Source organism: Urocitellus parryii, chromosome 1, assembly GCF_045843805.1.
Source record: "Urocitellus parryii isolate mUroPar1 chromosome 1, mUroPar1.hap1, whole genome shotgun sequence".
NCBI lineage: Eukaryota > Metazoa > Chordata > Mammalia > Rodentia > Sciuridae > Urocitellus > Urocitellus parryii.
This window is the reverse complement of record NC_135531.1, coordinates 64,477,183-64,765,540: the sequence shown is the minus strand read 5'-3', so window position 1 is coordinate 64,765,540 and position 288,358 is coordinate 64,477,183. Positions and strand designations below refer to the sequence as shown.

The 288,358-nt window shown below is 39.4% G+C and overlaps 2 protein-coding genes across 3 annotated transcripts; both read right to left on the bottom strand.

Moving 5' to 3' along the window:
• Positions 1–20,476: 20,476 nt before the first annotated feature.
• On the bottom strand, positions 20,477–42,530 carry Ckmt2 (creatine kinase, mitochondrial 2). Of its 2 annotated transcripts, none has more exons than XM_026394546.1 (10): positions 42,429–42,529; positions 33,220–33,391; positions 31,649–31,847; positions 30,131–30,226; positions 29,276–29,497; positions 27,335–27,420; positions 26,260–26,383; positions 25,552–25,686; positions 23,789–23,914; positions 20,477–20,739 (listed from the first exon to the last, which is right to left on the bottom strand). In XM_026394546.1, the coding sequence occupies exons 2-10, from the start codon at positions 33,369–33,371 to the stop codon at positions 20,620–20,622; spliced, it is 1,260 nt and encodes a 419-aa protein (XP_026250331.1). In that variant the 5' UTR covers positions 33,372–33,391; positions 42,429–42,529; the 3' UTR covers positions 20,477–20,619. The 2 variants fall into 2 exon arrangements, with proteins under 2 accessions (XP_026250331.1, XP_026250332.1); XM_026394547.2 differs by lacking the exon at positions 20,477–20,739 and adding an exon at positions 24,181–24,259 and having other exon boundaries at positions 23,799–23,914; positions 42,429–42,530.
• Positions 42,531–48,688: 6,158 nt separating this feature from the next.
• On the bottom strand, positions 48,689–280,346 carry Rasgrf2 (Ras protein specific guanine nucleotide releasing factor 2). The gene is made up of 27 exons (XM_026394561.2): positions 279,666–280,346; positions 204,946–205,052; positions 192,906–193,053; positions 190,624–190,713; positions 186,953–187,206; positions 182,812–182,891; positions 182,231–182,424; positions 176,873–176,982; positions 175,969–176,087; positions 170,078–170,238; positions 169,102–169,168; positions 168,440–168,576; positions 153,219–153,301; positions 148,442–148,690; positions 147,314–147,702; positions 141,301–141,429; positions 138,629–138,718; positions 91,924–92,030; positions 74,137–74,249; positions 68,113–68,173; positions 67,708–67,811; positions 65,528–65,612; positions 62,199–62,396; positions 57,324–57,403; positions 55,693–55,810; positions 55,050–55,118; positions 48,689–49,921 (listed from the first exon to the last, which is right to left on the bottom strand). Exons 1-27 carry the CDS (start codon positions 279,951–279,953, stop codon positions 49,829–49,831), a joined length of 3,723 nt encoding a protein of 1,240 aa, XP_026250346.1. The 5' UTR covers positions 279,954–280,346; the 3' UTR covers positions 48,689–49,828.
• Positions 280,347–288,358: the final 8,012 nt, after the last annotated feature.

The window sequence follows — 288,358 nt, the reverse complement described above, 5'->3', positions numbered from 1 at the left end:
AAAGAAGGAAAACTACAGACCAATATCTCTAATGAACCTTGACGCAAAAATCCTCAATAAAATTCTGGCGAATCGGATTCAAATACATATCAAAAAAATTATACATCATGATCAAGTAGGATTCATCCCTGGGATGCAAGGCTGGTTTAATATACGGAAATCAATAAATGTTATTCACCACATCAATAGACTTAAAAATAAGAACCATATGATCATCTCAATAGATGCAGAAAAAGCATTCGACAAAGTACAGCATCCCTTTATGTTCAAAACGCTAGAAAAATTAGGGATAACAGGATCATACCTCAACATTGTAAAAGCAATCTATGATAAGCCACAGGCCAGCATCATTCTGAATGGAGAAAAATTGAAGGCATTCCCTCTAAGATCTGGTACAAGACAGGGATGCCCTCTCTCACCACTTCTGTTCAACATAGTCCTCGAAACACTGGCCAGAGCAATTAGACAGTCAAAAGAAATTAAAGGCATAAAAATAGGAAAAGAAGAACTTAAATTATCACTATTTGCAGATGATATGATTCTATACCTAGCAGACCCAAAAGGGTCTACAAAGAAGCTATTAGAGCTAATAAATGAATTCAGCAAAGTGGCAGGATATAAGATCAACACGCATAAATCAAAGGCGTTCCTGTATATGAGCGACAAATCCTCTGAAACGGAAATGAGGACAACTACTCCATTCACAATATCCCCCCAAAAAATAAAATACTTGGGAATCAACCTAACAAAGGAGGTGAAAGATTTATACAATGAAAATTACAGAACACTAAAGAAAGACATATAAGAAGACCTTAGAAGATGGAAAAACATACCCTGCTCATGGATAGGCAGAACTAACATCATCAAAATGGCGATATTACCAAAAGTTCTCTATAAGTTCAATGCAATGCCAATCAAAATCCCAACAGCATATCTTGTAGAAATAGATAAAAGAATCATGAAATTCATATGGAATAATAAAAGACCCAGAATAGCAAAAACAATACTAAGCAGGAAGTGTGAATCAGGCGGTATAGCGATACCAGACTTCAAGCTATACTACAGAGCAATAGTAACAAAAACAGCATGGTACTGGTACCAAAACAGGCGGGTGGACCAATGGTACAGAATAAAGGACACAGTAACCAATCCACAAAACTACAACTATCTTATTTTTGATAAAGGGGCTAAAAGCATGCAATGGAGGAAGGATAGCATCTTCAACAAATGGTGCTGGGAAAACTGGAAATCCATTTGCACCAAAATGAATCAGAATCCCTATCTCTCGCCGTGCACAAAAGTTAACTCAAAATGGATCAAGGAGCTTGATATTAAATCAGAGACACGGCATCTGATAGAAGAAAAAGTTGGTTATGATCTACACGCTGTGGGATCGGGCTCCAAATTCCTCAATAGGACACCCATAGCGCTAGAGTTAACAAATAGAATCAACAAATGGGACTTACTCAAACTAAAAAGTTTTTTCTCAGCAAAAGAAACAATAAGAGAGATAAACAGGGAGCCTACATCCTGGGAACAAATCTTTACTCCACACACTTCAGATAGAGCCCTAATAACCAGAATATACAAAGAACTCAAAAAATTAGACAATAAGATAACAAATAACCCAATCAATAAATGGGCCAAGGACCTGAACAGACACTTCTCAGAGGAGGACATACAATCAATCAACAAGTACATGAAAAAATGCTCACCATCGCTAGCAGTCAGAGAAATGCAAATCAAAACCACCCTAAGATACCATCTCACTCCAGTAAGACTGGCAGCCATTAGGAAGTCAAACAACAATAAGTGCTGGAGAGGATGCGGGGAAAAGGGCACTCTTGTTCATTGCTGGTGGGACTGCAAATTGGTGCAGCCAATTTGGAAAGCAGTATGGAGATTTCTCGGAAAGCTGGGAATGGAACCACCATTTGACCCAGCTATTCCCCTTCTCGGTCTATTCCCTAAAGCCCTAACAAGAGCATGCTACAGGGACACTGCTACATCGATGTTCATAGCAGCTCAATTCACGATAGCAAGACTGTGGAATCAGCCTAGATGCCCTTCAATAGATGAATGGATAAAAAAAATGTGGCATTTATACACTATGGAGTATTACTCTGCATTAAAAAATGACAAAATTATAGAATTTGGAGGGAAATGGATGGCATTAGAGCAGATTATGCTAAGTGAAGCTAGTCAATCTTTAAAAAACAAATACCAAATGACTCCTTTGATATAAGGGGTGTAAACAAGGACAGGGTAGGGACGAAGAGCTTGAGAAGAATATTTACAGTAAACAGGGATGAGAGGTGGGAGGGAAAGGGAGTGAGAAGGGAAATTGCATGGAAATGGAAGGCGATCCTCAGGGTTATACAAAATGTCATATAAGAGGTAAGGAGGGGTAAGTCAAGAGAATACAAATGGAAGAAATGATTTACAGTAGAAGGGGTAGAGAGAGAAAAGGGGAGGGGAGGGGAGGGGAGGGGAGGGGGGATAGTAGATAATAGGACAGACAGCAGAATACATCAGACACTAGAAAGGCAATATGTCAATCAATGGAAGGGTAACTGATGTGATACAGCAATTTGTATACGGGGTAAAAGCGGGAGTTCATAATCCACTTGAATCAAACCGTGTAATATGATGTATTAAGAACTATGTAATGTTATGAATGACCAATAAAAAAAAAAAAAAAAAGGAATTCAGATCTTATGTCCCACTCTTGCATATTTTACGTGTTTTTAAAAAATAAATAAATAAATATTATGTGTTTTTTTAGCCAATAATTTTTGTTCCAGGAAGAAGAGCTCATCATAACTACAGAATTTGGTTAGAAGATACAAATATTTCCGTCTCACAGGATAATCTAGAGCAAATGTTTCCACCTATGAAGATTCACAGTCTATCTGCATCTATCAGGTGTGATGTTATTCTTGTCTGAAATGAATAGACCTTGATTTAAAAAAAAAAAAAACAAAAACAAAAAAAGAGTGGCCTTCATCATTCAAACAAGAGTGAGCCAGATGGTATCAAAATGAAGAAGTGACTCAGACTGTGAAACATGAGCTCTCCCATAGAAGAGTCAATAACTTCTGATTTTCTCAAGTAGATGGTTTGCACTGTTGTTTTTCAGTTTATGCAACAGAACTACAGGATAAGCTCTTTTCATGAAGATAGAGATTGGCTGTGAATTTTCTAATGATATTTCTGTAAAATTTCAAATTTTTGAAACTCCTTTGTACATATCAACTAAAATAAAATATCTCACTTTATGTAAAAAAAAAATAAAAAAAATAAAGAGAGAGGGAATTTTAAAATATTTGTTTATTTTAGTTATCGGCGGACACAACATCTTTATTTTGTATGTGGTGCTGGGGATGGAACCCAGGCCGCAGGCATGCCAGCGTGCTACCGCTTGAGCCACATCCCCAGCCCCCTGATAAAAGAAAAAAAAAAAAATAGGTTGGTCAAAGACAGATAAATTGATCTCTTTTAATTAAGCAACCCCCAATAGACCAATAAGTGAATATTGAAGAAATGTGCCAGGGAGTGTGTTGAATAGAATGTTATTTAAATAAAACCCTGAATAACTAAAACTTTTTTCCTGTCTACCAAAGAGTGATGTGATTGCACTGCTAACTAAATTGTTGCCAAATGAATAAAATGTATAAAAGACTTTAATACCAACCCTCTTTTATTCATTAAAGTCTTCTTGTGCCTCATTAATTTTAATGGTATAATCTAGTTCTGATTGAAGTGCACCTGAATGCAGTTAGTGCCTCATCAACACTGATGAGTTCTAAGTAATTCAGTCCATATCTGCAGAGTACTCACAGATTACGTGTCTCTATTTACATCTGCTCAGTGCATGTTTGTTCATGTCTTCAGAAGCATGGTTTTGCATTCCAGGAGCCTGCTGACTTTTTTGGGGGGCTCACCTACATTACTTCCTGTTTTCATAACTGCTTTTATGCTAACAAGCTGAGTTTTATGTAAACAAAGATTTTACAGAGATGCAAAAATTTGGCATTTCTTCCCAAAATCATCAGACTGGATATAGCCACAGCCTATGTGAGTCAAATATATTTTTGAAAAGTAGGAAGTCTGATGTATATGTTCAAAGTAAATGAAAATATCAAGGGCTGGAGATGTGGCTCAGCGGTAGCGCGCTCGCCTGGCATGCGTGTGACCCGGGTTCGATCCTCAGCACCACATACCAACAAAGATGTTGTGTCCGCCGAGAACTAAAAAATAAATGTTAAAAATTCTCTCTCTCTCTCTCTCTCTCCTCTCTCACTCTCTCTTTAAAAAAAAAAAAAGAAAAGAAAATATCAATTTGCCCACTATAACTGTTTAATAAACTTTAAAAAATCTTTTCTTAAATCCTACTTTTACAGTTCCATGATTAAATTTTTCAAATTAGATTTACTCATTGTCAAATATAGGTTATGTTTGCAAAAGGAATATATGATGGATTATGGTGCACTTCAGTATAGGCATTTCTGTTAACACTTGGATAAGTGACTCATTGAACATATGGGACTGATGCAAGGTCAAATATTCTAACCCCTTCCCCACCGTGGGAACAAACAAGAGGACCTGGATGTGAGTTGCAGTAGGATAAAGATTGCTCCAGTGATGCTGAAGACATCACTAGGTGTTATCTCTAAATCCTCCTTTTCTAGCTTCTGTGGTAACCATTTGCCTTTTTTTGCTTAGGTTTTTGGTTTTGTTTTTAACAGAAAGGATTAAAATGGAGTTGATTTAGTTTACTTTTCTGAATTGTCCAGTTCCAGCCTTATCTCCCAAGCATTTCTGTGGTTTAGTTTTACAGATGGCTTATTTCCATTATGTGCAGATTTTTCTAGCTTAATTCACAGGTGAATCTTATTTATCCTTTAGAGTTGTGTGGTTCCCAGTAAAATTTTAAACCCTGGATTCTTTCCAGAATACAAAAGAAATGGAATAAATATTTCAAATGTTGAGAGATAATGATTACCTTATTTCTACCTTGGCTTTCAGAGTATAATAGCAGATGTTCTGTAATTTATATAAAATATTTTCCCATTAAAATTGAATAACAGTTATATATTCTTGATTCACATTAAAATGCTTAATTCAATTTTAAATTTTAAGAAGTTGTTCTGAAATATTTTTGACATTCAAAAAGACTTCTGTGTCTAAGTACTACAGGTAAGAGGAGAAATCAGTGTTGTGAAGGAAGTAATCAGTCCTGAGAACATAAGGAGATGAAGCTGCTTTTACACCATAGGGCGGGAAGGAATAGGTGACATTTAGATGCCTCCTGGTACTTACTTCCTTCTCTGCTGTAACTAACTCAACCCTGGCCTGAGAGGTTGTAATTGTGAAGACCTCAAGACTGAGGTTTGGCTCACACACAAGGTAAGCCACCAAGATCTGCCAAGGTGACAGATGAAGGTGAAGGAAATTTAGAATGGATAATGGAAGAGATTGAAGATAGGTTCCTGTTGTATCAATATGGGCTTTAGTTCATTCCACTAATATTCTCTAAGATTTTCTTTGGAAGTGAGACCCATGGGAGCCATGGAAATGCTGCTCCCTGAAGTAAATCTGTACAATTTCATGGTGATCATAAAACCAAATTACTGAAAACTCCTTTTGTAGGAAGCATAACTGGCAACCCCAGTTACTGCCCCTCTGGATGAACCATCATGTTCTCACTAGGACAGGCTTCCTGGAGACTGCTTTCAGCTTATAATTGAGCAAGGCTCATTCTTGTGTTAGAAGATGCAAGATTCTCTCCTGTAGTGAAGACTCCCTATGGTCTGACTGAAGCTTTCCTAGTCTGAGATTTTTCCTGAACATTCTTGGTTTCTTTTCTCTTCATTTACCTTAGTGATTTGAAAGAATCTACCTTTTCTTACTCTTTTCTTACAAAATCACTTTTTCATGTCAAATCCTGTCTTGGCATCTGCTTCTTGGCAGCCCCAAACAGAGATAATATTCATGTTTAAGTCCTCTGGATTTTTCCTCACATTTTATCTATATTCTATGGAATACTGAGAGAAGAATGGCATGTATTTGTCTATTTTCTATTTTAGTTCAGTTGGTTTTGGCTCTGTGCATTTTGATACTTGTTATTAGATGAATACAAATTTAGAACTTAAAATCATAAAGAATCAACATACACATAATTCTCTCTTTGTTTTTAAAACTACTTTAATAATAGAACATTAGGTCTTTATTTGGATTAGTGTTTTCATGGTACACCTTTTTTCATCTTTTTACCTTTTACTTTTAACTGATTTCTGTCTTTATATTTAAAGCAATGTTCTGATATATAGGATATTGTCAGCGGGGTTTAAATTTTTTTCTTTCTTTTTTTTTTATTGATTGTTCCAAACATTACAGAGCTCTTGATAAATCATCTTTCATACATTTGACTCCATTGGGTTTTGAACTCCCATTTCTACCCCAAATACAGATAGCAGAATCACATCTGTTACATACTCACATTTTTACCTAATGGCATATTAGTGACTGTTTTAATCTGCTACCTTTCCTAACCCCTACTATCCCCCCTCCCCTCCCCTCCCACCTTCCCTCTCTGCCTCCTCTGCTGTTGTTCAATTCTCTCCCTTTTTCCAGTCTGATGGTCTCTGCCTTCTAACTGGAATGTTTGGACCAACGATCAACAAAAATTTTTTTTTTTTTCTTGGGCTGGGGATGTGGCTCAAGCGGTAGCGCGCTCGCCTGGCATGCGTGCGGCCCGGGTTCGATCCTCAGCACCACATACCAACAAAGATGTTGTGTCCGCCGAGAACTAAAAAATAAACACTAAAATTCTCTCTCTCTCTCTCTCTCTCACTCTCTCTTTAAAAAAAAAAATTTTTTTTCTGTAAAAACATAGTAAATATTTTGGGTTAGTGGGTGCTGTCTGGTCTTTGTTGCAGTTACTTAAATTTGTCATTGTGGAGCAAAACAGCCACAGACAATATGTAAATGAATGTGTGATGATATTCCCATAAAACTTATTTAAAATCACTGGTGAGTCAGATATGGCCTGAGGCTGTAGGTTGTCAGTTATTATATTCAGTATAATGATGGCACTTTATCTTATATGTTCTGTATTTTGTTTTGTTGTTTTCAAGTTATTTTGCACTAAATGAGTACTTTGTAGGAATATTCCTTAATAGTTCCACTATTGACTTATTAACTATACCTCTTTATTTCATTTTTTTAGTGGTTGCTCTAGGATTTACAATGTGAATCTTCACTTCTCATAATCTCCTATAAATAATATTATACCATTTAACATGAAATGTGAGGATCTTACAATACTACACTTTCATCTGTCCATCTTCACTGAAGCTTTTTTTATAGATTTTACTGCTACCTGTTATAACCACTTCTTCAAATTGTTATTAGTTTTGCTTTAAAAAGCCTGTTAAAGAAAATTTTTAAATTAAGAAAAATGTCTTAAATTTACTATCATATTTATCAGTCTGACCACTTCTCATTCCTTTGTATAAATATGAGTTTTCATCTACTATCATTTCTTATGGTCTACTGGTATCATTCTTTTAGGGATGTTTTTTGTTGTTGTTAGATATAAAATTCTGGTTGACAGCTTTTCTTTTGGCACTTAAAATTGTCATTCCATTATCTTCTTTAGGTATCTTTTTAAGTCTATAGTAATTCTTAATCTTGCTGTATGTAATGCTTTTTCCTATTTCTTAAGATATTCTCTTTACTGTGTGTTTTTACCAATTCTATTATGATGTGATTATTGTGCTTGTGTTTTCTCTGCTTAGCATTTCTTAAACTTTCTCTGAACTGTAGGTTATAATTTTGATTAAATTTGGACAATTTTAAGCCATATTTCTTGATAATCAAAGATAATCATACTGCAGACACCCATCTATGTCTGTTTTTAATTTACTAGTTATCCTTTGATTAGTCAGTCACCTTTCCTGCTTCTCTATGTGACAACTGACTGAATATTATGCTAAACATCACTAGTATGATGAGTTGTAAAAAATCTCTGGATTATGTATATTTCTGTAAACAAATGTTATTTTTTTTTCCTCTGACAGACATTAAATTACTTGGTGCAGGTTTTGCTTAGGATTTGTTAGGATTGATCTATTTCAGGTTTGCCCTTACTTCTAGGACATAGTTATTACTCCTCAATTGTGATTTTACTAAAGAAAACTTAAGATATTCACCAGAATATTTTCACTCTCGATGGGTCTGAATTCCAACATTCCCCCAGTATCTTGCTGCCTGGAAATAGTTTTCTTTTTTTTTTTTTATTGGTCGTTCATAACATTACATAGTTCTTAATACATCATATTACACGGTTTGAATCAAGTGGATTATGAACTCCCACTTTTACCCCGTATACAAATTGCTGTATCACATCAGTTACCCTTCCATTGATTGACATATTGCCTTTCTAGTGTCTGATGTATTCTGCTGTCTGTCCTATTGTCTACTATCCCCCCTCCCCTCCCCTCCCCTCCCCTCCCCTTTTCTCTCTCTACCCCTTCTACTGTAAATCATTTCTTCCATTTGTATTCTCTTGACTTACCCCTCCTTACCTCTTATATGACATTTTGTATAACCCTGAGGATCGCCTTCCATTTCCATGCAATTTCCCTTCTCACTCCCTTTCCCTCCCACCTCTCATCCCTGTTTACTGTAAATATTCTTCTCAAGCTCTTCGTCCCTACCCTGTCCTTGTTTACACCCCTTATATCAAAGGAGTCATTTGGTATTTGTTTTTTAAAGATTGACTAGCTTCACTTAGCATAATCTGCTCTAATGCCATCCATTTCCCTCCAAATTCTATAATTTTGTCATTTTTTAATGCAGAGTAATACTCCATAGTGTATAAATGCCACATTTTTTTTATCCATTCATCTATTGAAGGGCATCTAGGCTGATTCCACAGTCTTGCTATCGTGAATTGAGCTGCTATGAACATCGATGTAGCAGTGTCCCTGTAGCATGCTCTTGTTAGGGCTTTAGGGAATAGACCGAGAAGGGGAATAGCTGGGTCAAATGGTGGTTCCATTCCCAGCTTTCCGAGAAATCTCCATACTGCTTTCCAAATTGGCTGCACCAATTTGCAGTCCCACCAGCAATGAACAAGAGTGCCCTTTTCCCCGCATCCTCTCCAGCACTTATTGTTGTTTGACTTCCTAATGGCTGCCAGTCTTACTGGAGTGAGATGGTATCTTAGGGTGGTTTTGATTTGCATTTCTCTGACTGCTAGCGATGGTGAGCATTTTTTCATGTACTTGTTGATTGATTGTATGTCCTCCTCTGAGAAGTGTCTGTTCAGGTCCTTGGCCCATTTATTGATTGGGTTATTTGTTATCTTATTGTCTAATTTTTTGAGTTCTTTGTATATTCTGGTTATTAGGGCTCTATCTGAAGTGTGTGGAGTAAAGATTTGTTCCCAGGATGTAGGCTCCCTGTTTATCTCTCTTATTGTTTCTTTTGCTGAGAAAAAACTTTTTAGTTTGAGTAAGTCCCATTTGTTGATTCTATTTGTTAACTCTAGCGCTATGGGTGTCCTATTGAGGAATTTGGAGCCCGATCCCACAGCGTGTAGATCATAACCAACTTTTTCTTCTATCAGATGCCGTGTCTCTGATTTAATATCAAGCTCCTTGATCCATTTTGAGTTAACTTTTGTGCACGGCGAGAGATAGGGATTCTGATTCATTTTGGTGCAAATGGATTTCCAGTTTTCCCAGCACCATTTGTTGAAGATGCTATCCTTCCTCCATTGCATGCTTTTAGCCCCTTTATCAAAAATAAGATAGTTGTAGTTTTGTGGATTGGTTACTGTGTCCTTTATTCTGTACCATTGGTCCACCCGCCTGTTTTGGTACCAGTACCATGCTGTTTTTGTTACTATTGCTCTGTAGTATAGCTTGAAGTCTGGTATCGCTATACCGCCTGATTCACACTTCCTGCTTAGTATTGTTTTTGCTATTCTGGGTCTTTTATTATTCCATATGAATTTCATGATTCTTTTATCTATTTCTACAAGATATGCTGTTGGGATTTTGATTGGCATTGCATTGAACTTATAGAGAACTTTTGGTAATATCGCCATTTTGATGATGTTAGTTCTGCCTATCCATGAGCAGGGTATGTTTTTCCATCTTCTAAGGTCTTCTTATATGTCTTTCTTTAGTGTTCTGTAATTTTCATTGTATAAATCTTTCACCTCCTTTGTTAGGTTGATTCCCAAGTATTTTATTTTTTGGGGGGATATTGTGAATGGAGTAGTTGTCCTCATTTCCGTTTCAGAGGATTTGTCGCTCATATACAGGAACGCCTTTGATTTATGCGTGTTGATCTTATATCCTGCCACTTTGCTGAATTCATTTATTAGCTCTAATAGCTTCTTTGTAGACCCTTTTGGGTCTGCTAGGTATAGAATCATATCATCTGCAAATAGTGATAATTTAAGTTCTTCTTTTCCTATTTTTATGCCTTTAATTTCTTTTGACTGTCTAATTGCTCTGGCCAGTGTTTCGAGGACTATGTTGAACAGAAGTGGTGAGAGAGGGCATCCCTGTCTTGTACCAGATCTTAGAGGGAATGCCTTCAATTTTTCTCCATTCAGAATGATGCTGGCCTGTGGCTTATCATAGATTGCTTTTACAATGTTGAGGTATGATCCTGTTATCCCTAATTTTTCTAGCGTTTTGAACATAAAGGGATGCTGTACTTTGTCGAATGCTTTTTCTGCATCTATTGAGATGATCATATGGTTCTTATTTTTAAGTCTATTGATGTGGTGAATAACATTTATTGATTTCCGTATATTAAACCAGCCTTGCATCCCAGGGATGAATCCTACTTGATCATGATGTATAATTTTTTTGATATGTATTTGAATCCGATTCGCCAGAATTTTATTGAGGATTTTTGCGTCAAGGTTCATTAGAGATATTGGTCTGTAGTTTTCCTTCTTTGATGTGTCTTTGTCTGGTTTCGGAATCAGGGTGATGTTGGCCTCGTAGAATGAATTTGGAAGTTCTCCCTCTTTTTCTATTTCCTGAAATAGCTTGAAAAGTATTGGTGTTAGTTCCTCTTTAAAGGTTTTGTAAAACTCTGCTGTATACCCATCCGGTCCTGGGCTTTTCTTAGTTGGTAGTCTTTTGATGGTTTCTTCTATTTCCTCTATTGTTATTGGTCTGTTTAGGTTGTCTATATCCTCCTGGCTCAATCTGGGCAGATCATAGGACTCAAGGAATTTATCTATGCCTTCACTATCTTCTATTTTATTGGAGTATAAGGATTCAAAGTAATTTCTGATTATCTTCTGTATTTCTGAAGTGTCTGTTGTGATATTGCCTTTTTCATCCCGTATGCTAGTAATTTGGGTTCTCTCTCTTCTTCTCTTCGTTAGCATGGCTAAGGGTCTGTCAATTTTATTTATTTTTTCAAAGAACCAGCTTTTAGTTTTGTCAATTTTTTCAATTGTTTCTTTTGTTTCAATTTCATTAATTTCAGCTCTGATTTTAATTATTTCTTGCCTTCTACTTCTTTTGCTGTTGTTTTGCTCTTCTTTTTCTAGGATTTTGAGATGAAGTATGAGATCATTTATTTGTTGGTTTTTTCTTTTTTTGAGGAATGAACTCCAAGCAATGAATTTTCCTCTTAGAACTGCTTTCAATGTGTCCCATAGATTCCGATATGTTGTGTCTGTGTTTTCATTTAACTCTAGGAATTTTTTAATTTCCTCCTTGATGTCTTCTAAAACCCATTGATCACTCAGCAACCTATTGTTCATTCTCCAGGTGATGCTTGCTTTTTCCTTTCTTCTTTTATCACTGATTTTCAGTTTCATTCCATTATGATCAGATAAGATGCATGGTATTATCTCTACCCCTTTGTATTGTCTAAGAGTTGCCCTGTGACATAGTATATGGTCTATTTTTGAGAAGGTTCCATGTGCTGCTGAGAAAAAAGTGTAGCTACTTGATGTTGGGTGGTATAGTCTATATATGTCAATTAAGTCTAGGTTGTTAATTGTGTTATTGAGTTCTATAGTTTCCTTATTTAACTTTTGTTTGGAAGATCTGTCCAGTGGTGAGAGAGGTGTGTTGAAGTCTCCCATGATTATTGTATGTTGGTCTATTAGACTCTTGAACTTGAGAAGAGTTTGCTTGATGAACACAGCTGCACCATTATTTGGGGCATATATATTTATGATTGTTATGTCTTGTTGGTGTATGGTTCCCTTGAGCAGTATGAAGTGTCCTTCTATATCCCTTTTGATTAGCTTTGGCTTGAAATCTATTTTATTAGATATGAGTATGGACACTCCTGCTTGTTTCCGCGGTCCATATGAGTGATATGATTTTTCCCAGCCTTTCACCTTCAGTCTATGTATATCTTTTCCTATCAAATGCGTCTCCTGTAGACAGCATATTGTTGGGTCTTGTTTTTTGATCCATTCTACTAGCCTGTGTCTCTTAATTGGTGAGTTTAAGCCATTAACATTTAGGGTTATTATTGAGATATGGTTTGTTCTTCTATCCATATTTGTTTATTGATGTTACTAAACCTGATTTGTTATCCTCTTTGACTACTTTCCCCCCTTTACTGTCCTACCTCCCATTGTTGGTTTTCAATGTTGTTTTCCATTTCCTCTTCCTGTAATGTTTTGCCAAGGATTTTTTGAAGAGATGGTTTTCTAGCTGCGAATTCTTTTAACTTTTGTTTATTGTGGAAGGTTTTAATTTCATCTTCTAACCTGAAGCTTAATTTCGCCGGATACACGATTCTTGGTTGGAGCCCATTGTCTTTCAGTGTTTGAAATATGTTATTCCAGGATCTTCTAGCTTTCAGAGTCTGTGTTGAGAGATCAGCTGTTATCCTGATTGGTTTACCCCTAAATGTAATCTGCTTTCTTTCTCTTGCAGCTTTTAAAATTCTCTCCTTATTCTGTATGTTGGACATCTTCATTATAATGTGTCTAGGTGTGGATCTCTTATGATTTTGCACATTCGGCGTCCTGTAGGCTTCTAGGATTTGGGATTCTGTCTCAATCTTCAATTCTGGGAAGTTTTCTCGTATTATTTCACTGAATAGACTGTTTATTCCTTTGGAATGGAGCTCTGTGCCTTCCTGTATCCCAATGACTCTTAAATTTGGTCTTTTGATATTGTCCCATAATTCTTGGATGTTCTGCTCATGGTTTCTTAGCAGACTTGCTGAGCTGTCTATGTTCTTTTCCAGTTGAAATACTTTGTCTTCATTGTCTGATGTTCTCTCTTCTAAGTGATCTACTCTGCTGGTAGTATTCTCAATTGAGTTTTTAAGTTGGTTTATTGTTTCCTGCATTTCTAGAATTTCAATTTGTTTGTTTTTTATTACCTCTATCTCCCTGTGAAATTGATCTTTTACTTCCTGGATTTGTTTGTCAATGTGATCTTTCATTGTCTGATTTTGCTGTCTCATGTCTTCCTTGAGACTCCAGATCATCTGAAGCATATATATCCTGAACTCTTTGTCTGATATTCCATCTGTTGCAGCTATTACCTCTTCTAAAGTTGAGTTGACCTGCATTGCTTGTGGTCCTTTCTTTCCTTGTCTTTTCATACTGCTCGCGTTTCTTTCTGCTTGGTGCAACTGTTGTGTTTTGAAATTTACCCCCTATTTATTTATGTTGCTCTTGTATACTTGAAAAGTCTCCCTTGCAGGTGCGGGCGGCGGCTGTGCCCCTACTCCAATTGGGGTGACGAGTCTACCACCCTGGCGGCTCTCTGGGCCTGTTCCGGGAGTGGAAGGCGGCTCTGCTCTGTCCCTATTCCAATTGGGGTGTCGTGATAAACAATGCTGGCAGGTTGCTGGGCCTGTTCCGGGCGTGGGCGGTGGGCTTGGCTGGCGGGATTCCACCTAATGGCAGTCCCTAACCTCCCTGCTTGCTAATTAATGGCTTCTCTGAGGCGCCTCGCCTTCTGTAGCTGCGGGGCAGGCCGCGCGAATCAGTTGGCCTGGATCTCCGGGGTCCTGCTGCTGGCTGTTTTGATGTTGCAAGCTGTTGGAGAGTGGTGGTGTATTCTTCAGCTTTCCCGGATGGTGGCCGCTGACTGCCTGGATGGAGTGTCCGCTGTTTTGATGTTGCACTCTGAAGGAGAGTGGCGGTGTATCCTTCAGCTTTCCCGGATGGTGGCCGCTGACTGCCTCGGTGGAGTGTCCGCTGTGGGGGATGGGACTGTACCGCTTCCTTCCCCTTCTGAGATCCCGTGCTCGGCCCAAGGGTCCGTGTGGGCTTGGCTGGTAGGATTCCACCTAATGGCCTTCCCTAACCTCCTTGCTTGCTAATTAATGGCTTCACTGAGGCGCCTCGCCTTCTGTAGCTGCGGGGCAGGCCGCGCGAATCAGTTGGCCTGGATCTCCGGGGTCCTGCTGCTGGCTGTTTTGATGTTGCAAGCTGTTGGAGAGTGGTGGTGTATTCTTCAGCTTTCCCGGATGGTGGCCGCTGACTGCCTGGATGGAGTGTCCGCTGTTTTGATGTTGCACTCTGAAGGAGAGTGGCGGTGTATCCTTCAGCTTTCCCGGATGGTGGCCGCTGACTGCCTCGGTGGAGTGTCCGCTGTGGGGGATGGGACTGTACCGCTTCCTTCCCCTTCTGAGATCCCGTGCTCGGCCCAAGGGTCCCTGTGGGCTTGGCTGGTGGGATTCCACCTAATGGCCTTCCCTAACCTCCCTGCTTGCTAATTAATGGCTTCACTGAGGCGCCACGCCTTCTGTAGCCGCAGGGCAGGCCGCTCGAATCAGTTGGCCTGGATCTCCGAGGCCCTGCTGCAGGCTGCTGTGATCCCTGGCACTCTGTCACTTTGATTTTTTCTGCTTGCCCCTCCCCCAGCGCTGGCTAGCCAGGTTTCGTTTTGGCTGCTACTGGGAGGAGGGGTTGGAGGTCAGGTGTCTCTGGTTTCCCCCTAGTTTTTATGGAGGCTCAGCTTGATACTCCCTCTCCCGGCAAGCCTAGGAGAGATTTTATGCGAATTCCCGCTGTCTGGGGGGTGAGCTGAATGACACCGACCTGTTTTGATGTTGCACTCTGAAGGGGAGTGGCGGTGTATCCTTCAGCTTTCCCGGATGGTGGCCGCTGACTGCCTCGGTGGAGTGTCCGCTGTGGGGGATGGGACTGTACCGCTTCCTTCCCCTTCTGAGAACCCGTGCTCGGCCCAAGGGTCCGTGTGGGCTTGGCTGGTGGGATTCCACCTAATGGCCTTCCCTAACCTCCCTGCTTGGAGATCACATGTTTTAGTAACAGCAACTGAAGAATGTAGTGGGTCTCAAGTAAGGCTTGTGTGTCTCACTGGGTAATTCAGGAACGGTGTGATAGCGTATTGGGAGCCCAAACTACACCATCCCAGGGCACATATAGGCACTTCTGGTCTGCGTTCCTTTCTGGAAATAGTTTTCTGCTTTCCAGCTTCTGGGTGCTTGCTCTCTTCTGGCATCATGGAGTCCACCATGCACATAAACAACTAAAGATTTGCCCAGAACCATATAGGAATCTAATTTGTTTTTAAATTATAAGTTATATGTTAATATATTAATTGTACAGATTGATGAAATTAACTGTGCTATTCCAGTACATGCATATATTTTGTATTAATTATGTACATCCACCTCTCTTCTACTCTTGGTCCCCTTTCCCCTCCACATAGAACTTTAAAAAAGTTTTTTTTTTTTTTTGTTTCTTAGTTGTAGAAAGACACAATATCTTTGCTTTTTATGTGGTGCCGAGGAATGAACCCAGTGCCTCACGCTTGCTAGGCAAGTGTTCTCCCACTGAGCCTCAACCCTAATCCCCCCATAGAATTTTTAATACAGAGTTTTTGAGCTCTTTCTTTGCAGCTCTATCATCTTGAACTCGAATCTCTTTACTTACAGAGGTATATTATAGGTATATTGCTAAAAATTCTTATTAGTGGTCAGAGGAAAATAACATAGTGTACATATAGATGAACAACTATTCATATGACCATAGATTTTTTTTCATTAAAAAGACCCTATGGCAACCAAAAGGCAATATAATGAAATAAAATAGTCAAAAGGTTAAAAGAAAAAAGACAAAGGGAAGGAGAGAATTTAATGTTTATTGAGCCAGATAATTAGGATTATGTTACACAAACTATGATTTTCATACCATCAATATATTGTTAATAGTGAACTACAATTAGAATTTTAAATTTTGGAAGATGGTGCTGGGAATTGAACTCAGGGCCTCATGCATTCTAAGCACACTTTCTACCACTGAACTATACTGCAAATCCCTGAAGAGTATTTTTGATATCAGGGATTGAACCAAAGGTGCTTAAGTACTGAGCCACATCTCCAGCTCTTTTTATTTTATTTTATTTCATTTCATTTTGAAACAGGTCTAGCCAAGTTGCTTAGGGCCTCACTACGTTGCTGAAGCTTGTTTTAAACTTGTGATCCTCCTGCCTTAGCCTCCCAAGTTGCTGGAATTGCACATCCCCTAAGAAGTTTAAAGACTGGAAGAGAATAGAATAGTATAGAACATAAAACTATCAGAGTGTATCTCAAATAGTAAGTAAAGTAAATATTGCTACATAAAACTTTTATTTGAATTTTGCATACATTCGTTTGCCTGCTCACATATGTGTATGGTGTTTTCTAATGTAAAATATATTTCTTTCCCTAGATTACAGTAAAAGGGACAAATGTAAGTCACTGCTTGAAATTATTTATCATCATAAACACTTTGTAAGGCAATAATTATTTCTATTTTATAGATGAAATTAATACTGTGTCAAATAATTTGCTTTTGGTCAAATACCTGATTAGTGGCTGAGTGTAATGCAAATCTTTTGATCTTTGAAAAAGAACTTAAACAGGGCAGGGTGGCACAAGTCTTGAAATCCCAGTGACTTGGGAGGCTAAGGCAAAAGTCTCACAAGTTGGCAACTTATGGAAACCCTGCCTCAAAATAAAATAAAAAGAACAGGGGATGTAGCTCTGTGGTAAAGGGCCCTGGGTTCAATCCCCAGTATGACAGAGGGAGAGGGAGAAGGAGGGGGAGGGGGAGAGAAAAAGAGAAAGACTTACAATTTCACATACTCTCATACACAAATTGAAATGAGGTCACAAAATTCAGTTCTCACCTGGAATGTACACATGACCAACAACCAATCAACATCTCATGCTGTTCTTGTTAACCGATGCAATTGTGACAACAGATTTGCTGTAACTTCCTCTATTCTTTTTCAGTCTATAAAAATACAGGCTCCTCAGACACCATTTGGGGGGCACTAATTCTAGGTGGCTAGAATTTGTTCCCACCAGGTGATCATGCTTACATTGGCTCCAGTGAACTCTTTGTCCTCATACTCAGTTTGCTTCAACTTGCCTTTTAGGTGATCCCTCAAAACTATTCTTTTGGCTTCCTTTAAAGCATTCAGACATTTTGGGATGTTTGGCCTAAGGAAAGAACAGCCTGTTAACTATAAGCAGATGTACTGTGGCAGCCTAGAAGGCAAGAAGACCCCTGTTTGTTTTCCCTGTGGAAGATAGCCAGCATGATTTCTTGGCAATTAAAGCCTCCTAGTTGCTTTCTGCCCCAGACACAAGGTAAACTAAACTTTAAAAAGCAAATGTAAAGTGACTCTGAACCGTGCTCTGTTCACACCATTGCTTGGTGAATGTTGATTGAACATGATCTTACTTAGTTAACAAGAACTATCTGCATACTGTGACCACTTTGGCTGGAAGATATAACATTTAATGAATTTTTAAATTATTAGTTAAAAGTCCCTTTATCTCTTCCAATAGACTCATCTTTCACATAAAAAATCTTTCTTTTCACAGTCACATAGCCAAAGTGTTTGTTTTTTTATGGAAGATTTTAACTTACTGCAACTACAAACAGGATCATATCATTCAAGTGCTTGGCAATATTTGAGGGAAAAGGATTTCCTTGTATCCAGTTCAAGTGCTGTTACATAATCTAAAAATTGTATGAAGAGTGTTTGGGAAAGAATATTTGATGAATATAAAAGATTTCAAAGAAAAGTGAGGTGCCATATCAAGTGTTTAGCAATCCATTGTAATCTTGGTTTTAATGACTCTTTTGTTATAAATATTTTGCTTTTGAAAAGTAAAGTCACAAAATCATACATTTTTGGTAATATACTGTCAAAACAGCTCTACAAATCAAGTCTTTCAAATGTAGGTTATTTGAGGATTAAGTACTAACACTCTAAGCAATCAATATTGAAAGAAAATGTCAGTGTGGTTATTGATGGCTAAGGGTGAGAAGAAATGGATTAGATAAAAATGTAGCAACAGAAAAGGTGAGAGTTGTTACCTGGAATTATCTGTACATTAAGTATTCAGTTAATTTTTGTTGATATTGTTGATGATATTGCTTGGGATTTATGTCATAAGACTTCTTTCTTTTTGTATCAGTAGTCAAATGTTTTATGCCAATGCTTGTCTCTTAGCTTAGCATCTGAAAAAATGAAATGTTGGTATATGTGTCTATCTAATCTCTTTGGCTCACTTATGCCTGTGTTTCTTTAGCTATAGATTTTGCCTTCAGTTGCCTTTTAGTTCATAAGATCTTTCAGAAGAGGGACCATGAGTCGTACTGACTTTTTCTAAGGATGATGTTGTGGGATACTCAAAGACAGAGTATTATAATATTATAATAGTGATTTCTTAATTTTATTATTTATTCAGCAAATACTTGGGCAGGGTACTTGCTATATATTGAGCACTTTCAAAGAAAACTTCTCATGTACTAATTATATTTTTATTCTCCCCAAAATCTAACAAGATGACATAATTGCTCTCATTTTCAAAAAGGAAACTGAGAGATTCAGTCATTCATGGTCATATGGTGTAAGAATTGGGACTTGTACTCAAGCATTGTGGCTGTAGTGTCAATGTGCTTACCATGACACCACAGTCTTCTCTACGCTTTATCCCTCTGTCTCTGGAGGTATCAGCCATTGCCTTAGGTTGTGATCCCACTTTGTCTCTATGGATTGGTTGGAAACAGCCTTTTAGCACATCCTATTCAGAGCTCTTATATTGGTGCGATTTCTTCTTCTGAATTTCTACCAATTTTATTGGTATGATTTCTTCTTCTGAATTTCTACCACTTTCAATTTCTGGATTTCTGCATAGCAATTTGTCACTCAAAAGTTAGAGTAGTGCTATTAGCACCAGCACAATTATATTCCTTTTAGCCTTTATTTTTCTTAATATAGCAGAAGGGAAGACAAGTTCTATATTATAGCATTGTTTAACTATTGTACCTACAGTGCTCACCTACTAAAGAATGCAGAACTTGATCTTATTCTTGTTATTCAAGCTAATAATATTTGTTTTTTGCATGTGGAACAGTTTCATAACTTGTTACGTAATTAATTACTCCCACTTCCTTTACCACTTCACTCCTGTATCCCTTCAGGTTACAGGCATCACAAATTGGATGAAAAAGAATAAAGAGGTCTTAGATAAGGATCTGTAGGCTAAGGAAAAGAATCAGCCTTCAAATTTTACTAAAAACATTTTCAGTATTTCAGATATCAAAATTGAATTGAGAGAGGATATATCACTGGACATTGACCAGACCACATATTGGCAACAGAATTCTCATTACAATCACCAATTCAGGAAGCCAAACCACAGTATCTGCAACAATCAGCCCAGAATGGTCAGGACTTGGTCAATGACTGCCAAATTCCCCTGATTTTTTCCTTTTCATTTCAACTCAGAACCGGTCAAGTAAAGCCAAATATTTTTTTTCCAAATCCATCACTTAGGATACCCTGCTTCTAAGCAGTCTGCCTAAGCCTCCCATGCTTACACCCCAATTAGAGCATGCCTGACTTTCACCTTTTTTTTGTTTTAAGTCTCTGCCAAATGCAACCAATGTAGCTGACTCTTGCTACAGCAAGCTCTGAATAAATAACCTCTGTCCAAATTTGTCTAGTGTTTTTTCTACTCTTTCAAGATAGTTTCTTCTTGCTATATTCTCCATAGAATTGATTATTAATCAATTATCAGTTGTCTATAAGGAATTTGTTAAAGGATTGACTATATTTAACATCTAGATAGTTGAAGATTATCTATATGTGTATATAAGTGGTCTTACAAATGTTGGTTTTAGCTAGGTGTGGTAGTACATGTCTATAATCCCAGTGACTCAGGAGACTGAGGCAGTAGGATCAAAGTCAGCCTCAGCAACTTAGTGAGGCCCTAAGCAACTTAGAGAGACCCTGTCTCAGAATAAAATGATAATAATAAAAAAGTGGAGCTGGGGATGTAGCTAAGCATCCCTGGGTTCAATCCCCAGTACCAAAAAAAAAAAGTTATATCATTACCTTAAAATAATTTTGCCTCCTGCTACTCATAATTGGATGTGTTTTCCCTTCTTAATAGTATTAAAAAATCAGAGAAACAAAAATATTAAGGAGAGTTTTATTGTAAAGATAGGCAGCACCTACAATTTTACATTTTTTCCAAGTCTACAAAAACTCTCAGAGTAGAGACTTCTTTGTGTCTGTCATACCAGCAGACAGATTATTTATAAATGGGGAAAGGGAAAGTTCACTTCCTGCCAAACTGCGGCAGAGGTGGTGGAACCTTAATATCTTGACCTCTCTCCAGCTTCTTTTCACAATCCACCAGGTAGTTGACTCCATCGATGACTATTTGCACAAGCTCAACCTTAGTAGTGAAAAAGTTCAATGATTAATTTGTGCAGAAGACACCTGCAGGGTATTGATCAACTGGAACAACACTGGGAAAAGTCAGAATTTGCCACTTAGCTGGGCTTTATAACAATTTCTTCTTTCTCACTATGTCCCTAAAGGGTTATGGGAGGAGAGATCTGGCCATCATGGTCACAGATGGAAAGCAAAAGTATCACAGGGTTTTTTCTCAAGCTTTCCTTAGCTAAGATGGGGTTATTACTTTGTGTGTGAGAACTTTTTTCCTACATTTGAAAACCATTATTTTTCCATCTCAGATATTTTTTTCCTCATCATTTTCTGCTATAAACTATTAATTTGTCTAAGAGTAAGAAAATACAATGTCACTCTTGTATTGTTCTTTGGATCTGAATTCTGACCTTTTGCTAAGTTTATGCACAGAATATGCTTGAGTTCAGATATCATCATTCACACAGTCATGTATTTCTGAAAAATTGTTTAAAATCATGTGTTTGAATAAATGTTGGTGAGAATGTGAGGAAAAGGTTCACTCATATACTGCTGGTGAGACTGCAAGTTGGTGCAACCAATCTGGAAAGCAGTATGGAGATTCCTCAGAAAACTTGGAAAAGAACCACCATTTTTCCCAGTTATCCCATTCCTTGACATAAACCCAAAGGACTTAAAATCAGCACAATCACATCAATGTTTATAGCCACTCAATTCACAATAGCTAAGCTATGGAACCAACTTGGGTAGCCTTCAAAAGATGTATGGATAAAGAAAATGTGGTATATAAACATAATTAAATAGTACTCAGCCATAAAGAAGAAAGAAATTATAGCATTTTTTTTTTTGGTAAATGGGTGGAACTGGAGACAATCATGCTAAGTGAAACAAGTGAATCCTCAAAAAACAAAGGATGAATATTCTCTCTGATATGTGGATGCTGACACAAAATAAAGTGGGATAGAAGTTCACTGATTTAGACAAAGGGGAATAAAGGGAAAGGGGGAGTTGGGAATAGGAAAGACAGAATAAATTGAACATAACTTTCTTATGTCCATATATGAATATGTGACCAGTGAAATTGTACAATCATAAGAATGGAATTCTAATTACGGTAAGTTATATATATATATATATTCCAAATACACTCTAGTGTTATGTGTATATAAAAAAACAAATAATTTTAAAAATCAAGTGTTTGGCAACCAAATCATGTTTGCACTGTACTAAGCAAATTAATTACCTAAAGGAAACTTTGAAAACTTATATTAAGATATGCTTTCAAAAAATCCTGCTTTTTAAAATATATGTTACAACTTTGGTTTCCAAATATTCTTAAACTAGAGCATGTGATCACAGTGAAACAAATTACTTGCTTCTGAGGAGACTCAAACTAGTTAGTTAATTGCTTACTATAAATCAATTAATAAAATACATGCTATAACTTAAGAATAAGCATCAAGAAAGGAAGGGATCATTGAGGTCTGAGCTGGAACAGACCTTAGGCATGATGGAGTCCTGCTACCTCCCCATCTCTTTTCATGTACAGAGAAACTGAGCTCCCAACCCCATCAGAAGGCTGAGTCAGAAGGCAAGCCACTACTAATTAGGCATGTATTTTCTATTTATCCAATTAATGCGTTCTAGTGTTGGTGAAGGTGTGGTGAGATGGGTCTCCCATTCACTGCCAGTGAGACTATTTGGTATATAACTTTTGGTAAGAAACTTTGTCATTAATAGGGCCTTCTGAGTTCTAATCCAGGAACTCCTTTCCTAGAAATACATCCTAACTAAATAATAAGAGTTGTAATTAAGAGTCTGTATATACTCTATGTACAGACATGATCAAATGAAATATTAGTAATACATTAAAGAGATAAACGGACTATCTTTTCTGTGCTGTCATGTTTTTAAAAATTAAATGTTTTTAGATAATAAGGTTATTTGGGACTTTTTGATTGCTTGGTTTTTGTGGGTTGGAGATTGAACTGAGGGCCTCCCATGTGCTAGGAAAGTGCTCTGCCACTGAGCTACACTCCTAGGCCAAAATTCATAGTTTTGAAGAATACTTAATGTTGTGGGGAAATGTTCACATATTGAAAAAAAAAGTGTTATAATACTGTAATCACAATTTAAAGTTTTCTGAATAATTATAAAAAAAGAATAGAAGGCAATTTAGAATAATGTTCACAATTTAGAATAATGCACAATGGTTATCAGAGTTGTTGAATTAAGTAAGTAGATTTTAAAATACTGTTGGTGGTTTTTTTTTTTTTTTTTACTTTTGTAATGATCACCTAGAAACTTAGAGTTAAGTAATAAGGTACAGTTTGATGATGACCATTTATATGGGGACAATGCGGTATACAGTGGCCTTCCAAGTGTAGTCCCTGATCAGCAGCCTAGCATTGAGTTGGTGTAACTTACTGTGGTTAGTATTGCTTAACACTCAGCTGCATGTTCTTTAAGGGAATCCTCTACACCTCACTCATTCATCACCAAACCCTACACATGTCAATGAATCCTCTTCAATCTACCAGTCACAGGGTTCCCTCAGCACTGTTTTACAAGTACAATTTATATGTAACTAATGCAAATCTTATCTGTCACCTTAATCCTAAAAATAAGATTTTAGGAATTATCAAGTGTCTTAAGAATGCCAAAGTAAAGATGATAGTATGTGACTTTCACCAAGAGAAACCTCAGAATCAAGAGAAAATTTTACCTCCCTTAGGGTTAACATAAGCAGTGGTGAAACACTGCTGTCCTTTAACATAGTAGAGCTCCTGCTGCTGAAGATTGCTGAAATAGTTCTCAGGGGCAGTCCCACTGTGAATTCCTTCTCTTGCCCATGAATTCTTAGATTACATTGTGTTTACCTTTATGTCATTATTTCCCATGAAAGGGCAATGCCACAGAATGAATAGCTAATAGGACTCAGTGGAGAAAGAGATCTTGAATTCTGTGAACAAAGTAAGGCCATTGTGGCTACTTTTCTATTTCCTTTCTCTTAGGCAGATCTTGTTAATTCATGCTGGAAAAGCGAGAGATATTACCTCTGATCTACCAATTCGATCAATGTTGGAAATATCATACACATCTGCCACGGCTGCAGTATCCACACCACCTGTGCCACGCTTCTGGAGTCTTAGGTTCTCTAGGATCTTAGAAAACCGTGGATCCTAGGACAGGGCATAATACTTGGTGTCAAAAGCAGTGAAATGGATTCACCATCATTGGTACATTTACTGAGAACAGACATATAATAAGAGACAATTGTGCTAACTTACATAAAGCATTTATTCATTACATACTAAGGTACTGTGCTGGAATTTTTCAAGCCTTACAACAATCTAGTAAAGTAGGAATTGCTTTTAGCCCATCTTGGTTTTATGTTGCTATGCCAAAATACCTAAGACCAAATACTTTATAAAAAAGAGAAGTTTACTTGGCTCACGGTTCTGGAGGCTGAGAAGTCTAAGAGCATGGTGCTGGCATCTGCTTGGCATCTGGTGAGGATGTTCTTGCTGCATCATAATATGGCAGAGGGCATCATATGGCAAGACAGAGTATGTGTGCTAACTTGGGTCTCTCTCTCTTCTTATAAAGCCACTAATGCTATCATAAGGACTCAAACCTCATGATCTCACTTAATCCTAATTATGTCCCAGAGACCCCACGCCCAATTACCATTAACACATGACTTTGGGGATTAAGTTTCCAATACATGAACTTGTAGGGGTTCCATTCAAACCATAGAAACCCCCAACAACAAGGAAAGTGAGGTTCAGAACAAGTAACTGCTCCTGAAGTCACACAGGTAGAAGGTAGCAGACCTGGAATTGAACCTGGGTAGTTTGACTCCAACCTTGTCTTCTGAACCTCTATGCATTATTTTGTTTTGTTTGCATCTGAATGCTAACTTTGGTGTGTTCATCACTCATCTGTATAACAGCTGCTATTGTTATAATTAAAATCATGAAGTTAAATCACTTCATTTTTCTTAGCACTGGAATTTTGAATAAAAAATTTTCATACTCTTTGTAGGGGACAGACAGCATATTTTCTAAATTCGTTGTTCTGAAAGTATCTGATTTACTTGGTGTGTTTCAGCAAAAACTACTAGTTACCCACCAGAATCCTTTAACCCTTCTTTTGGCATTGAATCTGAGGAAGTGAACACTGGTTAAGTTCCTGATAATAAATGAGCAGATGTGACATGTGCCACTTTCTGCTCTACACCTTAAATCTTTACATGGCCACACTGTGTGCTCTCTTCCCTTCTCATAAGATAGAACGTGGAGCCTGATGGTGACCATGAAAATGGGGACAGTGCCCTAAGACAGTGGTCCCTCAAGCATAGTCCCCTGACTAGCAGCCTCAGCATCACCTGGAGAAAGGTAAGAAACACAAATTCTGCAGGTGGGGCCTTGCAATCTGTGTTTGACCAAGCCCTGCAGGTGGTTTTCTTGCATGCTCATGTCTGAGAACTACTTGTGCTAGGAAAGACAGAAGGAGGATATGGAAGGAACCCTAGAGAGCAGAGCAGAGCAGCCTGTCCACCTATCCTGGTTTGTTACATTCGGGAAAATTCAAAAGTCTTATTCTTGAAGCCATCCCCCTTTTATAGTCCCTAATCTTTTATTCTAACTAATAAAAATGTCTTTTCAGGCAAACCTAATCCTGCTCTTTCTCATTATTTTTCTTATAGCTAGAGAAAGGGTTAACGAATGGAGAGGTATTTTCTCCCTCCACAAAGCACTTACATCTGAGCTGATCCCGGAAGGACCAAGGAAAGCCACTGGTCACATAACATTACCTTGCTAAGTTTTGGGATTCTAACATGGACACCGGCTCGTAGTCCTGTTCCAAGGTTTGAAGGGCAGGTCAGAATGTATCCTAGGCGTTCATTCCACATAAACTCCCAGCCTCGTTCCTGGATTAACCGTTCTACCTACAAGTACAACAACAGTGAACAAATGGTCGAGTTCTCAAACATACACTCACTCAGCTCATCCCAAACACCATGTTTACCATGAATAAAATTGACTTGTTTAATGTAAAATGATACCTATTCTAATAGAATATTAAATGGTCCAATTAAATTAGATGGACCTTGTAAAGCACTAAACATAGTACCTGTCAGATACTAAACTCTCAAATGTCAGTTTATGTTGTTTTTCCTGCTAAGTCAATAGGAGAATATAGGAATTCTCAGCAGGCAAGTCTGGTCAGGTAACATTCTACACTGTCTATGCTTCAAATAGTGAAAGGAAATGCGGAAATAACAAATGAGCCATAGACTTCCCCAAACCATGGTGGATTGTGGAGGGAAGCATAGGAAATTTCTAATAAACAGATTTTTTTAAAGCACTACCCTGGAAATTTCATGCTAGAAAGAATGTCTTGATCCCTAGGAAAAATTAACCCCATCTTGGAAGTCACCATAGTATCTTTTTTCCCAGAATAAGCAATAGAGGAAGACTGATATTCAAATGACATTCAGAAATCTCTGGCCGTATCTTACTTCTTTGAGTCCACGACAGAATCGCTCAAACACCCGTTTCATATTGCCTCCTTTTTCCATTGAGATTACCCTGGTGTGGTCTTCCTCATTTATCCAGATGAGAAATGTCTTGTCATAATTATGCCTAATGAAGAGAGAAATATGGTGTTGAGTGTTAATTACATTTGTCTCAACACATGAAAATTCCCATTACCTCTGTAGCTTGATTGCCTCATTTCACCTTCCTCATTTCCTAGATGGCTCTTATCTGTAATTGTGCCTTAACAAGCACCACAAAATAACGTTACCTTGACAGAATGAAGAATAAGACAGACTCCAACCTTTAATGATGTCAAGTTTTTCCCAACAAGAATATAACATCCCACCTTAGATCCTCAGAGAGGATGTGCATAGTTCAACTATGATAATATTTGGCTTTGACACAAGAGTATTTTATCTCCTGACAGATTCAGCCAAAATCTTGTGGTGCTTTAAAAGAATGGTTTTTTTTTTTGTTTGTTTGTTTGTTGTTGTTTTTTTTTAATACACGAGGGTTCACATATGTTTTCTCTATGGACCCTGCCTGTCTACCCCCACAGAGCAGTTGCTCATGAACACCTTATCCCAACTCCTTTGGGTTTCGTCAGGGTCACTTATAAGGTACAAGAGTCAAAGCAGGCTGAGGACTCTTGGCCAAGATAAAATACTTGCACACTAGGTACCTGTTGCTCCTTTTAGTGTTTTTCTTAGATCATTAGTATTTATTTTTCATTTTCTGGTCTTTTGTTTTAAAAGTCATGAGACAGATTCTCTGTGAGGTCAAACAATATAAAGCATTTCTTTTTAACCTTTAAATGTAGTCATTTCCCCCATGCACAGTTCATGCAAACCAGCTTATTCCTATATACCTTAGAAACATCATAATACTTAGGTGCTGTGAGCACACACTCAACATTTCTAAGTAGTCTGTCTCCCCCATTTAGCTTAAGCAGATCATGCTGTCAACTGCAGTTCACAGCAAGTTCAGGTTAGGACAAGCAGGCATCTGAGGAGATCCTCTGCACACATGGCAAATGTGAAAACACTACATCCATACCAGATTCCCCTGGCATCTGGCCAGTCACGGGCCATCCCAGCACATGTTAGTAAAGGGGACACTGGCTTATCAAACAGAAAGTGGTCCTGCAGGCCAAAAGGGACAAAGCAGAAAGAAGAGACTGGTGAGATCAGGCATGACTGCAAGTGCCATGTGACCAAGTTTTAACTCACTGATAATGACTGGAGTCTTAGGCACTATTCTCAGCTTGTCTGCTCACTAGGGTAACCTGGGAGCTTTAAAAAAAATGCTGCATTTCCCAGCTGCCAAAGATTCTGAATGAAATGTAATTTGTTATGGTCTAGGCATCATAAGAACTCTTCCAGTGATTCTAGTGTGCAGAAAAGATTGAAAGCCACTGGCTTAGTCCACCTGGAAATTCTTCTAAGTCACTATGGAGAGCATCTATACCATCAGCCAACCATATGCAATGGCAGAGTAGGCAAGAACGAGGGGTGCTAACCTGTCCATCTACACAGTGGTAATTCTTTATGTTTCATGCTAGAAAGAATGCCTTGATACCTAGGAAAGTATTGGTTCATTTAATACTACGTCTTTCATTAAAAAGTATTAGAGATAAACAATAGTAATCTACAAGTAAAAATAGCTACCACTAATTTAATGTTTACCATATTCCAGGCCCTAGGTTACATGCTTTTAATTTATTTTAATTCTCACAATAAACTTATGAAGTTTTACAGGTAAGGTAAGGAAAGCTGAGATTCAGAGAGCTAAAACGTCCTACCCACTATGGCATTGCTAGGGAGTAGTATAGCATTTCAGACCTAGACCTCTGGGACTCCTATGGTTATGCCTTTAACCTACCATAAACCACCCCACATATCAAAATCTGTGTCCAGAGACTAACATTTTTCTTGCTGTGTGTACACCACACTTTCTTGCATAGCAGTATACTTTCTCTATCATGAGATATATGGATACTATATGTTCAAGTATGATTATGCTGAGGTAAAAAGTGTATATGGGGAGAGGAATCTTTCTGTGATCTCAAAGAAATGGGAGAAATCAGAGACTTGAACCAGGAGAGGACAGTGGACTTTCACTGCCCACAAAGAAGTAAGCCCCCTGAGCAGGAAACCAGTGTGGCTATTTAAGGTGGAGGTGGCTTGTTCTGTAAGAGGGCAGGCAGATGGTTGTCCTGATGGCCATCAAGACCAGGAGACTTAGGTCCACATACCAATATCCTATAGTTGCCCTGCCTGGTTTAGAAATGGGGCACATTTTGTAGAATTCAAATCTTCCGAAATGATGGAATTTTGTTTCTGCTTTTCCTTGGATTTAGTTAAAAGTTCCTTTTGAAATTGCAGTTCTGTTTTCACTGTGATAAAGGAAAAACAGGTAAGGGACTTGAGTATTTTCTATTCCAGTGCCAACAAGACGCTGTGGAGGACACTGGAGACAGCAGGAGGAAAACCAGCTGTAAACCAGAGGCTGGCTCCACGAAGCAGGGGTAGGACTTACAACTGGGATTTCCTTTCCAGAATCTCTTGGCATCTAGGGTTTTCTTTGGGTGTGGTAATAGAGAGCATCCTCCAGGCACAGGCAGTATTGCCAGGCCTATTATTCTTCTTTGGGTATGGTAATAGAGAGCATCCTCCAGGCACAGGCAGTATTGCCAGGCCTATTATTCCCATTTATCGACAAGCAAGGGGATTCGCCATTCACCCCCACCCTCCTATCCCCAACACACCCTCTGCTGATTTTAACCATAGAATACTTCCATCCTCCTTCCTTATGTTGAGGTGGTAGAAGTCCCAGGCTGTCTCAGCCTGCTCTCCTCATCTGCCCCAACTCCAACCCCCAGCAAAGAGCCCTGCAGGACAGACAGGCCTGAGCTCTAGGAGGAGCTGCCCAGTGCTGGTCGCAGTTTTCCACCCAGCCCACCCCAGGCAGCCCCTGGGTGGTTCTCCACCCACTCACGTCGATGAGCCTTTGCTGGTCCTGCTCAGTCATCTCAGACAGCTTGTAGTAGCGACCTGCCAGGTCTCCCTTGAGGCCCTCCAGGGCCGTGATGGCCACGTTCTCCACTTCCCTCCGCTCAGCCCGGGAGCAGGCAGGTGGCAGGCTCAGCCCGCGGATGCTACGACCAGTGCGGACCCGAGATGAGAGCACGTAGCGTTCGTCAAACTGCCCTTGGGTGATCTGCAAAGCAGAGTGGGCAGGGGAGGGTGTGTCACTGTGGCAGCCTCGGACCACGATCTTGCCCCAAACGCAGCAGGTACCTATGTGCTGATCTGCTGTTTTCTACCTGCCATCAGGCACTGTGCAGGACAGCACAACCCACTGTTTAATACATCTGGCACTTGGGCAGGGGCCTAGACAGTGGTTTTATATAGCGAGGTCTGGAATCTTGTACCCCCAATAGGTGGTTTGGGTTGAAAAGGAATTTTTTCAGGAAAGGTTTAAAGTTCTCAGTGACCAGCCCTCGTTATAGAGCTTTGTTTTGTTTTTGCTGGTGGTGGTGCTGATGGTTTTTCTCTTTTTAGTACCATGTCTTACTAAGTTGCATTAGGCCTTGTTAAGTTGCTGAGGCTGGCTTCTAACTTGGTATCATCCTGTCTCCGCCTATGCAGACGCTGGGATTACAGGTCTGAGACCACACTCAGCTCCTTAGAGGTATTTTTAAGTCCTCTTGAACCTTCTTAACTTCTGTGGTCCTCCAAGGAGTGTGCTATACTAGAGCAGTCACAGAGCTTCCAAGGGACATCCAACCAGGAAAAGAGCTCTTACATTCTTCCAGCTTCGTGGGAAGGAGAGAAGGGGGCTAGAGCCTACCTTGGATGCGTCCAGATCAGTGGGGTGCTTCATCACCCTAGGGTCATAACCATTGTGCCTTAGTTTGATGACAGGATCAAAAAGATCAGCAAATACCTGTGGGGGGAAAAAAGATGATTCTGTTTCCTTTTTCATTGGCTCTTCTAATAATAAAAGATCTTTCTTTTCATTTGTCCCTTTGTGTCTTAAGAGGATATTAATGTCCTCCTCTGAAATTCTCCATGCTACCCATGCAGGAAATGAGTGCAAGAGCGGATTGGTGGATAGGAACAAAAATTTGTGCAAGGGAAAAACTTTTGGAAGAAAATTTGGACTCCTTGAGAGATCTCAGGGCTGCTGAATTCTATCCCTTTAACATCCCGTCTAAAGGTTCTACCAAGCCTACCACCATGAGACTGAGCAAAAAAATCAGGTTAAGAATTCAAGGGGTTTCTGGTTTGTGGGATAAAAGAATTGCTAGGTCAGAGGCTAAGCAGTTTTGTGTTCAAAAGGTCAGGAAGGTCAGGTCCTCAGGTCCTCAGGTCCTGAGGTTTAAGTAACATACAAAACTCATAGAAAACCCAACTGTACTAGAAGAAAGCACACAGAGCATTCAGACAAAGAAGGTTACCCTGTGAGGACCTCCTCAGCCCAGCTTATTTTGTGCAAAATCTACTTTTTAAAAAACAGACAAGCAAAACACAACTTCAGGTTTACTCTTTAGATAAAATAATATTAAGAGAAGCTATAACAGAATAGCTTTTGGGAGCTGTGAGAAGTGAGGAGGGCTTTGAGTCTATGGAAACTGCTCTGGTTTAGGTCTCTGGGAGCTCAGGACTGTGCACTGCTCTATATAATGAGCTACTGGTCTCATTTATTCAGGATGATCCCTCACTTCCTTTGATGGCTCCTTTCCCAAGAAACTGTCTTCTGCTTGCTGAAATGGAAGATTGCAGAGGGAAGACTTGAGGGAGGAGTGTTGCAGGCCTTTGCCACGGGGGAGAGGATGCTCTGTGGAATGGATGCAGGGTGCTGTGCTTCTGCACCTGGGTTGAGGATGCTGACATCATGGGATTGCTCCCCGAGACTTGTTTAACTCAGGAGTCTGGGCTATAGTAATAGGTAAGAAGATTCCCAAAATAAAGACACACTGAAACTGACCCCATCCAACAAGTCCAGCTACAAACACATTAGCTTCTAATGTCTTACTGGTAAGTACACGTCGTTAAATTTTATTTTACTTTTTTTGTACTAATTCATCCTTTTGACAAGCCCAGAGAGCTCTATCATGCAATTCATTTCTCTGTAGGGAAGTATACTAGGGTAGCAGCAAAGTAAGGTTGCCCTAGGAAACTGTAGATCTCATTATCCCAGAAAATATTCTAGGTGGTTCTGTAGGAACTGGCTTCCCTTTAGGAGAGTGCTTCTTGAGGAGGCAAAAACCTGGCCCCATAGAGAAGAAAAGGACTTTGGGATCATGCACCTCACCTATACCCAGGCCAACCCCTTCTACTATGGAACCTGCAGCCAGTCATTTACCTCATAGGACTCCTCATCCCCGGCCACCATGCCCACAGTCTTTATGAAGGGGTGTCCAGGGTTGTCTACTCCAGTCTGGATGCACTGGTCCAGAGTATAGCCATTGGGTGTCATCTTGTTACGGAGCTTGGCATAAATGGTGGGGGTGAGACATTCAGCCATGCAGTTGTTGTGCTTGCGAAGGTCTGGGTAGTCTGCGCTGTGGGAAGGAGAGGGGCCTTCAGCCAACAGCCTGAGGAAAGGGGTCTATAAAGGACTTGGTTTCTGCCAGTCCTTTCAAGAGTCTCCCTTTGGCCAGTGGGCACAAGGACAATTGGCTACTGCTGCCTAGGGACATGACACAAGATAACCAGATTTAAAACAAACAAACAAACAAACAAAGTCCTAGTGAACTACCAGGAAAAAAAGGGCCAGGCTCCTGTCTAATAGGGGTCACAGGATGCTTACTTCAGAAGAGTACAGACTGTGGCTCAGGTAAAGAAAGGGTAGAGGGAGAATGGTTAGGAAATTAGTTGAAATCGTATGCAGACTTCTTTCTACCCAGAAGTTTGCTAAAACTTTAATAACAGGCACAATTTTGGTTCCTGAGGTCTGTGACAGAAAGTCTAGAAACACTGCAGGTGGAACTAGCTAGAACTTTATTTATTTATCTGTCACTTCTGCCTAAAAGGCAAGCTCCATGAGAGCAGGGACCATGTGGATCCTGTTGAAAAAGTGTCTGGCCATTGAAACAGGCAGTTAGCAATTATCTGCTGATAAAATACCTAGAAAGAAATCATATGGGATGCTGTCTTACCCTGGGATATATGAATAGGGGCTTATGGACCAACCCCAGCCTCAAACACAGTGATTCTCACAGGGATGCTGATTCCCACAAAAGAGCGATATCTGAGAGGCAGCTCACTAGTTTCCCTCATCTCCTTCATTCACTCCTACCTACATGGAATCCTAGGAAATCATAACACCACTCAGACTCGTTTGGTGTGTGGCATCTCTTTCACAGCAAGGTTCCAAGGGTAAAAACACATCTGTTTTTACCCCCTCATGCTATACCTTCATTTCCCATCTATAGTGTCCTTTAAAGCTCATACTGAGTCAGCATATGACATCACATTTTCCAGAAGATGGTAGAGCAAGGGTGAGGCATGGGTATGGAATCAGGGGTACTGGATTTGCATTTAGCTTCTTTAGCTGCATGAACTTGAGCACTGCTTAGTTTTTTTGAGTCTTCATTTTATCACAAAAGGATGCTAAGATGAATAACACTCTATGTAAAGAAAGTTCTTAACATATATGTTAACATAACAGTCCATGTAATGTGGGTACTCACAAATGTTACCCATCACCGTCGTTACCGTTCAACTGCACTGTAAGCTCTGGGCAGAGAAGATGATGTTACACTTCCCTGTATTTGCCACAGGACACTGGGCTTAATGAGTCTCAAAAGTGATTGTCAAATTGACTTTGTCATCCTTAAGGACTAAAACAAGTGTCCTTGCAGACAGTTTTCAGCAGGAAAAAGTACATTTCTGGCTGACACTTGGAGTTATTTTAAAACTAAGAAGACTTACCTTGGGGGGAATAGCTTATGCTGCTCCCGGGCCTCAGCAGACACCTTCTGCCGGTTCAGCAAGTAACCAGTGGTCAGGGCACTGGTGCCCATAGTAGCAAATAGCAAAGATGCATTGCGGCCAGTCAACAACTTAGAGAAGGTACTGGCCATCCTTCTTCTTGGATGAGTGTCTGAAAGGTAAAGAAGCCATATCAGATAGTTTCACAGAATGATCCTGAATCATAGTCCAGAGTTCAACAGGTAAGAGAAAGAACTGCAGGAGCCATAGCCCCTCTTTGAGTTTGTTTCATTTTTATGTTTTTTTCCTTTTCTTTTTCCTTTACACTGCTGGGGAAAACATGGGTACATTTAGAATTTATGAATGTCCATGCCATTTTCTCAAATAATATAGGAAAATTTAAAAAGAGGATTTCTACTTCCAGATGTTTTACAGACCATGTACTTTTTTGGACTTTTACTTAAACAACTACTTTTTAAAAATACCTTTATTTTGTTTATCTAGTTTTTTTTAATGTGGTGCTGGGGATGGAATCCAGTGCCTCATGCATGCCACTGAGCCACAACCCCAGCCCCACTTTTTTGGACTTCACCACTACATAAATAGATGATGAGTGTGATAGCTCTCTGTGTTTCTAAGAGTTAGGAGAAATCTCTGAGCACAACTACTCCACTCACCCAAATAAGCTTATATCAGAGTTCAGAGTGACAAGCTAACATGCCAGGAGGTGTGGGTTATCTTGAGGGAAGATACCCTTTTGACCACTAGGTAGGATGCCAACAGTGAGGTAGGGGCTGAGTCTGGATACCTACCATTGAGTTAGGACCCTTGAAAGGGGATAAAGTTATCTAAAGTTAACAGATTTCCATCCCTTGGCTCCTAGCAGAAACGGACTCAACATCTTTCTAAGAAAATTATATTTTCTTTGGGACTCTGGATTCCTGAAGATTTGAGATCAAACATCAAGTTCCCAATGAAAGATCCAAAAATCATTAGGCACACAAAGAGGTATAATGAATGAAAATCAACAGAAGAAATGATCACAGATTAGACTTAGATTGATGATCCTGGGATTGTCAGATAAATTACAGTTTAGCTTTAAATAGGATTTTTAAAGATATAAGTGTTGGAGTTATAGTTATGAACAAGTAATAAAAGACCATTAAGAATGATCAAGCTGATCTAGAAGAGAAACTAATTGAATTACTGACTATGACACAGCTAAAGAGAAAATAAATGGACTAGAAGATATGTCTTTAGAAATGACTTAGAATATAGAAGAGAGAAATCGGAAAAATGGACGATATGAGATATAAATTAAGAAAAATGATGGCTAAAATATCAAGGTCAAATGCAAATCTAGTTGAAATCCCACAAAGAGAAAATAAAGAAGAGGGAGTAGTCATATTTAAAGAAAAATAGCTGAGAATTGTCCTGATGAAAGACAAGAGGCAAATATAACATAAGCAAATTAAGAAAAAATGACATCTAGATAAATAATAGTAAAATTGCATAATACTGATGACAAAGATATTGAAAACAGAGGGGAAAGAAATAACAAATATCAGCTAATTGTTCAAAAGTGAGCCCAGGGAAGTAATATTTTTATAGGCAAAGAGATAATAATTTTCAATCTAGAATTAGGGATACAGTCTAATGCTCTTTCAAAAGTGAGAGTGATATTGCTGTATGTTTATACATGACTGCATGACCAATGTGATTCTGCAACCTGTACACTCAGAAAAATGAGAAATTATACCCCATCTGATTCAAATGATATGTCAAGATCATTGTACTGTCATGTATAACTAATTAAAACAAATAAAAAATTAATTAATTAATTAATTAATTTTAAAAAGACACAGAGAGGCTAACAAGTAAAATAATAAAAAGGAAAAAATATATCAGGAAAATTCTAATCATAAAAATTATTATCAAACAAGATAGACTTTAGAACAATGAATGTTATCAATAATGAGTATATTTTATAATACTAAAAATGTTAATTCAACAAGAAAATATACTAACACTACCTAATGGTGCTTCTGGCAGGAATACAGAAAAAAAATGAGAGTGAATAATGTAAATTTAAAAAACAGGGCTGTGACTATAGCTCAGTGGTTAAGCACTTGTCTAGCATAGGTGAGGTGCTGGGTTTGATCCTCAGCACCACATAAAAACAAATAAATAATATAAAGGTTAAATTATTTTTTAAAAAAACCCAAAACACTAAACACACTTCTGTGTCATGGGAAGATGACACAATAGATTTCAAGGCCATACATCCAAAACTGGGAATCCAGCTGTGTGGGTTCTAATTCTGCATCTGTGACTTGAGACAGACTGGTTAGCCTGGCTGGATCTTGGCCTCCTCCCTAGTATAACACTGTGTTGTTGACTAGAATAACTTCTTAAATTATATTAATATTTCTACATAGCCAAAAAGTAATATAACAGATATTATGTTTCCCCTATCACCAAAAAACCAGACAAACATAAAGAACAGATTAATAACAAAGGAACTATTAAAATATATACTTGATAAAAAATGGCAGCATGGAAGATAGTCTCAAATGCTAATAGTGGAAAAGATATGTGCAAATCCTAATAGGTACTATATAATTATCAATGAATGATGGAATTCAGGAAAAACAAGTACAGACAGATACCCTACAGAACCTGCTATTGCTCAAGATGAGAAGGGTCTATTAGCCTGCAATATCAAGGAGCTATATAACATGAGTGTTTGAGTAGAGAACAAAAGAGTGGATAGCTCTCAGTACTCTCTCACCATTTGGATCTCCATGATTCCTAAATAAATACAGTGTGTGGACTTTCCTAACATTTGGAAGGCTCCTAAAACTCTGCTGCTAGAGGCTATGTGGATTAATTGCTTCAAAGAACTTGATGTGTGTGTCCCTGAGCCACTCAGGGAAGGATGAACCCTTAAAGGGAATCATCACAGGGTACAACATTGATAAGACTATCTTTCTAGGGTCCGATTTCTACCTTGATTAAATTTTGGGATCTGATCAGTCCATCAGCTTCCTTTTACCAGGATCCCACCTAGAAGTCTACTAAGCTTGAATGTTTCAACTGAAAGCATCAAAGACTAAGAAAACGTTTAAGAACTTGTTTTTTTTTTTTTTTAAGAACTTGGTTTTTTATATTGGTCCAGGATTATCAGACAGTTCTTTTCTTCTGTGCTAATATCTACAAACAATTCTCTCTGTCCTAAGGACAGCAGGGGTTGCTAAAACCAGACAAGATAAGTCAGCAATTTCTTGAAGTTGTCCTGGGGATCTGCAAAGGCCAACATTAACTCATCACATATACTTCTTTGCTGCCTATTAGACTTCAGGTGTTGTTAGTGTCCTTCCAAGAATGGGCAATGGCTCCTCAAAGAGCTACACCAATGCTTTCTGGTCCATCAGGCAATATTAACACATAGGCTTTGGGCTGTCTCATCTGCTTCCACACCCATAAATCTGCTCTTTGAGCACAGAGGCACTCTGAAATTTACTGTAAACTCAGAAAAGTACTATAAACTTTGCCCAAATGCTCTAGGCAGTAGGGGCCTAAAAGTGAGTTGGAACATGGTCTCCCTAAGCTAATAAGAAGTGCAATAATTTATGAGGCTGACCCAAATATCTTGATCTTTGTTTGTTTCCCCTTTAATTGTTTATGTACTGATATGTAATTACATTCAAATTCTGTGCAAAAAGATTTTTTTTAAAGAGGAAAAAGAGGAGGGTGTGATCTCCATGTACAACTCATGACTAGTGGTCTTCAAAGATCATCCTCCCTGTTAGAGTGGTGTGTGAGTGAGCATTTGGCTCAAAGTACTGATGTTTGAACTGTCACCATATCCACATTTTAGTTTCTGTAAATAACAATATTAGTTTGCTTTTAACAATTCCAACATTGCTTTGCTTTGTTTCCTTTGGACAAACCTAAAGTAGAGTTGCCTTATATGACTGTAGAGTATATGGTATATGTGATATAAAGACTTGTGTTTCCAAGGCAGTTTGAGAGCTCTTTCTGGAAATCCTGGGCAGATGATGTCGATGCCTGATTCTGCTTTGTCTTACAACCAGGAGAAGAACTTCAGCATCATCAGACTGTGCAGACATGCTCAAGGCCAAGGCAAACATATAGGAAAGATTTGCCTGGATGACATTCATCCCTCCCAAGATTACCGAGGCCCACATCAGGGAAGCCCAGGACTTGGTGGGAACTGCAGTTTCTTAATATGTGAGGTAGGCACTGAAATCTGACAATTGCTTGTGATTTCCATGAGCCAAGATGTGTTACATTGAGAAACTAGTCCCACACTTCAAAAGGATGAGATCTAGTAAAGGTAGGACTGAGTTCCAGTTTGTCTTGGTTCTCAGGCCAACTGACCCATGCATTATAAGGGCTTACTAAAAGCCGAAAGGGAGTGAATAACTGTCATAGGAATGTGAAAGTTGGAAAGGACTTTAGATGTCATTTAGTTAAGATCAAGTATAGGGATCCCTTTCCCACAACCATCCTTAAACACAAGCAGTGTTGGGGATCTCACAGCTTCCTAGAGCTATACCTACTTTGCTGTTGGGTAACTATTAGAACATTTTCCTATCTTAATAAGATTAAAAAAGCAAAATTAGTATTTTCCAGGGCTAGGTCCTTTACCTACAACAATCCCCAGGAGCAGGTAGCTTATCTTATGTCACAACAAGGGATCTAAACAGCAGAGATTTTAACTAAAAACCCAGGGTGGGCTTTTTACTCTGGCTATGATGGGAATCACCTGGACTGCCCTGTGAACTACTGCAACCATTCTGGAGAGGGGCACAGGAGCCAGCTATCAAAATAAAAATTACCCTGGCCCACTGGCCCAGCACCACCTCTGGAAATTTGTTCTGCAGAAATAAAGCTACCCATATAAAAGGAAGGAGGCAGAAGGATGTTTATTTTAACACTGTAGTGGCAAAAGAAAAAAAAATAGAAGTAACTTATCAGAGGGGGAAGGATGGTGGGGTTGTGTATTAAGTGTTCAGAGCATGGAATATTCCGACCTGAATGTATATCTATGACACATTCTTAGATTAAAAGGGGAAAAATACCTTGCATAGGAATGAAAATGAGTAGTTCCAATTTTGTAATGATTTGAATATATGTGTACATATTTGTTTTATTTGTATGAACATAAAGAAAATTAGTAAAGGTTATTTATCAAACTGCTAAAAGAGTTACTTCAGAGCAGTGGACTTGGAGGAGGCCACTTGCCAACTTTTCTCTCAATAGAACTCTATTGCATCACTCAAACATGTTTACATTTGTGATTTTAAAGAGTAAGATGCTAAAAATATCAACTGTGAAGTGTGCTAAAAATTCAGATGCTGCCTTTTGCAAATCTGCAACAATGGGGCTGTCACATATATATTGTGAAAAAGCCCTGCTGGTGTGGGAACCCAAATGTCACCTTCCTGAGCCTCAGCAGCTTCTCTGTGATGGGCATGATGAGTCCTCTCCCTGGGTGTGGGAGGAAGAAAGGACAGGCTACAGGAGGTACCAAGTAACTGTAAGTCCCTTCCCCTAATGGACCCGATGGACTTCATTCGCTCCTGAAAGACAACCCTGATGATCCCAGCCAGTGCTGGTCTACTCCTCTCTGAATGTTTATCAACTTTAGCTTGAGTCTCTCCCTACCCCCAACATTTGAATTATTTCAGTTAATCGCTTTATTCTGGGATCTCTCTGGAGACAAGACTATCCAGAATGTTCCTATCATGTACTTCCAGATCTGGTGCTCATACCCTGAAAACCAACATGAGGGTTCACAACGTGGGTTTAACCAGTTGAGCTCCCCCTTTCTTCCAGACCTCCCTCTTGAGGCTGTCTCCAGAGGCTTCCTGGCTTCATAGGACAGGTCCTCCCTGTACCCTGCTATCCTTTTGCTGGGGTACCTCTTTTTACCTGGGATATTGTTCCATCCCTGCACATCCAGTCAAGCCTTCCCCCCACCCTCTCTCTCTCTTAAGTAACAATTATTGAGCTCCTACCATGAACCATGAGTTGTGCAAGGGGCTTAACATTATCTTCAGGCTTTGCAACAGTCCTGCTAAGTAGGCATTATTTTAGATCATAAGTGCCATGCTCTGGTGTCACATGGAAGCCCAGTGGGAAAGCTCAGAATTCAGCCCAGGTTTGCCCTTAGCCTGGACTCAGGCTACTTGTGGACCCCACATACAGCCCTGTACCTGCCAGTAATGGAAGGAGAACCACTCTTGTGGCTTAGGACCTAGGAGTGCCCCAGGTCACTCCACGGGCTTAGCCCCCAATACACAGAAATGCATCTACCATAGCAGCTCTGGGCACAGGATTATCACCTCAGAGCATGTGACTCCTCCTAGAGTCCCAGAATATTACAAGCCTGTTCCCTTCCCCTGTCCTCCGGCTTCTGCTAAAGTGGCCAGGATGCCAGGGATATCTCTGCCTGTTCCACTCTGACACAAGGGGCCTGCCAAGCCATGCTGGGGATGCTGGGCAAGTCTCAAGGAGAGGGCACACAGACTTTCTTTCTCGCTCCTTCCCTCTTCTCTCTCCCTCATACAGAAATGTGAGATTTCAGGAAGTGGGAAGGACGTAGTCCTCAGCTCTCGTGCTTTAGAAACTTTCTACCTCAATTTCCCTAATTCACAGAAAGCCTCTATGAATCTTGATTTTAAAAACATTGTTTGCAGCATCTGGGCTAAAAAGGGGGAAAATTCCTGGGCTGTAAGCACGGAGATTTTTGTTGGGGGTTGCAGGAGCACGGTCTGGTGCAAGCAGCAGTATCATGCTTGTCCCACACTTGCCCTCTCCATTGAAAGACAAGGACAGCCACATTAAGCCCTGTGGGCTGAGTGCTCAAGAGGTGTACATCTCTCTGTCCCAGGCAGGTGTACTTGGAGCCTGGGTCCTGGCCTAAGGTTTTCTCTGGATCTGTGACATCCCAGAACATGGAGGCCCTGAGTTGTCACTGCCCAGTCCCCAGCCTCCTGGTCGTCTGAATATCCTGGATGGAGATGCCATGTGTGCCTTTCTGCTGACTCAGAGTTATTTCTGGTCCTGCTGTTCACGGCGTCCATGTGTCTGAGCTCCTCGGGGCCGCAGGACAGGTGAAAGGCAGGGGAAGGACCATGTGTCAACTTTCCTTCCAGAGAGTCACCCCAAAACGAGGACGTCCTTGGGGTTGGACCAGCTCCACAGGACACTCTGAGCAAAATCCCATGATGCCAGGTGTCCTAGGCCAGCAGAAAATGGCTGTCCCCTCCCAGATCTAAGAGAGCAAAGGGATCAAGTTACCTCACAACCACTAAGCACAGTCCACCTTACTGAGCACCCTCAGACTTCTCAGTCCTACTCAGCAAGTAGAAATTCATAGGCAAGAACAGTTGATTTTTCCTTTCCTGCAAAACAGAGGCCTTTTATGGGGCCCCATTGTGATAACAATGTCGGATTATTACCAGACTTGTTTCTCAAGGGTAGATCTTCAAGAAAAGAGAGCTAGAAGCCACCTTGCCTTTCACCCAGCTGTAACAGTGGGGTGCCTTCTTCTCCACTGAAGGGAGTCTTGTCTCAGAGGCCCCCCAGGCAGGAGTGGGTGTGACCTCTATCAGTCACCTTCAGGACTCCCATTAGGATTCCTGGCTCAGTGGGCAGGACCTCCCAGAATGCTGGACATAGGCTCCCAAGAGTCCTCAGGGAGACAGGTGGGTCTCTTTCTAGACTGTGACCGAAATGGAAACCCAGAGCTTCAGAGCTAGGGGCAAAGTCTGTCTCAGAGTCAGCTCCTCTTCCCCCTGAAAGCCCAGGACTCCCCATCCATACCATCCCACCGTCCATGGTTTCCCGAACCTTCTTCAATCATCCTTCTCATAAAATCTGGCCCATGGCCTTTTCCCTGAGGCTGTGATTTGATTGTGAAACTGACAGAGTCCGAGGGATGTAGGGACTCCTGTGCCTTAGCCCATGGTCAGAATTAACTCCAGAGTCTGGGTCTTTGGAAGAGGTGCCTGTCAATGCAGAGGACAAATGAAGTGCTCCAACAGCTTAATGACACTCAACGAGGTCCTCTAATGGTCCTCAAACAGCCTCCTGCCACCAGCTGGTGGTCAAGTTCTCCAGGAGAGAACAGAGGAAGCAGATCAAGGACACAAGTTCAGAAACAGAAAGTATGAGAGCTGCAGCAGGAAGAGCCGCTCTTCTGGAAACAGCTCACCACAAGTGTGGCCTTGCCATGAGGGCTCCGCTGCCACCTGGCCGACTCCAGCTGCCTCTGTGAAGGGTCGCAGAGCAATCCACAGTGTTTGTGGCAAGGCTTGTGGGGAAGGGCAGCACTGAGAAGACCAAAAGTTTGTGGATTGTTTGGCAACTGTCACTCTCCACACTCTTAAAGCAGAGCATCTGAAGGTAGAGATGCCACCCACACGCAGTGAAAGAGAAGTGACCCCTGAGAGCCAAGCAAGCCAGTAAGCCAAGAGCAGACCTTTGCCAGAGATGAAATACATTCAGCCCAAGTAGAAAGCCTTTTTTTTTTTTTTTTTTTTTTTTGGCTTTGGTTTTGATAGAAAGGAGGGTGGGAAAACAATTCCTTGACTCATTTTTTTTTCATTATATTCATGAATTAAAAAATGAATCTCTAGCAAACAGTTTAAATTGGGTTCAGCTTATTGGTAATTAATCAGCTCTTTTTGAAATCCTCAAAAATTTTATTTTTCTAGGTTGATTGATTTTGTACCTCTTTTGATGCTGTCAAGTAAAAACATTCCCAGAAATAAGTGGAGTTGTCTCTATAAATTACAAGGAAAAGGAACCTGACGTTTAACGTCCTAAGTGCAGCATAAAAATTCTACATTTATAGCTTTTTTCCCAACGAAAACTTCTGATTCATCATCGGATAGAGGCACTTTGAGCAGGGTGCTACTATGGTTCTGGCATCTCCTGCTGAGCTGTCCCTGCCTCTGTACAGGGAAGAGGGGGCTTGAGTCAAGGACAGACACTCTGCTGGCTTCTTTAACCAGGTACCATTATTTCCTCACACATGTGCAGTGCCCACAGCAACTGACTTGTACCTGCTCCTGGTCCACAGCCCTGGGTTTACTCTTCCAAACCCCCTCACACTGGCTCTAGCAATTCTCCCTCTTTGGAGAAATAAAGCAGAGTTTCATAGTCTCACTGACCTTGAAGCGGGAGTCTGCCACGTCCTGTCCTGCTGCCTGCACACAGCCAAGAAGTGTAACAGGAGCTCTAGGCAGAGTCTGGCCTTGAAGAGGCTCTTGTGCTGGGCGGGGCCTGCGGGGTCCATCCTGGCCAATCCTGTCTCAGACTCAGGAAGCACTGGCTCCCCCAGCTGTGCCCTTGACAGCCAGCCACTGACTCTTCTTCCACTGGGCCCTGGGCCTTTTCTGGCTCCTGCCCTTTCTCTGAAATGGTTCTCTCAGGGTGAAAGGGCCAGCAGGAGAGGCTGCGTACCTGTTGGGTGACTTGCTTCTCCCCTCTGTCAGGAGCACCATCCTGGGGACCCTGTTAGCTCTGAGAATGCACTTCTCAGGCCAAAGTTGAGAGAAAAGCTGTCTAGAGCTGCTTCTCTCCAGCTGCTAATCAGGACCTCAGCCAGAGCCTAGGGGGACCTTCTTCCAGCTTATTGTCTGAGGCCTGGATTCAGAGATAATAGCAATCACATTTCTGAAGTAGATGGCTACACTGTCTCGCCTTCTATGAGCTTAATCTGCCACCCAGAAGGCCCTGCAGGCCATATCCCTGCTTAAAAATAGCCCTCCTTGGGCCATCCACCATGAACCGGAAAGGTGGCCTGTAAATAGCAATGACCCACCAGGATTTTGGACAGCAGCCCTGCCATTTCAAGGGAGCCTGCCTAGGCTTCTGGTGACAGTCACGTACCTAGTTTCTGTGACCACGTGAACATCGCCAGCTGATTCCTCTCTCTCCCTTCTTAGGGCTCAGCCAGCCTCAGAGGGGATTATGGAGCTGGGGAGTGGAGACTCAGGAATTATTCCTAACAAGGCTCTGTCAGAGTTTCCATTCTTTTCAATATGACCATGTCAAAAATGTAAACACCGCACAAGAGACTGATCAGGAGAGCACATGAGGAGGTCTTCTCATGGTCTGGAAAGGTTCTCGACTTGAGGGGGTTCTATGAATGGACCCACGTGTAAAAATCCCTCATGTGGAAACCTGGAATTCAAGCACTTTTTTGTATATTGGTTTCTTCAGATAGTACACATATGTCGTCACTGTGTCCTAACAGAGTGATATACCCTTTCAAGTGATATATACTCATGTATTTTCTAGGTTCTTCTATGTTACTTCATGAAAATAATCACAGATTGGGATTAACCAAGCAGATTTCATGGTCCTGCAGAGTCAGGATTCCAGTGTGCACATTCTGTAGGCTTCCCCTGGTGGGCACAGGCAGTGAGCTGGAGGACTGTGGGGCTCAAGAGCTGCTCCAGAGACTGGGCTCTGCTGGCTGGTAGGGGTGGGGGGCACAGTGAGGTCTTTTGTGGACACACTTACTTCAAAGTCAGTTCCAATCACCCTGTAATAGCCCAGTTCTGAGATCCAGAAAACTGTGAGGCTCTTTTTTTAAAAATTATTTTTGAGAGAGAGAGAGAATTTTTTAATATTTATTTTTTAGTTTTCGGTGGACACACATCTTTGTTGGTATGTGGTGCTGAGGATCGAACCCGGGCTGCACGCATGCCAGGCGAGCGCGCTACCGCTTGAGCCACATCCCCAGCCCAACTGTGAGGCTCTTGAAGGGCACAGATGTGCAAATTTTTAAGAATGGTAGTGACGGTGAAAATCCCTCTTTTTCTTTTTCCTTTAATTCTTTATTAATGGACATTTAGGGCCTCCTCCACATCTCTTACCTCAACTGCTTATATTTTACACTGAGTTTACACATGAGTGGGTCAAGGTAGAAGCTGAGATGTTGTTGGAAAAAGAGGCTGCCATCCTTCTGTCAGGGCCTGGTCACTTTCAAGGTTATTAGGAGGGACTGACAACTAGCACAAGTGACTCACAGCAGAAATTCCAAAATGTCTGAAAATCCATTCAACCATAAGCCCCGTGACATGCCCTTTCTTCCTTTCTTATCACTGCCCACTCCCTTCAAAGCTCCATGGCTCTAGTGCCCAGTGTGACCAGTGGCTGGCTTTTACCATATCCCTTGCTTTAAAAGAAATATCCCGTCCTGGGCTTATTCTCTTTTCTATTCCCAAATCAAGCTGGAGTGTGCATAGAGTAAAACTCAGATCTGACCATGCAGGCCTGTGGTTTGGCCGAGTAATAGGATGAAGCGAACCTGGTTCCCTGCAACCCCATCAGTCTGGACCGCTCATGCCAGAATTAGAAAGAAGCTAATTGGGTAGCAGGGATCCCTCTGCTCAGTTCCCTTTTGTGCTCAACAACTGTATCCTGGTTCCTTCAGCTCTAAATGTGAGGACAACTTCATCTACTTGACAGAAATGATAGTAGGCATATGTATATATATTAATAATACAATATTACGAATATATATATATATATATATATATATATATATATATATATATATATCTCACTCCATGTAACCATTGCAGTAATTGTAGGAATAGACATGAGTCTTGTTTTATGGATAAGGACAACTTCAGGCAGCTCAGGAGCCCATCAAGGTCAGAACTAGTAATGGCTGAGCCAGGATTCCACTGCTGCAGCTTCTTTGTCTCCGAAAACTGTCAGGAGCATGGAGCTGCCCTGGATGAAGCTGAGCTGTTCTGGGCAGTAGTCAAGCATGTGCTGTGGATCTCACAAGACCAATGAAAGACTAGAAAGTGAGTGGGACTAAATGATTCTCCATATTTTTTCTGAAGTCCCCCATTCTCTGATACTTTGGTGTAAGCAACATGTGCCTTTTCTAATCTGTTTTCCACCCTGAACTTTAAAAGAATAACTGAAAAAGCTCATTGTCATCAAGAAGACAATTAGAAAAATAGGGCAAGAATAAAAAAACTGATGAGATTTCCAAGTATTCAAGAAAGGCGCAGTTTAATTTGCATATAGGCATAACTTACACCTCACTTGGCAAATGTTAGGCCACAGCACAAACTCCTCTGTCGGAATCACAAATATCAGCAGATTTGCTAAGTACTGGACACAATATGCTTCTCCAACTGACATGTGTTTCTCCATCACACGCACACACACACACACACACACACACACACACACAAATAATAAAGAAATACATTTAATTTCTCTGCAAAAGAGAGCTGAGGATGGTAATCAGGTTACCTCACATTTGGACAGCACTTTACAGTTTACATTCTAAGCCATTTTGTCCTCACGACAGCCCTGTGAGGTAGACAGCACAGAAATTATGATGAACCCCATTTTGCAGATGAGGAAACTGAGGCTCAGAGAGGTGTAAACACTGGCCTAAGGTTTTCCAGCTAGTGGATGCAGATTTGGGCTAGGACTCAGGGCAGGGATGCCTGGTCCAGTGCCCTTTCACAACCAGCTTTCTAATGAAAGTTGAAATGGATTGTGTGAAAGACAGTGGTTCAACATCATTAAGTAGAACTATCATTTTTCTCGAGCAGATTAGATCAGTACAATCAATCCTAATGTCAATGCCATGCTGTGTGGCACCTGAGATGAATGATTTTTGGAATCATTCATGTGTTTACACCTAGTACAAGAAGACTGTGTCCCACTTTTACTCTGCCCTTCTTAATTTTAAGTCACCAGTGGGCACTGAGAACTGACATTTTGATTAGATTTACTACCAGGAATCATACAGTGGTGACTGTAAACAAGTCAATATTTAGACTTACAAAATTTCTTACATAAATGAAAATGAATCTCATTTACTGATTCCTTCTGCCGGTGGACATGTAATCTGGCCATAAACAAGAGATTATCTTTTTCTTGTATTTATTTATTTATTTTATTTTTTCAGTACTGGAGATTGAGCCCAGGGTTTTACTTGTGCAAAGCAAATGATCACCAACAGAGCCACATCCCCAGCCCTTTTTATTTTGAGACAGGATCTCACTAAGTTACCTACACTGGGCTCAAACTTGTAGACCTCCATCCTCAGCTTCCTGAGTAGCAAGAAATACAGATGTATGCCACCACACCCAGTGTAAAGTTTTTTGCAGGTTTTTAAAAAAACTTGCACTTGAGTTCAAAATAAAGAGAGAGATTCTTTTTCAGAGGGAATAAAATGAAACTTTGAAAAGTAAGGAAATCCTTTGCTTACAAATAAAAGTTAACTTTATTAGGAATAACTTCTTTACTGCATTACTTCTTTTAAGAACTTAAAAGCTGCCAACTCCTTGCTGGTCCGAGGTCTTGTCTCACGATGTGAGAGAAGAGCTGCTGATTCACCACACCTTCCAAATAGGCACATAATGGATTTTCTTTTCCAAATTATCCAGTAGCCATGAGTTTCACTTGTCTATAAACAGTGCCCTAAGGTCCTCTGAAATTTGCCAGCAATGGAGATATTGTGAGAGCAGCTTGAAAATACTGCAAGAGCAGTTTAAAATTTCCTCTTTAAATTCCTTCACAGAAACACTAAGGAAAAGTGACAATGTTCTATTTCATGCCTGACTCTGTCAGAAAGTATATCAGCTTAGGTAAAAGACTTCTCCCTGTGGCAAAACTGAATGTCTTAGTTAATAACCAAAGGCATCCCCTAAAAACCTCAAGATGACTCTATTGACAGCATAAAATGTGAGTATTCATTTGAAAGCATGAAATTGGATTTTACTTCTGAGTTTCTGGGTTAAGTTTGTAGTATACATGTTTGTTACTTGGCTCATAGAGGCTGACCTCCTACTGCTAGAACCGGTCTCCCAGAATAGAATATAGGGGGACTGAGCCTGGCAAGCATGCACTGTGTGCCACAATACACACAAAGCTTGGGAGGAGAGGAGGATCAAGACTTTAACAGTCAGAAGAGACAACATAAATTGCTCTGGAGAATTTTAAGTGTGACCAAATTGAGGATTTTTGTTGTTGTTGTTGTTGTTGTGTTGTTGATTCTTATTTTAAACATGTGTTTCTATCTCAGCTGACCCACAAATAGTGCAGCTTGTCAAAGGGAACCCTCTTGGAGGTGGAGTTCTCTCCTTCTAGCTGTAGGAAACGAAACAGGAGGGCCATGTGACTCAAGATAACACTAAAAGTCAGCATTGAACTCAATAAAATGCTAAAAGTCACGTCTGACCACTGGGAGGCACTTCCAACATGCTACAGAGATTAGGCTCAGAAGTTTTGTCACTGTGAGGAAAAGCTGCATTGCAAAAGAGGAGGAGCATTTGAAACTCCTTTCATTTTTTTTTTAAATATAAAAATGGCAGTGCCTCTGGAACAGCTGGGTCAGAGAAATGGGGTTCAAACTTCCAAGGAAAGTGCACATGGAGGCATCCCTTCCCCTTCAGAAGGCCGTGGGACTCCAGGGCAGGGTACAACTCATGACTTTTCCATGTGGTGCTTTGCCTGAAGCTAGGTACCAAGTATGTGTGTGGTCCTCTCATGAATTTGTTCTGGTTTTTGTTCACCTTCCAACACTTTTTTTTTCTTTTTGAATCAAGAAAGCTAACCTTTGCCTAGCTTTTCTTCTGCAAGAACATGAGGTGTTTGATGCAATTGACACATATTTTTTCAAACCCTCGGTTTGTGAACACTGATAAATAAATCACAAGGTGTGCATGATTAGAATCCAACATCCATGCTTCTCATCATGCATCAAGATGCAGTCAATCTCTTGTCTGAAACTAAAGAGAACAAACAAGCAATTTTTTAAAAAGAAAAAAGAAAAGTAAAGCATCCATAATGAACCCTCCTTGGGCCTAATGCTACACTGTTGGCTAATATGAGCTACAGAAAATATTTTTGGAATGGTTTTCATATATTATAAATACTTTCTTTTCCTTATTTGATATTTCACTATGTAGTATGTACAGAGATGGCCCTTACTGTGCAAAAAAAAAAAAAAAAAAAAAGTACCTTCTTTACTTCTATGATATGTTATCAATGCCAGCTCTTCCATGGGGTCTTAAGAGCTAACGGAAACTTATTAATCAGCTGTTAGCTCTACCAAAAAATTAAAGTGCAAAGAAGAGGGAAAACAGCCACATAGATCCATTTTTCATTGTTAGCATCAATAAGCTTCATGCTTTCAAGAGCAAATGTCAGGTACAACAGGCTCAGGTAATAATAACTCTGTCGTGTTTTCTTCTTTTAAAGCAGTAGTCTCCCTGAGAAGAGAAGAGGGAGGTAAACGATAAAATAGCCCTGTTTCCTCTACAACTGACAATCTCCATAAAACTGAGGCCACGTTCCCAGCCATGGGCAGCAGGACTAACCTCTGAAATTGGCTTTCTGCTGTGAGAGCTGTTGGGTCATTGGGCCCATTTCCCATGCAGTTACAGAATTCTCACTCAGAAAGATCTCAAAATCATTTTTAAACAAAGATGGCTGGGGTGGGGGAGGATTGTCTACCAACAGCACATGGAAGTGTGGGTTTTTCAAAAGAAAATCCCATGAAACAGTTTTTAAAAAATACAATCCATGCTCATAGTGAGCCTTTAAAAAAAAAGGTTTGTGTAAATCAGAAGATTCCTATCATACTATCAGGGAAAAGGAAACAAGCAAAACGAGGTACAAAGATGGTTTTTAGGTATATATTTTCACTTAGCAATGAAACCCATTATTCCCCATAGCACTTGGTGGCCTTTGATCTTGTTCCACAGTTTTGTCGGTGAGGTGGCATGCACCTTTCTGCAAATTCTGCAGCTGCCTCTCCAAGTGGGTAGCTTCTTGGGACCACCAATCTCAGGAAGAAGCCCCCACCCTCACCCCAAGATGGCCACAGGCTGAAATCCTCTGGGGCACAGCCTAATGTTTTTAATTAATGAAATGTTACCAACAAATCCACTAGAGTTTTATCTTTTTTTTTTTCCTGTCCTGTTGCCTAAAGACTGAAAAGGCAGTTTCAGAACATACCATTCCTCAAATATAAATATTTATAATGCACTGAGAACCATGCACATGCTGTAGACTGGCACTGCTGATGTGTGGGCCCTAGAGAGGAGGCTTCGGCTTTCCTGTGAAGCTTGTAATGGAAAGAAGTGTCATGGAAGCAGTTAAACCCTAGGAGAAGATTGGCAGGTGTGCCCAGGCCAGTGAAGTGCCAGAGAAACATCACAGGTCTTTTCTGTGGGCCCTTGTCCCCAGGTTCTAACAGAATATGGGGCAGAGGGAAATTTACCTTCTTACCAGCTTCATGAAAGTGGCTACAAGCCTCTCCCATCTTACATTCCCTTACATAAAATGCACCATCAGCTTTACAGTATCAGTCTTTTCATCTTCCCACCCAGGGCTGAAGCAGCTGACTTTGACCCACACAGCTGGGGTTGGCTCAGTCCAGTTCCATCTTCTTCAGTGGAGACAGGAGACTGGCTTCACCTTTCCCCAGTCCCGGCTGCACCGTGTGAGGCATGGCATGCACAGTTCTGACTGTTCCCTTTCCATGGAAATGCCGAGGTCTCGGGGCAAGGCCAGATCTTCAAGCAGGGAGTCGAGGTTCAATTTTTAGTGACAGCTCATAAAGCGTATCTTCATCTATGATGAGGGCTTTGTCAAGCAAGTATTGTGTGACCTGAAAAAAAAAAAGACATTGCAGCTTGCATTTCTTTGAGAACACCACTAAAGACCTTTCTGAATGGAATCTGACACATTTAGCATTTTCTGTTAAACATTTAAAATTTTCGTATTACTAAAAAATGTTGTGAATATATTCTCTTTTATTTTAATCAAACATCTCTAGTCATTTCCCACCTCTGTCCCAGGTAGCTTCCCCAAGAAGCACCACTGTTACCATTTGGCATGTATTGTCTCCCAGATGTATTACTGTATTTTTACAGACATTACATGCACTTACAGATGACATTATGACCTGCATTGTATTCTGCTTTCCTCTCTTAACTGTAACTTTTGGAGTGCTCCCGTGTCAATATAAAGAACTCTAACTGTGGGTCATTATTGACAGTGCAATATACCAAAATTTCTTTAATGCTCTACATCAATAGACATTGAATTGCTGTCTATGTTTCACCATTACACAGTTACAGGAAAATCCTTATTAGCAAGCTTCCTGATGCTCGTATATGAACACTTTGCTTGGGTATGCACCAGGAATGAAATGAAAGGAAATGACACTAGAAATAAAGATTTGGAGGGATAGGGTGTTCTCCGTGAAAATATTTTGTTATTTTTATTGAGATATACATAAGTGATATGAAAAGTTTGATCAGTTTTGACAATTGTATGCACCCATGTAAGTAACATACATACATACACAGAAGCTCCTCTATGCACTTCCCAATCTGCTCACAGAAGCAGCTGCTGCTCTGATTCCTATCACACATTAATTTTGTCTACCCAGGAACTTCATATAAATGGACATACAGCATAAGCTCATTTCTGTCTGGCTTACTTCACTGAGTGTTAATGTTTTGAGATTCATGCATGCTGTGTTATGTATCTGTAATATTTACTCTCATTGCTGAGCCGTGTGCCATTGCAGAAATATACCACAGTTCACTTACCCATTCATTTGTTGATGGACACTGGGATTGTTTCCAACTTGAGGCTATTTTTAAAAAATGTTATGGACATTTTACATGAGTTTTTTTAATGGGCATATCTTCATTTCTCCCTTGGAGAGAAATGGTTGGGTCATAATACATACTTAACATTATAAGAAAACTCCAATGGCAGTTTTCCAAAATGGGTGGGTGATCTTACTCTCACCAGCAATGCATATAAAAGTTCCAGCTGCTCGGTGTACAAGTTTTAATTTTAAAGGATAATGTAACATGACTTTCAAAGTTACTAATCCTACCTGTTTTCCCATATCCTGACTACTATTTATATTATCAATCTATTTAATTTTTCCTAAGGTGAGAATGATATTATAATTTACAAATTTTATTGGTGAAGTTGAGCATTTTTCAAATCTTCATTGACCGTTTTTGTTTCTTCTGTGAATGAAATGCTCAGAGTTCTCAATTTTTCTACTATGTTGTTTATGTTTTTCTTATATATTTATACAAATTCTTTTGTTTTGTTTTATATGCTGAAAATATTATCTCCTAGTCCACTGCTGGCATTTTGACTTTGTAAGTAACTGTCCATTGTCATCCATTGTCATACGGAATGACATTTTCATACAGTAGATTTCACGTAGTAAATTTTATCAAGCTTGTCTTTTTAAGCTTTTGCGTTCTGTAAAGAATGGTCTTTCAAATCTAAAGGGCATAAATGTTGCACACTGTTTTTTACTTGAATATTTCTTTTTATATCTAAGTTAAAAACTCATCTAAAATCTAATTTTGCAAAAGGTATAAGATGAAGAGTTCAATTCCTATTCCACTTACTAAATGATCAGTTTCTTTCTGGAACTTTTGGTAAGTTTCTTCTTTATCCCATATTAGATTTTCATAATGAAAAAATCTGTGTATGGACTTCAGTCCATTAAATTTTTATTCTTATGGGAATATCATCCTGTTTTATTTACTCTATCTTTAGAACATATATTTGTATTTGGAAGAAAAAATTCTCACTTCCTGTTCTTACTTTTCGCAAAGTTCTCATCTTTTTTTTTTTCTACCTAAGGTCCCTTATGAATTTCAAAATAAGTTTGTCAAGTTCCATGAAAATCCATATTGGATTTATATTAAGATTTCAATGAATTTACAGATTAAATTGAGAACATTTATATAACAGCAAGTCTTCTGATTCATAAACTTGATTTAGCTATATAATCAGTACCTCCTGCATATACTTCAGTTCATAAAGGTCTTGTACACTTCTTGTTCCACATAATCCTAAGCATAATAGATTTGTTTCTTTTTTTAATGAGAGTTTTATGTTATATTTCATCCTGTGTTAAAAATTGTTGGCTTTCATGTTAGGTTGCTATGCTTCTTTAATCAGATTTTTCCTGGATTTTCTAGGGAGCTGATTAAATCATCTGTGAATTATAACATTTAATTTTTACTTTCAAATTTTTTATACCTTGTACTACTTTTTATTGCTTCATTGGCTTGGCTATTTTTTTCAGGTCAAAACTGAATAGGAACAGTGATAATGACAACCTTGTTTTTCATCCTGACTTGGTTTAACTCAAGAGGCATTTATTATCTACTACTGTGCAGGTACTGTGTAAGATGCTGGGGGGATACAAAACTAAACACAAGAGGCATGGCTCTGACCCTCACGGATGTTACACGTATACATGTAAGCAAACAAATACAAGTAAAAATGGCAAATGCAGAAGTAAGTGCTGGAAAGTAGAGGTACCTAGTGCAATAAAAGCTAAAAAGTGAGGAGCGCCTGAGAAAATGAGACTTAATTTGTGAACAAGTTAAGTGTGCAATGCAGAAGGAATGCAGACAGAGATATGGAAAACCCTTTAGCAAACATATATAAAGCAAAACTTGGGGACCTATTAAAGAGTCTGTTTCTCACTGTTGGAATGGACATTTAAATATATACAAATGTAGAGTAGGGCTAGGATGATTCATATGTGACAGAACAGAGTCGAAGTCTTCTGTATGAAGTTGGGTGTATCTTAAAACAAATACATTTGGTTACACATGGAAGTACTTATGTGTGGACAGACATGGGTTAGAAAACACACATACATTTCTGTGTTCTGTCAGCTCGGAGCACCTAAGAGAAATGAACCTCTGAAGTATGCACACCAAGAGTCCCTATGGTTCCTAATATCATTCTCCAATACAAGGAGTTAGAGATTCAGGAGAAATATCTGATTCTAGCATTGGGGAGAGAAACATATAAGATCAGCCTGGAGAATCTTATAGTAGCAGCAAATTATTAAGTCCTCAAAAAAGAAAAGAAAAAGAATCCCACACTGATGGGGGTTCCTAAATGAAATGCATTATGAACGAATCCTGAAACAGAGAAATTACATTAGGTAAAAAGTATATCCTCAAAAGACTGGCAATGGAACCACCATATGACCCAGCTATCCCACTCCTTGATATCTGTTCCAAAGAACTAAAATCAGCCTACTACAATGATACAGCCACATCAATGTTCATAGCAGCACAATTCACAATAGCCAAGTTATGAAACCCACCCAGGTGCCCTTCAACAGATGAATAGATAAAGAAAACCTGGTATATACCCAATAGAGTGTACTTGGTCATAAAGAAGAATGAAATTATGTCATTTGCTGGTAAATGGATTGAACTGGAAACTACTATGCTAAGTGAAATGAGCCAGACACAGAAAGTCAAAGGTCAAACTTTTTTTTCTCATATATAGAATATATAGAGAAAAAATAAGAAATTAAAAGAAAAAGAGGTGGATATCAAGAAAATTAGGACGATCAGTGGAGTAGAGGAAGTGGATAGAGGGGGAGAGAGTAGGACCAGGAAAAGAAAGGAACAGTGGAAAGAAACAGACCAAATTATGCTCTGCACATGTATGTATGTGTAATGAATCCCACATTTATAAAGCACCAATTAAAAAACAATAAATAAATAAAATAGAAGGAAGACCCCTAGGTTAAAAGAAGGGGAGCCAGAGGAAGAAGGTGGAGGGAGAAAAAATGAAGTACTGTGGCATTAAATGAAGAAAGTTATATTACGTGCATGTATGAATATGTCAAAATGAACCACACTGTTATGTATAATTATAAAGCCCTAATAAAAATATTTTAAAAAGTAAAGGGATCTGAATAAACTATGATCTTCAGTTAATAATCACATATCAATATTGGTTCATCAATTCTAACAAATGTACTATATTAATGATATTAATGTTAAGATGTTAATGATAGGAAATTATGACTGGTAAGGTAGGTAGAAATTTTTGTATTACCTTCTCAATTGTGATATCAGATAGCTAAAACTACCTTGAAAAAGAGCCTTTTTTAAAATTCGTATTTTAGTTATAGATGAACACAATACCTTTATTTTATTTATTTATTTTTAAGTGGTGCTGAGGATCAAACTCAGTGCCTCATGAAGGCTAGGCAAGTGTTCTACCACTAAGCTACAACTGCAGCCCCTAAAGATAATCTTTCAAAAAAAAAAAAGAAAAAGAACAGTTGTGGTTGAAATGGAGAGAGAAGGGGGTGTGTCATGCGAAATGAATCAAGAAAAGCCAGGGCCATGAAAAGCAAGACTTCTTAGTAATGTTAGGAATTTTTCTTTTTCTTTTTTCTTTTTCCCAATCCTAAGAGTAATTGGAAAACAATGAAATGTTTTGTGTGCGGCAGGGGGCATAAGCCACTTTGTATTTCAGAGAGCTCTGCCAGCTGTAATTTACAATACAGATTTTGCATTCTAGAGTGCTTGGGGGGCTAGGGATGTAGCTCAGAGGTAGAGCACTTGTTTAGTATGTGAGGCCCTGGTTTGATCCCCAGTCACACACACACACACACACACACACACACACACATACACACACACACACACACACACACACACACAAGTAGAATGTTTGGTGTGGGAAATAGAAGAAGAGGGGAAGATTCACATGAAATACAGGGTATAAAAATCAATAGAACTTTGATGATAACTGCCTTCCTTTATTTATTTATTTTTTCTTTCAGGCTTATTGAAGATTTTCTAGTTTATTGGTCCTTTCCATGAGTCAGTTTTGGTATAATTGATCAACTCTATTGTTGTTTTCTAATTCATTAATTGCCACTTTTTTTCTTTCTTAATTCCCTCACAACGGCAGTGTTTTACCTTTGGCTGATGGTCTATTCGGTAGGCAGTCTGCTGGAACTGTCGTATCTCCCGGATAATGTGTGATATCTAACAGGAGGAGAGAAAAACAGCAACAGTAACAGAAGCAGAGCAAAGTTATTTCCCTGCAGCGCAAAGCACTCTTCTGGGGCTTCTTCCCAAGGGCCCTTCCTCCAGTAGGTGAAGCCCATTTGATGATTTTCTATGCGTGGGATTTTCTTATCCTAGGAACTGTGTGAGATTCCAACAGCAAGAAGATACTGAATCCAAAACTGGAGGAGCAGCTGGCACCAGGTGGCCACAAGTTTGGGAGAGGGACATGTTGAATGCTACTGCCCATGGGTTCCTTGCTTCTAACTTGGTGCTCAGAATCTGATTGTCCAACAAGAAGCCTTCAGCACCTGCCTACCATGGGTCAGTCTTAGAAAATCATCCTTGAAATTGTATTCCTCATCCCCTTGACCCAGATAGCAAGCAGAAAAGACTGCTAAAAATCTCAATTAGCCAACAGCAAATATTAGCCCTAGTCTCCCTACCTCTTCTCCCTTGAGATTAAAAAGCAAACATTGACTTTGTTACCAAGCTTCTACTCTGTAAGCCACTAGAGTCATAAACACAAGCCAGTTATGAAATTATCACCTACCATTCTCATTTTGGAAAAATTGACAAGGCCTTCTTCGGTAAAGTTGGGTGTTCCTTCTTCAATAAATGCCAAGTCTGTCAAGTACATTCCAAGGTAAGGAACTGCTGGGGGGTTACAACTGCAAGATCAAGAAATATTTGTTCTCATACTCATTTGCATGAATATCCACTTCCCTCCCCAATTTAAACAGGAAGCAACTAAGCTGCTTCCATCCTGAAGAACAAAGACTTTTTATTGCATTGTCAGATGCACACTCATGATACGCACATTTTAAACAAATTTTACAATAGAACACAATACAAAATTACAGCCCATGCTTTACAAATGTGAGACAATGGCATATCCCAACAACAGACGACTTAGGGACAAATAAAAGATGTTTGCTAGCAGGAATTATTTGCAGTACTTGTAAATTGTCCATAATTCTTGGAGGGACAGAAGCATGTGGGAAAACAAAACCCTTTGCTCTCACCTTCCTAGTGGATGAACATCATAAAGAAAATCGCTGTGGTCAGAGCCTCACACTATAGTAAACTTGTTCTCTGTTTAAAGTTAGTACTTCAATATTTTAGAAGGTATAGACTTAACCAACATTATAGCTACTCACTAAAGGGAGTCACCTGTTTTGTTTTTGGTGGGGAGTGGAATACTTGGTTTCCTGGAAGAGGTCTGAGGCTAAGAACATGGACTTTTGGTGCAGAAAGAACTGGGCTTTGATCCCAGCTGACCAGTTACTCAGTGGCAGTGGGCAAACTCTCTGAACTGTAGTGCCCTCATCTGTAAGATGAAGACCGAAAAGCTTATCTCTTAAATTTGTTGTGAGACTTAAATAAGATGCGTCAAGGGGCTAGGGCTGTAGCTCAGTGGTAGAGCACTAGCTTAGTATATGTGAGGAACTGGGTTTGATCCTCAGCACCACATAAAAATAAATAAATAAAATAAAGGTATTGTGTCTATCTACAGCTAAAAAATATTTTTTAAAAAAGATGCATCAAGTACTTAGCATGGAGCCTGTCTTTCAGTAAACATCCAGTAAATAATTCGTATCTTATTATTGTTGCGTTACTGTTTTTGTTGTTATCACTATTAAGCTTTCTTTCACTCATACCATACCATCACAAGACTAATGTTTTTCCAGAGTGAGTCAAGTTCACGTGCTACATCTTGAGAAAACTAATTGCAAGAGAATATATTCTATGCTGTGTGTGTGTGTGTGTGTGTGTGTGTGTGGACAGAGAGAGAGAGAGAGAGAGAGAGAGAGAGAGAGAGAGAGAGATCTCCAGAAATAAAGGGCCAAAAATAAATAACAATAATCACATGTGCTGGAATATTTAAATTTAAAAAATCACAGGAAATCGTTGCACTTAGAAAATACTGACTCAAGAAACTTTTTACAGTAACATTTCTTCTTACTTGGAACAATCTGCATACCATGAGTACATCTGTAAGATCCTCACTATATCCACAGTGTTCCAAGTGAGAAGGAAAAAATCCAAAATACTGAAGACAATGGAAGTCATTTTCTATGTGCTTTTCTCTTCCAGCAATGAAGGAGGTGGGTCACCACTCATAAACTTTTAAAAATTAGGTAAACATATTTATAAATTGTGAATGACTTAAGATAGACATACTTTTTAAGAGTTTCTCTGAGATTTTTAAACCTTCCTTCAGATGAAACAGTCTTCTGAAGTTTGTCCATTAGAGCTTTTGTCTAAAACAGAAAGAAAAAACTTAGTTTGTCATGAGAATCTCATGGCTTGATAAGATATTGTTTTAGTCAGCCTTTTCACTTCTGTGACCAGAATACCTGAGAAAAATTTTAGAGGAGGAAAAGTTTATTTGGGGGCTCACAGTTTCAGAGGTCTCAGTCCATAGATGGCCGACTCCACTCCTTAGGGCCCAAAGTGAGGCAGAATATCATGGCAGAAACAGTGTGGCAAAGGAAGGCAGCTCAGGACATCCCACCGGGAGCAAAGAGAGAGACTCCCCTCACCATGGACAAAATACAAACCCCCAATGGGCCCTCAATGACCCACCTCCTCTAGCCACCTCCTACCTGCATAGTTACTGCTTAGTTAATCCCTATCATCAGATTAATGCATTGACTAGGTTAAGGCTCTCTTAACCCACTCATTTCACCTCCAAACTTTCTTGCATTGTCTCACACATGAGCTTTGGGGAGACACCTAATATTTAAACCACAACAGATAGTGAACTGCCAGCTCTGTTCTACAGAGGCAGGTGCTGAAACCTTCACCAGAACAAAGGTCATTGTGTGATATGATTTCAATGCAGAGGCAGGGCACAATATTGGCATGATTAAAAAAAAGAACAACAACTTGGGGAGAAGAGTAAGTGCTTCTCTGCATACATTTAGCCATAAAGAAAGAACAGTGTTTAGAAAAGAAAAATTGTAATGCACGGAAAATTAAAGAACTTGAAGAACTGGAAAAGCATGTGTAGAACATAGAATATTAAAGGAAAGGTCTCATGTCAGGGAGTTTTCACCATGAATCTTTCACAATCAAAGTGCATATTTGGTTGCTTTGGCATTGACTGAGCAATATCTTCTGCTCTAAATTCTTTCTTTGATGATAATGATCATCAATTTGTTAAAAAAAAAAGTATAACAGATATTTACTAATAAAGCACATGGTTGTTGACATTGGTCTGGAGTTTCTTCCATGGTAAGGTGGCCTTTGGGGATAAGAACCTGTTTCTGGTGATACTCACACCCAGGCTGACTGGCTGAGTCCTGATGCCTCAGATCCTACTGGGTAAAGCACCTGGCAAGCCCAAAGCAAAGCTGCTCTCCCCCTGTGCCTCAGCCTAGAAAGGAGTTGCACAGTTCCTGATAGCTTTCAGAATAATGCCAACAGTTCCCCATCTTGGTTTCTGAAGGCTCTGGGCGGCCTCCTTCTTGGCCCAAGGATGGCCTTAGCTCAAAGAAGTTGCAGAAGTACAGTCTGTTCCACAGCCACGTAGAGGGCTCCAGACTGCATATTCCACCAGGCCTTCTGGATCCCCTGGACAGATCTGAAGGGACAGCTGCAGAACAGATGGTGCAACCCAGACTGCCTGAAGCAGACATGTCCACAACTAGGCCCAGAGTGAGGTGCTCAGCCACAGACACAGCCTCTTGGGAGGACAGTACATCAACTCGTGCTAAGGTCACCAGGGGTGACTCATGCATGTGGTTGAAATCGTGTAATCTATTTAGTGCCTCCTCAGGTGTTACATCAAAATTTGAAACAGATTTAATATTAGCCTATCATCCCTATCCCTTGGTTATCCCTAAATTTGCATCCTCTCAAAGTCAGCTATAGAGAAGCCTGGAAGCTTTCTTAAAGTTTGGTGATTCCTTGGTGCCAGTTTCAAAGGAATAAAGAAACAGGGAAGAGAAGGAAAAAGAAGGCTGAGGCGTGACTTACTGACCCTAGTGAAGTGCTACCAAGTGTGTGACAGGACGATACGCTCTGTTCAGCCAGCACCTGATCCTGAGGGAAAAATAGTCACTACACAGGAGTTGGTGTCCAGCTTTTGGGTTCTCACATAAATGTTTTTTTTTTCCCTACTTTGGTACTGAGCATTGAACTCAGGAGCACTCAACTACTGAGCCACATCCCTAGCCCTATTTTATATTTTTTTGTTTAAAGACAGGGTCTCACTGAGTTGCTTAGTGTCTCGCTGTTGCTGAGGCTAGCTTTGAATGTGCGATCCTCCTGCCTCAGCCTCCTGAGCTACTGGGATAAGTGTTTAAAGTCCCCTTAAAAATAGCATTCTGATTCCCACTAGTTATAAAAACTCTCAGAAAACCAGGGAAACATGACTGCTTCCTTCATTTATAAAGAGCATTTACAAAACAACAACAACAAAAAAAAAAAAAAACTGACGACCAGGTTGGATGGTAAAAGACTGAAAACTTTGCCCCCAAGATTGAGAACAAGGTAAGTATTTCCTTTATTGCCTCTCTAGTCAATGCAGTATTCGAAGTATCAGAACAACAAGGCAAAAAAGAAAATAAAAGGCATATAAATTAAGAAAGAAAGAAATGACTACTCCTATTTATAAATCACATAATTGTCTACGTAAAAAAATTCCAAGAAGTCTACAAACAAACTTGTGGAACTATTAGGTGAGGTCAGCAAGTTTATAGCTAGAAGATCAATGTACAAAATCAAATTACATTTCTATATACTAACTTTCATTGAAGAGGATATACAGATGGCAAAAAAGCACATGAAAAGAAGTTTAACATCATGAACCATTAAAAAGTGCACATTTTTGTCACAGTGAGCTATCAGCGTGACTAAATTTTAAAAAATGATAATATCAAATGTTGGCAAGAATGTCTTAGAGAACTTGGATCACTCATACATTTCTGATATAGCTACTCTGGAAAAGTTTGGCAGTTTCTTATAAAACTAAACATACACTAACCAGCAATTGCACTCTTGGAGATTTATCCCAGAGAAATGAAAACTGATGTTTACACAAAACCTTTACTGTAATTTTCATAGTAGTTCTATTCATAATAGCCCTGATCTAGAAACTACCCAAGTGTTCTTCAAGGAGTGAATGGTGAAACAAAATGTGGTATATTATATCCATACCATGGAATACTACTCAACAATAAAAGAGAATACAGTATTGATACAGGTAATAACTTAAATAGAGCTCATGCGAATTATGCTGAGTTAAAAAAAAGCAAATCTCAAAATGTCACATACTCTATGATTCCATTTATATACTCTGCTTGAAATGACAGAATTATAGAGATGGAAAACAGATTAGTGATTGTTATGAGTCAGGGAATGGGGCTGGAAGGAAGGTGGTTATGGCTATTGAAGCATGGCACTAGAGTCCTTTGTAATGGAACTACATACGCTGTATCCTGACTGGGGTTGTGATCACACTAATCTACCCTTGTAATAAAAGTACACAGAATTAAATACCCCTCCACACACAAAAACATGAAAAGCTGGTGAGTCCTGAGTAGGATTGGTGGATTGTACCAATGTTCATTCATTTCCTGGTTGTGATATTGTCTACAGTTATAAAAAGGTTGTCACTGGGGGAAAGTGGGAGCAATGTGTAGGAGATATCTATATTATCTCACAACTGCAAGTGAAGTTAAAATCATCTCCAAATAGGAAACTTTAAAAATAATAGTATTTTTAAACCATGGCTTTTATTTCACAAAGTCCAGCCTTTGCTCTAATAAAAGGACTTGGGAGCTCCAAGACATCAAGATTCTCAGAGCACTGTGCTTTTCCTAAGGAATAAGCAAGGGTGGATGAAGGCTCTGACTTAGGCTTGGTGTCCAGCCATGTAGAGAAGTTGCAGCATCTCCAATACCAAAGGGAAAGGCTTGGAGAGAGAAGCCAAAACAGAGAGGAGTGAGAAATAACATGTCTCAGAGAGGGGCTTAAATCCTCAGGAAGCTTCTTTTTACTCGCTTAAATAATTCAGAAAGACCTGAGAACATGTCAGCAGAATGTAGTTATGTTCTTCTTCTAGTCTAGTCCCCTAGAGATGGCACCATGTAGATGCCCTTCACCAACGTGGCTGGGCACATCCAGGTAGGTGGGGTGTTGGGGAAGGTGAGGCAGAGAGCACCTGACAAAGACCCTCCTACCCATGGGCACCATTGCAGGATGGAGGAGCCTGGAAAATTTCCCCAAGGCCCTTTGGTAGTCATCTAATGAAGAATGCACAAATCCAATAGGGGTCTCCAAGGGGCAGCCAGCCTGAGAGACAGAGGCTCACAGCATCAGCAGAGTCAATGAGAGCTGAAGCAGGGCGGGGTCAGCCAGTGCAGGGTGGTTCCTGGGCAGGGTGAGCAAGTACCCAGGGACCAATCAGAAAAGGACTAATAGGAAGCCAGGGGTGCAGAGAACCTTCCAGAAGCCCAGAGAAGCCCTCCCAATACCTATCAATACCCAGGCAGAACCCAGATGAAAAAAGGCAGGGAAGAATTGTGATTTGGTTTGAATCTTGAAATTATCTGAATGAAAACAACAGGTCAGAGGCAAGTAGAACCCAATAAAAAAAAATTTAAGAAAGTTATGTTTGTGCACATCTAAGTCATTTTGCCAAAACTTTAAGTCTGCTACATGAATGACAAAGAAAAAGGTGAGCCCTGAGGTCTTTTGGCCCTAAGACATCTGTGTCCCTACCTTGGGGGGAAAAGAATGAATGCATTCATTGGTCATCGCCTGAAATCAGTGTGCCCTCCCGAAATCACTGGGGAAGCAACTCTTGATTGTCACATAGTTTGAGGCTGTACCCCCACCCCAAATGTTTTAATGAATGTTTTGGAAATGCACATGAGTGGAATTAATTAAGTGGTAAGAGCACGGTAATTACCCATGTTGGCACCTTTCTTTGGCAACTATGCTGCTCATCTCAGCTAATGATTTCCTAATTAGTAATATTTATCTTGGCTCTCGTCTCCCAGCCTCTCCTCCTCTCAGCAGCAGTCTGTGTCGCACTCGGATGCTCACCTGCTTGGACACCTTGGCCCAGGTTTTCTTCAGCCTGTAGATGGCACTTCTGTTTAAGGCCGAGGTGATCTCCAGCACGCCATTGTAGTTGTGCAGGCATCTGCAAATGTCCGCCACCGCCACCCACTTCTCGATGGCGTTGGCACGGGAGCTGACATCAGCGTAATTCATTATCTGGGAGGCCACCAGGTTACTCATCTGAGACAAGCAAAAAGTCAGAAAGGCTGTCTAAGAACCAGAGAAGTGCATACAGGAAAGGAGGGTGTCCTACGGTGTGGAGATCCATTCCATCTTTGGATACTGACTTTCTAAGAATGCACACATCCAATAGGGGTCACCCTGTTTCTAAGGAAACTGATGTCTGTGTAATAATAACATTAAACTGCTGAGCACCCGGTCACCCTTAGAGGGTGCAGAAGGATTCTTTAGAATTTAGTTTGTTGGGGGGAAAAGCGATTTTATGAATCAGGTGAATCTCCTTTTGATGAAGGAGAGAATAATCTAACTCCCGAGGAAAGGCAATGTTTGTAGACCAGGGGATGTCACTCCTTGGAAACACATACTCCTCGTCCCCAGCAGCGGGATGCCTCAGATATTACAGGGAAATTAAAAACACCCACCCCTAGTCAGACCAAATTCTGAACTGATCAACTCTCCAACCAGAAACTCTTAGTTGCAGAGGAAGAGAGAACATTTTCTCCTTCTTACAATTTTTCACTGGCATTTTAAAGAGCTTATGGCCTTGGGGCTAAATATTGTCATTCTGCTAGAGAAAGCCAGCTTAAGAAGCTCAACTGTTGCAATATGGAGAGGAAAGGGGAAAAATAGGATTACTAACAAAGGGAACATGGGCTGCGGAATCTTGCATTGATACACTAAATCTGGTGGGGAACTCCATTCTTGCATGATTCCAAAGGTCTGTAAGCTCTGCCAGTGCCCCAGAGTCATCACTGTGACATTCACTAAAGCACCTACTGTGGTGCAACTTATTGAGCATCTGTTCATCCTCAGAGTGGTGTGAGGGGTGGCCTGGAATCCAGTCTGCAGGGGGAACAGGTGATTTTGTTAATCAGTAGTTTGGATGAAGAAATCATTGCAGTAATTACTGAGCAAATGGATGGAAGTAGTCTTAGGTGTTGAGAACAGGAAGAAAAAGAACTAAGTGTCCCTAACTGACCCAGATGTTAAGGGTTTGGTCCCTAGGGTGGTGCTGTTGGACAGTGCTGTGGACCTCCAGGAGGAAGGGCCTTTTGTGAGGTCCCTAGGTTGCTGGGGGCCTATCTTTGAAAAGGGATGCAGTAACCAAGCCCCTCCCTCCTCCATTCATTTGCATCCTGGCCATGAGACAGCCACTTGCTCTGACACATGCTCCCTGCCACTGCTATCTGCAATGTGCACCAGAGGTCCAAAGCAATGGGACTGTCTGACCTTGGATTGCAGGCTCCAAAACTGTGAGACAAAGTAAACCTTTTTTTCATTATGAATTAATTATCTTGAGTATTTTATTATAGAAATATCTGACTAACACACCAACCTTAAGGTGCTCTGAGACTAGTTAGGTGGGAGGGGGAGGTGAGAGAGATATGTGGACAAGTAAATGCCACAAAGAGAAATACGAAGAAGCTATGTCTAGGCATGGAGGGGATTGGGAACTTGCAGACAGAATGGGGATCTGGTCTAGTCCAGGGGAGGATTCTGAAAACAGGTCATGCCTACATTGCATCTTGAAAGATGAGGATGACTATCCTCTGCTTCCCATCAAAATAAAAGAGCAAAGGGCCAGTGGTGGAAGGCATGGCATCACTGAGGACCTGGCTGCCCTCTGAGGAGCTTAGGGGGCTGGGGACACAAAGATGACAGATGGGCAGGCTCTTGCACACCAGGTTGAGGAGTTGAGACCGTCTCCTGAAGGTGAGGGGAAGCCCCTCACAGATTTTGCCAAAGAGAGCAACATAATTAGATTGACCTTTCAGAGGAGTAATTCCTAGGGCATGGCACATGGAATACATCAGGGCACAGTAACTCAAGTGGGAAGAGAGGAGCCAGAAGCTCCAGGAGCAAAAGGATGAAGTCAAATCCAGGTTGTGGCAATGGGGAAGGAGGGCTGAGGAAGGGTCTGAGACGCAGGTAGATTTAGGGCTCAGGAAGATGTTGGGGGGGGGAGATGGTAAGAGAGAGGTGAGTGAAGGAAAAGGAGACAGAGACGACCTCTAGATCCAGAGTTTGGGGGAGCAAATATATGGAGAGGCCATCACCCAAAACTGAGAAGAAGCTACAGAGGCAGGCTTGGCACAGGGGAGGGGGTGCATATGGCGGGTTCCATCTGCACCATGCAGAGGTGGTCCAGGAGGAAGAGGTATGTGGGTCTGGAGCCTGAGATGAGCCTCTGATAGGAGTGTCAGGTATATTGCAGATGTATGTACAACTCAGGTATCGAAGCTTTATTTTCCATAGCCAGACCCTGCTTCTCAAAGTGACCCAGATAAGTCAGGCACCCTGCCCTTTAGCACCAGTGGCAGGGAAGCCCATTATGTGACAGCATTCCCAAAGCATCAGTGCTCTCTGAATATACCCTGTGCAGAGTGCTGCCTTGGGAATCTATACTGTTTTTATATTTTAATTTTGGATGACTTATTAATGTACCTGTGGGGTTCCTTATATTTTTAAACAACATCATTATTCCTTTTACCGTAGTTCAGTACAACTGGAAAGGAAGTTTTCCCTTTGTTTGAACAGGATGAAAGACACTTCCATATCTGTTACTTCTTTTCCCACAGGACTAAAGGCTATTAGAACAGAACCAACTAAGAGTTGGTGGGCACAAAAGCCACTCCCAGTCTCACGGCTGGAGAAAGGCCGAGGTGATAGTAGCAGCTGGCACCACTGCACAGAGCCCAGCAGCAATGTGATCATGTTTTAAGGTGGCACTTCCCAGGCTGGAATGCGATTTGGGCTGAATGTTCCAAGATGATGAGGAGGAGTTACACAATCCAATCTTACTGTCACCATCACCACCAGGGGCCAGTGACACTGGCACTGCTGGTTTTGTCAGTCAATATATGATCTGGAAGCTACAAGGATTACCATAAAAATAATAACAGCAACTTAAACAATATTGACTGCTTCCCATCAAAACCTGTTATGCCAGGAGATCACTAGAAATCATCACATCACTACGAGATGTTAGGGGATATTTAAGTTTGTCTGTAAAGTCCATCAGTTCTGTTTTAAAAGTCAGTGGCAGAGTTTGGTTTTAGAGAAGGAGTCTGAAGACCCAGGTACTCATCTTCCTGTAACATGCCCAAGGTTTTACTTTCATGGTTACTCACATCATTAAAGTGTTGGCTGTTTTTCATAATGTAAGGTGTTCTTTCATTTTTATCCAGCTTCATCCATCCCTGCCCAAGAAACTCTCTGAAAGTTCAAAACAAAACACAAAACCAATTTAAGTTTTTTAAGAGACAATGGCTATGATCTTGCATAATTATCATGAATATGAGACACACTACATTGACATTGCCAGGAACATTCCTTGAGGCCCACCTGCTGCTACTGACCATCTCTAATGAATTGTAGCTCAACTCCAGTATTTCACTACTCCATGACAAAAAAGAAACAGGTTTTTCAGTCTCCAGTTTTCTCTTGCAAATGTTTGGAACTTTGTTCCTATAAAGGCTTTTCTGAAGTTGGAAAATTACCACCAACATGAGAGAAAGAAAGAAGTTAAGTACTAACTCAGAAACCAACACTGTTTTCCCTGGATTAGTTTCTCAGAATGTCAAGCCTTAGCAGAGGCACCAAAAAATAAAAATAAATCTATCACTGCCAAAAATGTTAATCAGGGACAGAACTTCTTTTCCTTTGCTCTGAAATTCTCTGAAGAATACAGGTTCCAAAGGCAGGGACTTTATTTTGTCCTCCCAAGAACTTAGAACAGCGCAAATACGAGGAGCCAAATAAATTCTCCCTGTTGCCACTTCTGCAGCACAGTTGCCTGATCAAGGCAGTTCAGTTGCATGAAAGCTCAGTCCGGTTTCTGGACAGCGTCCCTGCTCATTCACTACATTCAGGAACAATGAATGGCAGGAATAATCAAGATGGAGCACAGGGGATTACTTTGTATGGGCATTAAAAAATAAACTAGGACACATTCCCAGTACAGAAATGTTGACTGAATCCTTGTGCAAGTTTCTTTGTCCCTTGCTGTTGTTGATACTGCTCTTGTCCTGTAGTGTTGGTTATAAAGGTGTGCCGGGCCCATGGATGGAAATAATTGGTAGACTTTCACACAGAGGAGACACACCAAGAGCCACCACCAAAGTTTTGGCATTGATTATTCTCTTCCTCCACAGAAGTCATGTCCCCTGCCTCGAGGCACTGGAGTATAGTGAAGAAGTGAGGAGGCAGCAGAGGAAGTGACTCTGTGGTCCCTAAACCAGGTTTTCAGCTTGCCATCAGATTCATTTAAACAGCCAGTGAGTTACATTCCTGTTTCATTTTTATTTTTTCATGTTCATGTAGAGGTCTATGTATTGGAGCATGGAGGGGAAAAAGATAAAATGCATTAAGGAAAAGTCTTTGGGACATCCATTTGCTCTTTCCTTCATGCCTCTAGCCCATCTACCCTGTCCACACCCAACCCTCCACCCGCACAGAGGTCCTCTCTTCCACATACGACAGGGATCACATTCCTGGCTCTTATCACCTCGAACATAGTTACTAGTTCATGGAGGACACGTGCCAATAGTGTCCGTTTGTTTAGACAAAGGCCTTGCTTTGGGGGATACTGAGTATGACAGCTGGAAGGGGCTTCAAGAGCCTCCCCTGTTCTACACAGGAGGAAACTGTTGTGTGGGTCCGTGGCCATAAGGCTCACAATACTTGTTGATTTATGGAGGTGAGATCTATAGCAGAATTTACAACGTTTACTAGATCACTGTTTCTCAAAGTAGGGCCTCAGACCACTCAGATTCATATGGGATTCTCATTGAAAAAACAGTTTCCTGGGTCTCAAAACAACTATCACCACCACCACCACAAGGAATGCTTCTGAAAATGACGTGGCGTAGGAGGGTGATAAATACCTAGTAGAATCAGAATTAATTAATAAATAAATACCTAGTAGAATCAGAATTTCTGAGGGAAATATCTAAGAATATTCATTTTTAATAAGCTCAATGATTCTAGGCCCAAAGTCTGAGAACTGTTCTTGTAATTGTATTGAGGTTTCTGTAACTCAAGGCTAGAACACAGCAATTCACATTCTACGGTAACCCCAGTACCTATAGAAACACAAGACTAACCATCTGGAGACTCTCCAAATCACTATACCCAATATAAACTGGAACCAAGATACATTCAAATGGGGCCAAATAATCTGAACCTTAAGACTCACACCTCCTGCATACACACACACACACACGCACATACACACATCTGCCTTAGGACAATTCAGCTTCTAGGCCAGACACTGCAACTGACACTTGGTGCTGCAAGGGGTGCCACTCACTCATAAGGAATGCTTCTGAAAATGACGTGGTCTAGGAGGGTGATTTGCTCAGCCAGCTCCATGGCTGATAAGCTCTCAAAGCACTCGGCCTTTGGACAGTCAGTCTGAAAAACATGAAGGAGAGAAGTCAAACATGGGTGGGAACAAGGCACTCACCATCTCACTGTGGACAGCCCCATCTGTGGAAGTATGAAGTCTGGCACTAGATTCTAGCTAAAAAAGGAATAGCGAAGCCAACATTAATCTCACTGACCAATTGCTAGCCCCTCTGCAGAATGTGGTGCACCGCACAGAGCTTCACAGATAGACGCATGGTCAAAAATGGTGATCAGCTGCAAGTGCATTGCTTACCTTTGAGAGGCAGTGTGCATATGCCTGAGTTCAATAAACTGTGGCTGAACTTACCATTTGAATGATGTCTTCTAATTTTAGGTGAATGTCATCTTGATCATCTTGTGAAAGGGCCCTAAAAAAAATCAAAACAACCCCCATGAAAAAGAAGAAAACAGGCATGCTAGGAATGAAACTGTAAAATGCAGGTTAGTTTTCCCTAGGTGGGAAGTCAGGTTTGGGTCTGCAAGGCTGTGCAGTACAACAGGCTGCTGAGTGGAGGAAATGATGGCAGAAACAGAAAGACACTTGTGAAACGTACAAGAGAAGTATTGGGAGAGGTGATCCAGAATAGGAACCAACCAGCAGAGGCCCCAGCAGCGCCATGTTGGGACAGAGCATTTGGAGACTCACCACTTGGGTGGTCCATTTGAGCTACCATGAGGGGGGCCCCAGGAAGAATTTGCCATTTTCAGTGGAAAACAAGTGATGCTTATGGTTATGATGACCTTATACTTTGGGCCAACTGCTTAAGAAATGAGGACTCCTAATCCATCCATTTAACAAGATATGAAGAATGTTTTAAGAGGTGCAATCTCTGAAAAATGGATCAAACTCTTGGATTCATAGCATACTAGATATGTTGTAAATAAACTAATAACATAAAAAAAAAGAAGAGGAGCCAGCTTGTCCTAAACAACCATCAAGATGAACCCCCGAGGTAAGTTGGGTTGGATAATTACCCGATGATCTAGGATGTGAATCCAGGCATGCTGTAATGACAGAGGGGAGTGTGCTATTAGCCTGAGCACCCCATCCACACTCCACCAGCACCCGCCCTGCACTCCCTGCTGGTGCTGAGGCAGGAAATGCAGAGCCACCCCTCAACTTAGGATGCACAGGAGAGTTTCTGTTTGGCAATACTTGGAACAACTTGGGGCAAGAGCAGGCAGATGACTCTTCAGTCTTACTTTCCAGATCTGTATCCCCTGCACAGTGTTATTCAGCTCTCTCTACATATCTTTATTTTTGTTAGTAAATGATGAGTGAATTAATAACTAATACATAAGTTAACCTAAGATACCAAAGTGGGTGGACACTTTATGTCCAACAGAAGTTCAAAATCAGGGCTGGGGTTGTGGCTCAGTGGTAGAGCACTTGTCTAGCATGTGTGAGGCACTGGGTTTGATCCTCAGTACCACATATAAATAAATGAGTAAAATAAAGGTCCACCAACATCTAAAAATATTTTTTTTAAAAAGTTCAGAATCCAGGATAATCATACCAAGTGGGCATCCAGTTCTCTAATAGGTCATCTGGGGCCAAGCATTTTCAGTTTTCCAAAATGAAAGTATAAGCACATATAAAAAGTATTAAAATATTTAAGCAGTCCCAAACCATGTAGGCTGTCTACTGGAGCATGCTAGGTTTTTGGGGAGAGGAAAGGAAAGCTTAAAAAACTACAGACCCATTATTATTTTTCAGATATGGAGTCAGAAGTCTAAACCAGGTCAAGCAAGCTGCATTCTCTCTAGAGGCCCTGGAGAAGAACCCAAGTGTTTGCTTCCAGCTTTCAGAGGCTGCCTGATTTCCTTGGAAGATGCAAGTTTTAAAAGAAATAATGATGCGATGTTCTGTTTGTTCATAGTTGATGGAAATAAAATCCACCAATCCTCAACTATACCAAGCAAACAGAGATGGTTTACTGTATGCCCACTACATGCCAGACACATGCCAAGTGTTTGATGTCCTGCACCATAATAATCCCTTCTAACCAGGCAGTATCTCCATTTTACAGATAAGGAAACAAAAGCCAAAGAAACTTACTGGCCCAGGATTCTAGTCTAGCTGTGTTCTCCTCTTACTCAAGGCTTCTCATACTCAGGCTCATGGAGGAAGGCCTCTCTCCAAGCATCCCACAAAGAGGATAACCAATAAATGCCAATCCTGTCCCTCTACCTTCCTTTCCTCTTTCAAAACCCCTCACAGAGAATCCTAGATTACAAGACTCTCAGCAACGAGCCATATAGCAGAAAGAATCACTGTAAAGTAAAAGGCAGACCAAGGAAAAACTGAATCAAATATGGTTCTTTCTCCAAAAACTATTCAATTGCATTTGAAGGTTACACAGAGGAGACGAATGTGACTCTTTCCCAAGGTACACATCATTCTTTCCACTATATGTTAGATTCTGGAGGGAGGTCTGTGGACCCACTACATGTGACAGTGGGAAAGACATTTTTATGAGCCTGGACAATCTTTCCTTTGGGAAAAAAAAATGGTCAGGAAGTTACCTCCTCTCTAGTGTTGCTCTTCTCCATTATCTTATGCTGATATTCCAAGACACACTTTGGTTCATTAAGCTATTTGAAATTTTCTGTCTTCCTATGGGTGCTATTTGGGATGCTAAGGTTTGGGGGTGATCTTTTCATGACCTGAGCTTATCATGGTTGACCTTCCAGGATGTTTATCATCATCTCATTTGGTGGCATGTTAGATGTCTGCAAAACTCTACATTGAATACATCTGGAAGATTTTTGAATAGATAGTTAGCTAGACAACTTTGAAGTGCAAAAGTCTTAAGCAGATGTTTTCATTCTCAAACAGGGAGACAGACTTATAGAAATTATGTTCACTCGACATTAAGTAAGCCCCAAGAGACTGAGAGTCAGGGATGGCTTATCTCAGAGTACTGATGCAATATGTTTAAGTACATGCTTTGTGTTTACAACTCACTGATATGTGACTGTGATGCATAGACATCTCTAAAGTGAGTGCTACATTCAACTACAACGTGTTACGCTTTTACCTCTCACAGCATAAACTGATTTTGCTTTTGTCCCAAATTGTTCCCTTTCAGATGTGGAGGCCTCTACATCTATGGTCTGGGCCCTACAGAGGAGACACCGCTCAGCTCCTGACTATCTTTGGGTTTTGATCAACATCCAGGATCCTGGGTTCCCCCACATTTATCAGCAGTATGCTTAGTCTAAGAATTGTGCATTTAAGATGAAACACCAAATAAACTCAGAAAGAAATACATGGAAAATCCATTCTTCAATGATGAAAATATAGGTAGTCCAAAACAGAGCCAAGAGTGTCCTGATATGAGTCCACTCTCTCTTTGTGTAGACAAGGTGATGAAACCTAAGGAAAGTTGAGTCTGACTAAGATTTAGTCATATTTCACTTGGGTTATCCCACCTGCATGACAAAATGTATTTCTTCCAAGAGCTCTCAGTGTTTCTAATAATAGTAATAATAATAATAATAATAATAACAACAACAACAACAATAACAAATAGTAACAATAATAATTGCTGTAAAATGAGTTAACGTTTTACGCCATGTAGTCTTCACAACAACCCAATGGGATAATTATTACTAGCCCTATTTTTATAAATGAGGAAACCGGGGTTCAGACTAGTTAAGACACTTGAAACCGTTAAGGGCCTAAGCCAAGATTTAACACTGCAAGATCCCACAAAAGTCAGAATTAGGCTCTGCTCATTTTAAGCAGACTGTAGGTCTGCTAAAATGTCTATTTCCTCTGGCCTTACACTTCTAGTTCTCAGTTTGTTATTCAGCAAAGAGAACTAGTGCATACTAGGCTTGATGAATAACAATGAACTGGGTTGGTAAATAGGATTCATCTGGAGTACTAACCCCAGTTCACTGGTTTCTGAGGTTGCCTCTGGGAGTAGAGAGAAAACTCCCAGGATCGATTAGTAATGCCTGGCACTTGGCAGCAGTGTCTCCAGGGACTGAGGACAGGAGTGCTCATGTTGGCAATCCTGACAGTTGTTCCCAGTCCAAACACCTTCATTTCCGTGACAGCTATTTAGTCGAATGTCTCTAGAAGCATAAACTTCCAGAAGGTAATTTCAAAATGTCAGTGTTTTAAAAAAACAAAGGGCATAACCAATTGTTAACATGAAGGGAAAAGGAAGAACAATCACTCCCAGACATAATCACTACCCTCAGAGACCAGACTTACCTCAATACATGTGTATAATTTTAAAATCTTACATCGACTCAGTAACTGAACTCCTAAGCTTACCTGGATGCTTTCATAACATGAAAAAACCCAAGGAAGTCTTTAAGTATATGCTTAATTACATGTTTGTGTTTACAACTCACTGATACGTAACTGTGATGCATAGACATCTTAGAGTTCTCTAGAGCTGTCCTAACAAACTATCTTAAAGTGGTTGGCTGAAAATGGCAGACGTGGACAGCCTAGTCTCACAGTTCTGGATAGAAGCCTGAGTGCCAGGACGTGCTGTCTCTGAAACCTCTAGGGGAGTCTGTCCTTCCTTTCCTTGCCCAGGCTTCGGGGGGTCTGCCAGCAATCTTCAGCTGCAGGGTTCCACCTCACCTCCATCTACACACAGTGCTCTCCCTGTGTCTCTCAGTCTTCCATGGCTGTCTTCTTATAAGGACAATGGTCATAGTAAATCAAGGGCCCACACGACTGCCCTATGACTTAGAATTGACTGATCACTTCTGCCGTGGTCTTATTACCACATAGAGTCACATCTTGATGTATCAGAGATTAGAAATTCAACATACCTTTTTTTTTTTTTTTTTTTTTTGGTGGGGAGGCACAACATCCCCTACACCAAAGAATTGTCTGGCTACGGGATCTTCAGCTAATGGGAACCAAGAATAATTTAGAGGCTGGTTGCAAACACATCACAAACCAAAATCTGGCATTGCTACATCAAGGAGGGGCTTGCAAAAACATGGTGGGCTGAGCTAAGATGGGCTCTCCTCCACACACCAGCTTTCTGGATAATATGTTAACAACAAAAACAAAAACAAAGAAACAAAAAAAGTAGACAATGTAGCCATACTTTGAAGAGAGAAAAGACCATTTCCAGAGACTGTAAGAAGGAACTAGAAATCAGAATGGTAAAGGAATACCAGGTGCCAGAAGAGAGATGGCGGACTTCCCACTCTGAAGGAGGGATGGGAGACGTGGCCAGGAGTATCTGGGAGGCTGTAACTGAAATGTCTGCACAAAGCCATTGATGGCTGCACTCTTAAGGTAGAGAAGACTAGAAGGAAACCACCTACTCACTCAAGAAGCCATTAGAAAGCTCGTCAGCCCCTGGGACTCTGAGTGTCACCACCACAGACACACCCAAGTCTCTAGTGCGAAACTCCAGCCTTTTTTTTTTTTTTTTTTTTTTTTTTTTTTTTTTTTTTTTTTTTTTTTAAAAAAATATGCATTTTATTTTATTTTTTTTTTTTTTTTTTTTTTTTTTTTTTTTATTTTTTTTTTTTTTTTTTATTGGTCGTTCATAACATTACATAGTTCTTAATACATCATATTACACGGTTTGATTCAAGTGGATTATGAACTCCCGCTTTTACCCCGTATACAAATTGCTGTATCACATCAGTTACCCTTCCATTGATTGACATATTGCCTTTCTAGTGTCTGATGTATTCTGCTGTCTGTCCTATTGTCTACTATCCCCCCTCCCCTCCCCTGAAACTCCAGCCTTGATCCCATAGATGTGTGAGTTCATGCTCTACACAAACTCACATGGCTATACAACCCACCTGTTGTGGAAATCCTAAGCCAAAAAGGTGGCAGAAAATTGTCCTAGGACCAGTGGAATAAGCTAAAATAAAACATGTATCTACTCCGTGGTGGCTCATCCACAACACAGGTGCCCAAGGCTCCCCCGGAAACACCACCATTACACCCATAAGCAGGTGCTAACCCCCAAAGAGTTAGAACCCACAGAAAACTCTTTCTCTGCAACACCTTCTGGACTCACAAATAGGGATCCTCAAGGCTTCCTTCCTTTCAGGTTCGGGTCTACAGTGAACCATCTGCCCACACAAAGAAGAGCAACAGCACTCCACACGGGTTATGTCGCCCACCCACAGTCGCCCTGGGACAGCAGGCCCCGTACTTGTCCCCAAGAAGGAGAAGATGATAGGTAATACTTTACCAGTCAGGACACAATCCCTGCTGCCCCCAGGATTCTACGATTCATGCTTCTGGTTTGGCAGCATCTTATTTTCTATGAACATAGCACGAATCCGCCAATGTACTTCAGTCAGCGCCTGCGATTGCCTTTACCTCAGGATATTGGCTGTGGCTTTCCTTTCCTGGGGAAGAAGGTCTGGGTCTCGTAAGACTTCTTCTAGCAAATTTAGGACATTCATCTTTAGTTCATTGTTGAGTTCAAAATCCTATAAAATAAAATGAATCTTTTTAAATTTCAGTTTTGAAGGGTTTCGCTCTGTGGTGTTTGGCACCATTCCTCATGATAAGTCCTCTAGAAGCTAGGTATGGAGGTTAAAATGTAGGGACCCTGGAGTCCCCACCCCCACCTAACCCCAAAGATCCCCGCTGAAGTGGTTTGGGTTGGGGCACCTTGCTGGTATTTCTGAAGAGCTCCCCAGGGGATGCAAATGTGCAGCCCAAGGCTGAGAACCACAGCCCTTGGGACAGCGACTGAGACCCAACCCACTACCCTGGCCCTGTCTCTCCCCAGGGTCTCCAACACCTACTCAAACACAGCACACACGCACTTGCACTCACTATCCTAGACCTTAAAAACTCCCTCAGCTCCTCAGAAAGATATGTGCTTTCCTAGTCTGGAACACACTCCACATGGGTGCATCTTTCAGGCCTCAGAGGTAGTACACATTCTCCCTGGAATCTTCTTTAAATGACCCGGAGGGGTTGGGAGCTTTTCTTTTTTGCTCCCATGGAACATGTTACTTATAATTTATCATCATGCATTGTAAGATCAGCAGCTAAGACATAGCCGTAACTAAAAACAAACAAACAACAAAAAGAAACAAAAAGAAAAGAAAGAATTTGTTGTGAGAATTACATCTGTCATTTGGGTGATTACTGAATGAAGACAGGCTAAGGCTATCAATATCTGTATCTATGTCTGTATCCATCCAGATACGCTAAAGTTTAAAGAATAAATGATAAATGATACTCATAAGCCAACGGGGCTATGGCAAACAAACACAGGAGTGAGATGGAAGGGGCACTCCAATGGGCAGAGCTGCAACAATGTGAGCATCAAAGTAAATAATGAGAATGATGATAACCAAGTGAATAAAAAAGCCTGCAAACCCTTACTGAAACTTACAAAGATAAATTCATAAATAGATTATACACACACACACACACACACACACACACACGCACACATACCTAAAAGGGCAGAAGGTAAAACTATTCTTTATAATAGAATTCCAAGTAATAAATGCAAAGGAATAAAACACCATTTTCAACCAAATCAGTAATAACTGATTCTGGCGAGGACCATGAATGGATGCTAAAATGGCTGGATAAATGCACTGAGGAATAGAACTGAGAGTCTCAAGATCGCCCCAGAGGTCAATTATTAACTACAAAGGGATAGTCTGGCAGATTTTGCCTTAACCAAGAGATCAATGTTACCAACCCCAACTGTAGAACAGACTGATATTATGTGCCTACCGATGTAATGCTTAATATATCTTACATCACGTCCTTAGTGATATATTTCTACCAAAATATATAGTATTACAAATACAAAATACTTGGTATTTCTACCCAAAATGCATAATCTCAATCTAAATGTGAGCAAGCACTGACTGTATTTTTCAAAAATGTTACTGTCTTTAAAGATGAGGAAAAACTAAGGAACTATTGCTCTTAAAACGACATCAAAGTTCAATAGCTAAATGCAATGAGTGAACCTGGGTTAGACCTGGGGTCAAGGTAGAAACACTACTCAAAGGCAGGACTGTGACAACTGACAAAATTGAATTGGGACTTCACTAGCTGAGAGCATGTACCAATGTCAAAGTTTCCTGGATTTGATCATTTTGCTGTCAGCTATGTGCAAGTCGTGACTTGGTCATGTGGACTGGCAGAGGTGGGATGGAGAAAGAGAATAAATGTAAACGTATCAGTGAACAGCGATTCTTGATGTGTTGCAGTGTACGTGATTTATTTATTTATTTATTTACTTACTTATTTTTATTGGTTGTTCAAAACATTACAAATATGTAATTTTTTTCTGGCAATTTTTCTCTTGGTCTGAAATTGTTTAAGTTAAAATGTTGGGGAAAACTAAAAAGGTTGTGTTGTAGCTCTTGCCACAACTTTTATTAAACATATACTTATGAAGCATTGCCAGGTATCATACTGGGACCATGACATATTCAGGGATAAGTGAGCTCCGCATCTTGCACCCCAGGATCAGACTCTGATAGATGACTGTCTTCATATGTACAGGCATGACTGTTTATGTTCCCTCATATAAAATTTGCCATAGATATTATAATATGCTTATTATATAATTACATTATTATATTGACTAAATACAAGTTATTATAATTACAACATAATGTGAAGAAAAGTAATTTTGAAACACTGACATTCTGAATTCTTTTAAAAGGTGGGAGAGAACATTGCTAATTGCAATGAATCAGATTTTTAAAAACAGTGTAATTTTACTACATTTTGTAATTAGGGGCAAAATGTCCATAATTTCACAAATTGTAGACAACCCAAGAGTCTAACCTAATTTGAATTAAGTATTTTTGCATCTTAGTTTGATGGAAAACTAATGTTATTCTCAAAATTTCACTTTCATGCTGGGTATGGTGGTGCATGCCTATAATTTTGGAGACTTGGGAGGCTAAGACAGGAGGACCACAAGTTCAAAGCCAGCCTCAGCAACTTAGCAAGGCCCTAAACAATTTAGTGAGACCATGTTTCAAAATAAAAGATAAAATGGACTGGGTATGTGGCGCTGTGGTTAAGCACTCCTGGGTTCAATTTCTGGTTACCCATCCCCCCCCCAAAATTCACTTTCATGGTTTGATAATAGCATCAGAGAGTAAGAGACACCGGGGTGCAAGGGCAACATAAATGTTATTATCTCTTATCAATCTTAGGACTTTAGAAAATATGTTTTCCTACAATTTCACCTACTTATTGTTCAACAGCTTCTCACTATTAATTTTTCTTTTAAAATGTGTGCGAGGAGAAGAGGGAAGTATTTTGCTTCCAGTTTTTTGTTTGTTCCCCTCTTTCATTTTACAGTAAAGGAAATGGTGTTTGTAAACAGTTAAGGATCTCACCTGCTTCACCCTGTATGTACTACCAAAGGGTCTCTCAGCCATCAGGAGTCTATTTCCTTAATGAATATTTGATATATATTAGTGAGACAACCGAGTCCTCATGTAGCTATGTCGAGTCTCTAATGATGCAAATAATCTGATTATCATAAACGGCACGATTAGTGTGAAGGACATCAGGTTACTGTTCAGGCCTTGCTGAGGGCTAATTAGTGGTTTAATCAACAAGAATCATTGAGCACCTGCTGTGCCCCACACTGGGCTCCACAGGGGGAATGCTTCTAGGGCCCCAGGATGGCAAGTGTGTCAAAGTGTGAAAGGTCTTGTTAAGGAAAGCAGATTGTAATTTTATTATTCTGAGCTCTAGGAAGACTGGCCTGAGAGAGACCTTTGAAAGAGTTAGTGCAATCAACTGAGACACCATTTGAAGCATCATGAACAGATTACAGTTGAATATTTCCTCTGCTGCTGATACAGTTGATTAACACCAATTCTTTGATAGCTGAGAACAAAACATGAGAATTTTCTCTTCTGATGTCCCTTTCATTTTCACAGTTTTTTTGCAATGTACAAAGTAACCTCCCATATACTTTCAGTTCCTCTTCAGCAGAGCCAGTGTCAAACAAGACAGGGGCCATGATCTCACCCTCTCCCATAACAGGATCCATTGCAATTAGCCAAGATGTGACTCAGGAGCTCAGATTAGTTGAGTAGAGAGATAGCAGAGGTGGGAGTAGAACACAGATCTTCCATCTGACTCCTGTCACCTGGGCTTCCAAAACTGTCATGTGCAGGCATTGCTGGGGAACCTGGCTAAAATGCAGATTCTGATGCAGCACATTTGGAGCAAGGACTGAGATTCCCTGTTTCTTAGAAGCTTCCAGGTGGTGTTGATGCTGCTGGTCCAGGGACCAATTCTGTGTAGTAAGACTTTATACTGACTTTGTTTATTATGAAAAAAGTCATGTGAAAAAAGAAAAAAATAGAGGTAAAAAATAGCTGAATCCTCTGATGTACTACACAGAATGTATAATTATTCTTTTTCACACAAATACATGGAAAATACAGAATCAGTCATTCAAAAGTCCCTCTTAAAAATATAGTAGCTGCTTCTCAATAAAAAAGAATCTGAATCAGGAAAAAGACGCCTGCCCTATTTAAATTCAGAGATAAATTATTCATAATAAGTCTGGCTGACAGCCATTTCATAATTATCCAGAATGTAATTTTGGCTACGTTTCCCAGAGCCTGGTGTCAGGAGAGCAGAACGCTTTTTCAGAGGCAGCGTCGATGCCCACAAGGTGGCGCTCGCGGGCCGGCGGTGCTCGCGGGAACCTGGGCACCTCTGGAGCCGCTGGCCGGGTGCGCAGCCAGCAGAGCGCAGCGGGAAGGAGGCCTGCACGAGGGGGCCCCACTAAACTTTATGCACTAAGTGAAGGAACCTGAGGCACCCAAGAACCCGGAGGTAGTCGCTGAAGTTATTACAGCAACAATTTAATTTTGTTTTTATTTCCCAATTCATGAAACAATGGTGAAGAGACAGGATTGGAAAAAAGAAACTGCCCTGTTTTCAAAGGTGGAGAGCCCAGGAAATGTCAGCCATCTACATTTCCAACTCTTATAAAAAGGATAGAGAGCTCTCATCCTTTCAACGACAATTACTAAGTCAATAGATAAGGCTCTGGGGAAGAGGCAGAGACAAGTCCAGGTGGATGGGCAGATGAAGGAACCCTCAATCATGGAAACCTGGGGAACAGGCTTGAGGGGACACTATAACTATAGAGAGCCCTGGGGAACCTCAGGGGAGGGCGGGGCCTGGAAACTTTCTCTGGGAACTACTTGCAAACAGGCCACAGCTCCAGTAGAAAGCAGGACAAAACTGTCAAAGAAGGAAGGTGACACCCAGCAAATACTTAGGGGCAAGTTATCAACCGATGACATTAGAATCCTCTAGATTCTAGAGAGAGGCGCTGTTGTGAGCTGTGGCTGTTACCAAGTGATTAGGAAAGTTCAATTTTCCCTTAGGTTGGTGAGTAACTCCTGAGGTAATAGCTCACTGTTAACTGACTCTGAGAAACAATCCTGCAACATAGTAATCATCATTGTTCCCATTTTACATATGAGAAAGTCCAGATATTGAGACTAAGTGTTTTTTCCAAAGTCACACAAGTGGCAATTGGCATACCCAGAATTTGGACACAGACATTCTTGGCCCAAACCTGAGCTTTTAACTGCTGCACCACGAGACCCTTCCAGAAAAAAAAAAAAAAAAAAAAAAAGTGTCTATCAGTGCACTGCTAGTGTAGCAGGTGTGGGAAATGGTGGGCCAAAATGTCAAACACTGAGTAAGTCATCAGCTGTTTGAACTGTTTGTCACGGTACCCAGGGATCTTTAGACTTGGTTTCCAGTCGGAACAAAGTAGTTTACGTTAGTCAGACTTGATCCTACAACGGAAAAGTAATTTGTGATGCAATAACTCAGATTCTCCTGCACTTAAAAACTAATCCCTTTTGATAGCTTAGGTATTCTTGAAATTATATTCATATTTTTTCAGGATAGTAGGGTAATGATTTGGAATCTACCACATATGGCCAGGGTAACTCTAGGACATTGGGAAAATCTGATGCAATAAACACAGTTGGAAGATACAGAATTATGAGTGTAATTATCTCACTGTAATCAGAACAGTATATTCCTTACAGTAGCAGAGATTTTAAAAGGAAAGTGGAAATAGTAAAGAGTGGAGTAAATCGTCCCAAATAATTTTAAAGCCTGGAACAAAAGATTCATAAAGAAGAGGCTTAGGATGTATAGGCTCAAAAATAAGAAATTGGGTTTAACATGACTTTCAAGATAATGTTTTCTGTCTTCTTTGACTACACAGATGAAGAATTTAAATTGTGATATAGATTTAAGTTAGATTCAGTCCATTTTGCAAATTGGAAGCTGAGGCAAAGATGGTGAATGATTAGCTCAGGATATATGCAAATTAACCTTCAGGGGCCTGGGAGATACACCTCTAGACTCCTTATTTTTTAAAATTAATTTTTTTGTAGTTGTAGATGGACAGCGTGCCTTTATTTTATTTGTTTATTTTTTATGCAGTGCTAAGGCTCCAAGCCAGTGCCTCGCACATGGTAGGCAAGCACTCCACCACTGAGCTCTAGCCCCAGGCTCTAGATTCCTCATTTTAATGAACTAGAGTTCACAAGCCTTTAGGCCTGTGTGATTTTTCAGCTCTTTCAAGGAAAGGAACCTTTGTCTAGAACTGTAATTTTGAAATTCAATCCCAGGGGAGATTGTGCTGGCTAAAAACTAAGATGAGAGACCCCATAGGGCACTGCTCACCTTGTTCACCCCCATCACCTCTGGCCTGGAGTGTCCTCATCACCTAGGGCAACAGTGACTCTGTATCAGGGCTCTCACTGGAAGAGTAGAATGGCAGGTATTCCAGCATCTCCCATTGCCTGACTACAGAAATATCACAAAGGCCTCCTTGCTCACATTACGAAAAAGAACATCCTAAGTGAGAAACATAAGGAAGGGCAGTAAGTTTGGAACTAAGCCCTACAAAGCAATACTGGAGTGATTCTCAGCTTTTCAGTGCATGTTCAACACTTGCTAGTCATTAATTACTCATCATGATTTTGAACCTACAATGAGAAATAGAATATGTAGGAAACGTACACTGACAGTCATCTAGAACTTGTACTTCAGGTATTAAACTCCAGAGACTGTTAACCCCCCAATTTGGTAAGGGCAGTACCTTGTTCTTGGTAATACTTGTTGACTGAATGGGCAAAAGTCCATGAGGGGGGGTGCTCGAATTTGAGATGAGCTACCTAATTCTTAAGCTGGTAGTTTCAGAAATTAGCAGCTGTGGAGTAGGAGGCTGTAGGAGAAGGCACTGTGCAAAATATGGAAGATATGTTAAAACAAAAATAACTGGGAGGAGGCAAATGACAGAGAACACCACCAGTTCAGCAGGAAGGAAAACACCATCCAGAAAAACATTTATTCAATCATTTTCTGATGAATGACTGCATTTGAATGACTCACTAAAATGCAGCCTCTATTCCTGAACAGCTGTGCTTGTAAGAATTTTGAAATACTGCCCCACATCCCTGAAATCAGAGTGCTCCCAAGCTTACCTCTTCAAATCTCAAAAGGAAATCACCAGGTTAAAAAGCATGGATCGGGGGAAAAAAGAATTTTTCTAGAGACGGTGTTTTCCATTAGGTTTCTAGATAGGTCGTTAAGGTACATGATTCATGCTTTCAAGACAATGACAAAGACTCAAGGAAAAAAGAAGAGTCTGGAAGGGCCTTTTTTAATCCTGATATTTAAAATTTCCTTAAAGAATGCCACCTGTCAGTAAAATTATCTTTGAGTTTATCTCCAATAAAAACCTTCAGAAAAGTACTAGAAAGTGGTCTATCAAGGGGGAAAATATGTAGAAAGCTGGTAAACAAGTGTACATCATCCCTTTGTGTGGAGGAGATGCCCTCAGGCCTAGGAACGTGGTAGAAATAGCACTTTGACATTAATCCAGGAGAGACTTTATGCAGAGACTGGGAACTACAAGTTGGTGACCTCTGCGGGAAGAGAGAGGAGGAGAGGAGCACAAAGAGAAGGGCTGTGGGTGAGGCAGAATTGTGGGCCTTGAGCAAACTAGCACTCTCCAGGGTGAAGCTGGCTCTTGGCATCCTGAGCAGCTTGGTAATGGTGAGAGCACCTGCCCAGGCCACCAAGATGGCAATGGTGAAACCCGGTGCAGGGCCTTGCCACTGTCCCGCTGACTAGGACATGGCTGTGTGCCATGGTTATGATGGATGCCAGATGCATCAGAACACTCTCACCGAGGTCGGAACTGGTAGATGCACAACAGTTCCATGTGGAACTTCTCCACCATTTCTCTGTCAACAAAATCCATCCACAAAAGGTTAAAGAATCCCACTAGTTCTACATGGGAAATGCAGTTTCTTTCTTGGCACCTCACAGAAACTGAAAATAAATTCCATCGAAAACAATGGCTTCTTAAATGCTTAAATCTAGTTCACTCTGACTTAATAAATCCTGTTGTAAATGTCTCACCAAGTAATAAGAAAAGCTTGGAAAGCTTAAGGGGGATTTAAAGAGTACAACAAGAGAAATGTATAAAAGATAAGAAAAAAAAAAAACTTTGGTAAGTGGTTAAAGGAACTAGGATTTTCTTTCTTGGTTAGTTGGTTGTCTGGACCAGATGAAAAGAGACAATGAAAATAGATCTTCAGGATTACAAAAAGTAAGATTTATACTTACCAGATAACAGTTTATATTCCCCTCTAACAAACAGTTCAGTTGTGCATAATAACCCCAATCTTGCCAATTTTTACAAGAGGAATCTAGCAAGCTGACATTGGAATGCAGACTCTTACTCGGGGTTCCAGAGTTCTTTCCCCTAAGATTCCTTTTTTGATCTGGGAATCTTTGAAGAACTCGAAGGAAATGTTATGCCCAAGGCATCTGCTGGGAGGGAAGCAGAAGAGGGTAGACATCAGGAGAATACCTGGTAGGACCAGGAGCTGCAGTGGTGAAGACAGGTATCAGCCTATGAGGCCAGAAGATTGAAAGTTGCTGTCCTAGTTAATCCTCTGTCATTTGGCTGCCACAGTGGCAAACCTAAGTTTGTTTACCTGGTAAGTATCTGGGATCTTTTAACTGAGATACACAAAGCTCCACAGGAAACGGTGAGAGCAACCAGAAGTGAAGGAGCACTGATTAATAAGGGTGGGATCAACATCTAAAGTGCATGGCCATTGATCATCTTCCAATTCAGAGACTGCAGAAGACCATTTGCAAGATTAAAGTGGTAGGCAACTAATTTTTCACTAAAAATAAATATTTGATAGCTGCCAGCATCTCATGTTCAGACTAAATTTTATCTTGTTCCCACTGACTGAAGGGAGCCTCATGATACTTTGGGGTCCCCAAGCAGGGACAGCCTCTAATCCACCTGTTAGGGTGGAGTATCTGGGGTTTTGAGGCCTCAAGAAGAGCAGGGGTGGCCTGACCTTTACCATGGACAGCTCTAGCAGTACCACCTGGCTTGCTCCAGAGTCTGTAGCAGCATCTGAGTTGAGAGGGGCTACGGCAATTATCAGAAGGGACACTGTGAGTGCTCTGCCCCACGCCAGTCTTTAGTAGATAAAATCCTGTGTTGAAGCAACACAAAATAGATTCAGGCATGAAAGTAACATTTTAGGGAAAGATTTAGAAACAGAGTGGGAATACATTGGCAGTGTTCACATGTGATATTCTCACTATTCTGAATCAGAAATGGATTTTTACACATCATGTCTTGAGCTCTCTGTACCCCAAGAGTTGGCTGGCAAAATGGAGAGGCTGTGCAATTGATTAGGAACTGTGAGCACAAATTGTGCAGCCAGGTAGCACAGGATTGAAACTCAGCACTGTCCTTGGCTGTCCACATCATCTCAGGGAAACCACTAAGTTTCTCTGAGTCTCAATTTCCCCATCTGCAAAACCTGGATCATGACAATATTTGCCTTCCTCCCTCAGAGACTGCATAAAACCATTTGCAAGATGAAAGTGGTAGGCCACTAATTTTTCATTAAAATAAATACTTCATAGCTGCCAGCATTTCATGTTCAGACCAGATTTTATCTTCTTGTTCCCATTATGCCCCACTGGCTGAGATCAGGCCCCGGAGCCTCATGGTATTTTGGGTACCACCTCTGGTCAGGAATAAAGTACATACCACTTGAAAACTGCCTATAATAGTGCATGACACCAAGTAAGTCATACAATATTTATTCAATTTTTAAAAATTAGGAGTCTTTCATTCAGAATGCCTCCTCAGAAAAGAAACCACCTCAGTGAAGAATAGGTTCTCAAGTCATTTATAAAGCCAGGCATGGTGGTGTTCAGCCATAATTCCAGCTACTCCAGAGGCTGATAAAAAAGAATGGCAAGTTCAAAGCCAGCCTGGACAACTGGAGAGACCCTACCTCAAACTAAAATAAAAAGGGCTGGGGATGTAGCTCAGAGGTAGAGCACCACTGAATTCACTCCCCAGTACTAAATGAATAAATAAATAACCAAGTCACCTGTGAAAGACCACAACACACATATCCTAACTAAAAAACATCAAACCTTGGCTGGCTCATAGATTATTCTATATGATCCAGTGGTTCTTCCTCATATCTCGGGGCACTAGAGACACATCTCCCTTGGAAATCCCTGCTTCCAGCAGTGGCGAACACTTGTGGGGAAGGACTGTAAAGTCCTGAATGTCTCAAGAGATGCCCAAACACAGCAGAGTTCTGATACCCAGAGAGGCATTCTTTGTTCTGCAAACAGCTCAAAGTTGGGCACCCATACACTGGGCTTCCTTGCAAGAGAAAGAGAAGACCCACTGCTCAGGATCTGGGACTGGGCGGGGTGTGAGGATGGAAAAGTACCTATGGCAGGTGGGCAGAAGCAGGGCACCGACAGGAGGGGGCTGAGCCCGAGGACAGGACAGAGCTGGCAGCTGGCCAAGAGCAGTCAGGGGAGGTGACAGGAGCTGCCTTTTCAGGAGTGCCTTGTTTCTTACACATTTCATTCTCCCACCCACACCAAGAGCCTTGTGCTGCACTTGTCCTGGTACAACCTCTGTTTCAGATTTGAAACAAAGAAGACATCTGAACTCTGGGCTCTAATGTGACACTGGATTCTGTGCTTTGCTAAGCAATGCCAAGAAATAAAAAGAAGCTCCTGGCAACTGTCAAAATAAGAAACAAAAGAGGGGAACTGTGTCAACTCACACTTTGGCCCCTCTGAGCCCCAAGATCCTTGAACACACTAAGTACAGGCCATCACACTGGCGCCCACTCTCCCACCCCTCCGTCCACAGGGCGTGTTCCCACCTTACCACTGACCCTGGCTGAAGGCTCCAAGCCCAACCATGGGAATAAGGAGCTCATTAGCTCTCTCTCTTCCTGGGAAAGAGCCATCCTGTCTTTGAGATGTGTAGCTCCAACACCAACGTTAAGTGGAAGTGCTTCTTCCACAAAGGTGCCCTCTCCTGTAGGCTCAATGGAACTGTCCTCGAGCCCACCTCATCTGTCTGCTGTAACAGAGGGACCAGGTATTGCAGGAGAATCCAAGGAACTTAGTTCTGGGGGCTGGGGCTGATTTCCTATGGAACTCTGAGGGATTTAGAACTGGTATTTAAAACTGTGACCATTAGTCATATGTAACTTTAAATTAAAATTTTAGTTCTTCAGCTACGATGGCTTTCAAGGAATCATCCAGATGTGCCTGGAGGCTACTGTACTGGAAAGGACAGATAAAGACTATCTCCGCCATCTCAAAAATTCCAACTGGGCAGTGCCCACTTTCAGAAGCCCTCCAAGACTTAACCAGGTCATATAGCTCCGTGGTAGAGCACCACTCACCTCAATCCCCAGTACAAAATAAATAAATAAATATATGATCAAGTCACCTATGAAAGACCACAAAGTACAACTAAAACAACATCAAACCTTGGGACAACATTTTGCCTGCCTGAAGGTCTGGGTTTGGACTAGAGAGAACTTTCTTTCCACCAAGAGCAGCCATCTGCACCTCCTTGAGCATCCATCTCTAATGGCTACTCCCTACACTTCACCTCATGGAATCCTCCCAGTCACTTGAATGAATAAGTGGTATCATCCCCACTTTTATAGAAGAAGAAATGGAAGCCTGGAGGAGCTAAGTAGTTTGCTCAGCCACACAAACAATAAATTCCAGAGCAGGGATTCTAGTGCATCCCCTAACTCCACACTCACTTTGACAGCAGGTTCCCAAGCTCCATCCAGCTCTGAGATTCTTGCTACATGACAGCAGCAGACTTGAGTTCACCCCCTATCCCATGTGGTTTGGGGAGATATAAGAGCTTTCACCTCAGCCATAAGTCCACAGATGGGAATTGCAAGAATTGCTAAATCCTGACTGATCCCTCAGACTACGTTTATGTGTTAATTGTGGTCAAGAAGTGATAAAGAATACATATTTTATCAGAAGACTGATAGGTACAATCTGTGTGTGTTTATAGAATAAAATATATCTAAAACATAATAGGAAAGGGGTGTACACATGTAAAAAGTATCAAAGCAATGTTAAAGGTAAAAGAAGAAACTGGTGGAAATGAACATGATCTAGCAGATAGTTCATCTTGAATATATGAAGGGATATATAATGTCAATGACACAAAACGAAAATGATTAGAAAACTGGGCAATGCTCAGGAAGAGAAGCATTTTCTTGGCAGGCCCCTCTGGGGTACTAGAATGGCCCACATCTTGAGCTGGATGGGAGCCATATGGGTTAGTATTCAGGGCACTGATCTATATAGTTCAGCTTAGTGCCTTTATGTGAAGTATGTGAATATATCAATAGAAATGCAAAGAAGCATGCAAAGTTTAAAACACATATTCAAGAGCTCTTTATTATCAGCTAAGTACCTATCTCTGTGTTTGCCACAAAGGGAATGCAAAGGAACGAGAGTTAGAAATACAACAGATGAGCTATTTTGATGTAGTTTGTAAAACTGTGCTCCCAAGGGAACCTATACTCACTGTATCAAAAACAATAATGAAATCATCTAACAGTATTACTACTTCTTGCCATTCCCATTAAACTGGTCTATGGGCCATCCTTTCCCATCCTGTTGGTCTGGGCAGGTATGTTAAAGTCTTCCAGGCCCTTTCAGTTACAAGAATGGTCTTATTTCAACAAAACATGTGGTCTGGTATGTTAATCAAAACTTCAATTCGTTTCAAACAAGATGAGTACTTCTGCCCTCGCCTGGCCTATTTCAAGTCCAGAAGCTGCATGGGAAGCCCCATCTGCTCTCTCCACCACCTTTTCCACTTGCTGGCCATGGCTTTGGACCCTTCGGTTGAGACCCAGGGGAAAGAGCCAAGTCTGCCAAAATGATGCAGGTGGAACCTGACCTGAGCTCCTCCTGGATGTGACAGCAGGACAGTGGCTGGCCTGCCTCTTGTGGGGCACTTGGGTGGGATTTTTGAAGACCTCTCTCCAAGGGCATTTCAGGCCAGCTCCCCTGACCCAGGCAATGTCTATCCTCCTGTGAGTCACTCATAACTCCACCAAGTCCCACGCTGTCAGGGGCCCATTTCACCCAGGCCTTTTTGATGGGGTTGTCCTCTTGGCAAGAAATCAGACCCCTCACTCCTGGTTCCTGCAGATCCACCTGGATCACAGTGTTCCGTAGTGGTCCCTGGGCATTCACCTCTCTTCCCTTTGCCTCCCAAACCCTTTTCACATTTACACAGGTCAGGCTAGCTGGGTGGTTTCCTTGAAGCATCTCTCCTGTAGCTTGATGTAAGAGGGAGGTATCTCTTCCCCCTCCCCGTGGTGGGAGGGAAATGACACAGACAACTCTTTCTGGAAATCACCCTCTCTGACGGCTCCTGCTTCAGTGTGCTACAGGTGGATGATCACAACTGCTGGCAGAATTCAAGAGTTCATCACTAGTTCTGCTGAGGTGGTCCAGAAACACCCTTAAGAACCATATAGGCTTTTGCCACCTATTGCACCTCCTTCTGAACCTTTGGTTCCTGCCAGCAAGTCTGAGGCAATGAGAAGAATTAGATTTAACCACCTGTCACACAAGTAATGACAGTAAGTGTGACGTTGAAAGCAGCCATCTTTGTCATAACCGGAAGCTTGCTGAGTTCAGAGTCCACATGGACCTTGCTCACTCACACCCTTCCCAGTGCTCAGTGCTTATTAGAGGTGCTCAGTTCTTATTAGTGGATGAGGGAAGTGAGAATACAGAAAAGGGAATAGCAAGTTTCTCCTCCATAAATTCCTTTGGAAAAGAGATTTTTTTATGTAAGTGGGTCATTCTTGTCTGATGTCATGCTTTACAAGCATTCTCCCAAGCCCATGATGAACAAAATGTATGACTGCTGCCTTCTTGGCCACTTGTCATTCAGACAGTGCCCAGAGCTGGAGAAAGCCAAATGCAACCTGCAGAAAAAGCTACAAGCTCCTTCAGAGTCACTCCCTGGCCTACAAAACCCCTCAAGTAGGTGGTCAGAGCATCTCTTCAGAATGGGAGACCAAAGAGGCAACTCAAGAATGTAAAAATTGCTACAGACTGTACCTACAAGACCTGTGCCAAACAACCATGGCTCTGAGCGACTGTAACCTGCCTGGAGGCCCCTCACCCATCTGTCCAGAGAAGACAAAAGCAACCACAGGAACATCTGATTAAAAGCTCTGTGGGCTCTAACACCTGCAGAGAGCTGGAAATTGTGCAATTGCCATACGAGGCATCCCACCAGAAAGAGCTGGAGAAGTGTGTGTGAGCCTCATGAAAACATTTATTCTATTATGGATGTCTCTGCTTGGCCTGGCTTCCAGGTCCATTTGTGGTTACAGTCTGTTGTGGCTGACTTTGGAAACTTTATAAAGGCCAGAGAATGATCTCCTGGAGAGAATGAACAAGAGCAGTGTTGAAATGTAAACTCCATTTGACAACTATTTACCAGGCATCTGCCACATGCCCAGCATGCAGAACTAGGAGGAAGGATATATGATGATGAATGAGTGAGAGAAGAATGTCTGCGAGGCATGCTCATGGGCTAGTAGCAGGGAGATGAAAAGTGCTTCTCTCCTGTCCTTAAATGGAAGACATATCTACACTGCACTTTATGCTTAATTCAACACTGTCTTTAATTTTCATCACACCCCTGGGGGAGGTGAAGCAGGGATGGCTGTTCTCATTTTCAAAAGAGAAAACTCACATCCAGAGAGGCCAGGAGACCAGCTCAGGGTCCGCAAGGGAGAGGGAGGCAGAGTTGCAGTAAGAACACGGGGACCCCTGACTCTGGGATGCTCTTCTGTGGATCCAGACAAGGCATGTGGGACCACAATGGTGAGCTTGCTGGAGGTCTGCGAGGTCAGAGCCCACACTTATATCTCCCCCTGAACAGAAATGGCTTGCGTGTTGTCCGCAGTCAGTCAGAGGAGGAGGTAGGCACACCATGGAGCCTCCAGAAGCAGGAGCCAAGAGCCGCTTACATTCACCAAGCTAGTACCAACAGCCTGCCTTGATTTGCTCAAACTGTGCACTTTGGAGGCCCAGAAACTACCAGGCAGACAGAAGTGACCCCATAAAGGGAAGAAAGGAAACCTGGACTCTCAAGTCAGTAGAAAATGGAGTTGTCAATAAGCTGAATCGCAACAGAAATCTCCTGCGTGTTGTCATGTACTTGGACAGGAAGTGCCGCAGTCTGGCTGGGCACAAATCACGAGCCACTGAAGCAGGAACAAACTTTATTTGTGAACTCCACCAGCACGCTCCACACACGCTCCCGGGAATTCCCCCCAAACGCCATGCGGCTCCCCCAGGAACCAGCAACCGGAAAAATCCCTCCTCTGGCACTTTCCCAACCAATGGGAACTCTCCGGGAATCCCGCGAGAGCTCAAGCGGAGCTCAACGGGAACTCCACCAGAACTCAAAAGTCATCATCTTAATGGCTCACTAGCGTCACCTCTCAACCACTCCTCCTTCTGGCAAAAATGCCATGCGTCATCCCTCAACAAGGAAGGATGATTGAGAATTCCATCCTGTGGCCCTCAACAAGGAAGGATGATTGAGAATTCATGGGAAAGGAAGGTGACAGGAGATGGATGTGCTGAGTTCAGATGAGGGCATGGGAACCAACCATAGATAAAGTCCCTCATCTGCATGAGGGAAGGTGTCAAGACAAATGAGCTCATGGTGAGGATGCTCCCAGGCACCTCAGTCAACTGGAGAGCCAGGGTCTGTGTTTCATGCAGTGGTCATGTCAGAAGAAAAGACTGAAAACACTTGAGCTATCTCTACCTCTGACATGACACCATTCACATATGCCCATGACGTGAGTCAGAGGAACTGGCATCCCAGTGTGGCCCCTGGGATTAGAGGCAGAAGAGCTTGTCTGTGCACTAGCACAGCTGATGTCATTTTGGCCACAAACATTCCAGAACTTCTCTCCCCATCTGTGAATTCTCTGTACCAGAAATAAAATAATCCCAGCATACTGTCATTTGCTCTGTGGTACTTTTGTAGCCAGTATTAAAGTTACATGTGAAATGTGAGGGATTCCTGATTGAAATGATTAGATAAGGAGGACACTGGGGACTGATAAAAGGACAGCAAGTCTAGAGAGTTCTTAAGGAAAGATCTGAAGAGAGGAGGGCAACTAAGACTAGGTACATCCAGACTCTGACCTCTACTGGTGACCAGGTGAGTCTTGGCATGAATTTGCCATGGGCCAAACTAAGGCCCAGGAAGAGAACCTGTTCAGCCTTGTAGATTGAAGTTACTTGGCATCCCAGAAGTCACCATGGGCCCCAGCGATTAGATGCCAAGACCCTGAGTTAAAAAGCCACCAAGGAACAGATGACAATCAGACAGGACAGGACCCTCAGTATCTCATGATTTACCTGCAACCAGGCAACACAGATTTACAAATGGCTCCCTGAAATTACAGAGAAGAGAAGTTACGTGTTTTTAATGAGCCTAAGGATGAGGGTTGAACCCAGGGGCAATTAACCACTGAACCACATTCCCAGCTCTTTTTAGTATTTTATTTAGAGACAGGGTCTCAGTGAGTTGCTTAGTGCCTTGCTTTTGCTGCAGCTAGCTTTGAACTCTCAATCCTCCTGCCTCAGCCTCCCAAGCTGCAGGGATTACAGGCATATGCCACTGGGCCTGGCTCTATTTTAAAGACATTTTATCAACTTATTGTTGCTGAGGCCCAAATTCCACTTTTCTCAGTAAATTCTGTTACCACAGGGATTTCAGGAGCTTGTGTCCCAGAATGAGCTTCCTGAGTGGACTGTCATTACCCACCGGGGCCTCTGAGAATACAGACCCAGGTACTGCTTCCCTCTTTCCCTCCTGGGTGTGATTCTCATTAGCTGACTCAGCTCATACATTCCACGGGTCCTGGTCTGAGTCCTGCGGGGCCCCATCCTCTCTTTCCCACTATGTCGTTGCAGATTGTCAGCCAGCCCCGTGTCCAGGAGGACCTGCCCAGTGTTGGCAGTGAGTAAGAAAATCACTACGTGTGCCTCAAGCCAATGAGGGACGGTGGGGCCTGGATTTATTTTACAAAAGGGGTATAAATTCTACAAACCTGCATTGAAAACATAGACAAGTAAGTGGGTGTCCTATCAGTGTGGCAATTTAAAAGAGAGTACTAAGAACCAAAAGATCAAAGGACATGAGGCAAATATCTCTTGAATCAGGCTGATAAAACTCCCTGACCCGATGCCAGAGCCTCTCAGGCACCTAAGTGTCATCTACCTTAAGGGATACCTGCAGTTTACCTCCAGGTACCAGATGTTCCCTTCTGGGAGTGAGGGGCGGCACTGTAGCATGACTCCACTTATAGAGGAGACTCTGGGAAGGGTATTCCCAGGTGGCCCAGTGCAGTGGCCCTTCCATAGGTGGGGCACAGGCACGGTGCGTGCTGTTGCCTGGGAGATGAGGGAAGAGGGGAGCCCTGCTTCACCCTGATTTGTAGAGATGGAACAGTAGATGTTGGCAAAAGATATGTCTGCTCCCATCCACACGTCTACCCTATTTCTTCCTTTCCTAGTTTCCAATTTCGAGGTTTCAAACTCTAACTGCAAAGAATCAAGAGATGCTTTACATGTGAATGGACTTAAAAAATTTAAGCATAAAGTTCTTGAGTGTCATTACCCAAACTCCTGAATTACCTGTGCATGCTTTGAGACCCAGTGACGGAGGACATTCAGGACTCTGTTGGTGGCTGTTCTCCGTATGATAAACTCTTTGTCACATGTTCTCTCAGTGTTGTTAAACCCTGAGGAGGAAAAGAAGCACATGCTGTCGTTAGAGCCAAGCCCCTGGGACTTGGAAAAGGTCACTTATTTTAGGACATTGGTTAATAAAACTACAAAGAGGTTCATCTTGGCAGAGAGGTGCTAGAGGCTCCAGACTCGTGAATTCTGCTCACCTATTATACTCTGAGTAGCACATCCACCACTACGGAGTCACAGGCGCAATTATGTGAATAATGTGCACCTATTTATTAAAGGCCACTGATGAAAGCTAATGCTGCTCTAATGACATTTCCATTTATGCCTGTCTTGTTCTATACTACAAAGCCAAGAAGGAATATTAACAAAAGACTTTGAGCCAGCATTAATTTGTACTTTTGCCCTAAAGCAATTACATAACCAATAACATTTTGCATATTTGTAAATGAAGAAATCCATATCTTGGCTTGTAGATGATGCAAATACTTTGTTGTGCAACCATATATTGATTGACAAGCAGTAGAGGAGAGGGTTTAAGAACATGTATTTCCAAATGACTAAACATGTAGATTTCAAAAATCTGTGAGAGGTGATGAATCTGTTACTTTTGATTTAATCATTCCACAATATAAACATATACCAAAGCATCACATCATACCCCATAGATGTATAATATATACAACTATTATTTGTCAATTAATAATAATGTAATTTCTTTTAAAAAGACAGGCTGTCTGGGTTCAAATCACTTTTTTCCACCCTAGCAAATTACATCATTTCTCTAGAGACCAGTTCTTCAAGACTCTCATGAGATTATAAGTACCCATTTCATGAATTGTTGTAGGATTATGTTTGGTAACACATGTTAAACATTTAGAATGGCAGTGGCAAGACTTAAGTAAATGCTAGCTATTATTACAATTCCATATTTGGTCCAGTGTCTTTTATTATTATTTTTTTGTGTCACTATGGATGAAACCCAGTGCCTCACATATGTTAGGCAAGTGCTCTACCATTGAGCTACCTCCCCAGACCTGGTCCAGGGTCTGAGTCTTCTCTGTGCCAGCTTATGTCTCTATCTATCTTATGTCTCTATCTTTCATTATCAGGAAACCATTTTAATACTTCCCCACTGACTCCCTATTTTAAAGATTCTGACATCCAGACATAATTATGTCATACAATTCCTTTAAAATTAATATTTCTGCTGGGCACCACGGTGCAGACCTATAACCTAGTAGCTCAGAAGGCTGAGACCGGAGGATAGTGAATTTCAGGCCAGCCTCAGCAACTTAGTGAGACCCTGTCTCAAAGTAAAAAAATTTTTAAAAGGCTGGGGATGTGGCTCAGTGGTTAAGTACCCCTGGGGTCAATCCCCAACACTGCAAATAATAATAATAAAGAGTTGTCTATACTCAGTGATAGTTACTGGGATTCTCCCTCTACAACTTACTCCAAGCATCTAACCCCATCTCACCACCAAGACAGCTCCCATTAAAGATATCAATAGACCTCCATGTCCCCATATCCAAGGGGTCATCTTTAATCTCTCCCTAGTTTCATCCAGCTCTGCTACTCATACAGTCACCTTTAAGCAAGTTGCTCACATATTTGTATCCCCATGTCTCTTCTCTGAGTTCCAGACCCTATTTCCAATTCCTTTTGATACTTTCCCTCTTGGATGTTTCAAACACACCTCAAACTCCATATGTTCAAAAGGAAAAATCCATGGCCTTTCCACCAACTTTAAGCTCTTTATCTGGGTAAGGAAGCACCACCATTCATCCAGTTAGCCTGAATTTTGTAATGTTTCTCCTCTCATCTCTCCATTGCTTCCTAATAATTTTAACTGTTCAGTACATCTCAGATCTACCCATTCTTTTCCTATTTCCACAGTCAAAATCGGGGTTGTGCTACCAGCAGCTCTCATTTGTTCCTCTGTAATAGCACCCCAGCTGGTCTCCAATCTCACTCTTGCCTCCTCAAATCTGTTTTCCTCACTGGAGTCAGAAAGACCTTTTCAAAGAGCAAAGGCAATTATATAACCAATGGCATTTTGAATATTTGTAGATGGATGAGCCCATATCTTGGCTTGCAGAGGATACAAATACTTGATTGTGCATTCATATATGGACTAGCACTATAGGGTAGTATTTAAGAATGTGTACTTCAAAATTACTAGAAGTACAGATTTCAAAGGATTCCAATCTTTAAGGCCTTTGGGTGTTTCCTTAACACAGAAGGTCTTTCGTGGTCTGGTCCTCTCTCTTCTCAGCTTTTCTGGAGCAATATTCTTCTATTTCCACATCCATCTCCCCATCCATATTTTAATTCAACATGACGAGAGGGCCTTTGTACATATTGTCCTCTACCTGGAACAATTATTGAGTCCATTTTTACTCAGTGAAAGTCACTCAGTCTTGCTCCTTTTTACTTCCCCAGATAAGCCCTTCTGGGCCATGACATATCTCATAATGTGATATACATTTGATTTTTGACATGTATTACATTAGTAGTTTTATACTTAGATATGTGATTATCTGATCAATATTTGTGTCCTCCATGAAGAAAGAGATCTGGTATGATTTTGCTGAGCAGAGCACCTGCCTGGCACATAGCAAATGCTGCACACAATATATATTTGCTAAAGGAACGAATAAAAGCCTGGATGGTAAGAACTTAATTTTATTCAATGAGACATGAATATGAGGATGATTGAGTGAATGACTGAAAGAACAGTCCTCAGAGCTTATGAGTGAGACAGGAAAAAAAAAAAGTCTATAAGCTACTAAAGGGCAGAGGGCCCTTCTCTCCAGTGTTCTTTGAATGTAGACAGGCATCTTCTGCCGGCCCACCAGCAAATTTTTAAGTTCTAGCAGAGAATGGTGATGATGTGCTCTTGGCAGGATAGATAGCTCTAAATTAAAATCTTTCTTTATTGAAAACTTAGAAATCCTAATAAAATATAAGAAATATCCTAAATGGAAAGCTGAGTTCTCAAGAAAGTAAGGGATTCTTCAGGGTCAAACACACAGTGTGATCTGGAAACCACGACGGCTGTTTGTCAGTTATGGTGACTTGGGATGGGAATTAAAACATCCATGTGGTCAGGGGAAGAAACCCCAGGATCTGCATGAGGAATAAGTAGCAGGATAAGAACTAAGGCAGCCACATAAAGACAGACTCTCGAAGAACTACCCTTGTTTGAAAGAGTGAACCAGGAAAAATCATTTTATTTACAAATGGGACAATTAAGAAACTTGTCTGGGGCTGGGGACGTAGTTCAGTGTGGGTCCCCACACCGCCACTCCCCAAAAGAAAGCAACGTGTGAGCCTTGCCTGGATTTTAGCAGGGGTAGGGAAACGCCTCCCTGAGAACTCATCACAGCAGGCACGCCTCAGACAGGAGTGATGCTCATACTGAGCCACCACTGTGCAATTTTTCCTCCTGGATGAGAAGTCAACATGAAGGACCCAGCCCAGTGATTATCCTGGAGACCCCTACAATAGTCCTCACAACACCTCTCTGGAAATCACATGCTCAATCTCAGCCTGTACTGAATGGCCACCAGCCAAGAAGAAAAACTCCCAATCCAAAAAATTCCAAAACACAAAAACTATCTACCATGAGCAAGGATCAGTAGACACAGGGATCAGGAGCCCATCACTCCCCACCTGACTACCACCAAGAATTTCAAATATTGGAACTATTAGATCTCTCTAGTCCAAAGAAACAAAAGTGGGAGTTGAAAATATGACAAAAGAATTTAAAAAAATTTAAAATGTTTTATAAGAATAACATAAGCCAGGCATGGTAGTGCACACCCGTAATCCCAGCAGCTCAGAAGGCTGAGACAGAAGGATTGCAGGTTCAAAGCCAATCTCAGCAACAGTGAGGTGCTAAGAAACTCAGTGAGACCCTATCTCTAAGTAAAAATACAAAATAGGGCTGGGGATGTGGCTCAGTGGTTGAGTGCCCCCAAGTTCAATCCCCAGTACCCCCGGCCAAAAAAAGATATAAAAGAAATAATTTAAAATTTCAACTTATGTCTAGTAAGGTTGTCAGAAGGAGAGAAAAAATAAACATAAACAGTATAGAAAAAGGTTTTCCAAGACTTGGTGAAAGACATGGATCTTCAGGTGCAGGAATCACAATGAATCACAAGCAGGAAAACAAAATGAAAACCACACCTAGACAACCTGAAATGTCAGCAACCCATAAAAAAAGGTAGCTTGGAAACAACCATTGAGAATGTACCTGTTATCCTAATGCAAAATCAGGGGATGGGGTTGGGAAACGGTGTGGTACATGGAGGGAGCATATTGCAAGGCGGGTTCGTTGAAGTAGAGCAGAGGCCTCAGGTGAAGAAAGCTGGTAACTGATAAGAAGCCCATATTTTGTTAAAGGAGGAAAGTAGAATGTTCTTGAAACACTGAAAAGGTAGGTGAGGCAGAGACCCCCTCCCCCACATAAATAAGTATGAAGATAGCTTCTCAGTGAGAAGAGAACAGAATGGGGGAGACGGGAGTGAGGAAGGAACAGAAAGATGGAAATCAGTCACCATGACATGTTAAGCAGGAAAATCATCTCAAGAGAGCTGTTACTTATTCAAATGTATTTTAGAAAAAACAACTACCTCCTTTGGTCCTTCTGCATATGGGTCATGGGTGGGTAGAGAAAGGGGTTTACTTTGAAAGGCGGGCAAACAAATAAAAGGAACTTTCTACTGCTCTCCAAATGATTTAATATCACAGGCTTAAAGACCGTGTAAAGGGTTTTCCTAATCAAGTTTCCAATATTTTCACAGATTCAAATCTTGACCTCTATTACCATTTAGGTTGAGATTTTGATTATACGGCTTGGATGTTCCTCATCACTGCCTCTAATAAATGTGCCATTTGTGTTTTTTGTTGTTATGGTTTAGATGACGGTTTCGTGCATTCACAGACTTCTCTTTGCTACTTAAGAGCTCATGACTGCCACTTGCAGGGTTCAAAATTCTCCTGGAAAACAAGCAAGCACTGAAATGGTCTTCAACAATGCTCACTCAGTCAGCAGGACTGGAGCAATTCACATCTAGTTGTAAGGAACCGTTCACATGTGGTGGTAAAGATGCCACAGTGAAAGACCAACCACAGGCAGGTCCAGCAGGAGGCCAGTCAAGGAAAGCCCCACAGAGGCTCCTTCCACCTCACCCCTCACGTGTGGGCCACCCCACGAGGTTGCAGGCCAGAAGTACACTCTGGGGCAAACTACCTAACTTCTCTGTGACTCAGTTTCTTCACTCATGAAATGAGAATTGGCGCTACCACCTAGAGTCATTTTAAAGATTAAATAATTCCTCCAAAACAGAAATCTGTTCTGGAATTCAGTAAAAGGACATTTACTATAACTATGTTCCGCCTGTAGCTGGTTTCATCCACCCATTCCCTTGGCCCAGGGGCCTGCATGATACACTTGATGGTATGCTGATGATAAGGATATGGGGAAACAGCAGGTATAATGGACATCAAGCTCTTCATTTCCTTCCTGAAGGATCTTTTGCACTACTTATCATGGAGGTCGCCAACCTTAAAGGCAATCAGGCTCTCAACTCTTTGGAGGGCTGACAATTTAGAAAGGCCCTAAACTCTACATAGGATCACTCTATCTGAGGGGCATACCTGTAACAGGTCTTGACAGATACGTTTTATAAAAGGGACTATGGGGTACGCTGTAAATGCAATGCCCTTAAACATGCTCTCCTGTGAAAAGTTGACCCATATGTTCATGCTATAACACAGACATCACAGTCCATGCCAACAGGCTTCCAATAAGACATGCCTGTCTCCCCATTCTCACAAGTCTTTAAGGCTATGTGATCAGAGGAATAATTTTCCATAATTCGCCTGATTTCCTTCACTATCTCCATGGAGCACTGCTTGGACAATATCTATTTCTGAATTTAAATTTATCAATTTAAATATTTAAATATAAACTGCTCTATTCTGGTTTGGATCTTGAATGTCTCCCAAAAGCTTATGTGTTGAAGGCTTGGTCCTCTACAGCAAATTTCAGAGATAGGGCTTTTGGGAGATGATGCTAACCTCATCAAATGGATTAATCCATTGATGGATTCATAATTTAATGGGTTATTAGCAGGTGATGAAAACTTAGGAGGCAGGGTCTAGTTAGAGGAAGTAGGTCCTTGGGGAAATAAACTTGAAGACTGTATATTTTTCTTTTGGTCCCTTCCTCCACGGCTCTCTCTCCTTCTCTCTGTGCTTTGTGGCTACCATGAGGTAAGCAGTTTTGCTCTTCCCTGTGTTTCTGCCATGGTGAACCCAGCTACAGGCCTAAAAGCAATGGAATCAGTTGACAAACTGAAACCTTTGAAACCATGGGCCGAAATAAATCTTTCCTCTTTTAAGTTGATTTTATCAGGTATTTTGTCACAGCAAAGAAAGCTAACACAGTGGCGATATCCATATGGAGGTCCTTCTGTCCCAGAATTTTAATCACCCTCCAAGAAGTCTTTGTGCCAATTTTTGAAAAGCAAATAGCAACTCTTTAAGCTTTAAGTATCTTACTTTTCAAGTGTGACCAGCACAACCAAACTCTACATGTATCAGGAGAATCTATTCTGCTAACATTTTACATATCTGGAATACTGTCACTCTAAGATGTCTGTCTTTCCCAATTATGCAAAATCCTTTCCACTTTTGAACATTGGATAAATTGGGAAAATTGGGCAAACCAAGCCACCTGGAAAAGTGCTAAGAACCAAATCACCATACGTGTGAATTTAAGATTGAGATTTAACTTTATATTCCTGGATACCTGGTGCATCATTTCATCTCTCTAATCAGACTACACATCTCTCTGTGAAGAGCTCTTATCTCAAGCATCTTTGTAGGTACCTTAGCTTTACATATAGCAGACACTCAGCAGGTACTTTTCTTAACAAAAATTGCATTACTCCTAATGGAATCTCTTCAAATGTTTCTGAAGATGAATAAAGATCGTTCTTTCACCATGTTGTTATCATGATGATTATTTAAAACCATCACAAGCAGAAAAATCAGGAAGGGAGGCAAGGAGGGTTGAAAAATAGAGAAAAGGGATGGGTGTGGTAGTGTGCCTGTAATCTCAGTGGTTCAGGAGGCTGGGATAGAAGGATTGCTAGTTTGAGGCCATTCTCAGCAATTTATAGAGACCCTAAGCAACTTAGCCAGATCCTGCCTCAAAATAAAAGGTAAAAGAGATTCAGGATATATCTAAGTTATTAAATACTCCAGGGTTCAACTTCAATGCCTACACCCCCCCAAAAAAAATAGAGAAAAGAAGGGGAAATTTCATTTTAATGTTGTCATAGGGAAAAAAATTATTATTTATTTTTGTTTTGTGCCAGGCAGCCAAAGTCATAGCCTACTTTGTAAGAGGCAAGTAAAAATAATGGTGAGATTGGAAATAAGATCAAACACAGGCAAAATATGGACTAGCCCAGTTAAAGCCAATCTGAGGATACTTGAGGAAAAACTATAAAAGGGAAGGGATTCTTGAACTTGACACAGTCCTTTAACATTAACAGCTGACCCACAGGAAGTTGTCCTTTGTTATGATTGCTAACAAAGCATCTTTAAACCATTGTTTTAACTTGGTGAAGAAAATTAGAGAGAACTGAGAAGAGCCAAAACACACAGGGATAAAACTGATACCATGGTCCACTGTGGTGGGCTCCCTGGAAGGAGAAGTGAATGTGGACTGTTGGTGACCTTAGTTGCACTTGGAGAATTCTTTCTTGTTACTTTTTTATCCCCCATGCCTGGCATGGTAGGGGCTTAATAAACTTGGGCTTGGAGAATGAATGCAATGAGATCACTTTCATGGTTCTGTCATGGTGTCACTACAGTGATGCGTCATTTTCATTTCATGCAAATGGGATGCAATTTGTCCAACAGCATGAATGTTATCAATATGCTTTTCTTTATAAAGTGGATCTTTTTCTGAGAAATGTGTGCAAGATAAAATTATAATAATTGTTTTATACAATTGTGTGCATTTATATGACAACGGTAAAGATCATTATCTATTGCTGTTTGAGCCAGCCACTACACTGGAGCTTTACAAGTGGTCTATAATTTAATATTCACAATCAAGGACAATCATAACTGTCATTCATTTCATGACCACCAAGTGTTGACTATCATACCATAAGGAATGTGTCTTCTTCCACAGTAACAGCAACTGCACAGGGGAAATACTGGCATCTCCACTAATGGACAAATACACAGAAAACCAAAGATATTAAGAAGAGTAGCAAAGGCCACAGAGCTACTAAATGTCAGAATCAGGTTTTGAGTCCTGGTCTGTCCATTTTTGAAACTGAAGCACCCTTAATCATATCCCACTGTGTGGATCTAGAGTTTACGCATTGTTTCTCTTATAAATGGGTAAACCAACACTTAAAAGCTAAAAGAGAAGGTGCTATTTGGATTTTTGGGAAAGTAAATGCTTTCCTTTTAATTCTGTCTCTTTTAAATTTTGAAGTGTGAGAGAATTACACCACTATAAAAGAGAGGTTTTGGGCTGGCTGTATCACAGTGGTAGAGTGCTTGTTTTGCACGTGTGAGGCACTGGGTTCAATCCTCAGCACCACATAAAAATAAATAAAGATATCGTGTCTACAACAAAAAAACATTTTTAAAAAAGAGAGAAGTTTCATATTGAAATGAATTCAAACCAAAATCTTTTACTTAGATAGCAAGAATTCAAATTTCCTCAAAAGATGTTCTTTTCCAAAATGCATTGATTTCTTATATGCACGTTATATAGACCATTGTTTTTTAAATGGCTGATTGTGACCTGCCTATTAATGGGAACTATATTAAATCAATTTAATGTATAGTGAATAGAATTTAAAAATGAAATAGATGAAGACAATCTGAGTGAATTGTCCATATTGATGGTGAGTGATTTTTTAGGAAACTTCCTGTGTGCACATGAGTGGGTGTGTGTACACCTGTGTGCATGTGTGTGTGTCCTGGGTCATAATGTGCAATGTATTTCTTAGAGTGAGTTGCAATTTTAAAAAGTTTAAAAGTCACTGACATCGATAGTCTAATTATTAGCACTCTGCTTGAACATCCTTTGGTAACTAGGTCCATGCCATATACCTGTTGACAAATGAGCAGAGACCTTCCATCTCTTGTCCTCATTCCCACTATGCTCCGTCAACAAACCCTCTTCTCTTTCTCCAGCTGATCCTCCCATCTGTCTTCCTCCAACTCATTCCTTACTTCCTCTTTTCTTCTCAAACTGACCCCATTCAGTTTTCACTCACTTGTGGATACAACCCTCTTTCGTGTTTTTATATACACTCAGTTCAAATTTCCCCTCAAGACCCCCCCAAATTTCAAGTTTCCCATGAGACATTTCCATATTGATGACATAGTCTCCTCTCCCAAAACACACATCCAAAACTCAAGTTCATGATCTTTCTCTCCAGCTCCTCCCTGGCTTTATTTTCCATTGATCTACTGGGCTGGTCATGGTTTCTGTCTCTCAGAGAGAAACCTCACTTCTGTCTCTCCCTGATTTTCAGCCAACAAATTCTGTTAACACTTAGTAACATCTGTCATATTTCTCCCTTTCCCTCCCATTCTTCTGCCACCATCCTAAGCCTGGGTGCTGTACACAGCTATCGCCACCTCAATATTCTTCTCCATTCTGTCTGCCCTGCTAGTCTTCCTCCATCCATCATTTGATGACAATATCCGTGGAGCACCTGCTATATTTCAGGTACTGCGCAACAAGGCTGGGTGAACAAAGACACACTCCTTTCTCTAAAAAAGGGAAGAGGACAGTCTTAAAACAAGTAAAACACCAATAAGGGAAAAGTCAAAACCCTGGAAATAAGCCAGGTGCCTGTGTCTTTCATATAATCTTCCTAAATACCACCAAGGCAAGTACTCATGTCCTTTATTTGCCCATAAATAAGTCTAGAATATCTTCCTAGACACAAAGTGATGAAGTAACTTGTTCAAGGTCACACAGCTGGGAAGTTAAAAAAAAAAACCCAACAGGTCAATGCAGACAAGAAAGAAAATTGCACACGCACTATGCTGAACATCGTGGCTAAGTGAGGATAGTATGTATGGGGTGGGACATTTGGTGTAGTGACCTACTGGAAGAATTAACTGCTGCCCTTTTCATGGAATATCAGAAGCTTTTCGTTTGTAAGGTCAGAAAACCCAGTTCCAATGGGTTTACAGTAGAAAGAAAATTATCGAGAGAGAGAGAGATCTCCATTCATATCCCATTTAATGTATTAGATTTATTGATTTATTGATAACATTTCTGTCTGGTTCTTTTCAATGCTCTGATTCTGCTTTCACTTCCAGGTAAGAAAACAAGGAAGGCCATGTTGATCTTATAAACTCACCTCATACCATCCAGAGGATGAGAGGACATTCTTTCTGTAACTTTCACTAGAGAAAGAGGAAGTCTCCCCCCTACAACAAACCCTTTGCATTTTGCTTGCAAACTGCATCCTCTCTTCTATGAACCATATGATGACGGCAGGGATGGGGGAGGCCAGCTGTCACTTGGGGCACACAGCCAAGATGTGAAGAGGCAGTTTTGAGAGAGGCTATGAGCAACATGCTATTGGGGCAATGAGCAGATGTGGCAGAGTGGGCTTTTTGTTTGTCTGTTTTTACCTTTTTTATAAGTGTGTTCTTATTTTTCAGTTTTTAAATTCTTCTCCTTACTTAGGTAAACCTGAGATTTTCTCTAAGTGCAATTAACTGTAGCAATAAACAAAACACCTCCTTATAGACTGAGGAAAAATAGCTTAGCAGGTCTATCATTATTTGTGATTAAAAAATACACGGAGAAGGGTAAAGTCAATATCTATGCTTTCATCTTTTAAGAAAATCGGTAACTAAGACTGTCAACTGAATTGCTCTTAAAAATATGTGCTTCAAGATTCTTAAAGGAATGAATATAGGTTGAGTTTAGAATAAAACAGATTGAGAACCTTTGTGCATAACTTCTTTTAATTCTTAACAATTCCAGAAAACATATTCCTTGTTTTTACAGATGAGGAAACCAAGGCTCAAAGAAGTCCAGTAGCCACCTAAGGTCATGGACGGTAAAATCAGAGCCGGGATTTAGAGTCATATTGATTCTAAGATTCAGGCTCTTCATGTGGAAGTGTCTGTTGGGAGGAACAGCAAGGTGCTCCTGTTGATCGCTGAGTGATCTTCAGGCCTCACCTGGTGGCTGCTGTGCTCATGCAGAAACCTAACAAGGACATACTATGAGGGTGAAGAGTGCGGTGGCTTCTGCCAAAGCAGGATGGGGGCATCTGAGGGGGTGGTGAGAAGTCAAGACACGGAGTGAACAAAGTGAAGTGACTTCAAGAAAATTAGCTGGCAAGAAAGAAAAAGGCCAGAAACTGAAAGGTGACACAGGTTTGTAGGAGACAAGAACTAGAACCAGATGGAAAACACTAACCCACAGCATCTTCTAAAAATTCAAGAAATAGAAGACGTTTGGTCAGAGTTTCTTGACAGCAAAATCAATATTGCCAAGAGAGGCCTTTGGAAATACAATAATTCTCTAGAAATGGTTAAATGAAGAACACCCAAAAGAGGAACAAACTCTAAATTTCCTGGCCATTTTCTTTTCTGCTCCACTTGATAGTCAACTATCTCAAAGAGGAAGGAAGGAAGATTTTTTGGTGCATTAGCTGGAATTTCCTGGTGGGCACTGATTATCTCCTCTGGATGTAAGATAAGCCGGATGTAGAACTAGAGTCACACTCTTGGCATTAGGCACTCTTTCCCCACAAACCAAAATAATAATGTATGTCGTTATAATTACTTAAAATAAAAGAATACTTAAATGATGAAAAATTAATAAAACTTCTACTTTTCATTCTACAAAACTGTGCATGTACATCTAGCCATGTTGCTTTCTCAGGGGAATGGGGTGGGAGGTGTGAATGACAGTTTATTAGTGAAAGTACATTGTAAATGTGTATCAAGTTGCAAAGGGAGCATCCTATTCAATCGCCCTCAGAAGACCTTGCCACCTGCGACGTGAGGACTGAAGTCATCTCCTGAAGAAGAGCAGGAGACACCCTAACTCCCACTTCCTTCAAAAGCTCTCCGCAATTTCATCCTCACTCTCTCCCTTCGTTCCTGAATAGCAAGATGTGATGGGAAGAACATCTAGGCACGGATTGGTGGTTGTCAATAAGTTTATCTCACTGAGACCAGTCCCTTCCTGTCTCAGAGGCTCAATTTCCTCTTCATAGAAGGAGTCTGAACTGGTTTCCTGGGTAAGATACAGGGTACAGGGAAACTTTAAGTTGTGTGGTCCAACAAGATAGCAGAAATCTATTTGAGTCCTGGGGTGGCCACGAAGGGTGGTCTTCGCAGGAGCATCGCTGGATATCAGACAAAGCTTCAGCATCAGTAAAAAGAGGCCCCTAGAACCAGTGGTGGGGCTGCAGATGTAGTTAGGACATGGCATCTGGACTGGAGGCCCACAGCAACCAGGCAAGGAGAGGTAAAAACAGCACTGGAAATTCTCTGAAATATTCCCAAGGAATTCTCTGAAAAGATGAACTTTCCCATGATGATCCATATTAATTGCAATGGAGAAAGCAGTTATGAAACTACTGCCATTCAAGTATAGGGGGAAATACCAGGTCTCCCGTGGAGGTCCAACACTTGAAGCCTAGGACACTGGGTTTCATTTATACCTTCCTTTATACAAAGGGCTTTGCACACAGTGGGTACTTTGTCAATCTGTTCCATTGTTTTCTTTTTTAAGACCCCAAATGTTTTATCCATTTTGCCATTTGCAGATAAATATGCTAACACAGACTGGTTCCATTTATTGGGAGATTTGGTATTTCCTGAGTCAGAAGGTTCCTGAACCTCCCTGCTTTGGAATTTACCACACTTCTCCTCCCATCCCCTTCTCCCCTGGGTCTGTAACCACAAGACTTGAGGTATTGTAAAGTGCTTTCAGTTGAGCAACCGAGGACTCAGAAGAGACCCGCAGACACAGCTGTGAAATCTTCAGCTCCAGGAAAACGCCCTTCATTAAGGACAGGGCCACAGGGACCCTGTCCTTGGGGCACCCTCAGCCTGGGCGACTGGGGAATTGGCACTGCCTGTTCTCCACATCTCTTCAGTGTTACAGACAGAGTCAACTTATGTCATTTCAATGGAAAATGGCTGCTCAGTGTCAACACTGAAGACTTTCAACATAGATCACTAAAAATTTTTCACGTGTATTTGAGAGCCTTCCAGCTCCTCTTTTGCCCTGCCCAGGCACCTTAACCGCAGCTACACAGAACTTGAACTCTCGAGGAGGGAATTCAACATTCTTTCTCCAGAGCTATACTCTGCCCATCAGGCCAAGGCTTGCAATTGGTGTGCCACTTCCAGAAGGCACCAGAAGCGCCCCAAGAGTTCTATTTCCTAAATCTGTGTTACCATCACGTTTTGTTAGGAGAGAGAGTTCTTTTTGAAAAACACAAATTCAGAAAGTATTTTCTATTTAATTTCCCCAAGAAATGACTCAACAATCTAGAAATGATTCAACAGTCCACCAGATACTTGTACAAAAAATTATTTTCCAACAATTTGAGTCAAAGTATTTGGTTAATATCGATTCCTAAACTTCAAGAGGGTTGGTCCTTTTTTTTTCCCCATTAAGTTTTTTCCCCAATTTTGGCGTCAATAACCACAGTGAATAGTGTCATAGAAAACTAACCTAAAAGTAAGCTAGCCTCTTGGAGCTGAGTTTCTCTGGAAAGTCTGTAAACATGCATGTAGCTGAGAAAATGTCCCGTCCTGAAGAAATTACATTTGGTTCTTCTTCCAAATTTAAACCAGCAACCCTATCTTACTCTTCAGAAGCAGGCTAAAGGCCCAAGAAATATACTACATTGAAGGCATCAACTTTAGTATTCTAACATTATAATTATTATTTTAGAACTAACATAATCCAGTGCTTCTTTATGTCAGGGAGTAAGCTCATCTAAGCTCTACAAGAACCCTGTAAATCAGAATTAATCCCACTTTGAGAAAATACTAATAATATAATAATAGTAATACTTATATTTTATTTATTATATATTAAGCACTGTTATAAGCACTTTATTTATACTTACTTATTTAACCCCCGCAATAACCCCATGAGGTAGTAGAGTTTTTGCAGTGCACAGCGTCATGAGGTGCCCTTCACATTGACTGAACATGGGACTACAGCAGTCACAGGTTCTCACTTCCCCTCCTTCCATGCAGCCTCAAATGAGCCAACACCTTCTGGTGCTGTCGGCCAGACTAACTCTCTGATCACACAGCATCTCTTCCCAGGACACACAGCTCATCTGTACTTTTCCCAGGTCAGAAAAATAAAGGGACACTTATTCTAAGCACAGGACTTGATGTACACTCATATGCACATAAACTTGGATCCCACAAAACTCTCTAATTGCATGTTTCTTTTGTAGACAGACCACATACTGCACAAAAATTGCTCTTCCTGAACATATTCTAAATTAGTGAGCTGGGGGTGAACAGAGTTGCACTGAAATTTGTAAGAGAACCTGATATGCCTATTGGACTAGTTCACTTTTTCACATCCTCCCAATATATTTATATCTGCATTCGAATTAATGTGGTTAACAACAGACATCTTCCTTCCTCTGCATAACTAATGACACATTACAGGGCCAGGACAGAGAGGTGCTCCTCTCTGCACCCTGGAGCTTGAGGGCCCAAATATAGAACATTGCATTTCCCAGGCTTTCCTGGAAGTTAGAGCAAATTAGTGAGCTCTAGGCAATTTTCCTGTCACAGCACCATTGTGGCTGGCAGGCATGGTCACAGAGGCCAGGACTTTTCTGCAGTAGTGCCATGGAATCCTTGCATAGGTACTACAGGCAGCCTTTACAAGGCCACCACCGTTTCCTGATCCCAACTGCAGCTAAGTCAATGTCTTACTGGGGTCAACAGTTCCAACAGGGACACTCTGCTTCTCCAGTGTGTCCTGCAGCAGGGACAGTGGCCCTGTCGGTGGGCCAGCTCTACATGGTGTTCCTGGAATCCCTGCCTAGAGCCTACTTCTCCAGCCCCTTCTTCCTAGGTACCTAATTACCTAATTACAAATTTCTTCCCAAGGAAATCAACTAGTTTGTTCCTTGAAATCTAACTGTAGTGGACAACAGTTAGAAAGAGCCCAATGCCAAATGCCCAGGAATTGGCCCACAGCACTCAATATTTGCACTGTAAAACCAAGAGCTGTCTTTCCTGTCAGATGTCTGAGGCAGGTGAGGAAGGCAGCACCCCAGCAAGTCCTAACCTTCAACTAAAACAGCACATTTCAAAAGCAATAACAAGTGTTGGTGAGGATGTGGGTGAAAGGTACACTTATACATTGCTGGTGGGACTGCAAAATGGTGCATCCACTTTGGAAAGCAGTGTGGAGATTCCTCAGAAAATTTGGAATGGAACTACCATTTGACCCAGCTATTCCACTTCTCAGTCTATACCCAAAGGCCTTAAAATCAGCATACTATAGTAACGCAGCCACACCAATGTTTATAGCAGCTGAATTCACAATAGCTAAACTGTGGAACCAACCTAGATGAGCATCAATAAATGAATGGATAAAGAAACCGTAATATGTATACACAATGGAATATTATTTAACATTAAAAGAGAATAAAATTATGGCATTTGAAGGCAAATGGATGGAGTTGGAGGATATCATGCTAAGCAAAGTAAGCCAATTCCAAAAAACTAAAGTCAAATGTTTTCTCTGATTAGTGGATGCTGAACTATGATGAGGGGGCATGGGAAGAATGGAGGATCTTTGAATTTGGCAAAGGGGAGAGTGGGAAGTGGTTATGCGGATAGAAAAGATGGTAGAATAAGATGGATATCATTACCCTAGGTACATGTATGATTGCACAAATGGTGCGTCTCTTCATCGTGTATAACCAGAAAATTGAAATGTTGCACTCCATTCATATATGATGAATTGAAATGAATTCTGCTGTCATGTACAACTAAGTAGAACAAATAATAATAATAATAGAAAAAAACAAGCACATTCCACATCCAGAGGCTCTTCAGTTCTGCTATGCTAAAGCCAGACATCTAACAGAGCTGCACGATTTCTACTTAAACTCTCAGACTTCTCACAATCAAACTTCCACCACTGACACCCTTGCTCAAGAAAAGAAGGAAGAAAGGGAAAGGGAGAAAGAAAGAAATCCCAGTAGAGGTAAAGAGTCTGCTTAGAAGTTCTTTCTTGACTTTGAAGACAATCCTTGGTGAGTTAGACAGCCTTAATCCCATCTTTAGAAAAGCACATTAGCCTGTAAGAATGTTGGTTTTGGGGGTTTAGGTACTGGGGATTGAAACTAGACATGCTTAACCCTGAGCTACAGGGTCTTGCTAAGTTGCTTAGGGTCTTGCTACATTGCTGAGGCTGGCCTCGCACTTGTAATAATAGCCTGTAAGAGTTTTTACAAGCTTGTCTCAGTCAATATTTGTCTGGCAGAATCTAACCTCCTATTTAATTGAGAATCAAACACTGCAAAGGATCATTCTATAAATGACTGACTGACCAAAAGAAGGAATTTAAATAGAAGAGGATGATGCACATAGGAATAAGACAGTGGCAATGTTTACATAGGTGCTGACAATGTTGATAGGCATATGAGGTTCTCCATAAGACATCAAATCATTTTTACATCTATACATGGGACTCTTGGTGTAGAAGTGGTGACAAGTGACAGCAGGGACAAAACAATCTTCATATGCTGCCTATGAAGTCTTCTCCAGCTATAGACTGTTCAGATTTAGCCATGATAAAGATCTATGACTGGTAAGCAGCACATACTCATGATGATTCTAAGAACTGCTTCCTCTCCTCAGGTCTAGGGGCTAAGATGCACCAGCATCTCAATCATACAGTGAGGGAACACACTAGACCTTATTCTCGACAATCATCCCAGATGATAAAAAATGCTATCTTTTTTTTTTTTTTAAGATCATGCTTTTGAAATGCTCTCTGATGTGGGAAATAAAACCCAAACAGCAGACTCTGATACCAGGCATCATGACGCTCCCTTACACTTGGTGTGACCAATTCTGTCAGCAGCCCAACAATTTTCAGCTCTATGAGAGCTTGCCTGTGATTCAGAAACACCAATCATTCTGTTTTACTAACTCAGTAAGATGCCATGCATCTTGGGAAATTGCACAAATGATCCCAGGATGAAATTTGAATTGAGTCCTTGACCTGTCTGAGGCTCAGATCACACAGCAGTGATCACAACTGACAACCAGCAACTATAAATGCTCTTCATCACACAAAACCATCCTCACGAGGCATGGACTACTCCTTGAGTATCACATAAATCAACCTACTCTAGTCTCAGTTGGATATAATAAGAAGTTTTACAGAAGTCAGGAAGAGAATACACACAATTTAAAGTTCTTACCTACCTCCAGGCTCAAAGACCCTGGCAATGCGGTATCCTGAATTCCAGGTACCGCAGCACCGAGAATGCTACAAATGTCCTTAAGAGCCCTAACGAGGGTTTTCCTTTTAACAAGATCCCTGGGAAGGAGTTCAAAAAGAACTCACCTGTCTCACATCAACCTTTACAGAAAAGAGGCAATGCTTCAAGGTACTTGTAAAACTCTCTAAGCACTGCTCTGATACAAATGATGAGGATAACATATGATATAAAACGGCTGAGCCAGTAAATCAACAGAAACAAGAATAAATCGAAAAGTACATATTATTAAATAGGTTTATTGAGGTATAATTTACATGCCATGAAATTCACTTATTGAAAATGTATTATTCACTGACATTTACTAAAACTTGCAGAGTTGTTGCAATCGCAGTCATAATTCAATTATAGAACATTTTTACCACCTCAATAGTATGACTAGTGCCAATCTATTTCTATCCCAAAACAACCACTAAGCTGTCTTTATAGATTAATTCTTTCTGAATATTTAATATAAAGGAATCCCATGGTAGGTGGGTTTTGCCTCTGGCCTCCTTCGCTTAACTACCTGCAATTTTTGAAAATGAAGTTTTATTGGCACACAGCCACACTCATTCATTTCTACATTGTCTGTTGATGATTTAGCACTACAAGGGTAGAGATTAGAAGTTGTGATAATGACTGTTGATCCAAAGCCTAAAATATTTAACATCTTGCCTTTACATATCTTTTTGCCAAACGCTAGCTTAGGGTAATACTTTCAAGTTCCATCCTGTATCAGCCATATATTTCTTTGTACTGCAAAATAATATTTCACAAGATGTCCCTTTAGTATATAACAGGTTCATTCACGTATTACAACATCACATTTACAGAACTATACTAATATATCACATTTGTTTATTCATTTGTCCTGGACATTAAGATTGTTTCTAATTCAGAGTTACTATAAATATTGCTGCTGTATACAGGGGCTGGGGGTGTAGTTCAGTGGTAGAGTGCTTGCCTAGCATGCGTGAAGACCTGGGTTTGAGTCCCAGCACTGCAAAAACAAACAAACAAAACCCCCAAACTTTCATGTATAAGCCTAGCTTCATTTCTCATGGTGGATACCTAGTACCCAGGAGTGGAATGGCTAGATTATATGGTAATCACGTGTTGAAACTTTTAAGAAACTAAAAACCATTTCCAAGTGATTATACTAGTTTGCAATCTCACCAGCAATGTATGGAGTTCCTATTTCTTCACATTTTCACTGCCTCTTGTTATCATTGTCTGTCAATTTTATCATAGCTATTCTAATGATTGTGAAATAGTACCTCACTATGGATTTAATTTGTATTTTCCCTAATCACTAATGATGGTAAGTATTTTTTATATGCTTTTTTTAGTAAACTTGTAAACTCTACAAATTTATCTTTTTTGTTGAGCTGTCCATATAAATCTTCCACTCAGTTTTGCTTGGCTTGTCTAATTATTGAGCTGTAAGATTTCTTTATATATATTTTGTATAGAAGGCCTTTATCAGATATATATTTCATATCATATCTTATATAACTTACAAATATTTTCTTCCATTCATCTCTGGGGTTGGCTTCGTACTTTCTTGATGGTTTTAACTTAATCAAAAGTTTTTAATTTTGATGAAGCCCAATTTATCCATTTTTATTCATTTATAGAGCTTGCTTTTGGTGTTATATGTAAGAATCATTCCCTAACCCTATGCACTAAGATGTTTGTTATTTAAGCTTTATAATTTCAGCCTTTATATTTAAGATTAATCTTTCTTTTTGTACCCATCCAAATGCTTCAGCATAATTTGTTGAATTGCTTTTGTAATTTTTTTTTTGTATTCAGTGACCAGAAATATAAGAACTTTATCCTAGATTTCTACTTCTGTTCCATTGATATGTATTACTATACTTATACCGTATTATCTTCCTAACTCTAGTCTTACAGTAAGTTTGAAATCAGAAAGTACAAGTCCTCCAACATAGTTATTTTTCAAGATGATTTGACTATTCTGAGTCCTCCGCATTTCCATCAAAATATTAGTATTTTGCCACCAAAGGAGGCAGAGGGATCTTGCTGATATATATATAAATTTCATATATATGAAATTATATATATATAAAGTTATGCATTTTTAAAGATTAGCTCATCAATTTCTGCCTATATCAAAATACCTATTAGTATTTTGATAGGAATTGTATTATATCCTAAGATCAGGTTTTGAGAAACTGATTTATGTTTGTTAATAAGTATTTGAATCTTTCAAACAATGAGCTCAGTATATCTCTCTACAGTATACTAGATACTCAATTTTAAAGAGAGAGAGAATTTTTTTAATATTTACTTTTTAGTTTTTGGCGGACACAACATCTTTGTTTGTATATGGTCCTGAGGATCGAACCCGGGCCGCACACATGCCAGGCAAGCGCGCTACCGCTTGAGCCACATCCCCAGCCCCTAGATACTCAAATTTTTGTTACACTTATTCCTACGTATTTGATTCTTTTTTGATGATATTGTGAACAGAATTGTTATATTGGTTTCATTTTTAGATCATTCATTGTTAGCATATAAAATACAACTGATTATTATATATAGATCTTGTGTCCTACAACCTTACTGAACTTGGCTTTTTTATTAGCTGGGGGGGGGGTTGGTGGATTCCTTATCATTATCTAAAAACGGGATCATATCATTCATGAATAATGAATTTTATCTCCTCTTTTCTAATCAGTATGCTTTTATACATTTTTTTTTTTACTTTTGCACTGGAATCATAACTCAGTATAGTGTTGAATAGAAGAGGCAGGAGTAGGCATCTTTGGTATTGTTCTTGCGACTACAGGAAAACATCTAGTCTTTCACCATTATGTACGTTAGCTGTGCATTTCCCTGGATGCATTTCATCAGATTAAGGAATTCCCTTTCTATTCCTAATTTTTTGGATGGGTGTTGAGTTTCATGAAATATTTTATCTACATCTATTAAAAAATCATCACATGGTTTAAATAATTTTTTATGTGGTATATTGTTATATTAATTGGTTAGTATAAAGTTAAACTAACTTTTCATTCCTGGGATAAATCCCACATGGTGTTTAATCACTTTCACAAATTCTTGGACTTGGTTTGTCAAAATCAGGAATGGAAGAGGGACACACAACCAACCCACAGAAATTAAAACAACTGTAAGAAAATTATATGAAAAAAAAAATTTATGCAAACAAATCTATCCAGGTGAACTTGTGCTGGAGTCACCCCAAATGTGGCAGCAGTAGAGTCCCTACAAAGAATCGCTCCAAAACATCCTGTGATGAGGACTGATTTGAATTCCAAAGAAAGAAGGACAACATGCGAGGGTGATCAGTCCAAAGCATTTATTAGGTAAACTTGCATAGAGAGGGCTTTAGAGTCCTTTAAACAGATAGGCAGGAGATACTCTACCCAGGTATGTTGGAATTCAATGGTTAAGTTGTGGGATTTACATGGGAGTTTAAGGAATTCATCTTAGGGCTGATGCTATTCTAAATGTTTAAGAACACAGTTAATCTTTGGGGCAGTAGCCTAAATAACTTGATCAACACCTAGGGATCTTCAAGGCCCCAACATGGGTTCAGCCTTGCAGCTGGTCAGCTCCTAGAGCAGTCCAGCCACTGTATCTCAGTCAGGATCAAGAAAGAAAGTGGAGAGAATTGGAGACAACAACAAATGAGGTGAAGCAGATAAATTTCTAGTAAGATGCAAATGCACAAAAATGACTCAAAAATAAACAGAAAATTAAAACAGCTATAACAAATAAATAAATTGAATTAGTTCGTGAAAATCTTGCCCTAAAGAAAATCCTAGACTTAGAACAATTCACAGTTCGCCTCTACCAATCTTTTCTTTCTTCTGCTTGCTTTGGGATTGGTCTACTTCCTTTTACCAATTTCTTAAGGTGGAAGCTTAGATTATTGATTTGAAATTATTTTTCTTTTCTAAGGTAGATACTGAAAGCTGTAAGTTCATAATGTAAAAATAAACATCAAGATTATCTGCATCCATGAATTCTGAAAGATTGTATTTTCACTTTAACTTATTTCAAGATATTTTCTAATTTCCACATGATTTCTTCTTTGAGGTATGAGTTATTCAACAATGTGTTGTTTAATTTCCCAAAATTCAAGATTTTCCAAATTTATTTATTTCTAAATTAATACCACTGAATTTTCAAAAGTTACTTTTGTAAGTTTAAGAATCTATTAAAAATTGTTTTGTGGCTTAAAGTATGGAGATATTTTCATGTCGTCCTTAAAGACATTCTTTCATTAGGTAGTCTATCAATGTCTATTAGGTCAAACAGTTAACAGTGTTGTTCAAGTCCTTTATATTCTTTTGATTTTTTGTGTTTATTATCAATTATTTATAGTGGGAGGCAAAAATCCAAAGTCTGAAATATTCTAAAATCAGAAAAATTTTGAGTGTCAACATAACACTAAAAAAGTTTCATATTTTAGTTTTATTGGATCATAGATGCTCAATTGGTAAAGTCTACGCAAATATTCCTAAGTCTGAAAAATTCCCAGGTTTGAAAAATATGAAATCTGAAATACTTCTGGTCACAGGGATGTTGGATGGGGGATATTCAACTTGTATTAAAGTTAACTATTACTATTATTGAAATGACATTTCAATAATAGACATTTGCCCTTTCAATTCTGTCAGTTTTAGCTTCATGTATTTGGGGCTCTGTTGTTAGATGCATATACACTGGTAATTATTATGTATTCCTGAAGAATTTTGTGTTTTCATTTTAAACCATCCCTTTTTTGTCAAAGCAACTTTGGTCTTACCCTTCATTCTGTCTGATATTGGTAGAGCCATTTCAATTCCTTATGACTGCTCTTTGTATGGAATAATTTTTCTACTCTTTTACTTTCAACTTATTTGTGTCTTTTAATTGAAAATGGGTTTCATATACAACACCTAGCTAGTTCATACTTTTTGATGATGTTTGACAATGTCTACCTTTTGAGGTGCGTGCTTCATCATTTCATATTCAATGGGATTTTATATGGTTGGATTTGCACCTGACATTTTGTTATTGTTTTCTTTTTTATTGCTACTGTCTTCCTGTTGCTGCTATAACAAACTATCACAAACTCAGCAGCTTGAAACGACATACGCTTATTATCCAATAGTCCTAGAGGTCAAAGTCCCATGTAGATTTCACTGGGTTGAAAGAAAGCACAGGGTGGACTTGTGTTTCTTTCTGCAGACTCTAAGGGAGAATCCATTTTCTTGCCTTTTCTAGATGCCCTCATTCCTTGGCTCATGGTCTCCTTCAAAACCAGACATGACCAGGTCTTTCTCACAGTGCATCCCTATGGCACCAACTGTTCTGCCACCTCTTCTACACATAGAGACCCTGTGAGTATATTGGGCATACTTGAATAATCCAGGATAATCTTACTATCTGAAAGTCAGCTGATTAGCAAGCTCAGCTCCAACTGCAATCTTAATTCCCTTCACCATGTAAGACAGCATCTTCAAAATTTACATCAACTGGGTTACAGATGTATTTGGGGGACATTAGATGCATTTTCCTACTACAATGTCTAATACTTTTCCCCCCTTTGATTACCCTTTACAATCTTTTTGTATTAAATAAGACTTTTCTAATGTACTGTTTCAACTCTAATTCCTTTGTTGATATTTTACTCTCATGCCCCAACTGGTATCACAACCTCAGGATATCTACAAAGTTGGTATTTCCTGTGTTTGTCACCGAGATTGCTAATGTTTCTGACAACACCCAACAGCACAAGTGTTTTTCCACATTCTGTTGTAATCCAAATTAAGTCAGCACCCTCCGACAACAAAGCTGCTGGTTTTCACAGTTTGCCCCACACCAAAGGAGCTGGGAGTAAGGGGATGAGAGCAGACTCAGGCTTAAATGTCATTGATGCCCACTTTTCTTACCTGAATCCCATACTCTTGTATGCCTCTCATTGGTTGATTCCAGGAGACCAAAAATGGTTGGTTTTGGTAATTTTGTCCAATTTTATCATTGCTTTTGGGGGGAAAACTGCCTAGATCTCCATTCCACCATTCCCATGTTATTTTTAAGCACAAAAAAAAATTTAGCAAATTATACATCTCAGAATCTTTATCTGGGGTAAATAATGCCATCCATGTTTGTAAATCTGATAGTTTTAGAGTAGAAAGGGAGTAGAAAGTACACTATCTAAAAACTTACTTATAGTGAATAAATAAAGAGTACTCAAATTTGGGTCTCCTTCTCTTCTTAAATATGTTAAACCATACTTTGGCAAAAATAGCATTGAAGTAACAGATAGCAACCTCAAGCTATCAGCAATAATTTTCCAAAGACTGAGGCTAATACCCATAATCTTTATTTGAATTTGAGCAGAATATCCATTCTTTCCACAGATTTAGCACTAGTTCTCAAAACCCTTCTGACTATGGAAAAATCCAGTGCGTTGAGTACTGAAAATAAATATAATCATTGCATATAAAAAAGAACTCAGGACTAAAATATCATAAACTGAGTTGAAGTGCATTGGAAACTATTCTGAAACACATATTCGATCACAGGATCACAAATGAGTTTAGCCCTGGATATGTTCCGAGATGCTTCTTACAAAACCTAACCCTGGAACGTCAGTCCAAGCAGCTGGCGGGTCTAAGCAGTCCTGCAAGGCTGGAGCACTGTCACAGGAATTCTCAAGGAACTCCCGGGGAACAAAAAAACAACAAAAAAGAACCAACCACAGTTGGAGAAATAAAGCAACTCAGAAGCTATTGAGGCTTCTCAAAAAATGCTTCCCTTGATCCTAACCTTCCTGCTTTTCTATTCCCAGAATTCTCGGTATAAACAGAAACACTTCTTTTATTTGTCCAGGTCAGTCAGCCCCCAAAAAATATCAATGGGAAGAAAGTATCTTTAAATAAGTCCTGAGCATAGGAAATGGAGCTTAATCCATCTGCCATCCCATAACTCATACTGCAAATGTGTCTTTACATAGTGCCTTTCCTCTGTGGTTATCACTATGTTGAAAAAACAATTATAAGATCTCTGATATACTAGACACTATCATTCTTTTCTTGTTGATGAAGAAACTGGTGTCCAAATGAGCTTATAACTGGCTTAACCTGGAACTTGAAGCTGTATATCACTGGCCATCAGAGCCTGTCCCTTGATCCACTGATAAGTACACATGATCTGTACACATCCCCTGAAAAGTGTGACACTTTCAGGATAGAAGACTGCAAATATAATTTTTATTATCAAGAAACCAGAGGAGGATGCAGTGGCGTATGCCTGTAATCCCAGCTGCTTGGGAGGCTGAGGCAGGAGAATTGCAAGTTCAAAGCCAGCCTCAGCAAAAGTGAGCAGTAAACAACTCAGTTCTGCTCTAAATAAAATACAAAATTGGGCTGGGGATGTGGCTCAGTGGTTGAGTGTCCCTGAGTTCAATCCACAGTACAAAAAGAAAAGAAAGAAGAAGAAAAAGAAAAGAAAGAAAGAAAAGAAACCACTTCAGTTTCCCAGTGGACCCAAACCTTAGTCTCCTTTGGACTCTTGTCTAGAATGGAGCCTAAATGAGGTATTCTAACTTGCAGTGCAATCAGCAATCTGCCTCAAAAGACTTTTCCAAAATGACAGGAGGCAACACCAAGCTCAGAAAATGCTTCTCCAGAGGTGAGAAGGCTGGACAGTCTCATCTCCAGAGTACATCTAATTCCCTGTCTTTGATTCTTCCCACTTAGACTTCCTGCTGACATCTAACACTTAGCTAATTGTGAACTGAGATCATGAATGTATTATTAACTTAGTCTTTCAAGCCTTGGAATCACAATTTAATGGTTTTCATTGCTTCTTCTTCACCATAGCCTATATACAGTCTATAAAAAAATGTCTGTATTAACATTTCTCAGACTCCTTCCCCTTTTCAAATATTCCACTGCAGATCCTGAATATTTCCCACCATGAATACTGCAAAAACTTACTGCTGTGCTTCTTGGCTCTTCTCTCCCCAATTATGTGTCATCATATACAGAGTCATCTGTGGTGAATACAATTATATAGATTCATTTAACAAAGTGATTTCCAGGTCTTTTAATTGTATCCAGAAATCACACTACCTTCATTAGATTACCATAGGATAACATACAGCTAATCTTCTCTTTTTTGAAGTTATTTTATTAATTCTTGCCCCTGTGACCTTCACATATATGCATATATGCACATGGGAGTCAGGAGGAGATGGACGGAATAAATGGATGAAGCGGGTTTGCATTTATTTCAGTTCAACACTGGTCTGACAGTGGCAGGAGATCCATGATGAATACCATAGTTTCTATTCTCAAGAAACTTATAAATGTATTAAAAAACAGAAAATAATAACAGCAGGAAACATTCATTGAACACTTAAGTGGTTCCAAATATTGAGTTAAGAGTGGCACATGGATCATCTCATTTAATCCTCATGGCAGTGCTACAAGCTTGGTACAACCATTATCCTCACTTCAAAGATAAGATAATGAGATGTAGTGAGGCAGCCCTGAGTCACTACTAAGCAGCAGAACTCAGAAGCAGGTTTATTCGACACCAAAATTCACTCTCACGACTACTCTTTAAACCTGACTCCTTGGAGAGTCATTCTTAAGTGCTCTCACAGATTTCCCACTCTAAGGCCCTCCTGGCCCACACTCCCTAATTAACTTCATTTTGCACAGTAAGACCACAAGACACCAGCCATCAAAGGCCACTTGTCCAGCAAGCCCTGCCCTTAAGAAGAGGCACACAGCCTCTTTTGTACCCTCAATGCAAGAAAAATAGGAGTACCCATCTTCAGGACTAGACTGATAACTCCCCAGGGCAAGGGATTCTTAACTGTATCCTTCTCCCACCAACAATGCCAAGAGCAAGAGTAGATATTCAGACTCTATCACAGGGCCTGGGTGAATCGTTTTCCATAGTAGTTTTCAAAAATCAAGGTTAGAAATCCACTAATAATGATGGTGCCATACCACTGATCATACACTTTTAGCGGGTGATTTGTATAGTATTTGAAATATATCTCCATAAAGATGTTTGAAAATCAATATATGACAGGGCTGCCAAACTTTGAAAATGACAGACTTCTGTCTTTAGGTCACCATCAAAGGATGTTGGACTGCAGGATATATTCCAAAGAAATTTATAGTGGGTGGGTTTTTAAATGACAAATTAAATGAATAAATCTGGCTGGTGAGTTCAACGTTTTCTTCTATTTGCTGTGATTGTTCTCTTATATGTTTACCTGAATAAATGTCTATGAGAACAAAGAAAGACTCGACATCTCTAAAGATGTCTTCCAAGTATGTCAATCAACATTGTGAGAACCCTTCTCAGGAACACTGTGGGGCTGAGCTTTGAGTCCTACCAGGAAATTAAAGCCAAACTGTGGCACAGACAAAGGAAGCCAGAAATGAAAGGCAGTATTTAAAAATTCCTGCACAGTCTGCACAAATTAAGACGACTTCCTTAAATACAGGAAGGGACTGAATCTGAAAGGAAGTTGAGATTCATATTTGAAGCATGATCCGTCATGAAAATCATTAGATAGGAAATAGATAGCAATTAACTGCTCAATTGTCACTCAAAATATCAGAGGCACAGGGCTCTGAAATACCACTTAACAAAAGTAACCAAGAGCACTAGACAACAAGTTCAAGTTTGTGATTTTTAACTGCCCTTGAGTAAGGCTCCTTACCTCATTGGGCCTGTTTCTTCATGTACCAGGAAGAGTAGGATAATGTGTTTCTTCCCACTTCTCAGACTTACAGAGATGGACACCCTGTCACTGCTTATTAACCAAAAGGCAGTTAATACATGTAAGGTATATGATCAGGGCTTTGTAAGTGCATAATGCTTGTATGGAAAAAGGCAATGAGGAGATCAGTTGTGAATCTTTAACCCTGCAGCCAGGAAGGTGAAGAAAGTGGAGGAGAACTCGAGCCTTCACTGAGACTGTATTCAGCGCCTGTCTCCAAAGGGGACTGTGGCTTGATTTATATACAATCTGCAGGAATTAAGATAACCGACTTTGGCAAGGAAATCTCTGGCAGTGAAACATTATTTGCCAAATGAAAGTCCATCCAGACTAAGATGTTCTACCTTTTCAAATTAATTCTGAATTGTGTACAGGATTTTGGAAGTTAGAAGCAAACACCAAGAAAAATCTGTACAAAAGAGGTATATTGAAGGCAAATAACATCTGTGCTGTTGCCACTCAAATGCTACATGTAATTAAACATCCAGCCTGGATCTATAGAGCTGATGATCCAATACCATCTGAACAATGATACATTTGGTTCCCAGTGGCGATTTGTTGCATTTATTAAAAACACATAACACAAATATACACACACAAAAGTATACAGTACAATACTATTATTTTACTCTGAAACTACACTATTTTCGAATTTCTGTGGCTTTATAACTCCTGATTTTTGAAGCCAGTGAATATAATTTGCTTCAATGTCAGCCTTTCATAACATCTCATTAAGATGCATGTGTAGAAATCTTGGCAATGTTAATTTTGCCCAGTATGACAGATACTCTCTCACCTTTATCTAATACCAGCTAAATTCCTCAGATTGCTACATAAACCAGGAAGTATGCAGCCACAAAATATAACTTGTAGATGCAGAGGATGAAAGTGTTTCAAAATAAAAGAAAAAAATCTGCTGCAAGAGAGCTAATTGGGAGAATTTCTGAAATACTTTGAAACTATATTAACCTTTTCTTTTAGGGTTATACACTGAAGTCTTATTATTTTGCTAATATGACATTTTCTCTTAGTTTTCAAGTCCAGAGTTTAACAACATTGCTAGTAATGATACTGATTATAATCAGCTTATTGGAGTTTACATCTTGATCATTTGGTATTTACTTTATGACTATTCACCTAATCTCTGTAAGTGGATTATCATTTTTTAGAGAGGAGAAACAATGACTTTGATGGATCCTTCCTTCCTTCCTCTCTTCCTTCCCTCCTTCCCCCTCTCCCCTCCCTCCCCTCCCTCCCCTTCTTCTTTTCTTCCTGCCTCCTTTCCTTTCTTTTTTTCTGGGTCTCACACAGACTAGGCAAGTGCTCTACACCAGAGTGGAGCTACATCCCCAGTCCCTCTAGTGAGTTTCAAACTTGACCTTCTTTCATTCATTTGCTCAGAAAACTTACTTGAATGGCACTGGGTATGAACAACAACAACAACAACAAAATTACATAACAGATTAAAGATTAAACAAAATCAAGTAAACCTGTGCATAATTGAGTCCACAGAGTGGGAAAATAATTTCAGGCAGAGATTTCTGAATCCTGATATTAGCCTCCCTGATGAAAAACTGGATTTAGACCTTGTGATTAAAAATTCTCAGCAGCTGACATTCCTAGGAGCCTTTCTAACAGAGCATGGTATGGAGGTCACCCACCCCCATTTTTCCCGAAATTCCCTCTCACCCACCCCCATTTTTCCTGAAATTCCCACTTCTCTACAGCCCTAAAATCATTGGCCCAATTTCTAGTCACAACATTGCAAAAGCCAAGTTTTCAGTTCCAGAATCTCAAAGTAAGTATATAGTGAATACAAACCACCTGTTTTGCTACCAATGAGGAATTTGTTAGTCTCTTTCCAGCTTTGTCTCAAGACTTCTAAATATCTCATAAATCCAAGAGTCCAACTTTTTGCAAGAGGGCCTCAAACTGGGTCAGCCAGCGTCCTGGCCAACAGAGATGCTAGGGTAAGTGCAGTATGTTAGAGAGGCCAGCTTCAATTTTATCTTAAAATGATAATTACAATTTTAAATTCGGCATTTCCGACAGACAACAACCACACAGGGAGGCTCCTCTCAGTTTGCAGAAGAGAGTGGAGCCATTAAGTTCCTTCCTATTGCTAAGCAACAGTTGTGTTAAAATCAAATGACTCTTGGCTCTGCAACAGTACAAAAATGAATGTATTCAATTCAGAACACTATAGGTGAAGAGAGAAGAGAAAGACTGTTCAGAGACTTGAATATAAGGTAGATATAAGCTATGTGGAAATTTCAGATACTTTCCTTTGATTTCAAAATATTCGGGTGAGTATAAGCCCAAGGTATTTCATTCCATAGGGAAAAACCCAGACGTGCTTCTCTTTCCAAAATAAAAATATGCTCCTTCAACTCAATTTGATCATGAATAATTTGACCAAAGCTTACTGGCTACTGTAATACCATCTGTACTGGTTACTATTCCTGTATAATATATTGCCCTAACACTTAAGAGACTTAAACCCACAAACATTCATTATCTCACAGTCTCTACAGGAGAAGAATTCAGAGGCTTGATGGGGTGGCTCTGACTCAGGGTTTCACATGAGCTCCTAGTCCAGAAGTCCACCAGGCCTGTAGTCACATGGAGGCCACCCTAGAACTGGAGGCTACACTTCCAAGCTCACAGATGTGGCTCTTCAAGGGGCCTAGTTCCCAGTTCTTACCTAGTGGACCTCTTGTGACATGGCAACTGGTTTCTCAACAGCAAGTGATCCAAGAAAGATTGACCAAGACACAGATCAAAGCCACACACAATCATTTCTGCCTTATTTTATTGATTAGAAGCAAGTTACTAAGTGCAGCCATTCTAAATAAACAGGGAAAAATAAGTATAATCTCTTTAAGGGAGGAGTATGAAAGAATTTGTGGACATAGTATTAAAATCATCAGGCAAACCAACAGAAATATTCATGCCCCTCTGTAAACAAAATGGCAACACTACAGAATCCTGAAAGATCACATTCAAGTTGTGCCTCAGGTATGTAAGGCAGAGGTTAGGAGTGGTGACAGATACTACAGGATCTTTCCTCATATATTTTTTTTAAGTCTCAAGGACCCATTGGGCCAAGACAATAAAGTACTGGTGAAATTCAAGTAGGGCAGGGTGGAGATTTAGGAGACGGATGACAGGATTCAAATCTGCTACTTATTACCTATGTGACCTTAGGTGATTCATTGAACTCCATGTGTCCTCTACTAGAAATGGAGTCTAATAACTACTTCAATATAAGTTGACCTATATAAAGCTTATAACGGTGCTTAATATATAGTATAATTATTAAAGTATGCAACTCAAGTTATTGTTGTTACTTTTTTGATAATAAGTGTATTCACTCAATGTCCAATTGGGAAGCATGGGATAAGAATTTCTAGGATGTGGCTAAGACTTGGGAGGTCTTCTGCAAAGACTACACATAATTATTGTGTATTCATAATCAATTAAACAGGCAGCATCAATGTTTATAGCAGCTTAATTAACAATAGCTACACTATGGTACCAATCTAGATGCCCTTCAACAGATGAATGGTTAAAGAAAATGTGGTGCATATACACAATGGAATAATTCTGAGCCTTAAAGAAGAATTAAATTACGGCATTTGCAGGTAAATAGATGCAGCTGGAGAATATCATGCTAGGTGAAATAAGCCAGTCCCCAAAAATCCAAAGGCTGAATGTTTTCTCTAGTAAGGAGGTGCTGATCCATAGTTGGGGAGCAGGTAGGGAAGAATGAAGGAAATTTGTGCAGAGGGGAGTGAGGGGAGGAGTGGGGCTGTGGAGATGGGATGGGAAGGACAGTAGAATGAGAGTAATCATTACCATATATATATATGTATGATTATACTACCGGTGTGATTCTGCACCATGTACAGCCAGAGAAATGAGAAGTTGTGTTCCATTTGTGTACAATGTATCAAAATGCATTCAACTGTCATGTATCACTAATTAGAAAAAATTAAAAAATAAAAATAGAAGGGAGACCAGTAGAATAGAAGAAGAGGATCAGGGGGAGAGAGGAGAGGGAAAGGGGATATACCGGGGAATGAAACTGATCAAATCATACTGTTAAAAAATAAATAAATAAACAGGCAAATTTCATGTTATCAAGGTGCCTCCTCAGGTATCCTAGCCATAGGTGATATGTTGTGCCAGAAAGCGCAGAAAGTGCACAACTGGTACAAGTGCCTGTTGAATAAATAAGGAGCACACAAACAGCCAGCAGGAGATATTCACATGGCAGATGAAGAGCCTCATTCTTGCTTATAAACCCTGGAAGTTTTAAGGCTCAGTTAGTTCAACGGTGCTGACTTCTATCACTTCCCTGTCAAAACAGTACATTTTCATAGCTTACTCTGATTACCATATTTCATCTTTGACATGCTAATTTAGAAAGATTTTTGCAACTAAAAGGTTTATCACATCAACTTAAGAGATCAGGTTGATGTAATGCTACATAATCACAATATTATCATTGGTTATTTTCCCAACTGAAAATCACTGAAAAATTTTACTTCTCCTTATATACTGCTGAGATTATCTATAATTTCTAACTTTGCAGGATAATGATTTTCAGCTTTTTTATAATATTCATGTGTCTATTTTTTTGTGTGCACTTATCCTTAAGGTTCAAAGAGCTGAAAAATTCAGGAAATTGGGACTTTAAAAATCTTACATGAAGACAAGATGTGTTTTTTGATTACTCTGAATCATCATTAAATACTGAGAGCCAGAGATTATGTTCAGCATTCTCACCTCTTGAAAGTATTTTATTTATGTTAATTTAATTTATTTTTATATTTATTTATTTATTTATTTATTTGGTACTGGGGATTGAACTTAGGGGCACTTGACCATGGAGCCACATCCCCAACCCTATTTTGTATTTTATTTAGAGCAGTGTCTCACTGAGTTGCTTAGTGCCTCGCTGTTGCTGAGGCTGGCTTTGAACTCACGATCTTGTCTCAGCCTCCCAAGCCACCGAGATTACAGGCCTGTGCCACTGCACCCAGCTTGTATGTTAATTTTTAAAAATGTATATTCTCCTCACAAAATCAGGAGTGCTGTATTTAGATTTGTTTTCTCTAATTGATCTATCTCTGCCTAATATTTTTCACTGTTGAAATAAGGAGGCTTGTGTTCTATTAAATTTTTCACCAAGGAAAAGTTCTACAGAATCAGGATCTAATTCTAGAAATGCACTGAAGGCTACATGCAGAAAGCAATTTCCTATAGGACCCAGTAGGATGCATCAGAAAATTATTGAGCTCCTGGCTAAGTTGCAAGAGGCAGGGCCAACTCATCTGTCACACGTCACACACTCGGAAGGACTCACGCGTGGTTTCATCCTCTGCTGTCACTATCTTGAAATTTTCCAACAAGAGGATCTGCATTTTCTTTCTGCACCGGGCTCTGCAAAGTGAGTGATCAGTCCTAACAAGAAGACATATCTCCATGAAATGGAATAGAATTCCAAAAGCTGAGAACATACAGATGAAAAAAGACAGTAGGATACAGTGAAAGGGGACATGTGTAAGAAATAAGGCAAGGGCCGACTGTACAGAAAATGAAAAGATGGAGAGGAGCCCGGACACAAGACACATTACATGCAGCCAACATTTTGACCTTAGACTCCTAAATGCCAGCACTAAATCAGTTAGACACAGACAGCCTGTTTCCCACTCTGCCCTGAGTAACCAGGCAATAGTGAATTCAATAGAGAGAGCAAGCCTAATCTCCAGTTGGCAGGTAGCAGAGTAGTGACTCTTAGCCTTTTATATCTGTTTTCACACCATTCACGTGTGCGGCACATTCCCATCAGCAGCGTCTCTCCTTCTTGGAGTGCTTGCTTCTCAGAGGCTGCTCAGAATCCGCAGAGGGTCAGTGTATTTAGAGACACCCAATGTCTTATCCCCCGAACTTCAAATAGCTGTTTTTGATGGGATAATGAAAAAAGGAGTCTTATCGCACCCTACCCACACTCCATTGGCAATCTCTCTACTAGTTTAGTACTTGATACTAAGCCTTTGCTTTTGAAACAGAAAATCAATTTGTGATTCCTGCCTGGAGTTTCCATTTTAACTTGAAACATGGATATTGGCAAAAGGCCAGATTCTTTGCCTTTCTTATAGGTTTACCAGTGGAGATAAGCTATTTAAACAGGGCTGAACGTTCTCACAAATCCTCAAAATGACCACACATGTCGGGGTACATATATGACACAACTTAATCCACAGAAATCAGTATCTTAACTGCAAATTTAATCCAATTCTCAATAGAGTGACACATGCTTCCTGTAACTAGATCACATCATTGCTTTATGGATCTGGTTCTGCAATTTTGGGAAAGAAATCACAGATCCCTCAGCACAACTGTTGGCCAACTAAGAAGACCCCCACGGACTACTAATTGCCCTTGGGGTCCATCTTTCTGGAGTCCCCAAGCTGCTGTATTTTTCTACTTAGAGGAATGTTAGGTGGCTACAGAGGTGGGAAGAAGATGGAAATAAATAAATAAATATGAGCAAGACTCAATAACTAAATTAAGTCATCCAAATTTTGAAAACCCTTGCTCTTTTTGAAGTTGATATGGGGTCAGAGGCAACATCAGGGCAAAGAGAGCAGCAATTTGGTGGTGAATGGATCATGGTGTCCTCCTCAGCAATGGTGAGAACCTGGGCAAGCCCTTCAGCTGTCTCACACTTGCTTTAGAATTCAAAAAAATGAGGTGATGGAAAAAGCCTCTGCCATCTTCTTCCAAAATTAGGGGTGATAACCAGGTGCCCTCAGATCTTTGACATAAGATTACCCACTACAAGCAAAGTGGTCAACTCAAGGGATGAGAGATCTGCCTTCCACAAAACAGCCCAGTTGGAGGAATAAAAAGCAGGGGCAATAAGGAGATTCAGAAGCCCATTGTTAATATTTGGGGGTGTCTCCAGAAATCTTGGTTGTATCCACTCACAACTCCAGCTGAAAGCAATTACAGTAAATCGGAGGTCAACCACGGGTAGCCCACAGCCAAATGTGGCCCAAAGGAGTATTTTGTTTGGTCTGGAAAGTGTTTATAAAGAGTATGTATTCACTTCCAATATTCAAAAACAGAAGATTTCACATAAAATATCCAGATTTCTGGCTTTTCTTTGGAAAAGAAGAAGAAGAAGAAATAGAGAAAACACATCTGACAGTGCTCGTCTTGTATTTCTTCCTGGCAAGGGCCAGTGGGAGCAGAGCAGTGGCCATCCCCTATAACTGGAGTGCTGGCCCCCTTTTCCCACTTAGGCTACCTGCCTGGCACTGAATGGAGGGAACTAAAATGCAAATCAAGCAGCAATTCAGCAAGATGAGGCACAATGGGCCTGTACTGTATTTTCACCTCGGAGAGACAGGAAGAGGAGGATGGTCGGCACAGGGCCCAGGACAGGGCAGTGCAAAGAAAGAGAACATGGTGCAACAGCTCAGCCAGGGAGGAGGGTGTCCAAGCCAGACGGAGGAGAGCTTCGGGTCTGTTGAGAGGGACAGTGAAGACATGATCAGCAGAACAGGTGCTCTATCTGATCAAGCTGCCAGTGTAAGTGTCTCTCAAGAAAGAGAATGCAAGGACCACCTTCCCTGAGAATTCTTAGCTGCTTTGCATTCACACCAGTGAAAGATGTAGCTTTTCAGTTCCACAACTCTAATTCTGGGAAGTGTGGAGGGTGGGTGGGGGCAGTTAAAAAAAAAAAAAAGGCTTGGGATCATTGACCATTTAAACCTGGATTGCCAAAGTTCTTAATTTTCCATGAACAATGGGGATAATAGTTTTCTTTAAAAATAAATGTATCCAATGTCTTATCCCCCAAACTTTAAATAGCTGTTTTTGATGAAATAATGGGGGGGGGAGTCTTAATATAAAAAAAATAGAAAACATGTCCTACACTAGAATATCTCCAGCAGGAAAGAGACAAACAAAAAGACATTGTACATCTGTCAAGGACTGCGTGAGACAGCAGGTACGTACAAAGGAAAAACAAAAACCAGAAAACAACAACAACAAAAACAAAAACAAATACAATGACAACAGCAGCAACCCTCTAGATGCTTTCATTTCAAAATTACTCAATGACCAAATCCAAAAAAATAAAAATAAAAAAATTACTCCATGACTATGAACAACAAACCCTATAAAGCTATAGTTGATTTCGTTTCTGTTTCAAAGTCTGAATGCCAATGGCTTTGTGAGATAATTTTGCTAGGTGAGTTTTGTGAGCCAGTCTTAATGTTTACATGATCATATTTATTACTGTAAACAAAAGCACCATCTATATCATCATCACTGTGTAATTCCCATGCCTAATAAGCACTAAAAGGAGCACTTGCAGCTCAGACATAGGCTTAAGCCAGCCATGCTGAGGTGGGAGGAGGGCTTGAGCCCAGGAGTTGGAGGCCAGCCTGGGTGACATAGTGAGACCCCCCCAACTCAAAAACAAGACAAAACAAAATAAAAACAGGCTTATAAAAATGTTGACGTTGGTTCTCACAAGTGCAATAAAGCTAGAAAAGAAATAAAAGTCATACAGATTGAACAGGAAGAAATACAACTGTTTTAATAATCAATTGTATGTCTATATATTATCAACAAGTTATCAAACAATAAAAATTCAAAATTAAAGAAACGATTCTATTCACAGTAAAACTGAAAAGAATCAAGTGCTTAGGAATAAGTGTAACTAAATATGTAAGATTTGTATGCTGAAAAACATGGAATGTTGTTGAGAGAAATAAGAGATATTCTAAATTCATGGATTGAAAAGCTGAATATTGTTAAAGAGGGTAATTCTTTCCCAAATGACCTACAGAATCAATGGCATCACTAGTAAAACATCCCACTAAGTAAGACTTTCAATTTAAATTCCAACGTGTGAGGAACTTGGAATTGATCACATCTGTGCTTATTATGAGAAAAAGACTGGAAAATCAACAATTTTGCTTGGACACTGTAAAACACTGAGGTTGCAGGGAAAATAGCTCCCCCCAAATCTGGATAGATAAGTACATCCAGAGAGACAAAGCCAAGATCTGCTTAGCTCAAGCAAAAGTCACTAGAGCCATAAAATGGTATTAATACTCAAATGGTCATTTTTATGATTGGGAGCCAGAGTGTTGGTCAGAATGAGTTGAGAAGCTCTTAAGGCCCACATTCTTAGGAAGCTCCCACACTTTTATTGGGCTTTACTTATAGAAATCACCTCAGATCCTCACCAGAAAGATTGGAGACAAACTCTCTGAGACTCTTGTGGAGAGATATGAAGAGTGCCATTGTGAACTGCACTCAGTACCTTCTCCATAGCAAAGTCCTGCTTTCCAGGGGAAAAGTTTTGCCCTGAGTCTAACCCAGCTTGGAGAAGGACATTCCTCTCTTTCCAGTCCCTTTTAGGTTTTCTGTCTTACCTATGGAGAAAATAAAATAGTTTTACAGGGGTCAGGATGCAAGGAAATAAGTTGAGAATATTGTAGCCAGGAAAGTATGGGGCAAGCAGGAAAAGAAACACTCTCACTTGAGAAACATTTGTGAAGGTCATAGATCTGGACACAGATCCATTAAAACACTGGGAATTCACTGCATGATATAAAACATTCCTCCTCCCTACCCCACACCATGCACCAATAGAGATTCAGTATGATCATGGTAGATTAGAACAGAAAGTGCTGGAAGACATACACTCTCTCCGAGGATTACTTAGGGAATCCAAAGTCCAAAAAGAGGGGAGAAAAAGAAGGAAGTTGAAACCTCCTGTCATTATATAACTACAAAAAACATGGACATAACCAGATTAACATAAATCTTCACACTTAAAGACCAATTTATCTCAATCAATCCCTATTACTTCATAGAACCTGTCTGGAACTCAACACATGTGCATGCATGTACACACACACACACACACACATACACACACACACACATATATATACACACACACACACACACACACACACACGGTATACCAAAAGGCAGAAACACAGTTTGGAGAGATTATATTAGTTCCCCCAGCTGCCATTAAAAAATATCAGACACTGGATGATTTATACAAAAGACAATTATTTTCTTACAGTTCCGGAGTCTAGAAATCAAAGATCAGGATACTGTCAGCTTTGGTTTCTTCTGAGGCCTCTCTCCTTTGACTTGAAGACAGTCAGATTCTGGCTATGTCCTCCTCTGATCACCACTTTGCATGTCCTAATCTTCTCTTCTTATAAGGACACCAATCATATTGGATTAGGGCCACCCATCTGACCTTATTTATCCTAAATTACCTCTTCAAAGACCCTATCTCCAAATACAATCATGTTCTGAGATAACATGGGTCAGGACTTCAACATATGAAGGGGGCACAAAATTAGCATCAGAATCTGACTCAGATACGATATGGACCTTGGAATTATTCAACAGGGAATTTAAAATAATTATGATTAATATGTCAAGTGCTTTAAGGAAAAAACAGACAACATAAAGAGCATATGGGTAATGTAAGGAAATAGATGGAATCTAAGAATCAAAGGAAAATTCTGGAAATCAAAAACACTAATATAGAAATGAAGAATGCCTTCACTGATTCATCAGTAGACTCAACACAGCTGAGAAAGTAAAGTGAGCTTGAGCTGGGCTTGGTGGCACACACCTGTTATCCCAGTGGCTCAGGAAGCTGAGGCAGGAGGATCACGAGTTCAAAGCCAGCCTCAGCAACTTAGCAAGATCCTAAGTAACTCAGTGAGATTTTCACTGTCTCTAAATAAAATAGAAAATCAGGCTGGGGATGTGGCTCAGTGGTTGAGTGTCCCTGAGTTCAATCCCCAGTCAAGAAAGAAAGAAGAAAAGAAAAAGAAAAAAGAAAAGTGAGCTTGGACAGATCAGTAGAAATCTCCAAACTGAAATGCAAAGAGAAAAAAGAATTGAAGAAAAGAAATCATCACCTCCCTGTATCAAAAAAAAAAAAAAAAAGAGAGAGAAAGAAAGAAAGAAAGAAAAGAAATGAAGAAAGACTACAATGCATAAGAACTTTGGGGTAAATTCAAAAGGTATAAAGCATTCATAATTAGAATATCAGAGAATGGATATTCCATAGATTAGAATATCAGAGGCTGGAACAGAAGAAATCTTTGCAGTCATAATGGTAAGCGCTTTCCAAAAATAAATAACAGACACGAAATCCATAAAATCCAGAGAATGAGAAGCAGAATCAAGACCAACATAATCACACCTAGGCATATCATATTCCAACTGGAGCAAACCAAAGGCAGAGAGAAATTCATAAATGAAATTGGAGAAAAAAACACTTTAGCCACATAGGAATGCAGATAAGAATTACAGCACCTCATCAGAAACCAGTCAAGCAAACAGTGAGGTGAAAAATATAATGTTTAAAGAAAAAACCCACCAAGATAGAATTCTATATTCAGTTAAATTATCCTTTAAAAGGGATGAGAAATGCAAATATTTTCTGGGCAAAACAAATACTAAAGGAATTCATTGTTGGTCAACTTGTCCTACAAGAAATGTTCTTCAGGCAGAGGGAAATGATATAGGTCAGAAACTTGGAGAAGGAACAAAAGAAAATAAAATCTTTAAGTTTTCTTCTTTATAAAACTGATCTAAAACATAACTGTTAAAAGTAATAATAGAAACAGCATATTTTGTGATTATAGCATATGGACAAATGAAATAAATGACTGCAATATTACAATGGAAGAATTGGGGCTACTCTGTCATAAGCCACAGGCACCACTCTGGCACAGTAAAGTGTCATTGGAGTGGATGAACTGGAATGCTATCTAATACACTGCTGATGGATATATAAAATGGTGTATTTACTTTCAAAATCATTTTGAGAATTTATTAAACAGTTAAAAAAAAAAACTGGTCATACGACCCAGCAATTCAACTTCTAGTATGTGCTGAAAATAGCAAAAACAAACATCTATACAAAAAGTTGCATCCAAATGTTGATAAATAAAACATAGTATATACATACAGTGGAATACTATTCTGTAATGAGAAGGATCAAGTGACTGTACATGCTACAAAAATGGAGAAACCTCAAAAACATCATACTAAAAAAAAAAAAGGTCAGAAACAAAAGGCCATATGTTGCATGATTTTGTTTACATTAAATGTTCAGAATATGCAAATCTATAGAGGTAGAAAAGAGATTAGAGTTTTCAGAGGGTGATGGAAGAAATAGATGGGGAGCAATGGCTAATAGGTACAGGGTTTATTTGGGGGTGACAGAAATGTTCTAAAATTGATTGTGATGATTGCTGAACAATTCTGGGAACATATTAAAATCTATTAAGCTGCAGATTTCAAATAGGTTATTTGCATGGTACATGAGTTATCTTTCCATAAAGCTGTTCTAGAAATGCAACTGGTAAAAAATGACCACAACAGGGCTGGGGATGTGGCTCAAGTGGTAGCGCGCTCTCTTGGCATGCATGCGGCCTGGGTTCGATCCTCAGCACCACATACAAAAATTTTGTGTATGCTGAAAACTAAAAGTGAATATTAAAATTCTCTCTCTCTCTCTTTAAAACAAATGACCACAACAGTTTCTATTACCTAGAGATTTAAAAAGTGATTCTAACATGGTGCAGAACTCTAGGCTACCTTCCATCTTTAAATCATGAAGAAAAATGAGCCTTTAAATCACAACTTGGACAACACCAATTATCTGTACTATGCAGGAATTACCAAAAGATAAAGATAGATAGAATTATACTTAAGGCTTGGGAGGAGATAAAAATGTAGACTTTTCATGTATATATCACTACAAATAATAAAGTCACAAACTTTTAAACAGGGAAAGGAGCTCAGACATTATACAGTTTGGTGGTTCTCAAACTTTGGCACAAATCAGAATCAATTGAAGCACATGTTAAAATGCCCAGCCATCTGACTGAGTAGGATGGTGTATGGTCTAGAAATCTATATTTTCCAGGGGATATGGATGTTGCTTGTACAGGGATGGCATCTAGACAATCAGTAGACTAGTTCAACGCTCAGGCTTCAATCATGAGAAATCCCAGGACCACAGAGAGGAAGTCAGGTGTTCACAGTGATTCAGATAGGACTCAATCTGCTCTGCGAACACACCAGCCTTCCCATGAGTCCACACCTAAAGCACCAAATACATAAAATAATACCACACTGTGGAATGAAATCTAGGTGTAATAGTAGACCGGTAGGAGAGTATGTTAGGGTGACCCAACCATTTCAACCATGTGCTTCAACTAAATTGACTGAATGATCATAAAATCAATCTATCTCTAAATCTATTTACAGAATTTAGAAATAACCAAATTTTAGCCTTAACTGACTCAGTAAAATATTAGTATATACACAGATATGCACATTTACATGTATACATACACACATCCATGTGTGTGTACATACACTCATACATACACTTGCTTCATCTAGTTCCACTGTTTTCTACCTTGCATCCACCTTAGCATCACCTGTAGAATTTTTTTAAATCCTGATTCCTGATTGTCTCCCAGATCAATCCATCAGAATGTCTGGGTACGGGATCAGGTATCAGTATTTTTAAAATATGGTCTAAGCCCAACTCACACCAAACTCAGATCTACAGGCTTGATTATACAAGCAATGACTGGTTTAAAGGAAGAAAAATAGACTATAAAAATCAACTACCAAGTAATCATCAATAAAGGATTCACTACTTCACTAAGCAATTGTAACTGTGCCATTAATTTTCCTATAAGTGCATTCAACCAATCCTCTACTTTGCTAATTTACTTTGACTTGCATAGAACTATAAACTATATAATCTGCTTACAGATAATCAAGAGTTTCTTATAATACCTCCACTGCCATTAATGCTACTTCCATAAAAATAACCCACCTCATACTTTCATACTTCATTTTAGATCATTTCATAAACTGTAATTAATGCTGTAGTTTCAGGTTTATAGTAAGTATCATGATGTGCCCTGGTATATTTATTCATTGAATTTGCATTTCTATTCATATCATAACTATATCCAAACTGCACCTGCAAGTTCCCTGTATCAGCAGCCATCTGAAGTGAACACATCTTAATTTCTACTTTATGCAGAGCTCTGAAATTTGAACAGATGCCTGAAAATACATCAGTGTGGCAGCATACAAGAACCTTACCAATTGTCCTTTGTCCTAATCTTATAGATTTAAAGCCACACCACAGAAAAGGAGGCTTGTTTGACATTAGGAGAGAAAATCAGAGTGGTAAATCATACAGTATTAGGGTCTACTCACCATTACCCAAAATTATTATTAATACCTAGTCAACAGCTCATTTTTAATTGATGACATGTGCTGCTATTTTCATTATACCATATACCTTTAGATGAACTCAGAAGAAAGACTGCTAATGACTGGTTGATGATCATACCCCCAGCTCCATTACCCAAGGTACAAAATTGCCTGTAGCTGTTGTGATTCCAAGAATTATCTGAATTGGACTCCATATCGGTCATCTTTGGGTTACAAACACCAGAGCCAATTACTTTATAATGAGAAAAAATTTATTTTACTCATGGTTCTGGTCCAAGACTGGTTTGCCCTACTGCTTTGGGTGTCTGAGGAGAGCACTGGATGGCAATGGGGAGGAGAGTGTGGCAGAGCAAGTCACTTGCTATTATGAGCCAGGAAGCAGAGAGACCAAGAGGACTGATGGGGTTACAATTCCTTTCGAGGGCCACCAGTGACCTAAATACCTCCCATAAGGCTCCCCCTCCCCATAGCACCACCAAGAACCAAACCTTTAACATCTGGATCTTTGGGTGATTACCCAAATTCAAACCATAGCAGATTCAAAAGTATATGTACCAGGACATCAAGGAAACTTAGGTTTAGGATCTCTCAGTTGGTATGGGTCTCTTCCAAAGTCTTGGGAGACGACCTGAAGGTTTATATCTGTAATTTCATATTCTTTCATAAGCATTAGGCCCACAGATTCTGGATCCACCTGTAACTGGGCCTAATATAGCCTGGAGAGTAACAACAGGACCTCTTTGGGAAAGGAAGAAATGCCTGGTTTGGTGGATATGTTTGTAATACAAAATCAGTTCTTATTAACACAGAGTATGAAGCTTTGACCATTTGGTTAGTGCTTGCCTCAAGGTGACCCCAGATTTCAAGCCCTTTCCAATCCTGTGGGTGAGAGGAAAATCTTATATCCCACCAAGAATGAGACAGCAAGTTACCCAGCTGCCTCATTCTTGGTGGGATATACTCAGCCCAGGGCTGTGGGTATTCAGAGAAGTGGTACAAAGCCCAAAACTCAGAAGCCCCTTGCTGGTTGCAGTGACTGACATCCCTTCCCAAGTCATTTGGAGAAATAGACAAAATTATTTTGCCTTACAAAAAAACAAGAATAACAACAACATCCAGTGATTTAAAACACTCCAGCACAATAAACACACAGGCAGGTACAGGTTTTTCTTTTCTGCACCAAATCTACTTTATTACAAGGTGTGATCTATTCATTGAGTCATAACTCATTTCATAAACATTCATTGATCGTCTACTATGTGTACAGTACTACTCTAGACATTGGGACGACTGTGGGAAATAAAATGAACAAGAATCCTTGCCTCTGCGGATCTTTTATTCTGTTAGAGAAATAGAAGTAAGCAAGATAAATTAGTAAAATTTATCCAGTATGCCTAGTACTGAAAAGTATGGAGGAAAGAAAACAGAGCAAAGATAGGCTACACGTAGGTAGCTGAAATGAATCGGGAAGGCTGAGACAAAGAATGACACTTGTGCTCCTGTGACGTGAGCCTGTGTCAGAGGAGCATGATAAACAGGGAGAAGTAATTTGGGAAGCATAATGCTACAAAATCCTAAGACTGGCCACCCATCTACCTAAAAAGCCATCAGGATCTCCCCAAAAGGTTGCCACCTTCACAGAAAGCATATGTCCTCTGGATGAGAGAGGTAGACTAAGGTAAGCAAAGGAGGCATGATATGGAAGACAGTGTTCTACCCATTTTTGGAAAGGGTGGGTTTATGCTATAAAAAACTAAAAATAAATAAATAAATAAAAATACAGACAAAAAAATCCAGACTTTTCCATGCATGTAGAAATTAGGCAGGCTGTACTTCTGTTGGCAGAGCAGGTGATCCTGAACAGACCCACAAATAAACAGAGCCGCTGTCCACAAATAAAATCATTCTCCCCTGATTCCAGGGCCAAGCAGGAGCCTCTGGTCTGCCTTCTTTGTAAAGGAAATGTGCTACCCAAACTCTTGCCAAATCTGAAATTCTTTTTGATGCAATAAGAAAGCCTTCCAAACAGTAACTAAAGAGAAATGGCTTACCACGCAATGTCTGGAGAGAATGTTTGAAAGCATAGTCATTAATCGTCAGTTATAACCCAGGGTTGCCAGGATCCTGTCTATTTTGTGGGAGGTGGAGAGGGTTGGAGGTAGGAGAGGATTAAAGCAAGAGGAACCTGCATCATGGGAACTCACCCTGCAGCCCCCATGGCTTGGACAGGCCGTGCCTTGTTTCTTGCAAGGGGCCAGAACACAGCAGAGCTGCACCACCGAGTGTGCCAGCCCAGCAGACAGGAAGCCTGCAGAGGCTAATGAAAGCACAGGGTGTTGACATCAACCTTCTTCCTGCTCCCTGTGCAACTCACCAGGTTCTAGGGTGACATTGGGTCTGCAATTCTTGATTCAGAGAGTAGATACAAGTCCATAGAGACCTGACTTTTATGTAACACTCTTTCCCTTGGAATATCTCTGCACCCAGGTCCTGCCTCACCCTGGGCAACACACCATGCTCTCCCTGGCCAGCTCATGAGACCAGACCACTTTCCTAGAACTTCTTTGGGACTTCTCTGAGTCCTGTTCTTCAGGACCAGTAAAACATTTCTGCCCAGTTCTCTCAGGCAGGTGGAATTGCCTGTGGGGCCAGCTCTGCCGAGTGGCTAGGCACCAGGAACATACTAGTCTTACTACCAAAGAGATCCCCTTTCTTACCATGGCAGTCAAAAATCAATTCACATGCAACCTGCTGCCTTTACAGTAGAGCCACGGGCACTGTCAAATCCAATCCCTTATTGCTTTTACTTCTATAATCAAATCATGGGGCTCCAACTGCATGATGACTGGCAACATTAATAGCATTCTAATGACAAAGAAGTCTGCTCACCCAGGACTCAGACTGCCTTGCACAGAGCAAGGTGGCTATGATACCTTAGTAAATCTGGGCACCCTCCCAGTGGGTGGCTTATTGAAGAGCATCTTCCTAAGGCTACTCCAGCTGCAGGGAAGAAAGAGAACAAAAGGCAGCGGCTGAAGTAGCAGAGGTTCAGAAAGACAGACAGACTTGACTGTTCAGATTTCTTTTTCCTTTAGGTGCAATGTGCATGGTCAGGTCAGAAAGCCATTCTCTAAAGTTTGTAAGAATGGTCATCTTCACAGCAATCTCAAGTGAAAAGGGACCTTCCCCACTTGGCCTCCAACAAATGGGTAGATGGGCTCATCTTAAATTATATCAAAAATTATTTTCCCTTACAACCTACATTTAAATGAGGAAAACTGCAAGGATGCTCCTGTACTTCACTTTTACCAAGGACAGACTAGCTTGTGAGAATGCAAGACAGGAAGAGGTCTTCAAAAACCACAACTGGTGACTTATTCTGATGAAAGTGTAGCAGAGTCCTCTATTATTTCACCAGAAAAGTGTTTGTTATTATACAATACAATCAACAATAGACATCGACTGGATTGACAAGATATCAGTGATACAAGATAATCACTGCAGGCTACTTTGTGTCATGCTGATGGAATTGGTGGGAGAAGCCTTCAGGAATATTTAAAGCAAAGAATACCCCAATTTGCTTGGCCACATCCAATGAAGTGTGTGTAGCAAAGTGTTCAAGAAGTGGAATGTGGTAAATCTGCAAAATTTCTATTTAGATGGGGTATATAAAATTAGTGGTAATTTGTGTTCATTATGAGCACCTCTTTTTTTTCTGCAATTTCTAATAAATCACACAGATAATCCCTTCTAATTTCTGTTGGAACACAGGTTCATGGGCTCTGGAAAAGGACTCTTCCATGGTAGGTGAAATGCCTAAAGAGCAAAATACACCACCTCTCAAGAGCCCACCCACCCCGCCTGGAACCCTCAGGATTAGTGCAGATGAAAACAGGTCTGGTTTAACATTTACAGATTCACTTTAACGTAATGTCCTCCTTGCCTATGAGAGAAGAGGACAGTGATAATGAATATAATTTTCATCTATTAAAACACTGTGCTTTTATTTTAAGTGTCTCTTCTTTACCCTGAACATTAACTGACAGAAACTCAGAAGGAACCGTGGAGCTAGAGGAAATGAGCCGTGAGTCAGCTCCAGCAGTGCTCCCCCTTCACGAGTCTCCCCCCGACTCGGCACAGGCTTTTGGCATCGAACTCAGTTAAAATGCAACTTGTTCTCGGTCACTTGGCTAAAATGGTTGAAGAACACCATAAAAGAAGAGGGCAGTAGTGACAAATCCTTCTTTTATACAGGATTTCTCAGAAGTGTGGCCCACCAACCACCCATGGGACACTCACTTGAAGATGCTTGTTTATTAACGTAGTTGGTTCAATTTTATTGTACATATTTTTAGGGTCCAACAGGATGTTTTGATATGTGCATGCACTGTGGAATAAGTAAATCAAGCTAATTAACATCTATCACTCACCTTTTTCTGTGGTGAAAGCATTTAAAATCTACTCACAGCAATTTCCAAATATACAGTACATAATTATTAACTGTATTCACCACATTGTAAAATGGATCTCTTGAAACTACTCCTTCATTTGATCTGAGATTCTGTGAGCTTTGTATAACATCTCCCCACTCATCCAGCACCATCACCCCACTCCCTGGGAACTACATTCTGTTCTCTGCTCCTGTGAGTTTGACTTCTTTAGATTCCACATGTGAATGAGATCATGCAGTACTTGTCTTTTTGTGCCTGGTTTAGTTCATTAAGCACTATGTTCTCCAGGTTCATCCATGTCATTGCGAAACACAGGATTTCTGAAGGTGCTTATTTAAGTGAGTCTGAACCCAGGCACACTGACTCAGAGTAGGAGCTGGAAGCTCCCATCACTATTAGGATCCTCGAAGTCAGTGGCCACTGATTTAATATAAATTGCCATGTGTCTATACGCAGGTGTTCCCCCTACTCACCTGGTGGACTCCCATGTCCTGCTGCTGCCGTGGCAATTGCAAAAGCAGAAGCTGGTGAAACAGAGCAGTGGGCATTGTCAGCTGTCTGTCCTGGTTATTTTAAAAGAAAGGAAAAGAAAAGATGTGAGGCAGGTGCACATTATTCTATAATGAAAATTCTCATTTTCAATCCTACACTGGTTGAAGGGTTGGGCCAAAAGCCCTGTTATGTCCCCACTAATAGGCAAACAGTAGTACTGTACATCAGCAATTCCACTGTAGATACATAACCAAGAGGAGGCAAACATGCATCCACACAAAACCTTGTGCGTGATCCATAGCAGCATTATTCGCAATAGCAAAAAATATAAACAACCAAACATCCATCAGCTGACAGACAGATAAACAAAAAGGAAATATGACTCAGTCATAATAAAGGAATGAAGTTCTAATACATGCTACAACATGAATGAATCCAAAAAGTATTATTCTGCAGGAAAGAAGCCAATCACAAAGGATCCCATATTGTATGATTGCCTTCATATTAAATGTCCAGAACAAGTGAGTCTATACAGAAAGTAGATTCATGGTTTCCAGGACTGGAGGGAGACAGGAATAAAGAGTGGGTGTGTTTTCTCTTTGGGTGATGAAAATGTTTTGGAACTAATCAGTGGTTACGTTTGCCTAACCCTGTGAATACACAAAAACTGCTAAACTATCCACTTTCGTGGGGTGAATTTTATGGTATGTGACTTATATCTCAATAAAGAGGTATTTTTTAAAAGATTCTACATCATTTATTGATAGTATTACCTTTCCAAAACGCCTTTAAAAGCAGTGAAGTGTTAAGTGTAGCTCTTCTAACTTCGAAAGGGTGGCCTGAGCAGTCTTCCCAGCCTCTTTCATTTCTGAATCTGTTTCTGATAATGCTGATTCAACCTCCCCTAGACTTTTAGTGGAGACACTTTGCTATGATTCTGATCTGAAGAATTTTTATTAGTTTGATCCTGAAGTTATACAGGCATACTTTAAATAAAGAAAGAAGCAAAGTACTGCTTAATGAAAGCACAAAAGCAGGTGGCATGTAGATAGGTAAAGAGGCAAAATGTTGGCTAGACAATGAGGAAACAGGTGCTATTCTCTCCCATTTGGATCTACCACATTATCACAGATTTCAGTCTCCTTCATAAATTCCTGTCTATATAATTTAGTCATATTGGGGAAGAAACAAAGGGCTTAGTTAGCCGGGCATGGCGGGGGGGGGGGGAGTGCACACCCGTAAGCCTAGCAATTTAGGAGGCTGAGGCAAGAGGATGTCAAATTCAAGGTCAGCCTCAGAAACTTAGTGAGACCCTGTCTCAGTGGTAGAGCATCCCTGGGTTCAATTCCCAGAATCCCCACAAAAGGGGAGTTCAGTTAAGCCATGAAAAGGATGATAATTTCAAATAATCTTTATGTAAATTAAAATTTTATTTGTGAATACAAACACATAATAAGAATATAAAACAGCTCTCATAAGAGTAACAAAGTGAATAGCATTTAACTCTTGCTTTGATAGACTCTTGCTACCCTGGGCTTTGATCACAATTATTCTAGGTTGCAGTGAACCTAAGGGACTTGCCCTATATGGCAATGGTGAAGAAGCTGCCAAAACCTGGGTTGACCAAGGCTCTAAGAATAGTAGAAGGATTTGTCTAACTCCATACATAGTAGTCTCATGACATGCCAGGAAGGTCTAGCTTGTCACCTTCATTTACCAGAAACACCTAAATGGCAGAATGATCCATAATTGACCAGGAGCCTGAAAGCCCTGGAAGCTGACATCCATCAAGGTAAATCTTCTGACAAACACCTATCCCTGACCCTTCTAGCTGTTTTTGGAGTCAACTTACACCAATGGAATAGGCCACAAATGAAATGCCCACTTGGAGTCATGCACTTTATCTTTGGCCAAAATGCTCTTGAAGCATGAATATGAAAGTCAAAAAATGCTTCTGCATTTTACTAGAGTTACCTTGGGGTGAATCTTGTTTCATAATTGTATAATTTTCTCTTCTGATTTGAAATAATTGGATTAGGATAAAAATATTTTCAAAACAACTGTTATTTAGATATATTTATTGGAGTAGTGAGTGGGGAAAACGAGAATATGAAAGATTCCTACTTTTTTCTCTTATTTTTCAAATTATAGGATCATGATTTACAAATTTCATAACTGTATATAAACAAAACATACTGTTTTTTTCCTGTAGTAATAATGTTTGGTTCCCATGCAAATAAACTTTATTTTAGATGTAAGAGTGTCATTAATAAGATTTCCCCAAATCGTGATATCCCAGATGAGCCTATTTATATAGACTACACTTGAACTCATGTTAAGGAATCAGAATCTGGCCATGTTTTGGTAAAGTGGCACTGATATTCCTAGTCATCAGCTAGACAGGCCTTCTGATTCATATTATTCCATACAAAATGCAAAGCAATCATGAGAACAAACAAATATTCATCAAACTGAAGATACACTCTCTAATCATTTATTCTCCCACTCTTTGGTCCTACAGTTATATTATTCGTTTCCAATTAGATTTTACAATTTATACTAAAATGTACTTAGAGGAATAAAACAGTAAGGCAAAGCAGAGATTCAGAACCAGAAACAACTTTTCTATTTGAGTGCCTTTCTGAGCTCTTACCTCCAGGTTGGCGATAGCGGAGGTGCCGGGGAGTCGAGGGGGACCTGCAAGGTGAAAGTTCTGTGGCATCTGCTGCTGGGGAGCTTTCCATTCCTGTTCGGTCTGCTGGGGCAGACTCCAAGACTGCTGCTGTAAAACAGCAGAGATTTCAACAACCAGGCCATGAATTCCAGAGCTTCTTGTTAGTATCATGCATGGGAATGGAAAAGTACATTATGGATAATGAGCGTTTCATATTAGTCTACAGTTTAAAGGACTTTAGTATTAAATCAGGGCATTCTTCACAACAGAATGCTAATGATCTTCTCTAATGGTATCCATCCGGCCTTGTTGAGTCTGGCTGACCCTAGCTGACCCTGGCCAGTCCGTCCCGTCCAATCAAAAACAGATGCTAAAAAGAACAGAGGGGTAAGCGATGGATCACCTGCCCTCCAGAATGTTTGGCTTTCTTGGAGTGGAGAAAGAGGGTCTTTTTTTCAGATTATAAACCAGAATAGGATTCAAATTAGGACTTCATTACTTCTTTGCCTTGATCACACTCTTAAGGGAACCAAAGTTTGAATTTCTAGCAATATGCCTGCCCAAGGAAATTCTGGGAGCTCTTAAGAGATCTAGAGCTGAACTGTCCAAAATGGCAGCACTCTCCAAATATAACTGTGTAAATTTATTTTAACTAAAATTAAAGAAATATTTCAGTTGTCCATTTGGACTAGCCACATTCAATGCCATTCAATGCCACCTGTGGCTAGCAACTACACTATTGAACAGCACAGGTACAGAACATTTCCATCCTACCAGAAAGTTCTACTGGGTATCTCTGAGCTATAGCTACAGATCAATAAGAGCCTGTGGAAATTTTTTAATTGAACGGATGAGCTTCTTTACTGTAGCTAATATCCCTAGAATAAAAGTCCCATCATTCTGAGGTCACACTTACGCTGCTGCTAATGACATTTCTTTACCCCTTCCACTGGTTTGTTGACTATAACTCCGTGTATGTTCTTCCAAGGAAATATATTACCAAAAAGTTAACAAAGGTCTAACAATTCTTCCATTTCTTTTTCCGTAGGCTGTTCATTAACTTCTACTGATCTAATTTAATTTTCACCTCCACTAATCTTCATTACCCTGGTCAGCTGAACTACTTCTCTTTTCATCCCATTCAAGATTTCACTAACTAACTGTACAAAATCCCTAATGACTTCATATAAAGACATTTTTACACTTGCATATAATTTACTCCCTTAGAAATATGGCCACAATTTCAGTCTTTAGCAACTCAAAGGAGCTGGGGAAGGGAAATGGTTAGAATCTTTCCTTGAATGACATAATTATAGGAAAGCTGGCAAAGATGCAAGATGCAGACAAAAAAAATCAGTGCTTAGCTGTTAGTTTTATTATTTTCTAAATAGCTCCATCAAAACTCAGTAATGGAAGGCATCTGCTCTGTAAGAGCAAGCAGAATACCAAATGCATGTCCTTGGTCTGATCTAACCATTCATTCATTCTTTCTTACACCAATGAGAAAATCTTTAGTCGGCAATATGCTGAACCCAAAAAACTTGCTAGTGAGACAACCAAACAGAACCCCAATTCCCTGAAAGAGCAGGAAAGCAGAGAATAATACCGCTAGCTAACAGGCACCTACAGGGAGAAGAAACCATGCTAGCATGGTGGGGTGGGGAAGCATTTCCTTCTGGCTTGTTCACTTTCAATCAGCTCCATGCAAACAGCTTTGCCTGCAAGATGAGTGGGCAGATGTGAGCTCCAAACAAATGCTAAAATCGGGAGCACGTTCAGCCCACAGGCAGGCAATTTTCAAACTGAGAACACAGAAACAGACACTGGGGCCGTGGGCTATGGACAAGTTGCTCAGCCATGGTCTGAGTGCATGCCAGGGTGTGTGGGGCCCCAATACAGCAAGCGGCCCTTTGGCTCTGCTTTCTTGTCTGCCATTGGTCTTTCATTGAGAATCCATCATTGGGTGGAATTTGAGTCAGGCTGAGATTAGCTTTTTAGAAACATCTGAGGTAGAAGAAGGTGGGGGAATGCCTGGTATCAGGAAGGTAGGGCACTAGTGAATGTTGGGGAACCTGCAACAGATTTAGGAACTAGGTTGGGGGAAAACTAAATTGTATTTTTTTTAACCTAAAATGTTTATTACCTGTCTCATTTTGAGGGAAATATACTACTTCTCTGCTTTTCCTTCATGTCATTTCAAGTTCTCTTGCCAGAAATATTACAATGCTGGCGCTATCATTGCCGTGACAATAAAACTGAAATTAGCCTTCCTTAAAGCGCATGCTCTGAACTGTCTAGGGGGATAGCAGTGAGAAAGACCAATGGACTTGGATGGACCTCATGGGAACATAGGTATTACACAGTGAGATTGTATGGGGCTGTATCCTGCTCTTCAGAGCAGAAAATGTATCAACTCTTGGCATAGGATTCTTACTCAAGTTCGCCAACTTTTAACTGTTAACATTATGCAAAGCAATCGCGAACATCTTTCAAATTAAAGACAGATCAGCGCCACCCTTTTCTTTGCCAACTGGAATTTTCAGGATTAGACAACAGGGTTAACAGAGCAGCCCTCTTGACTCCCACAGACAGAACACATGTGTACACAGACATACAGACACACACATACACCTTTCAGACATGCTGAAGAGGTCATCCATGATCTCTCTAATTCTATTCATGGCCAGTATTGCCCTTATGCCAATGCAGAATGAAAGAAAAAACTAAGTCTACAGGTCTATTGTTTACCTATAAGGAGAATGCCAAAGATCTACCATAATCCAGTCTTCATTCTAAGCATTTTTGTTTTTTCACTCACAGTGTTTTCTTTTCCAAGTCTCAATAGCAAGGAAAGATGTGCCTGTACCAATCTATTCCTGGTTTTGATATGAATTGTGTAATTGATTACATTCCTGTCTCTATTCTGTCAGCTGAGAAGCTCAGAACCAAACTTAGGGAAGCTCCAGTGGCTGTTGAGGGCCACTTGCCATACCCCTGTCCTCACATAACTTTTCTTTTCCCCCCCCATTGCCTGATTTTCTTACCTATTTTATTTTAATCCAGTTGTACCATGTGTCTCTTTGTACTACCACCTTTAATATTCCTAGGTACGTTGGGAAATAAATGCATTAAAAAAGAAATTGAAAGACAGCTATAGAAAGGGAAAAGAAATAAAGATCAAAGTAGACAGGAATGAAGAGCTTAATGGAAGAATTAGTGGGGGTTCTGGGGGAAGATGATGGTAAAAATGAGAGCTAAGGGGAGATGTGTTAGTGGGTGGATGTGCCTAAGAAGCCCAGGAAGCAGAGAAGCTGGTGTCTCTGGAGTAGAGTTTGGCTATGTGGTCTTCATCAAAGACCATGGACCCCACCTGTGCATAATCTTGGTGTTTCCCCATTACCCAGAGTAGGAGAAGTTCAGCATTTAACATGACCTGGAACTGCAAAATGACATTTCTGAGCTATGAAAATTTGCATGAATTAACTCTTGAAAAACTTAACTCTAAATCATTTGAGGCAAATACTGTGATTCCACTCATATGAGCTACTTAAAGCAGTTGGACTCATAAAAGTCGAGAGAACTGTCATTTCCAGGGGCCTGAAGACAAAGAAATGAGATATTATTCAGTGGGTTTACTTTCAGTTTTACAAAATGAGAAAGTTCTAGAGTTCTAATGTGAATGTACTTTACTAAACAATCTTAATTTGAAAATAGTTGAGAGAGTAAGAAGGAGAAAGAAACAAAGGAAAGTGCATTTTTTTTTGGTATGTTTAAGTTTGCTTGATACTAGGAAGCCCTAAAAAGACTAATAACAGGGGCTGCTCTACAAGGCTGACCAAGACATCAAAACAGGGCAAAAACTACCCCTTCAGGAGCAGTGATGTCTCTGGCACTTGGAAATGTGGTTGGGGTGACCATTTTGCTCTTTGTCCAGAAGATGGCCCATCTCCTCCCTCCAATACCCACGTCTATTTTTCTTGGCTCACGTCAAAGACACATCCCAATTCTGCTCAGCCAGGTATGCTCTCCCTGCTTTTCCACTTCCAGAGCACTCTGTCTACAACCCTTGCATCATCTACTCTTAGAGTTGTGTCTATATTATCCACATAAGTAGAGTAGGAGGGGTCGGGGTGCCATCCTATTTACCATACACTACCTTATGAACTCCAGCACACACAGTACTTGGCACAGAGACTCTTAACGACTTTGTCACATGGAACAACAGATCTCATCCCAGACCCAGGAGCTATCTCACCACACCCTCAGAGTTACTAACATCTGACACCAATCTGCTTGTCCCTAAAGCTCCCCTAACTCAAAAGAACATGAGGATCCACATTTACCTTGAGATTTCTCCTTCTCTTTATTGCAATCCCATAAAGGAGGAGAAAGAACTTTCCACACTTTGGGAAACCCCCACACTTCCCAGGCCACTTGGCCCCAGGGAAGGGGGAAATAAGCCATCCCTCCACAGTGTTGCCCAAGCCCTGGTGCTGGATGAGGCAGCTGACGCTCTCATCCGCTTGCCATCGCCTCATTATTTCTGAGAAGAATCCATGGTGATTTTGCTGAAGCTTGTTGTTCTAATGACTTTTTAATTATCTTCCCCCTTTCCTCCTCCATAGTTGCTAACTTGTCAATTTAAAGAATTTCTTGTTAAAAAGGGTGCTACTGTTGATGATGACAACCACTCCAGCTAAAATTCCATCAAATACTTCACTCGGGAAAGCTTATTCAAATGATCCAAGTGAGAAAGCACATAGATGCTTCCAGCAGGTAGAAAAGCCAGGGCCCATCTGGTGATCCTCCTTGAAATCTGAATACTTTGTCTGATCTGTTGTCTAATTTTTATGTTATCAACAAATAAACCAGATATTAGACAGTGAGAAAAAAAAGTTCTTTGTTAATTTGGCTGTGAAACAATGTGGATATGCATCACAGAAACGTTGAATTTTAAAAGCTGTAAGGATCGCCGCCTACAACCCCCATTTGTACCAAGCTGAGGACGGTATGGCGACACACCAAGCACCCTGAGTTAGTTCCCAGAGTGTTTACTTCATTCCCTCATCTAACAAAATTTTACTTCCTGCCAGGCAGTGGCCGAGGCACTGAGGAAGCAGGAGTGAATAAGACAGACAAGGTTGCAGAGTTCACGGAGCTCAAGTGGGGAAAGGCTGCCCAGGCAGAGGCCTGGGCCAGAATGGCAAGATGTTCCCAAGACACAAAAAGGAAATCAACGTGACTGAAGCCCACTAGATGAGGGGAACTGGCAAGAGCAGGGATTGGAGAGGGAGAGAGCACTGCAGTCTCATAAGATCTGAAAGCCTTGGTGGAAGAACGTTCCTCTAAGAGCAAATGGATTGCCATTAGAGAATTCAAAATCATATATGCTCTAATGTAGATTTTAAAAAACCATTTGGCCATGTCAAGGATAAATAATGAGACTATCTTCATGTTGATTTTTCTCCCAGTACCAATACTATGGTATGGATCATTGCCCTCTTGACTAAACTGAAGCCATCTTTGTGCTTCCAGTCTAGGTCAAGCTCAGCAGGGAAAGGCTGGGAGCAATACAGGTGCTTAGAGCAGAAATGGAGGTGGAGGAGGAGCGGAGGGCCAAGGTCACGGATGGGGGTGCCCACATCCTACCTCTCCACAAAGTAGCCTGGTAGGCTCTTTAGCCAGCCAGCCTCACACCGAAGTCCAAGAACTTTCCACTCCTATCACCCAGATGTACTATTTCTCCCTTGACAACTGCCTACAGCGAGCCTTTTGACTGTAGGGAATGAGGAGAACTGACTCTGTTCCCGGTTCCACAAGGGCTGGAGGAAGCTCCAGGAATGTTCTCTTCTAACTAGCTATTGTATCCATTCTACTTTCTATGCGGAAGTAGAAATGCTGTGAAGAAAGGGAGGGAAGGTTCCAGAAGGAATGGTGTGGAAGCAGGTGGCAGAAAAAGTGGGTGTGATCAAGTCAATGTGCTGCATAATACCTTTTTGAATACTTCGTTTTAGCTTGTTACACAGATCCACGCGGGGGTTATCTACATTCTCTTCGACGGATCCCGGGCTTTGCTCTGGAGAAGAGAGGCCTCTGCTAAGATCCAAGGGTACTTTACCAGTGTGCGGGGGTGGGGATGCTGCGGGGCTATGGGTGGTGGTAGGACTGCTGGATGTCGAGGAGGTGGTCAGGTCCAAGGCTCCTATCCTTGAGTTCAAGGGAGAAGTCAAGGACAGCTTTCTGGCCCTCACTGGGGAGGATGTTCTGGACACTGCCAGTGGTGGTGGCGAAGAGAATTTGCGACACAAACGTGGGGATTTTCCATCCACCAAGTGTTCACCTCTGTTGTTCTGACTGGTAGCAAAAAACAATTCCAGTGACCTGAAAATAACAGGAAACACTATTAACAGATTGCAGCCTAGTGAGGATGATGTCCCCACTGTCATCCAAGAACATGCTCCCTACATTTAAAGACTACAATACCATCACACTTCTACTACTGCATTTTCCTTAATCTAAATGTCACATGTGGGCCATGCACCTGCCAAAGGAACACAGACACCTTTTAGTCATCGTCTAACCCTTACTACTAAACTGAGGTTGCAAAGACTAGCAGCTAGTGTCTGGGGCACTTATCAGAACCCAGGCTCTACTCTAGATCCACTGAATCACCTGTAATTTAATAATACAGTCCCTCCAGCTGATTCTTATGTATATTAAAGTATGAAAAGTACAACATCAAAAAAAATAGAAGAGTCTAATGTATAGACTGCTTCCAAATAGTTAAAAGCAAGCAAAAGGGGTTGGGGTCGTGGCTCAGTGTTGCAGAGCGCTTGCCTGGCCTGTGTGAGCAACTGGGTTCAATTCTCAGCACCACATATAAATAAAGGTCCATTGATAATTAATAAAAATATTTTAAAAAAGCAAGCAAAAGCCACTTGGAAACTTCAGGGTTTTCAACTTCTTCCCCTATGTGTGACCTTTACTTATCATCTTCCAATGGGGCAGGGGACATAGTGAGATCAAAAGCAAGCCAGTGAGTGCCCTAGGAGCTACTCTGAGGACCTAGGCTGTTCATGTGGACAGTGACACAGGAACTGAGAGGGCAAACCCGGCGTACCTGACAGGGATGGAGGTGAAGGGCCTCTTGTATATGTCAGAGAGCTTCGCCAGCACCACAGTGGCCGTGGTGAAAATGCGATATGTATGCAGGAAGGTGTTGAGGAAATCGATGCTCAGAAACCGCAAATCAGTCAGCCGCTCCAGGAGACGCTCCACGCTGGCATAACGGATCTGGGGCACTTTGCAGGAGTTAAGGGTTTTACTGAAGCAAATGTCTGTATCATCTTTATGAAGACGGGCATCAGACCTACATGCAAAGCAGGGACATGTTAACCAAACCAGGATAAGGTTCCCTTCTCGGCCACTGAGTCCTCCAGCATTTATAAACTCACTCCTGTGTGGGCTTCCCACTGCATTCAAAAGAAGATGGACAGACATACATGCAGGTATGACACATAGGCATAAAAGCAGGCCACAAAAAACATCAGGTATGTTTAGGAATATTTTAAGTCATTGTAATTTAGGAAGACTAGAATTAATTGTGGAGGATGTAATAATAACTCATTTCACTGTGTGGCTTCCTTCTCTTTCTAGTTCAACCATATTTTATTAGGAAAACGAAAAGCTCTCTTTAAGGAGGAGAAAAGCATCTCTTATGCCCTAAAAAGAGAATTGTGCTTTAAAATATCAGAAGCATGCTTAAAAAATAGCAGTTGACACCCCAAACACACACTGAGGAGGAAAAGACATAGATATTACTGCTATATGATTTGGCATTTGGTCTCTGTAATTGGCTCTTTAATTTATCAACTCTACCTTGGTTCTTTGTATTAACTGTTCTTAATTGTTTCTTTCCTATACTTTCTTCCTAGGTTAGTCTCATTCTTTTTCCTAACTCCTTGAATTGAAAGCCTAATTCATTCATTTCATTCTTCCTGGCTTATAAATGTATTTAAAATTTCAGAATGCAATTTAAATCATAAATTATAAGTGGAAATGTTACATTTTCATATGTTTTCAATATTCTGCAATATTAAAAACGTTCTCATTTAAAAAATAGCATCTGAGACAGATTCCCCTAAACAATACCTACCACTGCCACCATGCAATACCCTGCTTCTATCATTCTGTGGAATCTCCCACCTGGCGGTCCCTAGGGCACTGCTCTGGCAGCCTCTCTAGTGGACCATGAAGACTGCCAGTAGCCTTCACTTCCACTTCTGAGGTCCCTTGTTCCCCTTCATTGCTGCATGTAACAAGCAATCAGCAAAGTCCTGGATTTCACCATTTAATTAAAAGGATATGATATGGCACCAGTGACTTTCAGTGAGCCAACTGCCTGCTAAGAATCAGTTGGCTTGTTGTGAGCACTTTTAATTAGCCCTTTTGGCACTTCGAGGGATGTTAAATTATATATTTATTTCCTTTGACTAGAGAGGAATCAATAGCTTTCTTAGCTTGCTCCTGGAAACTTCCCAGTCCAAAGTATGCTCAGTGCAGGTGGGAATACTTCTTCTGAAGGCCTGAAAGAGCATTTTAAATGACCAGCTGACTCCTGCTGAGGAACTGACTAAGGGTAGCCTGTTAGCATTAGTCATATTATTGATCTTAGAAATATACAAGTGCATTTTGTTTAAGATTGTTGAAAATAGTGTGGCTCTTTCTGCCACTCACTATGTAACCCTCAGTCAAGTTTGTTTTTCTGGTTCTTAATGTTCTTATTTGTAAAAAGACCTGAGTGATGTTTTTGAATCCATCAATCGATTCCAAAGATGGTTTAATGAAAATAACCAATTTTTCTCCCATTGTTTTCCACCTAAAACCTCAATTTTCTAAGAGAGTTGAGGTCAAATATTATTTTTTAAAACAGCCTTAGCTAGACATCATTTAAAGGGATATTTTCACCTAATAAGTGGTTTTGCATTCTAATCATAGTTTTGAGCTTTGCATCTTTTGACTATAATCAGTTTATTCAAAACACTAGGAGGAAAAAAAACATGTTTCCAGAAGCACAAAATTAAATTAAACTAATTATGCCATTGTCCTTCAAAATTATGACTGTTTTCATTTTAAGGAAAAGAAATTAAATATTATGAAATTACTTAATTTTCTTTTATTATACTGAACTGGAATTTACTTTATTTCCCAAAGGACAATCAAGAAAGATAGAATGCATTACTTAAGTCTCCTAGGATCACAGCAACTCCATTTTGGTAAACATAAAAAGCAATAGCAAGAGATCAAAACCAAATCATTTATTATAATTGGTAAGTTTTAAAAGGAAGTAAGTGCTTAGAAAGTGCTGCCTTGTCAATAACAAGACATGGTTCCAACCGGATAATTTTTCTTTTAACTCTGAAACACATTTTTTGTTTGTTTGTTTGTTTTCATGGCTTGTAGCCAGGAAGATAGATGTACAGGGAAGCAGAAATACAGAATTTAAGGTGGAATGGAGATAGCAAAATCACACTCTTTCCTCTGATTGAGGACAAGCAGGCTCAAAGAAGCTGGGAGAACTAGAAAGAGTAAATATATGAAACTTAACTCTGCTTGAGGAATACACCTAGTGTAGTGTAGATTTCTTAGCTTTAATAGAAAATCCTTATGGGGGGCGGGGAGGGGGCTCAGAGGTAGAGTGCTCACCTAGCATGTGCGAGGCCCTGGGTTCAATCCTTAGCACCACATAAAAATAAATAACTAAAATAAAAATATTTTTAAAAAAGAAAATCCTTATAGCCCAAGAGACAGGATCTCGTCTTAGCAGGAGAGCAGTTCCTACTCGTTTAAGTATCACATAATCTAAGGCACCAAATCTTGGTCTGTATGAAAGTGGTGGTGCAAATGGACATGGATGTTGGTAAAACTGCTGTTGTGGGCACAAAAGCCACAACTGGTCAGGTACAAAACTAAAGGTTTCTTCTTCCACCTCTCCTCCTCCTCCATCATCATCATCATCACCATCATTATTGTTCTAGTGTTTTGCAGGCTGGGCCTTGTGCATGCCAGGCAAGCCCTCTACCTCTGAGTTATATCCCCAGCCCTTTTTTGTTATTATTTTTTTAAGTTGCCCAGGCTGCTCTCAAATTTGTGATCCTCCTGCCTCAGCCTCCCACTCCAGTAGCTGGGATTACAGGTGCGTGCCACCACACCTGACAGTATAAATTTTTTAGGTCAACACAATGCATGTATAATGGATGTGCAGCTGCCCTTGGGGTAGGGATTATAATTAAGCTATGCTGACTGACTTACACATCTGTCTCAAAAGCAGTTGGACTTTCATGGCTGTCTAACCTTCAACCAATACTTTTCATAAAGAACAAAAATCTTATGTATCATTTTGTGAAAAATTAAAATTGGAATCCTGTGGTTTAAAAAAATGAAAATAAAATCTAAACCCAATGATGTAAATCCAAAATTTAAGTCATGATTTGGACCTTCTGTCTTCACACTCCATACTTGTTCTTAATCTTTTTTTAAAAAAAAAATATTTATCTTTTAGTTGTAGTTGGACACCATACTTTTATTTTGTTTATTTATTTTTATGTGGTGCTGAGGATCAAACCTAGGGCCTCGAACATGCTAGGCAAGCACTCTACCACTGAGCCACAACCCCAGCTCTGTTCTTAATCTTAGCATCATACATTTTTAAATAATCTGGTGTTTCTAAAAAAAATTAAAAACTTATAAAATTGTATGCAAAAGGAACTTTTGCATTAGAGTTTTAAAATGGCCCTTCCCGAAATATTTTAAGATTTGACTGATAATTTTAAATTATATCATTCCTTAATTGAATGATATTTTTTCCATAGCTATTTTTGTACTACTATTATGTACTCTGCTTTCATCTGATACAACAAGTTCTCAAACTTGTACCACAAGGATCATGCTAACTGTAGTTAATATCTGTCAGAAGAGGAAAGTTATCCTTCCAAAGTTAATGTTATTTACTGTCTTAGAATAAACAAGTCAGACATCAAAATATCCACACAAGAAGGCAAGAAAGTCAAACATGTTCTTGGTTTCAAAAAACCTATTGTTTTGCAAAATATAACCAAATTGCTTTTTTTTTAAATGCTCTTTACTCTTGGAACTGGGAAAGCAAATAATAATTTTAAAAAATGAAAGTAAGGAACAATTTGGTCCATTTCAAAACACTCCCAAAACCATTTCTGAATTTGAAAACAAAATAGTATATGGAGACGAAATGTAATACAGAGAGTTCTAGCACATATTGATGTAACTTCTCAGTGTAAACTACAGTGTTCTTCGGGATCCCTCTAAGATATAAGACTTGCTTTGCTGAGACACTTACAGAAGGATAGCAGCCCTTATGTCAATAGCTTCTGGACCAAAGCAGATAAAGGCAGAGGACAGAAGGTACCAGGGCCAAGCCAGTTGATTCATGCTAGATGTGTTCAAAGTCTAAATGTATCTCCATGGCTAAATCTGCATAATATGATTCATGCCCACTTGGAGGATGCCATGTAAGTCAGCCACACCTTGGTCCACCCTCTGACCTTAGACACATCTGGCTGTCACTACTTTGATATTTTATATTAAACTTGAACATCTTGATAGGATTTTGTCCTGAGTGATGGAGTATGTAACAGTATGAAAAACAATTTTTCTTTCCTGTAAGTCAATAAACTATGAATATGAAAAAACATTTTGATAACCTTGCTATTTATAACGGCATAACATGAATTATCACATGACTGTCGGCAAATATTCTCGATAAGAAGAATTCTATTGAAATGACTATTTTATTCAAGGTTTTACATTCTCTGCCAATTTGATCTTGATTAAAACATGAGAGAAAAGATTATTGCACTTACTTAATCATATGTGGCACAGTCACTTTGGAATTTTCTTCAAATACTATAGTCATTAAACCATTACATCGTATATTGTCCACACACTGTGAAATTAAAAAAAATAGGCAATTAAAACCCACGAGAAAATCTAGACAGATCTTATATTCCTAGAAATGTTTAGAGCCAAAACACAATTTCATTTTTTACCTGTATATGTCTCTCTCTCTCTCTCTCTCTCTCTCTCTCTCTCTCTCTCTCTCTCTCTCACACACACACACACACACACACACACACACCAGCAGCAACAGCAGGAAAATATTACACATTGATGAACAGATTCAATATCCATATCTCAAAGCCGTGCATCTACCAAATGCCTGACAAATACTGTGAATATGTGAATAGATATATATTTTCTCAGAGTGTGTATCCCGACAGTTCTGACCATAATGTCACATTTTAACAAGTCTCTGGTAATTACAACACGACTTGGGAGGTTTTTATACCTTCTGATGGATCCTGATGGTCCCTGCTAACTTCACTTTCTGCCACCAGAGGCGGTATAGAGTAGTCAGATTAGAAGCGGTGCCTTCCTTGGATGGAAGTCATCTTGTCTCCCCAGCCAGCTCTGTGCCCACTTCTCAGGTATCTTTTTGCCAATAAATTCCCACATTTTACTAGTTTGTCTAGCAGTTTCTATTGGCACCATGTTGGGTTGGTGAGGGGGCAGTGTGTAATTTCTACTGTTTCTGGCATGCTTAAAGCCCTGTAACATCTTTTTTCTAAGGGGAGAAATCAGGAACTTTTCTAATTTTCTGTTTTCTTTATTTATATCTGTGCCCAATCAATTTTACAATTTTCCTCTGCAATGACTTTGGGTTAGAGAAGGATTTGTTTTGAATCGTAAATATTCCCTTTGAACAAAACAGGAAAATGAAAAAAAAAATGTAAACAATTTTTAAAATCATAAATTGCTTCTAGTCACTAGGATACCATGTAGTGCTTTGTGATTGCAATTCAGTGGTACAAAGAAGCTGATTGCAGTGTTACCTCACGTAGGTCCTGATTTCAGGACATTTTACCCAATGTCCCATAAAAGAGTGAATGTGTATTAGAATATCCTTGGTGTTTCCTAACTTGTCAGTCTATCTAGTCTATTAACCATTTTTGTATTTTCTTTTCCTTAAAATTTACTTTCCTCACATCTTATGCTAGTGTTTCAACTACTAGATATAAAGGATTCTAACTCATAGAAATAGAATATTTTAAAGCTCCCTTTAATTCATTTCCTCAAACTATAGTATCTAGAAATAATTGTGAGTTATGTTTTTATCTAAATAATCATGGTTGCTAAGCATGGTAATGCACTCCTATAATGCAGGCTACTCAGGAGGTTGAGGCAGTAGGATCTCAAGTTCGAGGCCAGCCTAGGTAGTTGCAGCGATGAGTGACTGCAAATACCTTTCTGGGGGTTCAGTGATGGCTCTTCGGCCCCAGCTCCCACAAGGGAGTCAAGAGAGGTAGGCAAAAGACAGAGCATGCCTGAAACCCAATTTATTAGGGGAGAGAGACATTTGAGAAAGTTCAACCCAAATAAGGCAAGGGATTGGGTTTCAGGGGGTTGCTGGTCAGCAAAATGACTGACAGCTTGGAAAGCCACACCCACCTCAGGTGCTGTGTGGGAACACAGGCAGAACAAGCAAAAAGGACACATAGTTCACACAGCCCAGTCACAGCAGCAAGGTCAGTTCAGTCCCCATATGTGCTCAAATGTGCATAGCTCACACACAGAGCCCATGGCTGGCTCATAAGAGGCAACTTATTGAGACACTGTATCAAAATAAAAAGAAATGAAGAGGTAGCTCATCCATAGAGCAATTGCCTAGCATATGCAAGGCCCTGGTTTTAATCCCTAGTACCACTAAAATAAAATAAAAAAATAATAAATTATCTAGCTACAACTTTAGTTAGATGTGCTTATATGTGAATTTATACCCCATCTTATTCATACAAGGTAGATTACAAAAACACATAATAAAACAAAAGGCAAGATAGGTGAGATCAGAGGAAATCTGGAAAATGGTAGGATGAAGCCTGGACTGCAGCCACACGCATTCCTTATGTTGGGAATACTTAGTTTAAGTAGTCCTCAAAATTAGTTGGACTATGGAGCAGCCAACACAAAGAGGGACACATGGTTAGCTATAAGAGTCACAGTTTACCCCAAATTCAGTTAATCCAAGTCTGAGACCAGAGGGGAAAAAAAAATCTCATGGATTCTCATAAAAAAAAATGTTCAATAATGTAGTGAACAGGGCCCTCAATAATATCGTTAAAGTGACTACAAGATTCACCAAAACCATTTTTGTAAAATCCCTCAACATTGCTTGAAATGTGAAATTCCAAATTAACACCCCTAGTGGTGAGCCCCAGAGTATATGATCTAGAGCCCCATCCTTCCTCAGCTGGTCTGCTTCCAAGCACAGGCTTCAGAAAAGGGTCCACACTGTCTTCTGCAGGCTGGATAAATGATGCTTCGCTCATTCTAGTTCATGTCAGTCTTGAGACCAGGAAGTCGAAAATGATATTCTCCCCAAAGTCCTGAAAGTGAGTTCCATAGTCAGTTTTCCACCAGGGAGCTAAGCTGCTAGTATATGGGTATCCTTGGGTCTGAAAAAAGGCCACACCACCTCTATTTGAGAGCACTCAATCAGGGTCTGATGAAAATATACATCAGTGACCCCACTGCACAGTGGGAAACATAGATGGAAGACAGAAGAGAAGAGGCCAGCTGATACCTGTGTGTATCAGGGAGAAGAGAGCAAGAGAGGGCTGAAGAAGTGAGGTTCTGGAAAGGAGAATCTAGAATTTGGAAGATGGGAAGACACTGAGTGTTTCAAAGTACCTGGTTTATTTTGAAAGATCTAAACTGGTCTTGTGGAGGTATTCATTGGCAAACGGGGAGGAATGAATGGGAACTGGGATTATCAGAGTCAGTAAATGCTTCCCATGAGGCAGATCATGGGTATAAAGAGGAAGGGGTGAAGATGAATATTTTGAAGAAATAAATAACAAAAACTGGTGAGTTACTGAATAAAACCAAGAGAAGAAGAAAAATAAAGGTAAAAACTAAAGATGACCCACTGCTCTAAGGCAATTTTAAATTTTTCAGAAGCAAATATGTTTAAAAGTAATACAATGACCAGCTGTCTTTTGAATGACACAGAGTTTAATCAAAACCAGTCTGTCTTTTGAATTCTCAAAAAGCTCCAAGAAGATGAACTCATGATGTGGCAAAGGAGATTGTCTAACATTTGCATTTATTAAGGATTTATGAAACAAGACACAGTTGAGCTCTGAGAGATGGGGGTGGGGGGAATATATGAAGGAGCTTCAAAGATAAAGCAAGTCATTTCAAATTCATTCACTTTCCTAGTCCCAATGGGAAAAAATGGATTAACATTATTTTTGTTTCTATCAAGCTATGTAGGATGGCTGGGTGGGAAATGTAGGAAAGGTTTTATGGAAAAAGAGGTTGTACCTAGCCAGGGAGTGGAGGAAGAGATACTTCACTCCAGGGACCTTCCCAGATATACCTTAGACTTCTTTCTACCCTCAGTGTCTCTAGGACACAATGAAGGTGCCACTTGGGTAATCTACACAGAAACTGGATAAGTGGAGAGGTGATGTTTGGTGAGACTTGCAGAAAATGAACAAGGTCCCTTCAGTTTCCCTTAACATTCTAAGCAGATGGCATAATTACACAGACAATAGTCCTAGGATGACTACACAAGCAAGAACAGAGGTGAGAATCTGCTGAGTCCACACACACTCAGCCCAGAGCTCCCACACAGCTTCAAAGAGACAGCCATCCTGTAAGTGAAGCCCAGGTGAAGAGAGGGTGAGCTTAGGAGGTGGCTGGAGGCAGAGATTGGGTCACAAAGAATGCCACATCCCGGACAGGAGCTTGGAAGACAGATTTAATTAACTCCAATTTCTTAGGGATTCAAACCCCCTGGGGATCATAGAAATTGAGTGTGTACTGCAAGAGTTATGAGCATGTTGAGAGAAAATCCTGATTCCAAATAGGACCTTGAAATCAAGCTAACCCTTTTAATTTGCTCACATGTTTAACAGCAAGCCACTGGGATGTGGTAGAAGAGGAGTTTTAAGATTCATCTGGAAGTAGCAGTGAAAAAGGAGGAGTGAACAGAGGCTGCAGTCGGGGACTAGAAGGGTATCAGACTGCCTGGTACTGGTCCTGAGACAGCAATCACAGGACTGCAACAGGCTTGAGAGCGCGACACAGACTGATGGTTCACGACCACATAAGAACCTGCCATGAGTAGACTCTGACAGTGTGAAACAAAATACCTTGAGTACAAGTAAATAAAGGGAAAAAGGAAATTGAGTAAGTACTGAATCTGGAAACTCAGCAAATATATCCCTGGATATGAATTCAAAGGATATTTCACATTCCTTGTACCAGGTCACAGGAGAAAAAAAACAGGGCATTCCTAAAGTCACCAAAGCTGTGGATCCACAGCCAGGAAGACAATCCTCCACGAGTTGGCCTTGCCAATCCACCTCCTGGAAACCAGACACGGACCAGCCCTTGCTTCTGAAAGAGGGAACCAGGAGGAAAAGCGTTTCAAGACCAGTCTGCCCATTCAATTATCCAAAGACAATTTGCTTCCATAGTAACCACAGCAGCCGCGATGCCAAATGCCTAGAGTTGAGAGATGAGCCCACTTCACAAAGCCAAAATGGATCTTTCTTTTCTATCACTGACAAAAGAAGCAAGTATTTCCTCTTTCCTCCCTCACCTACTACTGTACCCATCCAGAGTTCAGTGACTCAGGACCCGGGAAAGCTTTGCAAAGGAGAAACAGACGAGACACAAGGAGATATTTTTGATCAAATACAGCATTACATGGAAACAGCTCAGGCAGAATACTACATGAAATCTGAGAGAGCAGAGAGAAAATAGTTCATTCGTTTTTTACACCTAATATGAATACACTTTAGGGTGCTTTTTCAGCTGAAATAACAATTTCTTTAAAAACTTGTAATCACATAGAAGAGAATTGAAAGGGGAAAATAATACTTAACATCAAAAATTATCTATCACAAAACGATGAGTAATGAAGAAGTTTTATCCTATTAAAGATAATTATTTTGTAAAAATCACTATTCATCTAAGAAACAGAATGGAAGAGGTCTTCCTTGTTTTCCTTACCTCTCTCCCTTCACAAATGTAGGGATTCATAATTTGGAAATTAAGAGATATAGACAAAAAGAAATTAATGCAGACTTATTCTTCATTTTAATGTTTATATGTTATGAAATAATTCAAACATACAGAAAAGAATGAGGCATGCATATTCCAGTCACACAGACTTAACTAATATTAATACTTGGCCATATTTGCTAGAGATTAATCTTTTTCTTCTAAGGATATAAAAACGCTACTAACACAGCTAAAAGCCCTTTCTTTTGTTATTCCACTAGGCTCTTTCCAACACAGAAATAACCACTTTCCTAAAACTGATAGTATCTTTTCATACTTCTTATCTCCTTCTTTATTTCACTATGTATGTGTGCATTTGTCCATTGCAACATACAATGTTATTTAAATTTTTTAAATTGCCAGTATAGTGACACAGGCCTGTCAAGTCCAGCAACTCAGGAGGCTGAGGCAGGAAGATTGCAAGTTCAAGGCCAGCCTCAGCAACTCAGCAAGGCCTTGTCTCAAAATTTAAAAAATAAATAAATAAAAAGGTTTGGAGATATAGGTCAGTAGTAAAGCACCCCTGAAATCAATTTTTCTCCCCAGCACACACACACACACACATAACATATATATATATATATATATATATATATATATATATATATATATATATATTTGTATTTTTTAACCCAACATTGCTTTTTGATTTATTCGTATTTAATCTATATTGTTCACTCATCATTTTAATTACTGTATAGCCTATGATTTAAATATACATATTTAAACATAGATTTTAAACATAAATATTACAGTTTATTCAATCTTATATAAATACATTCAAGAGATTTCCATTTTTCTGTTCTTTCAAAGATATAATGAATATATTCTCCTTATGAAAAAGTTTCTACCTTTCTATTAATTTTTCATAGGTAATCTGTCTTTCTACCTTTTAAGATTTTTCTTTTTGTGTTTGGTCTTCTATAGCTTCACCTCCGTGTGTCTAGGTGAGGTTTTATTTGAGTATATGCAGCTTGGAATTCTATGTTTCTTCAATATGAAGACTCATTTTTCATCCATTTTGAAAATTCCTACTCATTTTAACTTTGAAGATTGCATCTTCTCTTTTCTCTCCAGTCTCACTTTCTGGAATTCCCATTAGATGTATGTTGGGCTTTTTAACTCTATTCTCTATGCCTGAATCTCTTTATCATATTTACCATCTCTTTATCTCTCTTTGTTGTGTTGTAGGTAATTTCATTATAAACCTATTACCTGCTTGTTTGTCTTCTCAACAGCTGTGATTGATCTGCTGTTTTTAATGAATTTCCAATGAATTTGTGATATTAACGTCTATAGTTCCCATTTTTAGATTTTTTTTTTCAATGCTGGGAATTGAACCAGGGCTTTGTGCATGAAACACTATACCACCAAGCTACACAGCTATATCTCCAGTCCACACTCCCAACACACCTGGAGATTGAATCCAGAGATTGAATCCAGAAGGGTTCAATCTTATTTTGAGACATGGTTTCCAAGTTGTCCAGGCTGGCCTTGAATTTACAATCTGCCCACTCCTCCCAAGTAGCTGGATTAGAGGAGTGAGCCATCTTGCCCAGCTACCAATTTTAGATTTTCTAGTTGGTTTTCTTAGCCTTGTCCTTTCTACATAGTGATGGATGCTTTCCTTTTGGTTTGCTTCTTCCTTTCTTAATTCTTTTCTTTCATAAGTTATTATATTTTAAGCATTCTTATTCTACCGTCTAGAATAAGAAATGTCACCCTATTATCTGAAGTTCTTACCATGCTAATTCATCTGTTCTCGGTGTCTGCTGAATCCTGCTCATGATAGGTATTCACTCACAGGATTTTTGAGTTTCTGTTTGAGCTCAAGTCACAAGCCCTGTGTACAAAAACGTTCCCAGTGGAGTGGATTTTTGTTTGCTTCTATAAGTTTCTTGAGATTTCAACAGTCGAAAGTTCTTTTTATAGTAATTTCTCAGTTTGAAATTTTCACACCATGTGAATATTGTAAATCTGAATTTCAAATCCACGGGCAAGTGATACATTCATTTTTTAAAAGGAGATTTTTAAAAATTCAGAACTCAAGACAAAGACAAACACCCTTATTTCTTTCCTGGGGCCAAAGAGTAGAATTTTAAGTCTTGTTTCACTCTCAAGAGCATCCTTCCAATGTCCAGGCTTTAAATGGAGATTCTCAATTACTTTAATGGGCCCAAGGCTTTCTCTTGCCCTTTTTATATGTAATACTCCTAGGGCTTGGGGCCAGTTTCCAACCTAAAATGATTCCCAAGTCTCTAAGTCTTTGGCTTATAACCTTTCTGATTTGGCTTTAAGTTCCTTAGTTTCTGATAACTAGAGATTCCCTTCCTACTGGTAAATATTACCTATGTATTAATTTTTTTTAAATTTTGCTGATTCTCTGTGTTAAACATTTCTATTTTTTGTGGCTTCAGGAGACCTAAATCAGCTTAACTGTCCTCACTGCCATAACTTGAGATTAAAATATATATATATATATATATATATATATATATATATATATATAGAGAGAGAGAGAGAGAGAGAGAGAGAGAGAGAGAGGGCACTTGATTTATGGGACCATTTTTGTATATCTCATATCCAGTGTCAAGTCTCATTCACAAATCTAATTCATTGTGTGAAACATCAAAATTATTTTCAACAGGAATAAAAAGAAATTTTTGCATTCAAGTTCTGGATGAAAGAACTAAATATACAGGCAATCTGAACCAAAGCCCATAAAACCTTGCAATGAGAAGTCATATTTTAGTTATGTAAAAAGATCATTGAAACCTGGCACACAAACTCTAATGAATCATGGGATAGGGCAATGGATGGATGGATGGATGGATAGATAGATAGATAGATAGATAGATAATAAATAGATGATATTGGAATAGAGGAGTGATTTTTAATATGTTATCCTTTTCCCCCAGACAAGCTTTAAGGACAGTGTAGCATGAAATTAAAAAAATGGGTTCCTGGGCTTTGGGTTCATCAACTGTATTTCAACCAGAGTATTCTACTTTTATCTCACTTTTATTTGGGACTCCATAAAGCTTCACTGAATAAAATGTTCCATTCTAGAAAACAAAGTTAAAGTACAATAGAATTCATATATGCCATATGTGTGTGTGTGTGTGTGTGTGTGTGTGTGTGTTAATATACTTATAGTGGAAGATGTGATTGGCTGTCTGTATCCTTAGGTTTGGCATCCATAGTTTCAACCAACTGTGGATGAGAAATATTCAGGTAAAAAGACTGTATCTGTATGGAACATAAACAGACCTTTTTACTTATCATTGTTCCATAAGCAATACAGTATAACAATTTTTCTCACAGCATTTACAATCTTAAGTGATCTAAGAATAACTTAAAGTATATAGGTATGTAGGTCACATGTAAATGCTATATGATCTCTCATAAAAGATTTAAGCATCTTCAGATTTTGGTATCCTGGTATCCTGAAACCAATTTCCCAAGGATACCAAAGGATGGCTGTGTTCATCATTATATAAGCATGGACCTTGGTCATTGGATAGGAATGATGAAGTCCTGGGAAAATGAATACAGTTCATTGAGTTAAGAAGAAATATAAAAATAAGCAGGGTGTCAGATATTTTTAATGCCTTAGTGACTTTATGTTAATTATAAGAGACATTAAAATTAATTGCATAATAAAAGCCAATTCCCAGATCATAGATAATATAGCTCAGTTTTTAATGACTATGGTGGGTCTGAGAATATGTGCATTCACAAAAACCTCAGGTGATTTTGATGGAACTGGTCCTTGGACAAATGTTGAGGTATTCAAGAGTCTTGCTTAAGGCAGTACCTGTCCAAAAGTCAGTGGTCCACTGTGTCACCATATTTTTTGCCTTCTCAATTCCTCTAAGTAACAGCAAAAAAAACCTTAACTTCAATTTTTCTTTTAATTCACCATTTTTTATGTTAAAGTAAAAATTCCCTATGCATTCCAGAGCAACTATTTTAAGGGAGAAAGCATGTCCAGTATGCTACAAATTTGTCTACACAGGTCTAAATTTTGGCACAAAATAATAGAATTCCTGCCCAAACCACGAAATTCAGGGGTGAATTTTAATTCTACATTTTAGTTAACACTCATAATTATAGCAAAATCTGTTTAACACACCATTATTTATGATGGTAAGACAAGTGCAAATGAATGCACTGTATTGAAATGAATGGTCAGCCTCTGATCTTTCCCTATAAATAGATGAAAAGGGAGAGAACTACTGGTTGAGACCATTAGCTATTTGCACATTTTGTTGGAGGTGCCAACAGTTAATTATGGTCTTACTGGTATAACTAAAGGAGTAATTAATCATTCAAGTTATTGTTCCTTCCTAAAATGAGAGAGAGAAAGAGAAAGGGCCAAGTCAGAAGTCTTAAATTTTGCAGAGTTCCTTATATGAAACTGATATTGTATCAATATGCAGGAAGCACTTCATTGTCTGGTTCAAGGTGGGGCTGGGGTTGTGGCTCAGTGGTAGAGTGCTTGCCTAGCATGTGTGAAGCACTAGGTTCGATTCTCAGGAACACATTAAAAAATAAAAACATTGCATCCATCTACAATTAAAAGTATTTTTTAAAAACCAGAAGGAGGTATAATTAGTATGATATGGAACGATACAAAATTTAAGATTTAAAAAAATTAAGAGTGACAAAAATTAAAAAATATGAAATAATGAAAAACATATTCATAATTTAAATTGAAAGAAAATATTCATTTCCCCAGCCTATACAAATATTTCTAATCAATTTATATTCATCTTTATGAACAGAAAAGAAATAGAAATCATGAAAATGTTAATCTCAATATTTACAGAAATGTAAGTTAAAACCACTAGAAGGAAAAACCGTTTTCCTATGAAATAAGAAAATGTGATAAATGTGATACAACTCAGCTTTGGCAGGATGTGGAAGAAAATAACACAGATACCTTATTGATGAGGTAGTGAAATGATGAGTTACACATTTCCTGAAGTATTGTAGCACTCTGTGAAATCTTCAATGATGAAATCATGGAAGAGATCATGCCCTCTATGCTAACCTTATACTCTTTGGGGAATGTATACCGAGGGACCCCGGAAAGGAGAAAAACTCCTGCACAAAGATGTTTATCACCACAGTACATATTAACTTTAAAACCTGGAAACAGCTCATACTTCAAATTTCAAGTATTTGGAAAAAGCTATAAAAGTGTTAAATTAATATGGTAGACTATATATGTGTACATGTATATACACACATTTATATGATGCACAGATATATCTATCTATCTATATCTATCTATCTATCTATCTATCTATCTATATAGACATATATAGATATATATCTGTCAGAGAAACCATTGTGAAGAAGTTTGTGGGAACATAGAAATAAGTAAATGAGGTAAAAAGTTAAAATGATATATATATATATATATATATACACACACACACACACACTCAGAGCCACACTGCAAAATTATTTCTTTATGGCAGTATTTTGAGGACTTTAAAGGTGGAAATCATTCTTCAGGGCAAAAGTTCTTTAATTTAATTGTGCAAAAGTGATCTAATAAAGCTTGGTAAACCTTGGAAGTTTAGAATGGCATCTAGCATATGGGTTCAGGAACTGCGTTTAAACAAAACTCCTCAGGTCCAGCTAAAATAGGCTAACTGTGGAAAACACTTTGGTACACATTTTAGTATGCTGCATGTGGGGAATATTTCTAGTTCACTTTTGTGTCCTTACTTCTGCATAGGCACAATAAAATATTAAACAGTACATTTTCAAGCATTCAGTAGGCTCATCTTATTAATAATAAATGTGTCCAAAGATATATACTTGAGAGGCTTATAAATTCCATGAATATATTTGTAATTTCCCCCATATATGGAAACGCTTTAAGCAGAGGACCAAGTCAGCTGAGAGGCAGGCCTCTGGGCAACAAGCTGGGCTCAGTCAATAGCAGAACATTCTGTCCCTACCACCCACCATTCAAACCCCTCACCAGCAAAATCCAAGTGTCCCAGAACACTGGCCACCCTACCTAGCCTTTAGCAGCGATTAATACGTGGCCTCTCCTTTCTCAACAAGTTGTCTTCCCTTGGATTCCATGACAACACTCGTTCCTGGCTGTCCTCCTACTATCCTGTAGTAGGATAGGTTCCATCTGCTGTTCTTCCTGACCTGTCTTTCAGTTTCTGGTCCTCTTCTCATTTCTACCTACACTTCCTTCCTTAGTGATCTCATCTCACAGTTTTAAATACCATATGAATGATGAAAAGTCGCCCACTTGGACCACTCCCCTAAACACTAGCTTCTATGTTGTACCACTTATTTAAAACTCAGTTTGTCTAATAGACTTCTCAGTCTCAATGTATCCAAAAATAAACTGATTTTCATCCCAAATCTCATTCCCCAGCAGACTTTCCCATCTTGGTTAATGAGAATTTCAGTCTTGCAGTTGCTCAGTCCAAAAACTCTGGTGTCATCCTGGACTCTTCTTTCTCTCTCATGTCCTATATCTAATGCTAGTAAAATCCTGCCGGTTCTACCTTCAAAATGAAACCAGAACCAGAACCCTTCCATGTCTTTACAGCTGCACTTCTGCCATGCTGGTCTGAGCTTTCAAATCTCTCTCTGGATGACTGCCCCCTGCTTCTAATCTTGCTCCCGTACCTCAGTCTACAATCACCACTGCAGTCAGTTAAAGTGGTGCTTTCAAAATCTAAATCAGGCCAGGCCAGGCATGGTGGCTGCACTCCTGTAATCCCAAACACTCAGAAGGCTGAGGAAGAGGTTTGCAGGTTTGAGGTTGGCCTCAGCGACTTAGTGAAATAAGGGATAAAGATGTAGTTCAATGGTAGAATACCCCTGAATTCGCAGTACCACCCGCTCCCCCCCGCCAAAAAAAAACCTGTCAGATCATGGAATGCTTCCACTCCTTGATAGCTTTCATCTGACTCAGAGTAGAAGCAAAAGCCTTTCACTGGCATAGAAGCTATCGTGATCTGGCTCCTGCTACCTCTTTGACTATTTCTATTCTCCCTCTCATCCACTCCAAGCTGGCTCTCCAGTATCCCTCAAAATATGCCATTCTTCAGCTTTCAGCTCTTTGAAATCACTGCTTCTGTTTTTTTGAAACGACTTTCCAGAAAAGTCATTCATATGTGTCCACATGGTATCCCCAACACCTACTACATTCTTGGCTTGTATGTCTTCACAAATATGTTCACGGAATTTACATGCCTCACAATAGGCAATAGTGCACCATGTTAGATCTATATCAAGCCACACTACCTACAGTAACCCAATCCTTACCTACCTATCACTAACTGTGTGTACTCATTTACTACATTTATTGTCTACTTGTTTGATCTTCCCCACACTAGACTGTAAGCTACACAAGGTCAGGGAATTTTCTGTTGTTTTGCTCATGATACATCACAAGTATTCAGATAGTACCTGGCACATCATATCACTGCATAAATACATTTGTTAAATGAAAAAGAAAAAAAACACAAGAATTAAAGCCACATAATGTCAAGGCTCTGTGAAGATAGAAATTTCATGAAGTGATATCACTGTCAATCAAAAAGATACAACGTTCTGCTAGTTTCTGTCGACTGCAGATAAAATGTGGCTTTTAATTTTTTTTTGACGAGGCAACATTTTGGCCATAGCAACTTGGAGAAATAAGGAAGAAATTGAACACTTCTGCCTCAAAGTGTAGTCTAAGTAGAAAGAAGGACTCATCTGGATACTTGAGGCAGGTAAAACTTTGAGTATCTTTCTTTAAATCAATGAATGATCCAGAGTCTCATTAGGTAAGAGATGCATCACAAATATGGAGAGACTTAATGAACTATTAATGAACTATTAATTGATGCAGCATAGAACTAATGAAAGGATTAATAAATTATCAGAAGGATGTAATTATGCATGAGAAATTGTGAAATATCCCATATTTCATTCCTTTGTCAGCCAGAAAAGAAATTAGTTCTACTTATTCACCATCAAAGCAGTCATAGGGTTATTAAGTAAAAATCCCACGAAAGAAATCCTTACACAGGATGTTTAAAGAACTAAAAAGAAGATCTAGGTTAAATTCGAGTCCTATCTCAAAGCAATTGTATAACTTTTGACAACAATTTAGCTTTCTAAACCTCAAGTTTCTCATTTGCGAAGTGGGACTAATAATTTTTGTTTGCCTTCAGACTCCCATAGTGAGGGTAAAATGAGAATAGGACTATAAAACTTCTTTAACAAATACAAATAATTATTGTCATTAGTTTTTTATTTCTCCCTCAGTTTTCAATCATTCAGAAAAATGAAACAACCATATGATCCAACTATACCACTCCTCAGTATTTAGCCTGAAGCATTAAAGTCAGCCTACTGTAGCAATTCCTGCATACCCATGTTAATAGCAGCAAAATTCACAATAGGCAAAGTTATGGAACTAGCCTGGGTGTCAATCAATGGATGAATGGATATTACATTTTCTTTATCTATTCATATATATATATATATGTGTGTGTGTGTATATATATACACACACATATTCATACACAATACAGTTTTATTTAGCCATAAAGAAGAATGAAATTGTGTCATTTTCAGAAAAATAGATGAAACCTGAGAATATCATATTAAGCAAAATAAATCAAATTCAGAAAATAAGGGTCATTTGGACACTAGAGAGAAAAGGGGAAGAAGCGGGTGGGTGGCAAGGGAGACATATCATGAAAATAGAAGAAAGGCCAATGGAGTAAAGGCGGGGGACAGGGGAGGGAAGACAGAAAGGAAAGGGTAAGTACCAGAAAACATAATTGGCCAAATTATATTGTTATATTTTGTGAATGTGTGAATATGCAGCAACAAGTCCCAGTATTATGAATAATTATAATGCACCCCAAAGAATTTTTTTAAATTAGGTAGCTGAAAAACTATGATACAGTACATCTCCACCCCAGTTTTATATATAAATTATTTAGAGCTCTCTAGAAAAAAATATGAAACCTACAATGTATGGCTTTTCCATTTGCCTCAGTTGTCTTAACAACTTTGAGAGTTAACTCAAGCCTTTATCATTTTGGAGAGACAGAGTCTCACTTTTTTGTGGGCTGAGTGCAAACTCCCAGGCTCAAGCAATCCTCCTGCCTCAGCCTCCATGTAGCTGGGACTACAGGTACCCACCATGCTCAAGCTTGAATTTAGGACTTTACTCACACAGAATCACTCCCTTTACCCCATATTAGCAAACAGAGCCAAAATTCAAGTGGAGCTTGAGTTTGGGAATCCAATCATGACCAGTTTTGAAATATTTCCAAAAGATATCATTGCCTAATTAAACACTGTAATTCTCCACTGGTTATAGCTGACGTAGGAAAGGTAAGTGATTTTGCTCCCTAATTTTCCTACATGAAATACAGGAGTCATTTTCTGATTTCATATTACGGTGTCCCTTTTGATTCTGATTTGTGATTTCTCACCTCAGCCCTTGTTGGCTGTTTTTGTACTTTCTCACCATTTTCCTACATCAGAAACAAATAAGCAAGACATTGGAGAATTTATTGCTAACAGCACAACTTCAACACTCTTCATTGCAGTGGTTACATTTGCAGATGCTATGAAATACCCAGGAACTAAATGCAATTACCACATTTCATATAAATGTTAACTTTAAGAAGAAGAAAAGAAAAGAAAAAACACCAACAGCCTATCAAAAAAAATACTTCTTTAGTATTTTTTTTTTAGTTGTCAATGGATCTTTTTATTTATTTATATGAGGATGGAACCCAGGGCACACATACCAGGCAAGTGCTCTACCACTGAGCCATGAATCTAGGCCCTGCAGGTCAATTTTTAATAAAAATAAAGTAATTCTTAGAATACTCATCAAGTATATATGTTGTGAAATTTTTAAAAAGAAATCATACAAAAGCCACTTGCTTACCTGACTGATGTCACTCATCCAGGCAGCTTTCTCCTGGCGCGAAGGTGCTAATAAGACCACAGTGAAAGAGGCAGCATCAGGAGGCTCCACCACTATCTTAAAATCCAGGTGTCCAAACATGTGCCCAGAACCTTTGGCTTCAACATGTGGAAATCAAACAATTAGATATGAATACAAACTATGAGCAATAGTTGCTTTTATACAGTTGAATTTAATATGATCCATGTGCATTCAGGGCCCAAATCTCATTTCAGCAAAAACATTGCTTCCTAGGCATGGGGAAGGCCACATGAAGCTAATATGCACATGAGATAGCTGAGGGCAGCAGGTTACTCAAGACTAGGGTCCCAGTCTCCTTATTTCATGTTTAATTTCCATAGTGAATAGAAATACAACCACTTATTTCAACTCTTCTTTCTTTTCTACCTGCCATTGAAGAGTCACTATCATGAGCTAATTTCAATAGAATGTCAGTTCTGAAAGGCAGTTTATAAATGCTCACAAGTTAAATGGTTCAACAGGTAAATGATTTTAGGGAGTTTATCCTCAGCATCTCTTCTGCTTTCCTAGGCAGTTCCTCTTAAACCACAGAAGATCTACAAACACAACACTTAAAAAAAAAAAACTAAAATAATTGTAAGTAATAATAGAATGTGACTTACAGTCATCATCACTTGCATCAGGCTCTTCAATCAATGTACATTCTATGAGAGAGAGGACCCCACCTGTCTGGAAATAAACCAATTTGTCATTTAGAGGCTGAAGGTCTTGCATAGGCTGGAAAGCTGTGACTTGTAAGTCTTATGTTCAAGTTACCGCAGAAGAAAGCATCCAACAATTTTTCATAGAGTCCAAAATGAAACTTAGATATGTCATATAAATTGAACTCATTTAATTTTAGTCTATTCTCCCCTCCACCCCAATCTTGCTCTCAGTGTTTATAAACTTTAGTGACTCCATCTATGGGAGACTAGATAGCACCAGAGGGACTTCAGAGAGCAACTATAGCTCAGCAATGGGCTGAACTCACCCAGCATGAAGTAAGTGGTTTAGAAAGTAGAAAGCCATCATCATGGTGTTGAATAATAAGTAATAATAACAGAAGGTATAGATAGACAAACTTCCTACAAAGGCCCATATCATTTCTATCACGTCTACTTAAATCTACTGTATTAGCATGAAAGCAGCCATAGATGGATGATAAACAAGCAAATGGGTGGAGTTGTATTCCAAGAAAACTGTTCACAAAAATAGGCGGCAAGCTGCAGGCCATGGTTTGCTGACTCCTGGTCCACAGGAAGATAAAACAGCAGTCAGCAAATATCACATGGGCACTCTGCAATGATTTGACCAGATTTTTGTAGCTCATCAGTCACTAATAATAATTTTGTTGAGGTTTTTATTTAATTTTGTTTTTTACTTCTTTAAGATAATGCATACCTAAAAATAAATTTCTATTACTTTGAATTTGAATGTCAACAAAGTAAGTTCCAGAGCTGTGAACTGTACTTCCCTCTTTATGCAGTCATGACAATCTGTTTTAGGCTAATAGCAGGCATGGGAAAGTCACAATAGAGTAAACCTCAACACCTCTTAAGTGCTGGGAACATAAATGGAATAGTCACCGAAAGCCCATACCTTGAGCAGATGCAGTTTTCCTCCTGAACTTCTTGTACAAATTAAAAAGTGTTTTGTAAATAAGAAGCACTGTCTCTCTCCTTCCTTTTTCAAAGACAGTGAACCCAGGCGAACTTTACTAAGTTTCCCCCGCTCAACAGAAGGTACTTGTATAAGAGAACCTGGTGATTACAAAAGTGAAGAATACACAGCAATTAAAATTCTGTCAGGTGAGGACCATGCTCTTGGCAATAAACATAAGGGCCTGTTTCCCAAGATACCAAGCTTAGATTTAATGCATCATCAGAACAAATAAGTCTCCTACACTCCTAGAAGAAGAAACAATGCATTGTATTTTAAGGGTTGAACTGTTCCTAATACTTTTGTGACTGGAACATACATTGGAAAGAGGGTCAAACTGAACTCCAAGAACAAGACACTTCTGCTCTCTTTCCTCGGTGATCTGATTCCAGTCAATTTATTCTTACTAATAGTACAAAAATTATATAATTACATATGATAATATAATAATATGATATAAATCATTTTTTTCTGAATTTCTGAAGGTAGATAAGTAGCATATTTATATAATTTACCTTGTATTTTAAAAAACAGAATGCATGCATATTATAAAAATACATAAATTAGGTATTTCAGTACAATTTAGTTTAGGACTATGTTTTAAAGGGCAGATATTTCAAGCTGCATTTAAATTATGTGTGATAAAAATTCTTTGTGGAATCTAAATAGAAAATAAACCACATAAAAATCTCCACCCAGAACACTACTGTGAGCACAGCTCTCCTCCACTCAATGTGAGAAGCTCTGCATGGACTTTATATAATACTGAGATTACCTCTGATTATTTCTAGATTACATGCTAAAAGCAACCTCCCTCACTCTAAAAATATTCCAGTCCATATATTAAATATTAAATCAAAAAGCCAAGCAAGATTCTTGCAAATACCTTGGTTCTGATTTCTGAAATCCCCTGAGCTAGTCATATTTCTCTCTTTGGTTAATTCACCACCTACCCCAAATGCAGCCCTACATAGGCTCACGTGGGCCTCATAAGAACAATAAGATGCATATTCAATTATTACAGTAAGGAGATTGCAAGCAACCTTGTTTTCCTCTTTTATTTTTTCTGGGCTTCTTGATATTTTAAATGAGTTCAAATTGCTTCTACATATGGGGGGAAAACACTAAAATTCTTTACATAAAGAACACACATACCTAATACAATAAAAGTATGGTTGTGAATCACAAAATCTTCATATTCACATATGAATATTCTAAATTGCATCTAACTTTTAACAGAGATGAAACAATGTAAAGGACCTACGTTTCCATGCCCTGATCTCACACCCACTATTTAGGTAAGTGTTCAGGTGGGCTCCTTGAAGACAACAGGCAGCTATTTGGAGCCTAAAGAATAGCAAGGTACCAGTTCTGGGAGAGGGATTGGGATTGAGAATCAAAGGGTGAGGAGAAGCCCTGACTCCAGTGAAAGAATTGGGTAAGAGGAAAGCAAATGCAGGAGGTGAGGTAGGTGGGAGAAAACTGCAGACAGTTCAGGCAGCAAAGGATTAAATTTGAAAAGTAGAGGAGCAATGGAGAGAAGAGAAGGCAGGAAGGTTGGGAAAGTGGATGAGCAGGTAATGGCCGCAAAAGGGCTGTACTCCTGGAACATTGGGGGAGGGAACAAGAGCCCAGGAGGCCTTTCAGAGAACATGACTCCATCTCTCCACCCCTCCCCCCCACACACATACACGTTTACAGAAACTGAGGCCCAAGACTAAGTAGCTCTCCTAAGGTCACTCCTAAGCAAGGGCCTAGTCAAAAGATAAATTTGACAACATGAAAACTAAAAATTGTAATAGGAAGGGATGGAAAAAGATGGTAGGTGCTGCCTTTGCCACTGGTGGCCGGGAGTCACCCAAGGAGATCAGTCAGGGCTGAGCCAAAGACTGGGGCTTGGACATACATCTTGGTGGACAAAGAGGCTGGGAAGTCATTTTCAGTAAGGTTATAACCAAGTCTGCGAAAAATCAGTAATTACATGTTCATTGATAAATGCTTCTAGCAATTTAATGACCTTCTAAGTTAGAAATGACAGAGCACACTGTTAGTTCATACATTAGCAATTATGTGAATTTCAGCTCTGAAGTAGAAAAATAGATGTTTCCTTGGTGACCATACATTGATATGCTTAATCGGTAAGTATTCACCTCATACCCAAGCAGGGGAATATGTGCATTAGGTATGGACACAAATTTACACAACCGAATTAAAAACAGAAATTTCAACAGTTTGCTGTATAAAGTAAAATGCTTGGAGAACAGCATTTTAAGTAGGTTTTTTTTCACATTTCATTTTAGGATTGACATAGTCCTGAGAATTAAAGAAAATATTTCTCTCTTGTTAATACAAACGAGAGAAAAAATTTGAAATTCCTCAGTAATACACCATAGCTATGACCCAGTCCTTAGCATGCTGATCATCAGTCTATCTAATTGGGGTCAACTTACAACAGAGATTTTGTGATTTCAATCACTGAATTCCTGAGCAATGGCATCTAGAGTGGCTAATTCCCTTAGTCTTCATTCCACTCAGTAGTGGAAAGAAAAAAAAAATAATGAAGAGCAGTTCCAGGTTATTGGATTAGGCTCTTGTGAAGATGTAATTATTTCTAAACCCTGTGCTACAATTCCAAAAAACACTGGTGTTTGGAAAGCACATAATTTAGAGTTTGGGGATGACTAAACGGCCAGACGGGTCCACATCTCCTTCTTAAAACTTATTTCACTATGATTTTGTATGAGGAGGAGTGGGCAGGTACTAGGGATTGAACTCAGGGGCCCTCGGCCTCTGAGCCACATCCTCAGCCCTGTTTTGTATTTGATTTAGAGACAGTGTCTCATTGAGTTGCTTAGTGCCTCACCATTGGTAAGGCTGGCCTTGAACTCACGATCCTCCTGCCTCAGCCTCCCAAGCCACTGTAATTACAGGCATGCACCACTGTGCCCAGACATTTCACTATGTATTGTCACCTTTATTTAATTTTCCTGATTTGCATGTCCACAAGACAATGTTGACAATGCATATGGGTTTGTACAAAATGTCAATTTAAAGAGCCTTTATCTTATAACAAATATTCATATTTATTTCATGTTGTCAGAAATAGAAACTCATTCTAGAATTTGGATCTTAGTTTTTAAAGTGAATGTCATAATCTCACAGGCATTAGTTTAGGAGATCTTGTGAACATCAGTTCATTTTATTTCAGCAATGATCCTAAAAGATAGGTGCTACCATTAACTTCAATGTAAGGAGAGGAAACAGAGGCAAAGAAAGGTAGAGTAAATTGCCCAATATCACACAGCAAGGAAGTAAGGGAGGCAAGATTTGACCTGTACCATCTTCATCTTATTGCCTCTGATATTTATACATGTATTCAACAAAATTTATTATTAGATTTCAGAAAGTAAATTCAGAGGAACTAGATGACTTATTTTTTCTACTTCTTAGAATAAAAATTCATAGAAGGTTCAAAGTGTGCACAGACATGTGCAAACATACACACTAGAATGAACACAAATACTAGCACACTGTCAGAGATAAATTATAGTCTGTTTCACATAAAATAGAATACCTTGAAATTTTAAGGCATAGAAAATCTAAAAAACAGCCTGATGGGCCTTAAAGCCTGTTAAGAGTATTTAGAAAAAAAAATGAGAATAGGAGCAACCAAAGCAAATCAGTGCACACTTTCCAAATGGTCTGTAATCGACGCCCTTCTAATTTGAGATTAAGGACTGATATTCAGAAGCCATCTTTATTGAATAATTTCAAAACGGAATAACTAGATCGAATTGTAGAAAAATACAGCCGAAAATCAAACCATCATGTCAACATCAATACAATAATGACATCACAAATAGTAATAGCTGACAGAAGTGCCTTAAATATGTGGCACATAACAAGAAATAAATAACATGGACATGATTTCTAGGGGGAAGTGGTGCATGATGTTTTTTTTTTCTCCAAGTACAAGGGAAAATGATACGACCTAGTCAACATATTAGATCTTCCAGCATTTTTTATTATCGGTGCTTTTTCAAATTCACACCCATACAATCATGTTTTTAGAAATATCACTCAATACAAAGTCCTTTCAGAAACTGTCCTCTGGTTACAGAAACTTTTGTTTCCATTCTTGCATACTATAAAGCACATGTCAATTAGTAGGCATTTTCGGTGTCTCCAAGTAAAAGACAAACATAAAATATCCTACAGTCACAATTGCAATATTCAACAAATAGTTCGATTTAGTTCAATACCCATTTTCTTGGTAGCTGTTTTGTAAAGCATCATACTAAATAAGGCATGGCAGGAAAAATTTGTAAATGCTGCCCTTTAAAGCTTACAATTCCTGGGAGAGGCATGCAAACAGTAATCAGACACAAAAGGACAAAACACATGCACCAGCAGCACAAGGCGTTGGAAAGGATGAGGGAGGCTGAGTGGCTGTAACTGGAGAGTGAGGAGGAGGAGGACATCAAAAGGCTCCTTAAAGGTATCTGGCCTGAGCCTGGTCAGACAAGCAGACTTTTGAAGGCACAAAAGAGGTGGATTAGGATTTTCTTTGCCTCAGGCTGGGGACAGCACAGATGAAGGCACAGAGACGTCAAGTGCTGGGCAAGCAGCAGCCAATACGGGGAACAGTCTGTGCAAAGGAGTAGAAGGGGAATTGCAAAGGCCTGATGTTCTTCGCAGTGTATTCCACTATTATTTAAAGAAAACTTAGTATCTAAAGCCAAAAATGGGAGAAGGAATCATTTCCCAAAATATGCTACCGACTTTAACATATGTCTGTTTTCCTTCCTTGTAAATAAATAATGGAAAATAGAATGGCATGCATTAAACTTTTAAACTATTCTGTATGAAAATTAATGTGCACAGCACAATATCCAGTTTGATGAGGTAAAATGAAAGATGTTAAGCAGCCCATTACGGTAGGCAAAGGCAATGCAAGTCTATTCAAACGATACTGGCACATCATAACCAGAAATGAATTCGAGCTCCAAATTTATGCTCCACTCCTCACCAAGTACACAACAGTAAATGTGTGCAAGATACTAGGTCAATTGCTCCCTCCTGCAATACCTAAGCACTTAAAAATAATGGACAGGGTTGACTTCTTGCACTTTGAAAAAAGAGCTGAGGAGGGTGTGCACTGTCCAGTTGTTACTTCTCCACAGCGTCTGGCACAAATATCTTCAATTCTTCAAAAGCTTAATTTATCAGGTGATGACCTCAGAGTACATTCCATATACACGACAGCTTCACCATTGCCAAAGCATGGTCAGGGTCGGTCAGGAGAGATTCCATCTGGTAAATGGAATTCAATTACCAGTTGAATCAAATTATATCCTATGGGGCTGATCCAGAAGTGCTGATGAAAAATGGGAACAAGAGACAGCTGTTTTCACTTCGGACATTGTCCCCACTCTTATGTGAAAGGGCTTTGAGGAATTCAAGTTTTTCTTGGGCCTTTGCCTGGATATCATCACCACCTGGCATTGCCACTCCAATTGGCCAGACCGACCTGTCCTCCTTGGAGCTGTAGAGAATGTCCGGTCCACTGAGGAGGAGAGTCCAGTCAGAGTGTAACTTACTGTCCCACTGGTGCTTTACTATTATTGTGTTGCTGTGTTTCATGGCCCCTGAAAAGAAACAGCACAGAGGTGGGCCTCAACCACAGCCTCCCTCGGTCAAGGCCACAAGGGTGTCCTGTGGGAACTGCAGCACTCACACACCTAAACCAGACCTGCTCCAGAATGCATCCCTGGATCTGCCAGTGACACTGTGACAGATGGAAGTCACGGGCCTGTTTCACAAGGACTTACCTTGGCGGATGAAAGTTTGGCTAGTGTCCAGCAAAATGTCGCAGCCCTCTACTATCATCCTTTCGATGGCAAGGTTTTTCCTTATATTTTCTGTGTCACTCACTTCATCATGCATCACCCTGTCGGACAACATAGACGGACGGGATGGCAGTGAGACAGCAGTGACCTCCCTAGCACATAAGCAAGGAAGAGCTGCACCTGAGAAGCTCGGTTTAGAACTCGTATTGATTTAACTGGGGCTTTGGGGCAAAAAGATGGGGCCTCAAATGGTTCTAGGCTTCAACAGATTGTGACCCAAACCAAGACCAGTGCGCATTTAGATTCTAAATGGTAAGTGGCTCAGTGATCGTGAGCATCCTTGGAAAACTTGGCTTTGAATGCAGCTGGAATGCAACACATCATTTTACCTACAGCTCCCTTCATTGAAATGAGTAGCATTTCCAAGAGGTGCAGTACATTCTCTTAATTCCCTTATACCACTTATCCCTGAGAAGCAAAGAAACACAGGTGTAAATAAGTGCCCATAACCATAACAAGCCGTTAGGAAATGAACTGTACATTCTCCGCCATTTTGTCAAATCTGAATACAAAACTGCAACTGAAAGTCATTTTTCTATTATGATGAAAAAAAAATGGGAACATTTCCAAACTTAAACCAAATTATACCTAATCTCAATTGCATAAAATTTGCATGCTATAAAAGCTTTTTCAAAGATATATTTTTTTTCCCTTGGTTAAAATTAATGTGAATGATGATTCAGTATTATCTCACAGGCTCACATTAAACTTTGAGGTGAATCTGAGCCACTGGATTTGGGTTTTGCTTTCTTGTTCCTGGGTTCACACAAGAAGACTCAACTGCTGCTTTCCCATCCCAGGCCTTTACTGTAAGTTCTCTGCATACCTGGACAGCTCCTCTAGCTTTGATTTAGCAAACTCCAGACTCTTCCTTTCCACATGCTCATGGGGTGTGTGAGCCAGGAGTTCATGCAGTGTGATGATATACCTGGGGATCTAAACGTAAACAAGGCCAGCGTGAGCAAAGTCAGGATGGGTGACATAGGGACATTCTCTACAGTGCCATCATTACACTGAAAAACTCATTGCTGCTCTTACAGCTATGTTTTTCAAATAGTTAAACACACACACACACACACATAAAACAAACCATGCTTCAAATTTAAACACACACCAAAAAAAAAAAACTTCACAAGTAAAGGTCATCATAAATAATAAAGTGTTGTAGCTCAAAGAAACTATTATTTCTTTTATTTTTATAAAACCATAAATTTTCAAATAGCAGTTTTCAAAACCTGGTTCATGGGAAACATAATCTGAAGTCTCTGATGTTTGCATTCTAGATATTTTTGTCTGTTTGTATGATTTTTTTAAAGTTTGTAATCCTAAAGCAAAGTTCTTTTAAACTTCAGAGAAGATATGTTCAACATTATGACATTCTGATCCTACTTTATCTCAATTCACCCTTTGGCAGTAAAAGGCATTATTTCACTAGATCATTCTTTGTACTTTTGTTTATGAACAGACTGGCTATCTGAATTCTCTTAAAGGCAGAAACTCCACCAACCTTGTGAGGGTTTTTATAGACCAGAGTAGAGATCAGGTTATAATGATTTGACATACTCATGCTTCACTGGTTTATAAAATAGGTTTGTTTTTTTTTTTTCAGAAAGCAGAGACTGTGGCCAGGCACAGTGGCACATGCCTGTAATCCCAGAGGCTCAGGAGGATGAGACAGGAGGATTTTGAGTTCAAAGCCAGCCTCAACAATGGCAAGGTGCTAAACAACCCAGTGAGACCCTGTCTCTAAATAAAAAACAAAATAGGGCTGGGGATGTGGCTCAGGGGTCCAGTACCCCTGAGTTTAATCCCTGATATGAAAAAAGAAAGCAGAGACTGTGGCATGGGCCACGGCTCCCGTAGCACTGCCTACTGTGCTCAGGGATGCTCGGGGCTTTGCACATGGGTCTGGTCCTCCAGCAACATAAGGATTCGTTCTCCACTTCACAGATAAGGAAATAAAGAGTGAGGAGGTTGGTGACTTGCCCAAGGCAGCCTCATGGTAAATGGCAGTTTCAGCTGGCTCCGGGCTCTGGTAGGGCACCGACCAGCTCCCTGCAGAGCCTTCTTACTAGATCACTTCCATGAGCCCCAGAGCCCAGTCAGAACTTTAAAGAACTTGGAAAATGAGAACAGAAAAACAGCTTGCCACAGCCCTGTGTGCAGCTCTTCTGTCCTGAGGGGCTGGTGGCTCTATCTGTGGATCTGCTTCTGCTCTTGTGCAGGGGTGGCTTTAAGGGGTTATTTACTCACATCTTCTGAGTGGCTATCTTTGTGCACTAGCACAGTTGGCATTGAGCCCATCAGCACAACATTGAACTGCTCTTACTGATCAAGTGACAGTTTCAGAAAGCACAGATAGACCCCTGGGTCTCAGGAGGGCAGGACATGGGAAACTGTAGGGTATACAGGGGAGACCTTCTGCCTCTTCATTTATAGACTTCTTTAGGGCTGCCCCACAGAGAGCAGCCTCCTGGGGTAAATATGCATTCAGATATCCCTTTCATTAGTACAATCCCATGATCAATAAAAGTTTGCAACAAAGTTAGCAGTTCCACAGAAAACCAAGTCAATCAATGCCAATGTACTCAATTTTTCATAACAAAGGGGCAGGAGTGGGAGAGGCTGACTACTTAGAATGCACTGAAACCCCACAAAACTAAGTTTAGTCAATAGCTTCGAGATCCTCCTCCATTAGTTAAATATATTTTAAAGAGCTCCCTGGCTGAGATTAAGCGGATGGAGCTGAATTTGGTAAGTGGCCCTTTCTACTTTCTGGTGGAGGAACAAAGAAGGGCTAACACTGCCAAAAAGCAGGCAAAGGAAGTTGTGCTGAGGAGCAGAAGAGTCTGCAAAGAGCTCGTCTGTGTGTTGGAGAGCTGATTACAGATCACTTCCCCAAAAGAAGACCTAAGAATCGTAGTAACTGTCTAAATGAATCATAACTCTGCTTTCAATAATGGCACAAGTACTTGTCATTTCACTGACATTAATTAGCTCGCTCTTCAGTAAATCACTAGATAGAGCAGCAAGTGACTACCTTCCAAAGAACATCCAACAGTGCTCCTCTCACCAGGAGCAGATTTCATGATCTGCTGAGGCCAATCTAAACAATACCAGTCAAGCCACTGATTTGGCTAAATAAAAAAGGCGTTAATGACTACATTATTTTCCATAACAAATTCCTTGGCAATACTTGAACTTACTGGTCTGACAGTTCAGTTGGGAATAATTTCACAGCACCATCCAAATTCTACAATTCCTCCCTGTTTCCATAGTTCAATATGACACAATTAACAGCAATAACTAATTTACTTAACAAAAGGCACAGAAGGATGTAGAATACAAATCACCCTTTCTTTTCCAGAGGTACATGGACTAAAAGCTTACAATTACCTCTCCCCTTCCCTCTACCCCCATATCTAAGCTCAAGAAAAATCTTAGGCCAGAGCTCCCCCCCACCCCCAACAGTATAAATCTGGGTCACCTCTACCATTGTTTCCCTACAGCTAAAAGTGGGTAGTACCCTAGCCTCATCCTAAGATGTCCAGCCCTATGAGGGAGTAAGGCAGAAGTACCACTGCTAATTCAATGTACACAGAGGGGAGACACCTCTGAGTTAGCAACACCTTCTTGGCTATTTCACCTCATTAGTGAAAGGTCCACAAGGGAACAAGAAAGATAGAATGAACCCAGTAAGAAAACAGTTTCAAATTTCTAGCGCCCCAGTTGGTTCATATGGCTTCTTTTTGGAAGAGGCAATAGGGAAAAACACCAAGTAAAGAAGACAGATGAGAGACACAAGGGGCACAAGCCCTCAGGCAGCAAACTTTGATGATTTCTCCTCTGGGTACATTCAAAATACTTATGAGGAAGCAAATAAAGACAATTCCGTGCACTTTCAATTTGCTCATTTCTTTCTTTCTTTCTTTTTTTTTAGTTGTAGGTGGACACAATGCCTTTGTTTTAATTTATTTATTTTTATGTGGTGCCTCACATGCTGGGCAAGCACTCCACCACTGAGCCACAAACCCAGCCCCTGTCCTTTTCTTGCGGCTGAATTGAATCTGGCTAAATCCCTCATGCTTGAAGCTTCTCCCAGAGCAAATGCTCTTACAAGCTGTAACCCTGTAACCCTGGAACAAGCCAGAGAACCTCAATATCTGAGCCTACAACTAATGATTCTAGGGCTTGGGGATCACCACAGTCTGGGGGTGGGTTCCTAAACTACACCAGGCTCCCTTCAGTAACTACACGGTTACCCAAACTGTCAGAACCAGCAAAGCCCCCCTGGGATTGAAAAGCCAGAGAGCTAGAGTGCTCGCAGATAACTAAAGCTCAGCTGTGTATGCTTTGAGATTAAGGTTTTTTCAATTATTTTCCCCAAAGCAAGGATCAAAGGGTGAGTGAGATGTCAGGTCTCCTTGAGATTCCCCAATCTAATGTCCTTTTTCTGACATAATGGGGATTGCTTATGGTCAATCAAAATATTGCTGTTGGTTTTAAAATCTAGGGACAGGAAGGGGAGGTAGTTGAGGAGAATGTCTCCACTTTTTAAAGAAACTCAAAGATCTTTCCAAGGTCCCCACATTCAACTGTACTTGTGCACCCCATCTCCAGGGCAGGTGCAGTTCTGCTATTTAAAACACTGAAAGAATCAAGAGCAAATGCAATAACATGTAGAAAAACTTCAGTGGGCTGTGAGAAGGAAACTAGGTCTCTCTCTCTGAATGTCCCGTGTATCTGTCATAACTCTACCTTTGCACAGTCACCTTGGGACAGTTGAATAGGTAAAATTTGGAATATTGAATTACAACTAGAGGTTAATGCCCCAAATTCAAAATTCAAATAAAATCACAGGTTAGAAGAATTATACAATATATGAAAATGTTTCACTGTGAATAAAACCTAAAATTCCAATTATGAATGTAATGAAATAGAAATTCAAAATTTTTCTTGCGAAATATTTCCTCAGAGAGTTCAAACAATTTTGTTCCATAAAAAAAAAAACAAAAATAACATTATAAAATTTCACTATACTTAAGTGGTTTCAAATGCATCTTTCTGGTTTTTAAAAAAAATCTTACTAAATTTCTGTGGCAACTTCCAGGAATTCAAGCAGGACTAACAAACTTAAAGATAAACAATTAAGAACCACAGTAACATTTCTTTCTGAGGCTAAGAAATGATGGGCCTTGGGTCAGAGCCACCTGCTCAGGAGGACAAACTCCCACAGTAACCATAACACACATGATTAGTAGAATCGGTTTGCCACATGACCATTTGGAGGACTCACCAGAAGCCCCATAAATTCCACAATGGGAACACTCAATGCCTTTCCAAAAGAACAGAATCGACAGTTTTCAAAAGAACAGGAGATTCAATACACATTTTGGCCTCTGCCGTTCTCACTCCAGAGCTCTTAATGGCAAAACCCCAGACACAGGCAAGACACAAGTGGCCTTGATCCCTTGGTTTGCTCTAGACCCCAAAAATGAATCCCAGGTCAGAGCCCCGACTCAACAAGGCGATCTGAATGAGGGCCTCTGGTTCCGAAGTCTCCAGGGCCTCTCTAACCAGGGGGTCCTCCTTTCCTTCCCCAGAGCTGCAGCCAAAGGAAACTCAATGACCATCAAGACAAGGTGGGAGGATGGGCCACAAACAGAGGTCTTCTCCCCACAGTCAGAGCAGTCCCAAGAAACGTTTATGCAACCAGCACAAACTGGAACATTTGCACAGAATCCTATTTCTGTAAACCTAATAATATTTTTAAACATGCTGGAGGAGGAGACTCCAATGAAAGAAGTCTGTGTGGAATCTTTCTATAAAGAGAAAATTGTGCTGCTTTTCAAAAAATTCATTCCTGAATTATTTGCTTCAAAAATGCCTACTTTCTGGTCTGGGGATGTAGCTTAGTGGTAGAGCACTTGCCTAGTATTTAAGAGGCACTGGGTTCGATCCCCAGCACTGCAAAATTAATTAGTTAATCATTAATTTCAAATCACCAAAAATACCTGGATTCTTATACTCTAGACAGAAGACGTGTTTGTTTCAGGGCCAGGCTTAAGACAAAGTCAGATGATGCATAACTCTTCATTTATACTTATATGTATTTACATGCCTTGTGCTGATCACAGTAGGTATCCGTTACAATGGCTTATAGAATGCATCCCAAGCAATTTACCTGAAACATTGGATAGGTCAAGAATGTTTCCAGCATCCTCCCCTCACAGGCAGGGTTGGCTTCATATTGTTTTAAGAGTTTGTCAAAATCTCTGTTTTGCTTACAGTTGGCAAGGACTTGGAGGCTGTACTGGTGATTTCGCACAAATTCTTGATAAATGTTCAGCATAGGGAGCAAGATATCAAACAGATCAGCTGGAAAAGAGAAGTAAACATGCTGTTTCCCTTGGTGCCTGGTAAATTATCTACACTCAACAGAAAGAGCAAAGATGGGCTCCCAGCACCAGGTATCACACAACATAGGGCCCTAGTCCTCATGCCTGAATAACCTATCTGTGTTGGATAGAAAGTATCAGAGACAGACAGTGACTCCAGCCCCCAAAATACGTATGACAAAAGGAAAGAGTCAAAAGCTAACTGCTAAGGCAGGGCCCAAAGAACCTAAAGTGCAGTGACACGGACTCCTGGTGGCTAAGGAAACCCAATGTCAACAGGGACATTCAGATGGCTAAGGCCAAATGACATACAAGTTATTATACTCTAACTGTTGCCATTGCATGAGAAAATAATGAATGCACTTACCTAAAATTAAAGTAGGCCAGTTTGCAATCCTTGCCTTTAGTCCTTGGTGAAATATTTCATGAAGAAACATGATGGTTTCACTATGAAAAAACAGGAAGATCATACAATTTAGTCACTACAGAGTGTCTGTTATATATATGATGTACCAGTCTCACAGGGCCACCAAACTGTGCACCCAATAATAATGTGGACTACACTAGCCTCTATAAAGGCATTTCTCTTTTAGACAACCTCAAAAACTGAAAGAAAACTGAGATATGCTTCCAATATTGGAGAACCAAATCACTGTCTTATGACCCTCTTCATCATTTTTAAGTGAGCTTTCTGCTGTTAGAATGCAGCATTTCAACTTATAATCATAAAATTAAAATTATGATCCTTTTCTTTTAGTATTTGATTCTAGAAAACTCAAGAAAAGGTTTCTCTCACAAAAGTGAGTTTTTATTGAAGGAGGTAGAGGGCAAAAAAATACAGTAAAAAATTTGACAGGACTCTAACCATTCCTAAGTTACTCAAGGCAGAAATGTAAAATTCTTCTGAAAATAAATGCATACAGATACTATGAGGACTATGCATAAATTAGGGATCTAAATTCCTACTATGGCCAAGAAGGGTAAGCACCAAAGTCAAAATATATTTTTCTTTCTCCTCATTAGAATTAACCCACTGCAATGAGCCTTTGAATGACAGCTTTTCTCAACTAACACATTGGTACAATTAAATACAGAATTGTTGATCTCAATGAGATACCTGGATTTGTATCAAAATTTATTACAACAAACCTCAAGAAAAAAGTTCTTACTATTTCCAAAACTAAAATGAATACAGCTTGAAGATTATGACTTTGTTGTTGTTTTATAGAAATTTCAATGAATCCTTTTATTATCTAAGGATTTCTAACCACATGTAGTTGGCAAGTCCTATAGATTGTCTTTCAATCAGCATTCTACTCTCATTCTAGGCAGAGAGAATGGCAAGCTAAAACTGCATTTCCCAGATTTCCTTGAATCTATGCTCTGGATGTAAATGCATTTCCACCAATGCATGCACTTGGCAAGACATGGAAGACTGAAGGAGACCACATTCCTGTTGTATTTTCATTTCTAGGAACAGTTTCATGGGTCTGTTATGGTGGTAGTGGTCATGGCATTAGTTTCCTAAGCTCTGGGTCACACCTATGGTGCTCTGCCCTTAAATTCAATACTCCAGGGGCAGCTGTACTCCTCCAGCCCTTCCAAGTCTATAAGCAGAGAATTCCCTCTATCGGGAGGTATTGCTCTATCTTACCTTGAAAACTAACTGATACATCCAGCTTCATATTTTGATACCTGGATGTTTAGAAGACAGATGAAACAGTGCTGTATAGAATTAGGCAGATTACATTTTCTTAAGTATAAACTCTGTGTTGAAATCTAAAACAACTGACTTGCCTTCGGCTTTAATTTCAAAGGCAAGGAAAGGGAATCTAGTTAAACAACGGTTAACGACAAGAAACACCCTAAGTCTCACCTTTAAAAGCATATCTCTTCAAATCTATCTAGGACTAGGTATGGTAAACCATTGCATCTATAGGAAAAGCTTTTTTGCATCACCTCCCCAAAAGAGGCACAATGTCTCAATTCTGAAATTAAACAATGTGATATACCTAGCCTCTCATGTTTCTGATTAAGCAAACCAATGGATACAGACTACTAGGTGCAACCCCAAATCAACATGACACAGACTCTAATAGCATCACTATCAGGCAGTGTGGTTTTTCCATCCCATCCACAGCCATCAGAACTGTTAAAACGGCATGCTTGGGTGACTGACATATCATCAAAATGCTAGCTGTACTGTCCAATGATCAAGAGCTACCACTCAGGCCCCTTAGGATAGTTGACATACTTGAGTAGAGCTGTGGTCATTGCCACTCAACGTGAGGAAATGTCCCTCCTTCCTTTCAACAAAAATTCTTTAATTTTTTTTTACTTTTTAATTTAATTAAAACTTTTAAAAATTAAAAGTTATTGTTATTAGTTGTAATTAATGTTATTATTGTTACTGTTATTATTAATGTGATCATATGCCACTCCTCAGCCTTCCTTTCTGCAGCCATCCACACAGTCCTAGTCATCCTTCCTACCTTCTGGAGATCTTAGCCACCAGCTCACTTTCTCCAACACAACTCCTCTCATGGTTTTGGTGATTCCACTCTGCACACAAACCACATTTCAATATCCGGGCCTCTCAAGTCTTTGAACCCCCTCTCCAAATATCTTGATCCCAGCTGACACCAGTTAACGCCCCCATTGACTATACTCTAGACTTTGTCACTGTTAATAACTGCATCCTATTCCTATCTCAGTTCTCTGACCACCTCCTATTGTTTCAGTTTGCTGTCTTTAAGACTCTTGACTCCAAAAAGCCTTTCATACAGACAGGACTTAAGTTCACAGATCTGACCACCTTTGCATTGACCAAAATACCTTTCTACAAACTTTAGATTCCACGGGTCATTATATCTCTTCTTTGCAAACACTTTCAATTCTGTTGTACCTTTCTCAATTCATCAGATTAGCCTTGCACAACACCAACCCCTAATATCAACCCTCCACCCACCTGCACCTGCAACCACGCAACTAAAAGTAGCTAAAGAAAAACATGCAACTATACAGACTGGTCTCAGTTACCACCACGAGCCTAATAAACTCACATGGGCTCATAGTGCTGCCCAGCAACTCACTACAGCTACCTGATCCACTGACTCCCTGCTCTACTTGACCACTATTCACATCTTCTCTTATCTCATCCAACTAGACATTTCCTCTCCATCTGCCAGATGATGTCCTTACTTCCTAGTTACATATGTCTTTGTCCTCTTCCCTCCTTTATTCCCTCCCTGCTCATGTTCCCATTAATACCAGTCTCTCCACTGTGTATCTCGTTCTCTACAGTTTTGCCCGTATAAGCTTGCTGCTCCAGCAATCCTCCCCTCTCTTTCCTGCATCATTTCCCCCTCTTTATTACCTCTAGGTACTACCCTATTTCTCTGCTCCTATTTATAGCAAACTGCCTTGAAAGAATTTTCTATACCCACCCTCTGTAATTCCTATGCCCTATGCCATTCTCTCCTAAGGCCCCCTAATCAGGCTCCTGCACTTCATCAAAGCTACCCTCAGCTCCAAGTTGTTATATCCACGGTCAGTTCCCAGTTGTTTTATTTGACCTTTCTGTCATAGCTGTTCATTCTCTCTTGCTGCTAACTGATCCTCTTTTCTCTTCTTTGCTACTCTCTCTCTCTCATCTTCCTAACTTCTAAAGGGATTAGTGCTCCTTTCTCTTCTGTGATCCATCACTGTCTTTTGTGTAGAAGGAGGGAGATAAGATAGTATATTTATATCTGCTTACATCTAAATCAAGAAACCATAAAAGGCTACAAGAAACTAATAAAAATAGATACAGAAATTGGGCAGAATGGGGTGAACAGAGACAGGAACTCTGAATTTTTTTCATGTTATTTTGATGTTTGTATCATGTGAGTGTGTTATCTACTCAAAAACAAATAAGCCATTAAAATTTAAGTAAAACACTCAACCCCTCCTTTCTCCCCTCCTCTCCTATCCCTTTTAATTTTTCTCCTGGTACTGACCACCATACAATTTACTACTATATGTTTTATTTAGTCACTATTCATTGTCTTTCTTCTCACGTCAAAATTTAAGTTCTGTGAAAGCAGGGATTTCCTACTTTATTCACTAATTAATCCTCAGCAATAAGAACACTATAAATATTTGTTGAGCAAATAAATTCAACAAGGATTCTTAGTTTTCACTCTTCCTAAAATGTCTTATGTAAACTGCATGTAAAGACCTATTAATCAGTCCGTTCCCCTCAGTTGCAAGGGGGATTCTTTTCAACACCCTCACCCCACACACACATAATGACAAGAAAATGTATGTCAAAGAAGAAAACTGAGAAAATGAGATGCCAAGATTCAAAAGATGTGCTAATTTGGACTAATGAATGCAATGATAGCTTTCTTATTTTTAACATCATAGGGATTAGTTTTTGAGATCTTGCTTTTAAAGCAAGGCACAAATTGTTTCATGAGCTATCAGCAGGTTCTTCTCACAACTCTCAGATTTATGCAAAGACAAACCTGTTGAGAAAAATACTGCTGACATCGTCGTGGCTGATGGGCGGCTTCTTGGAGCTGGCGGCCATCCGCAGGGGCCGCAGGAAGCCATTGACCAGGATGTAGAGCTGGTGCACGTACTCGGACTCGGCCTCCACCATGGTGAACACGATCTGGTTTCTCTTCCTCATACTCTCAGCATGAGGAGAACAAATGTAGTCTTGCACGATGGTCTTCCATTTCCTTCTGCACAACCACCCTCGCATGAAGCTCTGAACCTGCGGAACAAAAAGACAAAAAGGAACCTCAGGGAGATGTGAGCCTGGCTTTCTAGGCTGGCCGTGTCCATCCTGTGTCATGTAGAACGCTGCTCTCTCATTGGCACCCCAGTGGCGCCTCCAGTAGAATAAATAACTGCAGAATTTCTCCAATAGGAGGACAATGGATTATAAAATAACATTTTTCTCAGGTTCAAAAGTTTTTTCCATAGCTGAAGCTCCATAGACCTATCTATGTGGACTCTGGAAATATAATATTACATATGAGCTAATAACACTTCAAGAAAGGAATTAATCAAATGTCTATTTTTAATAATAAAAAATCATATATATGTATGTATATATATGTGTATATGTATATATATATATATGTGTGTGTGTATATATATATATATACACTATTATATATATTTAATGTTTAAATTGTGATTTAAAAAAAAAAACATGGAATTTTCCACTTAGTGGTTTTTATTTTCCCAGTGCTGGGGACTGAACCAGGGCCTCATGCATGTGCTCTACAACTGAGCTCCCTCCCCAGCCTCATCTTAATTATTTTTAGGTATACACTCAGTAGTGTCCAATATGTTCATACTGTTTTGTAATAGATCTCCAAACATTTTTATCTTGCAAAATTGAAACTCCAGCTCCATTCAACAACCACTCTCCATTCACCCCTCCCCTCAGTCTGTGGTAATCAGCATCCTGCTTTCTGTTTCTGTGAATTTCACTACTTTAGACACACAATACAACTGAAATCATACAATATCTGTGTTTCTGTGACTGGCTTATTTCACTTAATATAATGTCCTACGTGTCCACAAGGTTCATCCATATAGAAGCATTTGCCAAGATTTCCTAAGGTTCTGAGGATGATTCATATTATGTTGATTGCATTTATCAGTTGGTGAACATTTTGGTTGATTTCACCTCTGGAATATTATTGTGAATAATGTTGCTATGAACATTGGTGTGTAAATATCTCATCAAGGTACTGATTGTTTTTTCATTTCTTTAGGATATGTACTCAAAAGTTGAATTTCTGGATCCATGGTAGTTCTATTTTTAATTTTTTGAGGGACTTTTTTTCCACAGCAGTTGTACTGTTTTATAATCCACATTGCACAAGTGTCCCAGTTTTGCCGCATCCTTGCCAAAACAACTTTTCTGTTTTTTGTTTTATTTATTTGAGTTTTTGTTTTATTTATTTATTTATTTATTTGTTTATTGTTTTGTTTTGTTTTTGTATTAGCTGTGCTAATGGGGGGAGGTTATATATCTTAAGTACTTTGCCTTCTTTAAATTAGTTCGATATTTTTTATTGTTGTTGAGTTCTATTTTGTTTTCCTTAAGCTTAAAAACAAAATACATGTTAGAGATCAGCTCATCCAAATCCTTCTTCTATCAATGAGCAAACTAAATTTCAAGGTAAGTCACACAGCTAGGAAAGCTGCAATCAGATTCAGTGGACTTTTATCGGCCTTTCCTAAATTGTAAGAACACTTATCTAGCCACATGAGCAAGATACAGTTTAACTATTTGCAATGGTGATTATTTTGTGAAAAAGAACATGAAACATATTTTAATATAAAATGTACTTTGTAGAACCTTACTAGCCTCTAAAACTGAGTTGCTTAGGACCTCATTAAGTTACTGAGGCTGGCTTTGAACTCCTGATCCTCAACCTCCCAAGCCGCTGGGATTACAGGCATGTGCTACCAGGCCTGACTTAAGAACATTTTAATAGAACTGTATGAAGAAGCTATTGCATATATTTAGGAAAATCTAGTGGAAAATTTCTGTGAATTATAACCAATTCAAGTTGTGGTCACTTTTCCCCATTTTTAAAAAAATTGGTGCATTATAGTTGTGCAAAATGCTGTGATTCATTGTTACATATCCATACATGAATACAATATAACAGTATAATTTGGCCAATATCACTTCCCAGTATTTCCCCCTTCAAGTTGTGGTCTCTTAAAGTAAAATAAACAAACAAACAAACAAACAAATATTACATTTTGTCAAGCATAGAGATGCAATTCATTTGTAAACATTCATTTCCACAGACATTAGTTTCATTTGGAACATAAAGGACATGAAGTTAATTTCAACCTATTTAACAAGTACAAAAGTAGGTTTAAAAATTACTACAATTAAGAATCAGGGCTAAAGATGTAGCTCAGTGGTAGAACACTTGCCTAGAATATATGAAGCCTAGTACTGCCCCCTCCCCAAATAATAATAATCAGGAAGATAGAAAATGTAAAAAAAAAGTGTTTTATCATCATTCTTCCATGTATTATATACATTTTCAAAAATCAACTTAATAGAGTTTTGTGTTAAATAAAGTCTTAATTACTTGGACAGGTGTTCTCTGCTGAAAAACAGCTAGATCTGTTACTTACCAATAGACCTGCTTCTACAAGAAAACTGAAATGAGATTTTATTAATAGCTTTATTTACACACAACTGCATACTATTAAAAGAAAAGCAACAGAATTAATCTTGGAACAGAATAACAAACCAGATTTAAAAAAAAAAAGAGGTTTAAATTCTAAGAAAGAAATGGTGTTATTTTACTTTTTTATTTCTTGAAAACCAAAAACTCTCATCTTAGCCCAAAGAATCATTTCTATTCCAAATTCTGAGCAATACTTGGTTAAAATTTTGTTACAGCTAAAAAAAGGAAATAATTATTTAACATAGAAAAATATGAGTAAGAAAAAAATTAAGATTCAAAATGTATTCCAGGAAAAGAGCTTTAAGTGGGAAGCTTCATACCTGATGTTAACAAAGCTGAGTGTTTTACCCAGGTCAGTTAAGACCATGGAATCAAAGCCCAAATGACATAAATCGAAATACAGTGGACTAGAATGTGCGCCAGTGTCTGGCTCCTAGCAAAAACTGTGCAATCACAAATGACAGTAAGATGGAAAGGTCTATTGCTTATGTGGATATTCAACAAGAGATAACTGTAAGACAAATCTGAGCAGATGTATTGATTTATTTTACATTCTCAAATATAAAAGAAATTCTAAATAAGCACTAAGGATCGATGTTAAGAGAAATATTTTTGAAATGTAATTTTTAAAAATTCCCCCAAATATGCAAGAGGCACAAAATCAGGAGTTTCAATAGCACTTAATTAACCCAACTGGAGAACACTATTCTCTTAATGTCCAGTTTTGGCATCCCTCCCAGAGAGTCCAAAATAGGATTCTCAGTACTGGAAAGAAATGGCACACTGAAATTCTCCAGAGCAGCCAAGATTGGACCATTCTGAAGGGCATTCTGGGTGTCATTAACATAGAAACACCAAAGTTGTTCCAAGTTCAGGAACACAGTAACAAAGATACCACCATAAGACATACAGTGGTGGCCATGCTCCCACAGGGCCAGAAGCCTCCAGTGCCCTACCTTTTTAATCTTCTTGATGTCTGGATCCTCATCTTCTTGGTTGCTTTGGTAAGGGCGCATTCGTTCCTTGGTTTTATTAAGAGCAATAATCTATAACACAAAATTAGTCCATTTTATGATTTGGGAAACAGTGGAGCACCGCCATAACACACAGGATGTTCTGCCTACAAAGGTGGTCCACTGAGATATTCAGGGAATGTCTGCCTTTTTGCACCATTTCTTCCTCTGGCGCTGAGGCAGGGAAGTATGAATTTTACCTCTAGCCTGGTGTTACTGACAAAAGTGAATATGTAAAGTATGAACTGGGGTCTGTGTTCGAAGACATGTTAGCCCAGAACTTGGCCCTGCCTGACCAGACCAAGGCCTCCTGGGACCTCAGTGCCTGTTGTCCCCTCTGCCTAAAGACAGCTGCCCCTGATGCATTGTGCTTCCCAAATTCAGGGTCACTACACTCAAAGCTCATTTTCCATAATCATCCTGTGTCCCTCCAAATGCACATGATACAGCAGACTCACAGCCCTCCTTGGAAAGTGGTAAGTAAAAAGGGAACCTCAGAGGCCTGGAGTTGGTCTAAGTCAGTCAAGAAGATTCCTCAGAAAATACAAAAGGGATTGAAACAACCTGGGATATCTCTCCATGAATCTCCAGCTCAGTTCTATAACTGTGACCAAGAGGCCTCTCAACTATGCCTAGCAATAAAATACACTGGACTACCCATCAACTGTGGACTCTTATATGCAAAGAATATATACAGACTTATTAACAAGAAAGCATGTAGAAGATTGCTACCTCTGATCTGTCTTTGTCCCCAATACCAAATATATTCCTCTGTCATTTTCTGGCAGGGAAGTGGGAAAATAAAAGGAGTCGGAAATAAATTATGGTTCCTGTCAAGCGGCCACAGAAGACATACCTGCTACTGACAGTTTTTAGCTGCAATCTATATTCAGACTAAAATAGAACATAGTGAAGACAGACAAGCACACATAAATAAATATTGGGGAACATCGCTTGTGCTGAGTTTCTCTCATGGAGTAAATACCAACCTCCTTCACTTAGCAGACAAGCAGCATCTGTTCTAGCTTACTCTGGTAAAAGAAAGAACACAATAATTTTGTTTTAAATTATAGTGCCTGATATAGTCTTTAAAAATGCAGGTTTGTTAAGTTTTCTGTTGCTGTTTTCACTGTATCAGATATCAGGATCAGATTGGGAAGCTGACAATTCTAATGATATGGTGGACACCGTATCATCTCAAGAAACTACCCCGTTTCAGTTGGAATCAGATTGTCTGCTCTGCACACTGAAAGCCATGTACCTAGGGGGCAGGAGATGAAAACCCCTCACAGGATTTAGGGTAAGTCTCAGGGGAAGGTGGGAAGAAAAAAGAGAAAACTATTGTCTGATGACAGTAAAAACAACAAGAGTGTTGCCAAGGTCAAGGCACCTGAACTGTCTATCAACAAGGATAACAATCAGTAGTAGGTTTCCCGCTGTCCTGTTCCCTTCTTGGAATCTAAGAAGATACTAATGTACCTCTGCTTAGAACGAGGAGGAAAATCTCACTGTGTACATTCCCCTTCTCTTCGTCAGTTATTGTTCACTTCCCACGAGGACCCACAGGATGGCAAGGAGTACAGTCAGGCTTCTCTACACAGACTGAGACCCAGGACAGAGGGAGGCACAACGCCATGGCTGTGGCCTCTACCAACACCTTCTGCTCTCCCTAGGTAGCAACCACCTTCTCTGGTAGTGCAGGGCCTGAGAAAGACACACTCTGAAAGGAAAGGCCAGGAGAGGCAGGAATCCAACTTCAGGGGGAAATGCACCTTAGCCAGTCAGTATCTTACAGCTTCACTGAAATGTGCTTTTCAAAATTCTGGAGGGGAAAAGTTTGGGTTTCTTTGATCTTGAAACAGAATTAATTTCTGGTTCTTTCTCAGATGGACTTTAAGTAACTCCATGACAGATTCACAGTTATTATTTCAAAAGCCAATCTGAGGATGACAGTTAAATGCTATGGGCAGCTCTTGAAGTTCTGATCTAATGAAGGATATCAGGAGCACAAATAATCAAAAAACAGCATATTATCCTGATATGTTCCTGTAGCACATTTACCTAATCCTTACAGATTCATGTCTAGATCAGTAACCCAGCCACACTGCTGACAGCAAAGGAAGTCAGCCTGGGGTGAATATTTTGCCCTGAATATGCTGTAGATAATCATGAGGAGATGACAGTAGATGGGAAACAATGAGAAGGAGTCTTTGACTGGGAAATACCTCTGATTTAAGCCTTTCGATTTCAGTATCTTGATCTTCAAGTTGATGTCGGAGTTGGTTAGCTGCAATTTTTTCCGTTTCTACGATCTGGACTAGATGAATGTACTTCTGCATTAAGACTTCCCTCTCAATCAAAATGTCTGCATAACTGCCGAGAAAATTGCACAGTTAGTCATTGAAACATTGCTCTTCTATATAGTTCGGGGCAGAACAGCAGACACTAAACAAAGATCCCATGAATCCTGTTTGATTGCAACTCTTTCTTATATAAACATTAACTTTCAGTTTATATTGGTGTCCTTCAATGATACAGATTTTGAATCATTATCATTTTTCATACTCTTTACTAAGAATTCATTTAGTGATGCCTGCTACCCACAATTTTATCATGCAGGTGAGAAAAGTGCAAAGGATGTCTGTATCATTTTAAAAAGAAAGTAGTGTGGTTTCTTCAACAAAGAAATGGAGATCTTTTGAACTGATGGCACATGCATTTTCAGGATTCCATTCAAAATATTTCACCAGGTAAAGTACTAGTCAATCAAAATAGACCTGCCACCAAGCAGAGTGAATGCAACAACCATCAGAATAGGCACTGGCTGAAAGTACTGTTATGACTGTACTAGTGGCCATCAGATCCATTGGGCTCTCTTTAGAACTACAAGACCATTCACTAGTCTCTTTTTAAAACAACAGAAGCAACACACATTCTAGAAATAGGCTTAGATTCTTCTGGTCCTAGTTCTAACAGCCTAATCCATATCCATCTCTTTGACTAAGCATTGTTCAGACAAAACTCACTCTTAGATTTTTATTGACAATGCAGTTCTGGAGCATTAGAAATTTTGTCTCCAGATCTTGCACTATTCAGGGTGGTAAAATGCATGTTCCTCTCTTCATATAATCTTTTCAAAAGGGTATAATAATAATAATAATTAATAATAGTTACTACTTTTGAGTGCAGAGGATGTACCATGTTTTCTCATGTCATCCTCCCAGCAACCCAGGAGATGAGGTTTATGATCCCAATTGCAGAGAAAAAATTTGGTCCTCACTGATCACATATTGGCCTCAGGACACACAGCTAGTAGGTGGCAGGGCTAGGATTTAAATCAAGGTTTGTCTGACCAAAGTTCATGCTCTTAAACACAAGCTACCCTCTCTCCGATGAGAAATAGCATCAGATTATCTTGATGTAGCTGCCCAAACTTCCAGCTACTTACTTGCCTTGAGGACTTGAGCCACAGAAGCCATGTTTATGCCACAAAACCTACTTTCATGACCATACTGGACCAGCCTAAAAAGAGAACCGGCCCCAGCTAAATACATTCTTCCTCCTCAGAAGCTAGGATTGTGCCTCTGCCCTGTTTACTTGAACTGAGACACTATGAACTTGGAAACTCCGGTTGCCAATGTCAGGCATCCCTGTTTGACCACATCCATGTACAACCTGTCAGTGTGAGCCTTCTGAGAGAGAAGCAGGTATTCAGAAAAGCAGGCAGAAAGTCTGAGATAGAGAAGGACTGGCTACCTGGGTTCCTGTAGGCTTTCTGATTCAGGACCAGACTTATGACATCTGAATACAGTTGTACCCTGAGAGTCAGTGAGATATTGCAATTTCCTTCTAATAAATTCCCTACTTAACCTTAACTATGCAAAATATCTTTGTGTTACTTAAAACTAAAAAAGTGTTAAGACAATTCTAAAACCACAATTTTAATTCAATTATCTCAACATCCTCAGCACTTACATCACGCATGCTAATGGTGTTAGAGAAGAACATAGCATCAGCAATATTAAGTCACTTGTTCTAATAACTCTCCCTAAAAGAGTATAAGAAAGTGTGAGTAAGTGAAACTGTTGGTGGCAGAGGGAGGAGGGACAGAATCTTTATAAAAGGATGCTTTGGGAAAGTTTAAAGGGAGGAAATAATAATAGAGCATAAGAAAAAAATTATCATGATAAAAATTCTGCCCTTTCTCACTGACTTTATTAGAAATATGCCAAAGTAATTATAAGTATATTAGGTCAATGTTAGATAGTAGAATGGTATTTCATTTTCTCTTTATAAAAATAAAAAGGTAAGTCCAGCCTAGGCATGAGATGGTGTTCATTCCAAGCCTCACCAAGACCTGCCTCTTTTCATTTACAAGGTCCTATTAAATTAAACCTCGCTAAGAAAACCATTTTCTGTTTTAAAAAAATGAAACCATAAAAGCATTATGGAACAGGAAAATTTGCCATCAACAGACCAGGCATTATGTGAAATTCCATAACAAGAAAAACTAAACAGAATTAACTTGGTGGTAAAACTGAAATCAGAGATGGAGATTTCACACATAAGCATCTCTCTGCACATGAGTGGTCCAGAGAAGCTCCAAGCTCAGAACCAGCCACCACAAAGGATGGCAGTAGACATGGGGTGACAGGTGCCTGCAAAGCATCTGGAAATTAGGCTCTTCTTCTTCACACTCCCCAAAATAAAGGAATAAAGGGCGTGGATGGCAGCAATAACATGCCAGCAGGTCACAGTACCTAAGCATGAAGTATGCTGGGTTGCTTTTCTATTATGAAACAAATCACCACAAACTTGGGGATTTAAAGCAATGCATATTTATTAGGAAGTACAGCCAAGGGACGGATGTTATTTCCAAGACTAGTTCACAAGAAGACTCTGGCTTCCAGATCACTAGCCTTCTTTAGCAGTCTTTGTTGACTCCAAGGGAAGCCAGCTGCCAGGTTGTGAGCTCCTCTATACAGACGCTTTTGATAATTAGAGACCTAGGAGGCCTCTTTCCAACAGCCATCTAGAGACCGAGTACAACAGTAAGGAAGTGAACCTAGCCAACAACCATGGTAGTGAACTTGGAAGCAGAGCCTCCCCCCGTTGAACCACAGACCTGGTCATCACCATGATAGTGACTTGTGAGAAACTTCTGGACAGAGGTATCCAGCTAAGCCATGCCTGAATTCCTGACCCACAGAAATTTGGGGAGTACAGCAAGTTGCTTATGGTGTTAAGCATTATGGAGGAAATTGTTAAGCAGAAACAGATAACAAATAGAGCCCCAAATGAGCAAACAGAAAAGACACTACAGGAAACAAGGATAATTCAGGCAGCAGAGAGTTATTACCTTCATAGAGATAGGGAAGGATATTAGGGTCATAAAGCAAAAAGAGGCGGCCATGGAAAAGAAGTAATCAAATAACAAGAACAGTTCTTGGAAAACAAAAATAATGACTAAAATTTTATAGGTCAATGGATGCACTGACAATAAACCAGACATGGCTAAAAACTAAGCTAGGTGGTCAGAGAGAGATAAAATAATAATGTAATAGGCTATTTATCTACAGGAAATGAGAATCAAGGAACAAATATTCAGTTGTGCATGATTGCTCATTCTCTGTGGGACCAAACACTGATCTTAATATTTTGGTACATATTTTTTATACCTACAATGTAAATAGCCTTTACTGTGTTTCTTAATTTTATTTTTAACTTATTAGCATATTAATTATGCATTTTAATGGCATACAGTGTGATATGTTAACACATGCATACAGCACTCACTGATCAAATCAGGGTAACCAACATTCCCTCTCCTTTTCATTTTTGTTTGAAGTCTTTGAGCTCCTCTCTTCTAGATTTTCATAAAATATATAATAGGTTATTGGGGACGATAGTTATCTCACTGTACTTTGGAACACCAAATTTATTTTTCTCTCTGACCGTGTTTGGGTACTCATTATTTAACCTCCCTTATTGGTTTTTAGTTTTTAGAATCAACCTATGACAAAACACAGAGGCTTAATCAAATTTAGAGAACAGAATATAAATATTGAAAAGTTTATAAAGTGAGGAAAAATGATAATAAAAGCAATAAAATCTCAGGGTTAGAGACGAAAAAAAATAATGAAAACACATTTAATGTTTTATTTACTTATCTTTCCTAGTAGAGAGTCAATACATACTGTCTAAAGTTGATAAATCAACAGAGATTTAATTATATTATTTTAGGACATAAAATCAACTAATTTGAGAGCTAAAAATATGTAAATAACAAAAACGGGGCAAATAAAAAGAATGAAATAATGGAATTTGCTGGTAAATGGATGGAAATGGACAAAATCATGCTAAGTGAAATAAGTCAGACTCAAAAAATCAAAGGTTAAATGTTTTCTCTCATATGTGGAAGCTAGAGCAAAATAAGGGAAAGAAGGCAGTGGGGGAAAGGATTGGATATCACAAGGGTAGAGGGAAGATCTGTGGAGTAGAAGATTGTAAGTAATGTTGATTTCCTTCTTTGCATGTTCTTATGAATCCAAATTGATTTTTTGATTCAATAAATATTTACTGAGTGTTGGTGTGTATTCACTCAGGTGCTCAAAGCACTGGGCACAGACATAAGCAAAATGACAACAACAACTGTGGCCTTGCAAAACTTATACAGTAGTAGAACAAGAAAGAAAAAATGGATATCCATTAATATGCATAATTAATATGGTAATAAGTTAAAAATGAAATTAAGAATTGAGAAAAAATATGCAGGGTGTTACCTGATGATTAGTACAGCAGAGGGGGAAAGATGGATATAGACCCGAAAGTAGGAAGTAGGAAGCAGAAGGTCACAGTTTTAGCCAGGGTATAAGACAGGGTCCCATAGAGAAAATGGTGTCTGTGGCCTGCAGGAGTGAGCCATAGTGACTGGGGTAGAACAAGGGAACCCCAAGTGCAGAAGCCTGGCACCAGCAGTGAGCCTGGTGTGGCTGAGGAAGACAGAGTAGCAGGTTTCCTGGGGAATTCAGTGGGGAGGGTAAAAGAGGAAACAGGATTCTAAAGCACGGAGAGCAACTCAGAGCCTCAGGTTTCCGCCCCCACCCCAGGTGAGGTAAGAACTTTGATCAAATATGTGACACTATTTGCCTTTTTAATAAGATCATTTTGGTTGCTGTGATGGGAAAGTCAGGGGGAAGTAAGGCCTAAGGGAAGATGGTAGAACCTGAGACTATGGGAATATCCACACAAAAACGCTAAAAATCAGCCCAGTATCTGGCAGGAGACCTGGCACAGAACAGTTACTCAAATTAAGAGTTTCTGTCAAAACAAAGTTATCTAACATGATTTATTTTACACAGTTTCTTCTTCATGTAATAATTTTCAAGCCACACGACTTACTTCTCTGGGATCTAGTTACAACTCCTCTCTACTCTTCCTGGGGTATCAAAAAACTTTTTTATAGGTCCCACTAGAATGGATATCTACTCCAAGATTGCACCAAACCAACCATGATTGTTGGCTTCCCTTCTATAACTCTTCAGAGCAACAGTATTTCTCTTTACTGTGTTTTCAACATGTTTTATTTGATTACATTTTCCATTTACTAGATACTACTCAAATTTAGAATTTCTGCCTAATCTGTTCTATTCATTATTTCCACTATTTAAAGGTTTTTGCTTTTTAGTTAGAAGGGGGAGAGCTTTAAGGAGAAAGAGAAAGTGAAAAGGAAGACAGAGGGAGAAAAAGGAAATAATAAATCAAGCCATAAAAAATCAACATCATGAAAGCAAAACTCAAAATTCATCTGCTGACTATCAACAGATGGCAAGATTCAGATATATATATATATATATATATATATATATATATATATATATATGTCAGATATCAGCGTGTAATATTTATAATCAGAACCAAACACCACCACTCCATACAGGAGAAAAGGGAACATTCAAAAAAAATCCTGAAGGAGTTCAGAGAAGATGCACAGTTTGGAATTATAGTTCTTAATTATTTTTATAGAATGGTAAAAAAAAAATTAGCTTAGAAAGAAGTTTTTAGATTATCCAGAGTCTCATTCCAATTATTTTGATTAAATATGTATTTAGAAGTGAACCACAGCAAAACCCAAGATGAAAAGTCATATAAAAGATCACTAAAGAAAAACTCCAACTAACTCTAGAGCTATGCTGAGTTTTATCAAGAAAACTGTTGGAAGGAAGGAAGGAAGGAAGGAAGGTGGGAGAACTGTTCAGAGCCAGCTTCCTCATGTTGAAAGAATGATGTCTTTGGGAATGGGGAGAATACGGTCCTGGTTAGCATGGTACAGTCCCTACCTAAGCAGCCTTTGAGCACTGGCAGCAGCAGTTGTATCTAAGCAAGGCCAGGCTCCTGCTATAGTTTGAACCTTGAGTGCCCCAAAGGCCCATGTGGTTAAGGTTGGGTTCCCTAGAGTGGTACTATTGGGAGATGATGAGACCTTAAGAAATGTGGCTTAGTAGGAGGTCTTTAGGTCTTTGGGGGCGTATCCTTGAAGGGGGTTGTGGGACCCTGGTCCCCTCACTTTTTAATTCCAGTCATGAGATGAGCAGTTTTGACTACCACATGTTCATGTCATGATGTAGCTACCTCACTGCAGGCCAAACATAACAGGGCCAGATGATCACAGACTGGGCCTAGCAAAAGCATGAGCCAGAAAAGAACTTTTCTTTTTGGAAGTAAATTTTCTTGGGTATTTTTTATAGTAACCTAAAGCTGACTAACACACCTCCTTAGCCTTGCTCATGGCCACTTTGGCAAGTACTGTACTATCTTTTTTGTTGTTGTTGTTCCTAAATTCTCTCACATCAGTATCTCCACTCTACTGACTAATCAGTATTTTTTAGGTATCGCATTAGCTTGAGGTTCTAATACTAACACCCCCGTCAATCTCTCCGTCATCTCTGACAAGTTCTCTTCTCCTGAATTGTCCTCTGTAAAGTGAATGGAAACCCAAGTGTCTCAGAGATCAAAAAGTGGAACAAATTCAAAAGACTAAAACTCCTCTTCCAAATGCATATTCATAGCAAAATTATTCATAAGAGGAAAAATTGGAAATAATCCAAACATCCATCAGTTGATGAAGGGATAAATAAAATGTGATCTTCTCACACAATGGAAAATAATTCATCCATGAGAAAGAACAAAGTAACGCTATAGGATACAACCTGGATGAACTTGAACTTTGAAAACATGCTAAGCAAAAGAAGCCAGTAGCCAGTTTATATGATTCCAATTATATAAAATGTCTGGGATGGACCAATCCACTAATACAGGAAGCTGAATAGGGGTGGGGCTGGTAGGAGTAGGGAATGACTGCTAATTGAAATAAGGTTTATTTTTTGGTGTTGAAAACATTCTAGAATTAGTAGTGATGACTGTACAACCTTGTGAATGTACTAGAAAAAATACTGAATTTTACACTAAAAGACGATGACTTCTGTGTGTGAAATACAACTCAAAAGATAAACTTTACAAAATGCAGTGGAGCAATTTTCCCCCAAAACAATATATTCTTTATTGCATCATAATTCAAAGAGTCTTTGTCAAAATAAATTCCATAGATAAAACTTCAAGACCAAAAAATGGTGTAGGCAATATCCAATGAATATAAAAACAAAGTATATCCATCACACAGAGAGCTCATTTAGAAGGGGGGACAAAAAAAGGTAGAAAAACATCAGTAGAAAAAATGGGGAAAGGACATGAGATGACAATTCATGTGGGAAATATAGACAAATATTTAACAGTTGCAAAAAGTGGTCAATAACCAAGAAAATGCTTATTACCCCAAGATATCATTTTTTATCCATTCATCAATATAATAAAGATTTTTATAAAAAATGATTCCAGCTTTTCTCTTATTCTAGTGAAGGTTATTAAACTGGCATGTGTGTTTCCGAAAAGCAATTGGGCACTGAGCCAGGAAAAGGGAAAAAGAGATAAGTAAGATGCAATTAGCTTTGAAGAAATTCAGGCTGACAGAAACAGGAGCAAATCCACGCAATAATCTCTTACTTGCACTGAGAGAAATAAGAGGTGACAGTGGGATCAAAGAACGGAATGGTCAGTCCTTCCTGCAGAGAAGAAGAGCATCAGGGAAGATATGTGGATGACTGAGAGCTGCATTCTGAGAGACAAGTTGGTGTAAGTCAGACTGGAGGGGTCATCCCAGCACAGTGAGATTCCTGGGTGGGGTTGCTCACCTGGAGCTCAAGCTACAAGGGGAGGGTGGCATGAGAAGTTCTCAGAGGTGAGCTCAGGAGGGGCATCCCTGCATTGGCTCACTGTGTCTGGGAAGGCAGGGCAGAGCTAGCATTGGATAAAGAAGTAAATAAACATCAGTTAAAAGAACAAACAAAGGTAGACTGTGGTGTCTCCCAGTGCTTCAGGGGCAAGGCAAGCATGTGAAGCAAGACTCTGTGAGGAGCCGGAAAGACAACTGACAGATGAAGTATTGACAAAGGGCTGAAAAGAAGGAAACTGAAGCTCAGTTTTTTCCTACAGAAAACAAGTAACCATCAAATCAAGTGAAATCTTTCACAGTTCACTAGCACTTTACACAGTGTAAGGGGGAATGAATTCTCTTTCATTGTGGCAAATCTGGAGGCAAATCCCAGACAGAAGTTCTTACCAAAAACATAATATTGCAGATGGACAAAATCCATGTTTTCAGCTTTAAGGTTATAAGAAGAATATAAAATATGGCTTTGGGATTGCTCTAGGCTATAACATCACTGCCCATTCTTGATTGTCTAGTTCTGTGATGTTTCTGTAACACATAAAATATTTTCAGCTATTCTATGTAATCACTCTTTTCTGATTTGTTAGGGATTTCTCCATGCACATTTTATAGAGGGCTGATCTTATAGGGATAAGAAACACACAATGCCTTTGGGGTGGTACAGATTTTATACTATATACTTTGCTCTAAATTAAGCTTTAACCAAGGAAGAAGAACGAGGGTGCAGGCAGTAGGCATTTGGTGTTCCATGCAGTTAACATGGTGTGTGTGTGTGTGTGTGTGTGTGTGTGTGTGTGTGTGCATGTGTGTACGTGTGTGTGTGTGTGTGTGTGTTTGGTGTGAGGGGAGAGAATATGGACAACAGGCTCTCTTGGGCACATGTAATCTAAAATATATAAATAAAAAAGAGACCCAAGAGGGTTAGAGTTGTAGCTCAGTTGTTGAGCGCTTGCCTCGCATGTGTGAAGTACTGAGTTTGATCCTCAGCACCACGTAAAAATAAATAAATAAAGATATTTTTAAAAAGAGAGACCCAAGAGGCTGCATTAGAGTTTTTTGTTTGTTTATTTGTTTTTGTTTTTTTTTAACTGAACAAAATAACAATGCTTAAATGAAAGATTTAACTAAAGGATTAAGTCTCTCTGCTCATCATGTTAGGGACTGACAGGGTAAAAGAAAGGTTAGGTCAAACCTTTCCAACTCAATCTGACATGAATTTTTCTGAATGAAAGCATATATCCAACTCCTTTTTCCCTGAAAATGCCTCACTTGGAGGAGATCCTGAGACCCACCTGCACAAGATATACACTGAGGTGAGGTTGGAACAGAGTTTCAGTTAAAGAAATTGGAAAGTCAACAAAAGATAGTGGGACAGTTTCCAACGCCAACAGCATAAGCCACACATCTGCATAGTGGGTACAGCTATGCAGGCTGATGGTACTCCACACTGGGCATAATATTCTCAAACCCTCCCCAGACCTCACCTTGGGTAAAGATCCAAACCCAGGTCTGTCCTCAAGACACAGCTTACCTCTCAAGTAGCCCAATGTACACTCATTCTCCCACATGTTCCATGTCATGGGGCAGAAAGATCATGTCAGTATCTCACAGCTCCCCCACTGTCCCTTCCAATCACACTCTAATAATTCCCTACAGAGTACTTCCTGGTCACTGCTCACCACTTTGCTTGACAAACTTGCTCTCATCCTTTATTTCTTCTCCCAGTAGTTGACATCATCCAAGCTAAGGGCCAAGAGATGTTTTAGATGCCACCCAGGTCTGATACTTCCCTTATACACATAGCCAAAGATCCTTATAGGTTACCCCAACATCTCTGGAATACCTTCCTCTTCCTCTTCCAGACCACTATATTCTAGGATTTAAGATTAGGTCGGGACTGGAAGAGAATTGAAAGATGAAAACTTGGGTCCTCTTCCATACCAAGACCATCTTCTTACTGATGGGGCTATCTGGACCAAGTCAAAGGTCAAAATGAAGAGCATTAATTCCAAAAGAAAAAAAGAAATCCTGGACCATATTTAAAGGAGAAAAGATGCAACTAGAATTCCCAGAAAATGATCCAAAGATCATCTTAAAGCAAACTGTGACAAGGAGATTCTGCTCAGAGGTGCAAAAGCCAGTGCAATAATGTGATTTTCATGGCAGACAAAGACAGCACACCCAGGCTAGTATGGAAAAACCATCCCAGGTAAACAGAAGAGACCAAGAGAGGGAGTTCTCTGCAGTCTTTGTTTCTATATAGAATTTGCAGAAAGGTCTGCAGCTCAGAAAAGAATAGTCTCATGCTCAAATAGTTATCAGTCAATCAAAATCTCAGACTTTAGAAAAGGGAATCAATAAGACAGGAATTATTAGGATTTTAAAGTTTTCTATTAAAAAGGCAGCAACTGAGTACAGTGGTGCACACCTGAAATCCCAGCTACTCAAGAGGATCACAACTTTGAAGCCAATCTGAGCAATTTAGCAAGACACCATCTCAAAATTAAAAATTAAAATAAAATGGGTTGGGTATGTGGTTCAGTATTAGAGCTCCCCTGGGTTAATTCCCAGTACCCTGCCCCTGCCCACACATACACAGACAGCAGTACCAAATGAAGGCCATCAAGCTGCCCTCGAAGGGAAGCTATCAATCCCTGTTAACTGTGTTTCAGTAGCACAATGTCAAGCAAAAATGACTAACAATTTTTTTTCCTCTGAATCAGCTTTGTTAACTTTCTGGCTTTGTTTAAGTATGAAAAAAGTCAGGGTGAATTTCAGAGATCCAAGTTATTATTGTCCCTGATTTCAGAAACATCTCAGTGTAAAAAGTCAAATATAAGAACTCAAATATAAAGCAGTCAGATTAAAAGGAGTCATCAAAGAATCTAATCCCAGACCTCAAGTCAAAGGAAAAACAATTCTAACAGACAAAAGACTCAAGGCATCAAGAAAAATGATCAATCATTAACCAAATCTTCAAATACAAGAGAGAAGTGTCACCATTCTATCATCTACTAAAGTGGTTTCTAAAGTCTGTCTCCTAACAAAAATTTTATATGCCCTAGTTTTCATCGTATGCCAAATAACAGTAGTGACCGATCACATCCACATATATGGACAAAAAAATGATAAAGAAAGAAAGACCTCTTCTGTGAAATCCAACCACCTTCAAAGTCGTTCACACTGTCTGAGTTTGGTTCACCAAGATATTTGCTTGGCAATTAAAAAGCCATTTATACTACCCCTGGTAACTGCTCTTCTGGAATGGGAAAAAAATAGGAAAATATACATGTTTTTAATTATGTGTTGCATTTTAACTCTCAAATGTAAAAGAATAGAATTAACCACAAAGACTATGTCTGCAAAGGACCCCAGGTTCTACCTTGCCAGCCTGATGCATCTGCCATCTTTGAAGACCTGGCCTTCTCTCTATAGCAATTCATTCCACATTGGTCCTGAATCTGGAGCAAAGCCTTCAGACAGAGAGCAGCCAGAGCAAAGGCAGTCAAGTAGGGTGCCTGGCTAGTTACAACAGCAAGCTGCACCCAGGGCAAAAAGCAGTCAGCATGGGAGCCATCTGAAGCAAAGATGAACAGGACTAGGGAACTGAGAGGGAAAACAAAGAGGGATTTGTCTTGCCTCTTTCAGATTCTTTACTCCCATTTAAGATTTTGTGGGTGCTTTCCACCTTTCTGGTATTCCTAAGAGGAAGAAAATTACAGTTTTCTATTTCCCTAGATAGAGGTTGCTATTGCCTGTTTTCAATAACTGAGGTAGGATTAACAAAGATTAACCTTTAATCTTTAACTGGAATATAGCCACAGAAAACTCAAATAATTAGCTCACACATGGCTAAGGAGGGGGTCCAAAGGAAACCCCATCCTGGAATGGCAAGTTCTTCCAAACTCATGCCAACAGTGATAACCCAATGCAAGACCCAGACAAGCAGGTATCACACATGGGAGAAGTTGCGTCCACACCTGGCTTGGTGAATAGCCTCCATCCACTCTTTACCATCCTGCTCCTCCTCACAGCGCAGCTCCAGTGGCTTCTGACCTTCATGGCCAAAAAGAACAGTAAAGTAATACTGGAAAGAAAAACAAACACAAAAGTTTAGTTTTATCTTTTGAGCATACAAGCATAATAACACAGTATATGCCTACACAAAGTATGTATTTACAAAATACATCAATTTTATGTAAGTCATATTTCAAAGTGAAAATATCATTCCTGGCCCAGTTAGCAATGACTGCAGCTAGAAGACAACATAGACCACGTCTTAACACCCCTCAGCAAGAGTCAACCCACAACCTACTGCACTATGTATTTTTATACGAGTACAAGAAGAACATTGCCCAAATCTGGCTTTAAAGATATATTATTATTATCATGAAAATTTTTCCAAAAATGTTTCCCTTTTGTGGGGTGTGAGAAAGTGGCAGGCACATAAGTCCATACCACTGCACTGGCTAGTTCTATTATCTATTCTATTCTGCATTCTTTTCTGCATTCTGGAAAGAAATATATCTAAAATTATATTGAATCATTGCCATTTGCCTATCCTTCAATCTTAGTGGACATCACCATTGCTTATTCCTTATTTTCCTAGACAGATTATACTTGATATAAGAAGGAACCCTAATCATCATCCTTGGGGTTAAGAGGAGAATTTTTTTTTTTTTTTTTTTGGTAGAAGTAGAATCTAAGTTACTGTCAGACAAAAGCAACTGGGATTCAGTAGAGAAAAGTCATAGTGACATTTATTGGGATAAAATGATTTCTCTCATATGAATTTTATTCATTATCACTAAAAACTGGAAACAACCACATATCTTTTAGTAGGTGAGTAGTTAAATAATGCTGGTACATCTTTTCAATGGATACTACTCAGCAGTAAAAAGGAACAAACCCTTGATAAATCCAGCAACTTGGATGCCTATCAAAGTGTCATGTCACAAAAAAAGTCATTCTCAAAAGGTTATATATGCAATGATTCCTTTTGTTTGATATTTCCAAAGTAGTGTCAGAGAACAGATCAGTGGTTTGGGGGAGTCATGGTGGGGATGTGTGATGGTAAAGGGATGGTGTGGGGGAGTCTGGGGGTTGATAGATCGGTTCTGCGTCATCATTATGAGGATTACACAAATCCAAATAGGTCATAGAACCATGCACCAAAGAAGGTTAATCATATGCTGTTGATTCAAAGACTTTAAAAATCATTTATGATTACTCAAGATTCTCATGAGGATTCCAGAATACAAGTAATCAGATAAATAAGTCTTACACAGACTCCCAAACTCACACTGGGCCACCAAACCCCTTTGTGCTCCAGCCAAGACAGATGTGAAATGGGGAATCTCACTACCATATACAAAGTTCATGTACCATAGTTCTAAAGTAGATTTCTTTAAAAATCTTGGTATAATCTATTAGTATGTGAAATACATATCCGGCACTGAGTTTGCTCTGTATTAGAGAAAGTAACAAATGTCTGAGTCAAAGATGCATTGTCCTTTGACAGCACTTGTGAGCAATACACTCAGTAGATCACAGTGAGTCAGTATTATCTCAGAAGTCTTTAAGTTGTGATTGACCAGCTTGGACATTTGAAGATCTGCTCGAGCCTATGAAGTTCTGAAATGCTTCAAAACAGCTGTGAGGCCCAGAAAAACTCATGGTGCCTCTAGAGTAAGTGTTCACCTGCCTCATTTTATTTCCAAGCCCCTTAGAATGTGTCCTCTCCAATTTCCTGAACACCATGCACTGACCCAGGATGAAGTAGTAGACAAGCTAAAGGAAAATCCCAAGCTGAGCCAAACATACATATTTAAGCTTAAGTGGAGGGAGGAAAACCGAGGGATCCTCAGATTCCAGAAACAAAGATAAGAGGCGAAGCCAAGAAGAAAGCATGGGAACTGAGGGGTAACACACTAGACTTCTCAGCCAGGAGACAGAGTTCTAACATCCACAGGGGCTGAAACACATGGTCTTGGGCCTGTACATGACACCAAGGTGGAATCAAGACCCTGCATAACACCAGGGCACATGAGAGGCTGACACTTCTGCACAACAGAAACCAGAAAAACTCCACCCCAAGTCCACTGTCTGCCAGGATAATTTCCAAATGCATTAGAAATTTTGGTGAAAAAATTAAATCAAAACAGGGACTGGGGTTGTAACTCAGTGGTAGATAACTTGCCTTGCATGTGTGAGGCACTGGGTTCGAATCTCAGCACCACATAAAAATAAAAATATTGTGTCCATCTACAACTAAAAAAATAATTTAAAAATTAAACCAAAACAAAAACATTTTTAAATGACTGATTGATAACTGTACCTCTAAGTAGGAAAAATTGTCCTAACTATGGTTTAAAATCCTGAAACAGTAAAATAAAAGACCAATGACTGAATTACATTAAAAAGTCTACATAACAAGACCACTGCAAACAATGCATAAAGACATGCAACAAACTGGAAATATATGTATAATTGATATAAAAGTGATAATGTCCTTTATGTATAAAGATAATCATGTGATTGTTCTTTTTAGCCTCCTCATATGGATTTCCTAATATTTATAACTTCCATGGCTGTATTAATTATACAGTAACTCAATTTTCATTGTTGATTTTGAAGCACTATTAAATCCACATGTTCTATGCCATTGAGATATATCCCAACCCCTTTATTTATTATTTATTTTTAATTTTGATACAGGGTCTTGCTAAGTTGTTGAGGCTGGCATTGAACTCTTGATCCTCCTGCCTTACTTTCAAGGGTAGCTGGGATTACAAAATATGACACTGGGTCTTTTTATTAACTTAAATTTTAATTGTTTTTGAAATAATTTAAGCTTATAGAAAAGTTGCAAGAACTAAAATACAGTAAAAAAATTTCTATTGGCCAAATTATATCGTTATATTGTGTGCAGGTACAACCATCTGACAACAAATCCCACCATTATATACAATTATAATGCACCAATTGTTAAAAAAAAAACTGAGTTACCTTTAAAATGATATTCTTTTTTTTAATTATTGATTGTTCCAAACATTACAGAGCTCTTGATAAATCATCTTTCATACATTTGACTCTATTGGGTTTTGAACTCCCAAATGATATTCTTAAAATACAGAAAGTGAACATTAAAAATAAAATGATAGAAAAGATAAACTCTAGTCAAAAGACAAAAGTTGGACTATATATAATATCAAATGTGATAAAGAAGATCCTATATCAATAAAAGAATCAATTTACTAGGAAGTATAGCAATCCTGAAAGTGCATCATTATATTGGACTTTAGTGAGTTTTCATTCAGTTACATCTTCTGGCCCCCTTAAGATGCCCAGGCCAGAACCAGCTCTTTGGTTAGAATATCAGATTTCCTCTGCTGTGGTGATGTTGCAGAAGTTGCTGATATAGTCAATGAGCCTCTCCAACAAATATTTCTCTCTGATTTTCTCTGAATTCTCAGCTACTAAAGACAAGACACCATATACATGTTGCTCCATGGGGGATCCCTCCAAAGGTCCCAGCTCAAGGCTTTGAGCCTGATTCTCATTCTGATCCATTCCTGGAATGATTTTTCAGGAATTCTCAAACGCCCATTCTCATTCTGATCCATTCCTGGAATGATTTTTCAGGGATTCTCAAACTCCCAACTGCCTCTGCTTTCTATGGAGTTCATACCTGGAGCTTCAGGTTTTCCACTGCAGAAAGTATTTTTGTCATACTTTTAGATCACCAAGATTTTTTTCCTATTCTTACAAATAGCTATGCCATTTTAATTTTCGTAAAGCCTATATTTCACTGATGTTTCGAGCAAGGGCAGAAGGGGTTATAAAAACATGATATTTTAATGTATGAACTCTTGACATTATCTTAACTGTAATTACCAAAACAAATACTTACAAGCCTCTTTAAAGCACCTATGTATGAAAGGGAAAGGAGATAAGTGGTTGTCACAAGCTTAGGGGAAGAGAGGACGCAGACTGACTGCTAATGGTGTGGAGTTTTTTATTTATTTTAATTAATAGAATTTTTTTTAGAGCAGTTTGGGTTTACAAAAAAACTGAGCAGAAAGTACAGGGAGTGTCCCTCCCCCCACTCCTGCACACCCCACACATGATTTTTCCTATTATTAATAATTTGCATGTATGTGGCATATTTGGTAAAGCTGATGAACAAATATGGATGTATGTAGTGTATCCATAGTATATTCAGGTTCACTCCGTGCTGCACATTCTGTGGGTTTAACAAATGTATAATGTTGTGCGTTGACCACTACTGAGTTTCCTTCTGGGCCTGGTGAAAATGATCGGCACTTAGATAGTGGTGATGGTTTCCCAACCTTGTGAATATACTAAAACTCACTAAATTATATACTTTAAAATCATGAATTTTATGATATGATTTATATCTAAATTTCTTTTAAATGGGAAAAAATAAGCAGTAAGAAACAGTGGAAGTCTGGCCCGGTAGTGCACGCCTGTAATCCCAGCAATTCAGGAAGCTGAGGCAGGAGGATCACGAGCTCAAAGCCAACCTCAGCAGATCAGGATGGCACTTAGCAACTCAGCAAGACCCTGTCTCTAAATAAAATATAAAAAAGGGCTGAGGAGGTGGTTCAGTGGTTAAGTGCCCCTAGATTCAAGCCCCAGTACAAAAACAAAAAACAGTGGGGGTGGGGGAAATAACTATGTGCAAATTCTTTGGATTACCAGTTTCTAGTCATTCTTATCCATTTTTGAGATCTTTTCCCCAAATCTTTCAGCTTTCACAAGCTGGTTTGCTCTGATCTGCCCTTTATTTGGTAACTGTTGATCTAGCAGCTACTACTCCCAAAACCACTGTGCTAAGCTTGTGAAGGATAAAGAAAGTTAATCCGGCCTACCTTCTGCCCTCGGAAAATGTCCTTGAAATCTTTACAAAGACATATGCAGCACTTCCAACTTATTCAATTAGTCATACTTTTTAACTAACTTACCTGGGTTTCCTGCTTAGATTTGCTACATAGCAAAGCTGCCTGGAATTGCAGCAGCAGCCAGAGATTACTTCACCTGTGGTTCTCTAAGCCTTCTCTCTCCCAGTCCCTGCTGTACTGCTGTCTATTTATCTTTTCTTTGTATGTGCATCTGTGGTGTCAAGAGTGAGTGAACATACTTGACTACGCTCCCGTGTGCGCTTATGTAGGCACCCTTGCTAGGTCTAGCCGAGAGTTTCCTACACAAAGGTTTGGATGAGAAGACAAAGGTTCTAGGGGGACTCAATGCAGAGTCTAAGCCCTGGAAGAGCATCAGGGAAGCTTAAGTAAAGAACAGAAGCATGAAATTCTCCTTCTTCAGCCAGGAGAAAGAGCAGAGGCCTGAGAGAAAGAAGAGGAGAGAAGGAGAATGGAGAGAAGTGAGGGAGGGAGAGAGTGTGTTTGATTTTGCAAAGAAAGCGATAGCTACACTAGGTTGGTGAGCAGGAAATCCTCATTTCTAACTAATCTGAGATGGCAAAAGTCTTTGGGGACACTTTACACCCCACTGGTCACGCTACAGCTGACAATAGCAGGCCATATTTTGTGTCTATGAATCATATGATAACGGTCTTCCAGTGTAGCTGAATGTTAAGATGGGCTATCATGTTTGTGTTTTGGCTACTACTTCAACTCAACAAACAAAAATCAATGCCCAGGTGACAAGGGGAGGTCACCACATCAGACCTGGGAAGGAGGTGACTAAAAAGGATTTGACCTTTATTCACTCAAGGACATAAAAGGGTTACATGTGGAATGGCCAAACTCCTGGAGATTACAGAAGATTTTTTCACAGGCATTGGGTGTGCTGAGCCTCCCAACCCCAACCTACCTGCTCCCCACACAAACCCCAGGGAAGAGGAAGGGGTGTTCTCCTGACTTCAAGCTAGTGAAGGCTCCAAGGAGCTTGCTCAGAGAGATTCCTGTATTTTCCCAAAAGTTGGTGCCTGGCCATGCATAAGCGTCTGAGGGGCGAATGTCTAGGAACTGCCTGCCAGAGGATAAAAGCAGAGAAGCAGATGCTACATTTTAAGTAATAGTTCCACCAAGGGCAAAATCAATGAGGAATGTTTTTGGGGGGGATTTGGGTTTTTTTGTTTTTTGGGTTTTTTTGACCCAGAAATTGGCTACACCGAAGTGAGCCAGGCTGGGCTCATCTTATAGCCAGCCAAACAGGCAGCAGCAAGGGCAGCCTGGAGGGCCAGTAGCCAAGGGCACAGGAGGTGAGGTGAGGAGATAAGTTTCCTGTTGGCGGGGTAGGCCATCCCCAGCATGGAAGGGCCCCGGCAAACAGAGGAGCATCATCAAAAACTGAACTTTAAACTCTGTCCACACACAGAGCAAACCCATGCCAGATGGGTCCAACATGGAAAAGTGGGAACCACCCAGGAAGCCAGAGAGGAGAGCCGGGGAGAGAGCAGCAGCCGGAGCCTGTCTTGCCCTGTAGCAAGCTCCAGCCAGGCAGGGGCCTTTAAGCCGCTCTATCTGAGCTGTACATATTAATTACCAACTGAGATTGTCTGGGAGGAAAATTGGACTGGAGAACTTTTTATGATATTACAGTAATCAGAAATGCGCCGGGCCTGCCCAAGACTTCACCCTGGCACATGAAAAGAACCATCCCCCAGAGTAGCTCTGGAAAGGACACCCAAAAACAAAAAGAGCTCTTTCTGTTGTCCCTGCCTTCCCTTCCTCCTGACCTGTTTATTCACTGTGACAGTTACATACACATTTTCTTCAAACAAATTAAAAATCTTCAGGTCAATAATCTTATTCACCTCTAGTCCTAGAGACACAATTCAGTTCAGCACAATTTTACCAAAAAGTGAAAAATAAGCTGAGACTTCTCAGGTGACCTGCACATGTCATCAGAAATTAAGGACCCTGTGACAAGCCTGTGAGATAATCCATCACACTTCCCTGTGACAGTCCTGAACCCTATAAATGACAGCTGTCTTTAGCTCTTAAACCCCTAATCCAGGCAGAGGACCAACTTCCATAAACTAGGGGGAGATAACCTGATAAAAAGGCTGCTGAGAAGGGGAAGCTCTGAATTTAACATGGTATTCAATAAAGCTCCACTTACATTTGAGAGAAAAAGGGTGGAAACTCAATAGAATACCCAGTCAGTGGCTTAAAGGGCAATCCTATAACCGATGGCATTTCAGTAACTGCTGGCGATTAGCCAAGCCCTTTGCCCAGGCAAGGGAAGGAATACTCAGTGAACTGGCCTGAGACATCTCCAGGCTGCAGAGGCACCCCAACAGCAGCTGCTGCTCAGAACCCAATTAAAAGCCACCTTTCAAAGGCAGCAAGGCAATTACATTAGCAGAGTACATCCAAAGGTTAAACCGTGTCTCAGGCACCGTGATGATGATGAGACTGATGCAAGGTACATTCTGTGTTTCCAGGAGTTAATTTAACAAATTCAGCTAGGCCACAGAAAAAATGAAACACTGCCTCTGTATGTGCCTGCAAATTATTTATTTTTAGCCAATCATCAGAGAGTCTCCTTTAGTGTCATCTGGCCTTGCTGGGACATGAACTTGGTGTACCATGGATCTGTGTCTCAGAACTGAAGCTTCCTACTCTCTTTGGGTGTTTGTTGAAAATAGCAGCACGGGGGCTGGGGGTGTGATTCAATGGTAGCACCCAGACAGCTTGCCTAGCATGTGTGAGACCCTGGGTGCAATCCCCAGCACCCAAAACAAACAAACAAACCATCTGTGCGTGTTCTATGACCTCTGACCTGCCCCTCTGCAGGAATTTAGAGGAGACCTTACAAAGTCCTGGATCATTATAAAGTGCAAGAATTAGCAGAGTAATGATTTTGTTCTTCAAATTCAACATCAACCGTGTGAGTGAGTTCCTCTTCTTTTTTCCATCCCTGAATGTTCTCACCTGTTCCCAGATCCATTTCTCCAGTCCAATTCTCTCCCCGGCACCAGCCCACATTCTACTATTAGATGGCATTTCAATTATGTCCCAAATTAAACTTCTCTCTTTCCCTTTCTCCCTGCCTCCCACCCCTCCTCCCACTCCCTGCCCTCACACCACTCCTTCTCATCTTTCCTCTGTCAAGTGCATCTGTACCCAGCAGTTGCCACAAGTAGGAACCCAAAGGCACCTCAGCTTCCCTCTGCTTCTCAGCCCCATCCGTTTGGCTTCACCAAAGCTCCCGCCCAGTCAATCTCTTCTGGTGAGCATTACCCCTCACCTGCACAGTGGGACAGCTGTGTGACAGGGACACCCATGACAGCTGTGAAAGACTTCCCCCTTCATGTGGCCCTACCTGGTAACTGGTGTCTCTCACGCTTGGACTCCAGCTGCTGACACAGCCCAAGGTGAGGGCCTCCCCTTACAGGGAGACTAATGGGCCCTCAGGAAGGAGGACGGGGTGACCTAGGGCAAGCCCCAGTGAGTCGGGAACATGAGACGTGTGGAAAGGCAAAGGGGTCTGAGGAGGAAGAAAAGGCAGAATAAGGAGGTAGAGACGTCCACTGCAGCTTCTCCCCACCTAAGGCTAAAATCCCAGAGAAGGTGAGAATTTAAAAAGTGTTGACAACAGAATCAAGGGGCTTGTGCCACACTTCCCTTCTAGGGCTCCAGGGGGTGTTCTCTCACAGAACACCTTTGTGTCCCACCCCTACCCTCATGACAACATGGGTGGTGATTCTACAGCGTGAGTGATCTATCATGTAAATTAGTAAAATCGGTGTCCCTGCCATTAGGTCAAGAAAGGACCTGAGTTTAGCTACCCAGAGTCTCCCCAGCTTGTCTGTGGTGTGGACATGGCCCAGCATGCTATGGAGGACTGAAGGGGACCACACCAGGGCGGTGCAGCCCAACAAAGAGTCAGGGGACCAAGAAAGCCAAATGGACCTGAGAGAGAATGTGCCATGAGTTACAGCAGCCACACACGTCAACCAGAGGTGCCAACAGAATGCCCAAGGCAGAACCAGACAATACCAGACCCCCGTGCATGCCAGCAAGGACCCGCCACTCCATGATACACACACACATACCCATACCCTCAAGGACACGTAAGCCTCTTTTCACTCAGTCAGCATTTTAGTGAGGCCCAGAAGAAAAAAAAAATGAACTCCCCAAAAAACCTTTTACATTACTGGATTCACTACTTCAATATTGAGCTGCATTTATTATTTTCAACAAAAGGCAGGTTCTTCTTTCACCCACTTATTCAGTAGGGAGGGAGTCTTACAGAGCAAGATCAATTTAGAAAAATGCTTTGTTTGCACATGCAAGTGTAAACAAACTAAATCTGTGACCCTGAATCCAATCTCTCCCAACTCTTTGTATCCCATAAGGCAGCCAGAGTTTTCTTCCTGTTAAGATAAATCTGAGCTGTCATGTCTGCTTACCAGCCTTCACTGGTATTTTCAATTTTAGGAGCAAATCTTCTGAGACTGAATTTGCCCTTCACACTTGGCCCCATGCTCCACATTTCACCTCATTCCTACCTGTTTCTTCTCATGCACCTCATTTTCCAGCCACACCCACATACTGTTCCCCCAAAAGGCGAGCTCTCTCCTCAGCCTCATGCTGTGACTGACAGAGCGCAGCCTCTGGAGCTGGCAGACCTGCGTATGAATCCCGATGCCTCTGGGGGTAACTCATATTATGAGACCTTGCTCAAGTTCCTTAACCTTTCTGAAAAGCCCAAGTTTCCTCATGGGCAAAATGAGGACAATGATATCCAGTCACATGCCACATGATGTTTGGGTCAAGAATTGACTACATATACAAGAGTGGTCCATAAAACTCTAATAGAATTTTAAAAATCCTATCACCTAGCATTTTTAGTGTACATTTTCTATGTTTAAAAACATAGATTTTAAAAACATAGATGTTAAAAACATACATTTCTATGTTTTAAAAACATAGCATTCTGTTATAACTGCCTGAAGTATACAGTACAGTAGCATATATACAGGTTTGCAGCATAAGAGCAAAATGCCAGAATCCATAGCCTAGTTGTATAGGTGGCTAAACCAGCTAGCTTTATGTTAAGTACACACTATATGATGTTCCCAGGATGAGAAAATTGCCTAAGGATGCATTTCTCATCATTAAGCAACACGTGACTGTACACCTTGAATTAGCTGACATCCAGGAAATGGTATCCAAAAGGCACTACAAATGTTAATTCTCTTCTCTGTTAGTGTATCTCTTACTTTAATATACTTTGTTTCTTCCTTTATCTCCAGTCTCTTTTGCAACCTACATGTTTTTACTGAACTTTGTGGACTTGTGTCTCTGAAATGTGAATTCCTCTAAGAGAATCCTTCTTTGGCACCTCTGGCAAAGAAGAGTCCCTCCCTCCTCTGGGTTTCATTCACCCCCATGGACCTTTTTCTTCCACAGCATCTTAGAGTTGTCTGTTTACATGTCTTTCTTCCCTGTCAGCTTTGTTCTATTCTACCTTCAATTTCTGCACTGCACCAGGCATACAAAAAGCCCCTAAGAACATCAGGTGAATAAATGATCATCAGTAAAAAAAAAATGAGGTATAACTGATCTAATAAACGTCAACAGCCAGCTATGATGATCAGTTTTACAACTATACAGTCACATCCAGGTAGTCATCCAGAAAAAAAAGGATTTGAACATAAAATTTTAACATAGGTGAAATGCTCTGAGGAAAAAGAAGACAACTTAAGCTATCAAATATATTTTTATTATAAACTATAAAAAAACAGAACATCACAATCATCTCACAAACTTCTAGTAGAGCAATAAGAGCAGGTACTCTAGGTTGGTAGGGTCACCAAAGATCCTGACCTCTTACATGTGTGCTCCCATATTTATTGTGACACCAGTTGTAATAATGAAGACAGGGACACAATCTAGATTTCCACCATCAGATGATATTGGATTTTAAAATTCAGTGTGTATATACACAATGGAGTGGTATTTAGCCATAAAAAGAGAGGAAATGCTGTCAGGTATATGACTCTAGAGAACATTATATTAAGTAGAATAAGCCATAGAAACAAATATTGCATGATCTTACCTATGTGGAACCTAAAAACGTTGAGCTTATAGAAACAGAGACTAGAATGGTGATTACCAATGGATAGAAGAAGGGATGGACAGGGAAAGAGGAGATATTGATCAAAGAGTTTTAGCTAGAAAATCAAACTACACAGATTTCATCTCACTCCAGTTAAAATGGCAATCATCAAGAATGCAAATAATAAATGCTGAAAAGGATGTGGGTGAAAAGGAACACTTTTGCACTGTTGATAGGGTTGTAAATTATTATAACCACTATCAAAACCACTATGGAGATTCCTCAAAAGACTAGCAATGGAATCACCATATGGCCCAGCTATATCATTCCTTGGTTTTTATCCCAGAGAATTAAAGGCATCAGACATTATACCCATGCTTATAGCAGCACAATTCACAATAGCCTAACCTTGAAACCAGCCTAGATGTTTGACAATAGATGGATAACACAATTGAGTTATATATACACCATGGAGTTTTAATTAACCATAAAGAAGAACAAAGTTCTAACCTTTGCCGGAAAATGTATGAAACTTAAGAGCATTATGTTAAGTGAAATAAGCCAAACTCAGAAAGTCAAGGGTCATATGATTTCTCTCATATGAAGAAGCTACAGAGAAAAATGGAAAAATATCAGGGAAGGGAGGTTCCCATGAAACTGAAAGGAGACTAGTAAAGTAAAAGAATGAGACCTGGGAAAGGGGAGGTACTAGGGAATTGAAATCAATCAAATTATGTGATGTGCATGCACAAACATATCACTATGGATCCTACTACTATGTATAATTATAATGTACCTAATTTTAAATTTTTTTAAACTTTCAAGTTAGGAGAAATAAGCTTTAGTGATCTATTGCACAGAACGGCAATTATAATAAATAAGAATGCATTCTAGCAGAAGGCATCATAATACCAGACCTTAAATTATACTACAGAGCTATAGTATTTCTTAAAAAGCATGATATTGACACAAAACAGACATGAATACTAATGGAATTTAGCATAATATTCTCAGGTTCCACCCATTTATCAGCAAATGTTTTCATTTCATTCTTCTTTAAGAAAGGCAAAGAAATAAACCCACATAAATACAGTTATCTCATAATTACACAAAAGCTCCATGAACATACATTGGAGAAAAGATAGCCTCTTCAATAAATGCTCTTGGTAAAACTGGAAATCCATATGTAGTAGAATGAAATGTAAACCCTTTCTCTTCACCCTGCACAAAACTCAACTCAAAGTGAATTAAGGACCAAGGCATTCATTAGACCAGAGATCTTTCGCCTACTAGAAGAAAATGTAGGTCCAAATCTCCATCATGTTGGCTTAGGAACTGAGCTCCTCAACAAGATGCCTAAAGCACAAGAAGTGAAACCAAGAATCAATAAATGGGATGATCTCAAACTAAAAAGCTTCTTCACAGCAGAGGAAACAATCAAAAGCATGAAGAGAGAGCCTACAGAATGGGAGAAAATCTTTGCCACCTGCACCTCAGAGCATTAATCCCCAGGATATACAAATAACAACAAAAAACTTAACACCAAAAAAATAATAATAACCCAATCAATAAATGGGAAAAGGAATTGAACAGACACTTCACAGAAGGAGAAATACAATCAACTGACAAATATATGAAAAAGTGTTCAACATTGGAGAAATGCAAATTAAAATTACACTGAGATTCAATTTTACTCCATTCTGAATGGAAATTATCAAGAATACAAGTAACAATAAATGTTGGCAAGGAGGTGGGAGAAAGGTTCTCTCATACATTGCCGGAGGGACTGCAAGTTGGTGCAAACTCTATGGAAAGCAGTATGCAGATTCCTCAGAAAACTGAGAATGGAATCACCATTTGACCCAGTCATCCCACTCCTCAGTTTACACCCAAAGGACTTAAAATCAGCATACTACAGGGACACAGCCACATGTTTATAGCAGCACAACAGCTAAACTATGGAACCAATCTAGGTGCCCTTCAACAGATAAAGAAGCTGAGTAATATTCTATTATATATAATATATAATATATAATATGTACACACACATATAATAGATATATATAATATATTATATATATAATAGAATATTACTCAGTCTTAAAGAAGAATGAAATGGAGACATTTGCTGATAAATGGGTGGAACTGGAGAATATTAAACGAAATAAGCTAACGCCAAAGAACCAAAGGCCGAATGTTTCCTCTGATATGCATATGCTAATTCACAATAAGCCAGGAGGAAGAATAAAGGTATTTTTGAGTAAACAAAGGGGAATGAAAAGAGGGGAGGGGGTAGAAATGATAGTAGAGTGAATCAGACATTATTATCCTATGTTCATATATGATATCATGACCGTGTAAATCTACATCATATACAACCAGACGCATGAGAAGTTATACTTCATTTATGTATGATGTGTCAAAATGTATTCATCTGCCATGTATAACTACTCAGAACAAATTTTAAATTTTTTAAAATGCAATGTGGTATATATACATAATGGAATACTACTCAGCCACAAAGAATAACAATATTATGGCATTTGCCATTAAATGGATGGAACTCAAGACTATCATGCTAAGTGAAATAAGTCAATCCCAAGAAACCAAAGGTCAAATGTTCTATCTGATATACAGATGCTGACTTATAATAAGGGGAGTGGGAAGAGAATAGAAATTCACTGTAGTAAATAAAGAGGGGATGGGAATAGGAAAAACACTAAAATGAATCAGACATAACTTCCCTGTATTCATATATGAATACAAGACCAGTGAAGCGCCTCATCACGTACAACCTCAAGAATGGGAAGTTATACTCCATGTATGTATGATATGTCAAAATACATTCTACTACCATGTATATCTAAAAAGAGCAAAGAAAGAAAGAATGTATTATATATTTCAAAAGTGTAGAAGACTAGATTTTTAATGTTTTCACCATAAAAAATTGATAAGCATGTGAGATGATGGATTTGCTTTTTTTTTAACTCCTCCCCAAAGGTTTAGACAGAGGTTTACCAAGGAAATTAGATTCAAGGGAGAATGGGGGTAATCTCAGACTTATGCCTTTGGAGAATACACCTACGGGAGAAGGCAGGCTATCTCCAGAAAGAGAGACAGCCGAAGGATTTGTTAACTAGCCTGATTTAATCATTCTGCAGATGTAAACATCTATTGAAATATCACATTGTAGCCCATGAATATATATAATCATCATTTGTCAATCATAAATATTTTTTAGAATAATCTTCCATTTTACCTATAAGGACCTTAGAAAAATGATAAATGAACATATCTACAAAATGTAAAGGTTTAGGGTCTTTTGGTGTCTATGACTTTAATATGAATTTTCATTTTCAGTCTTCTGGCTTTTGTCATAATGTGCTGACTGCTGTTTATACTATGTGTCATTACAGAGAGAACAAATGTAACCCAATATGAAGAGACAAGCTCACTTAAAACTCTGGCCCTTTAGCTTCTGGAAGCTAGAAACAAATTCCTAGCTAACAAAGGCAATATCTTGGGGGTGGTTATTACCAGACTTCATTTACTTTCTACATTTCTATATTGTTTCAATCATTTACAATAAACATGTACTGGTTTCTAATCAGTGTTAAAGAAATTTTCCCATTTTTGAAACTTTATCTAGGTCTGTCTACTGTTGCTTACCCGTGGAAAGTATATGATATTAGTCAAAATAGTGATGTTCAAAATAAAATTAAAAACCACTTTTGATTTTCTTTAAAATATACAGCAGAAAATCCTAAATCATGTGCTACTTTACAAAATTATTATAGTAGTCACCCCTTATCCACAGTTTTGCTGAGGTTTTAGTTACCTGCAATATTCTGAAAATAATAAATGGGCTATTCAGAAATAAACAATTCATAAGATTTAAATTGCATGCCATAGTGTGTATCATGATGAAATCCCACACCATATTTTTTTAATATTTATTTTTTAGTTGGACACAATATCTTTATTTTATATATTTATTTTTATGTGGTGCTGAGGATCAAACCCAGGGCATTGCACATGCTAGACAAGCACTCTGCCGCTGAGCCACAACCCCAGCCCCCAAGCCACAACCCCAGCACCCCCAACACCATCTTGATCAGTCCTGCCCAAGACACGAATCATACCTTTGTCCAGTGTATCCATGCTATATACACTACGCACCTATATAAATCACTCTGTAGTTGTCTACATTATCGGATCTACTTTGCAGTATCACAGTGCTTGATAACATTTAATAATATCCCCAAAGACAAATGTAGTGATAATGACAATTTGTATATAACAAAGAGAAGCTGTCAAGTGTTTCCTTTAAGTGAAAAGGTAAAAGTTCTCAACAGAGAAGAAAAATCATATGCTGAGGTTGCTAAGATCTATAGCCCATTATGGTTGTTAATCTCTTACCATGCCTAATTTATAAGTTAAACTTTCTCACAGATAGGCATATATAGGGAAGAATATTATATTTATATTGTATATATACACACACATATAATATGTCAGGTTCTATATATAGAGAGATATATTATATATATGTATATATAGTAAATATATATTATAGTATATATATTACATAATATATATAGTAAATATATATTAATCATAGGATTTCATCTATCTCTAAACTGACAACTGAGCTATCTTAACATTCATGGGAATTTCAAATATATATATAATATGTATATATATTATATATATATATATTAAACTTCCCCTTTAAGGTGGGGAAGGATAATTGTATTTGGATGATACTGTAGGGTTTTCAATCACTACACACGTCCTTTGTGTTTTTCAGTTTTAGATTAAGAGATCTGAAGCCTGGCCTCTCACAGATACACCAACCCCCTCCCCGCAGTCACTGAGGCTCCTGCTAGACACAGACGTGCAGTTCCTCAAAGGAACATGAGTGGTCTTCTCTCATGCTGCCAGATTTCTGACCCTATAAGTCACATGCTGGAGAGACAAAGAAATGAGTGTCTTCCAAATTACTCTTGGCTCTGTGACTTGTCTCAACATACTCATGGCTCTGTTTTTCCATTACCGTACCATAGTGACACAGCGCCTGGGATGGCAGTGCCTGGAGACAACGTCATGGCCGTGGAGCTCGCCATCCCACATAGAGAGCTAGAATTTGAAACTATGAATGAAGCAAAGCACTGGAGTACATATAATCCACACTGTGTAACAATATTAGCTTTAGCAATCTGCCTTAGAATATTAAACATATTTTTGTGGGCAAGAATTTAATTTAGAATCCAGATCAAGGAGTAAGAAATTAATTGCCTCCTTCTGTGATTTTCTACCACAACAGTCTGCCCCTCCTGTTCCCCAGGAATTTGAACAATAGTATTAAGTGGCTCTCTGCAGGCAGGGCATATCTTCTCCCCAACAGCCCCATGGGTTGCTATGGCAATCCACCCCAGAGGAGACACCTGGAGTTCTTAGGATGTGGAGAGGGACACAAACCATGGACAGCAATTCTTCAGTCTGGGTTCAAAAACGGTAATAAAATACTGTACAAGGTTGGGTTAGTCTTCCTATGATTAATTACCTCCTCTTCTTTCTAATTTCCCCTTTTATTCTTCTTTCTGTAGCTACTTATAGAGCAGAAATTAAATATATTTTAAACCTGGGCTATATTGCTGAAGCTAAGTCTTATGTTCCTTTTGACCCTGAAGAGTTAGCTTTCACCTCCCTCAAAATTTATCCAATCTGACAACGGAGCTATCTTAACATTCATGGGAGCTTCAAATAATGCTTGCCTTGTAAATCTGGCTGTCCATCGTATAGCATCCCTGGGCCCTAGGGGTACAAACAGCTCACTTTAAATCTGAGTTGCAGCCATTGCAAGAGAGCACATGTAGCAAGAGCTAAAAGAAGACAGAATGAAAGCAACTATAAAGTGGGCTCAAGATGGGGGAAAGACTTTGGGCTTCTTAATTCCATCCCTCCCTTTCTCTTCCTCACATTCTCACCCGTTCACATTCCTGCTATGAAAATATTAGCTGCAAGGGGCTTCTTTGCCTAGTGTCTGTGGTCACAATTGCACCCACTGTGAGACACTAACAGAAGAAGAATTCTGAAGCTTTACTCTTGACCAAGCTCCACTGTTTTCTCAGAGAGAAAACATTACAGTTTCATGCTTCTATAGAGAGGGAACATTTTATTTCTTTACCATAGCTCTATCACATGAGAACATTCAGCTCCAAAGAAAAATTCTGTGCAAATAAAAGGGAACGGATATTCTACCTGGTTTATAGATACCATCTTTTCCCATTATGGTTATATAAAGTTTATTCTTTATATTTAAAGCAGATGTCAAATCATTCAACTGCCTTGCTATGGCTTGCATAACCCCAACAAAACTCACATTGAGATGGAACCCCTTTATGAGGAGTTAAGAGGTGGCATCAGGCAGGACCTGGTGGTTAGGCAGAGTCCTCAAACTAGATTAATTTGTTCAGGGATTAATGGGTTAATAAGTTTTGTAGTTTGGATCTGAAACATTCCCCAAAAGTTCATGTGTTGATGGTCTTGTCCTTTGGGATCACAGGGGTTATGATTTCTTCAATGGATTAATCCACTGATGACTTCATAATTGAATGCACTATTGGGAGGTGGTGGAAACTATACTTGGAAGAAGTCAGTAACTAGGGTTATATCTTTTCCCTGGCTCCTTCTCCTCCCCGACCCCTTTCTTTCTGCTTCCTGATTGCCATGAGATGATTAACTTTGTTCTGCTACACTGGCCATGATGTTCTGCCTCACCACAAGCCCAGAAACCTGGGAGCCTGCTGACCAAGGGCTGAAACCTCTGAAACTTCAAGCAAAAATAAGTCTTCCCTCATTTAAGTTAATTTTCTCAGGCATTGTGTCACAGCCATGGAAAACTGACTAACACAAATGGGTTATGAGAATGGTTTTCTGTTATAAATACCAGTAGGCTCTGTCTCCTGGATGCACCCCTCTTGCCATGTGACAGTCTATGGTGTGTGGGGGCTCTACAAAAAGTCCCCATCAGCAAGAGAGCCCTCAACAAAAACGGTCCCTCAACCTTGGACCTCCCAGTCTCTAGAAACCATGATCTGAATAAACCTTTGTTCAGTATAAACTACCCAGTCTGTGGTATTCAGTTACAACAACCCAAAAACGGATTAAGATCTGCCTCCTCCAGGTCTTAGAAAAATGATCTAAGATGCTGAAGGCGTCTTCTCCCTATCAGTTCACTTTTTCAACATCTCAATTCAGAGGCTTTGCCATGGGTATACTCAGTACAAACCAGCTTCACAGACTCAAACCGCACCCCCCCAGCAGAGAGTGTGATTCAGCAGAAGGAGCCCCAGATTAGAAGATGAGGACATCAGGACTTCTCTCCTGCCCTAGGGAGCATGGTCTGAACTCTAGCACCTCTTGTTGCTGTTTTTTCTTGGGCCAAAAGCAGACTAGACTACCTCTCCTACTAACATAAAAGGTGAAGGTCAAATGCAGTACCATACATCAAAGTGCCCTGAAAAGCGGGAAGTATTCTGTCATTGTTGTGAGAGTGGAACTGCCAAAGCACACCTGGGAATCCATCACCTCCAGGCTGCCAAGGACACTGGACTCTTCTCAGACTGAAAAAACAAACTGCAGAGTCCCTTCCTCTGTTACCCTGCTTTCCTCAGATAAAGAGCTAATGCATGGGGACAGAAGAAAGGGACATGTTACAATTATGATTGGCACGCTGGGTTCTTAAGAAGAGGTCACACTGTTCCTTTTGTGGTTGTGGTTGGTTGGGGATTTTTGTTGTTTTTGTGAAGATTTTGGTGCCTATTCATAATGAAAATGTTTCTAATTCTCCCAAAGTCTTAGGTGTTTGTACTTTGAAGAGTTTGCTGAATGGTTTGTCACAACAGCAGCCAACATATAGAGATGAAATTTGAAACTATGAATGAAGCAAAGCACTGGAGTACCTATAATCCACACTATGTTACAATATTAGCTTTAGCAATCTGCCTTAGAATATTAAACATATTTTTGTGGACAAGAATTTAACTTAGAATCTAGATCAAGGAGTAAGAGTTTAATTGCCTCCTTCTGTGATTTTTCTACCACAATAGGAAAAACAGAGCCTGGCTTCCAAATCTCACCACCACCAACAACCAAACAAATCTGAATCAAATTAAAATGTGCTCATCGGAGAGTAAAAAGAACAGCAAGAGGTTTGGAAAACCTGTCATTTTAAGGATGGCTAAAAGAGCTTGCTATATTTGGTTGCACTTTCAGTGTCTGAAAGGTTACATCGTATAAATATTGGAACAGAAAAACTTTCATTGACCGAGATCAGAGCTTCTGTCAGTCATCAAACCTGTTAAAATTTGCGAACAGGGAAGTGTGCTACATGGTGTCTAACTCATTCTCCCCAGCTTATAGGGAAACGCAACAGGTGCCCTCCATGTTTTATTAAATTCTCAAACAAGTCCCCATCTTTCTCTTCTACTACCACTCCAAATAAGGACAGATGTTGTTGAAAATAATGTTTGATCTATAGGATGGACTTCACCCCACCCCAGCCCTCTCATTACTTGAGAGACTTTTAATTCTAATCAGTCTAGTGCCACTAACCGAGAACACGTGTGATTTCAGCCTTCTTTTACATTGAATTCAGTCACCAGTGACTCAAGTGTCTCTTACATTAAGGTGACTAAACTATCCATTCCAATATCAGGTCAATCCAGGACTCTCCTGAACTCATCTAGAATTTCTAATTCCACTTGTTTTAAAGGAGGAAACCTCCAAAATTTTTCGACTTCATGCCATCTTCACCGCTTTCTTATTTCAACCATTGGTTTTATTTACTTTTCATTTGTTAACCACGTTGTCATTTATGGGGGAAAGAAAATGACAATGAAGATGTATGCTGAGAACATCCAGGGTAGTTCATACCACTTACAGAAGGCTTAGCTGAGGGAGGCACTGAGCAAGTCAGAGATCCTCTACGGCAGAAGGCAAACCTGAGGCTCCTTCAACAGGGACCATGTTGATGCCAAAAACAGTAGGCCTCAGAAATGTGGGTTGTGAGGTAGACTTTAGGTTTATTCTGTGTGGTTCACAAGTAGTAAGAATAATGGGTTAAAGTGAGAGATCATAAAAACCTTTCTGAAAACAGAATGGGATAACTTGAGCAGTTGACTCTGACTTGGTTTGGAAAAGGACTCCTGCCCTCCGAAAACAAAACCAGGTGGCCCCTGAGATCCACAGTACTAAATCCTTCAATAGCCAAATCATAATTTAGAATTTTACCATTAAGATGTGCAATAGAAGATGTATTTAAAATCCAAAAATTGAAAATAATGGTAGAACCAGTGTTCTGACTTTGATGTTCAGTATGAAAGATTTACAGTATGACCTTAACACAATGGGAATTAAAAACATACATATATAAACATACAAACATATGTAAGCATAGATAATTACATAAAAAATATATATACATTTGTAAAGAAATAATTAGTGCCTTTTAAGAAAGTCTTTTATGATGTTGTGCCTGCTTTATGTCGATAATCATCAGTTAAACTTATCAAATTAACTAGAAAATACTATTATACTGAAGGGGTTTTTATTAGTGCATTATAATTATGCATAACAGTGGGGCCATTGTGACAGATTCATATATGTACATAATTTGCTCCATTTTATTCCCAAGTATTTCCCCCACTTTCTCCTTCTTCCTGATCAACTTTTACTACTCTGCTGATCTACCATCTATGTGAATTTTTTAGTTGGTACATTATAATTATACCTAAAAGTAGGATTCACTGTGATACATTCATACATGTGTATAGAATAATTTAATGGATTCCATTCTCTAATCCTTCCCTATCTCTCTCCTTCTCCTTCCCCACTCAATCCCCTACCTCTACTCTACTGATCTCCCTTGTATTTTTGTGAAATCACCCTTTTTAAAATTCCTTTCTTTTCCCTCTAACTTCCATATATAAGAAAACATTTGACCCTTGACTTTGTGAAAATGACTTATTTCACTGAGCATGATGTTCTCCAGTTCCATCCATTTACCGGAAAATAACATAATTTCATTCTTATTTATGGCCAAGTAGAACTCCATCATGAATACATAGCACATTTTCTTTACCCATTCATCTGTTGATGGACACCTATGTTGATTTCATAACTCTGTTGTAAATTGTACCACTTTAAACATTGGAATACACTGATTGCAGTTCTTTGAGGTAGAAAATGAGGAGTGGAATAGCTGGGTCATGTGGCAGCTCTATTCCAAGTGTATTGAAGGTTTTTAACTAGAAGCATTGGGTTCATTATTATTACAAAAGTGAATGAAAAAAAAATTCTTCATTCATTTGCATTGTAAGTGCTAACTACTTAAGGAATTTAAGAGCAAGAATTTCTAACACTTAAATTCATTGAGCAAGCCTTGAAGATGGAAGCTTTCATTATGATAATACAGTACTAATCGAATGATCATATATATCCAAATGACATATGCTCATGAAGAAACAAGTAGATAATATAAAAGGATTAATTAAGGTACTTAATAGATACAGTTAGACTTCCTACATCAGTAAGGAAAAGCCAAATATCCCAATGAAAATGTGAGGAAAAGAACAGAATGTATACTGCCCACAAACCAAAACAAAATTCTAAAAAACTGCATAAGCACACAAAAATATTAAAAATATCACTGGAAATAAAAGAAATGTGTATTTTTACATGAAGATCATTTTGCCAAATTGCAACTTCTAAAAAATAATAAAATGCAGAGTTAGAAAGCTTAGTGTGCTGTTTAAAATTAAAATAGTTTTAATCTTTGGGAAGATGTTGTATCACACACTTTTAAATATTCCTTTTTCCCCCCCAGGAACCTATACCAATGAAATAATTGGAAATACATACACGGACTCAAATATTATTATTATTATTAATAATAAAAATGTCCAACAATATGGAACAAGTTAGAAGTTTGTGAATATTTAAACCTGAGCACTCTGAAAAACTAATAATTATGTCCCTAAAGAATATTTTGGGGAATATTTCAAGGAATATTACTTAAAGTTTACAAATAGGTTTCAAAATTGCACATTAGCACACATCCATTACTACTGTTCACATACATAAAAGGCAAATTTTACATAAAAATGTGAACTTCTGTAGCATAAAAAACATTAGGAGCAAAGGTGAAAACAGGCTATGAGAAACTATTTGTAATGTAAGTATTTGGTAACTGATTATTATATAATTAATAAGAAAGAGACAAATGTACAGAAATGGGCAAAATTAGAAATAGGTAAGTTACTTTTCCAATGTGTATAAAAATATTCTTAACCTCACTAGAAGTTGGGGAAATGCCAATGACAGCAATGAAATAACATTTTCATCCATCAAATAGGGTTTCATGAAAAGAGCTTTACGATACAGTTATTGGACAATATGAAGAAATGGGAACATTGATACAATATGGTGAGAGAACATTAATAAAACCAACTATGGAGAATCATATGACAATATTTATTAAAATTCTAAATGAACACAATGGAATACTATTCAGCATTAAAAGAGAATAACATCGTGGTGTTTAAAGGTAAATGGATGGAGATGGAGAATATAATGCTAAGTGAAGTTAGCCAATCACAAAAAAACAAATGCCAAATGTTTCCTCTGATATAAGGAGGCTGATTCATAATAGGGTTGTGGGGGGTGGAGGGGAGGGAAAGGGAGGAATAGACAAACTCTAAAGAGAGCAAAGGGGAGGGAGGGGAAAGGAGGGGGCATGGGGGTAGGAAAGACTGTGGAATGAGATGGACATCACTACCCTAAGTACATGTATGTGACTCTACTTTGTGTACAACCAGAGATATGAAAAACTGTGCTCTATGTGTATAATGTGAATTGTAATACATTCTGCTGTCCTTTATAACAAATTAGAATAAAACAACAAAAATTCTAAATTAGCTTTTATCAAATTAATCTAACAGCGTAGAACAATTATAAATTTAAGAGAACATTTACAATTTAAATATATTTGGGATAACATACAAAACATATATAGTATAACATGTAAAACATAACATATATAAAACAAATTTAGCACAACATATATAACTATTTGACAAAAAAAAATGTAATCAGGGATTTGATTCTTGAAGGAAGAGAAGGGTACATGAGATTCATGTCTGTACAGCTTTTCCCATGAGAGTGTGCCACAGTCCAGGTGGTGTGGCAGTCACAAATCTAGGAGAAAGCCACTGTAGGATTGGTTTTAGGAGTAACCAACAGAATTTAGAAGTGTCCAAACAAGAGAAGTAGTTAATGGAGAAAATACTGAAACAGATGGGAACCACACAGAAGATGTCCCAAAATTTGCATTAAAAGCTTTGTCCAGATTTTTTTCTTGGCCACTGAACTGTACATGCAAGTTTGTTGTTGTTGTTGTTTGTTTTGTTGTATGAGGGATTGAATTCAGAGGCACTCTACTACAAGCCACATCCCCAGCCCTTTTTTATTTCTTTGATTTTATTTTGAGACAGGGTCTCGCTAAATTGCTCAGGACTTGCTAAGCTGCTGAGGCTGGCTTTGAATTTATGATCCTCCTGCCTCAGCCTACTGAGCCACTGGGGTTACAGATATGCACACAGCACCCAGCTCTTTTTATTTTTATTTTTTGAAGCTTACAGTTATATATTGTAGTTGGAGTCATCCTGACAAACTCAAAAGTGCAAGGAAATCAATTTCAGTTCCTAATACCTCCCTTTTCCCCTTCCCCTTCTAAGTTCAAAGGAGCCTAGTGGAAAGCAATGGCTGAAAGAATGAAAAAAAAAATGGTTAAAGATTGCAATTAATGTCCTCTGCAAGGAAGAGAGAATTCAGAGACTAAGTCAGTCAAGTACACAGGCTGCCAGAGCTGGGGGGGTGGGGGAGAACTAAACAAAATGAAACGAAACAAACAAACAAACAAAAAACATTCTTTAAAGGAAAATAACAAAATTCAGAATCTTTAAAATGTATCAACCAATGTGTCCCATATACATAAAAAGTTCCTGGTCATGCAGAAAAAGATAAAATGTACCAGGAAAATCTGAGGCAGGCTGGGACAGGAAGACCACAAGTTTAAGGCCAGACTCAGCAACTTACCAAGAGATCTCAAAATCAAAAATTAAAAGGCCTGGAGATGTGGCTCAGTGGTTAAATGTCCCTGGGTTAAATCCCTGGTATAAAAAATAAATAAATTATGATAAAATATGATCCAGTTGTTGGAATTAGTAGATAGGATTTTAAAGTAGCTATTAAGTACATGCAAAAACAAAGAAGATGATGCTTTATAATGAGTTAACAGATGGGGAAGCTCGGTAGAGAAATAAAAATTATTTTTAAAAGACCAAATGTAAATTTTAGACCTGATAAACAAAATATCTGAAATGTAAAAAGAAAAAAAAAAAAACTACCTGAAGCCTAATAGTAGGTCAGAAACAACTTTTCCAAATGGAAGTAAATGTAGTCAAACTTCTAGAAGGAAGGAAGCCATGAACCTCCTTACGGACGGCACCACAGGAAGACTCAGTGCTGCTGTCCGTGTGGACATTTACCAGTGACAATAGAAGAAATAGATGCTGCTGGGCCAATGTGTAATCTCCATCTCGGCCACCCTGGTCACTTCCCTCACAGGTCCATTGTGTCAGCCTGGGGTAGTCAACAATGGTGTTAGCTAACATCAGGTGACCAGGCTGGTGGGGGTTAGGTTGTGGAGTGCTGAGTAAACTGCCTGCTAGAACAAAACCATTCTTTGGAGGAAAATAACAGAATGAAAATCTCTTAAATCTCTCCAGTAGATGCTGCAGACATTGGCACATGTGTAGCCCACTCCTAAGCATGTGTCCATCCACATGCTTCTACCCAGGTCTTTTTGTTCCTAAACTTATAATCCTTTCCTTTGAGTCCCTTGTTGCCAGCCAACCCATTCACTGCCATCCCGGGTATCTGAACCTCAGGCCACTTCTCTGCATACATATGGTAGATGACCAGGTACAGAGCCTGGTAGGCTGCCCCCTGGAGGACTTCCCCTTCTCACAGTCTTTCCAGAACATATGGAGCTGACTACCCATCACCCAAGCTTGGGCTCTTTCCTCCTCCTTCATCTGGTTGTGCAGGATGCCCCACATAGCCACAGGCATTGGCTGAGAATCAAGGGGTGCTGCTGTAAATGGGGTGGATGCCATGGAGGTGAGGAGTAAAATCTGGGCCAGATCTGTCTTCCTCAGCTGAAATGATTGGGAAGGAGCTCTGGGTGGGTCAGCTGCAGCCACTCTGCAGGAACCAACAGCGCTATCTTGAGGCTGTCTGCCAACCACACTCCGTCTGGGCAGCAGCTCCTTTCCTGAAGAGGAGACCTAGCTGATGTGCTTGGAGAAGGTGGAAACAACAGAGAGGATGTCCCAAAATCTGTCTAGCAAAATCCCAAGCGTGAGCAGACAAACGAAGTGTGGTGTGTTCATATAATGGAAAACTATTAACATTCAAAATGTTAATAGTAGTTACTTCTGGGTAATTTTTATCTTCTTATTTTTACATTTGATGCATTTTTCAAGTTAGCCATAATAATTATGTGCACATTTTTAGGAAAAAAATAGTTGTAGATGAACACAATACCTTTATTGTATTTATTTATTTTCATGTGGTGCTGAAGATGGAACCCAGTGTCTCACATGTGCTAGGCAAGCGCTCTACCACTGAGCTTCCACCCCAGCCCGCATATGCACATTTTAAAAATATAAACATAAGCAGTTTTATGTGTGGTAAAGATGTGAAAAATAATCAGGGACTATAGACATTTTGCTACTTTAAAACAAATACAATGCTGTAGCATAGCAATGTGTAACAGAGGACTATTTGATATGTATTTATTTTCTAATAGAAAAACATACGATACATTGATGGATACATCATGCAATAAAAAGGCTTAGAACACAGCCAGTGGGCATTCCTGGCTATTAAACACCACAGGAGCAGGACTAGGAAGGAAGGTTAAAATGTCACCTGAACATGAACTACTAATGATGGTTTTACTGGGCCTCGTTCCCTAAGACCTTTAATATTAAATACATTTTCACCTCATTTACTGGTAGCTGAAAGCTTCCAAAGGCCATTCTCTTTAGAAGAAAATGACAAGCTTAAATCTCTAATAATCAAATGGCTAAGAATACCAAACTTCAGAGTTGGAAAAGAAAACTGACACATATACAAGTGTTTTGCTTCTCTGAAAATTCTCAAAAACTAAAACTGCCCTCAACTCTCCAGCATAGAATCTTTGTGTATGTGTGTGTGGTGCCGGGGCTTGAACCCAGGGCTTTCTGCATGCAAGGAAAACACTCTGCCAACTGAACTATATCCTCAGCTCCGGCATAGTGTCTTTAATTTTGCTTATGTCACACTCTCACCGCTTTCTGGGAAATACATAATAAATAGTTCAGTTTTGTGCCTTATGTGTTTGACATTTTTTTCCAATCATAAAAATATAAGCCAAACACCATAGCTTCTGACTCCCACCTAATGTACACTATCTACCTCTTGTAAAAAATTTATCTGTCCATGAAAATAATATACATATATAGGAAAAATAAAGAAGCAAAAATTCTTAAACATTCATTCACCATCCCACTATCATCCAAAGCAAATCACTGTTAAGTTTTGATGTATGTCATTCCAGGCTATTTTCTGAAACCACTTGAATATAGTTAAGCTCATGTTACAGATGCAATGTTATTCCAGTGCTTTTCAGATCATATGATAACTTAAGTACTTTTCTGTTGGTTGAAAAATGTAGTAAGCTGGGATGTAACTCAGGGGTACAGTGTTTAGCTTGCATTCACGAGGCCCTGAGTTCAGTCTCACCACAGGAAGAAGAAGGAGGAGAAGGAAGGGGAGGAGAAGGAGAAGGAGGAGGGGGAGACGTAGGAAGAGGGAGAGGAGGAAGAGAAATAGTGTGGTTGATGTGAAGCTACATCTTAGACATGATAATTAGCTATTGAAAAACACTCCTCACAATCTTAGCAATTAAATGCGGCATATATGATAATACAACAGGCCATTTTAAGCAATTGAGTGGTTTCTAATCTCCAGGAGCTTATACTCTCAAGGGAAAGGAAATTTTAGCTTTTTGAGGATTTTCAGAGAAGCAAAACATTTGTGTACGTGTCAGTTTTCTTTTTCAGCTCTGAAGTTTGGTATTCTTAGCCATTTTGATTGTTGGAGATTTGAGCTTGTCATTTGCCTCTAAAGGATTCTAACTTCTAGGAGCTTATACTCTCAAGGGAGCATCTTTACCCTGGGCAGCAGAGGATGATGTTCATACCTACATGTCTAGCCATAAAAATAATAGCTAACATCTATTTAGTGCTTAATATATATACATGGCATTCTTCTAAGATTTATCCTGAATTTTCTCATTTAATTTTCAGAAAGACTCCATAATTCATTCCCATCCTACAGATGAGGAAATAGGCTTACAGAGGCATGATAGTCATTTCCAGTCCACCAAGGCCTGTGCTCTAAGCTGCTGCCCCAAGAGTAGTAATGGACTCCCACGGTCCACCCACATTCTGTTCCCCAGGGTCAAGCTATCCATAGTACGTGGCAAAGCCAACCAGGTGTAATGAGTCCATAACCCAAGACTCTGCTTCAGGAGTTTACTTTGCTGAGCCAACCATCTACAAGAGGATGAGCCATGTGGAAGGAAGAAATAGATGGGCTGGGAGTGATAGAAACAATAAATGTATCTGAATAAATTTCCAAAAATCATCAAGTCTATAGAGTTCTAGTCTGTTCATGAATGTGATAATGGTTCAAGATGCCACCCTAGTCATTTTATCATTTCTAACTTTTACATCAACAGCCAAAGAAAGAGAAGGTGCTGTTAAAAGAAAAAAAAAGAAGAAGGGAGGGGAGAAGAGAAGGAAAAAGGGAGAAATCCATCAAATATTTATCAACCACTTTATTTTTAAAATGTCCTGCTGTGTGTTTTACACACACACACACACACACACACACACACACACACGGGTCTTGAGGGGATTACAATTTAGCTAATGAGCTAAATCAGGCACTCATAAAGGAATTAAATGACAATATAAGTACAGTACAAGATGTGTCAACCTGCTAAAATAAGCTGAATGAAAACTGCAACCATCATTGTTCTTTGTTGCAGATTCTTATATATTTGAGATACTTGGTCCTATAAATCCATCTATGCTTCCTGGTTTTGTCCCATCAGAAAGTGATTGCTATGGATGAAGACAATAATGCTATAGGAGTTTGCTAAACAAATCACAATACATTTGAGTCACTCCCAAAGCATGAGTCCCAGAGGACTGAAGCATCCCGGATGAGAAGGATGGCCCAGAACATGAAAACAGTGGGTGTAAAAAGATGGGCAAGCACGAGGCAGAGGTTGGCTTCTTGATGAGATGAGGAAACTTGAAACATCTGGAACCCCTGCATTACTGCCATGGCCAAGGAACGTGAACACTTCTGATGCTTCTCCCACTGACCTCTCCATCCTTTATTCAACCTCTGTCACATTGCTGCGTTCGCTGGGTGGTTTCCCCTGTGGGTGGAATTACTGCTTTGCAGAATATACATTTCTCCCTCCAAATATGTTATCAACTTTCTCTTTCAGTTGCATCCCCAATTAGGTGAGCAAGGCAAGCAGTCATCACGGAGAGGCAGCAGATCCAAATGGTTAAGTTTCCTGATCTAATACCAATCTCCCTGGGTTCAAATCCCAGTAATGTTCCTTATTAGCTTACATTATCTTTGAATAAGTTGCTGAATTTCTCTGTTTCAGTTTTCTCATCTAAAAAAAAATGGAGCAATTGCCAAAATAACTATCCACATAGTTATTTTGAGGACTAAATGATTTCTTATACATAAAGAATTTATGTTCACAGAGCTATTTTCACTAACAAACTTGGGTTTGTCTCAGCCTAACTATTTGTAGGTCCTGAATAGACAGGTTCAAAGCTCTAGATTCAAGGAAAATAGGAAGCTCCTTTTTCAAAATGAAGCACAGCCCACATCATTCCACAGAGTTGCATGGTGAGTGAGGTATTTCAGATTAATAAATTGAGCTTTGTCTCCCATTTTACTGGCAATTCGTCTGTACCTGGTCCATAGCCCCAGAAGAGAAAGGTGTCCAAACCCATAACAGAAGGAACATAAACCTGCCTTGATTCATTTATCAGATTTTAAAGAGTTGCAAAAAATATTGCAAAGTAAAATAAACTTTATTCTGTAGGCAATATGATTCACTGTATTTTCTTGAACTAGAATCGTGAGATAATGATAGCTGTATTTTATAAGAATTAACCTGGCAGCCATACATCATCTTCAGGAAATCTCAACATTCTTTTAAATAAAGTTTTTTTAAAGGTTAAAAAAAAATACAGCATTTATGGGGTTTGTATTTTCAGCCAGATTTTTAAGGACTTTACTTATGGTGCTGAATGTCACCAAAGCAAAAACTGAGACTGAGCTCTTTAATCCCAGTGCTTGATAGTGCCTGACACATAAGTGCTCAATAACTTTGACTGAATATGCACAAAACAGTGTTTACTATAACCACTAGGACCACTATGTGGTAAGTGTTTATGGCATGAAGAAAATGGAAATAAGAAAAAAAAAAGAGTCTATGCAAGTAAGAAAAAATAAAGGAATATAGCTAGCTACTACCTGGAGAGGAAACAAGGATACTCTAGAAACTGACAATGGAGTCCTGCAGGCATTTGGTGTCAGTGGGGGAGTCATTCCAATTTGGAAGAGCAGACCCCTTTCCCAGGGTTACAATGTCAGTTTCACCGTATGGCATGGTCTCTCCAGAACCTGGAAGGGCCACTTCAAATTCTCAAGTTGCTGAGCTTGAAAACTACCAACCAGGCAAAGGAAGCTCCAGGTCAACTTTCCTTCCCACACAGGAAAGAATCTTGGGAGTGTGTTTTCTGGGAAGATGTGAGGTCAATTTGAAACCACATCAGATACTTTTCAAGCAGACTACCCTAGGAAAGGAATGAGCGATTTGATGGCTGTTGAATAAAAAAAAAAGGGGGGGGAAGTGGATTAGCTACTCTTGGATATGAAATGGTTAGATTTTAACTCATTCAGTCTCACCAATGCCTACTGTGCACAAGTCTTCCTATGAACTAGACATAATGCACTTTTGGAAACACCTTACATTTTCAAAACATTTTGTGGCTTTCCCAAAGCCTTTTCAACCAAAGACTTCCTTCCACTCTCAAAGGTCTTTCAATCAGCATAAGCAGCATGTAAGTGAAATCAAGAGGACACTGAAGGGCAATCAAAGCAGGATTCCAAGGAGTGAGTTAGATTTGATTGCAGCTCAGTAAACAATAAGTAATGTGAAGTGGAAAAATTTGACAGAAAAGCACCAAAATCTTAAAGTAGGTATCTTTAGGTAACACCAATGTGAGTAATTTTGGTTCTATATTCATCCAATTTTTAAAGCCCTTATCTTATTTAAAAGCACATAAAATTTAACTCAATAAAATTTAGCTCAATAAATAAATATTAAAGTCTAATCTGTTTTCAAACTAGGAAACAAAAAACTCACATCGAGGGACTCAGGTGGGTGTGGTTTTATTATTTAGACCTTGCTGGAAATGTTTCCTTTCATATCTTGAAAGCCCTTGGTTACCACGCAGGAAGAAATTTTTAACTTGGAAGGGACCTTAAAGATTGTCTGATAAAACCACTTCATTCTGCAGCTGGGGAAACAGAGTGAACTTCCTTCACATGGTTATTCAGAGGCAAACTTGGAACTCTAACCCAAAATTCCTGCCTCCAAATTAATGCCCTCTCCATCACAGAGGCAATATCACCAAGAAAATCTCCTCCTCCACTTCCCAGATAGAAAGGGGGAAAAAAAAACACTGAAAAATACAAGGTATTACCACTCCTGAACAGGTACCTGAGAGAAATAAAACATATGTCCACCTCAAAATTTGTATGTGAACATTCACAAAAACCAGATGGTGGAAACCATCCAATGTATCAACAACACATGGACTGTCCCTTCAAGAGAATATTATCCAGCCATTAAAAGAAATAAAAAACTGATACATGCAATAACTAGGGTGAATCTTAAAAGCAAAATGCTAAGTGAAACAATTGAGTCACAAAGAATCACATACCATATGACTCTATTTATAGAATAGGCAAATCTATTGAGGCAGAAAGTAGCTTGATGATGGCCAGGGCTGGGGAGAAGCGGGAAGGGCAAAAGGACAATGGCTAGAGGATGAAGAGTTCTTTTTTTGGGTAATAAAAATATTCTGAAATTCAATGCAGCAATGGGTGCAGCTAAAAATAAACACATACCAAAAACTTATCAACATGCACTGCATTTCTGTGCCAAATGCAAAACAATACTGATGACATCACATTGAGAGGAAAACAATCAACTACACAGATGATCATTTCAGGCAGGGCACTTGTACCTTTTCTGTATATGCCACACTGCGTTTGGTTTGTTACCCAGGCTCTAGGACTCCTACCACAATCTGTCAAGATGGTAAATTCTCCAGAGCCATTTCTATTGATGGGCCAGCTTAAATAGCTGTGTATATCATCTCATGGAACAAGCCAGGTCTGGCCAAGACAGCCAAGTGCTTTAAAGAACAGTGCATTATTAAGATGCCAGAAATGAATCCACTTCAAAAGATTTGACCAAATAATTAGGTATCCGGTGATTGTCACTCACAAGACAAGTTGGTGGAATGTTGCTATTGGATATGCAGCTTCATGGCCTCTGACTTACCCAAAATATTCCGTTAGCAAGCCCTACATCTCACCCACAGGAAATCCATAAACTCACTGGCAAATACACACAACTCTTGAGTTCAGTAAGTAGGCCACTGCCCAGAAACAAGAAGTACAGGGAGAATATGCCACATCCTATCACATTTCAAAATCAAGGACACTATCATCCAAGTACATCAAAATCAGTTACTGAGCATTATGCTGTCCCATTAAATGACAGGAAATTGTGAAGTTCAGAAGCAAGTGAGACTTTATTCTGGATACAGATCTCAAATCATTCCAGAGAACCTCAAATCCTCTTAGGCTATGATCAGACACGCTTGCAACATTAACACAAAAGCAAGGTACCAAAGTCAACTTCCAGTGCACATTTCACCAAGACTTCTGGTGAGGGCCCTGCATGCAGGCAGGATTTGCTAAACAGTAGGGATGTGTAGAACAGAATAGCACCCTTGCTAGTATCACTGACGTAATTTAGATGATCACCTCCATAGCAGAGATCCCACTTCTAATCTTCAGAACTCTCAACCAAGATCTAACACAATGGTAGACATTTAAGAAGCATGGATCACCAGTTTGGGGAAGGTATATACAGGATTCTTTGTTGTAAAATAATGCAGGAAAAGCATACATTCTGTTTCTTTAGGTCCATAGTTCAGTCTCAGCCTTGACTTGTGTTACATAGATTTCTGCTTTAACACCTAAAATTTTTTAAGCTTTGTTTTTACAAATGAATCTTAAAGTCCAAGCCAACTTGCTGTTCTTCCATTTTAAAAGAATTGACTTTATGATACTAAAAAAAGTTCATATGTAATAGCTACTCCCTCCAAATAAGTAATCAACTATTTTAACCAAATTCATGTCAACTAGACAAAAGAGTTAAAAGGACCCTCATTGACAGTTTCCATCTGGTTTGAAGATATCCAAAAAGCATTTTTTTTCTGTAAACAGACCAATGACCAAAGCCAGAACTGTCACAATAGCTATAATATAATACTGATGATTTATTATCAAAGAAATTACAATCTTATTTTCAAATAATACATTTTACTCTGTCTGGTAAGATAACATCTTGTAATATCCTGGAAAATGATGGCTTAATAATAAAAATTTCCAGATCAGCATGATGCACCCTCTTATTTAAATGGTCTTAATATTCAATAAGTACAAATACATTCTAAACTCCAGATCATTATGAAGTAGAGATATGGTGAAGATGATTTTTCTTTTTTAACTTCTTTCAAAGATGCAGATATACCTGGTAGAAATCAAAGATCATTCCCTTTAGTATCACTTGGCTACAATGACAAAAATCCCATCTTCTGAGCCCCCCCACAAATATATATATATTTGTGTGTGTGTGTGTGTGTGTGTGTGTGTATATATATATATATATATATATAGAGAGAGAGAGAGAGAGAGAGAGAGAGAGAGAGAGAATGGACAGGCTTCCACAAGCTATTTTCCAGATGCTCCATAACTATCCCTCAATTATAGCTGGGTTTTGTTGTTTTTGTTTTTTCAGTTTATTGATATTTAAAACAGGTAGTAATTGAATGGCATCCTAATTACCATCTAGATATTCTGGTAAGTACTTTGATCAAAACATGGCACTAAATTTAATAACCAAAATACAAATAAATAAATAGATGTATTACAGTGAAGAAAAAACACTCTGACAATAAGATTGATTACTAAATAACTACCCCCTTCATAAGAGGAAAAAATACATATATATAGATATATAAACTAGGAGAAACTCAAGTTGGTTAATACTCATATCAAAAACAGACTCTCTACTAAATATTTACAGTATTTAACCAACTGAACGACTGATACAGAGTCATTTGCTAAAAATCTACAGTGATAAGAAAACTAACTCTACATATAGATGTTTCTTCATTCCCTTCTATTTGACCAAGATTTCCAGGTTTCAAGCATACTGCAGAAACTATATTGGGCATTATTTGTCTATACAGACGAGAAAAACTTCCTCTCAGCCTTCAAGGAGGATCTAATCCTACAGTAAAACAGAAGTAAGAAAACAAAAGAAATACAAGCCAGGGTACAATTAAGCACCATTGAGATATTTCTGGGCTGGGACTGTAGCTCAGGGAGAGAGCACACTTGCCTAGCATGTGTGAGGCACTGGGTTCAATCCAGTGAACCACATAAAAAAGAAAATAAAGGCATGCTGTCCATCTACAACTAATAGATATAGATATAGATATGAATTTCTCTGAGGTTTCAAAAGACGAGAACACTATGTGTATACATCTGTGAGAAAGTTCTCTGGCCACCAAACATCCTTACTGGACTTTTCCAATTTTCTGGGAGTGGGGTCTGTGCTCAAGAAGGATAACCCTTGACCCTCAGAGTTGAGAAGCATCTTCAGGATCCCAAGGGAAAAGTAATGAGGTCCAAAGGCCCTAAAAAATGTCAGTGAAAACAGAGATGCCTATGTATGGAAAGGACAGAGCATACCAAGACTCCAGAGGCACATTTTTCAGGGACACCAAATAGTGTACGTGAAGTCTTTGAGACTCTTCAGGAACACAGACCTGACAGTGAACTTAAACTCAGACAACAAAGAAGCCCAATAAAGGCAGGTAATGCACTGATCAAACCTTCATTAGCTTACGGTGTCTTATCTTTGATTGAAATTATTCAAGAGAAGACCCATGTAATAAAGACTAGCTTCACTGGTAAACCTAATTTTAAAAAACTGCTGCTAGAAGATAATTGTCTGGGAAACAAATGTTTCTAGGAGGGAAGACATAACAACAATGGAGAAAAACAAAACAAAACCAAAAAAAGCCCCTAGGATCACAAACATCATCATAATATTTGAGACCAGTACTTCTTAACTTTCTTAATTAAGATTGCATACTTCCTTGAATCTAGTAGATATAACCAATCTATTTAAACATCAAATGAGAAAATATATAAAAATAATCATGATACAATTCACTAGTGTATTATTTCACTATGCAACAATTCATCCTTATAACTCATGCTTTTCCATTTCTTAATAATGTCACTTTAGTTATAGAGGCCAGATGCAGCAATGAATCCACTTATGCATATTGTTCTGTATTTTGTATATCCTGTTGCAGAAACCCAAATTAAACAGAGCCTTTTTGTTGTTGTTGTTAAAATTACTGGCATGCAGAGATGCATAGTAGAGAACCAAATCGAGGCACCCTATGAAACACGCTGTATTCAACCATACCTATATTTTGACAAACAGCCGCACTGGGTCAGGTCAGATATGCCCTTGATACCTTAACTTTTACTAAGAAAAAAAAATCATAAACCATCATTAATCAGTTAGTATGAGAGCCTCATTTACTAAGCATTATTATTTTTAAATAAGTTGTTCAAAAATAAGAGCTAGATTCTGCCTTTTCCAAAAGGGAAAATGGAGTATACATGTTGGGATGTCCAAGCTAAGCATGAACCTGTAGCCTCTCCCACATGTCATCTGCAGAGTAGGTGGATTTCTTATATGGCAGTTCAAAAGCAAGGACTTCCTTTTGCTAAGTCAGCACAGGTACCAGACACATGGATCAAGAAGTCATCATGGAAATGGCTCCTTTGGCCCCAGCTGCTTCCACCCCAAATCATCCCAGCAGAGGCCCCAGACATCAAGAGAAGAGCCAGTCCCATGGTGTCCTTGCTGAATTCCTAACCTACTGATTCTGTAAACATAAAAAATGACTATGGATATATGCTATTATTTAGGAAAATGGGAGTTATTTACTTTGTTATGATACCAACATAACAAACCCTCTCTTAAACCCTCTCTGCTCTTCCCACCCCAGGCCACAGAGCTCAAGCAAGCTATCAGCAAGATAACACACACACACACACACACACACACACACACACATGCACATGGCTGTTTTTCAAGGAAATCAAACTGAGAACTGAAGCAGCTGTTACGGACATATAGGTATACCCAGAATAAAAACTATAACTATTTTGGCCTTGTGGGGAAGGGTATGTGGTATATGGTAGAGAGCCCCCAATCTGATCACCCTAAAGTGAAATCACCCCAACCAGGTACAAACAGGGCCTAGTCAGCCTTCTTGGTTCTCCTGTCTTAAACAGGAATGCATGAACAAGCCTCAACATCTGGGCAAATCTTGATCCCTCCTCAAACCCCACTGCAAAAGCCATTAGTATTCTCAGATTAGGGAACTTTTTGATTTATTTATAGAAGTACAAGAGAGAAAGTACAATAACTGGAAACTAGCAACAGTGGGACTGTTGCCCCTCTCCAACTCCAAGGAGCCAAGAAGAGTATTCATCCAAGTCAAAAGGGTCAAGTATCCAAAAGAAGAAAAGTAATCTTGGGAAGGAATACATAGGCAGGCTGAAGCAACCTCACAGCAGAATGAATACCAAGACCTCATTCTCTCCCCTCCTACCAGGCTCCTCATCAGCTAAGCCCAGGCAGAAGCAAAGAGGCATGGCAGCCTGCTGATGCAACCCAAGAGGCAGAGAGCAGGGTAAAGAAGTATAGAGAGTAAGTGCAGAGGCACAGCAGAAGGTATTTTCTGTGCTTCCCAAGGAGGCAGGAGGTGGGTGGAAGAGACAATAAGGAACTTTAGGAGGAAGAAAATGCAAAAGAAAATCACAGCTCAAATATGAAACCCACTAAATGTGGCACAGTATGGTTCAGCACTTGGAAAAAAATTTATTCAAACTTATTTAAGGCAAGAAGTTGTAGCATTGAAACCATGGAGAAACACATCACTGAGAGTGTACACTGCAACAAAACCCACTTTTCAGCTATTGTCAAAAATCAACCAACATATAAAACATAGGTGACCAATTAAATTTCAGAATGTATGGTACTGATCATAATAATGTCACAATAAAGGGGAAAGGAAGACAGAGAGTAGCGAATCGAAAGATATGGATGAAGGTATGGAGAGAGGATGAAACAGGAAATAGAAATTTACAAATATTACCAATAGTTATAAAGCTGGGACAAGGGTAATCACCTTGGGGAGTTTACACATGTGCCCAACATGTGAGCACCTGGGCATTTGGAAAAAATAGCTCAGTGAGTGAACAGAATGTGCTCTGGTTCTAGTCATGCAGAGCCCTCCTTCAGCATCAGTAACTTGTGTCACTCATCTTCTTTCCATTTTAAAAATGCAGCTGTTGTCAATGGAGAGATGGAAACTTTGACAACTTTAAAGGTAAATTTGTTAGCTGATTTTTTTCTGTTTTTGATTTCACCTTCACATGAACTGCAGAAACTGTTTCATTTTGTGACAAAACAATAAGTTCCCTGATATGCACTGTAATTTCCACTTTAATCATCTTGCTAGATAAATACATAGAAAGGAAAATGGGGGCTGAAGATGTAGCTCAGTGGTGGAATTTTTTGCCTAGCATGAGTGAGGTTCTGGGTTCAATTCCCAGCACATACGGACATGTGCACACATGCACACAAGACAGAGAGGTGGGTGAGGGAAGGGAGGAGAGAGAGAGAAATTATTGTTTGGCCCTCATTAAGATGGCCTTTTGTTGTCATTGCTGCTGTGGTGGTGATGAAGTTAAATTTAATTCGACAAATTTCCTGAGATCTAGTTGCTGTACAGATGTAGTTGCTGTTCTTGTATCAAGATGTCTCTTCCTACTCACCTTAGGTCTTTAAACACGTAAGAATCATTAGTACCATCACAGCAGAGGTCCTAGGCTTGGTGAAGTTATTCTCCTTTGCATAGTCCATGAAGAAGTCTGACCCACAAACTGGGCCCAAAAGCTGGATGAGGAATCCCATGACTTCCAAAGAAGGCTTCAAGAAGATCAATTAGTGAACCATCGTGTTTGCACCTGCCACTCTTCATACCAGAGGAAATCCACAGTAGTCCTAAAGATGATTTTTCACAGAAGAGCCAAGAATGTAGGCTTATGTTCATAAATATTCCTCCAAAGGTCTTATTCATATAGTATCAGCTGGGAATGTTTTAATTCAGTTAATTGCCAAATTAAAAAGTCCTTTAGTTGTAAAATTTTTACCGAAGGCTAAATTTCTTCATGTTCTCACTGGAAAGAGGAAACTTCCCCTGACTTTCCTTTACCAAACCAAAGAAGAAAAACCAACACTTAATGCTTTTATCAAGCATCCTTCAGTTTCTTCTGAATTTTATGCATCACAATTACAAAAATTAAGTTTTGACATCACAAGGTCATAAGGAAACTTGCTTTGAAATATGTATATTTGACTGAAACAAAAGTTAATCATAAATTAACACACAGGCACACAGATACACAGAGAATAGCAATGTAACTTAACATTGGGCCACCTTGAAACCCCATTCCTGATTTTTATAGTTTATAGAGTTATTTTACATAAAAGATATTCTGCTGAGTCCAAGAATATCCTCCTCAAAGTGTTAATTTAAATTAAGATATAAAGGTCAAAATAAACATTTAAGTTTCAAAGCCAAGCAACAGAGACAATAAATGTACTGATTTAGCTAATAGCTAGAGAGAGGAGGGTGCTGGGAGGTGGGAGAATTGAGGAGAAACCCTAATGAGTAAAATCATTCCCTCTTCCCTCACAATATCAAGGTACTGAAAGAAACTGTGGATTGTATATTAAAATTTCCAGAAGAACTACTGGCAGAGACAGTGAGATGCTGTTGATGGTGAGAAATGGTATTAGAAACAAGAAAGAATTATAAGAATATTGTACTATACTTCAAAAATCAAAAGGAAGAATTTTAAAAGTTTTCACTAAAAAGAAATGATAAATGTTTGAGAAAATAATTATGTTTAAAATTATTTAAACACTCTGCAAGGTATACATGTATTAAAACATTATATGGTATCCCATTAAAATGTACAAGTTTAAAAACTTAGGAATTACTCTGCACCTACTAGAAGAAAATGCAGGCCCAACTCTCCATCATGTCAGCTTAGGAACTGACTTCTTCAACAAGACTTGAAAAGCGTAAGAAGTAAAATTAAGAGTCAATAAATGGGATGGTATCAAACTAAAAAGTTTCTTCATGGCAAAGGAAATAATCAAGAACATGAGGAGAGAACCTACAGAATGGGAGAAAATCTTTGCCACCTGCATCTCAGATAGAGCATTGGTTGCTAAAGAACTCAAAAAACTTAACACCAAAAAGACAAATAACCCAATCGATAAATGGGCAAAGGAACTGAACAGACACTTCACAAAAGTGTTCAACAATATATGAAAAAATGTTCAACATCACTAGCAATTAGAGAAATGCAAATTAATACTACACTGGGATCTCATCTCAATCCAGTCAAAATGGCAAGTATCAAGAATACAACCAACAATAAATGTTGGTGAGGATATGGGGGAAAAGATACACTCATACATTGCTGGTGGGACTGCAAATTAGTGCAACCACTATGGAAAGTATGGAGATTCCTCAGGAAACCTGCAATGGAACTACCCTAAGCCCCAGCTGTACCACTCTTTGGTATTTATCCTGAATTAAAGGCATCATACTACAGTGATACATGCATACCCACATTTATAACAGCACAATTCACAATAGCCAAACTATGGAACCAGCCTAGGTGTCCATCAACAGATGAATGGATAAAGAAAATGTGATACACACGCACATTGGAGTTTTATTTAGCCATAAAGAAGAATGAAATTATGTCATATTCAGGGAAATGGGTGGAACTAGAAACCATTATGTTAAACGAAATAAGTCAAACTCAGAAAGTCAAGGGACTTATATTTTCCCTCATATGTGAGAGCTAAAGAAGAAAAAGGAAAACAAAGATTGTGGTGGATCTTGTAAAAATCAAAGGGAGATCAGCAGAAGAAAGGAATCAAGGGGTGGGAAGTAGGAAGTGAGGGGAAAAAATGCTGTGGAGTGATATTGGTCAAATTATATTGTTCTATTGTGTACATGTACAAATACGTGACAACAAATCCCATCATTATGTCAACTATAATGCCTTTTTATTAAAGGCAGAAATATGGGAAAAATAAAATAAAATGTACAAGTTCTAAGTATCAGATAAAAAATACTTTTTAAAAAATGAAAAAAAAAATAAGAGAGTCAGTGAATCATCTTTTCCTTGTAAACCCTTTTATAGTAAACAAATTATTTTTACCACATGCATATAAAATTTTTAAAAATATTTTTTTTAGTTGTAGATGGACATATGTCTTTATTTTATTTATTTATTTATATGTGGTGCTGAGAATCAAACCCAGTGCCTCACACATGCTAGGCAAGCACTCTACCACTGAGCCACACCCCCAGCCCAGCAAATGAAATTTTAAGGTTTTAGTTCTGTCCTACAGTCTGAAAACTGTTATCTTAACAGATTTCACTAGGCTGAGAAGAGCAAAAACTTGAAGAAACCTGACAGAGCCATTGGTTCACCATTTCTGTGGGTACGTGGGCACTGAAGACGTTGATCCACAGACTTCCCCCTTGGTGAGGTGCACCTCACTGCCCATCAGGGCTTTAGACTGATGATGAACTCTACCAGGGGTCCTGGATTGAGCCCTGAAGCCACAGTGGTAAGTGACAGAGATAAGACCCCAGGAAGCTAGTTTTGAGATAGGATTTGTTTACCTTGGGGGAAAAACTCAAAATATTTGTTTAGGAACATGATGATAGAGAAAGTTCTGGATGTCTTCCTCTTGCCCCTGCACCCCTCCAGCCTTCTTCACTGTGTCCCTGGAGGCTGAGCTGTATGGAAACTCTCTGGATTGCACCACATTGGACCCACAGAGGCCACCACCAGGAGATGACAGGAGAAAAGGGTGAAGTTGAAGTAGCCATCCTGCCAGCTCCCCTCTTCATCAGGATTGGCTGCACATCTTCATAGTTTTTGTCCAGCAGCTCCCTAAAGCTTATCTCTAACTCCTGTAACCCTGCCCTCTTTGGCCTTCAGTCCTAAATGTGAAATGGCTCTGCTCCAGCCACGGCTCAACACTACCTAATGTCTTGGTGGTTCCCAAAGCCCAATTCTCACCTTTGCAAATAGTCTCAATTACCTAGTTTGAGATTCTGGCTACTACAGAGGACTCTGGAGATAAAAGGGACCTGAGTGACATATTTAAACCTTCTCACTGTACATATTAGGAAATCAAGCAATGAGTTGCAGCGCTGGATTTAATCAACTCCGCATATAACTTTCCTGAAATTAAAGCTGATGACTTTTGGCAAAGAAAGTTTTCCATTGAGTAAATGAAAATATTTCTCTGTTTGAGCAATTGTACTTAACATATTTCAAAATACAGCTTAGTCAAGCTAAAAAATACCCATGAAGGATTGCATAATGGCGGTCTATCCATCCCTTCAGACTTTGTAACTTTTTCCCTGGAGACATCTGAAAAGCTCTCTACTTAGCCTTCAACATTTGGGGCCCTTGCAAAAAGGCCTTCATTAAATTATTCATAGACTTTATACCATTGGGCTCTATCAAAGATCCTTTTGAATAATAGCCCCCAACATACTTTATTGTATTTATTTCAGGAGAGCCGCTGAGAGCAGGGTTCATACACACTCAGTACTCCCTTTACCAAGTGTTTCTTTCAAGTCTCAGCACAGGGAAATGGTTTTATGCTGGTTTTTTGGACATCATGGGCTGGGTTGTGGCTCAGTGATAGAGCGCTTGCCTAGCTCATGTGAGGCACTGGGTTTGATCTTCAGCACCACATTTAAAAAAATAAATAAAGGCATTGTGTTCATCTACAACTGAAAAAAAAAAAAACATAAACAAGTCTAGACTGGAAAGTGAACCTTGGAACTCTTATCCTGAAGTTCATCCTAGAACCAGTTCCTTCCTAGTGAGAAACTTCCTAGAGTTTCTTCCCTAGTGAGATCCTAGCTGTATCCCCCTCCTGTTGCCCTATGCAAATTAGAATGCTAAATTTTCACTGTATTAACCAGGAAAAAAAGTGTGACAAATACTAGACTACATTAGGTCAACTTGCAGAAACCCTCAAAAAAGTCAATCCTCTGCCAGTGTGTGGATGTGAGGCAACGAGGCCCCAAATAGGACTAAACATACAATTTCTTGCTGAAGCCTCAACAAAAGGGAACTTCCAGACCTTAGGAGGCAGCACCCCACCAAGGATAGTTAAGGATTTACAAGTCTTGATCCCCTGACCCTCTCCCCTGACACTGTGTGTGTGTGTGTGTGTGTGTGTCCATGCCTATGGGTACATGTGTGTGCATGCACATGCAGTGACATTCCCTATGTTAAAAAGAATTTCCAACAAAGCTCCCAGACTTCTCTGGTCCAAGATGGGTGCAGAGTGGGGACATGGTGGGTCAAGAACAGATTGGAAACAACTGAAGCAGACACTGACAGAAAACTGTGTTGTACATTATGACAATTCTCCTGGGAATTTTTTCCTAGTACATCTCTTTCACAGTCATTCTCTTGTCTATACAGTCTGCCTACATGTGAAATTCCCTGCCATGGTAGCATTTACTTATCTGAGGGTCTTCTGGCTCCAGAATTCACACCAATGATATCAAATGAGTTAAAAAGAAGGAAAAAAAAAAGCCATCCCTGGCAAAGGACCTGTGTAAACTGTAAGTGCTCAAACATTTTTGTAAAATTTAAAAGGCTTGCACAACTTAAACAGGAAAATTTTAAAAATAAAGACAATTGCAGTGGTGTACAGCACTCCCAGAAGCTCAGGAGGATGAGGCAGGAGAATCCCCAGTTCAAAGCCAACCTCAGCAACTGTGAGATGCTAAGCACCTCAGCGAGATCCTATCTCTAAATAAAATACAAAATAGGGCTGGGGATGTGGCTCAGTGGTTGAGTGGCCCTGAGTTCAATCCCTGGTACCCACCCCCCCAAAAAAAAACTAAAATAAAATAAAGGCAACTAACTTGTAAGGTGTGTATTCTCTTGGAAACACATCAATAGTTCAGAAAGTTTTTTAAAATGTACATTGATATACATCTTCATAATATCAAAGCAAACAGACATACCAGAAAGGACTCTTAATAAAACAAAATAAAAATGAGAGAGTGTAGATGGAATTTTGAGGTAAAACTGGAAAGAGGTATAAAAGACCAAATTCCTATTGAGTGAGAGAAGTCTTATAAGGTCTTCCTGGAGCTTATTAGAAATGTAGAATCTCAGGTCCTGCCTGAGTCAGCATTTTCACAGGTCCCCAGGTGACTCATAGACCCGTGTAAGGTTCACCAGTCCTTGTTCTAAAGTACTTGAGGATACTTGAGGTTCAGCTATTCTGTCCATGAACACAGAACATGAGGAGGTACCAGGAGAAACAAGTGATCCCACACATCCAAAGCAAAGTGAAAATCAGATTTTCCATGACCTGAGGTAAATAACTTTCCTGCTCCAGTCTAATTTACAAACACTTAATGACTCACAAATTTACACACTCCTACAACCTGCAAGTTTACAAACTCCTATGACCCACAAAAGCACAATCACTAACCTGAGTTACACAGCTGATACTTGTGTACCTTTATGTACTGTGAAGTCAGCACTTTCAATGTCTGATAGAAAGCTGAGCTCACTCTACTTACCTATATGTATCAAGCAATTCCCACAGAACAGAGTTTAGAAACCACCATAATGACAGGGATGCTGGCCAGCCAGTCAGCCAGAGATGGGACCCAAGGGGAGAAAAATCTACCCAGGAAGTATGAAGAGATGACACCAAATAGGAGCCCAGAGTGTCTGGGAGCTCAGAGTTTGGGCTGTGGGACAGCAGGGATGGAGGCAGGGAAGGCAGGGCCACTGCCACAAAGAGCTCTTAGTGCCAGCCAGCTAACAGCAAACAGGAAGTCCCGACTCAGAACTCCTTTGGCCCAGCAACAAGCGTCCTGACTGCACCTGCCTGGAGCTCCTGTCCTACTCCTTTCACTGGCAAAAAGACTAAGCAAGCCCAAGTGTTCTCAGGGCTCCAAGAACTGGCTGTAGCTTGGCTATGAAACTGCAGCCAGGAGGGAGCTCACCTACTTCCCACCCAACCTGGAAATCGAGCCATCAGTAGGCAACACATTTTAATACAGTGTGCCTTTGTGCAATTTAGACAATGATGCTCTGGGAGGGATTTTTTTCTTTTCTTTTCTTTTCCCTCAGCAGAATAGGGAAATAATCCCACTGGCAATCAAATCAGTAAGAAGCCTTTATTGGGATGACAGAGCACTGAACGAAGCAAATGAAAGCCTGTGTGCTAGAAAATGGGCCTTCTTTCTCCAGGAGACACAGCTCCCCACTCATCCCCCAGTGTACACATGTATGCAACCTCCATGCACAGAGCCATATGCCCTCCCCACCTCGGCAGCCTCTGAGGTAAGTGGGAGAGTAGAAGAAGGAGGAATTTTAAAAAGAAAAAAATGAAAAAAAAAACAAAACAGAAAACCTAAGTATCCCAGAATCCAATAAACAAACAGCCCAAAGAACAGTATTCTGGAAGTGAGGAAATGGCTCCCAGAGGTGCTCCCATCTCTCTCATCTCATTATAACTCTTACTGTAATTGTATTTTGCCACGAAATGATTATATTGAGCTTTATAAATTGACTGATGGCATGATTAACTGGAGTATAACTACACTGTCTCATGCTGGCTGAAACTGTATACATTTCACACTCCAAGAGCATAATGAAGCCCATGCTTCAGAAGTGGAAGGGTTTACCTCAGCACAGGAGGGGTAGGATAACCCTCTGCTCAGAGTCCATCTCCATCTTCCAGATCTCACTTGCTAACAGGATGTGGCACTTTATGAAAACACTTTTTCACCACTTTACAATAATCGCTACAAACTCTGTAACAGCATTATTAGTTGTTTCAATGATAAAACTTGTTCCAGTACAGAATGTCCCACAGAGGAGTCTTTAAGCAACCCCCATTATAATGGAATCTACACTAAAACTGTTGCACAGATATGGACAGAATCATGAATAGCATTTCCATAACTATGTGTTTGCTTGATTGTTTTAACATGTAGTATCTTTCAGTTAGACTTTAAATAGCACACTTAATATGGTTTTGAAGGACTTGATATAATTTTGAATATCAACACACAATAAAAGATTTATTTCTTTTAAAAATAACAATCAAACTTGGGGGGTAGAAGGTATGCCTCGCATATACAAGGTCCTGGGTTTAATCCCCAGGATGAACAATCCTACTCGAAACAAAATAAGCAAACAAAAAAGTCATAATGTTCAACTTTCTAATGCACAATTACTATTACCTTAATATTCTAACATCTGCCATTTACTAAATAAATTTTCCTATCACTAGAGTAAACTATATATGTACAAACTATACACATTTTGTAGAGTTTCTGTTTGTATGTATATACTATATATAAGGGCTAATATCTGTCAAGTATTTATTATGTATCAGACATGGTTTGGCCTTTACATATGCTTTCTCTCAACAACATCTCCTCATCAACCCTGTGAAGTAGATATTACTTTAAAGGTTCAATTGCTAATATGTAGCAAAGTGAATATCTGAAGCCAAACCTGTGTTTCTCTTTTAATTGCTGATGAATATAGTATAAAAAGCATCCGTCAGGATCTGGACTATACACATCAACTAAGATTTTAAATACTTAACAATGACTCAATGCAGAAATACTCTGATATTTGCTAACAATCTTTGCAGAATGTTACTAAGCACACTGGGTCATTTAAAAGGAAAATAAGAGTCCTTGGCTATAAGGAATTGCAAACTAATTACAGAGACAAAAAATACATAAAATATATTTATTTCAAAACTACATATGAGTTCATGAAGTTGTGTAATTGAAACACAGGGAAAGACGACAGCTCTAACAGGAGGTGTAGTGGAAGAGATCCCCAGGCAGCATTCTAAGGAAACACTGCTTTAGATCAGCAGAGTGACAGGAGACAGGAATTTCACAACGCGATCAAAACAGAGGCAAAACCTAACAGGAGAGAAGCAGATGGCATCTCTAGAGTAGAATGTTTTCCACAAAATATTTTAAGTCTTATGAAACTGTGATGAGCTATTTCACCATGACTTTCCTTTCATCAAGAACCTACATTTACACTCATCTCCCTTCTGACTTTGTTCCCTTTCATCTCAGTGTTCTCTGCAATGTTCTAAGTACTAAGTGGAAGACCATTTCCTATGTTCTCTCCCTGATCTACCCTCCTGCTAGTGTTCAATGATTTGCTAAAAAAGAAAGAAAGAAAAAAAAAAAACAAGAAAAGTAAATAAGTCATGTCATTACAAATTACCCACCATTTATTTTCAAAAAGTCTTTGCATGAAACTGAAATAAAATGTGTGTATGTGTGTTGAATTCAAATGACTCAGTCCACCTATCCATCTTAAAATGGCCATGGAGAAGTCCACACTCAACCAATTATGTTTTTATTTAGAGAGCTCTTACCAAATCAGATGCTCAGCCCAGGGTAAACCGTGATTCCTGGCCCCCAAAACTATTTCATCCAGTGGGAACCAAGTCTACCAAATGCATGGCGCCTGGCTGGCACTCAGCAGAGGGGAGCGTCCATTCCTTGAGCACTGAGACAGAGCAATGGAAACTGGGAGAGGCAGAAATCCAGAAGCAAAGGACAGACACACAAGGCCATTATCTATCTAAGACTTGGTAAGCACTAGACAGGAACTACTGCAAGAGCAAGGCAAACTCTCTGGAGGGGTTGGAGAGCTGGTCTTTTATAGAAGAGGAGCTCTTCTGGCAAAAGTAGGAAGCTGGAGAACATTTCCAGCAAAGAAAATAGCAAAGCACATGGTCTGTTAAAGAATGACAACTGACACCTGCTTGGGAGGCTGAGGCAGGAGGATCACAAGTTCAAAGCCAGCCTCAGCAAAAGTGAGACACTGAGAAACTCTGTGAGACCCTGTCCCTAAGTAAAATACAAAATAGGACTGGGAATGTGGCTCAGTGGCCAAGTGCCCTTGAGTTCAATCCCCAGAGCGCGAGCGCGCGCGCGCGCACGCGCACACACACACACACACACACACACACACCAAAAAAGATGACAACTGGTTCTGTGTGGTGTGACAAGGGTTCAAATATGGGGACAGTAGCAGTAAGTGGGGGAGACCACTGAGAGCTCCAATGTCCTACAAAGTAGATGGAGTATCTGGTTATTGCAAGAAGCTGATTACAGACAATAAGCAGGAGAATAATAAGACCAGACTAATTTAGAGAAACAAGCATGACAGATATATGGAGAAGGAACAGGAAGGAGGCACAGAGGTGGACTAGAAGAATTTCAGCTGATGAGAACTGGAATTAAAATGAAAGATGAAATAAGAAACTTCATCCAGATACTTGTATAAGTTGAGAATACCTTATCCAAAATACTTAGAACCAAAAGTATTTCAGGTTTCTGAATTTGTCAGATTTTGCAATATTTGCATATTCATAATGAGATGTCTTGCAGATGGGACCCAAGTCTAAACACAAAATTCATTTATGTTTCACATACATTTTGAATACATCTTCTGAAGATAATGTAATACAATATCTTTCATCATTGTGCATGAAACAAAGCTTTGTACTATGGAATTTTTTACTTCTGGCACCATGTCAAATGCTCAAAAAAATTCAGATTTTGAAGTTTCAGATTAGGGCTGCTCAGCCTTTAGGAGATTTCTCTCTGAAAAATGTAGCTTAAAGAGCCTGAGTTTGTGATTATTGGATTTTCTTGCATCCACAAAGCATCTAGCATGGAACAATTCAGTCTACTGCCTTTTGAGTGCAGGGACCAATTAATACTTTTACTATCCAGAACAGTCCTCTCTTATTTCCTTTTTTGATTCAGCACTAACCGCATGCCCTCTGCCAGTTAAGGATATGAAAACAAGTGGGACATAGTTATGGTGGTCAAGGAGGTCAGAGGTTAACGGAAGACAGAGAGATACACAGAAAGATAACCCCACAACCATCCTAGTGTTGCAAGAGGTATATATGGGAAGATGGACACCAGAGGATGGTTATAATCTTCTTGGTTAGGATGAGAAAGGCAACTCTATGAATATCTTAGAATCTCTATGAACATTACGACCATAATCTATAATCTCTAGAATAATCTATAATCTCTAGAATCTCTATGAATGTTAATAATCTAGAAGACCCATCACTAGTTCAAATGATATACATATTACCAGTGACGTTTCCCATTAGCTTAGCTGAAGTTATACATAAAATGTCAAAAACATCATTTCAGATATTGAACATAAGATGGATTCTACAAAATTTTGTGTAATGTTATGAAAGTTAAAGGTGAACCCCTCTCTGGAGCTCTGCTCCACTATGATGAAAGCCATTGCCTTACTTTTTAAAGCTTCAATTTTTTTTTTTTTTAGAAGAAACTCTTTTTTTTTTTTTTTTAGAGAGAGAGAGAGAATTTTTTTAATATTTATTTCTTTTTTAGTTCTCGGCGATCACAACATCTTTGTTGGTATGTGGTGCTGAGGATCGAACCCGGGCCGCACGCATGCCAGGCGCTCGCGCTACCGCTTGAGCCACATCCCCAGCCCCTTAAAGCTTCAACTTTGATTCCTAGCATTGAATTTCACCATGAAAATAAATAATTTTTTTTTTAAAAATCCGAAGATCTACTTAGTCAAGCACACATCTCCATTTACTTGCCATAATAAAGAAATTGGTTCAAATATAATGCTGTTTACACTCTTTTTGGTAACTTTATTCACTTTCAAACCATTTTTCCATTAACTGGCAAAAGTTCCCATAGTACTCCACCCCATCCTTCCTGTGCTGGGTCACTTAAAAATAACCAGCCATAAAGTACTCAAGAGTTCAGGAAATTATTTTAGTAGAAAAATCACTAGCCTTCACAGTTGTAGTGAACTGGAGAACCCAGGGTAGATTTTAGATTTTCAAGTAATGACTTTAGACTTTAATGACTTTTGTAGTATCTTTTAGATACTCTTTACTCTTTACTGATCACTCCTTACCTATCAGAACAATTTCTCTGCAATATATGACTAATATTGGGGGAAATACTCTTCATCTAACATTCCTCATTATGTGACAATAAAAGTCTATTTTTATTAATTCCCATGCTACAAAATTATCTGCACTTGGAAGTGTGAACTTTTCATATAGCTATTTCATATATACAGTTATATAATTATTTTAATTAATTATATAATATATACAAGTGTATTGCAGAAACTTCGTCACACAAGTAAGCATGAAGAAAATTAAAGTGACCCAAAACTTCCCAAGAGCACTAGTATGAATTGTTAGAACTGTTCAGTTTTTAAAAGTATAAATTCATGTTTCTCCTTTAAATACTGATCACCTATAAATATTCTTAGTAATGCTTTACTGTGATTTTTATTGGCAATATATCTAGGTAAATATTCCACATTTTAAATAGCCAATCTTTATAGCTGGACAATGTGTTAGTTTTCTATCTAACAAATATCTGAGATAATTCACTTAAAAATAAAAATGGTTTATTTTAGCCTATGATTTTAGAGGTTTCAGTCCATGACCAGGTGAACCCACTGCTTTTAGGTCTTTGGTGGAGGTTCCAGATGACAATGACAAAGAACATGTGGCAGAGCAAAGTCTGATTACATCACAAGTCAGGAAGAGGAGGATGAGGAGGTTAAAATGAGGATGAAGAGAGGAAGAGGAGGAGAAAGAGGACAAGGAGATGACCAGGGTCTCATAATCCCCTTTCAAGGCACACCCCCAAAGGCCTAAAGACCTCCCACTAGTCCTCACCTCTTAAAAGTTCTACCACCTCCCAGTAGCACCAGTCTAAGGACCAAGCCTTTAACACCCAGGCCTTTGGGAGACATTCGAGGTCCAAACTGTGGCAGGATGGAGGTTGCATCTGGTGTTCAGTCGTCAGTGACAATGCTATCATGACATATGTCTGTCTACCCACTCATTCATATATTTCCTTAGGACAGAATCCTAGAAGTAGAGTTGCTAGATCAAAGACCAGACACAATAAGGTCACAATTTTTGCAATACAGAAATAGATAACTGCTAGGTTTTTTAAAAACTTGACTCATAGACACATAATATAGGAACACTTGATTTAAAATAAAACAAAGGCTAGAGGTATAGCTCTGGGACTGGGGGAGACTGTGCAAGATCCTAGATTCAATTCTCAGAACCAAAAGTAAAAAATAAATAAAATAAAACAGATAAGTATATCTGTTTGTGGGAAAACACAAAGGAAATTATATATCCTTCTTTAAAGGTAAGAGTTTACATCTATTAAATTATAGCTTAGCTGACAATAAAACACAAACCCAAATTATAATATGTTTAGGGCCTGATCACATTTACTAAACATGTGCCTCCTGAAGAACCAGCTAGGTTTTTTCAAGAGGCTCCCTGAAGCAAGGACTCAGTGGGATATCAACATGGGTTCTGTACTACAGCTCAGCACTGGATGACAGAAATACAATATGCACCACAAATGCAAGCCACATATGGAATTTTAAATTTGCTAGAGGCCACAAAAAATTAAAAAAAGTAAAGAGAAACAGTTGAAATTAACTTTCAAACAGCATTTTATTTCACCCTGTGTATCTGAAGTATTTTTTCAACATGAAATTAAAACTTTTTAAAAATTATTGAGATCTTTTATGTTTTGTTTTAGTTTTTCTTCATTCAGGCTTTTGTTTTGTTTTTTTGTACAGACTTCAAATTCTAGCATCTTTAACTGTTAACACCAGCCCACATTTTAAGTGCTGAAAACGTGGCTAGTGGCTACTGTAATGAACAGTGCAGGTCTAGAGCAGGGGTTGGCAATGTTTTTCTGGTAAAGGGTCAGACAGTGAATGTTTCAAGCTTTGCAGGCCCTAAATCAGATCAAGGATATCATGTAAGTTCAGGGTGGTGTGCAATCTCTAGATGAAGATGTTTTCAGGATGAAGATAGACTGGGACCAAGCACAAGCATCAGTCACATCAGTCAGTGTCACTTGGATCCCAGGGAGATCCTGTCTCTTCTCCTGAGAGCCCACTGTCCACAACATGGACATGTGGCTGTAAGTGAGGTGACTCAGCAACTGTGACTCGGGTGGAAATTGCACCGTTCAGCACCCTGCAGTTGTCAGAGCAGAGACCCTAAGGTGTTGTTGGTGACGACAGCAGACTGTGAGCAGCAGTAAGATGTGGCCACTGGCCTGAGGGACAGCTCTGAGAGCAGAAGAGGATCTTTACAAAGGGATGCCCCATGTCCACCACTCCTGTGCCAGCTCATCAACAATCACTGGAGGACAGGCCCTGCTTTGAGAACAGACTCTCATATAAGAGAAGATCAACAAAAACCTTTGCATAGTGAAGGTTCTGTGGAATCCTGCCCTACAGAAAGCCACCTTACCTGGTGTCACCCAGCTCTTTCCCACACATTTCTGGCAGTGGACCTATTTTAAGTAGCACCAAAACATACAAGTGGATATTCCTCATAACACATGCTGTATTTTGAGGGACACCTGGCCCAACTGACTACAAATTTTATTCAGCCTTGTTATCAGAAAATATTCCCCACAGTGAACCTTATTGATAATAGGACCAATTCCTATTCCACCAGCTACCCTGAGTCACACAGCTGTCCTACCCACCTCTCCAGCCTTGTCCAAATGTCATTTTCCAACTTGAACCCAAATTAACTAGAAATTAAGTGTATGTCTTCCTTCTTCATCTCAGTTAAACTCAGGTCCTTATAACCTTAATGCTTCTGAAACTCTGCCTGACCACAAAGACAGAAGGACCATGGGCAGCCTTTACTTGATCTCTCAAGTCACTGGAGAACATCTCCACAGATTCAGGCCTTCAGGACAGCAGAGATGAAACCTGCAAATTCTTTCATAGTCCTCAGTACAGCACTTAATATTCAGAAAAAGCTGAAAACTTGCTTAATGAATACCTGAGGGAATGAAGTGCCCAGACTCTGACTGGTGAGTCCAGCTTGTGAGCACATTGAGACCTTCTAAAAGCCACCAGAAGTAAGGATATTCATTCAAACCTTCTTGAGCAGAAAAGCCTAGCAATACCTGTGCTCATCCATCATTTTAGGACATGAGACACATCACTGTAGCACTCCACTGATAATTAATCAATTCATGCTCAAAATTCTACTTCCTTTTACAACATACTCTATTCTCTTTTTCTGTATTTTTATTTGTTCTTTTTAGATATACGTGACAGTAGAATGCATTTTGACACATTATACATACATAGAGTGTAATTTCCCATCTTGTGGTTATACATGATGCAGAGTTTCACTGGTCATGTAATCATATATGAACATAGGAAAGTTATGTCCAATTCATCCCACGTCTTTCGTATTCCCATCTCCTTCTCTCCCTTCCCTTCATTCCCTTTGTCTAATCCAATGAACTTCTCTTCTCTCCACTTATTGTGTGGTAGCATCAGCATATCAGAGAGAACATTCAGCCTTTGGTTTGGGGGGATTTGCTTATTTCACTTAGCATGAGAGTCTCCAGTTCCATCCGTTTACGAACAAGTGCCAAAATTTCATTCTTCTTTAAAGCTGAGTAATATTCCATTATGTATAGATACCATAATATTCCATTATATATAGATTTTCTTTATCCTTTCATCTGTTAAAGGGCATCTAGGTTGGTTCCACAGCTTATTTCTTGTGAATTGAGCTGCTATAAACATTGATATGGCCATGCCACTATAGTATGCTGATTTTAAGTCCTTTGGATTTATGCTAAGGAAGGGGATAACTGGTCAAATTTTGGTTCCATTCCAAGTTTTCTGAGGAATCTCCATACTGCTTTCCATAGTGGTTGCACCAATTTGCAGTCCCACCAGCAATGACAACATACTCTATTCTTTCCATAATTCATATAATTTTTCTTTAAATGCAAATTTAATACACTATAGTTTTCCCAATGAGACTAGATGCTTTGCCTTTAAAAAACACTTATTAGCATGAGAAGAAAAATGTTGAAATACCTCTAAACAGGACTTTAGCTTTTAAGTACTGCTACATGCATACACAGACACACACACACACACACACACACACACACACGCATGCATGTGTTCACAGACCTCAACAAAATAAACAACTTTTGCTGTAAGAAATCCTCTTTGCATCTCAGTGGCACCAAGTGGATTACTGAGAATTCATATAGAATTCTAACCCTGGATTTGTAAATTTTTTTTAAAGCTATCAGGAAATAGAGATATACTATAAGTTCCAAAGCAAATCATGATACCATGATCAAAAAACTCTAAATGTATGGGATTGTAGAAACAGGATATTTTAAACCAACATCATCCTGAAAAACTTGGAATCTATGCTACGGTATCAATTAAGCAATGAAAAGCCAAACAATGTTATAATACTAACAATGGCAAAAGCCTTAATAATATCTACAATAAAAGGTTTTCTCTGCTTTACAGAGCCTGTCTAAGTAATTAACATTCGTTTATTCGAACTATGGTAACATCTCCATAACTTTAAGTGGCTCTTAGACAAATGTGGAAAAGAGATCACAAAGGATATAGAAAACCCCTGCCTGGATTTCACTGTGATGTCATTAGCAGCAATCCTAAGGAGTTTGAGAATGGGCTTACAGAGGGTTTATTGGGTGGGCTCTGGGAAAATCCCACTTCTCTAGCCAATAAGGCTGCCAGGTGAAGAGCCAGTTCGCTGTCTTTCCTTACTCGAAATGACAAAGATGCCTCCAACAAGGCTGCCTTCCAACATCACTAAATAATTTTTTTCTTTTCTTTTTTTTTAGAAAAAAAACTTTTTTATGTAAGTTTTCTTTATATATGATGGCAAGATGCATTACAATTCTTTTTACATATATAGAGCACAATTTTTCATATCTCTGGCTTTATACATAGTATATTCACACCAATCGTGTCTTCATACCTGTATTTTGGATAATAATGATCATCACATTCCACCATCATTGATAACCCCATGCCCCCTCTCTTCCCCTCCAACCCCTCTGCCCTATCCAGATTTCATCTATTCCTCCCATGCTCCTGCTCCCTATCCCACTATGAATCAGCCTTTTTATATCAAATAAAACATTCGGCATTTGGTTTTGGGGGACTAGCTAACTTCACTTAGCATCATCTTCTCTAACTCCATCCATTTACCTGCAAATGCCTATTTTACTTATTTTTAATGTGTGGTGCTGAGGATCAAACCCAGGCCTCACACGTGCTAGACAAGCGCTCTATCTCTGAGCCACAATCCTAATGCACAAAATAATTTTCAAATAAAAAGTTTTGTCTAAACATCAACTTTGGAAATTACATTTATTCAAATTCATCGTGGGGCAGAAGCTTTAAAAAACAGAGGAGTGGTGGAGGCATAAGTTCAACAATATTCTTTCAAGGGCCCATTTGTGGCTAAAATTACCTTCATTATTACAAGCTGCATGGAAATTCTTGACAAGGAAGGGCTGGTGGGGCCCCTGGGACCCAATGTTCTGGGTGGAGAGAACAACAACAGCCCAAGGAGTCAAGGCAGCTGTTACCAACATCAAGGTCGGAGAGAATGAGTCCCTAACACCGGGAAGCTTAATTGTTTTGGTCTTTTTAAATCACAAAGGTATCATAACCAAATATAAACATAGGCTAACTAAAATCACCAAACTGTCAAATTTACCATTTTCTAACCACAATGAAAGATATGAATAAGTGAAAACCCACTGCAAATGAGTAAATAATATAACTGCATCAAGAAATAGCAGCAGCATCTGGACTTTTAGCAAGTAATGCTCTCAGGCCCAAAGGGTCTACTTGAAGAGATAAAAAACCAACCAGGGTAAAACTGGGCTAGTATTTTTATCTTCCAAGTAGGTTTTCAGAGGAAGCCCTTCAAAAGCCAAGCACTAAATTTTCCTCTTTCTCTTATGGTCATGATTTTTCCCATCTTTGGATTTAATGATCAAAAGGTCAAAGCCCATAGCCTATGAGGCAAGATAGACGGTCTTATCCCTGTATGTCCTTCCAAATATACATGAACCTTGCAAACACAAATAAATGTCAAGCTCTTATCTGGAGCTGCCACATTTCTTTGTTTCTAAAAGGCTTTTGTAAAATGCAACATAATTTAGTAAGTTTTTAAGGAAAAAAATACCATATCCATGAAACATACACAATGATTAAAAAATGACATGATCCAGTAAAATATTAAAATGCAAGAATTCTTAGCAATGAAAAAAAAAAGATGATAAATTTAGGCATTTCTGCTTTCCACATAAAAATGGAGCTCAAAAACTGTGGACTCTTTTAATCATAATAAATATTACTCCTTAAGAAGAGCAAATTCCGCAGAAAGCCTTCATAACCTAGTTTTATTTTCAGAAACTACTCTACTGTATTTGGCCATATTTATTTCTGTATATTAGTTCACGGACTAACTGGCATTTTCATTCGAGGAATTCGTATTTGAGGTTGGGTTTTCAATCAGAAGACAACTTCGAAATTCAAGTAGAGTGTTCATTAAAGAAAAGTTTCTAATTAAGGTGAAGAAGTTGGAGAAATTACCCTTAACATAGTGACTAAAAGGAAGACACTTGTGCTGGGGGTGTCACTCAGTGGTAGATGCATCCTTAATATGCACAAGGCCCTGGGTTCAATACCCAGCATCATAAATAAATAATAAATAAAACAGAAACTCTCATTTCCCACTTTTCTATTTGCTCCTTTGTCTGCATGCACCCCACCTACCCTGCCAGTTCAGTCACAAATGCCATCCTGATGTTTACTGCAGCACCATGTGAAAGTGAAGGGTTATGATACAGAAAGAACCTAAGCACTCAACGACAGGGGAATGCTGCAGTGTCATTACAAATCATGTTTCCAAGGGAGTATTCACTGACTGGCAAGTCAAATACCCACAATATAATGTTCAGTAAAAATCAGGACCAAAACTCAGTATACAACATGATTTCAATTATGGCCTTTTTAGAAATGTCTACGTATTATACACATACACAGAAAAACAAACAATGAACACTTGAAAGAAATTCTCCAACAATTCAATATTCAGTTTTCTCTGAGGGATGGAATTTCAGGAGAGAGAGTTTGATATTTTTCTTTAATAGTTCTCTGTGACTTTCAAATTTTACACAATAAACCCTGCTTTTACAGATGAAAAACTGCTTTTCAAGATTCTTTAAAGAGAACACTCTATACCAAAAAAGAAAAACATGTGCAAGCCAAGGACTTCCCTAATTTTCCTTTTAGTATACACTTTAGACATTCTCTGTAAAGTTAAATCTCCTGCCCCACACCTATTTATTTATTTGTTTGTTTATTTGTACTGGTGATTGAGCCCAGCCCTTTTTGTCTTTTATTCTGAGACAGGCTCTTGTTAAGTTGCTGAGGCTGGCCTCAATCCTGCAATCGTCCTACCCCAGCCTCCTAAGTTATAGGCGTGTGCCACTCTAACTGGCACAAATTGCACTTTTAAAGCACAAACGTTAATTTAGCCACATTTTTTCCTGAAAAAAAAAAATTAGCTAGAATTCTGACTCTAATACATTTTAACATATTTATTAACTAAGGGTCTAAAAAACAGCAAGTATTTACAAAGAAAAAGAAAACAAAGAAAAAACCCCTTCACTGATGTATCCTGTACCCACTGATATTTACCTATGATTAGTAAAAGTAATCTTTCAACTTTTTATTAAGGAATTTACAATCCACTAAATATTCTCCATAAAAATTACAAACCACAGATTCAAAAATATGCCAACAAAATTGATAAATAAGCTATCTTCTTCTCCAAGTGGATCATAAAATGAGAGAATACCCATGCCCAGTAACAAAATTTTCAACTAGTTTGCTGTTTAAATTGTTTTCATTTAAATGAAGAAAAAATGCAATTTTAAGGATTTAAAAATAACATTTTTGTAGGTTTTATAGCTTACAAAAGAACACTTTTCACATAAATTACCTCAATTAGTTTAATATTTTCACTTTCTTTGAGAGATAGAAATATTATCCCTATTTGGTAGGTTGACTAAGCTTATGGATCCACAGCTTATTAAAGGTGGATCTAGAATGGAACTTGGGAACTTGGCCTCGATATCCTGGGTATTTGCAGTGTGTCTTCAGTATCGTTAAAACAAAGGACAAGACAGGGGATCAGGAAGGAGGATGGTCTCAGCCCAACTGCCATACTGAAACTGGACTTCAATAATAATAATTCTAGGAAGAAATTGTTCCCTGGGGATCTACAACAACAGGATGTTACTGTTCAACCATTTTAATGTATGAGTTCAAACAGAAGGTAAAACTTGCCAACCAAACCAATACAAGAGGATACTATGGTCCAAAACAGCAAGACTGTGCACAGAGGAAGGCCCAATATCACATAAGTACATGCACGCTAAAGGCACAGGTTGCAAGCATGATCCTTCTTTCCCCAACATTCCAGGCAGCAGCCTTCAGTGCTCTGGGACCGAAATCTAGTTAGCCCTAGTGGCCAAAAAGTGGTACCATCAATCAAAGCAATGAGGACATAAACTGGCATTAAAATGTAAGAAAATTTCTGTTCAGCGTCAAGAGCTCTATGGCATAGGCAAAGTCTGAGATGGCAGATGTTTTACTCAGCTTTTTTGCTGCTGTGACTGAAAGGCCCATCCAGAACAACTATAGAGGAGGAAACATTTATTTAGGGGCTCATCATTTCAGAGATCTCAGTCCATAGAGAGCAGGCTCTATTGGGGGTAGGGGTGGAATCTAGGTGATATAGGATATCATAGCGGAAGAGTGTGGCAGAGGGAAACAGCTTACACAGTGATCAGGAAGCAGAGAGACTCCACTCTCCAGATACAAAATATATACTCCATAGCCCCACATGCAATGAACCACTTTCTCTAGCAACACCTCACCTGCCTCCAGTTACCACTCAGTTAATCCCATCAGGAATTGATTCACCAATTAAGTTAAGGCTATAACCCAGTCACGTCTCCTCCAAACCTTCTTGCATTGTTTCACACAAGAGCTTTTGGGGGACACCTCAATATCCAAACCAAAATAGCAGAAGGTTGCGTCTTCCATATCTTCAGTGCCGATGGTGCTGGACAAACAACAAGAAAGAAACCTGAGCTGCAAATCAAGAGGCACCATTGAAAGGCATTGGATTCAGGCTGGGGTGTAGATCATTGGTACAACAGTTGCCTAATGTTCACAAGACCCTGAGTTCAATCCCCAGCCCTGAAATAAAGGAAGGGAGGAAGAGAGAGGGTTCTTCCACACTGACTATTCACTAGCACCCCACTCCCTGCCATGCCCTAGCTCTCAGGGCCTTAACATGGGGCCCAGAACACAGGAATCATAGAGGTTTTTAAACTAGCTCTAAGGCTTTCTTTCCTCAGGTCATATATTTCCAGCCCCTAGCTAAGGCTCAAGCTTAACAAATACTAACTGACTAAATCTGGTTCTATTAACCAGGTTTCCCATTTAGTAAAGGTTTGATCTGGGTGAATTACTAAGCCACTCCAAGCTCAGTGTCTTTCTGCAAAATAATCAAGTCAGCGTCATTTCAAGGTTGTGAAGATTAAGTGAGATAATGTTTGTAAAGCGCTTAGCATTAAATTAACGATGACTTCTACAATAGTATAATATAAAACAATGTTCACAAAAAGCTAAAAGCTAGTGTCCTAAATGAAATCGTTTAATTTTATTTTACTTTCTAAGAAGAGCTGACTTATACCTGCAGAAAGATAATGGCTTTAAAATAAATGTTCACCAACTAAAATAGATGCCAGATAGATATACCTAGCCAGCCAGCCATCAGATCTGAGCAATCTATTTAAAAGCAAAATTTAAACTCACCGTGTGAAGAATGAATGGGAACGGTGCCTTGGTACCATCAAAATAGACACCTTGCTAGACTAGAGGTGTAGCTCAGTAGTAGAGCACTTACCTAGCATGGGTGAGGCCCTGGATTGGATCCCCACACAGCATCACAGAAAAGATATAAATATATATATGGGGGGTGGTGTATACGTGTATGTGTTTGTGTGTGTGTGTATACCTAGACACCTCACCACCTGTGAGTAACATGAAGGTAAACATCTATAAAAATAATATTATAACTACAAAATTATATTTGTTTTATTTGGTTCAAATATCTAGTATCAAAGATGTTCCGAAATTAAATTGGTAAAATAAGGATTAGTGATTTATCACTTCTTAGTAATTTTTGACTATTGAACTAAATGTAATTAACATACAAGTTTCCAGGGTAATAAAAAGATCATTTCTTCACTGCTCTGCAAGGAGTTTCACACATTGTTAGACTCAATATTAAAACTCATTGCTGGGCTGGGGCTGTAGCTCAGTGGCAGAGCGTTTGCTTAGCATGTATAAGGCACTGGGTTTGATCCTTAGCACCACATAAGAAATAAATTAATTAAAAAAACAAAGACATTATGTGTCTCTCTACAACTAAAAAAAAATGTAAAAAAAATTCATTGCTAAGTAGTAAATGGCCAAATAGCTTGTTACAGAAACCACCACTCCCCGACCCCCAACACACACAGAGAACAATTTCAAAAGCTGGAAACAACTCACAAAAAAAAAAGTATCTGAAAGTTTCACTGGGCTAACAGCCAAGCCATGAGAAATAGCCACCTGAGAGAAAGGAGATAAACTACTGAGTCGACAATCTGGGAAGTTCTTCCTCTCAAGGCATTTGCCAACTTATAGGTTTACAAAGCCAAGAGGCTAAAAGCCAAGCAGAGAGCGTAGCTAAAATGCTGGGAACCAGCGCTGCATGTTTGGCACTCTTTCGGGGCTGAGGAAAGGAAGGAGAAAGAATTGTGTAAACATCTTAGATTTCCAGATAGGACACTGGAAAGACTTGACTTTAGAAACTGGAGCAAACCGGCCGCTGACAAAGCTCTCACAAAGCCCAACACCCAGCTGACAGCTCATCTCAGAATTGATTAATATAACAAACCCCCACACTAATGCCTGCAAGAATGCACAAGTAAACCTCCTCTGGAGGAAAATAAAATCATCCAGGGCCTCAAAGGACTTCTACTGTTCATACACAATGTCCAGCATTCAATCAAAATTACAGGGCATACAAGCAACTATAGGTCTGCTGCTAAGCCTTTGTTGAAACTGATGATGAAACTTTGTGACTCTCTGTCCTAAAATTCCTACAAAGATCTACAAATGTTGGAGAGCCAAACTTTGCTTGTCAAAAGAAAATGACAAATATTCAAGGATATAGCTGGGTTGGCCCCAGCAGCATTTCACCTTTACATTTTAAAAAACAAGCTGGGCATGGTGGCATATGCCAATAATCCCAGCTACTGAGGCAGGAAAATTGCACGTTTGAGGCCAGCCTAGCAACTTAGTAGGAACAGCCCCTCACCCTGCAAAAAAAAAAAAAAGAGTAGCAAGAGTCCCTCTGAGTGGATTCCCTACTCTGGTACTGGAAGCAAAGCCATTTGACTCCTGGAGATTGATTCCCTAAATGCCTGGGCCTGATGGTTAGGCTAAGCTGAGACCAGAGATGCTGCCTGGGGTGCTATAGCTATTCAGCCTCCGTGCTGGCCATGCAGAAGCAAAAGCAGATGCTGTTGTTCCATTCAGAGGACAAAACTCAGACTTTGGGGTAGTTGACAATTGGCATGGCTGTTTGGTCTGCCATGTGGAAAACTGCAGCCTGGCAGATTAAAGAGACCCTTCCAAGGCAAAACAACCCTGGAAACAAATCATGGCTGCTAACTGAATGCATATGTAGATGTTCCCAGTAAGGACCAATTCTTTGATGGGATCAAGTGAAATCAAGCTGCTGATCATTATGGCTCTCCTTCTAATGCAGAGGCCACCACTATGTGACAGACTGAGGGCTCCTACCAAAAGCTGATCATTTGTCTTACAAGAGGAGAGGTCATATTGCTAGCAGCAGTACCCTCCTGCTCCTGAGATTGGTTCTCAGGGTTGTCTCACTACTGTTGATACTTTATCAGGTGACTGGTCATCTGTGTCCAGCCATACCATTGTGGTCCTTGAAACTAACAATAGACTGATTGCCCTACTTTTTCTCCTTCATCTGTTTCTACATATTTTAGTAAGGCATTTTAATCATTGAATTCCGTTGAGAAGATATCCTCCTCTTGGCCACTTTTGAATAATGATCAAGATAAAGGGGTGGGAAGAATGATTATAGGGTGATTACGGAGTATTGCAAAGATCTATTTTGAAAACTGAGGATTCTGCCTCCAACAATGCTGGATACCAACCACCTTCTTTCCCTCCCAGCACGCCCAGGCCAGCCTGGTGGGCACACCCTCCAGGGGGCAGCATAGCTGAAAGAGGCCTCAGGGGTTCACATTTAACTCTGGTTAACTTGTATGAAGTTTCCTTGTTTCTCTGGTGCTGGACCCTTCCAGATGAAAGGTTTAGGTGTAAGTAGAGAAGAAGGTAAAGTTGGAGCTAGATACCCACATTTCTCCACCTCCACAAAATGCCCGGATTTTTGTGGAGATGAGGAAAAAGTAACAACCCAGGCTCTGGGGAAGGAACACCAAAAGGATGGAGGTAGAAGAACATTATAATTTTTTTGTTTTTTCAATTGCCCTGAGAGCCTTCCTCCATAAGGAAAACATCCACCCTGGTGTGGCAATCTAAACTGCTGTAAGATTCACATGCTATTTACATGGGTCTTCTGGGACCTATCTGATGGCTTTGAACACATGGATATATCAGAGCAGCAGGGGAGGGCCCCACTCCTGCATCTTCCACGCAAGGCAGCTCCTGACATTGTCCTCATCCCCATTCACTTCATGCGCAGACAAATGCCACAAAGAAAAAGATACACAACTTGTACTATACAGTTCATAACTTCTGTTCATCAAAAGACACCATGAAGGGTGTGTCTCAGAGGTAGAGCACTTGTCTGGCATAAGTGAGGCTCTGGGTTCAATCCCCGACCCGCAAAACAGACACAACAACAACAAAGACAACCACTGAGATGGTAGAAAGGAAAGATGCTAGGAGAAAATATCTTTAACACACATCATTGACAAAGGACTCATATCTTCATTTTATATGTATGCATGTATGAGTGTGTTTGTGTGTATGTATGTGTGTGTGTAAAATTCTAATATTCAACCATTTCTGATGTACAAAATTAATAATTCATTACCTTAACACTTATAACTCCTACAAATCAATTCAATAAAAAGTGGATAAAGATCAAATAAGCACTTTAAAACAGAGAATAGCCAAACAGTAAACAAGTAATACCAAGAGTTGAGAGAATGTAGAGGATTTTTTTTTTTTTTTGAGGTGCTGGGCATTGCACCAAAGGCCTTGAGTGTGCTAGGCCACTGAGCTACATCCCCAGACCCTTTTCCATATTTTTTTTACTGGATACATAATAGTAGAATCTAATTTGTCATCACATATATGTACATGCACATGATATAACAATACAATCTGTTAAAATTGTTCCTCAGTATTTCCCTTTCCCTCCACCCCACCCTCCCCTGGTCCCTTTCTTCTTCTTTACTGATCTCCTTTTGCTTTTCATGAAATCCCATCCTCCACATCTTTCTTTTCCTTTAACCTCTTCAGTTGCCACGTATGAGAGAAAACACAACCTTTGATTTCTGAGTTCTACTTCTTTCTCTTAGTATAACAGTCTCAAGTTCCATCTATTTTCCTGAAAATGACATAATTTCATTCTTCTTTATGAATGAATAAAACTGCATTGTGTATATTTACCATACTTTGTTTATGCATTCATCCACTGATGGACACTTATGCTGGTTCCATAGACTGGATATTGTGGATTGTGATGCTATAAATATAGATATGCATGTACCACTATAGTATGATGACTTCAATTCTTCAGGACAAATACTGAGGAGTGGTATACTTAGGTCATATGGTGGCTCCATTCCTAAAATTTTGAGGAACCTCCATACCTATAGTGGTTGTACTAATTTACCATCCCAGCAACAGTGTAAAAGTAAAACTTTTTACCCATGCCCTCTCCAGCATCTACTGTTATTTGTATTCTTGATTTCTGTCATTCTAACTGGAATAAGATAAAAATCTCAGTGTCATTTTGATTTGTTTCTTTTTTTGCTAAAGATCTTGAACAATTTTTAAAATTTATTTGTTGGTTATTTGTATTTCTTGTGAGAAGTGTTTAGTTCATTTGTTCATTCATTGATTGGGTTATTTCTTTTAATGGTAAGTTTTTTAAGTTCTTTATATATTTTGAATAATAATCCTGTGTCAGAAGAGTAGCTAGCAAAGATTTTTCGCCCATTCCCTCTCTTCACATTCTAAATTATTTCCTTCACTGTGCAGAAGCTTTTTTAATTTGATGCCATCCAATTTATTAATTCTTGGTATTATTTCCTAAGCTGCTGCTTCTTGAGGAAGAAGTTGTTGTTTGCACCTATATGTGCATGACCGGAGGCCAGTAATCATATTGTGGTGCAGATAAGGTGAGAGAGTAAAGTTGCTACTGAAAGGAGACACATTTTCTTTCAGGAGTTTAAAACTTTCTAGTCTAATTCCTGGGTCTTTGATCCATTTTGAGTTGACTTTTTTGCAGGATCAGAGAAGGATCTGGTCTCATTCTTCTACATATGGATAATCAGTTTTCCTAGCACCATTTTAAGACTGTCCTTTCTCCAACATATCTTTTTGATACCTTTGTCAAGGATCAGATGATTGTACCTGTGCAGGTTTGTCTCTGTATCTTCTATTCTGTTCCACTGGTTTATGTGTCTGTTTTTATGCCAGTTACTATAGCTGTTATAATTTGAGATCAGGAATTGTGATACCTCCAAGTATTGTTGTTTGGGGGTTTTATTATTTGTTTGTTTATTTTTTACTTTTTTGGTTTAGAATTGCTTTGGCTATTCTGGGCCTTTTGTTGTAAATTAATAAAAGAACTGTTCCATCTAGAAAAAATACAGAACCATTTTTTCTAATTCTGTGAAGAATGCCATCGTATTTAGATGGGAATTACATTAAATCTGTATATTGCATTTGGTGATATGGTCATTTTAATGATAATAATTCTTCCTACCCAAACATGGGAGGTCTATCTTCTTCTGCCTTCTTTAATTTCTTAAGTTTCTACAGTTTTCATTAAGAGGTCTTTCACCTCCTTGGTTAGATTTATTTCCAGTTTTTTTTTTGAGGTTATTATTAATGGGATTGCTTTCCTTCTCTGCAGGTTCATTATTGGTGAATAGGAAAACTATTGATTTTTTGCACGCTGATTTTGTAACCTGCTGCTTTGCTGAATTTGTTAGCTCTAGCAGTCTTTTGGTGGAGCTTTTTGAGTCTTCTAAGTATAGGATCATATTATCGGAAAACAGTGATAATTTGAATTCTTCCTTTCCTATTTTTATCCATTCTATTTCCTTCTCTTGCATAATTTCTGGCTAGAACTTCTATACTATACTGAATAGAACTAGTGAGACAGGACACCCTTGTCTTGTTCAAGAGAATGGCATTCTTACATGCTGCTGGTGGGAGCAACCTTGTAGAACTATGTAGGGCATAACACAATCCATCATATACAAGAAACCAATTAACCCTAAAAATTGTTCATCCATAATATTGAAATTGAAATATATATATATATATATATATATATATATATATACATGCACACACACTCACACACACACACATACCCATAAATACATATATCCTTTGAACAACTTCATTTCTGAGTATGCATAATCAACAAAAAGTATACATGTATGTACACCAAATGACTTATGTACAAATTTTCATAGTACTATTTGTAATAACTCCATATTAAAGACAACCCAAATGTCCATCAACAGTAAAACGGATAAAGAAAGTGTTGTATACTCACTCAGTAGAAACAAAGAAATGTAAAGGAACAAACTGCAACATCTAAAAATATGGATGAATCTTACTGAGGAAAAGAAGCCTGACATAGAAAAAATGCAGTGTGGGCCTGAGTATATGAAGTTCATAACTGGGAAAAAATAACTAATGGTGTCACAAGGAAGGATGGTGGGTACCCCTGAGGTAGTTTCTAGAGGCCTGATCATGTCCATTGCTCAGTCTAGATGCTGATCACAAAAAATTTATTGATTTTGTGAAAATATATCAAGTGTCACACTTGTGATTTATGTACTTTTCTGCATATATACTACACTCAGAAAAAAAGAGTTTTGTTTTAATTTACTTTAAAATAACAGTATTTAAATAATCTCTAAAATATTAAAAAGTAAAAAATCATTACAAATATGACCCTTGAACAGTACTGGAGGCATTACATCACCAGAGGCCAGAAATCATATTGTGGTGCAAATAAGGTGAGAGTGTAAAGTTGCTACTGAAAGGAGACAATGTGGTTTATCGTGAGGAACAAATATTAGGTTGGTGAAAATAAAATTACTAGCTTGATGAAGGAACTAGATGGGTCAATACTTATGTCTATCAAACCCACCAAACTTTCCGTGAAACTCCCTCATCCACAGCACCCACTGTCTTGCAGTTGATTCACAGATCCGTGACAGGCCAGTGATTTTGTCTGACCTTAACATATAAACTGAACAATCAGATTCTATCTCACAAGAATATGAGACTAAATAAATAGAGATGTGCTATGGTAAAAACTGAAATTAAAAAAAAAAAGCAGGGCCATTTTCTTCCCTGAAAATGAGCCACATCAGGTGTGATTGACTTCACCACTGAAGGAAGAAGAACTTGCTGATCCAGGAAAAAAAAAAAAAAAGACAAGAAAAATGGAATCAAAATGTTGAAATCAGTACCATGGCGGGTATGGCAACCTGAAATCTGGGGAAGCAGAAGCTATGAGGAGACAGAAACAGCGGGAATTAACAAGACATCAATACACTGAAAACCAGATCAATCAGGAGCATCATCCAAAGAAGAGATAAGTCCCAATAAGGTAGAGAACCATTCACCCTTAGATTACCTTACAATATTTCTCACTGTCCCCCCACACTGAGATGTGACCTTTATTTAAGACAATCTGAGTTCATATTTCTCCCTTGCAATCAAAAGGGCATAACACAATCCATCATATACAAGAAACCAATTAACCCTAAAAACTGTGCCAATACTAGAAAAACGAACTCCATTCTTGATAAATGAAGCCTTGGCAATTGCCTTAAAATAACATTGTCTAGCTGTTGGTCCTCTGAAAAATGAATGAAACATTGGTTTATAGATAATGTCCTCACTGTTGCAAAGCTGTGCAAAGCACTGAGTGAGAAGCAGCATCCACAGCAACAGTGGCCAAAACTCATTCTTCACTCTAAATGGAAGACAACTCAATGAGTTTGGTGAATAGACTCCAATTTAAAAAAGAGATCTTTCAATGAGAGATCATCAATAATCTAATTGCCCCATAGAATGGGGTCAAATTACGAAAAATTCTTTCACTGTGATCCTGGTTAAACAACTGACTTCTTCGTTTCTTTAGGATTTGACACACTGGAATTTATTGGAAAGTTAATTCTACCATCTTATATCTTCACAACAACTGTCTTTGGTTTGTTCCTTTATTATAGCATCAAAGAAACAAAAAGATGACTGCCATTATGATAACACTCATTCTAACAGAAACACATGACAAACTCTTTCCAAGAGAGTTCTTTCCAGAGCTACATCTAGTGCAATCTTCATCGCCAAACAAGACTACGCCAAAGAGGAAAAGAAAAAAAAAATTTAATGTACAAGTGAAATAACACAATGTCTGGGACTTTACTTAAGATAATGGGGAGGGGGAGTGCATGTGGAGGGAAACAGACATAATAAAAAATGACAGAAAGCTGAAGAGTTTGGAAGCTGGATGATGGCATTCTGTAAACTATTCTATTTTGTATGTGTTAAAGAATTTTTTTAAGTGGAAGGCTGGAAAAAAACTTCCTAAGTGTTCTTAATAATGAAAGCAAAAAAGATGAAAATCAGAGAAGAATTGTATTGGAAAGTAAGTAACAGAAATGCTAGTTGACGAATGTGCTCACTGCTTGCCCTGTGCCAGGCCCTATGCTAGAAGCCTGGCCTGGATTATTGCCCTCACAACAACCCGGTGAAGTCAGTGTGGTCATAATCCCCATCCCCCAGGCTGAGAATCAGGTTTAGAAAGAGAAATTGTTCAAGATCATGTCTCTCGAATGTAGTGGAGCCAAGACTGAAAGCTACACAGTTTAACTCCTGAATGAACCTCCACCTCACCTGGACATGGATATCCTTAAAGGTAAAAGAAAGCAAATTCATATTGGATATGAGTGGCCTCCAATTCCTGTGAATCACTAGCATTGTCTCATCATGATACTTCTGTAATGAGTGACACTGTTACATAAGGGGAGACCAAGTTATCACCTCCCTGTTCCCCCATTGCTAACCCCAGGAAAGCTCCAAGCTCTCAAACCGGCGTCTGTTTGCAAGGACTAACCCCACTGTTCTCATTAGTCACAAGAATGGCATGGGCTCATAAACACAGTTCAGGAAGTGATTCAGGCATTGTCTAAATTAAATCAGACACTGACAGAATAAGACATCTCAGGAACCCGAAAATAATGCTGAATACCAGCAGCTAGAATCCCTCACATTCCTGCTGTATGATCATCACAAGCCTCAGCAATGTCCTATCACAAGTACTGGAAAAGTGAAACAGTGGACCACGTTTTTAAAATGAAGCACAAGATAATCAATAAGTCTTATTTTTAAGCATATATTGTTTTATCTCATTTTATTTGTATCTTTTTAAATCTTATGAGAATTATAATTCTATTTAATGTACTCTGATGCTATAATTGTTCTTATATAAACCTCCCCAACATTTTTTTTGGGGGGGGAGGGTATTGAACCCAGGGGCACTTAACCACTGAACCATGTCCCCAACCCTTTTTATATTTTATTTTGAGACAGATTCTCACTAAGTTGTTTAGGGCCTTGCCAAGTTGCTGAGGCTGGCTTTGAACTTGCAATCCTCCTGCCTCAGCCTCCCAAGCCACTGGGATTACAGGCATGCACCACTGCACCCAGCTAGACAACCCAAACTTTCTTTATTGTTTCTTCCTTCACAGTTCAAAATCAACAACAATAACAAAAAGCTTAATAGTTAAATAAATACATATCAACTCAAATTTGGGTTTTTTTTCCTGCCTTTTCTTTAAAATTATATATGGAGTATTTTGCAGTCACTGTGAGGAGTTTCAGGGAAAATTATTTGAACCTTTATTTTTCATTGAATCATAAGCTTTTAAAGTGCCAATAAAAAGGAAAACTATGAGAACATGTGCTTTCTGCATCTCTGTTCCATCTACCAATGCCAATATTTTCTGCAAAAACAATTTTAAAAAAACACAAAAACTGCTACTGTTCTTCCCCCCCCCAAAAAAATATATATCACAATCATATTTCAACTCCTTGGGCAAAATAGTAACATATATCCTTTGGTGGTGCCAAATTAATGTATTTTAACTCAATCAACTAAAATTTAAATGTTATACCAATGGAAATATAATGAATAATCTGGAAGACTGGTGAGTTTTTAGAAGGGCCAAATATTACAAAAGAGTCAAATATTTCACACAGTGCTACGTCCATACCTAACAAACATTATTTCTATTTTCATTTACTAAGATGTTACCTACACAATCATATGTTACTGAGAAATACATCATTCAGTGAATTCATTTAGTGGACATTACAGTGTGCTTATACAAACCTAGATGGTATAGCCCACTGCAAACCCACACTGTGTGCAAGAGTTACTGTGGGGTACGCAGTCCATCGTTGATTCAATGGTCTTTATGCAGTGCAGGGCTATTTACAGGGCTTTATTTAAGGTAAACAGATTCCAGAGAAGAATTTATACTTCTGTAATTAATATAATAGAATAATTACATGTCCTTAGTCCTGAAAAATAAAGCTCCTTCAACTATACAGATTAGATTGTAACTCACCTCTTTGAAATGTCAATGATACACAGAAAATCTGCAAACCCCCATCATATATAACTGCATAAACAGTTTAATATTCAATGACTGAATGTAACAATCTTAATAAACAATACACACACACACAAACACACATTCCTTTCTTATAGGATAAATAAATAGGCATAAAAATACCAAGTAACTTTAAAGTTGTAAAAATTAGGATTTAAGACCCAAACAAATCCATTTGCCAATCTGCTTTATTTTATCAAAAAATAACCTTAAAGAATAAGATTTTCTTTTCTATAAAATTTAAATTATATTGACTATAATATTGACTACATTTTTAAGTAGTATTGGAGAATGTAGATAAAATCAATTTAAAAATATAATATGTATTACATAGATAGCAATACAACTGTTTTAGTAAACTATGATTTTTCTAATTTTCAACTTAAAAAATGTATAATAAGCTACAATAATTTTCTTGCTAACAACAAAACATTTGACCATCACAAATACTCTAGGTTTATTATCCAATGTAAGGTCTCTATTATTCAATTCCAAAATAAATAAAAAAGTTATCATACATATTTTTCATCACTCAATAGTGCACTCAATTTTTCTCTGAAATTTGAAATAGTTATTATGTAATAAACCCATAGAAAGATAATTATCAAAGAAAAATAGTTTTGAGTACATCTATCACATCAAAGATGGATTTTCCTATGTTGAATTCTCAATAATAAATACAGTAATCTGAAAACAGTAGGTCTGGTGTAGTCAAAATTAAAATAACTAAATTTTACTAATCAATGAATTTCTTTTCTTTGCTTAATTTTAATGGAGGAACAATTACAAAGTATAAGTAATAAATTATTTTGGTTCTCCAGATTGTATTTTTAAACATCTTATATGACTTAGCATAAAAATTTATTCCATTTTCCCTTCATTTGTGGTTAGTAAGGAAAGGTTGAAAAGAAAACATGGATTTGTTTATTAAAATGAATTAAACAATATGAACAAAAATGAAAATCCACCATCCACACTTTATACCCCCTGCAAATATTTAAGAGTTTGCATGTAACTCTGTCTAATTCAATAAAAGGATTAAAATCTTTTTCTTGTAATCGAGTTAGGAAAGTTAAAATAAGGTGATAGGAAATAATAGTAATGAGGTGATAGGAAAATAATATAAATGTGAACCCCTTTTGAGATTAAATCAATATGCTTAATTCATCACAAATATGACAAGTATCTACAGTACACACTTGCAGAGCTAAGGAGATACCCCCACACACACACTAAACAAGGCAGTTGGGCTATAGAAACTTTAACATCACTAGAAGAAGAAGAAGAAAGCAGGCTTTGTTGCTGTACACATCTCTTGCTAGCAGGCAAGACAACTACTTAAACACACCAGACTAACTGGGATGTGTGCTTTAAAAAAAAATAATATCTATTTTTCAATATCTTTATTCATTTATTTTTATATAATACTGAGGATAGAACCCAGTGCCTCACATGTGTAAAGCAAGCTCCCTACCACTGAGCCACAGCCACAGCCACAGAATATGTACTTTTTACACCAAGTACAAGTATCTACAAAGGTCCATCTTTGAAGTAAAGGAATTCCCAATGAAATTGTTTGTTTAAAAGTAAATCCCAGGGGGAGGGAAGAGGGCAAGGAAGGGAATAGTACCAGGATGGAAATGGGAAAAACTATGTTATATTTATTTATGAATATGTTAAAATGAACCCCACTGTGATATATAACTACCATGACTAAAAAAAATTGTTTTTAAATTCAAGTAAGTCAAATTTTTCTATAAACATATATTGGTCTACAGTTGTATTTCTCAAGAATTAACAATAGTCATTTAAATAGTTTTCAAAGGGCAATATAAATGAACAAAATAGTGATTCACACATTACATTCCCAACTCCCATCTCATCCACATTTTCCATTTCTTAAAGATCAGTGGTAGAGCGCTCACCTAGCACGTGTGAGGCACTGGGTTCCATCCTCAGCACCACATAAAAATAAATAAATTAATTAATTAATTAATTTAATTAAAAAGGTATTGTGTCCATCTACAACTAAAAAAATTTTTTAAATCAGTTTTAAATACAATCTCCTTAGCAAGGCATTCTATGGCATAGTTAGTCTTCATATCTGGAGTTGGACTTTAATTAGCTACCTAGAACTGGTCTAACCTCAGTATTAACATAGGTAAAAATAAAAATGATGATGATGACAACGATCTCCAAGAGCTAAAGTGAAGTTTAAATTAGATGAAGTGATGGAGGATAATATTTCAAGCACAAAGTCAGACATACAGAAGGTACTTAAGAAATGCATGTTCCCTTTCTCCTTAACAGCCTTACCTATAATGAGAGGGAAGTTTTTCATTTCCCATTAAATGGAGCTTTCTTAAGAAGAAGTGCTATCCAGACACATTTGGAGAAAAGAAACATCATTTTGACAAAAAGGAACCACTTAGAAAACCAAATTCATTGCGATTATATCACTATTACTATGCCAAAAAAAAGTAGTCACCATATAAGGCTGATAAGAGAGCCTAGCAATCTGCCAAGGAGTCTCAAGGGAAATCTTGAAACACTAAGAAATGCATGAAGCAGTGTATATTTGGAAAGTGACAAATACCTTTCATTTTTTGTTTGTTTGTTTTGTTTTTGTTTTCCCACATAACTGGTAACAGTTTTAGACAAACAGCTAAAAAAAAGAAAAAGAAAAAACCTTGGATTTTTTTCTTTTCTTTGGTCAACCAATTTACTTTGAATCATTATTTAAATAAAGCAAAATAATGAGTGTTTTCGTGTAATTACCATAAAAACACAATTAATTATAATTTTAAAATTAGAAGTAGAATTTAAACTCTTAAGAATGTTTAGAGACAATGTATACCACGAATTACATCAATCATTGTAACTGTTGAAGACACTATATGTCTTCATCCATTGGAAAAGATAAGAATGTCTCTCAGCTGGCATACATCTGTAATCCCAGCTACTAAGGAGGCAGAGGCAAAAAGATTGAAAGTTTGAGGCTAGCCTGGGCAACACAGAGAGACCCTATCTCAAAATAAAACATAAAAGGGGCTGCAGAAGTAGTTCGGTGGTAGAGTACTCAGGTTCAGTCTTGCAGTACTACAAAAAAAAAAAAAATCTCTGTCAATGATGTTATTCTAGGTCTGCATATCTGCTGACCTGATTTTTCAGAATGTCCGTTTCAGTCACCTGCTTGTCCTCAGCTTCTCAGATGCACTTTTTATTACAGATTCCCATAATCTTTAAATCTGTGAAACTGCCTTTCACATCCCCCACAGGCAAAAAGCTCATGCCATCCATTTGAACCTTGGAAACAGAAACTGCCAATATTGGAAGGCAATTTAAAAATCATGTTATTTCCAAATGCTTAATTTTCACATATTACGACATAGAGATTTCACAGGGTGGGGACGGAGAAAACATTAAGAGATTTGTCTAAAAGAGTCACTAGGCAACATGGTAGAGGAAAACTACTGTCTCTTGAAATCTTATTTCAAGTTCTTACCTTCAACTAGGGTTATAGGGTTGAGGATAGAGTTACACAGAAAGCTCTAGAAACATATGTGGAGAAGATGACCTTGAGATCACATCCTCCCTCAAGCTCACCAGTCACTCAGGTCCATGACTCCTCAGAGTTTGAGAGGATTCAATCATAACAGAAACACAATTAACCCAAAGGGAACCAATGGCGTAAACCGTAGATTTAATATAGCGTTTCTCCTTCTTTCTTATTTCCACAACATTGTCTTATTAATTCTTCAAACACGCTCAGACAGACAGCCTTATTATGACATAGAGATTAAGCATTAGTCTGCTGGGCTAACCCAAGTCACCAAAGCATGTCTAACATAAGACAAAATTTAAGAGACTTCCCAATCCTACTTCGAATCTATTCTGGAATGGTGGCTTCTCTACATCTTAGTTTTAGATTCAAATATGAAAGCTTTTAATTTCTTACATAGGACCTTTCATATTAAAGATGCATAAAATGACTGAGAAATGGTCATAACTCACATGGTTGTAAAAAGAGAAAAAAGCTTCTCATAAGACCTCTTTAGAACTTCCACATGAAAGTCAAACTATTTGAGAATTCCATTTCTTTATTAAAGTCTGACTTAAAGAAAAACTGTCCTGAAGATAAGAATCCAGTATTTTCCAAGTAGAAAAATACCGGTTTACATATAATGATAACAGGTCAGAGAGCTATATAGGTTGTAACAAGTAACAGCTCCCCACCCAGAGCTAAAAAGAAAAAGAGAAATTAAAGTACCTTCTTTTATTTTAGACACAATAACTTAAAAACCTATTTGTTTTGGTTTCTGTGGGGCATTGGTATACAGGATTTAAAAAAAAAGAATCTCATCAATAGAAAAAATCTGTTTCCTCAAAAACTCTTCTAATTTAAATTCTAAAATGCACAACTTGAAATTTATGTTTATATTTCCAGTGCTTATACCTACCAAGTTGGAAATCAGTTTTTCAAATGACTCTGAACATGCCCTCAACCACCAAAGGGCATATTTTTAAAATTTCGGATTTGTAAGTGTTATAACAAGTGTAATCAGTTAAGTTCATTAATGATTTACAGTGACACCAAAGTGGAAAAAAAATGAAACTTCTGAATGATCTAGTTTTAACTCCTTTTCATTTTACACATTGTTTTATGAGCCCCAAGAGGTTAGGTAAGTATCTTCTGCATTATTTCCTGGCTAGCGCCTCCCACAGCCTCTGTAGTCTGCAGCAGATACAGTTTGGTCTGACTTGCATGGAAAATTCAGCTACGAAATATTTTTATTCAACAGCTAAGACAATCAGTCTCCCCGCACCCCTACCCACAAGGTTTGGATCTAGAAGCAAAGTGAGAACATTTGGGAGCACAAAATTAGTCTGCTTTTATTTTAATAACCAAACAGTGATTGAAAAGAAATATTTTGTATTTGCAGAAATGGGGGACAGGGGTTACTAAATCTAGAAGGTCCCTCCTCCCCACCCTCTGCGCACACCAGAAAACTTACAAAATTGTGACCCAGAATTTAAAGCTCGCACTCAATTTCAAAGCATTCATTAAAAAGTACAGAAGCGTCCTTTTTAAAATGTCCACATTTTGAAACACAGCAAGAATGTGGCCGACCAAATATTAACCCTAAGAAGAATGGATGGATACACATTTACCTTCATAACTGACCCCATCAGGTCAAATGTTTAGCAAAGTAAACTGATCTAAACCACAAGGACTGACTGAAAATGACGGACAGGAGTGTCTCTTGGTTTTGGGAACACCGTTAGTTCCCAGCACAGCCAGCGGTCAATCTTCCGCAGGTAAAGAAATCTACACGCGCCCGCGGGTAAGGGAGAAACCAAACTTTCCCAAATAAGTTAGTTGGGTCTTGCCAATCTAAATCCAACAGGTGTCAAAACACATCACCACACAAAATCCTTCTGAACAAGTTCTAGAAAAGCACCACCGGATGGTTAGCAGAGAAACTGAAAGGACCCGACCTTCATCAGGATTGGGAAAAAGCCGGGTCCCTGTTCCAACTGATCACTTAGTGGTGGGGTGGGAGAGATGAAGATGGGAGAATCCCTGTATGCAGGTAGGGAGACGCTAGGAGATGTCCTGCCACAGACTCTGCAGGGGGATCTTGGAACACCATCCCTGAGCTCAGTTAAACCCCCCTCCTCACTCCCAAGCCACACACAAATACACGCTATCCTAGGGTTAGAACAGCTTGGGTGTACTGATGTTCCAGACTGGGAGACTGAGAAGGGAAGGTGTGTAGTACCTGCTTGTCCAGAGTGTCCCGGGCCCCTCCAGGTCCGGCGCCGGCCCTGGGTGGCGCGGGTGTCCGTTCGCAGCTACAGCCCTCCAGGAGGTACATGCCCGCCGGGCGGCCGCTCTGCTCGCCCTCGAAGTAGAAGAGCACATTTTGGTAAAGAGCAAACCACTTCTCGTGCCAGCGACTCGCCTCCGCCGCCTTCTTGCTCAGGAAGCCGCGCTTGGTGCCCTCCTTGCGCGCAAGGAAGGCCAGGTACAGGGCGTGCCCCTCGTTGTAGCGCACGCTCTTCTGCATGTTGAGAAGGCTAGGGAGGTTTGGGTGGCCTCCCGCTTCACCCCAGCCTCAGGGCCATCTCTCGGCAGTCTCCCCCGAGGGCACGCCCGCTCTGGTGCTGGCTGGCGTAGGGCGCCCCCTTTCCCGACACAGCGCGCAGGGCACACTGCCCGTCCCCGGGGAGCGGCCGCGCGCGGGTCTGAGAGGCGCAGAGCAGGGTCCGGAACACGTTCTCCGCCTAGATCGCCGCCCTACCCTCGAGACGAAAGTCGCCGAGCCTGGGACGCCTGGGTGGAGAGCGGTCCCCGAGGGCGCCGGAACCCGCCGCCGCTTCGCCCAAAGTTGCGGGAGCCGAGCCCCCGCGGCGGGCTGGGCGGTGCGATGCGAGGCAGCAGAGAAGGACTGTCCTCGGGCAACGCGCTCCAGGAGACAGAAGGTAAAACGTCACGTGGGAGATCAGCTGTAATCGGCTTGGAGACCGATTTAAAGGGCAAAGTCGGCGCAGTGGCGTGGCGGCGGCGGTGGCACAGCGCGCTCACCCCAGTGTGGGCTTTTCCCTTTCCTGCCCTGGCCCAGGCCTCTGCCCCAGCGCCGCCCGGATGGGGCAGAAAGCTGCAAGGTTGAGGAGCCAGGAGGCACCGCACACCCGCTCACAGGCACAAGGCGTGAGCGCACAATCACACAAAAAAATACACTTACATACACATAGACAAATGCATACTCACAAAATGCACACTTAGATCAATACATTCACACAAACGCAATGCGCACATACACACAAATACACACATACAAATGAACATTCATGCACAGACACATACATACGCACACTCACAGCATACATTTGCACAAATACACATTTACACAATGGTCACACTAATACAAACAAGAATAAACACAAATACACATATAGAAAATGTCATCCACAATATGCACTTCTTTTTACAAAAGTACAAATACACACTGTTATGCAGGTAACAACACACATGCTCGCATTGAGATGCTGGCTCAAACACAAACTCACACACAACATATACTCATACACATTTGCAGTCATACACATTAACATAAACAACACAGACATATAAACCTATTCACAAACAATACAAACACCTTGTTATACACAGACTCACACAAGCAATCATAAACACATATACAATGAATACGCATACACACATTCACATACAAACACATGTGCAACACATCCACCCCAAAATTCTTATACACACACATAACAGATAAATACGAATTCACACAAATCCATAAATTTACACAGACCCACTAGTACACCACATGCCCACACTCACTCCCACAGGTATGTTCCCATGGCAGTAGGAGTCCCAATGTGGCCTTTTATAAATGGCAACTTGGGCTTTTCTGCTTGTAGTGTTTTAAATGAACAGGGAAAGTTAATGAGAGCAGCCCAGTGTTCCCAAAAGTCATCAGATATGTTTCTTCCTCTTGGACACAGCAATCCTTTTTTTTTACAGGATTAAAATAAAAGAAACTAAATTTTCAGTGCAGAGTTTTCAAACAGGAAAAAATACCACCAAGGGAGACATTACTGACTGGCCGGGGCAAAATCCATCCCCAGAAGCCAAGCTATCAGGCTCACTGGATACTAGGACAGGAATTCATTTGATTAACAAATTTCAGAACTATAGCTACAGAACCAAGGACACCCCACCCCCACCCCTATAATATATAAGTGGAAAAAGAAATGATGTGCCCACAGCTTTGAGAGAAAGCTAGTGCAACCCCAGGGAGGGCCTGGTGTTTGATTCTGCTACACAATTTTTATTCCCCGTAGTCACTTACCATTAAAACAGTTTGCCATAAAGTGTTTATTTTTAAAGTAAACTATAATAAAATGCTTTTCTGGGCAGTGACTCTGTGTCAGTACACCTGTCTTGTCCCTATAGTTTTGTGTTCACAAATTGGTAGCCACGGGGTTCTGCCTGTTCTGTAGAGGCTGCCTTTACAGAATATTTTAACTCTGCCTCACTGAGCAGCTGAGTGGTTTTTGCATCTTACTGTCAAGAAAAACTTTCACTATTAAAAACTGCATAATAGAAAAAATGCCATTTTGAAATGACTCTGCGAGAACAGTGGTCATTCTTTTTACATATTTTTACATATCTAAAGGACAGAGCTGTGCTGGCTTGGGTTTACCCCAGCTGGGATCTGACATTGATTGTTCTGTGGAAGAAAGACAAGTTACTGAGACTGCACAATGTTTTGGGCCAATTGCCGGGGAGATGGTGATGGGCTCAGGGGGCCTTTTTTTTTTTCCCTTCTCTTGGGTGCATTCCAGTTCTGAGAACCAACCATAAGAAAGTAGGCACCTGTGTGGTTGAAAATTAAATTAAATTTTAATTAGTAGTTAAATTAATTTAATATTTGGTCATTAAATTGTTGAAGAGGGTACAAACATTTGCAAATTTACATCGTTCTGCAAGGTGGTAAGAGATTAAAACAACCAGAAATTTGTGGACAATCTGGACAAATGATATCCAACGTCTGGTGGGCCTCTGTCCTTCTTTCACATGGAAACTGCATCCTTGGAATGGGGCCATCCTGAAACACAAAGGGCATGTGGTTATGGAAATGAGATTTCCCTCAGCTAATCAAGCTGGTAGGTAAAAGGTACAGTGTTCCAAGTAGGTGGGAACAAGCTCCTCTGTGAAGTCATTGTTTGTTTTCTGAGAGGACCAGTTTAAGAGCATTTTTCAGGGCAACAAAGCATTTCTCACTGACAATAGTGAAGGTATCCTCTCTACCCTTTTCTAGGCAAATTAAAGGGGGAAAATAGCAATGAGTTGCCATGTCTGGAAATCCTAATTACTACTTGTAGATTAAGGTAGAATTCAGATAATTTGACAGAAAATAAAAATTTTTTAAAAAAAGAAGAAGAAAAAGAAGGAGAGAAAGACAGTGAGAAAGGAGAAAGGAGAGGGAGAAAGGAAGGACAGAGAAATTGTATCTGAATTGTCCAAAGCTTCTCAGGTTGCTGGGTGAGAAGTGTACAACCTAATCCACAGCTTTTCAAAATCCCAAACTCAAGCCTTCTCTTTCAGACACAGAAGGTAGGTGTAATTTTTTAATTTTTTAAAATTATTATTATTATTATTATTATTTTGCTTTTACTAAACTGTTTTATTTGTAGAACTTTGGGCTGTATGAGTTTTTGCAATGATCTTTCCCTATGGTTTCTGTAAATCATAAATGCTTCAGCACTGGGTTCCTGGAGAAATATGTTTTACAGGCAAAGAGAAATTTCCCTTCTGCCTTCTCAAGTTTTACTGGAATAAACAAAGAAAAATTGGAGAAAAAATACAAATTTATTTCTTGCACATAGGCCATGACATAGTGTCATTAACCACTAGCCCAAAATATTTCAGAAGCTTATGTGCCCCCTTTGTCTATAGGATAGGGAGAGAATGAGAAATGTAGACAATTTTGAAGGGTCTAAATTTGCTAAGAGAATGAATGGTTCCAGAAACAATCTTCAAAATTTGAATATGCCCAGGGACAGACAGTCTTTTTTCTTTTTCTTTCTTTTTTATTTTATTTATTTATTTAGCTGTAGATGGACACCATACCTTTATTTTATTTATTTATTCTTTTGTGGTGCTGAGGATTGAACCCAGTGCCTCACACATGCCAAGCAAAGAGCTCTATCACTGAGCTACAACCCCAGCCCCCAGATGCTGTCTTATAAAGGAATTCTGTCCAGGTGTGGTTACATTCCTCAGGCTTCTCTCCAGAGACAGATTTAGATGGAAGGCAGTTGTTAATGCATGTACAGAAATTCCAAAGCAAGCTCTCCTGCTTTTTTTTTTTTTTTCCTTTTGGTTCCTGGGATTGAACCCAGGAGTGCTTAAACACTAAGCCATATCCCCACACCTTTTTATTTTTTTATTTTGAAATAGGGTCACTTTAAGTTGCTTAAGGCCCTGATAAATTGCTGAAGCTGGCTTTGAACTTGGATTCTACTGCCTCAGCCTTCTGGGATTACAGACCTGAGCCTGTTTTTAAGACCTTTTCAGGTTTTTGGAGGTATCATTTGCTACACCCCAACAATATTAAGCAAAGGCAAAGTATTACCAAGATCCTTTTCTTGGCCTGACAGGTCATTTAGGGAATTGTCATTTTGATGACTTTTAAATGTGGAAACCAGGTTATTTAGTAATGCAGGATCACTAAGGATCCCAGTCAGGTTCTAAAGGATACATGTTACCTTCTTCTGCACAGATCCACGCTTTTGGGGGGTGGGCAGGTGGGTACTGGGATTGCACTCAGGGGCCCTCGACCACCACTGAGACATATTCCCAGCCCAATTTTGTATTTTATTTAGAGACAGGGTCTCACTGAGTTGCTTAGAGCCTCACCATTTCTGAGGCTGGCTTTGAACTTGTGACCCTCCTGCCTCATCTTCCCAAGCCGCTGGGATTATAGACATGTGCCACAGCGCCTGGCGGGCAGATCCATTTCTGTGTTGTCTATTATACTTACTTGTAAAGCTGGGTTCTTCCCTAACTATGTATGACCTAAAAGGATTAGTTATTCCTTGTCCCTAGTATTCTTTCAACCAAGCAGAATCCCTTATTTATCAAATATGAGATACAAAATACTCAGAGCCAATAAAAACTGAATTACTCAGAGCCAATAAAACCACTTAATCTGGTGCCTATGATGTTTCACCTAACTTAACCTCTGGATAGCCCAAATTTATCCTTCATATACTAAAATAAATAAGCCATGCATATTTACTGAAAAGCTAAGATAATTTAGCATTTCCTTGATAATTTAAGGTCAGTGTTTTTAACACTATCATCTAGAGCAGAGCTGTCCTTCCCCTGTTTCTTTTCTGCAAATTAGAACAAGGCACACCCTCTGGGATGATAGATGAGGGCAAGACTGTCCCTGTGTGTGCACACAGCCCTGAAAACCTGAACCTGGTAAGTGGATGGTGCCTTTGTGTGATTAAGAGGTAACCCTTCCCCCGAATGGGTATGGATCTGTGCAGGAAACCCTGTGCGGTCACGGACCTAAACAACTGAGCATGGTGACAGATGCTGTATCCTTCCAAGTGCTTGTGAGTGGCAGTTTTCTCTGGATTTCTATGCCTGGTCACAAACAGTCTTTTCCTTCCCACTAACTTCATCCCAACCTTCTAATTGTCATCTTCCGATCTCTTGAAGACTCAGAGACCACACCACCCAGCTTAAAGAACTTTGTGAAACATAAACTTATTAAACATAAATGAGAAGATCTTGACCCTAATGATGGTCAAGGAAAGGTACCATACTTTGTTCAACCATATAATGTTCCTTACAATGGTCTTTATGACGGCAAATTTAGAAACACTCCACCTGTTCACTAATGGAGGAATAGTTAAGTAAGTTATGATACACAGGGAATTCTTAAGACCTAAGATGTGATTTAGTGGTAAGTAAAAGTACCACCCTTCCCGCCTTCATAGCAAAACTCTCCCTTGAATTAACAATCTGTACATGCAGATCCTTCTCCGCATTCCTCCTGAACCACACCATTCAGTCCTCTGAGCCGCACCACTCAGCTGAAACCACTATTCTCACAGTCACCAACAGTCCCCAAGTTGCCTGGTTCTGTGGTCCGTTCTCAGTCTGCAGCTGATTGGACATCAAAGCAGCATTTGATACAGCTGATCACTGCTTCTGTCTCCTTTCTTGAAACATTTTATTCCCTTAGCTTCTGGGTCACCACACACTCCTGCCTTTCGTAACACCTCTTCCTTTTCTCATCTCCTCTTCCTAGTTGTAGTTTGCCCCAGAGCCCTCTCCTGGGCTGTCTTCTCTTTACATTATTATTATTATTATTATTATTATTATTAATTCAATGGCTTTTTTTTTCCTTCCCAGTGCTGGGAATTAAACCCAGGACTTTGTTCCTTAGTAGCCTGCCCGCCACCAGCCCACCCACAATAGCACACTCTACGTCTTTAACTCTTGGCCTTATCCTCATCTCCCTCTGGAGGGCCTCACCACCAGACATTCCAATACGGAGGCTGATTGTTAATATTTCCTGCCTCCCAAACAGTACCTAGAACATCACTGACTGATAGTAACTTTCCGTGAATATCCGTTGAATGAATATCAAGACAGAATGACATCCATGGGGATATTTAACTTCCAGGGAAGAGAAAAGAAACTTCTTTTCCACATCAATAATTTTTTCCATTAATTCTTTCTGGGACTGGCTCTTATACTATCTATCCTGCTCTTTGACTTTCTTTTATCCCTTTTCCTCAGGACACTTCACAATCTTCCTCCACTCCAAGTTTAGCCTCTGGAAGAATCTAGATCATTCCCTGGAGTTCCTGAGATTCCAGAGTATAATACAGACTGTGGAGTACTCCTAGGTATCCTCCTTTGGGACTGAATGACTTATTCTGTCTCCCCACTTCCCCACCCTCCCATCATTCTAAACTTTGCTCTTAGAATGTCTGTTGGCAGTCAGCCCTTTCTGGAAATTGCCTTTGGCTGGATAGAGCCACCTCACCAAAATCACATCAATATGGGGCAACAGAAGGTTTTTGAATAGCAAAGCATAGTGGACTTGCATTTTTGCACATCTTCATCCCTCTTTCTTCTGCCCATGACTTTTCTTCCTTTCAGACCACCTGGTTCAAATGGGAGCAGCCATCTTTTTACAGATCCTACTAACATGGCCACAGTGATTGTTCTAAGATTGGGCACCTCATTCAGCTGCACCAGAATGAGCTGCCCCCTAGGATCTGAACTAAAGACCAGGAAGACCTTCCTGAGTTCCTTTCAGATGTGTAATCATAGGAATGACAGAGTATATAAGATCATGGCTCTGGAATCAGATGTGTAGAGTCAGATTCCTCCTCTGTTACATATTAATTATGGAACCTTAACCAAACCACTACTTAATCTCTTCAAGGCTCAGCTTTCTTATCACTAAATTAGAGATGATAAGTTCTATCTTAGGGGGTTTTCATTGTTGACGGTGTGATGATGGTGGTGGAAATTAAACCCAGGGCTTTGTATATGCTAAACATGCGGTTTACCAATGAGCCACACTCCCCTGATACATTCTTTGCACTTAAAAAAAAAAAACAAGCTAATTGTGGTGCACGTGTCTTATAATAAACTTAACATATTTAAAGAATACTATTTGATGAGTTTCAACATATTTGTATGCCCACTAAGTCATCATCACAATCAAAATAAGAAATATTTCCATCACTCCCAGAAAAATCTCATTCTCCTTTGAAATCTCTCCTTTCTACCTTTCCTTCCCCTTCACCCTGTGAGTTAGTTTGCATTTTCTAGATTTTTAAATATTTAGTATGCACTCTTTTTGCTTGGCTTCCTTCATTTAGCATGATGATTTTTAAGATTTATTTAACTTGATGAGTATATTGGTGGTTTATTCCTTTTCCTAATGAATAGTATGTGATTGTACTGTAATATATTAGCCAGGCATACCATGCCTATTTGTCCTTTGTGTTAACCCAAGGATGCTCATATTTTTTCCTCTGTTTTCTTTCAATTTTCTGGTGTTAGCCCTACATTGAGTCCTGTTATCTGATGGCGTGAGGTATGAGTTCCTATGTTCTTATTTTTGCATGTGACTATTCCAGCATCATTTGTTGAAAAGATCATTCCCTCCCTGTGGATCTCCTTGGCATCCTTGTCCAACATCAATGGACCATACATGTGTGGTCTATTTCTGGACTTTATTTCATTCCTTTGATGTCTACTTTGTATAAATATCATGGTACCATGATTATTTTAACTTTCTAAAAAGTCTTAACATCAAGTTGTTTAAAACTTTCAGCTTGGTTCTTCATTTTCAAATTGTTTTGGCTATTCTAAGTCTTTTGTGTTTCTACACATATTTTTGATTCAGCTTGTAAATTTCTATGTGAAAAATCAGGCTGGGGTTTAGATCGGAGTTGGCTTGAATCTGGAAGCCCTCCCATCCATGATCAAGTTTCTGTCTTCATTTGTTTAGGTCATCTTTAAGTTCTCAGCTCTGTTTTATAATTTACAATAAACATGTCTTACGTTATCTTTTACCAGACATATTTCTATGTGATTTTGTATTTTCATGCAATAGTAAATGGTATGTCTTAAGTTATTTTATAGTTGTTCTTTGATAGTATACAGAAATAAAATTGATTTGATATACTGATCTTCTACTCTGCAACCTTGCTCAATTCACTTATAAGTTCTTATCATCTTTTTTGTAGGTTATTTAAGATTTTCTACCTAGACCATTATTTTTTTGTTAATATAGTTTTCTTTATTCCTTTCTTACTGATGTGCCTTTTATTTCTATTTCTTGCTTTTTGCTACAGCTAGGACCTCCAGAAAATAAAAAAATAAAATAATAAAAAAATGAAATGTTAAGTA

Excerpts from the sequence above, each read along its gene's own strand:
- Ckmt2 (XM_026394546.1), bottom strand. The coding sequence starts at position 33,371 with ATGGCCAGTACCTTCTCTAAGTTGTTGACTGGCCGCAATGCATCTTTG. Across the intron at positions 30,227-31,648 it reads GGGATGAGGAGTCCTATGAG|GTATTTGCTGATCTTTTTGA; the intron begins GTAAATGACTGG and ends TTCCCCCCACAG. Across the intron at positions 20,740-23,788 it reads ATCGAATTGGTAGATCAGAG|GTTGAGCTTGTGCAAATAGT; the intron begins GTAATATCTCTC and ends TTCACTACTAAG.
- Rasgrf2 (XM_026394561.2), bottom strand. The coding sequence starts at position 279,953 with ATGCAGAAGAGCGTGCGCTACAACGAGGGGCACGCCCTGTACCTGGCC. Across the intron at positions 169,169-170,077 it reads GAAAACTGCATCTGCTCAAG|ACAGGTGGGGTCCTCTCTCT; the intron begins GTATGGGCTTTC and ends GTTTATTTCCAG. Across the intron at positions 74,250-91,923 it reads GGGTCTCAAAGCATGCACAG|GATTTTGAACTCAACAATGA; the intron begins GTAATTCAGGAG and ends TTTATTTTATAG.